The sequence below is a fragment of the Rhinopithecus roxellana genome, chromosome 17 (assembly GCF_007565055.1).
Source record: "Rhinopithecus roxellana isolate Shanxi Qingling chromosome 17, ASM756505v1, whole genome shotgun sequence".
Lineage (NCBI taxonomy): Eukaryota > Metazoa > Chordata > Mammalia > Primates > Cercopithecidae > Rhinopithecus > Rhinopithecus roxellana.
In genome coordinates this window covers 46857939-47133751 of record NC_044565.1, presented here as the reverse complement: position 1 = coordinate 47133751, position 275813 = coordinate 46857939, and the positions used below count along the sequence as shown (strand labels likewise).

Here is a 275813-nt window from a genome sequence, read left to right as displayed (position 1 = left end):
CAGCACATGATACAGAACAGGTGCTTAGGATGTACTTGGGAAGGAAAGAAGAGAGGTGACAGCAGGAGAGAAAGGAAATAGTGCCAAGAATGTGCTTTGTGTAAATGTGAACCTTGTGTTCTGCTTATGCTGTGTTCATGAGCACACTGGCTATATTAAAACTGTTTTCCCCTTCTAATCTACTGGAAGGCTCCCACAATGATGCCTCCCTTAAGAGGCCCACAGGTCTCACATTTATGTAGAATGTAAGGAAGCACCGGGACATGGGAGGGCTCCTGTGTGGCTCTAACAGCTGTTTTGACACGTACTTGCTGTGGACCCTGGGACTGAGGATGTTAAAAGGAAAATTCATGGTTAAGCACTAAGAGAGTGAGGGAACACCTCAGGGGCTAAAAATGAAGACTGAAATGAAAGAGCCTCCCACCTGGAAACTGATGCTAGGACAGCTCTGGGGCCCGTTTATAGCCCCCATGAAGACAGTGAGGCCTGGGTGGCTTGAGGGTGATGGTTGGAACCTGGGCCCCTATCTAAAGGGTTGAACCCCCTGTATAAAGACAGACTAGGAAAAAATCCACCTGCGCATAGGGAGATGCTGGGCAGTCTCTATACATTTAGGAGATGGAGATGGAGATGGAGTCCTGGGAGCCCAAGGTGACTAGAAGTCAAAGGAGCAGAAGAAAACTGTAACACAACAGAAGTAAATATCCTCAAGCAAGCATCTGGAGATACTAAAAACGTCTAAAATCAGATATTTTAAAACTAAGGAAAAAAGTGTCTCGTCCTATATTTTGCACCCCCAAAAAGAAACAGGAAGAAATACAGGAAGATATGGAACATAGGTAGGAAATTATAGACAAAATGACTCTTTCAAGCCTACTTCTAAATGGTTAAAAAAAAAAAGAAAGAGAAATAATATAGCAACAGTTAAGAACTGGTGAGTCTGAGTTAAGGTTATTTGGGAGTTCTCTGCATTATTGCAACTTTTCTTTAAGTTTGAAATTATTTCAAAATAAAAAGCTCAGGGAGACCAGGCGTGGTGGCTCACGCCTGTAATCCCAGCACTTTGGGAGACCGAGGCAGGTGGATCATGAGGTCAGGAGATTGAGACCATCCTGGCTAACACAGTGAAACCCCGTCTCTACTAAAAACAGAAAAAATTAGCTGGGCGTGGTTGCAGGCACCTGTAGGCCGAGCTACTCGGGAGGCTGAGGCGGGAGAATGGCGTGAACCCAGGAGGTGGAGCTTGCAGTGAGTTGAGATTGTGGCACTGCACTCCAGCCTGGGCGACAGAGCGAGACTCCGTCTCCAAAAAAAAAATAAACGCTCGGAGATGTTGGTCAAAGGATACCAAATTTCCTTTGTGTCCATTGGAGGAAGTAAATAGGAGGCAAAAGTTCAAGAAATCTACTGTACAACATGGTGACTATCGTTAATAACAATGTATTGGGCCAGGCGCGGTGGCTCAAGCCTGTAATCCCAGCACTTTGGGAGGCCGAGTCGGGCGGATCACGAGGTCAGGAGATCGAGACCATCCTGGCTAACATGGTGAAACCCCGTCTCTACTAAAAAATACAAAAAACTAGCCGGGCGAGGTGGCGGGCGCCTGTAGTCCCAGCTACTCAGGAGGCTGAGGCAGGAGAATGGCGTAAACCCGGGAGGCGGAGCTTGCAGTGAGCTGCAATCCGGCCACTGCACTCCAGCCCGGGCGACAGAGCAAGACTCAGTCTCAAAACAAAAAACAAAAAACAAAAAACAAAAAAAAACAATGTACTCATCAAAACTGCCGAGAGGTTTTTTCTCACCACAAAAAACGTATGTAAGGTATGCATATGCTAATTAGTTCAATTTAGCCATTTCACAATGTGTACATATTTCAAAACATGTTGTACATGATAAATATATACTTTTTTTGTCAGGTTCAAAATTAAATAAAAACTTTAAGAAAGCTTAAGGCCGGGCATGGTGGCTCACGCCTGTAAACTCAGCACTTTGGGAGGCTGAGGTGGGTGGATCACCTGAGGTCAGAGTTCGAGACCAGCCTGGCCAACATGGCAAAACCCCTTCTCTACTAAAAATACTGTCCTTCAACTTCTATTACTCAGAGCTTTAAAAAAATCAGTCTATTACTAAGTCCAGTCTTCATTAATTTATAAACTTTTGTCAAATAACCTATTGTACTTTCATAATTATAAATCAAAAATTAGGCTGGGCATAGTGGCTTATACCTGTAATCCCAGCACTTTGGGAAGCCGAGGCAGGAGGATTGCTTGAAGCCAGGAATTAGAGACCTGTCTGGGCAACGTAGTGAAACTCTGTCCATACAAAACCCACAAAACTTAGCCAGTCATGGTGGCTTGAGCTTATGGTCCTGGCTACTTGGAGCCTGAGGTGAGAGGATTACTCGAGCCCAGAAGTCTGAGGCTGCAGTGAGCTATGATGGCACCACTGTACTCCCGCCTGGGTGACTAAGCAAGACCCTGCCTCTTAAAAAAAATTAATATACTAAGAAGTTAAATGTTCAATTTAAGAAGTTAGACAAAGATTATTAGAGTAAACCTAAAGAAAGAAGTAGTAACGAGAAAATGAAAATTTTAAAAAAGGAAACAATAAAGTCGATGAAGAAAACCAAAAGGGGCAGGTTATTTGAAAGAGATACCAAAAGCACAAGTGACAAAATAAAAAGAGAAATATTGACCACATCAAAATTAAGAATTTTTGTGCTGCAAATGATACCATCAAGAAAGTGAGCTGGGCTGGGCGCGGTGGCTCAAGCCTGTAATCCCAGCACTTTGGGAGGCCGAGACGGGCGGATCACGAGGTCAGGAGATCGAGACCATCCTGGCTAACACAGTGAAACCTCGTCTCTACTAAAAATACAAAAAACTAGCCAGGCGAGGTGGCGGGCGCCTGTAGTCCCAGCTACTCGGGAGGCTGAGGGAGGAGAATGGCGTGAACCCGGGAGGCAGAGCTTGCAGTGAGCTGAGATCCGGCCACTGCACTCCAGCCCGGGTGACAGAGCCAGACTCCATCTCAAAAAAAAAAAAAGAAAAAAGAAAAGAAAGTGAGCTGAGCACAGTGCCTCATGCCTGTAATGCCCTGAGCACTTTGGGAGGTGAAGGCGGGCGGATCACAAGGTCAGGAGTTTGAGACCAGTCTGGCCAATATGGTGAAACCTTGTCTCTACTAAAAATACAAAAATTAGTCAGGTGTGGTGGCAGGCGCCTGTAATCCTAGCTACTCAGGAGGCCGAGGCAGGAGATTTGCTTGAATCCAGGAGGCAGAAGTTGCAGTGAGCCAAGATCGCGCCATTGCACTCCAGCCTGGGCGACGGAGCCAGACTCCGACTCAAAAAACAAAAAACAAAGTGAAAAGACGACAGGCAGGCGTGGGGGCTCAGGCCTGTAATCCCAGCACTTGGGGAGGCTGAGGTGGGCGGATCATCTTAGGTCAGGAGTTTGAGACCAGCCCGCCCAACATGCTAAAACCCAATCTCTACTAAAAGTACAAAAACTGGCCGGGCACACTGGCTCACGCCTGTAATCCCAGCATTTTGGGAGGCCGAGGTGGGCGGATCACGAGGTCAGGAGTTGGAGATCAGCTTTACCAACACGGTAAAACCCTGTCTCTACTAAAAATATAAAAATTAGCCAGGTGTGGTGACGCGTGCCTGTAGTCCCAGCTATTCGGGAGTCTGAGGCAGGAGAATCGCTTGAACCCGGGAGGCGGAGGTTGTGGTGAGCCGAGATTGCACCATTCCACGCCAGCCTGGACGACAGAGTGAGACTCCGTCGCAAAAATAAAAAAAGGTACCAAAAACTATCCAGGGATGCTGGCGCACGTCTGTAGTCCCAGCTACTCGGGAGGCTGAGGCAGGAGAATGGCGTGAACCCGGGAGGCGGAGTTTGTGGTGAGCCAAGATGGCACCATTGCACTCCATCCTGGCCGACAGAGCGAGCCTCTGTCTCAAAAAACAAACAACTGAAAAGACAACCCTCAGCAAGTGAAAATACCTGCAAACCATCTATCTGCTAAAGAACTTGTATCCAGAACAGAGAAACAACTCTTACAACTCAATAAAACGACAAGTAATTTTAAAATGGGCAAAAGTTTTGAATAGATATTTCTTCAAAGATACACAAATGGCCATTAAGCATGTGAGGTGATGCTTAACAACATTAGTTATCAAGGAAATACAAATCAAAACCAGAAAGCGACACCACTTCACACCCACCAGCTATGACTGATTTTTAAAAAAAGGCCAGTAACAAGTGTTGATAAGGATGTGGAGAAACTGTCGTGTATCGCCGTATGGATGAACAGATGCAGAATGGGAAGGTACAAGAAGTTAAACCTTGAGAAATTCTCAAATTCAGACTAAGGCTTTCTTCGGTCACTTCCTGAGGCCATGCACGCATCCTTTGGGCCCTTCACCACCTTCCCGCACCCAGTTCCATGTGGCCCCTGCTTCTCCGGGTCGAGGGCCGACGCTGCTCACCTTTTCCTGGGAGAGTCCTAAAGCCGCTGAGGCAGAGAAGGCCCAGGTCCCTCCACCCCGACGGGACCGCGCTGAGGTCCGATCCAAGCGGGCTCCAGACTCCCCTGCAGGACTGGAGCCGGTCATCCCGCAGCCTCTGCACGACGCTCACCCGGGCTGGCTCCTCTTCTTCCCAGTCCTCACTGGCCGAGCCTGCGCCTCCCAATAAGCCAAGATTACAGGAAGCGTCACCTCAGGGTCTGCTTCTGGGGACCCCACCCTGACGCACATGGTCGTCATTGCAAGTTCTAAGGCGTTTTGACAAATCGTGCTTTAACCTCCACAGAGGGAAGTCCCACGGAAACTCCGCGCGGCCCCTGCTCCCGGGCAGGTCAAGGCAGAGCGTGACTTCTGGGGGTCAGGCGCTTCCGACGGATTTTGTAAGGGGGGCTACAGCTTTCGGAACCCCAGGTTTAAGGCGCCGAAGAATCTAGGGCCACCAGAAACTTGTGGTCAGACAGCAGCTCCCACCCGGCGGAAAACGCGCGCTCTTAAAAAGGCGCTGACGCGATGGCGCCAGGTTTTCCCTCAGAAACGTTTCTCTTTCATCTTTCCGACCCATTTAGGGGATGCTTGAGGCAAAGGATTTCTCGCCCTCTACCCACTGGAGGCGCTGGGCCAGAACTGAGGTGGAAAGCGCTGAAAGAGGCGCGCGCCGGGGGCTCCTGCGGGGACCCCTCAAGCCACTCTCGGCGTTGCCCCGCGGACTCGTTAGCGACATCCCTGTGGGCGCCTCGCGTTCCCGCCGTAGAGGAACGACCAGGTGAGGCAAGGAAACGCCCGGCTGGGGCAGCGGGGACGCGGCCCCTCCCCACGCTTTTGTCCTAACCACCCCCTCGGGCGCGCTTCGCCGACCACGCGGCAATGCGGACGCCCAGACTCGGGCGGGGGGGGCGCGAAACGGCCCCCTTTCCGGGAGAGCGAGCACTTCTGGGCATGGCCCCGCCACACGCCGCCACCATCGCGCCCACTGCCACTTATGGGTGCTCCTCGGCCGTTCAGGGACGTGCTGGGGCAAAGCGGGGCGGGCAGCAGGGGCGAGTTCGCGCTTCTCTCGAGTCCGAAAGGAGCCCTGCGCCGGAAACCCGGGCAGAAACCTGTTGGGAGCGCACCGGAAGTAGCCCTCCGCGGAGTTCTACGCACGCGCTCTCGGTCCATTCTGGGACATCCGGTTGACCGCCCACTGGGTGGTTCAACGGTCCCCGACGGGAGCTGGGGTCCGGGCGAGGAAGGGGGCCAGTCGAACTCTTAGTGTGAAGCGACTGCGGGACATCCTGGTGAAGACAGGACCTAAAGCCGGCAGAAGATGCTGTGATGTAGATGCAAATTGGGGCGTCTTGATAGTCAGTGATGCCACTGGCGCTCGCGAGGTCACCCAGAGACAGTGTTGAGTGAGAAGCGGCCCTGGTGCCCCTGGGGCAGTTGAAGAGGAAAGAGGCACCCTGGGCATGGAGACCAATGGGGGTGGCCCTGGTGGGAGGTGAGGGACCCAGGGGCTGGGTGCCACAGAGTCCCTGATAGAACTAGGCCCCTGAGACCTCAGTGTTGCTCCGGACTGTTGAGTTCCTTGGAGAATGAGAACTAAGGACTGAAGGTAGAAAAAATAACTTATCTGTAGGAAAAATAGGTATCTTGGGAATGTTTCCAGGTGGCTGTGGTTGATGATATCCACAGCAGGAGCCCAGAAGCAACATGTCAGAACCTTAGTCTTGTCACCCATTTGGGGAAAAAGTTATCTCCTAGTCACAAAGATAAAGTTGCCTTTTACCATTAGCCTAGTAAAGTCCACTGTGGTGGCAATGAGAGGTGAAGCCAGCTGGACTTCCTGGGTCCAGTGGGGACTTGGAGAACTTATTCTATCTTATAATGGGATTGTAAAATGCACCAATCAGCACTCTGTAGCTAGCTAGAGGTTTGTAAAATGCACCAAACAGTGCTCTGTAGAGCTAGCTAGAGGTTTTTAAAATGGAGCAATCAGCACTCTGTAAAATGGACCAATCAGCAGGACATGGGTAGGGACAAATAAGGGAATAAAAGTTGACCACCCCAGCCAGCAGGGGCAACCGGCTGGGATCTTCTTCCATGCTGTGGAAGCCTTGTTCTTTTGCTCTTCACAATAAATGTTGCTGCTACTCATTCTGGGTCCGTGCCATCTTTCAGACTGTAACACCCACTGTGAAGGTCCGTGGCTCCATTTTTGAAGTCAGCAAGACCATGAACCCACTGGAAGGAACCAACTCTGGACACAGTAACAGTCGCTGCCATTCATGGAGCACCTGCCATGTGGCAGGTGGTGCTAAGTGCTCTGCGTGTGCCAGGTAAGGATTGACATCACCATTTCACAGGTAAGAAAACTGAGGTTAAACAAATTGCCTGTGATCCAGATCCATCTGTCCCACTCCAAAACCCTCTTTTTGCTCCCCCCAGGCTCTGACATTCGATGTGGCTGGCCATCGTAGGGTCAGACAAGAGACTGTCTTTAAATGTGTTACTGAATAATTTGGGAGTCATTCTGAACTTCCATCAACTGTAAACTTATTGTCCCAAAGGGCATAGAATGAGATTTTAATTTCGTGAGCAGAAACCTAATCATTCATTAGAGAAACACAGAGGAAACTAACATTCAGCTTGGATTCTAAGCCTTAGAGGAAAGAAAATGGAAAGACAAAGAGCCAATAATGTGCAGATACTGTCCAGGCACTGTCCATTCCTCATGTTCTGGTTCCTGTTCCTCCAGCTTCCCTCAAGACTTGTGCACAAACGGAGGTACAATCCCAGTGGCAACACCAGGGTTGCTGACAACTTTCGGGCACATGTTAAGAATCTAGCCTCCAGCAGGGCTCAATTTGTGCCCTGGCTTTCTGGTCTTCTATGTCCACTTCCTGGAGTGTAGGGATCATCTCAGCATGAGGGAAGAATCAGGTATCAGAGCCTGCAGAGCCACTGTCCAGACTCTGGGCAGGTGAGTTTGCCTCTCAGTAACCTCCCTGCTGATCTCTCCAGTACAAGTGTGCTATGACCCAGGCCCTTGACCAGAGCATTCAGCCACAACCAGTGTGGGTTCTTTTTTTGTTTTTGTTTTTTGTTTGTTTGTTTTTACCATAAAATCCCATGTGAAGGAAAAGGAGCCATGAGGGTAATCAAGAAGCCAGTTTATAGTCTGAGGAACAGGGCAGTATAGCTATGACACCTGGCTGACATGTGAGGAGAAGAGCCATGCACACCATGGAGCACAGTACCTTTGTGGGCACAGGGAGCTGCCAGGTGCTTCGCAGACCACGTACCCAGATGGCCTTGAAAAGGAATTCTGAAACCCTCCTGGTTCAAAATATCCTACAGCTCCCATGGCTCCAGGACTGAACACACTCCCCAGCAAAGCCTGCAAGGCCAGGCTCTGCAGGATCCTGGTCCTGCCCTGGTCCTCAGTCACACTCGCAACCCCACAGCATCTGAGAGAATCGGCCTCTTCCCAGCTCATCTGTGTTCCTTCTGCTATCATCTTGTCAATCCTTCCAGGCCCAGTTCTAATTCTTCATCCAAACCTTCCTAACTCCTCTTCCCCAATCAACCCTTCCCTTCACTGCAAGTCCTGTGGCACTTATGATCTTGGCAAGTGTCACCTGGCATCCAAGGGTATGTACAACAGGACAAGTGGAAGAGAGTGAGCCAGACACAAATCAGTGATGCACAGAAGCACCTGTTGGTGACAGCAGCTGCTGCGGCTCCCCTTTTGTGAATGTAAGGTCCGTTTTCCCTGTGAGGAGTAAAGAATTGTAGACAAGACTCAAGAGTCTACCCTCTCCTCCCTTTTGAACAAATTTTTTAGAGACCAGGTGGTCTCTCTCACCGACTGGAGTTCAGTGGTGCAGTCATGGCTCACTGTACTTTCAAACTCCTGGGCTGAAGCGATCCTCCTGCCTCAGCCTCCCAAGTATCTGGAAATACACGTGCAGGCCACCACACCCGACTAATTTTTAATCTTTTTTTTTTTTTTTTTTTTTTTTTTGTAGAGACAGGGTCTCAATTTGTAGCCTAGGCTAGTCTTGAACTCCTGGCCTCAAGTGATCCTCCTGCCTCAGCCTCCCAAAGTGTTGGGATTACAGGCGTGAACCACCGCGCCCAGCCCCTCCCTTTTTTTTTTTTTTTTTTTTTTAACACAAGGCAACAGCTTGTTTCTTACACCCAGGACTGGGGGTGGAATCCTGGAGAGTATGTGGGTCTGGCTGCTCTTCTCTGCACCTCAGGCCTTGGAAGACAGACGGTCATCCCTGGCACAACCCAATGGCAGGTTGTGCCATTGTCTGATGACGAAGGAGGGGCAAATGGATGCATTTCATAGCTGTGTTCCTCTCAAAGCTTTCTTCCTTTTCCCTCAGACTGTGCCTAGAGGAAAAATCTAACCAGAAACTTTTTTTTTGAGACAAGAGTTTCACTTGGTCACCTAGGCTGGAGTGCAGTGGTATGATCTCAGCTCACTGCAACCTCTGCCTCCTGGGTTCAAGCAATTCTCTTGACTCACTGGAGTAGCTGGGATTACAGGCGTACACCACCACGCCTGGCTGATTTTTGTATTTCTAGTAGAGACAGAGTTTCTCCATGTTGGCCGGGCTGTTCTCAAGTGATCCACCTGCCTTGGCCTCCAAAAGTGCTGGGATTGTAGGCATAAGCCACTGCGCCCAGTAAGTCAGAAACTTTTCAACAGCTATTTTGTATAAACAATGAACTATTTAGGTATATCTATGATTGAAGTTCACAAAATCAATTGCTCTTACCATCAATGGCTTTATAATCCTTTGTGTTTCTACTTTAATGATGTTATTGTATGCATCACTATTTCAATTCGAATTACCTTTGGGAGGTGTAAACTAGATGTAAGTAATCTTTAACACATATATTTTTGGGACAGACTTGTTCTGTTGCCCAGGCCAGAGTACAGTGGTACAATCATGGCTCACTCCAGTGTCAACCTCCTGGGTTCAAATGATCCTTCCACCTCAGCCTCCCAAGTAGCTGGGATGGCAGGTACCCACCACCATACCTGGCTAACTTTATTTCTTTGTAGAGATTGGGTCTCACCATGTTTCCAGGCTGGTCTCAAAGTCCTGGCCTCAAGGGATCCATCTTGGTCTCTCAGAATGCTGGGATTACAGGCGTAAGCCACTGTGCCCAGCCTTGATTTCATTTCATAGTGAAAACTTCATTCTAAAGTCAAGGATTTTATTTTATCCTAAGCTGCTGAAGGCTTATGTTAAAATAATTTTATGTTTTCAGCGTAGCCAGTAGCTGCAATGGATTGCCTTCTGATGAAAATACAGATCCTACATATTGGTGCGGCTGACACTCATTCTACATGCTTTCAGATTTAAGAAACTTAGTGCAGAGGTATAGAAGGCTACCTCAGCTATTCTGTTTGGTTTCACGAAGACCTTGAGTCATTGCTCATCATTGTTCAGGATTAAAAGGCAGCTTTGGGGACCCAACACTAACTCTAATAGTTTTCCATTTTCCTGTGCATCCACTTTGGGGGTTGCATTTATCTGCCTCTCTCTGGGTCTGGTCTCTGCTTCTGGTTTCTGCATATGTGAGATCAGGCCACACCATGGATCCTGGTCTCCCCTAGCATTTCCAGTGGCATTCCCAGCCAGGAATAAGGCTGTCTTTGTCTCCATCTGACAATCCCAGTCTAAAGCAAGATTCCCTACAGAGCATGGCCACCCTGGGGCAAGCACTGGCTAGGGCAGTTTATTCAAAAGGGCAACAGCAGGAACCCACATTTCCACCTACTTCCCACAGTACACCAAAGCCTCTCATATCCATTATATTCTCTATGAATTATCTCCTTGTAAATAATACATGAGTTCCAACTAAATGTTTTTTCAACATTCATTACATCCATAGAGGTTCTCTCCAATAGGAACTCTCATGACATTGTATAATGAGCTACAACGAAAGGCTTCCCACTTTTGTTGCATTCTTGGATGCTTTTCCCTCCTGTATGAATCGAGGGGTTCCTCTCCAGTAGAATTTGTGAGATAGTGACTGAGAAGCTAGCTCACACTGAAAGCCTGCACATATTCCTTTTAACTTATACTTGCTATCCATAGTGTGAATAACCTAATGTCTAGTAAGAGTTGAGCTCTGGCTGAAGCATTTCCCACATTCACTACATGCGTGTGACTTCTCTACAGAATGTGTTCTATGGCAATGAATCAAGTGTGACATCTGAATAAAGCTTCTCCCACACATGACACACAAATAAGTTTTCTCTCCAGTGTGTATTCTTTGATGATCAATCAGGTGTGATATTTGAAGCCCCTTCCGCACTCATTGCATTTTTAGGGCTTCTCTCAAGAATGCATCCTTTGATTATGAATCATGTGTGATGGCTGACTGAAGCTTTTTCCACACTCTTTACATTCAAAAACTTTCTCTCCTGTACGAATTCTCTGATATTGCATGGGACTTGCTTTCAGATTAAAGGCTTTCTCACACTCAATACATTTATAGGGCTTCTCTCCAGTATGTATCAGTTGGTGTTTAATAAGGTTTGAATTCCCACTAAACGTTTTGCCATATTCATTCCACCCATAGGGCTTTTCTCCAGTATGAATTATCTGATGTTTAACAAGTTTTGATGTCTCCCTAAAGCCCTTGCCAAATTCACTACACACATAGTGTTTCTCTCCACCATGAATTTTCTTTTCCTTTTTTTTTTTTTTTTTGAGATAGAGTTTCACTGTCTCCCAGGCTGGAGTGCAGTGGCGTGATCTCGGCTCACTGCAAGCTCCGCCTCCCAGGTTCACGCCATTCTCCTGCCTCAGCCTCCCAAGTAGCTGGGACTACAGGCACCCACCATCATGCCTGGCTAATTTATTTTTGTATTTTTAGTAGAGAAGGGGTTTCACCGTGTTAGCCAGGATAGTCTCGATCTCCTGACCTCATGATCTGCCCACCTTAGCCTCCCAAAGTGCTAGGATTACAGGCATGAGCCACCGCGCCCGGCATTTTTTTTTTTTTTTTTTTTTTTTTGAGACGGAATCTCACTCTGTCACCCAGGGTGGAGTGCAGTGCCGCAATCTCAGCTCACTGCAACCTCCGCCTCCCTAGTTCAAGCAATTCTTCTGCTTCAGCCTCCTGAGTGGCTGGGATTATGGGCATGCACCACCACACCCAGATAATTTTTGTACTTTTAGTAGAGATAGGGTTTCACCATCCACAGTGAATTTTCTGATGTTGTATAAGGCTTGAGTTGTGATTTTTTTCCCACATTCAATACATACACAAGACTTCTCTGTAGTATGAATTATCTGATGCCAAGTAAGGTGTGAGTTCTTGCTGAAAGACTTCCCACACACATGACATCCATGGGGCTTTGACCCACTGGTAACTGCTTGATGTCCACTCAGACATGACTCACATGGAAAGCCTCGGCCACCCATCCTCCATCTACTGGCTCTCTCTTCTGGCCTGTCCCTCAGAGGTACAACAGGTTTTGTGCCCAGAGACAAACTTTTCTCCAAGTTATTACATTCCTGGTATTTGTCTCCTGCATTGATTTTCAAGGGGGAGCTGACCACTTGCCTCGAACCTCTCTTTTGGGGAAATAACTTCATCCTGGTTTTGTTTGTTTGTTTTTTGAGACCGAGTCTCGCTCTGTTGCCCAGGCTGCAGGCTGGAGTACAGTAGTGCAGTCTCGGCTCACTGCAAGCTCCGCCTCCCGGGTTCTGGCCATTCTCCTGCCTCAGTCTCCTGAGTAGCTGGGACTACAGGTGCCCGCCACCATGTCCAGCTAATTTTTTGTATTTTTAGTAGAGACGGGGTTTCATGGTGTTAACCAGGATGGTCTCAATCTCCTGACCTCATGATCCACCCACCTCAGCCTCCCAAAATGCTGGGATTACAGGCGTGAGCCACCGCGCACGGCCATCCTGGTCTTTATTGTGAATTTTTTCCAGCAATATTCTGCTCCTGTCTCAATCCTACAAGCTGATCGAAACTCAAACTCCTCTGGATTGCCTCCTGGGAAAATCTCCTGAGTTACACCTTGTAATTGTTCTTCAGATTTTTCTGTCGGGGTTGATTGTTTATGCTTTGTCTTGACCTAAGAATCTGAAACAAAGAATGGAAATTAAAAGTTTTTCTGTGAAAGAAGAAATTGATTGAGCCAAAGCTAATTTCTGTGCAGCTCATATGTCTCAGCCTGAGTTGAGTTTTATTTTCCCTTCTGTTAATGACTTTATTCCATTTGTCTTGTATCATGCTTAGTTGTGTGTGTCCATCTCTCTCTGACTGGATTGAAATTCTGAGGGCAAATGCCTTCTCAGACAGATACTTGCGGCACCTTGATGGCACAGTGCACAAAGCAGGAACTGACAACTAAAGAACTAGGGATTCATTCCAGCAGTGTTTGCCAGGTGCCTCCTGGGTGTCTGGCACTGCTTGAGGTACCAGGGACTTGGTGAATGAATGAAGTCCCTGTCCCTTAGCATTCAAATGTGGAGACCAACAATATGATAGGACATCAGGGCAGGGTAAATCATTCTTCCCCAAACTACGATGTTCTGCACAAACCAAAATGTACACTCCCTGAAGACAAGGACTTGGTTTTGCTTATACTTAACCCCAGCACCTAGAAGAATGCCTGCATGCAAGCAGCGTGCAAACTGTGGAAATAGGAGAGGGTGCTGGGGGCATGCTCCCATGTGAACACAATGTGGAGTTTTGTTTGTACTTGGACATGTAAGTGCTAATCAGCTCATCAGGGAAGCCTAGTCACCACTAGAAAATGGCTGTCCCACCTGAGTAGCTGCACAAGGAGTAGCACAATGGGCTTGCACTTCCCCTCAGAGGGAAGGTGGGGCCAGGACAGGAGCCAGACTAGACAATCGGGTCTCTCAGCTGGCCATTCAAACTCCCCCCTCACAGCTCACACGCGCAACACATCACGGCTTCCCCTGAGACACCTACCTCCTCACCTGTGCAGGGAGGCCCTGGCAGAGCAATGACCCATAGCATTTTCCCCTGCTCCCTCTGGGAGATAACCCTGAGTGTGGACACTAAAAAACCTGTTTATCAAGAAGATAATGGTCAGTGCTGGAATATCTGAGCTGCCCCTGGCTGAGGGCCACAGAGGCTGCAAGAGGAGGGGGATCTAGAGGAGGTCTGGAGAAGAATGGGTGATGAGATCATTGGGCACTCCCTGCTGGGACACGGGTACTGGGATGTACCATACCCATGGACTGGGGATGTTTGGTCTATGAGTCAAGAGAGCCCAGGGGACCAGTCACCTGGGGATGCGGAGCTGGGACCTGAAACCCACCATGTGATGCTTATCCAGAGTTGTTAGGATGCAGTGGTTCTCAAGTATCACATCCTGGTAGAGTGCTCTCTGAGGGGGTCCCAGGTGCTGCCCCTCCTCCTGTGTGAGGTACATGGCCACCTCCTCAAACATCACTGTGCCCTAAAATCACAGGTGTTCACTGCCCAGAGAGCCTCACTCCTGCCCAAGGGCAGGCACACCTTGCAGCTTGGACTGAGTTTCTAGCAACAGGCTCTGTGTGCATCTCCCTACCTTCCAGGCAGATGTTTAGGAAAAGAGCTAGGGGTAGGTTGGGCAGGGAAGGTGTGACTATGGAAACACAGAGCTCTCAAAACTGGGCTCTCCAATCACCACCACTCCCACCCCCAATCACCACCCCGGTCGTTGGTCTCCCAGTCTCTGCCCGCCCCTGGCTCAGCCCACTGTGACTTGGGTTTGTAAATTGGCTTCCTCACCAGGCCCCTGGCCCATGGCCCTGTCCATCTTGAGGCCTCAGCTCTGCAGCCTCCCTGAACCCCTTCGAAAGAGGCCATCACAAAAGAAGCCACCATGGCATCATGGTTGCGGGTGGAGGGGCATGGCCTGAGCTGGACCCGGGAAAGGTAGTCAGCAGGGGTCTCCCCCCAGCCGCTGGGGGACAGGCCATAATTGGCTGCATGTCACCTCAACGACCTCTGCCTTATGGACAGCAGAGACCACGACTCCACCCACTGGGGCATGAAGGACAGGGAGTGTTAATCTGTGTGGGCTCCAGGTTACACCCAGAACATGGAGTATAACAGATAGATGGCCACACGTGGTCACAAGTCAGTGTCCTAAAGAGAAACAAAAAGCAGGGAAGCTATTCCAGATTAAAAGAGCCAGCAAGATGCGGTGGCTTAGGCCTATAATCCTAGCACTTTGGGAGGCCAAGGCAGGTAGAGCCTTTGAGTCCAGGAGTTTGAGACTAGCCTGAGCAATATGGTGAGACTTGGTCTCTATAAAAAAAATACAAAAAATTAGCTAGGCATGGTGGCACATTCCTGTAGTTCCAGCTACTCGGGAGGCTAAGGTGGGAGGATCACCTAAGCCTGGGAGGTTGAGGATGCAATAAGCCGTGATCGCGCCACTGCACTCCAGCCTTAGGGACAGTGTGAGACCTTGTTTCAAAAAAAAAAAGGAAAAAAAAAAAGGAGCCTGAAGAGACACAATTAAATGCAACATGCAACTTTGATTTGATTAGCTTCTGAATTAGAGGGGAAAAACCCAGCTATGTAGATATTTTAGAGACAATTGGAGAAATAAGAGTTTTGTGACCATGGGATTGTTGTTTGTTTGTTTGTTTGTTTTGAGATGGAGTCTCACTCCGTCGCCAGGCTGGAGTGCAGTGGTGCAATCTTGGCTCACTGCAACCTCTGCCTCCTGATTCAGGTGATTCTCCTGCCTCAGCCTCCTGAGTAGCTGGGACTACAGGGGCATGCCAACACACCCAGCTAATTTTTGTATTTTTAGTAGAGACGGGGTTTCACCATGTTGACCAGGATGGCCTTGATCTCTTGACCCCATGATCTGCCCACCTCAGCCTCCCAAATGCTAGGATTACAGGCATGAGTCACTGTGCCAGGTGACCACGGGATTATTGTTAATTCTCTCAGGTGAAATAAAGTATTGTTATCATGTAAGAGAATGTCCTCACCTCTAGGAAATAGGCTGAGGTACCTAAAGGAAAGTGCCATGATGTCTACAAATTACAGCGGACCCTGGAACAACACAGGTTTGAACTGCGAGGGTTAGTTATAATTGGATTTTCTTCCGCCTCAGTCACCCCTGAGATTGCAAGACCAATCCTCCTCTTCCTTCTCCTCCTCAGACTACTGAAGGTGAAGACAATGAGGATGACCCACTTTCACTTAATGAATATTAAATATATTATCTCTTCCTTGTGATTTTCTTTTTTTTTTTTTTGAGACGGAGTCTCGCTCTGTCGCCCAGGCTGGAGTGCAGTGGCTGGATCTCAGCTCACTGCAAACTCTGCCTTCCAGGTTCACGCCATTCTCCGGCCTCAGCCTCCCGAGTAGCTGGGACTACAGGCGCCCGCCACCTTGCCCGGCTAGTTTTTTGTGTTTTTTAGTAGAGACGGGGTTTCACCGTGTTAGCCAGGATGGTCTCGATCTCCTGACCTCGTGATCCGCCCGTCTCGGCCTCCCAAAGTGCTGGGATTACAGGCTTGAGCCACCGCGCCCGGCCCCTTGTGATTTTCTGAACACCATTTTCTTTTCTCTAGCTTATTTTAAGAATAGAGTATATAATACATATAATATAAAAATATGTTAATTGACTATATTATGCATAAGGCTTCCAGTCAACAGTAGGCTATTAGTAGTTAACTTTTAGGGGAGTCAAAAGTTATGCTTTAATTTTCAACTGCACAGGGGTCACTGCCCCAACCCCTGTATTATTCAAGGGTCAATGGTATTTTCAAATTACTTTTCAGCAACAAAAAGTAAATATATTCAAAGATACAGCTAGTGTGGCAAAATGTCAACGACCGTAGAATCTAAATGAAGGGTTCATGATGTTCATAATACTTTTCTGTGGATTTGAACATTCTCAAAATTACAAGCACTGTGGAAAGTAAAAAGCTCCTCTTCAAAGTTTCTACTTCAAATTAGAAATGTTATTGGTATTTTCTCCCAGAGCTAGTTCTGTTCAAGCTTCTTATTTTATAGTGATAACTCTGTTAAGCTTTATATAGCAAATGTAACGCAATAAGCATACTGTATGCCTGTGTACTCTGACTTCAGTATTTGTGTTAGACATGTTCACAGGCATGTAGTACATTCTGTGTCCTTTTACCTTAACCAAAATATTCGTGTTGGACATGCCCAGACATGTCCCAGCTTACAGCCTATGCCCCTTCCTTATTTGGAAATGTTATTACTGTTCTAAAGTCTTTTCGTAAGCAACTTCCTATTTTCCTTTGTTCCTCATTGACTTGACCTATTTAGGAAGTTTTAAATTGTTAGCCAATCAAATTCAGCCTAGAATGTGAGGTTCAACTCCAGCCAATGGAGACAGGACACAGCAGTAGGGACTTCATGCATTAGGGATAAACATTCCTGTCTCCCTTTGTTCGGTGTACTCTCGTGGCGAGACTGCTGGCAAGCAGTACCATTTCTGCAGAAAGTAAAGTTGCCTTGCTGAGAGAACTTTTTGTCTAAATGCTGACTCTTCCTTGCGACACCAGGGAATAAGCATTTATTTCTAACAAGCAGCAATAGAAGACACCACTCTGGCTTCCTACAGAGGGCAGTGTGGAGGCAGGAGAGGACAGGGGAGGAAACCTGTGGTCTAGGGTCCAGTGGCCTTTTCCTATCTTAGTGCTCCACGTTCGCTAAGTCGGAGGTACCACCTGTCATCACCACCCCATGGCCATTCATGCTTGAGAGGAGAGTCCTGCACAGACAGAACCAGGCTCTGCTCCACATTTCCCTCTTTAGGCTATTCCCTGGCCCCCACCACCCCCAGCACGCTTCCGGCCCAAGAGCCGTGCAAGGACAGCAGGGCGGCTTCCAGATATCTTGTGGGGCATTGGACGTGAGAAGAGCTGAGAGAGGAGCCCTGGGTGACCCTTGAGTGGAATCAATGAATGAATGAATGATTTCCTCTCACCTCCTCGAGTTTACTTCATATTGGTGGATCGTCTCAGGAAGACTCCAGAAGTGACTGCCACCAATCAGCTTTCTGGCAGTACAAGTGGGGAAAACGCAGGGCTGAGGATGAGGCCAGAGGTGGGAGTCTCGCTTGTCCCTGGACCCTCCCTCTCCAACTTTCACCAGACAAAATGGCGGACGCCGCCCAGCGACCACGTCTCCACCTGAGAGGACACAGCCCCGAGACAACTCCTCTCGTCCTGCACTAACCTCACCCGAAAGCACGTCATTCACCCTTCACATATCCTGCTCCAGGAACACTCTCCTCACCCTTCACAGACCCGCACCACCGGCAACACGGCTCTCACCCTTCACGGACCCTCAAGCCAGGAAAACACCCCTCTCCCTTAACAGTCCCTCATGTCGGAAAAACGCCCCTCATCCTTCACAAACACCTGCACCCCAGGAACACGTCCCTCACCCTTCACAGACCCTCATTCCAGGAACACGTCCCTCACCCTTCACAGACCCTCATTCCGGGAACGCGCCCCTCATCCTTCACAGACCTGCACCAGCGGCAACACGGCTCTCAGGCGTCACAGACCCTCAAGCCGGGAAAACGCCCCTCACCCTTCACAGCCCCTCATGCCAGAAAAACTCTCATCCTTCACAAATACCCCCACCCCAGGAACACGCCCCTCACCCTTCACAGACCCTCACTCGGGGAACAAGCTCCTCAGCCTACACAGACATGCACCCCATGACCACACCCCTCGCCCCACCCAGGGACCACGCCCCTTGCCCTTTATAGACTCCGCCCGGCGACCTCACATCCTTTAGAGACCCGGCCTCGCCCCTGCATCCCTTGTAGATCCCGCCCTGTGACCACACCCCTCGCCCTTCATAGGCACCGGCCGCCACTGTGCACCTTTTATTGGCCCCGCTCCGTGACCACGCCCCCGCACCCTTGATAGACTCCACCCCCGAAGACCCTTCGCAGGAGCACAGTGACCCCGCCTCCACAGGGTCCGCTCCGCCACCCTGACCCTTCCGTGTCGCTCGCGGGGCCCCACCCCTGTCCGCCTGCTCTGGTGCCCATGGGGAAGCCTGGTGCCAGGGGCCACCAGTCAGACCAACTCACCGCCCGACTGGTGGGACAAGCACAGGTCGGCAGGTCACAGGCCGGAAGTGAGGCTCGCCCGGCCGCTCTAGGACGCGGGAAGACCGAGGCCTCGGTGATTCCCCTCTCCCCGGCCTGGCTCCCTCAGGAGAGGGAGCAGCTAAGCGAGGACCCGACAGCGCGGTCGTAGCCGCCTTCTTTTCTGGCCCGGAGTACGGCCTGGGATCTCCAGGGTTGGAGACTGAATGGGTGCTGTCGAGGACCGGCGAGAGTCTGGAAAGTTGGCGCCTTGGTGGGAGAACGAGGAGGTGAGGGATAGGGAAGCGGGAGCGGCCGCTGGGTGGGACGCCTGAGACCCTCGGGAATGGCCCGGTCGCCGACTGTTTGCACCACTGGCATCCTGCAGCACTGTGAGATACGGCCCCGTTTGTTCCCAGAATGTAAATCATCCGGCGCAGAAACGGATGCGATTCACGGAGAAAGAGTTGTCTCCTCTCTGGGCACAGCTCTCTCCTTTCTGGGCAACAGCGGCCCTGGACAGGCTGGGGGCCCCCGACAGGTTCCAGCCCGGAGGAAGGCGCTGTGTCTATGCGGTGAAGACAGAGAACCTTGATGGATTTTATTATTTTATTCTTGTGAGAAGCCCGCTTTCCTACCCAAACCTCATGCCAATTGGTGACGCGAAGTTAACTTGGGCACTGATCCAGCCCACCCAGCCCACCATGGTGCCCAGACCGTCCCACCCTCCTGTGTCCTAAGCCCACCACGCTGCCCTCCCATTCCCTAGCCCACCAGCACCCCGCCCCGCCCTGCCGCCGAACGCCCACACAGCCTCCCCTCCGTGCCTCCAGCCCAGCCCACCAGCCCCCTAAGCCTCCCACAGCGCCGCGCCCCATAGCGCCTCACAAGGCCTCAACCTTGGGTCCCTCAGCCCCACAGCCCCTGACAGCGCCAGGCCCCACCCCACAATACCCCACAGCGCCCCACAGCCTCCCACCCCCGCCTCAAGGCCCTAACCTATGACCCTCCACATTGCCCCACCCACACAGCACCCACACACCGGCCCGCCCCAAAGTGCACCACAACACCCCACCCCACAGCTCCCCAGAGTGCCCCTTCCCATAGCCCCCAACACCATCCCGCCCCGCAGTGCCAGCCCCAAGGCCCCGCCAACGGCCCCGCCCCACTGCCCTGCCCCTTCCATCCCCCACACCGCCCTGTCCTACAACACGCTACCCCCCCATCCTCCATAGCGCCCCCACCTTCAGTTCCCACACCACCCTGCCCCACAGCGCCCCTCACCGCCCCATCTCCCAGGGCTTACAGTCCCCACACTCTGCATCCCCCAGCGCCTGAGAGGCTGGGTTCCTGATACTTCCCAAGAGACAAGAGGTGCGTCCCGCGCCCTGTGCAGTGAGAAGCCCTGGAACTCCAGGACCCTGCTTTTTTAGGCAGAATGTTATGGATGGGCCACTCCAAAGAGAAACACGGCTGGGGTCTTCTCATTGGGGTTGCAGGCCGTAGGATGGTGTGAACACTCCATGTCTGTTCACATCTTGGACGCCACAATCTCCCTAAGGAAGGGGTGGCCTTCTCTCTGCAAGAAGGCTTCTGAGGCCTTAGAGGCGAAGCTGTGTCCCCATTCCACTCCCCCCGATACCCAAGCCAACAAGGAGATGCCCTGACCCACTCATGGCCAAGGACACCAGTGGAAACAGCCTTCCTCCTCTCAGTACAGACTGTGCCAGGCAGGCCAGGAAAAGTCAAGAAAATGTGGATGGAACAGACAGGTTCCTAGCAAAATGCTAAAGCTGAGCCAAAGTAGAATACTTGAATTAACTAATTGCCAAAAAAAAGAGATTAGAGAGGTGATTAAAAAGCTACCATTAAGAAAGCTCCAGATGGCTGCAGATCACAGCTGAGCTCTCATCAACCTTTAGAGATCAGATAATTTGAAAGTTAATCACAATATTCCAAGCCACAGAAAAAGATTAAAAACTTCAATTCACTTTACGAAGCCTTCTGTCTATAAGCTTGTCTAAGTCTGTGTTAGCTATAGGGGAATACCTGAGAGTGGGTAATATAAAGAAAGGAGGTTTATTTGGTTCACAATTCTGCAGGCTGTGCTGGAATGGCACCAGTATCTACTGGTGAGGCCTCAGGCTGCTTTCACTTATGGTGGAAGATGAATGGGAGCTGGTATGCAGAGATCACACAGCAAGAGAAGAGGCAAGAGAGAGAGTGGGTAGAGGCCAGGCTTGTTCAAACAACCAGCTTTTGGGGGAACTCATAGAACTAGAACTCATTCATTACTGTGAAAAAGGCACCATGCATTAATGAGGGATCCACCCTCATAACCCAAACACCTCCTACCAAGTATCACCTCCAACATTGGGGATCAAATCTCAGCATGAGGTTTGGGAGGACAAACACCCAAACCATAGCGAAGCTTAACACGCTAAAATGATAGAGCTCAAAGAATCTATAGACCCAGATCTCTATGTTTAATATTGAAAAACAAATTATAAGTAAGATAGTAGCAAATAGAATCAAGCAGCATATCAAAAAAATATTATGCCATGGCCAAGTATGGTTTATTTCAGGAATGCAAGGATACCTACCTACCATTGCAATTCATTAGCTCAACAAATTAAAAGAGAAAAAACAGGCCGGGTGCAGTGGCCCACACCTGTAATCCCAGCACGTTGGGAGGCCGAGGCAGGAGGGTCCCCTGAGGTCAGGAGTTCAAGACCAGCCTGGCCAACATGGTGAAACCCCGTCTCTACTAAAAATACAAAAAAATTAGCTGGGTGTGGTGGCAGGTGCCTGTAATCCCAGCTACTTGGGAGGCTGAGGCAGGAGTATTGCCTGAGCTCGGGAGGTGAGGGTTTCAGTGAGCCAAGATCACACCATTGCACTCCAGCCTGGGCAACAAGAGCAAAACTCCATCTCAAAAAAAAAAAAACCAAAAAACAAAAAAAAGAAAAAACAGCATTCCATCAACATATAGTAAATAATAACAACATATGGTAAAAAATCAACATATGGTAAATAAAATTGAATAAAATTCTGGAGCCATTCTGAGTAAACTTTCAAAGAAAATAGGAATAAATGAAAATGACTTAAATATGCTAAAAATTATTAACCATAAGCTCCAAGAACAAGCATCATTTATTGAACAATATGCTAAAGCTATTACTCTTTTTTTTGAGAGGAATCTTGCTCTGTCACCCAAGCCACGATCTCAGCTCACTGCAACCTCCTCCAGGTCCTGGATTTAAGCGATTCTCCTGCCTCAGCCTCCCAAGTTAGCTGGAACTACAGGCGCATGCCACCACGCCTAGCTAATTTGTTTGTATTTTTAGTGGAGATGGGGTTTCAGTATGTTGGTCAGGCAGGTCTCAAACTCCTGACTTCAAGTGATCCGCCTGCCTCGGCCTCCCAAAGTGCTGGGATTTACAGGCATGAGCCCCTGCGCCTGTAATTTAAAATAAGATAGTAAATTTTATGTTATGTGAATTTTACCACAATACACAATTTTTAAACTCAGAGCAATAAAAATCTTAGTGAAAATTTAGAATATCATATGTACAAAGTAGAGCAGAGGAATACTTTGTAACCATGACAGGCAACTCAAAAGCTATAAAAAAACAGATTAGACATATTTACTAAAGCTATTACTTGCGCCAGGCGCAGTGGCTCACACCTGTAATGCCAGCTCTTCAGGAGACCGAGGCAGGTGGATCACTAGAGATCCAGAATTTAAGACCAGCCTGGCCACCATGGTGAAATCATGTCTCTACTAAAAATACAAAAATTAGCTGGGTATGGCGGTGCATGCCTGTAATCTCAGCTACTTAGGTGGCTGAAGCACGAGAATCACTTGAACCTGGGAGGTGGAAGTTGCAGGGAGCCAAGATCACGCCACTGCCCTCCAGCCCAGCCTGGGAGAAACAGTGGACTCTGTCTCAAAAACAAAACAAAAAAAAAGCCATTACTCAAAATCAGGAATAAGACCAGGACACCAACCTACATAATTTTTGGTCTACATTTGCTATGGACAGAATTATGTTCCCCCAAAATTCTTATTTGAGACTCTAACCGTCCATATGACTGTACCAGAGATAGGGCCTTTGTGTTAGTCTACTCTGGCTGCCATAACAGATGCCACAGATTGGGTGGCTTGAACAATAGAAATTTGTTTTCTCACAGTTCTGGAGGCTGGAAGTTTGAGATCAGGGTTCCAGGATGGAGAGTTTCTCAACGGGTCTTTTCCTAGCTTTCAGAGAGCTGCCTTCTCACTCTGTCCTCATGTGGCATGGAGAAAGACAGGTCTCATTTCTAGTGTGTTGTCTTGTAAGGGCACTAATCCCATCATGAGGACTCCACCCTGATGACCTTTAATTCTAATCACCTCTCCAAGGCCCCGTCTACAAATGTGATTACAATTGGGGTTGGAGTTTCAATATATGAATTTCAGGGGGACACAAACATTCAGTCCATAACAGCCTTTAAGGAGGTGATTAAGGTTAAATGAGGGTTAGGTGCTGTGACTTTTGCCTGTATTCCCAGCATTTTGGGAGGCCAAGACACATGAATCACCTGAGGTCAGGAGTTGAGAGCAGCCTGGACAACGTGGTAAAACCCTGAAACCCCATCTCTACCAAAAATACAAAAATTAGCTGGGCGTGGTGGCAGGCACCTGTAATCCCAGCTACTTGGGAGGCTGAGACAGGAGAATCACTTGAATTCGGTATGCAGAGGTTGCTGTGAGCTGAGATTACGCCACTGCACTCCAGCCTGGGCGACAGAGCAAGACATCAACTCAAAAAAAAAAAAAAAAAAAAAAAAAATTAGCCAGCGGCGGTGGCTCACGCCTGTAATCCCAGCACTTTGGTAGGGCGAGGCAGGAAGATCACGAGGTCAGGAGATCAAAACCATCCAGGTTAACACAGTGAAACCCCATCTGTACTAAAAATACACAAAATTTGCCAGGCACGGTGGCGGGCACCTGTAGTTCCAGCTACTTGGGAGGCTGTAGCAGGAGAATGGTGTGAACCCGGGAGGTGAGCTTGCAGTGAGCCCAGATCGCACCACTGCACTCCTGCCTGGGCGTCAGAGCGAGACTGTTTCAAAAAACATTTTTTAAAGTTAAATGAAGGCATGGAGTGGAGTTCTGATCTGATAGAACTGATGCCCTTAGAAGAGGAAGAGACACCAGAGTGCTGAGTGCTCTCTCTCTTCCCCCCCACCCTGCCGTGTGACAACAGTGAGAAGTTGGCCATTTGCAAGCCAAGAAGAGGGCCCTCACCAGAGACTTAATCAGCTAGCACCTTGACTAGGGACCTAAGCCTTCAAAACCGTGAGAAGTAAATTCTGTTGTTTAAACCCCACCAGTCGCAGGTATTTTGTTATGGCACCCTGAGCAGACTAATACAGCATTGTTTGGTAATTCTTACGAAAACAAAAAGAAATACGATTCGCATATATGCTGATAAAGAAAAGACATGGATTCTTTTTGGGCAATGATATGATTGTCTGCATAGAAGACACTATTAGGATTAATATGAATGTTTGTTAAAGTTACTGAATACAAGATAAGTGTGTAAACACGATAGCTTTCCTCAATAATCGTTAAGTAATAATCACCAACTTGAAGTGGAAATGAGAAAATAGCTCATTCACAGTAGCAACAAAAACTATAAAATGTAATATTTAGTAATTATAAAGTAAGATGTAATAAATTATGAAGTGTAAAACCATATTGGAGGACATAAAAACAAGATTCGAGAAAAAGGTGTCCATATTCTTGGAAGACTTAATATACTAAAAAGTAAATTCTTTCCAAATATATAGAAAATATGTATACAATTAACATACCTCTAAGTTGACACCCGGTAATTGCATCTTTCATAGGATATAGTCAGTTTAATTTATATATGGAAGAAAAATTTTCAAAACTAGCCAGGGAAACTATAAAGGATTAGGAGGGAGGATTTGCCTTCCAGATTAAACTAGCCTCTAAATCCTGTGAAAACAAAGCAATGTGGAATTGGTCTAAAAACAGACAAAAAGATCAAAGACTAAAATGGAAATCCTAGAAATGACCCCAAAACAGAGGGGAATTACTATTTCACAAAGGCGGCATTTCAGTTCAGTGAGGCAAGGATCATTTATGTATGTGTGTGTGTGTGTGTGTGTGTGTATATACTTTTTTTTTTTTTTTTTGTGAGGCAGAGTCTCACTCTGTCGCCCAGGCTGGAGTGCAGTGGTGTGATCTCAGCTCACTGTAACCTCCGCCTCCTGGGTTCAAGTGATTCTCCTGCCTCAGCCTCCTGAGTAGCTGGCATTACAGGCACGTGCCACCACGCCTGGCTAATTTTTGTATTTTTAGTAGAGACGGGGTTTCACCATGTTGGCCAGGATGTTCTCAATCTCCTGACCTGGTGATCCACCCGCCTTGACCTCCCAAAGTGCTAGAATTACCGACGTGAGCCACCGCACCCTGCCAAATTTAATTTTTAAAAGTTCAAAAATATAATAGAAAGATAGATTTAAAATGAAAGGATGGGCCGGGTGCAGTGGCTCACGCCTGTAATCCCAGCACTTTGGGAAACTGAGGCAGGTGGATCAACAGGTAAGGAGATCGAGACCATTCTGGCTAACATGGTGAAACCCATCTCTACTAAAAATACACAAAAATTAGCCGGGCATGGTGGCGGGTGCCTGTAGCCCCAGTTACTCGGGAGGCTGAGGCAGGAGAATGGCGTGAACCCGGGAGGGGGAGCTTGCAGTGAGCTGAGATGGCACCTCTGCACTCCAGCCTAGGGGACAGAGCGAGACTCCATCTCAAAAAAATAAATAAATAAATAAATAAAAATGAATGGATGCTAGATGGTACAATCCAAATAGCCAATAAACATGAAAAAGATGCTCAACCTCACTCATCAATGGGCAACTTAAAACTAATGTGTGAACAATAACTATCACTTCTCACTCATCATATTGGCAAAAATGTAAAAAGCAATAGCACTTGGTGCTGATCGATTGTACTCTGTTGCAATAACTCCTGCCTACAACATCCCTGCCCACCCAGGAGATTTGCAGTGTCCCTCCTTATGGAAGGAGAAGGCCCCCCTGTACTGATGATGTTGCTTTGATCAATGAAACAGCTGCCACCTTTCAGCAGCCTGAAATGTTATCATAAGATTCCAGCATGGCTTTTGCTGCACTGCCATGAAAACAACTGGTCCAGGACAGACACTCTATAGCGCTGACACCAGCATGAAGATCTTTAAAGAGCAGGTGCATAACACAAGTAAGGCCTGAACCTCCAATGTTGAAAACCCCTGAGATCTGGGAGTTGTTACTACCTGCACAACTCAGCGAAAGCTGACTCATATAGGAGGGGAATGGCATTAACACATAGTTGGTGGCAAGGTACATTTCCACACAGGCACTTTATGAAGCAATCTAGGGGCATTTATGAAATTCACAAATGCACCTGTCCTTGGGCTGAGCCGTTCCACTCTGGGACATCCATGGAAACGGGAGCCAGTGCATAGGCTAAGGTCCAGGGATGTACATGCAGCGGGGAAAATGGAAACGGTGAACGTTCATTACCCAACTTCTTGGTGACCCTGCAGTCCCCACTCCCCACCACCTACACTGCTGTACCACCAAGGCTGGCCTCCCTTTGGCTCCAGCTCTTGCTGCTCCCCCAAGTCCGCCACCACCCGGCCCCTGCCCCACGCAGCCTATTCCTCACAACAACCAGAATATTTCCTTTAAAACACAAGTCCCATCCCCCTATCCCTCCACTCACTCAGGTCGGTGGGTCCTCGCCCTCCCTTTCCTTCTCCTCTCTGAACATGGAGTCTGCTCTTTATCTTCGTGGTAGGCCTCCAGTCATTCCTGCCCCAGGGCCTTTGCACTGCCTTTCTCCTTTGCCCTCGCTATTTGCTATTTGCTCGGCTCAGCCCTTCCCTCCCTTCTGTTGTCTACAAAGACCTCTTCTCTGCAGCCTGCCTGTCTCCATCCCCACTTTGCTTGACTTGTCCCCACTGCACTTGGCTCCATATGGCAGCACTGCGTGACACACTTACTTATTTGTCTTTCCCGCAAACTTTCTAAATGTAAACTCCTGGAGGGCAGGGACATTCCTTTTCCATTTAGTGCTGTACCCCTGGTGCCTAAACCAGTGTGTGATCAGTATTTGTTTAATAACTAAAACCAGAACAAAACCTGCTTTCATTGGCAAACAAATCTCTCAAAGAATTTTACCGCTGGGCAGCCTGGCACGGTGGCTTACTCCTATAATCCCAGCACTCTGGGAGGCCGAGGTGGGCGGATCACAAGGTCAGGAGATCGAGACCATCCTGGCTAACACGGTGAAACCCTGTCTCTACTAAAAATACAAAAAATTACCCAGGCGTGGTGGCAGGCGCCTGTAGTCTCAGCTACTCGGGAGGCTGAGGCAGGAGAATGGCATGAACCCAGGAGGCAGAGTTTGCAGTGAGCCGAGATTGCGCCACTGCACTCCAGCCTGGGCGACAGAGTGAGACTCCTCAAAACAAAACAAAAAAAGGCCAGGCGCAGTGGCTCACGCCTGTAATCCCAGCATTTTGGAAGGCCGACGCGGGCAGATCACAAGGTCAGTTGGAGACCAGCCTGGCCAACATGGAGAAACCTCACCTCTACTAAAAATACAAAAATTAGCTGGGCATGGTGGCACATGCCTGTAATCCCAGCTACGCGGAAGGCTGAGGCAGGAGAATTGCTTGAACCCGGGAGGCGGAGGATGCAGTGAGCCAAGATCAGGCCATTGCACTCCAGCCTGGGCAACAAAAGTATATCGCTGTCTCACCCCCCCCAAAAAAGAATTTTACAATACACATTTTCTTTTCTTCTCTTCCTAGTGTTTTTATGATGGTTTAGCTAGTTCATGCATCTGGGTTTGGCTTTGGGGGGCCAAGTGGAGCATTAGTGGTGAGGTGGATTGCAGGCCCAGCCCTGAGCTACACAGTCCCTGTGTGAAGAGCAAGCCGGTCCACAGCACCCAGTAAGCACCTTTCTCAGCGGTCCCTGATGTCATGTCTAGGAGCAGCCACTGGGGATGACTTTGAGGAGGATTTATAGTTAAGCAAGTAATCAAGTAATCGCTTCATTGTGGGACCTGCGTGGGTCCATGTGCTTGTCCTGGGGCTGCCCCCCGGCCATGCTGACTGGACTAGATGACTATGGGTGCACAGCCGAGGGGCTGACATCTGTCTCCAGCAGAGACAGATCCCACCCCCACTCCTCCTTAGGCTAGTAACATACATCCCATTTAGTGCCAGGGTTGGTGCCAAGAGACTCCACAGAGCTGGGGCAGGGCATGGGGGAGCCCCTGCATGGAGAAGCTGAATAGTCAAATGAGGGCGGGGAGGGAGCGGAGGGAGGGAAGGTGACAGAGAGAGAGACATAGAGAAGGAGACAGAGAGAGGGAGTGGGAGACAGACAGAGACAGAGAGAAAGAGGGAAGTGGAGGGGAGAGAGAGCAGGGAAGCCAAAGGCTGTCGGGGGACTACAGTGCCAGCCCTTTCCAGGCCCTTTGTCAGCCTCATGCTGTCTGCTTGTAAGAAGCTCCCATGGCTTCCAGTGAGTTCTCTTCACTTTTAGGAGCCTGTGTAGCTTCTACTTGTAAGGGAAATAATGTACAGAGTGGTCCATTTCCATGACAAAGTGCCTTGAATCGGTTTAGGACAGCAAACTACAGAAGAAACAGGATAAACTAGGCCCCTGCTTGGATAGCCAATGCCTGCTTCTTGCCACCCCCCCCACGACCCCTCCTCCCCCGCCCGCCGCTTAATTGCCCTCACTTGATCCAAAGAAGTTTAGTCTGAGATGAAAGTTTACCAGCCTGCAAAATAGCTCCTTTGTCTGTTCTTATCAGCCTTCCCAGCTACTTAGGTCATAAATCAAATACTTAAAGAGCCCCTGAGCAGACTAGGATTGCAGTGCATTGTGGGCTGCAACAAAATGCAGCAAGACAACCCTAAAGAAAACACCTACAGCCTCTGCCCAACAGTCAACAGGTGACCTCCGGGAAGACTGTGACCCCACAGTGCTCAGCCTATGAGGCAACGGGGGAGGGACCTGCGCCCTACAGCCCCTGCCCAACAACCAATCAGCGATGTCCGGGAAGACTGTGACCCCCCACCCCCCCACCCCGCACAGTGCTCAGCCTATGAGGAACCGGGGAGGGACCTGAGTACTAGGGGATGAATCACTTGTTGTGACCGTGCTGGGTGTGCCTGCCTACCAGACACCTGACCTTGCAAGACCATCATTAAAAGTCTCACTTTCGCTGTTCTTTGGGTCTCTAAGTCCTTTCTCTGGGTTTGGACGGGTGAGTTTTTTTCTCACACTTGCAATCAGATGATCCCAGACCAGAGACATTGGCATTTTAGGCGCGGATGCCCAAGCAGGACGTCCTGCTGGGTTCCACCAGACACAGGGCAGTCATCGTGGATGGTCCACGAGGCCCTCAAAGTCAGCTCTCTCCTGGATCCACGTGAGGAAAGGGCTCCAAGCAGCTGTCTGTGGGGCTTTCTGAGCCAGCTGTGCCTGCAAATCAATCCTGTTTCCCCAGACACAGTCACTAGTTGAGGAAGTGTCCTGAGCCAAGGTCTGCACACTGGATTGTCACCTGGGGAGCAGGGAGGTGAGACTCAGGGAGAAGAGCTGCCAAGAGAGAAGCCGAGTGGTGGGTGCTGTGTCTCCAGTGCCAGCCCAGCAGAGCGGCTCGGTCTGCTTTGAGGAGCCCCGCACGAGTGCACCTGGGACTGGCCAAGCAGGCCAGGGTGGCAGAAACCAAGGCCACCAAGGAGGTTTGCAGGTGGCTGGACACACTTGATCTTCCTCCCTGTCCCTCAGAGTCCACCAGCAAACCTCGTTACTCAGCATCACCTGGTTTGTGTCCTCTAACCTGAAAACATTATGTGTCTGTAATCCATCCAAACATTCCCACCAGGTCTCCTGCTAAGAGTGGGTTTAACCAGAGGAACCAGCAGGAAAGACACACTGGAATCCAAGCTGGGCCAAAGAGAGGGGCGGTAGGGTGTGCACCCGAAGGGCATTCAGCCTCCCTGGGAGGGTGCGCCAAAATTTCTGGGGTGGCCCCACCTGTCAGACTCCCTCCTCCTGCACGAACTATGCTCTTTCCCATCTGTTCTCCTAGTGGAGTCCCTAGTAACGAAGCTTTAAAAAGAGACCAGCCCAAGGGAAACCCTTTACAAAGTACATACCCAACAAAAGATTTGTATCCAGAATATATAAATAGCTCTCAAAATTCAACAATGAGAAATCTAACTTTTAATTTTTAATTTTTTTTTTTTTTTTTTTGAGATGGAGTCTTGCTCTGTCGCCTAGGCTGGAGTGCAGCTGACTCAGCTCACTGCTCCGCCTCCCAGGTTCACACCATTCTCCTGCCTCAGCCTCCCGAGTAGCTGGGACTATAGCTGCCTGCCACCATGCCCAGCTAATTTTTTTTTTTTTTTTTTTTAGTAGAGATGGGGTTTCACCGTATTAGCCAGGATGGTCTCCATCTCCTGACCTCATGATCTGCCTGCCTCGGCCTCCCAAAGTGCTGGGATTACAGGCGTGAGCCACCGTGCCCTGATTTTTTTTTTTTTAAGAGACAGGATCTCACTGTCACCTAGGCAGGAATGCAGTGGTGTGATCATGGCTCACTGCAGCCTCAACCTCCCAAGCTGAAGTAATCCTCCCACCTCAGCCTCCTGAGTAGCTGGGATTACAGATACATGCCATCATGCCTGGCTAATTTTATTTTTTTGTTTTTTTGTAGAGATGGGGTCTTACTATGTTGCCCAGGTTGGTCTTGAAATCCTGGGCCCAAGCAATCCTCCTGCCTTGGCCTCCCAAAGTGTTGGGATTACAGATGTGAGCCACTGTGCCTGGTTAGAAACTCAATTTTTTTTTTTTTTTTTTTTGAGACAGAGTCTCACTCTGTCACCCAGGCAGGAGTGCAGGGGCACAATCTCGGCTCACTGCAACCTCCTCCTCCCAGACTCAAACAATTCTCATAGCTCAGCCTCCTGAGTAGCTGCAATAACAGGAACACACCACCATGCCCATTTAATTTTTGTATTTTTAGTACGACAGGTTTTCAGTTTTTTTTTTTGAGATAGAGTCACGCTCTGTCACCCACACTGTAGTGCAGTGGCACGATCTCGACTCACTGCAAGCCCCACCTCCTGGGTTCATGCCATTCTCCTGCCTCAGCCTCCCGAGTAGCTGGGACTACAGGCGCCCGCCACCACACCCGGCTAATTTTTTGTATTTTTTTAGTAGAGATAGGGTTTCACCGTGTTAGCCAGGATGGTCCCCATCTCCTGACCTTGTGATCCGCCCACCTTGGCCTCCCAAAGTGCTGGGATTACAGGTGTGAGCCACTGTGCCCAGCCAGACGGGTTTTCATCTCTACTAAAAACATGGCCAGGCTGGCCTTGAACTCCTGGTCTCAAGTAATGCACCCACATCAGCCTCCCAAAGTGTTGGGATTATAGGCATAAGCCACCACGCCTGGCCAGAAACTCATTTTTGTTTTTGAATTGGAGTCTTGCTCTGTCACCCAGGCTGGAGTGCAATGGAGGAATCTCAGCTCACTGCAACCTCCACCTCCTGGGTTCAAGTGATTGAACCTCCTGCCTTAGCCTCCTGAGTAGCTGGGATTACAGGCCCATGCCACCACGCCCAGCTAATTTTTGTATTTTTAGTAGAGGCGAGGTTTCACCATGTTGGTCAGGCTGGTCTCAAACTCCTGACATCGTGATCCACCTGCCTTGGCCTCCCAAAGTGCTGGGATTATAGGCGTGAGCCACCGCGGCCGGCCCAGAAACTCAATTTGTTTAAATGGACAAAATAGCTGGGCAAGTTGGCTCATACCTGTAATCCCAGCACTTTGGGAGCCTGAGGCAGGCATATCACTTGAGCCCAAGAGTTCGAGACCAGCTTAGGCAACACGACGAAACCCGTCTCTACAAAACTACAAAAAAAAAAAAAAAATCAGCTGGGTGTGGTGGTGTGTACCTGTAGTTCCAGCTACTTGGGAGGCTGAAGCAGGAGGATCACCAGAGCCAAGGAGGTCCAGGCTGCAGTAAGCTGAGATTATACCATTGCACTCCAGCCTGGGCAACACAGCAAGATCCTGTCTCAAGGAAAAAAAAAGGGGGGGGGCAGGCAAAAGATGTGAACAGACACCTTATAAAAGAAAATATAAGAAGAGCAAATAAGTACATGAATAGGTGTTCAACATCGCTAATCTTTAGGGTAACAGAAATCAAAATCACAATTAGATATTACCTCACACCCATTAGGATGACTACTATAAAAAAACCAGAAATTAACAAGTGTTAGAGAGGATATGGAGAAATTAGAGCCCTTATGCACTGTTGGTGGGAATGTAAAATGGTACAATTTTGCAGTGGCTCACACCTGTAATCCCATCACTTTGGGAGGCCAACGTGGGCAGGAGGTCAGGAGTTCAAGACTAGCCTGGCCAACATGGTGAAACCCCATCTCTACTAAAAATACAAAAATTATCCGGGCATGGTGGCAGGCACTTGTAATCTCAGCTACTGGGGAGGTTGAGGCAGGAGAATCGCTTGAATCTTAGCTACTGGGGAGGCAGAAGTTGCAGTGAGTTGAGATCGTGCCATTGCACTCTAGCCTGCGCGACAAGAGTGAAACTCCATCTCAAAAATAAATAAATAATAAAATGGTACAATTGCTGTGAAAAAGTTTGGTGGTTTCTCAAAAAATTAAAAAGAAGCCAGGCACGGTGGCTCACGCCTGTAATGCCAGCACTTTGGGAGGCCGAGGCTGGCGGATCACCTGAGGTTGGGCGTTTGAGACCAGCCTGGCCAACATGGTGAAACTCCTTCTCTACTAAAAATACAAACAATTAGCCCGGCGTGTTGGCGGGCACCTGTAATCCCTGCTACTCGAGAGGCTGAGGCAGGAGAATCGCTTGAACCCGGGGAGGCAGAGGTTGCGGTGAGCCGAGATCATGCCATTGCACTTCAGCCTGGGCAACAAGAGCAAAAAAATCTTATCTCAAAAAAAATAAAAAAATAAAATAAAATAAAATAGTCAGGCTCAGTGGCTCACGACTGTAATCCCAGCACTTTGTGGGGTTGAGGTGGGCAGATCACTTGAGGTCAGGGACTCAAGACCAGCCTGGCCAACCAACTTGGTGAAACCCCATGTTACTAAAAATACAAAAATTAGCCAGGTGTGGTGGTGGGTGCCTGTTGTCTTAGCTACTCGGGAGGCTGCGGCAGAAGAATTGCTTGAACCGGGGAGGCAGAGGTTGCAGCAGCCGAGATCACACCACCGCACTCCAGCCTGGGCAACAGAGTGAGACTCCTTCTCAAAAAAAAAAAAAAGGGCCGGGCGCGGTGGCTCAAGCCTGTAATCCCAGCACTTTGGGAGGCCGAGACGGGCGGATCACGAGGTCAGGAGATTGAGACCATCCTGGCTAACACGGTGAAACCCCGTCTCTACTAAAGAAATACAAAAACTTAGCCGGGCGATGTGGCGGGCGCCTGTAGTCCCAGCTACTTGGGAGGCTGAGGCAGGAGAATGGCGTAAACCCGGGAGGAGGAACTTGCAGTGAGCTGAGATCCGGCCACTGCACTCCAGCCTGGGAGACAGAGCAAGACTCCGTCTCAAAAAAAAAAAAAAGATGGTTAAGATGGTAAATTTCATGTTACGTATTTTAAAGACAAACAAAAAACAAAAAGAAAACCAAAAGACTGGCCACAGCAGGTGTTAGTGAGAACACAGAAGCTGTGACTTGCGAGAGCTGCTAGGAGTGGTGTGGTGGCTTCTTAAAAAATCAAACTTAAAGGCCGGGCACGGTGGCTCAAGCCTGTAATCCCAGCACTTTGGGAGGCCGAGACGGGTGGATCACGAGGTCAGGAGATCAAGACCATCCTGGCTAACACGTTGAAACCCCGTCTCTACTAAAAAAATACAAAAAAAAAAAAAAAAGAAAGAAACTAGCCGGGCGAGGTGGCGGGCGCCTGTAGTCCCAGTTACTCGGGAGGCTGAGGCAGGAGAATGGCGTGAACCCGGGAGGCGGAGCTTGCAGTGAGCTGAGATCCGGCCACTGCACTCCAGCTTGGGTGACAGAGCCAGACTCCGTCTCAAAAAAAAAAAAAAAATCAAACTTACTTCTTCTTCTTTTTTTTTTTTTTTTTTTTGAGATAGAGTCTCGCTTGATGCCCAGGCTGGAGTGCTGGAGTGCAGTGGCGCGATCTAGGCTCACTACAAGCTCCGCCTCCCGGGTTCACGCCATTCTCCTGGTTCAGCCTCCTGAGTCGCTGGGTCTACAGGCGTCCGCCACCTCTCCCGGATAATTTTTTGTGTTTTTAGTAGAGACAGGTTTTCACCGTGTTGGCCAGGATGGTCTCGATCTCCTGACCTCGTGATCCGCCCATCTCAGCCTCCCAAAGTGCTGGGATTACAGGTGTGAGCCGCCATGCCCAGCCAATCAAACTTACTTCTAGTTAAATACGTGTAGAAAAAAAAGTCAAACTTGCAGTCACCCTGCAATGTGCCAGGCGAGCCCTGGGCACCTCCCTAGGAGAGGAATATGGATGTGTAAATACCCCAGTGTGGCTCAGGGATCCCGTAGCAGGACGAGCCGCAGACAAACCTCCTTAGACACCGGATTAAAGAAGGAAGAGGTTTGTTAGGCTGGGAGTGTTGGCTGACTTGTGTCTTAAGAGCCGAGCTCTCGGAAAAAGAAATTCCTAGTCCTTTGAAGGGCTTAAAACGCTAAGGGGCCCAGGTGAAAGGGTCTTGATAGATGGCGCAAGCGAGAGGAATGTGACTGGGGTCTACATGCATCAGCTAACAGAACAAAAAGTTTTACAGTGCTTTTCTTATACAATGTCTGGAATTTACAGATAACACAAGTAGTTTTGGTCAGGGGTTAATATTACTACTATTATTTTAACCACCAGGGCCATGTGGTGGCGCCAAGGTCGTCTAGCTATTTATCTTACTTCTGTTTCTTTCCAACTTAGTGCTTTCTCCCTTTTCTCCTGCCTTATAAACTAGGGAAAAGGGGAGGTGGGAAGACGTTGGGAAGAACAGCAGAAGTGCTGGTCTCATTCCAAAATCCAACTTCGTTTTTCTCCCTGTAGCTCGCAAACAGAGGCTCTATGAAACAATAGACCTTTTTCCGTTAGTTTTGATGTGTGGATTTGATCAAACTCTTTGCTCCATTCCGTTGCATGTTTCTGGGCCTGTGAAACAACCCGGCTCTGGAGCAGACCTTAATCTCTGCCAGGGTCTGTCCCCCTTCATGTCCTCCTTCACAATTGGATGTGCTATTTTTAGATCTATTTTGTGCATTTTTTTTTGAGATGTAGTCTCACTCTGTCATCCAGGCAGGAGTGCAATGGTGCAATCTCGGCTCACTGCAAGCTCCACCTCCTGGGTTCATGTCATTCTCCTGTCTCAGCCTGTAGCTGGGATTACATGTGCCCGCCACCACACCTGGCTAATTTTTTTGTATTTTTGGTAGAGACGGGGTTTCACCGTGTTAGCCAGGATGATCTCGATCTCCTGACCTCGTGATCCGCCCGCCTCAGCCTCCCAAAGTGCTGGGTTACAGGCATGAGCCACCGCATCCGGCCTGTTTTGTGCAATTTTTAAAATATGTTGTTATAGGCCTCAAAAAATCTTGCTGGAATTTAGATTATTAACATTTTGGATTTCTGTATAACTTTAGGAAGACTCGACATCTTTACTATGTTATGCCACTTGGTCCATGAGCATGGTATGTTCCTCTATTTATTTATTATTTATTTACTTTCTGAGACAGGGTCTTGCTCTGCTGCCCAGGCTGGAGTGCAGTGGTTTGATCACAGCTCACCACAGCCTCGACCTTCCCAGGCTCAAGTGATCCTCACACCTCAGCCTCTTGACTAATTTAAAATTTCTTTTTGTAGACACGGGATTGCCCTATGAAGCCCAGGCTGGTCTCGAATTCCTGATCTCAAGTGTTCCTCCACCTCAGTCTGGAAAAGTGATGGGATTACAGCTGTGAGCCACCGCACAGGTCCCCATCCATCAGAGGGAACTTTAGGTTTTTTTTTTTTTTTTTTTTTTGAGACAGAGTCTTGCTCTGTCGCCCGGGCTGGAGTTCAGTGGCCGGATCTCAGCTCACTGCAAGCTCCGCCTCCCGGGTTTACGCCATTCTCCTGCCTCAGCCTCCGGAGTGGCTGGGACTACAGGCGCCCGCCACCTCGCCCGGCTAGTTTTTTTGTATTTTTAGTAGAGATGGGGTTTCACCGTGTTAGCCAGGATGGTTTCGATCTCCTGACCTCGTGATCCACCTGTCTCGGCCTCCCAAAGTGCTGGGATTACAGGCTTGAGCCACCGCGACCGGCCAGGTTTTCTTTTTAAGTCGTAAAGAGTTAAGTGTCCTTGGCCAGGCGTGGTGGTTCACGCCTGTAATCCCAACACTTTGAGAGGTTGAGGTGGGTGAATCACTTGAGGTCAGGGGTTTGAGAGGAGCCTGGCCAACATGGTGAAACACTATTTCTACTAAAAATACAAAAAGTTAGCCAGGAGTAGTGGTGGGTACCTGTAATCCCAGCTACTCAAGAAGTTGAGGCAGCAGAATTGCGTGAACCCAGGAGGCAGAGGTTGCAATGAGCTGAGATCGTGCCACTGTACTCCAGCCTAGGTGACACAGCAAGACTCCATCTCAAACAAACAAACAAAGAAGTTAAATGTCCTCTATATTTTGTATATTTTAAATTACTTAAGTGTGTGGTCACGGGGGTGAAAAGTGCTCATCTTGAGTGTGTGGTCACAGGTTCAAGGTGAAGGCAGTCAGCCTGGATGTGTGATTTTCTTCAGCAGTCATGAAGAAGGGTTAGGCTCGCCCAGTTGGGTTTGCCAGTTAATATAGTGGAGAGGGAGCGGGAGGAGGCGAAAAAGCAGAGCCCTGTGTGTAAGAGTGAAGAGTGACGACGGCCCAACAGGGAAGCGCGGGCGGCGAGACAGCCCAACGGGAGATCTCCCCGAGGCGGGAGTCTCTGCAAGGCGAGTGGGCTGCAGGGCAGGAGGTGGAGCTCCAGGAATGACTTTTGACGGGGGTCTTTCAGCCCTTTGCGGCTTCTCATGGTTGAGGACCCAGGGAATGTCTAGGACTGAAGGGTGTGTGCCCCCGTCTTCTCCTGTCGAAGCTTCAGGCTGTTTAGCCTTCATTTCTTCAGAAATGCCAATCAGATTTAATTTCCAGAAACGCACAGGGCACTAAGAGAATCTAGAAGACCAGGCTGAATGCAGATTAGAAAATGCCGAATGTAGCACTAGTCGAGCTGCAGCTGAGTGAACTATCGAGTAAAGGTGACAGGGCTAAAAGGGTGAGAATAATAGGAGGTTGAGAGACACCAGCCCGCCACAAGGACTGAGGAACAGGGCAGCCCACGTTTTGAGGAAAAATGGCTGCATTTCCAGAGTCGAAGAAAAGTGAAATCTCAGACTCGGGAAGCCCAACGTGGTTTGAGAGGGCAAAATTACCCCAAACCACACCGAGACGTGTCAGATGGTAATTGCTCTGCACCAAAAGAGACGGGAAGACACCGCTAACTCACACGGTAGGTCAGCCCTGGAGGCCTCCGGCGCGGCGGCGGGGCGGGGCCAGGCGGCTCCCAGCATGCCGCGCGAGCCCTCCGCGGGACTCCGGCTCCCGGCATGCCGCGCGCACCCTCGGCGGGACTCCGGCTCCCGGCATGCCGCGCGCCAGCGCATGCGTTCTGCGGCCTCGCGAGGCAGCGCCCCCTGGCGGCGGGTGGGGACCGCCGCGGGGGCGGAGCCGGAGGCGGGGGGTTGCGCTTGGTGACGGGAGGACGCGCGGCCGCCGCGCACTGGGCCGGCGGCGGCGAAGGACGCGGACAGCACTGGCTGCCGCGGCAGCGGCGGCGGAGCAGCAGAGAGGCCGGGGAGCGGCGGACGGCTCACGCGCGTCGCGCGGGCCGGGATGAGGGAGTGTGGCGGCGCGGCCCGCGCGCAGCCGGCCGGTGAGAGCGCGGGCGGCGGGCGGTGGGCGGCGCGGGCCGGGAAGATGGCGGAGGGGCCGGCGCTGCGGTCCCCGTGGTCCTGGCCCAGCCTGGGCGAAGGCTCCAGGCCCGGCAGCGCGAGGAATCCAGGCCCGCTGCTACTGCAGCGGCGGGAGGGGCGGTGACTGGGCCCTGGAGGGAGGGGGCGTGGGTGTGCGGGGGCCAGGACGGGCGGGGGGCGCCGAGGCGCGAGGGGCCGAGGCCGCACGGGGCCCGGGTGCGCGCCGACGGGCCGGGCTGGGAGTGTGAGGGTGGGTGAGTGCGCGTGTGCCCGACCCGAAGTGGGTGTGACTGCACCCCTGTCCAGGGTGGGTTGTGTCCCTGCCCTAGGTGGGTGTGAGTGTGCCCGGCCCCAATGTGGGTGTGGGTGTGACCCTGTCCACGGTGGGTGTGAGTGCCTCTGCCCGAGGGGAGTGTGAGTGTGCCCGGCCCTAGGTGGGTGTGAGTGCCCCTGCCCGAGGGGGGTGTGAGGGGACCCCGCCCGTGGTGGGTGTGGGTGCACGTGTGCCCAGCCAGAGCTCCGGCGCCGGCCGCATTCCCGGGCGCCGTCGGAGTGGGGACAAGGTGGGTGCCTGCCGGTCGGGGCTGGTGCCGGCGTCCTGAAGGGCGGCCCGGGTGCAGGGCTGCGGTGCGCTGCGGTGCAGGCTCGGGCTTTGTCCCCGGGGCGCGGGGAGCGGGCATGGGCGTCTCCAGGTGGGGTCATGGCTGCCTGCGGGTGGGCTCCGCGGCCTCGCCTCTGCGGCAGGCGCGGGCTGGGGCTCCGGCGCTGGAGCCTTCCCTTCCCCGTTGCCCCCCGAGCTGGAATTTCCTCGGTTGCTTCCCAGTTACTGGAGTGCTGTGGGTGGAGGCAGCGTTCCGTGCCGAGGGCCGTGAGCGAGGAAGGCTGTGCATTTTGGGGCCCAGGACGTTTTTTATTTTAAAACGTGCAGCCGGCTCCTTGGCAGCTGTGGGTGTGTTCCGAGCCGCTTCCCACCAGCAGCTGCTGTGGGCGCTGCGCAGCTTCGGAAACGCAGCCGGGCCCCCTCCCCCTCAGCGCTGTACGGGTTTAACCAGACCTCCAGTGACCTCTGCTGAAAAACCTACAGTGGCGAGGCTTCACGTGCCACCTAGTGCAACAATACGTAGATTTGCCTTTTGAAGCCAGTGAGAGGAATTGGACACTGCGTCCTAGGTGCCCTCTATGAATAGCAGATGTTTCCGTCGGCGGCGCCCGATCCCCAATGAGCAAGGTGCGATTCTCGCGCCAGGGGAGGGAAAGGCGATTTGATAGGAGGTGTGGCTGTAAATCGAGGAGATTCATTCCATAAACCGCCCTGGGCGCAGGCTCTGTAGCCATAAATGCTTGGAGTGAATGAAGGGGGTGGCGCCTCGCTCCCTGTCCTTGGTCTCGCCAGCTGTCTTGCTGAGAGGCAGGGGAGCAGAGTGGACAGGAGGGCGGGTTCTGGAGCCAGGCTGCCCGCCTCTGAGGCCCAACTCTTCTGTTTACTGGCTTCGTGGTCTTCGGCAAGGTCTCTGTGCCTTTGGCTTCTGGTCTGTAAAATGGGAACACTAATAATATTGGTCTCATAGGGTTGTCGTGAGGACCCAGTGAATTAAGACTTGTGAAACACTTTGTTCCTGGCACATTGTGTTTTAGAAAGTTAGGAATTGCCATTACCGCCAAGAGCTGGTGCTTCCGGGGTACAAGTGCTGGGTCAGTGGGTCTTCAGTTTCCCCAGCACTGCCAGTGTAATGTAAACTTCAGTTGACGTTAAGCTGGAAGTCTGTGGCGCTGGTTTCTTGCACAAGAAAGCTGAGGTCATATTTGCATGAACACATGTTTATAAAGATAAAAGAGAAACAAGCCTCACATACTTGGATGAATTATTATGTAAGATTGTTTTAAGACGTTCTTGGAGAAAAATGGGCAGGTGCGGTGGCTCACTCCTGTAATCCCAGCACTTTGGGAGGCTGGGGTGAGCAGATCGCTTGAGGTCAGGAGTTCAAGATCAGCCTGACCAATATGGTGAAACCCCGTCTCTACTAAAAATACAAAAAAATATATATTTTTTAATTAAATTTAATTAATTAATTAATTAATTTTTTTTGAGATGGAGTCTGGCTCTTGCCCAGGCTGGAGTGCAGTGGCGCGATCTTGGCTCACTGCAAGCTCTGCCTCCCGGGTTCATGCCATTCTCCTGCCTCAGCCTCCTGAGTAGCTGGGACTGCAGGCGCCTGCCACCACGCCCGGCTAATTTTTTGTATTTTTAGTAGAGACCGGGTTTCACTGTGTTAGCCAGGATGGTCTCGATCTCCTGACCTTGCGATCCGCCCACCTCGGCCTCCTAAAGTGCTGAGATTATAGGCCTGAGCCACTGCGCCCGGCAAAAAAAAAAAAAACAAAAATTCTTAGAGAAAAAAGTTTGGCACTTATTGTCCTTGGGGTCATGTAAAGTTGTTGTTGACAGAAGTAAGATTTGAAGTAATGCTCTCTGAACTAAACTGCCCAGCCTTTTTTTTTTTTTGAGTTGGAGTTTCACTCTTGTTGCCCAGGTTGGAGCGCAATGGTGCAATCTTGGCTCACTGCACCTCTACCTCACAGTTTCAAGTGATTCTCCTGCCTCAGCCTCCCGAGTAGCTGGGATTATAGGCATGTGCCACCACGCCAGGCTAATTTCGTATTTTTAGTAGAGACGGAGTTTCTCCATGTTGGTCAGGCTGGTCTCCAGTCTTGAACTCCCAACCTCAGGTGATCCACCTGCCTCGGCCTCCCAAAAGTGCTGGGATTACAAGCATGAGCCACCGTGGCCAGCCAGTTTTTTCTTGTTTTTGAGACAGGGTCTCACTCTGCTGGCCAAGCTGGAGTGCAGTGGTGCGATCATGGCTCACTGCAACCTCAACCTCCTGGGCTCAAGGCATCCTCCCACCTTAGCCTCCCATGTATCTGGGACTACAGGTGTGTGTCACCACAGCTGGCTAATTTTTTTGTTTTGTTTGTAGAGATGGGTTTTGCATGTCACCCAGACTGGTCTCAAACTCCTGAGCTCAAGTGATCCACTGGCCTTGGCCTCCCAAAGTATTGGGATTACAGGCATGAGCCACTGCACCCAGCTTGCCATTGTTGTACTTCTCAATATTATCCAACAGAAGTGATTTATTAAAATAAACATTAAGTGACAGGGAGGACATTAACAGAAAGTGAGAAGGTGGAATCACCAGTAGTGTAACATTCTGCTGCTAAGCTGTTGTGAGAAGTAAGATTTAACTTGCTTCAGAACATAGTGGAAAGATTCCCCATATTTCTCAAGGAGATGGTCCTCCTCAAGTCTGGTCACCTCTTCCCTCTGTGTCTTAGCTTTACCTTAGAAAATCGCATCTCATCGCCTTTATATTGTGTGACACAAAGATTAGGGAAAACCCTTCCACCTTTAGTAGAGTGTTTTGAGATTTGTGACATTTGAGGTGAGAATATTTAATGTTTGGATAGTGGTAACAAAAATAGCCTAAAATAGATTTTTAAATGCCCATCCCAGCTTTGTCTCCTACCTCTATGCTGGGATGGGCTGTGGAAGCTGCATGCTACAGGGAGAGTTGGCATGTCCTTGAACAATTTATCAACAGTAGTTCCGAGAATGCAGCCTCCTGGTAGGCTTGTACCGGTTTCTTTGGTGCTGTTGAAAAAAAGTCCATGCAATATACTCTTATACTGAGACACCTACTTCTACTAGCAAAGCCCCTCTGCTGTGCCTCTTTGCTGACTCATGGTCCTGTGTCATAGACCTTATGCGCTCCGTCTCACAGTTAACTTTGTGGGTATCCTGTAAAGACACCACAAGGCATGGCTCAAAAGAGCAGACTCTGGTGTTCAGCCTGTGGAGCAGACTCCCTCGCAGAGCTGGACAGACTCCCTCGCAGAGCTGGACAGACTCCCTCGCAGAGCTGGACTACCCTGCCTGGCCTGTCTCCTGTACCTTCTCTTTACCTTTCTTCGGCAGGTGAAATCCTTACCCTCCAACACTGGCTGTCTCTGCTGCTCCTGTGCTTCCCTCGTTGTGCCTTTTATCCGCCACTTAGACTTGTTCCCAAGTTTATCTGACAAGTCTTTGCTGTGCCCTGAGATTGAGTCTGACCCTGACTTCCATGGCCTTGCCACACTGTTTCTACCCGCTGTAGTCCTCCTCCTCAGCTGGTCTGCATGCCAGCTCCTCTGCCACTTCCACTGTGTTTGGTATCAAGACACCTGAGACCAGGATTTTGCAGGGTTTGTCTCTCTTAAAACTCGTGTTGCTCACTGGTGCCTGCCATCCTGCTAACCCCCTGAAATGTGATGGTGACAAAGTAATTTTATTATCATACATCTGTAAGTTTTGTTAACATGAAATAGCACCCCCCTCTGTTGATAATCTTGTTATGAAACTCGTACCAGTCTTTGACACAGTTTGTGTATTGTGAAAAGAGATTAGTGGCCGCTATTAGGCTTCATTGGGTGGAATTTTTCTTGGTGCAATATTTTGTGTGAGTTTCCGCTCCTTTCTTCTGAGGTTTTGGAACTCTATGGGAAAATCATAATATTTAGCCTTAATAATATTTTTTTTCAATTTTTTATGCAAGTGTTTTCCAACTATTGTTTTGTAGTTTTAAAATTGAACATCTAATTTATGCTTAGTTGTACTTACATTGTAGTGCCACAGACATGCTTTCAGGGAGCCTAAAAAGAAAAAGTCTGCTACAGATATGAGTCCTTCTGTGATTAAAGGCCTAAGCAGTGCTCCAGACCAGGGGTCAGTACACTACAGCACCACTGGCAGACTCCTCTGCCTGTTTTTGTAAATAAGGTTTTATTCAACAGCCACACCTGTTTATTTCTGTATTGTCCATGGCTGCTCTGGCTGAACTGACTCCTTGTGCAGAGGCTGTGTGGCCCACAAAGCCTAAACCCTGTGTTATCTGGCCCATTTATAGAAGAGTTTGCTTTAGAAGTTTAAAGGGGAGATAATTGCAGGGGGCTGCAGCAGTGAAGGGAGGCTTCAAGGCGAGGTGGTCTTATAGCTGAACCGCACACAGTGGGATGTGAAGAGTGGAGAGTAGGGACATAGCACTGCAGACACAAGTATTTTCACATTTTGGGGGCAAAGGTGAGAAGGTTGGTTATGTGTGGTTTCTAGTGGTTTAAAGGTTGTGTAAGGAATAATGGAATAAAGGAATAATGGGGGATAAGGGTCATAATGAGAAGGTCTTTTAATTCCAGTTAAAGACTTTAGATTTTAATTTTCTTTTTTTTTTTTTTTTTTTGAGACGGAGTCTTGCTCTGTTGGCCAGGCTGGAGTGCAGTGGTGCCATCTCAGCTCACTGCAAGCTCCACCTCCCGGGTTCAGTCCATTCTCCTGCCTCAGCCTCCCAAGTAGCTGGGACTACAGGTGCATGCCACCACACCTGGCTAATTTTTTGTATTTTTAGTAGAGATGGTGTTTCACTGTGTTAGCCAGGATGGTCTCGATCTCCATATCTCGTGATCCGCCCTCCTCAGCCTCCCAAAGTGCTGAGATTACAGGCGGGAGCCACTGCGCCCAGCCTAGATTTTAATTTTCTTGCTAACAGGGAGCCACTGCGGGCAGCTTTGTGAGCAGGGGATGTCCTGATTAATGGTTTAGGGAGATTTAATTGGCAATGTCCTGTAGGACGGATTGGTGACGGAAGAAATCCAAATCTGGGAGTTTATTAGACAGCTTTCTCTAGGGCGAGTTGCAGTAGCAACCCCAGCACTGCAGCGCTCACAGCAGCAGAGGCGGATTCCTGCTCGCATTTCATTTCCTTGTGACTCTTTCCCAAGAGTCTTCATTTCCAGACCCAGGACCAGGCCCTATTTGGCACATGCTGTTTTTATGGCAAGAGAGTGGCAGAAACCTAGTGTCTTTTCCAGCACCATCCTGGACTGGCGTCTCAGGGTCCATGGACCAAAGCAGGGTGTGGCGCACAGCCTTCGTGTGGGGAGGGTGAACCCCTGCTCGGATGCTGTGCTGAAGAGAGCTGAGGACCCCACACCTGTTGTCTGGGCCGTCTCACCATGGCTGAAGGTGCAGCTGGACGTCACCCCTCAGCCTCAGACGCTGGAGGCTGGAGCCAGCCTGCATGCGCGAGAGCCCCTGGGGTGGCTCAGCCTCAGCACCCACCTTCACTTCTGGCCTCAGCCCTCTGGGGCTTTGGAACCTCCATCAGCTTGGTCCCCACCTAGAAGTTTGGCATGCTGGGTCCTCCTCTCAACTGCCGTTCCGTGCAGCTCCAGGTCCTGCTGCTAGTTCCCCCTGAACAGTGATCAGAACCCCTGCCTGAGGAGGGCCTGTGCCATGTCCTTCCTGCACTAGGCTGTGCCTCCTGAGGCTCCCCTGCCCCAGCCTTGAGCTACTCCCCTGTCTCTGCCACATAGCTGCTCAGATGATGTACACAGGGCAGTGGTCTCCCCGGGGGTCATTCCGACACCACTCCCCGCCCCCCTGCTACATTTGGCAATATTTGGAGACATTTTTGGTTGTCCTAACTAGGAGGGGATGGCCAGGGATTTGTGGAGGCCAGGGATGCTGTTGAAATCCTACAGTACACAGGATGGCGCCAGACTCAGAGCGTCTGGGCGAGTGAGTCTGCTGCCCGGCCCTCCTCCCTGGCTCCCCATCGCCTCCTGGACCATGCTCCACAGCCCTGCGTGACCCCAACTGACTCTGCTCTCCAGAAAAACTGCCATGTGGTCATGGGCCAAGCCTTGCTTGGCGTCCCTCCTTCCAAAACTAAGCCAAGCTCACTGGCTCCTTTAGCCCTTTGACTCAGACTCAGGTAATGTCTGCAGGAGCACCTCCTGGATCCCTGCCTTGTGCTCAGGTGCTGCACCCCCTCCCGTAGTGCTCTAGGTGGTGCTTTTGGTCACTGCACAATCACATAATATTTTCTCCTCTCTGAACTGAGAATTCCTTGAGGGTAACAGATATATTTGTATTTCCTTTTTTTTTTTTTGGAGAGAGAGTCGGCGTGGGTTGCCCAGACTGGAATGCAGTGGTGTGATCACAGCTCACTGCAGCCACCATCTCCTGGGCTCAAGTGATCCTCCCCGCTTGGCCTCCCAAAGTGCCGGGATTATAGACGTGAGCCATGGCACCTGGCTGTTTGTGTTCGGAATGTCTTGCTGTCGATTGCAACATTTTCTTTGAGCACTGGCTTCGGTAAAGATGATTGGGTTTAGAATGGGGAGTTGCCCTCAGAGAATTGGCTGTGCGGCAGTGAGAGGGACTCCTTGACCCACTTCCCATGTCGGCTGCTTCCAGCTTCCTGGGCCGCTCTTGTAACTTGCTTTCCTAAGTATAAGTGTCTTGATTCTCACAGATTCTCTATTTTTGCTTCCTAGAAAGTTTCCATTTTGTTTATTAATATTTTTGAGCAGATAATATACATGGTTCGAAAGTACAAAGGGAGCTCAGTGAAGCCTCCTAGTCTTTACCCTGGCACCTGGTTCCTCTGGAAGCCTTGCTAGACCAGCTTCTTGTGTATTCTTCTAGAGATACTTTGTAACTTTGCAAGCAAACAAGTGTGTGTATTTTTTTTCCTTACCCTTTTCTTTTTAAAAAGTTTCTGAACCTTGCCTTTTTCAACTATGTTTGAGAGGCCTTTCCATATCAGTACATTTTCCAGTACATTCTTTCCCATGGCTGCTCTGTATTCTGCTATATGGAGGTGCTGTGGCATTTTTGTGCAGTCATGAGCGAAGCTGTAGGCAGTGCTTTTGCAAACGTACCTGTAGGATCCATTCTAGAAACAGCATCTCTCTCTCCAGTCACCGTTCATTCCGTCACATCAGGGTTTGCTCTTGTCTCTTGGTGTCTGTATTTCTGCACTTCCTTTGGTCATTTACTTCTCCTAATTATCTCATCTCTCTATATTTTAAATAATATCGTAGGTCAAATTAAATGAGCGTCTCAGTTGGAAACTGGTTCACCTTTTGTGTGTTCTTTTGGTTGAGTGACTGGGAATATACGCATCCACCCAGAAACTTGTCCGTGAGTGGTCACAGCAGCCAGAAAGTGGAGACAGCCTAAATGTCCATCAGCGGATGAATGGATAAACAGAATGTGGTCCATCCCTGCGATGGAATATTATTTGGCAATAAAAAGAAGTGAGTTACTGATTCATGTTATAACGTGTGTGAACCTTAAAAATATGCTGGCTGGGTGCAGTGGCTCACGCCTCTAATCCCGGCACTTGGGGAGGCTGAGGTGGGCAGATCACGAGGTCAAGAGATTGAGACCATCCTGACCAACATGGTGAAACCCTGTCTCTACTAAAAATACAAAAATTAGCTGGGCGTGGTGGCGTACCGGGAAGCGGAGGTTGCAGTTAGCCGACATCATGCCACTGTACTCTAGTCTGGTTACAGAGTAAGACTCCGTCTCAAAAAAAAAAAAAAAAAAGACTGAGTGAAAGAAGCTGGAAACATACTGTATGATTCTAATGGCATTAGTGACTTGTCTGGAGTGGCTGCTGCCATGATGCTGGCTGCAGTGGGGGTGGCCTGGGGCTGCATGGTCCATGGATGGAGCTGGTGGGAGCTGGGAACGGGCAGGAGCCGCACCCCCTTCCAAGTTGGAGGGGTGGGAGACCGGCCCTCCTGGGCGCAGCTGCAGCTGCCTGGCTGTGGCTATGGACTCAGACATCCCTGCTCTCCCAGGGACTCTGGAAGCCCCCCTTCCCCTGCAGACTCAGAAGTGCCTGCTCCCCCTGCCTGGCCTCTCCCTGCTCCTGGCGCCTGCATCAATTTTGGAACACAGTTGAGGCTGAAGCCAGGCACTGTTGCAACCTGGCCAGGTGTGTATATACCTGGGGCAAAACTGACATGCCAGCCGCCTGCCGCCTCAGCCCCCTTCGGACTTTGGGTGCTGACGAGTGAGCACTGGAGGGAGCCTGAGGAGGGGCTGAGGGAAGTGTGGCACAGGCCTGCAGGAGCCCCTCAGCACAAATAGCCTGGGCACCATGGACAGCAGGTTGATGGCAGCAGGAGGCAGACAGGCTCCTGGGTGGAAAGGGGCAGGTCCCTGGTGAAGCCCCATGTTGAAGTCAGGGACAGCCTGAAGCTTGAGGGCTGGGCTGCCAGTTCCATGGACCAGAGTAAGAACTTATGGTGCTTTTTCTGGGCATGCCCACAGCCACCCATGGACCAATCAGCACACACTTTTATGAAGCCCATAAAAACTCTGGACTCAGCCAGACTCAGGCAAACAACAGGTCAACCAGCCTTCAGATAGGATAGGAGCTAACCAGTCCGAGTCTCCTTTCTGATGAGAGCTGGACACTCATCAGGACAACCCACATGCGGAAAGGAGCTACCCACTGTGGGTCTCCCGAGAGCTGTTCTGTCACACAATGAAGCTCCTCTCCACCTCACTCACTCTCCAGTTGTCCACATACTTCCTGGATATGTGACAAGAACTTGGGACCTGCTGAATGGTGGGACTAAATGAGCTGCAACACAAGCAGGGCTGAAACACGCCCCCCCTCCGCCACTCACCACGTCGCAGACAATGAAAAGGAGAGAAGAGCTGCAGCACTTTGGGGACCCCAGACCTAGGGTCTTCTCGAGCCAGGGCTGTGACATCCTGTTTGGAGTTCTGTAGTTCCTGGCATCTCCAAGCTTCTGGGTGCCACTGCATTCCCCTCGTCCAGATGCAGGTGTCCACAGCAGAAGCCGTGTGCAGTGTATCTGGTCAAGCTGCAGCCTCGCACAGAGCTAGCACCTGGAGCAGCCTGCCCCGCTGCAGCCGGCATGCCTGGCTATGCACGGTGGCCTGACCCTGCGCTTGCTTGCCCACACACCCCTTACCACTTTGCGCCTGGCTTGCACTTGGCAGGTGTGGGATCTGGGCCAGTAGTGCGAGCTGAGCGCAGCCTGCCAGGCAGAGTGGGCACAACGATCCCGGCGGGCGTGAGTAGTACTCAGGCAGAAGGCACCACTGGCCACAGTGGTTTCTGGCTTGTGGAGCAACACCCCAAGGGTCTCATGATAATTCCGTTTATGTGAAGTGTCCAGAAGTGAATCTGTAGAGGTAGAAAGTAGATTAGTGGTTGCCAAGGGCTGGGGTATGGAATTTCTTTTAGCATAATGAAAATATTCTAAAATTGACTGTGGTGAAGGTGCACATATCTGTGAATATACTAAAAATAACCTAAAATCGTATACTTTAATTGGGTGAATTGTATGTAATGTGAATTCTACCTCAATGAAGCTGTTAAAAACAAGAGTGACTAGGATTTTTCAGAAGAGAATATTCCAAGGTGAGGGTCAGAAGGTTGCACGCCACAGAGGACCTTGGTGTGGATGTGCTCCTGGAGGCTGGGGCAAGGCGATGAGTCCTTGATCAGTTTCTTTTCTTTCTTCTTCTTCTTTTTTTATTTTTGAGACAGGTTCTTGATCTATCTCCCAGGCTAGAGGTCAGTGCATGATCTCTGCTCACTGTATCTTTGACCTCCTGGGCTCAAGCGATTCTCCTGCCTCAGCCTGTCAAGTAGCTAGGACAATAGGTGCATGTCACCATGCCCAGCTAATTTTGTAATTTATGTAGAGGCAGGATTTCACCATGTTACCCGGGCTGGTTTTGAACTCCTGGGCTCAAGTGATCCTCCCGCCTTTGCGTCCCAAAGTGCTGGGATTACAGGCATGAGCCACTGTGCCTGGCCCCTTATCAGTGTCAAATTTCAGGTGGTAGCAGATGCTACACTGTTCTCCGTGCAGAAGACTTGAGTTAAACATTGGCTTAATCGTGGCTGTGTGATTGAGCACAGATAAGTCAGTTAAGCACTGGAGCTGTCATCTGCAGATAAGGTGCTTGTCCTGCTTATTTGTTCAAGGTTGTTGCGAAGCTGAAGCATGGCTGAGTCTCAGTGGGTTCTGTAAATTACTGAATGTTATTTGTGTATAATAGGAGTTTTAAAAATTAATTTCAACACTAAGAGGCCGATGAACCAGCCTCTTGCAGGCTGGTCTAAGACAGTGCATGCAGAGCACAGTGATGGCGGTGTAGACAGATGTGAAGTGTGGGAGCACCACTGTCTCCCCAGCTGCTGGCAGCCAGGGTGCTGGACACAGGGTCCAGAACCCCTTGTCTGGACAACAGTGTTTGAGTCTATTTTCCTTTCTTGCCATTCTTCTTCCATCTTTTCTGCGTTTTCTCTCTCTCTTTTTATTTTTATTAGTAGAGATGGGGTTTCACCATCTTGGCCAGGCTGGTCTTGAACTCCTGACCTCGTGATCCACCCCTCAGACTCCCAAAGTGCTGGGATTACAGGCGTGAGCCACCGCGCCCAGCCTCTGCTTTTTCTCTTGATTATTACTTTAAACTACTAGAGGCCCCAACACTATGCAGACAGAGTGGCTGATGCTTCCTTCATGGGTTGAGTTTACTGTTTGCCTTGAGATACTCCTAGTGGTTTCTGTTACAGTCCCTTCAAGCATTGCCTGGGATTACAGTGGTGGCCAGCATGTTCCTCCTGGCGCTCGGGCCTGTGCTGAAGCCTCCGCGGTGTAAGCTTTCTCAGGATCTGACTGCCGGCTGCATGTGTGCCTGACAAAGGGGGGCAGCTTCTGAAGCTCTAGGTGCTGTGTTTCTGTTTCATTGCAGCTGTGTGGACCTTTTATTTTCTATTCGGAATTCAGCTGTGCTGTGGAAATTCCTACTTCTGGGAGGGGATAGTGCTGTGACGTGCCTGAGACCCTCATTTGCAGCATGTGCCGGAATCACAGAGCGTCCAGGAATGGTGTGGGGTTTCTGCCCAAGGCCACTGGAGCCCAGGATGAGTCTCACTTGGGCAGAGCCCGTCTCCATTGCTCTGGCAGGGCTCTCACACCTGGTCTTGTGTTTGCCAGGCCCACCCACACTCATCTCGCCACCTCCTGTCGCCAGTATGTGCTAGCCACTTGGCAGTCAGATACCCCCGACAGGGAGGAGACAGACCAGGCCTCTGTTGGGGGACACGGGAGTGAGTTGTGCTAACATCCTGTGGGCGGCGGAGGTGGGTGGCGGAGGCGGGCGGCGGAGGCGGCCATGTACCTGGGGTTGTAGGGAGAACCCTAGGGTGGATGGCCGGGGGAGGTGTATGGAGTTCAGGTAGGCTTTCTGGAGAAGGGGTATCTCGTCTGGAAAGGAGGAGTATCGGCAACTGAGCCTTCGGCTATTCACCAGGCACAAAAAGAGCACACCTCAGGTGGCAGGGAGGTGCAGCTGGAGCCAGCAGGTGTGTGGCAGTGCCAGCAGCTCTGTGTGACTGGAGTGTCTGGCGAGACCCAGGTGAGCAGGCATCTGGGGGTCAGTGAGCAGGTGGGAGGGTGGTGTTTGCACTATGTAGAGAGAGACTGTCTCCTGAAGGGGAGCACTTCTCAGCTTGAGCCCCACCTTCAGAGTCAGCTTGCAGTTAGGAAGAGCGAAGGGGGAGGTGTGCAGTAGCTTCTTTCTAACTCCAGCTTTATTCGTTCATTTCTTTTTATTTTTTTTGAGATGGAGTCTCGCTCTGTCACCCAGGCTGGAGTGCAGTGGCACCATCTCTGCTCACTGCAAGCTCCACCTCCTGAGTTCACGCCATTCTCCTGCCTCAGCCTCCCGAGTAGCTGGGACAACAGGCGCCCGCCACCTCGCCCGGCTAATTTTTTGTATTTTTAGTAGAGACGGGGTTTCACGGTGTTAGCCATGATGGTCTAGATCTCCTGACCTCGTGATCCACTGGCCTCGGCCTCCAAAAGTGCTGGGATTACAGGTGTGAGCCGCCGCACCCGGCCATGTTCGTTAATCTCTTTTGCGGAAAACATCAGAACTTACCTGAAGTTATTATCCACACTTGACCCATTCTGATGTATTTTAAATAGTAAGTCATTTGCAGAATTTGCCTGTTGGTGACCCTGTGCCTCTGGCTGGGAGATGCCGCAGGGCAGAGACTCTTGTCAGTGACAAGAGCCAGGCATGGGCCCCAGCTGAAAGGATGAGACACCTAACATAGGCCTCATTTCACATAGAGAACCAACATTAGGGTTTACACACTGGAATTAATTAGCATGTACTTGGTATGTGAAGGGCTCTGGTTGAGTATTGGGAGAAGCTTGACTGCCCTGAGGCTTGGCGGCACTGCCCGTCCTGAGTGTGATCACGGGTGGGTGGTTGGGGTCTCTGGTGTGGGAGGAGGAGCAGCACCAGGCAGTGTCCTCAGAGCTGGATTGGGTAGTCATGCCTCTCTGGTCATCCACTGCGTGGATAACTGAGTGCCGGTCAGTGGTGCTGGGGGCTGGCAGTGCAGGGGTAAAGCGTTTGTCTCTTGAAGCTCAGAGTCTAGTGCAGGGAACACATCCACACAGTTGGCAACTGTGGTGTGTGCTCTGAAGGACGGGGCTGAGGCTGTGAGAGCAAATCTAGCATGCTTCATTTAGATGAGGAGCTCAGGGCAAGCCTCCGAGAGGGAAATTGAGTCTGGGGCCTCCAGGAGAAGATGGTGGGGATCAGCTCATGTGGCAGCCCTGAGGTAGCAGGACCGGATGGCAGGAGCCCAGGGAGCCTAGAGCATGGCAGGAGGTGGGACAAGTGAGGCAGCCAGCCAGACTGCACCAAGGGCCCACCCAAAATAGTCTTCTTGAAGCCTCACCCAGGCTTTTGTGTCAGGAGCACATCAAGGAGACTGACAGGAAATACAGAAATGGTTGAGCCACCTGTGGATGAAGTGAATGACAGTGGGGCTGAGGCTGAGGGGAGATGGCAGAGGTGTGGGGAGGACGATGGGAGGGGTGTGGTGAGCCCGGCACAGGCGCTTGGTCCCAGGTGCTGATCCTGCTTCCGGGTACACTCTAGCACGCATCTGAGCTCCGCTGCTTTTTATTGCCGAGGGATGTTCGTTGTACTGGTCAACCCCGTTTCCTTTATACTTTCGCCATTGCTGGGCGTTTGAGTTGTTTCCACGTTTGACTATTATGAAGATTTGTGTAGTTGCTGGGTCATGTAGTAATTCTATGTTTACTTTTGAGGAAATGCCAAACTGTTTTCCAAAGCAGCAGCCCCGTTCTACGTCCCCACAGCAATACATAAGGTTCCAGTGTTTCCACATCCTTGACAACACTTGTGATTGTTCATCCTTCTGGTTAAAGCCATCTCAGTGGATGTGAAGTGACATCTCATAGTGGTTTTTATTTGTATTTCCCCAATGGCTAATGATGTTGAACATCTTTTCTTGTGTTTGTTGACCATTTGTCCATCATCTTTGCAGAAATGTCTATTCATATCCTTTGCCCTTTTTTCAGTTGGGCTACTTATCCTTTATGACTGAGTTATGTGTTTTTTCTATATTCTGTATACAAGTGCCAGATCAGATATATACAGTTTACAAATTTGTTCTTTCATTCTGTGGGTTCTTTTTTTCTTAGTTTTTTTGCAGTACATAAGGCCTTGGAATTTTTATGTTTCTTTCTTTTTTTTTGAGAGAGTCTCGCTCTGTCGCCCAGACTGGAGTGCAGTGGCGCCATCTAGGCTCACTGCAAGCTCCGCCTCCCGGATTCACGCCATTCTCCTGCCTCAGCCTCCCAGAATTTTTGTTTTTCTTGATGATATCATTTGAAGCACAAAAGTTTTTAATTTTGATAAAAGTAATTTTTGTTGTTGTTGCTGCTTGAACTTTGATATTATGGCTAAGAAACCATTGCTTAACCCAACGTCATAAAGATTTATTCCTGGCTGGGCACAGTGGCTCACACCTGTAATCCCAGCACTTTGGGAGGACAAGGTGGGTAGATCATGAGGTCGGTTCGAGACCAGCCTGGCCAATGTGGTGAAACCTTGTCTCTACTAAAAAATGCAAAAATTAGCCTGGTATGGTGGCACACACCTGTAGTCCCAGCTACTCAGGAGGCTGAGGCAGGAGAATCACTTGAACCCGGGAGGCGGAATTTGCAGTGAGCCAAGATCGCGCCACTGCACTCCGGCCTAGGTGACAGTGTGAGACTCCATCTCAAAAAAAAAAAAAAAGAAGAACCCAAAGATTTATTCCTGCTCAGGTGCAGTGGCTCGTGCCTGTATTCCCAGCACTTTGTGAGGCCTAGATGGGAGGATCACTTGAGGCCAGGAGTTCAAGACCAGCCTGGGCAACATAGCGAGACTCCATCTCTACAAAAGAATAGAATTAGCCAGGTGTGGTGCACACCTGTAGCCTTAGCTCCTTGGGAAGCTGAGGGAGGAGGATTGCTTGAATCCAGGAGTTTGATGCTGCATGAACTGTGGAAGCCCCACTGTACTCCAGCCAGGGTGACAGAGCAAGACCCTGTCACAAATTTAAAAAAAAAAGATTTACTCATGTGTTTTCTTCTAAGTTTTATAGTTTTGGACTTACCTGTACATTTCTATATTTTTTTTAATTTTTTTTTCTTAGGATCTTAGTATGTTGCCCAGGCTGATCTCAAACTCCGGGCCTCAAGCAACCTTCCCACCTCACCCTCCCGAAGTGTTGGGATTATTGGCATGAGCCACTGTGCCTGGCTTACGTTTCTGTTTTTATACATTGCTTTATATCATTTTGATATACATTTAGGTGTTTGATCCGTTTTGAGTTAATTTTGTTCATGTGTGAGGTAGGGTCCTGCTTTGCTTTTTTAACGTGGCCACTTGGCACCATGTGTTGGAGGGACTGTTCTTTCTTTCTATCATTGAAATATCTTGGCACCTTTGTCAAAAATTACTTGATCATAAATTTGAGGGTTTATTTCTGAACTCAACTCCGTGCTGTTGTCCTATGTGTCTGTCCTCATGCCGTGCCACACTGTCTTAATTATGGTAGCTTTGTGAGAAGTTTCAAGTCAGAAGGTGTATCCCATTTTGTTCTTCTTTTTCAAGATTGTTTTGGCTATCCTGTTGGGTCTCTTGAATTTCCATATGAACTTCAGATCAGCCTGTCAGTTTCCTCAAGAAAGCAAGCTCAGTGTTTTGTTTATTTTTGCAGCAAGCTTGACTTTGATGAGGATCTGTTGAATTCTGTTGATCAGTGTGGACTGTTCTGCCATCTTACTAATGTTGTCTTTCATTCCATGAACATGGGATGTCTTACCATTTATTTAGGGCTTCTTTAATTTTTTTCAACAATGTTTTGTAGTTTTCAGTATATAAGTGCTTTTGTTAAATTGATTCCTAAATATTTTACTCTTTCTGATGTTATTCTAAATGGAATTGTTTTCTTAACCTTGTTTTCAGAGTTTTTCATTGCTAATGAGTCTTCTAAAAAATACTTCCTGTTCCTGCTAAGTATTGGTTTTTATTTTTTATTTTGTTTTGTTTTGAGACAGTCTCACTCTGTCACCCATGATGGAGTACAGTGACGCAATTTTGACTCACTGCAGCCTCAACCTCCTGGGCTCAAACTCGCCTCCCACCTCAGCCTCCTGAGTAGCTGGAACTATAGGTGCATGCCACTGTGCTCAGCTAATTTTTGTGTTTTTGTAGAGACAGGATTTTGCCATGTTGTCCAGGCGGGTCTCAAACTCCTGGGCTCGAGCAATCCTTCCACCTCGACCTCCCAAAGTGCTGGGACTACAGGTGTAAGTCACTGTGCCTGGCCTTAAAATTTCCTTTCTGAAAAAATGGGAAGGAAACAAATGTAACTTCTATTCCATCCTCTAGTGTGCCAGTTTTTAGGGGACCAAGAATTCGCTAGCTTTTTCAAGTCCTGAATGGAGGTTAAAAAAAAGAGAAAGGCTATGAACACAATTCCATGAAGCACATACTGGCATTTTCAACTCGCCCAGTGGTTTGAACATTGCCTTGTCAGAAGAAGTCGTCACTCTGCATAAAGTCTAGGAAAAATGTTTTGAAGATAAATGTTGCCCATTTTCATTGTTAGCATTGTTGCTGTAATCTGAGGCATATGCTCTGAACACATTCTGTGCTTTTGTATAATTTTACCTCGGAACAATGCATGCAGTGGGTGCTCTTGGTCCTGTTTCATAGATGAGGAAACCGAGGCTGGAGAGGGCTGTGACCCACCAGGGTCACACAACTAGTAGGCAGAGCCAGGATTCAAGTCCAGGTGCCTTGACTCCTGAACTTTCCCTCTTACCACAGTCACACTTCCTTTCCTGTCCTGTGATCTCCATGACCTCAGGGTGTAAACACTTTGTTTATTGAGACATAATATACACAGAAGCTGTCCCAGATGCTGGGACGTCACAGGGAGGAGGACAGGCCAAGCCCCTGCTCTCTTGGAGCTTATGTTCTCCCAGGGCAGGGAAAAGCAGACACGTGACATGTGCAGTAGTTGGTAGGTGTCAGCACTGCAGAGACAGGATGAGGGAAGGCCTGGGGATTGGGAAGGGTGTGGGGTCAGGTGGGCTTCAGTCACAAAGAACCTTCTTTGGGCAGGTGAAGGAAGTAAACCATTTGTGGGAGAAGGAGTGCAGACAGAGGGAATGGCCAGTGCAGAGGCTGGAGGGAGGGTCAGAGTGAGCCTGCAGTGCTGGAGGGCAGTCTGTGAGGCAGGAGCAGGAGGGCATCCGGGCTGCCTGGGGACAGGCAATGGGGGGGTGCGGGTGGGCTTGGAGCATCGGGGTGCTGCATCTGCCTTTTCTGTTTCTTTTTCACTTTGGGGATAAATTTTAATAGAATATGAGTCTGAACTCTTATATTTAGAATAAACAAAACCTTAAAATTGATTGATTCAAAATGGTTTTATGGAAAAATTAATCTATAGCAGAAACTTGGCCTTGAGTGCAAAGGTTCTACCATTTTTTGAGCAAAGTGTACAAAGATTCAAAGGGACAGGACCAAGGAGGAGGGGCTTGGACATTTCCCACAGCAGGCATTTTCTCTTCCTCTTGTTTGCAGGAGATGGGCAGAGGCCTGCTTGGGTTGCTTTGAACACTGTCTTGGGGCCTTGCTGTGAGAGCTAGAGCCCTCTGGGTGTTGTCCAGCACTGATCTCCTTAGCCATGTGTATTAGTCCATTTTCAAGCTGCTAATAAAGACATACCCAAGACTGGGGAGAACAAGAAATTTAACTGGACTTATGGTTCTACATGGCTGGGGAGCCCTCAGAATCATTGCAGGAGTTGAAAGGCACTTCTTACATGGCTGCGGCAAGGGAAAATGAGAAAGAAGCAAAAGCAGAAGCCCCTGATAAACCCATTAGATCTCGTGAGACTTACTCACTGTCATGAGAATAGCATAGGAAAGACCAGACCCCCTGATTCAATTACCTCCCCCAGGTCCCTCCTACAACATATAGGAATTCTAGGAGATACAATTCACACTGAGATTTAGGTGGGGACACAGCCAAACAATATCATTCCACCCGTAGCCCCTCCAAAACTAAGTCCTCACATTTCAAAACCAATCATGCCTTCCCAATAGTCCCCCAAAGTCTTATTTCAGCATTAACCCAAAGTCCACAGTCCAGAGTCTCATTTGAGACAAGGAAAGTCTTTTTTGCCTTTGAGCCTGTTAAATCAAAAGCAAGCAAGTTAATTCCAAGATGCAATGGAGGTACAGGTATTGGGTAAATACAACAGTTCCAAATGGGAGAAATTGGCCAAAACAAAGGGGTTACAGGCCCCTTGCAAGTTCAAAATCCAGTGGGGCAGTCAAATTTTAAAACTCAAAATGGTCTCCTTTGACCCCAGGTCTCACATCCAGGTAATGCTGATTCAAAAGGTGGGTTCCCATGGTTGGACAGCTCCACCTCTGTGGCTTTGCAGGGTATAGCCTCCCTCCTGGCTGCTTTCTTTTTTTTTTTTTTTTTTTAAGACGGAGTCTCGCTCTGTCACCCAGGCTGGAGTGCAGTGGCCGGATCTCAGCTCACTGCAAGCTCCGCCCCCCGAGTTTACGCCATTCTCCTGCCTCAGCCTCCCAAGTAGCTGGGACTACAGGCGCCCGCCACCTCGCCCGGCTAGGTTTTGTATTTTTTAGTAGAGATGGGGTTTCACGGTGTTAGCCAGGATGGTCTCGATCTCCTGACCTCGTGATCCGCCCGTCTCGGCCTCCCAAAGTGCTGGGATTACAGACTTGAACCACCGTGCCCGGCCCCTGGCTGCTTTCAAAGGCTGACGTTTAGTGTCTGCAACTTTTCCAGGCACATGGTGCAAGCTGTTGGTGGGTCTGCCATTCTGGGGTCAGGAGGATGGTGGCCCTCTTCTCACAGATCCACTAGGCCATGCCCCAGTGGGGGACTCCGACCCCACATTTCCCTTCTGCACTGCCCTAGCAGAGGTTCTCCATGAGGGCTCCGCCCCTGCAGCAAACGTCTGCCTGGGCATCCAGGCGTTTCCATACATCTTCTGAAATCTAGGTGGAGGTTCCCAAACCTCAGTTCTTGACTTCTGTGCCCCTGTAGGCTCAACACCACAGGGAAGCTGCCAAGGCCTAGGGCTTCCACCCTCTGAAGCCACAGCCCGAGCTTTATGTTGGTCTCTTTCAGCCACGATTGGAGAGGCTGGGACAGAGGGCACCAAGTCCCTAGGCTGCACATAGCACAGGAACCCTGGACCTGGCCCACGAAACTACTTTTTCCTCCTGGGCCTCTGCACCTGTGATGGCAGGGGCTGCCAGGAAGGTCTCTGATATGGCCTGGAGACATTTTCCCCGTGGTCTTGGGGATTAACATTCAGCTCCTTGCTACTTATGCAAATTTCTGTTGTTGGCTTGAATTTCTCCTCAGAAGATGAGTTTTTCTTTTCTACTGCATCATCAGGCTGCAATTTTCTGAAGTTTTATGCTCTGTTTACCTTTTTTTTTTTTTTTTTTTTTTTTTTTTGAGGCGGAGTCTCGCTCTGTTGCCCGGGCTGGAGTGCAGTGGCCAGATCTCAGCTCACTGCAAGTTCCGCCTCCCGGGTTTACGCCATTCTCCTGCCTCAGCCTCCCGAGTAGCTGGGACTACAGGCGCCCGCCACCTTGCCCTCCTAGTTTTTGTATTTTTTTAGTAGAGACGAGGTTTCACCGTGTCAGCCAGGATGGTCTCGATCTCCTGACCTCGTGATCCGCCCGTCTCGGCCTCCCAAAGTGCTGGGATTACAGGCTTGAGCCACCGCGCCTGGCCTATGCTCTGTTTACCTTTTAAAGTGGAATGCTTTTAATAGCACCCAAGTCACCTTTTGAATGCTTTGCTGCTTAGAGATTTCTTCTGCCAGATACCCTAAGTCATCTCTCACAAGTTCAAAGTTCCACAGATCTCTAGGGCAGGGGCAAAATGCTGTCAGTCTCTTTGCTAAAACATAACAAGAGTCACCTTTGCTCCAGTTCCCAAAAAGTTCCTCATCTCCATCTGAGACCACCTCAGCCTGGACCTTATTCGTATCACTATTAGCATTATTGTCAACCATTCAACAAGCCTCTAGGAGGCTCCAAACTTTCCCACATTTTCCTGTCTTCTTCTGAGCCCTCCAGACTGTTCCAGCCTCTGCCTATTACCCAGTTCCAAAATAGTTTCCACATTTTCAGGTATCTTTCAGCAACGCCCCACTCAAGTACCAATTTACTGTATTAGTCCATTTTCATGCTGTTGATAAAGACATACCCGAGACTGGGAACAAAAAGAAGTTTAATTGGACTTACAGTTCCATGTGGCTGGGGAGCCCTCAGAATCATGGCGGGTGGTGAAAGGCACTTCTTACATGGTAGTGGCAAGAAAAATTAAGGAAGAAGCAAAGTGGAAGCCTCTGATAAACCATTCAGATCTCGTGAGACTTACTCACTATTGCAAGAATAGCACAGGAAAGACCAGCCCTCATGATTCAATTACCTCCTCCTGGCTCCCTCCCACAACATGTGGGAATTCTAGGAGATAGAATTCAAGTTGAGATTTGAGTGGGGACACAGCCAAACCACATCACCATGGCTGAGTCCTGCATTTCCATCTTCCACCACACATTGGATGGCCTGCCTCTCTGGGGCTAGCAGCTGGGTGCTGAGGCGGGAAGTGGTGGAGTCCTGGGGCCACTGTTTAAGTGGCCTTGCCCTCCATGGGCAAGCCGAATGGAAGCCGAAGTTGGGCAGTGGCCACCACCCAAAGCTAGGAAAAACTGCTGCCTTGTCTGTTTTAAAAGGATCCTGCTGGCTGCCATGTGGAGGGAGGGAGGAGATCAGTTAGAAGTTGACCACAGCAACCCAGGCTCTACCCAGGTGGCAGTGGTGGAGGTGATAGGCTGTTGGACTCTGGAAATAGTTTTTATTTTTGTCCTCATTTTTTTTTCTTTTTTTTGGGGGGGGGACAGAGTCTCACTCTGTCACCCAGGCTGGATTTCAGTGGCATGATCTCAGCCTACTGCAGCCTCCACCTCCTGGGTTCAAGCGATTCTCTCACCTCAGCCTCCCGAGTAGCTGTGACTACAGGTGCACACCACTATGCCCAGCTAATTTTTGTATTTTTAGTAGAGACAGGGTTTCACCATGTTGGCCAGGCTGGTCTTGAACTCCCGATCTCAAGTGATCCGCCTACCTCAGCCTCCCAAAGTGCTGGGATTACAGGCATGAGCCACTGCACCTGGCTCCTCATTTGTTTTAATCTTGCTTATTGAGTTTTCTGCACCTATCTTGAAGTTAACCAGTAAAATTTCCTGGTAGAAGCCCAGGAGTTCAGTTTGGTCATGCTGCATTTACGAGCCTGAAACATTGAAGATGGTGGTCAGAAGTTGTCCATGGAGTGTCAGTTGGTAAATCCCGAGCATAGAGATGAAGGGCCCGCCTGAGCCTTAGGGGAGGCCTCTCGGGGAATGGGTGTAGCTGGAGAGGATGCGTGGGGCTGAGCGTGGAGCCTCCTGCCACGTGAGGTCCAGGAGTAGGAAGGAGGCTGCTGTGGTTGGCTATGGTTTGTTCAGTCCCGCCAAGTCTTGTGTTGAAGTTTAATCCCCAGTGTTGGATGTGGGGCCTGGTGGGAGGCGTTTGAGACATGGGGTGGCTCCCTCATGAGTGGCTTGGTCTGTTCTCTCAGGAGGGACTTCTCCCTCAGTTCCCTCGAGAGCTATCCCTCTCTTGTTCCATCTCTTATTGTGTGATCTCCACATGCCAGCTCTCATTCCCGTCTGCCAGGAGTGGAAGCTTCCTGAGGCCTCACCAGAAGCAGATGCTGGCACTGTGCTTCCTGTACAGCCTGCAGAACCGTGAGCCAAATAAACCCTTTTTTAAAAAATAAATCACCCAGATTCAAGTATTCCTTTATAGCAATACAAACAGAGGCTTTAGTGACCAAAAGACCAAATGAGGAAGGTTAACCGGGGAGGAGGGTGCGGTCCAAGGTGGATAATGGGGGGTGGAGAGTAACCCAAGATGGATAATGGGGAGGCGAGGAGGGGCCCAAGGTGGGTAATGGGGAGGGGGACCAGTCCAAGGTAAATAATGGGGAGGAGGGAGTGACCCAAGGTGAATAATGGGGCATGGGGAGCGGTCCAGGGTGAATAATGGGGATGGGGAGAGGCCCAAGGTAGGTAAGTAGGGAGTGGTCCAAGGTGGATAATGGGGAGTGGGGAGCGTTCCAAGCTGGATAATGGAGAGGCGGGTAGTGGATAATAGGAGTGGAGAGCAGCCCAAAGCAGATAATGGGGAGGAGGAATGGTCCAAGGTGGATAATGGGGAGTGGAGAGTGGTCCAAGGTGGATAATTGGGAGGGGGCATGGTCCAAGATGGATAACGGGGAGTGGGGAGTGGTCCAAGGTTGATAATGGGGAAGCGGGTAGTTGCCTAAGGTGGATAAGGGAGAGGGGGAGCAGTCCAAGGTGGGCAATGTGGAGGAAGGAGGGGTTCAAGGTGGGTAATGCTGACGGGAGAGCGGTCCAAGGTGGATAAAGGGGAGGAGGGAGCTGCCCAAGGTGGATAATGGGGAGTGGGGAGCCGTCCAAGGTGGATGATGGGGAGTGGGGAGCGGTCCAAGATGGATAATGGGGAGGGGGAGTGGTCCAGGGTGGATAATGGGGAGGAGGGAGCAGTTCAAGGTGGATAATGGGGAGGAGGGAGCAGTTCAAGGTGGATAATGGAGACACGGGAAGGGTCCAAGGTGGATAATGGGAAGGCAGGTAGCGGCCCAAGGCTGCAGTGAGCTGTGATTGCACCACTGCACTCCAGCCTGGGCAACAGAGCAGACCCTGTCTCGTTCATTCATTCATTCATGTGGTGGCTCCCACCTGTAATCTCAGTATTTTGGGAGGCTGAGGTGGGCAGATCAGTTGAGGGCAGGAGACCAGCCTGACCACCAGGGTGTTAAGGTGGCCAGATGGCCTCAGGCCCTGGGCTGGTGTGAAGATTGGGAGGGAGAAAGGGGAAGGCTGGTTAGAGGCTGTTTTCCCCTGGGTGTGTTTAGCGGCAGGTGTGGATGGGTAGTGCTGGGTTAACCACAGGTGTTTGCCAGGTAAGCATGGGCCCAAGAGAGTTGAGAATATCACAGGAGTGAGGGTGCTGTTCCTGTTAGAAGGAAAGAGACTGAGGCCAGGTGGCTGGCGTGTGGAGCCCACCTCTGCGCTGGCCTAGCAGGAGTATCATGCGCGAATACGTGAAGAGGAGCCAGGGAGAGGCTGAGATGTTGCTCACAGAGCTTTGGGAGCCTTGTGTGTGTAGAGTGGAACGGCCTCCTCCGATCCACACTGCATGTGTGTGAAGGGGCCGTGGTGGTCCAGGAGTGGGTGAAGCTGCTGGGACCCTGTGTGATACTGCATGTGTTTTCACGGCGGTGCTGAGAGGGCTGCCTGCAGCCAGGTTGGACTGCAGCCTCCGTCTCCTGGGCACAGGTGATCTTCCCGCCTTAGTCTCCTGAGTAGCTGGAACTACAGAGTCATGTGACACCATGCCTATATTTTTTTTTTTTGAGACAAGAGTCTCACTGTCACCCAGGCTGGAGTGCAATGGCACAATCTCAGCTCACTGCAAACCTCCACCTCCCAGGTTCAAGCGATTCTCCTGCCTCAGCGTCCCGAGTAGCTGGGACTACAGGCGTGCAACCACCACTCCCAGCTAAGTTTTTTTTGTATTTTTAGTAGAGATGGGATTTCACCATGTTGGCCAGGCTGGTCTCAAACTCCTGACCTCAAGTGATCTGCCTGCCTCGGCCTCCCAAAGTGCTGGGATTACAGGGATAAGCCACCCACTTGGCCTGTTAAAAAATTATTTATTTATTTATTTAGAGATGGTTTTTACTGGAACAGAGCAGAAGTAGGAAGTCAGTCTGGCCCAAGATCCTGAGAGAAGTGTTTTCTAGAGCCTGCTGTCCTGTGTGTGACTGCTGAGCACTGAATCATGGCTTGCAAGACTGAGTATTAAATGTCACTCAACTTTCCTTTAAATAAGCACAGTGGCAAGTGACTAGTGTGTGGCACAGTGCAGTTCTAAGGAATGTGCTCGTGCAAGGAGTGTCCCTTTATTTTAGAGGCACCAGCGAGTGCTTATCATGATGAAAGTGATGTGACCTTGGCTGGCTTTTTTGGAGATTCTTGAATGTGGTAGTAGGGGTGAGATGGGGTTAGGGGAGGCTGAAAGCATGAATAATCTTATGTTATTTAACCAGAGGCCAGCAAGAGGGAATTCGGTCTTGAATTTGTGAGAGACCATTCAGGCTTGTGGGAACAGGTGCTGCAGAGCTGACGCTGATGTACCCTAGATGGGATGAACAGTGGCAGAGACCTAGGGCCCAGGAGGAGGAGACATGGGACCATTCCACACCTTTGACCCAGGGGTCGGGGCAGAGTGGCATGTACTGTGGACAGAAATAGATGCACAGTGCAAGTGCATGTGGTGGCTGGGAAAAGTGATTTGGGGAGGAGTAGCATTGCGATGCAGGTGAGGGAACACCACCTGAGGAATGTCCATCTGGCATTTGTAAAGGGAGGTGAACCTGGCATTTGGGAGAGAGGTGGTTGGGTAGAGAATTGGGACTTAGCTGCAGAGGGATTATAATGGAGACTGGGGGAACAGAATGAGGAGTTCAAAGGATAGCATGTAGAGAGAAATGCGTCTTGGGGCATCCCACAGTTGGAGTGGGGCATGAATAAGTGGACCCCTCAAGGCAACCAGAGAATGGGGATGAGAGAATCTATGGTTAGCTTAGCTCTGCAGAGAGCGTGGGTCGGTGAGCTGTGAAGGGGTGGCAGAGCAGCAGAGCCAGCAAAGGAGCCCAGGCCAGAGGATTTGGCAAAAAATTGTTTGGGATTCTCTGATTGCTTTGTTTAGGTCCCATGAAATAGTCTAGGAAATGTCCTCCAATTAGGCTTGAACTTGGAACATTGACTTAGAAATAACACTTGTCCCTCCACTCTTAGATCAGAGGGCTGGTGTGATTGAAAAGTGGGCACTCTTCGGCCTCAGAGACGCTTGGTCGTGGTTAAGACAGGACCCAATGGGGACTGGGTGCGGTGGCTCAAGCCTGTAATCCCAGCACTTTGGGAGGCCGAGACAGGCGGATCACGAGGTCAGGAGATTGAGACCATCCTGGCCAACACGGTGAAACCCCGTCTCTACTAAAAATACAAAAAACTAGCTGGGCGAGGTGGCGGGCGCCTATAGTCCCAGCTACTTGGGAGGCTGAGGCAGGAGAATGGCGTGAACCCGGGAGGTGGAGTTTGCAGTGAGCTGAGATCCGGCCACTGCACTCCAGCCTGGGCGACAGAGCAAGACTCCGTCTCAAAAAAAAAAAAAAAAAAAAAAAAGACGGGACTCAATGGAAATAGAAAGTCGAACACGTGAAACTTTAGTTTTCTGTAGGTCAAAAACTATTGAAAAAGGCAACGTCGTATGATCATATCTAATTGTGTTAAGAAGCATTCTTCAAATGAGCAGCTTCCCAGCACATGTTGGGAGTTACCAGATGTTTCCTCCAAGCCTTCAGGGTGTGAATGTGTGGTTAGGCTGGTGATAGGTTAATGGCTGTGGTCAGCATGTTGCTGGTTTTCTAGCTGCCTGTCATTTTGATTACAGTAATTATGTCCTTTACAATGTGTATTACTAATTGCTGTTTGTGTTGAGTTCTCTGGGAAGTGGACACTGAATTGATTTGTCTTTAGGAAGTTCACTGGGGAGTGCTTTTGGGATTAGCACCTGTGGAGTGAATGAACAGAATAGGATTGGACAGAAAGACAGTGGAGCTATTACACCCTAACCCTGTTGGGCTGCCACATCCATGAAACTGGTACACCTCCCCATGATTCAGGTCCTTTTAAATGTCTTCCATCAGTACTTTGTAGTACTCAGTGCATGTATTTTGCCACATTTATTTCTAATGTTGATTAAATTTAATATTTACCCCAATATTAAACATTAATATGTAATGTTTTAATTTTTTTACATATATCATCATTTTGTCTATGAATATAGTTTTATTTTTTCTTTCCTAATCCTTCTACCTTTTTTTTTCTTGCCTTGTTGCACTGGCTTGTACCTCCGGTAATGTGTCATGTAAGAGTAGGGTGGGGAAAGCAGTCAATCTTTTGCTGTTTGTTATGATACACAGTCATCCCTCAGTGTCCATGGGGAATGGTTTTAGGACACCCTGTGGATACCAAAATTCAACGATCAAGTCCCTGATTAAAAAATGCTGTAGTGGCCAGGCACAGTAGCTCACACCTGTAATCCCAGCACCTTGGGAGGCTGAGGTGGGCAGATCACCTGAGGTCAGGAGTTTGAGAGCAGCCTGACCAACATGGAGCAATCCCATCTCTACTAAAAAATACAAAATTAGCTGGGCATGGTGGCGCATGCCTGTAATCCCAGCTACTCATGAGGCTGAGGCAGGAGAATCGCTTGAACCCAGGAGGCAGAGGTTGCAGTGAGCCAAGATTGCAGCATTGTACTCCAGCCTGGGCAACAAGAGCAAAACTCCATCTCAAAAAAAAAAAAAAAATTAGCTGGATGTGGTGGTGGGCACCTGTAATTCCAGCTACTTGGGAGGCTAAGGCAGGAGAATCACCTGAACCTGGGAGGCGGAGGTTGCAGTAAGCCAAGACCACGCCATTTCACTCCAGCCTGGGCAAAAAGAGCAAAACCGCATCTCAAAAAAAAAAAAAAAAGGCCAGGCACGTGGCTCACGCCTATAATTGCAACACATTGGGAGGCTGAGGCAGGCGGATCACGAGGTCAGGAGATCGAGACCATCCTGGCTAACACAGTGAAACCCCATCTCTACTAAAAGTACAAAAAATTAGCCGGGCATAGTGGCGGGTGCTTGTAGTCCCAGCTACTCGGGAGGCTGAGGCAGGAGAATTGCATGAACCCAGGAGGCGGAGCTTGCATTGAGGCAAGATCGCGCCACTGCACTCCAGCCTGGGCAACAGAGCGAGACTCTGTCTCAAGAAAAAAAAAAAAAATGAAAGAAAGAAATGCTGTAATACTGATATATAACCTATACATATCATCCTGTATACTTTAAATCATCCTTAGATTAATTTAAATATCCAATGCAGTGTTAACACTATGTAAATAGCTGTTATGCCATATTTAAAAATTTGTATTATCTTTTATTGTTATGTTGTTATTTTTATTTAAAAAAATATATATTTATATATATATATATATATTTTTTTTTTGAGACAGAATCTCGCTGTCTCTCAGGCTGGAGTGCAGTGGCGCGATCTCAGCTCACTGCAAGCTCCACCTCCCAGGTTCATTTCATTCTCCTGCCTCAGCCTCCCAAGTAGCTGGGACTACAGGCGCCCACCACCACGCCCGGCTAGTTTTTTGTATTTTTTAGTAGAGATGGGTTTCACCGTGTTAGCCAGGATGGTCTTGATCTCCTGACCTCGTGATCCGCCCGTCTCAGCCTCCCAAAGTGCTGGGATTACAGGCTTGAGCCACCACACCCGGCCTATTTAATTTATTTTTTTCAAAGACTGGTCTTGAACTCAAACAATCTACCCGCCTTGGCCTGCAAAAGTGCTGGAATTACAGGCATGAGCTACCATGCTAGGCCAAAATTATTTTTCTTAAATGTTTAGTTTTAATTATTTTTCTTAAATATTCACCAGTGCAGTCATCTTGGCCCGGAGTTTTCTTTGTCGGAAGGTCTTAACCTACAAATTCAATTTATTAAATAGATACATTGGCTATCAAGTTACCTATTTCTTCATGAGTGATTTTTGGTAGTTTGTGTTGTTCAAGGAATTTATCCATTTCATCTAATTAACTCATTTTGTAAATGTCAGCTAAAAAGGATTGATAGAGATCCAGTCTTATATACCCTTAGACTAACTTTTTTTTTTTTTTTTGAGGTGGAGTCTTGCTCTGTCATTCAGGATGGAGTGCAGTGGCACCATCACAGCTCACTGCAACCTCTGCCTCCTGGGTCCAAGTGATTCTCCTATCTCAGCCTCCCGAGTAGCTGGGATTACAGGTGTGTGCCACCACGCCTGGATAATTTTTTATATTTTTAATAGAGACAGGGTTTTGCCATGTTGGCCAGACTGGTCTCAAATTCCTGACCTCAAGTGAGTGATCCACCCACCCCAGCCTCCCAAAGTGCTAGGATTACAGGCATGAGCCACCATGCCTGGCCCCTTAGACTAACTTTTGAATTTGCCCCTTCTTGAAGTTCCATACTTTTTTTTCCATGTGTTTTGAAGCTGTGTTATTAGACCAGGCATACTCATTTAGGATTGTTACATAATCTTGATGAATTGACCCTCTTAATCACATGCATTTAAAAATGAGAAAACATTTGCTTTTTATTTTTTAAAATTTTGTAAAAATGGGGTCTCGCTATGTTGAGCAGGGTGGTCTTGAACTCCTGGGCTCAAGCGATTCTCCTACCTCAGCCTCTCACGGTGTTGGGATTACAGGCATGAGCCGCTACACCTGGCCTTTTTTTCTTCTTCTTCTTATTTGCTATGTCAGGCGCTCTTTATTACATTTTACATATTTAGGTTTTTATCCAGTATTATCTTTTTGCCTGAAGAAATTCATTTTGTATTTCTTTTAGTATGTGTCTGTTGGCAACTAATTCTCTTATGTTTTTCAGGAAGAAAAGAACTTTGTTTTTGGTTTCATTTTTTAAGAATGTTTTAACTGGGCATGGGATTCTAGGTTGATAGTTTTGTTTGATTTAGCATTTTAGAGATGCTGTTCCCTTTCTTCTTTTGTGTATTGCTTTTGATGAGAGGTTTTCTCTCTCTGGTTTGTGTCAATTTGATAAGACTGAACTTTGGTCTGGTGTTTTCCTGTTTGGCATTCATCAAGTTTGTTACATCCGTCGTGTTACGGGGTCTTTGGGGAGTTGCTCTTCTGGCCAGAAACCTCTGTGGCCAGTGGCGCCTTTGCCCAAGTTCTTGTCCTGCATCCAGGAAGAATGAGGTATGCAGACAAGCGGAGGGTGAGCAAGACGAAGAGGAGCCTTATTGAGTGTTAGCTCAGAGGAGACCCACAGTGGGTAGCTCCTCTCTGCAGGCAGGTTATCCTGTCGTCTCTTCAGTTTTCAGCAGAGAGGGGGCCTGGAGTGGGTAGCTCCCCTCTGTAGCTGGCCATCCCAACATCTGCGCAACTCCTAGCAGAGAGGAAGCCCTGGATTGGTTTGCTCCTCTTTGCAGCCAGTAGTCCCGGCGTCTCTGCAGGTCTCTGAAGCTCTCAGTGGAGAGGGTAGCTCCTCTCTTCAGCTGGCTGTCCTGTTGTCTGCTCAGCTCTGGCTGATCCTGGGGCTTTTATGGGCCTCAGAGGGGAGGAATTGCACACCGATTGGTCCATGGGTGGCCATGAGTGGGTCCAGAAAAGGCACCACAAGTTCCCACTCCAGTCCATGGGACTGGCAGCCCAGCCCCTAGCCTTCCGGCCATCTCTGGCTTGCGGTGGGGCCTCACCAGGGACCTGCCCCCTTCCACTCAGGAATCTGTCTGCTTCCTGCTGCTGTTCATGGTGCCTGGGCTCACACACAACTTTGCTCCAAGACTGGAGTGTGAGCTGACAGCAGGGAGAAGCCAGGCAGTGGGAGTGGGCACTTCTGAGTCTGCAAGAGTAGGGGGCCTTCCTGGGCCCCCAAGAGTGCAGGGATGCCTGAGTCTGCAGCTGTGGTTTGGTTGGCTGCAGCTGCGCCTAGCGGGACGGGGCTCCTGCCTGCTCCGTGGAGCAGGAGGCTGGGTCTATAGCCATGGTTTGAGCGGCTGCAGCAGCACCTGGGAGGACAGGGCTCTTGCCTGCTCCCAGCCCCCCAAGAACACAGGGAGGCTCAGATCTGCAGCCACAACTTGGGTGGCTGCAGCACTGCCCAGGAGGGCAGGGCTTCCACCTGCTCCATGGAGCAGGGGGCCTGGGTGTGCAGCAGCAGCTTGGGCAGCTACAGCAGCACCAGGGGGAGCTCCTACCCCAACTCAGAAGGGGCGGGGCTCCTGCTTGTCCCGGCTCCTGCCAGCTCCATGGAGTGTGCAGCCCTCACCACGCCTCCCTGTTGCAGCCGGCATGATGGCAGCAGCAGGCCATCTTGAGTGGCTGCTGCCAGCAACAGTTTTCATCAAATTTGGAAAAAGTTTTTTTTGACAGGGTCTTGTTCTGTCACTCAGGCTGGAATGCAGTGGTGTGATCACAGCTTACTGCAGCCTCCACCTCCCAGGGTCAATTGATCCTCCCACCTCAGCTCCTGAGTAACTGGGACTCCAAGCACCTGCTGCCATGCCCAGGTACTTTTTGTGTGTTTTGTAGAGACGGGGTTTCGCCATGTTGCCCAGGCTGGTCCCACACTTCTGGGCTCAAGCAATCTACCTGCCTCGGCCTCCAAAAGTGCTAAGATTACAAGTGTGAGCCACTGTGCCTGGTCTCAAATATGGAAAAATTTTGACCATTATTTTTTCGACTACTTTTACTGTCTTCTCCCTTTATTTTGCATAAGGGCTTCCAGTTATATATATGTTGGGGTGCTTCATATTGTCCTGTAGGTCGGTGTTCATCTTCCATTGGGCTTTAGTTTGCATAATTCCATTTGTCACCTTTGGGTTCACTACTGTCCCCTCCTTTCAGTGGTCACATCAAGCAGTGGGCTCTGCCCAGACGGTGGTCTGGAAAGTGCCTGCACAGAGCCGGGCTGGGAGCGGGGTTTCACCTTGTTCGTTTCCCTTTTCGGCACCAGGTTTTTCACATTCATACAATTTCTAGTTGTTACAACAGGAGAACAAGTCCAGCTCTGGCTCCCTCTCCACTGTAAGGAAGGTCCTTCGATTCTTCTAGATCAGTTTTCTGCATAGGAATCTTAACTGCAGGTTTGATGAGATCGAGAGGGTTAGGCATGGGTATTTCAGAGTTTCTGATGGCCAGTGTTTGTGGGGGTTCTCAGTGCAAGCAGGTGTCTGACAGGAAGATGGAGAAGCTTGTGCTTGCATCGAAGGGGCTTCCTTTTTCCATTTCAGTAGCTCCCAAGCAGGCAGACGCCAGGCATGGTGTTGTGCGTGTTTATAACTTGATGGACTGTTCTTTTACTATTTGTGGTTTCTGTGGTTTCCTATTAGTGTTTTTTGCCTGGATTTCTATTTCATACTTCAATAATTTTCTTTTATATATTTTTCTGAGACAGAGTTTTGCTCTTGTTGCCCAGGTTGCCGTGCAATGGCACAATCTCGGCTCACTGCCAACCTCCACTTCCCAGGTTCAGGTGATTCTCCTGCCTCAGCCTCCCGAGTAGCTGGGATTACAGCCACAGGCCACCAAGCCCGACTACTTTGTATTTTTAGTCAAGATGGAATTTCGCTATGTTGATCAGGCTGGCCTCAAACTCCTGACTTCAGGTGATCTGCCCGCCTCGCCTCCCAAAGTGCTGGGATTTACAGGTGTGAGCCACTGCGCCTGGCCTCATATTTCAATAATTTTCAACCTTGGCTGCACATTAAAATCATGTTGAGAACCTGAGAAATTGGACTTATCCTCGGCTACTTTTTTTTAAACTTTTATTTTAGGTTCGGGGGTACATGTGAAAGTTTGTTACACAGGTGAACTCATGTCACAGGGGTTTGTTGTACAGATTATTTCATCACCCAAGTATTAAGCCCAGTACCCAGTAGTTATCCTTTACACTCCTCTCCCTGCCTCATCCCCACCCTCCACCCTCAGGTGAACCCTGGTGTCCGTTGGTTTCCTTCTTTGTGTTCATGAATTCTCATCATTTATCTCCCACCTACAAGTAAGAACATGTGGTATTTGGTTTTTTGTTCCTGTGTTAGTTTGCTAAGAATAATCGCCTCCAGCTCCATCCATGTTCCTGCAAAGGACGTGGTCTTCTTCTTTTTTATAGTTGCATAGTATTCCATGGTGTTTATGTACCACATTTAAAAAATCCCGTCTGTCATTGATGGACATTTAGGTTGATTCTGTGTCTTTGCTGTTGTGAATAGTGCTGCAGTGAACATTCGTGTGCGTGTATCTTTATGGTAGAATGATTTCTGTTCCTCTGGGCGTATACCCGGTAATGGAATTGCTGGGTCACATGATAGTTCTGCTTTTAGCTCTTTGAGGAATACTGCTTTCCACAGTGGCTGAACTAATTTACACTCCCACCAACAGCGTTAACTGTTCTCTTCTCTCCACACCCTCACTGGCATCTGTTACTTGTTTTACTTTTTATCAATAGCCATTCTGGCTGGTGTGGATCGCATCTCATTGTGGTTTTGATTCATAGTTTTCGAATATCAATGCTATTGAGCATTTTTATATGCTTGTTGGCCACATGTTTCGCTGTTCATGTCATTTGTTCACTTTTTAATGGGATTATTTTTCTCTTGTAAATTTGTTTTTAAGTTCTTATAGATGCTGGGTATTAGATCTTTGTCAGATGCATAGTTTGCAAATATTTTCTCCCATTCTATAGGTTGTCTGTTTACTCTGTTGATAGTTTCTTTTGCTGTGCAGAAGCTCATTTAATTAGATCTCATTTATCAGTTTTTGCTTTTGTTGCAATTGCTTTTTGTATCTTTGTTATGAAATCTTTGCCTATTCCTGTGTCCATGATGATATTGCCTAGGTTGTCTTCCAGGGTTTTTATAGTTTTGTGTTTTACATTTAAGTCTTTAATCCATCTTGAGTTGATTTTTGTTTGTGGTGTATGGGTTTGCCATTCTGTTCCATTGGTGCCTGTTTTTGTACCAGTACCATCCTGTTTTGGATACTGTAGCTCTGTAGTATAATTTGAAGTCAGGTAACATGATGCCTCCAGCTTCTTTTTGCTTAGGATTGCCTTGTCTATTTGGACTCTTGTGGTTCCATATGAATGTGTTTGTTTATTTTTAATTTTTTTTTTTTTTTGAGACAGAGTCTCTCTCTGTCATCCAGGCTGGAGTGCAGTGATGTGATCTCAGATCACTGCAATCTCTGCCTCCTAGGTTCAAGTGATTCTCCTGCCTCACTCAGCCTCCCGAGTAGCTGAGATTAGAGGTGTGCGCTACCACGCCTAGCTACTTTTTGAATTTTTGGTAGAGATGGGGTTTCACCATGTTGGCCAGGCTAGTCACAAACTCCCAACCTTAGGTGATTCACCCACCTCAGCCTCCCAAAGTGCTAGGGTTACAGGCATGAGCCACTGCACCCGGCTGCATATGAATTTAAAAATTATTTTTCTAGTTTTGTGAAGAATGTCATTGGTAGTTTGTTAGGAATAGCATTGAATCTGTAAATTTCTTTGGAGAGTATGGCCATTTTCATGATACTGATTCTTCCTATCCATGAGCATGGGATGTTTTTCTATTTGTTTATGTTTTCTCTGATTTCTTTGAGCAGTGTTTTATAATTCTCATATTAGAGATCTTTCACCTCCCTGGTTAACTGTATTCCTAGGTATTTTAGTGTTTTTGTGGCATTTGTGAATGGCATTGCCTTCCTGATTTGACTCTCGGCTTGGCTATTGTTGGTGTTTAGGAATGCTAGTGATTTTTTGGACATTAATTTTTGTATCCTGAAACTTTGATGAAGTTGTTATCAGCTTCGTTTGATGAAGGAGCTTTTGGGCTGAGACTATGGGGTTTTCTAGATATACAATCATGTCCTCTGCAAACAGGGATAGTTTGACTTCCTCTCGTCCTATTTGGATGTCCTTTCTTTCTTTCTCTTGCCCGATTGCTCTGGCTAGGACTTCCAATATTATGTTTAATAGGAGTGGTGAGAGAGGGCATCCTTGTGCTGGTTTTCAAGGGGATGGTTCCAGCTTTTACCATTCAGTATAATGTGGCTGTGGGTTTGTCACAGATGGCTCTTATTATTTTGAGGTATGATCCTTCAATACTTGGTTTATTGAGAGGTTTTTTTTTTTTTTTTTTTTGAGATAGAGTTTTGCTCTTTTTGCCTAGACTGGAGTGCAATGGTGTGATCTCGGCTCACTGCAACCTCAACCTCCCAGGTTCAAGCGATTCTCCTGCCTCAGCCTCCTGAGTAGCTGAGATTACAGGCATGTACCACCACACCAGGCTGATTTTGTATTTTTAGTAGAGATAAGGTTTCTCCGTGTTGGTCAGGCTGGTCTCAAACTCCCGACCTCAGGTGATCCGCCCACCTCCGCCTCCCAAAGTGCTGGGATTACAGGCATGAGCCACTGCGCCTGGCCTGAGAGTTTTTAACGTGAGCAGTTGTTGAATTTTATTGAAGCCCTTTTCTGCATCTATTGAGATAATCATGTGGTTTTTGTCTTTAGTCCTGTTTATTTGATGAATCACATTTATTGATTTGCATGTGTTGAACCAACCTTACATCCCGGGGATGAAGCCTGCTTGATTTTAATGGATTCGTTTTCTGATGTGCTGCTGAATTCAGTTCGCAAGTCTTTTATTGAGGATTTTTGCATCAATGTGCATCAAGGATGTTGGTCTGAATATATATATTTTTTGTTGTTGTGCCTCTGCCAGGTTTTGGTATCAGGATGATGCTGGCCTCATTGAATGACTTGAGAAGGAATCCCTCCTCCTCAATTTTTTGGAATAGTTTCAGTAGGAACGGGATCAGCTCTTCTTTGTACATTGGGTAGAATTTGGCTGTGAATCCATCAGGTCCTAGGCTTTTTTTGGATGGTAAGCTATTACTGATTCCATCTCGGAGCTTGTTAATTGTCTGTTTAGGGAATCAGTTTCTTCCTAGTTCAGTCTTGGGAGGGTGTATGTGTCCAGGAATTTTTTTTTTCTTTTTTTTCCAAGACAGAGTCTTGCTCTATTGCCCAGGCTGCAGTGGCACAATCTCGGCTCACTGCAACCTCCGCCTCCTGGATTCAAGCAATTCTCCTGGCTCAGCCTTCCAAGTAGCTGGGATTACAGGCGTGCACCACCATGCCGGGCTAGTTTTTATATTTTTGGTAGAGACAGGGTTTCACCATGTTGGTCAGGCTGGTCTCGAACTCCTGACCTCATGATCCACCTACCTCGGCTTTCCAAAGTGCTGGAATTACAGGCACATCCAGGAATTTACCCATCTCTTCTAGGCTTTCTATTTTATGTGCATCGAGGTTTTCATAGTAGTTTCTGATGGTTATTTTTATTTCTGTGGGGTCAGTGATAACATTCCCTTCATCATTGCTTGTTTTTTTTTGAGTTGATCTCATTTTGTTGCCCAGGTTGGAGTGCAGTGGTGCAATCTCAGCTCACTGCAACCTCAGCCTCCCGCGTAGCTGGGATTACAGGCGTGTGCTACCACACCCAGCTAATTTTTGTATTTTTAGTGGAGACAGGGTTTTACCACGTTGGCCAAGCTGGTCTTGAACTTCTGACCTCAAGTGATCCGTCTGCCTTGGCCTCCCAAAGTGCTGGGATTACAGATGTGAGCCACAGCACCTGGACACCTTTGTCATTTCTATTATTTTTTACTATTACTTTTCTGAGATGGAGTCTCACTCTCTCATCCAGGCTGGAGTGCAGTGGTGTGATCTCGGCTTGCTGCAAGCTCTGCCTCCTGAGTTCACACCATTCTCCTGCCTCAGCCTCCCAAGTAGTTGGGACTACAGGCACCCACCACCACACCTGGCAAATTTTTTTTTTTTTGTATTTTTAGTGGAGATGGGATTTCACCATGTTAGCCAGAATGGTCTCGATCTCCTGACCTCGTGATCTGCCCATCTCAGCCTCTCAAAGTGCTGGGATTACAGGCGTGGGCCACCGCACGTGGCCTGTCATTTCTAATTGTGTTTGTTTGGATCTTCTCTCTTTTCTTCTTTATTAGTCTAGCTAGTGGCCTGTCGATCTTACTGATTTTTTTCAAGAAGCCAACTCCTGCTCACTGACCTTTTGAATGGTGTTTTGTGTCTTGATTGCCTTCAGGTCAGCTCTGATTTTGGTTATTTTTTTGTCTTTTGTTAGTTTTGGGATTGATATGCTGTTGCGTCTCTAATTCTTTCAGCTGTGGTGTTAGGTTGTTAATTTGAGATCTGTCTAATTTTTGATATGGGTATTTAGTGCTATGGATTTCCCTCTTAACACTGCTTTAGCTGTGTCCCAGAGATTCTGGTATGCTGCATCTTTGTTCTCATTAGTTTCAAGGAACTTCTTGATTTCTGCCATAATTTCATTATTTACCCCAAAGTCATTCAGCTCAGCTAGCTTTTAAAAATGAGTTTTTAAAAGTTCCACAAGAGATTCATTGCGAAGCTAGGGTTGAGCTTGGCTCTGCATTTACCTCCTCTCTACAGTGGCACTGGCTGAGCAGCCCTCCTTGGCAGTTGTCGTTACTGTTATCGAGTGGAACTTGCTCTACCTTTCAGTATAAAAAGCTTTTAAACAACCAGAAATTGAGTTTCCAATATCTGATGTCGCCCTTGCTCAGTATGGTTTCCTCTTAGGCTGTTTTCTTTCTGAAACGAGCCCTTCAGTCGTTTCTGTAGTGAGGGTCTGTGAGTGCTGCAACTGGATACAACTTCAGCTGTTGTTTCCTTGTAGGAGATTGCTCCAGTTACTGTTGCTGGATAACCCCAAGATGTAGGGGTCTAAAATAGTTGTATATGATCCTCTCTTCTGGTTTCTGTGAAACAGAAGTTCAGGAGCAGCTTGGCACGGGGTCTCCTGAGACTACAGTCAAGACGGGAGCTAGAGACGAGCCATCTTCTGGCATGTCTGGTGCTTCCTCTGGGGAAACCAGAGCAGCTGGGGCCCTAGAGGAGCAGCTGAGGCCCTGGAGCAGCTGGCGCTCCCTGCCTTCTTGTGGGTGTTCTAGCACGGCATCCTCAGGGTACGGCAGCTCAGGGCTCTGAAGGCTGTACCCCCTTTTCCAGCCCAACCTCTGAAGTCACAGGTCACTTCTCCCCCATTGTGTGTACCAGGAGTGAGTTGTTAGGGCCACCTGTGCTAGAAGTAGGGGAATTAGACTCTCTACCATTTTGTAGAAATTGTACCAAGAATTTGTACACATTTTCAGCCCTCCAGTCTTTTGTCTCTGGTAGCTTTTAGTCCTTCAGGGCAGTGAGTCTGGATATGGACTTGGCACATGGGTGCACTTTTGCTTGGAAACACTGTTCCCCATTGTTCCCTCTGGTTCCCTCTCTTGGGGTCCCCGTGGACACATGCACGGCTTCCAGCTGCCCTCCCCTGGCATGGCATCTTGCTTTGTTTCCCTGCGTTCTGTGTCAGTCTCTGGGACTGCCGCTGGCTCCTGCGCTCTGCGTCGGTCTCCAGGACTGCCCCCGGCTCCTGCGCTCTGCATCGGTCTCTGGGACTGCCACTGGCTCCTGAGTATTTCTTGTCCTGGATTGGTCATTCCTTCCCTCACCCACCAAAGGTCCTGACCTGAAGTGGTGTAAAGTCGTTTTCATTGCTGTTTTGTTTTCATTTCCTCAGGAAGAATGAGAGTCTCTGTTCAGGCGAGGCTGACAGCAGTGCACAGGGCAGTGCGGGCAGCAGGGTGGGCGGCTGCAGGCTGCCGATAGCCTTTCCTTATGGGAATGTTCTGGGGCCCTGGACGTTGTGAGCACAGGGCTCAAGCCCATGGTGCCTGTGGGGAAGTCTCAGGGGCTCTGCACAGTGAGGGTGAGAGCAGGGGTGCCACCTTGACACAGCAGGCTGCGGCTTTCATGTGAGGATGGGCTGTTTGTCCCTTCCCTGCTCTTACTGGGGCCACGTGCTCGAGCTTTAAGAAGGGTCAGAGTAGGCCGGGCACAGTGGCTCATCCCTATAGTCCTAGCACTTTGGGAGGCCGAGGCGTGCAGAACACAAGGTCAAGAGCTCGAGACCATCCTGGCCAACATGGTGAAACCCCGTCTCTATTAAAAGTACAAAAATTAGCCAGGTGTGGCGCATGCCTGCAGTACCAGCTACTCGGGAGGCTGAGGCAGGAGAGTGACGTGAACCCAAGAGGCAGAGGTTGCAGTGAGCCGAGATGGTGTCATTGCACTCCAGCCCGGCTGTAGAGTGAGACACCGTCTCAAAAAAAAAAAAAAAAAAAAAAAAGGAGGGTCAGAGCAGATGCCTTCAGCTGTGCCCCTTCAGGGAGAGAGACAGAAGGAAATGCCGTCTTGACCACAGGGCACTGGAGCCCTCTGGGCATGTCTGGTCCAGGAGCCTCATCTGCAGCAAGTGTGGCAGAGAGAAACCCAAGGCCTTGTTTCCTCACGTGCAGTGCCAGGGCCACAGCCCCGTCGGACTTTGGCCTCAGTGAGGGTCTCAGCAGGACCGGGCTGTCTCCTGCAGGTTCCCAGGCCCTTGGCTCACGGAGGCGTTTTGTTCTTAGAATCAAGGCTTTCGGGTAGGTTTCTGGAAAGGAGATTCACTTTTAATGCAGGTAGCCCAGGCACAGAGCTCTCACATTGCGGCGGTGCAGAAGGGACGAGGCTTCCATGCCCGCCGGCCTGTGCCCACCCCAGTTGTTGTTAGAGGCAGCCAATTCCACTCCTTTCTTTTGGTGTCCCTGCTATTCCTCCTTTCTTTATATTTTCTCCACACCTTTCTTTTTTTTTTTTTTTTTTTGAGACGGAGTCTCGCTCTGTCGCCCAGGCTGGAGTGCAGTGGCTGGATCTCAGTTCACTGCAAGCTCCGCCTCCCGGGTTTACGCCATTCTCCTGCCTCAGCCTCCCAAGTAGCTGGGACTACAGGCACTGCCACCTCGCCCGGCTAGTTTTTTATATTTTTTTAGTAGAGACGGGGTTTCACCGTGTTAGCCAGGATGGTCTCGATCTCCTGACCTCGTGATCCGCCCGTCTTGGCCTCCCAAAGTGCTGGGATTACAGGCTTGAGCCACCGCGCCCGGCCCTCCACACTTTTTTTGGTGATTTTTTAAAATTTAGTTTTTTGGCTATCGATACTTTCACAGGATTAAAACAAACAGAAGCTGAGAAGGCATGTGCTGTAAAGTTTCACTCCCTCCCCTCCCCCTCACTGTTCCTGCCAACTCCCAGTACCACTTTTATTGCAGATGAAACAAACACAAGCGCCCTTGTTCTCACTCCTGTTTGGGGCCCCGTGTTGGCGTGGTCCATACGTGCTCTTCCCTATCGAACATGTTTGCGGTTGTTGCCCTGTTGGCACAGAGAGAACACCCACATCTCCTCCAGCAGCCTGTGCCCTCCATCCAGCAGGCTCCAAGCTTGTGACGTGTCCGTCCTTGCTGGCGGACATTCGGGTGCCGCCCGTGGGGAGGGGTGGCCAGTGCAGCTCCGGGGGATGCCCAGCAGGTGGTTGCTGGTCAGGGGGTGGTGTGTTCAATGTGGTTACCTACTCTAGCTATCCTGCCTCAGCCACAGAGCCAGCTGGGCCATCTGGGTGTTACCCTGTTGTTACACAGTGACATCCTAAAGATGGTGTCACTGCTGCATACCTTGCACCAGCACCCAGGCAAGGCCAGCTCCATCTGGGAGCATCTGCAGGTGTCTCTATCCTCCCTGCTGCCCCCAGTTCCCCTGTAGCCTTGGTCTCGCTCTGGCAGCCCCTTTGGTTATGACTTTCCTGAGTGTTGGGATTCCACACAGAATAAACCTCTGCCGTCCAAGGTCTGTCGCTCTGCTTCCTGAGAGCACATCTGGGTTTGGGGATGGTTTTACCTAGAGGATAAGAATCCCAACGTTTGCACTTTATGTGTCATGTCTTCCATTCCTAACACATCCAGGACGATGACATTCATGGGACTCTGTGCCTGGAGAGACCAGAGTGAGGCGGGGAGGCCCTGCCCTCACGGAGCCCGTCATTGAGAGTGTGGTGTCCCAGGGCTGGTTCCCACCTGGGCATCTGACCTCATGGCCAGCCTCTCCTTGACACCTGGACTCGTCGTGCCTTCAACTTATGTAGTGTCTCAGAGCTTCCAGCCTGAGTTTCGTAGCTGTGACTTCATCCAGCTGCTGCTTCTCATGGTTGCACTGGCATCTGCAGCTCTGAGTATGAGAGGGATGGGGTTTTGGAGCTGTGCAGAGCCAGGCTCAGGACCCACTTCTTGTTAGAGAGTTGCTGTTTGACCTAGGACGTGCCCAGTGTTTTCTTTGCTTCCTCCTGGATAACATGGGGACTGCGGTTGACACGTGCTCACTGCGATGGCCCAGCACCTGTCACCTACCACCCAGGGACAGGCCTGCAAAGACTGACTTCTGTCCTGAACGGGCGCACTGGGCAGGGTGTGGCAGCACGGAGCAGGGAACCTGCTAGGGGCAGAGTCTGATGAGATGAAATTGAGTTGTAAGGAGGCCACACAGCTCCTGAGGGGGGAGCTCAAATGTAGGGTGAAGGAAGATACAGAGCTTGGGTTCGGTGCCTGCAATGACTCAGGGTGCAGGTGCAGCTGAGAGCTGTGCAGACACCTGTTACTGAAAGGCCAGGTGCAAGTCACGGACGGGGACGTGCTTTGGCCTGGGTTGATGATGAAGTTCTGGAGACTGCTGTGCTCCCAAGGGCCTGTAGCGAGAGGCCTCGGATGCCGCTTCAAGTGACTCGGAGCTCAGAAATGCATGGTGGAAGCCAGAAGGGGCGCCGCCACAAGCCGGTGTGCATTTGGCAGTGTTTCAGTTTTGGAGGTATAATTTATATATAAAAAATTCACAGGCCGGGCACGGTGGCTCAAGCCTATAATCCCAGCACTTTGGGAGTCCGAGATGGGCGGATCACGAGGTCAGGAGATCGAGACCATTCTGGCTAACACGGTGAAACCCCGTCTCTACTAAAAAGTACAAAAAACTAGCCGGGCGAGGTGGCGGGTGCCGGTAGTCCCAGCTACTTGGGAGGCTGAGGCAGGAGAATGGCGTAAACCCGGGAGGCGGAGCTTGCAGTGAGCTGAGATCCGGCCACTGCACTCCAGCCTGGGCGACAGAGCAAGACTCTGTCTTAAAAAAAAAAAAAAAAATTCCCTCGTTTCCAGTATATAATCCCATGGTTTTTAGTAAATCTGTGGAGTCATGCAGCCATCACCGCCTGTCGAGTGTTTCCGTCACCTAGAAGATGCTGCTGCTTCGTGCCCAGCCCCACCCCATGGCTGCCTCCATCTCTGCAGACCTGCTGCTCCCAGCCACTTCACGGACACGGAACCCTACAATATGTCATCTTCTGTGTCTGAGTTTGTTGCTTGCTTTCTTTTCTTTTTTTAAACACTTTCTCCAGGGTGTCTGGAGGGCTCTTTTAGCCTTAGAGCCAATCCCTGCCTGTGGCTGAAGCATCGCATTGAGTGGGTCCACCGTCTTTTCTCACCCATCGTCTGTAATGAACGTGGGGCTGTGCTGTGTTTGGCTCTTGTGAATGGTGCTGTTGGGAATGTGTGTGCCTGGGTCTCACTGTGCATTCGTGACTCCGTGTCTCCTGAGTCGATTCCTGGGAGTGGAATTGCTGGGTCATGTGGTAGATTTTGCCAAACTGTTTTCCAAAGTGAGCTCTTACTTGCAGTGTATGAGGGCTCTTGTTTGTCCACATCCTCGCCAGCACTTTTGTGTGACTTATTTTTTTTCTCTCTTTTAAAACATTGTCTTACTTTCTCCCCCAGCCATCTTATTGGCTGAAAAACAATAGCAAAAATAGACTTTCTATCAAAATTCATGACCTTTATACTTCAAAATACACCATTAAGAAGGTGAAAAGACAAGCTAGGCATGGTGGCTATACATGTGATCCCAGTACTTTTTCTTCTATCACACGTCCTTTGGTTGTTGAAGCTAAGAAGTCTTGGTCCTTGAGTAACATTGAGTACAATCCCCTGGATTCAGTTTAGTGACTTGGAAGTCACTGGAGACTTCAGTCGAGTGGAGGCATAAACCAGAGTGTCAGAGTTGAGGCCCCAGGTGAAGGTGAGGAGATGGAGGCCACTTCGTCAGAGGAACTGTGGGGACAAGTGGGGTGAGAACCAAAGTGGTGGGGGGAGGGGCAGAGAGCTGGGGAACCAGTCTCTCTGTGTGACTTTTTTTTCTTTTTGAGATTGGGTCTGGCTCTGTCGCCTAGGCTGGAGTACAGTGGCACGATCACGGCTCACTGCAAGCTCTGCCTCCCAGGCTCAAGCAGTCCTCCCATTGAGCCTCCCAAGTAGCTGGGACTGCAGGTGTGCGCCACCATGCCTGGCAATTTTTTTATAGATACAGGGTTTTGCCGTGTTGCCCAGGCTGGTCTCAAACACCTGAGCTCAAGCAGTCCATTCGCCTCAGCCTCCCAAAGTGCTACGATGACAAACGTGAGCCACCACACCTGGCTGATTGTTTTTAATACGGTGGAGATAAGAACATGTTTAAATACTGTCAGGAAGGCCCGTGGGGAGGGGAAGGGCTACTCGACAGAAGAGACAAGGGATCATTGACAGCAGAAGCTTCCTGAGGAGGAGGAAGACATTGGTGTTAATTTTGTATTGTTTTTGTTTTGTTTGCTTGTTTGAGACAGGATCTTGCTCTGTCGCCCAGACTGGAGTGGAGTGGTGTGATGTCGGCTCACTGCAGCCTCAATCTCCTGGGCTCAAGGGATCCTCCTGCCTCAGCCTCCCAAGTAGCTGAGATCACAGGCATGAGCCGTCACGCCTGGTGTGTCAGTCTGTTGTCAGGAATCCTCCTGCCTCAGTCTCTCAGGTAGCTGAGATCACAGGCATGAGCCGTCACGCCTGGTGTGTTAGTCTGTTGTCACGCTGCTAATAAAGACATACCTGAGACTGGGTAATTTATAAAGGAAAGAAGTTTAGTTGACTCATAGTTCAACACGGTTGGGGAGGCCTCACCATCATGCAGAAGGCAAAAGGGAAGCAAGACACGTCTTACATGGCAGTAGGCAAGAGTGTGTGCAGGGGAACTGCCCTCTTATAAAACCATCAGATCTCATGAGGCTTATTCTCTGTCATGAGAACAGCTCGGGAAAGACCTGTCCCCATGATTCAATTACCTCCCACTACGTCCCTCTCATGACACGTGGTGATTATTGCAATTCCAGGTGAGATTTGGGTGGGGACACAGAGCCAAACCATATCACCTGGCTAATTTTTAAAAATATTTTTATCTTTTTTTTTAGATGGAGTCTCACTGTCACCTAGGCTGGAGTGCGGTAGCGTGATGTCGGCTCACCTCAGCCTCCGCTCAAGTAATTCTCCTGCCTCTGGAGTGCGGTAGCGTGATGTCGGCTCACCTCAGCCTCCGCTCAAGTAATTCTCCTGCCTCAGCCTCCCGAGTAGCTGGGACTCCAGGCGCACACCACCACGCCCAGCTAATATTTTGTATTTTTAGTAGAGCCAGGGTTTCACCGTGTTGGCCAGGCCAGTCTTGAACTCCTGATCTCAGGTCATCCACCCACCTCTGCTCCCAAAATGCTGGGATTAACAGGCCTGAGCCACCGTGCCCAACCCAAGTTTTATCTTTGTTTGTTTTGATTTTTAATAGAGACGAGGTCTTGCTGTGCTGCTCAGGCTGGTCTCAAACTTGTGTGCTCAAGCAATCAGCCCATCTCAGCATCCCGAAGTGCTGGGATCAGAGGTGTGAGCCACATCTGTATTAGTTTTCTGTTGCTGCCATAACAAACCACCACAGGCTTAACCTCTTACAGCAACATAAATCTGTTGCTCACAGATCCATGTAGCCTGGTTGTGGTTCTGAGAGTGTTGTCTCTGCAGGTTTGGGTTTAGCAGGTGGGTGTGCCAAGGGGCCGAGGATGAGGTGGTGGGTGGCTGCAGTGGCCCACCCGGAGCTTGTGGCAGGTACCCCTCCTCCTTGCGGTTGCACTGTGATGGGATGTCCCCTCTCCTTGCATGATGGGTAAATGCACCAGCTTCAGAGGACACTCTTGGGTCCCTGTGGGGCCAGCTCGGACTGTGGCAGGAGCGTGGGTGCATCCTGGGCCTGTGTTTCTTCTTTCCGAGCTCCCCTCCTAAATAGAGCCCCTGAATCCACATCCTCGTCTCAGGCTCTGCTTTTGGCGGAGGCCGACAGAGGCTGAGTCTAAGCTGGAAGTTGAGGGGTGTGGGAGGATGGGGTCCTGGGGTGGAGTGATGGGCAGGACACAGGAGAGCCGAGGAGATGCCAGGAGACAGGTCGGGTGGTGCTGCTGGGGCCCTGCCTGAGCTCCTGCCTCGGGAGTCGGCCACTTCGGCGCCGCTGCGCTATTCCTCGATGTGAGCATGGTGGGGTCTTGGTGGTCAGCTTTGCTTTACCAGTCCATCATCTGCCTGTGTCTGCATCTCCATGTTGTCTTGTTTCTGCTTGACGGATTGTAGCAGCCAGTAAATCTCTCGAACCCAGGAGGCAGAGCTTGCAGCGAGTCAAAGTCACGCCACCGCAGTCCAGCCTGGTGACAGAGTGAGACTCTGTCTCAAAAACAAAACAAAACAAAACAAGAAAAAACGATTATTTCATGCAATGTTTATAGATTTAGAGATGTGTTTACATTTTGCTAACCATTTCTTTTTGCATCTCTTTGTTTTTTGTTTTTTTTTAAGACGGTCTTGCTCCATTGCCCAGGCTGGAGTGCAGTGGCGCCATTATGCCTCACAGCAACCTGAAACTCCTGGGCTCAAGTGACCCTTCTGAGTAGTTGGGACTGCAGGTGTGCACCACCACCGATGGATATTTTTCTTTCTTTCTTTCTTTCTTTCTTTTTTTTTTTTTTTGAGGCGGAGTCTCACTCTGTCGCCCAGGCTGGAGTGCAGTGGCCGGATCTCAGCTCACTGCAAGCTCCGCCTCCCGGGTTTACGCCATTCTCCTGCCTCAGCCTCCCGAGTAGCTGGGACTACAGGCGCCCGCCACCTCGCCCGGCTAGTTTTCTGTATTTTTTAGTAGAGACGGGGTTTCACCGTGTTAGCCAGGATGGTCTCGATCTCCTAACCCCGTGATCCGCCCGTCTCGGCCTCCCAAAGTGCTGGGATTACAGGCTTGAGCCACCGCGCCCGGCCTCTTTTTGTTTTTTTTAAGAGAGGGGTCTTGCTATGTTACTCAGGCTGGTCTTGAACTCCCGGCCTCAAGTAATCCTCCTACCTCAGCCTCTCAAAGTGCTGCGATAACAGGCATGACCCACCACCCCCAGCTCATTCTTTCCTTTTAAAACATTTTTCCTTCTTCTTGCATCCTGTCTTTTAGAAGCATCTTTAATGATGGTCTCTTGGTGGTAAGCTCTGTTTTATCTGAAAATGTCATTTCACTCTTACTGTTTTTCTTTTTTTTTTTGAGGCGGAGTCTCGCTCTGTCGCCCAGACTGGAGTGCAGTGGCCGGATCTCAGCTCACTGCAAGCTCCGCCTCCCGGGTTTACGCCATTCTCCTGCCTCAGCCTCCTGAGTAGCTGGGAGTACAGGTGCCTGCCACCTCACCCGGCTAGTTTTTTGTACTTTTTAGTAGAGATGGGGTTTCACCGTGTTAGCCAGGATGGTCTCGATCTCCTGACCTCGTGATCCGCCCGTCTCGGCCTCCCAAAGTGCTGGGATTACAGGCTTGAGCCACCGCGCCCGGCATTCACTCTTATTGTTAAAAGATAATTTTGTTGGATGCTTGATAGGTTCCTTCTCTCAATATTTAGGATGAACACCACGGTCTTCTGGCTTTCACTGTTGCTGAGAAGGCAGTGGGCCGTCTGTACTGCTGGCACTGCCCTGGATGACCTCTCTCCTACCTTTGGTTGCTTTTAGAATCGTCTCTTGGTCTTTGGTGTTTTGGAGCTTCCCTATGATGTGTCTGCCACACAGATTGCTTTTATTTAACTTGTTTAAAATATACTGCGTTTCCATTACCTAGGGACTCAAATGTTTCATCAGTTACAGGATATCCTTCAGCCAACAGCTCTTCAAATACTGCCTCTTCTTCGTTCTATTTTCCCCTTCTGGGGCTAAATCAAATGTACCTTAAACTTTTGCATTCTATCTTCTGTGTCTCAGTCAACTTCTCTGTCACTTTCTCTATCTTGTTAACTCTTGGCTGCATTCTTTTTGTTTTTTTTTGAGACGGAGTCTCGCTCTGTCGCCCAGGCTGGAGTGCAGTGGCTGGATCTCAGCTCACTGCAAGCTCCGCCTCCCGGGTTTATGCCATTCTCCTGCCTCAGCCTCCCAAGTAGCTGAGACTACCAGCGCCCGCCACCTCACCTGGCTGGTTTTTTTGTATTTTTTTTTTTTTTAGTAGAGACGGGGTTTCACCGTGTTAGCCAGGATGGTCTCAATCTCCTGACCTCGTGATCCGCCCCTCTCGGCCTCCCAAAGTGCTGGAATTACAGGCTTGAGCCACCGCGCCCGGCCGGCTGCATTCTTAAAAAATGTCTTCCAGCTCACAAAGTTTCTCTCAACTGTACATAATCTGACATTCAACCTATTCCTTGGTCTCTTTCAAATCTTCCTTATCACTCCTGCTGATCTCTTGTTTTCTGCTCATCTTCATGTTCTTTCTTTTTCACTTTTTGAGTCCCTAGTACCTCAACTTTTCGAGACTTCTGAGTGTTCTGTAGCACAGACAGGGTGAATCCTCAGCTTCCCTCACTGCCGACACGGAATCTGGCTTTCTCGGATCTGCTAAGGAAATTGTCACTCACCCATCTGCTTCCCGGCTTCCAGAACTTCACTACTGTCTTCTCTCCCACTCCACCCATTCCCTGCGAGTCTGACTTTTTAAAACATCACTTTGCTGTTCACTTCGCAAGGGCTTGGGAAGGAGCGACACTGCATTTGTGTTCACTTTGCCACCCCTACCTGGAAGCCAGTATGCTTTTTTAAAAAATTACCTTCAGCATAGGCCAGGCGCGGTGGTGGCTCATGCCTGTAATCCCAACACTTTGGGAGGCCGAGGCAGGTGGATCACTTGAGGTCAGGAGTTTGAGACCAGTCTGGCCAACATGGTGAAACTCCACCTCTGCTAAAAATACAAAAATTAGCTGGGCATTGTGGTACCTGCCTGTAGTCCCAGCTACTTGGGAGGCTGAGGCAGGAGAATCACTTGAGCCCGGGAGGCGGGGGTTGCAGTGAGCTGATATCGCACCACTGCACTCCAGCCTGGGCAACAGAGCGAGATGCTGTCTCAAAAAAAAAAAAAAAAAAAGGCCGGGCGCAGTGGCTCAAGCCTGTAATCCCAGCACTTTGGGAGGCCGAGACGGGCGGATCACGAGGTCAGGAGATCGAGACCATCCTGGCTAACACGGTGAAACCCCGTCTCTACTAAAAATACAAAATATTAGCCGGGCGAGGTGGCTGGCGCCTGTAGTCCCAGCTACTCGGGAGGCTGAGGCAGGAGAATGGCGTGAACCCGGGAGGCGGAGGTTGCAGTGAGCTGAGATCCGGCCACTGCACTCCAGCCTGGGTGACAGAGCAAGACTCCGTCTCAAAAAAAAAAAAAAAAACAAAAAAACAAAAAGAAAAGAAATAGTTTTGAATTAATTTAAATTTCATTTCTATCACAAAAATTATTTCAAAATATTAAAAAAGAACTTCTTAAATCATCATCTATTAACATTAACCATATTACAGGCACACTCCACAGATGTCTTCCTGGTCAACACTTCTTGGTAGAGCATCTTTTTATTTCTGACAGTTTATAAGTTCATAAACCATATGATTCTTTCAATATGCATTCCTGTCACTGGTTGCAGGGGTAAATTTTGTATTTACATCAAAAAACAAAACCAACATTTTAGCAAAATAAAGTGCAGGGGAGAAAAAAAAATCCTCAAGTTGCATTTCAGATGCAACTAGAAGACGCCACAATCACACGCGTAGGTGTAAGCAGATCATGTGCTGCCTGGATGATGCTGACACAAACAGGCCTCTCAGTGTCACCCTGGGAAAAGCAACACTGAAAGCTTCACCTCGGCTGTCCAGTGTCAGGAAGCCACATTTCAAACATTAACATCCTCACACAATAGCCTGTTTCTTGTTTAAAGGGTATTTGTTGCACGAATGTTTTGTCTTAGGAAACCTGTTGCACTGACACATGATAATTTACTAACTTTTCCTATTTAACATGAAAAAGACAGCATTTTCATGCAAGATGTCTGGTTTTCAGGAATGGGTTACTGATGCAAGAACCACCTTTGCTCTCTGTAGAATATATTACAAGCCACATGCAGAAAATATAGAAAACCATTTCTGCCAAAAGCCAGATCAAGTAGTCTGTGCTATTTTAGAAGCTCCATGATACCAGGGATTGGCTAAACACAAACAAGTTCAAACAAGCACCCACCTGTTTTCGGACTCTTGCATGGCTCAGTTTCACCTGGTGGACTGACAGGGACAGTTTTCATGGCACATGATACGGTTTGGCTGTGTCCCCAACCAAATCTCATCTTGTAGCTCCCATAATTCCCACATGTTGGGGGAGCAACCTAGTGGGAGATAATGGAATCATGGGGGCAGGTCTTTCCCATGCTGTTCTCCTGATAGTGAATGAGTCTCACAAGATGTGATGGTTTTCAAAGCAGGAGTCTCCCTGCACAAGCTCTCCTCTCTGCCTGCTGCCATCCAGGTAAGACATGACTTGCTACTTCTTGCCTTACACCATGATTGTGAGGCCTCCCCAGCCACGTGGAACTGTAAGTCCATTAAACCCTTTTGCTCCATAGATTACCCAGTCTCAGGTATGTCTTTATCAGCAGCTTGAAAACAGACTAATACAGCACACTTACAAAGCAACATTGCAACGTAGGTTTAGCAGAAACAACAAAAAATGTCGCAGCGTTGCAGTAAAGAACGGTGTTTTCCCGATAAATACCCATTAGGTAGTAGATAAGCATCCCACAAAATATTGCTCAAAATGAAGCCAAGTTTTTCGATTCATACAGTTGTCTATTTTCACCTCTCTAAATGTTCTGTTCCAGTTGCTTTCATTTCATCAGATCCTAGTACATAGAAATCAACATTGTGATGGTCTCATTCTTCATCTATGCAGACATGACTCTATTTCTTCTTTCCTACAATAATAAAATGTACACTCAACTACTGAGCCCATCCCAGCACCAGCTCTTGCAGAGGTGCTCCAGGAGGTGAATCTGAAGGTTTCACCCACCATCCACCTGTTCTGCCTCAGGACCACGGGGATAGGGAACACACCAGCGTCCAGTTCTCAGGGTCTAGTCTATGGCGTCTGGGACCCTGGGGCATTGGTCTCTGGCCCTCAAGGCACCAGAGGACGGGAAAGGAGAGGAAGACACCATTACATTCTTTTTTTTTTTTTTTTTTTTTTTTGAGATGGAGTCTTGCTCTGTCGCCCGGGCTGGAGTGCAGTGGCCGGATCTCAGCTCACTGCAAGTTCCGCCTCCTGGGTTTACGCCATTCTCCTGCCTCAGCCTCCCGAGTAGCTGGGACTACAGGCGCCAGCCACCTCGCCCGGCTAGCTTTTTGTATTTTTTAGTAGAGACGGGGTTTCACCGTGTTAGCCAGGATGGTCTCAAACTCCTGACCTCGTGATCCACCCGTCTCGGCCTCCCAAAGTGCTGGGATTACAGGCTTGAGCCACCGCGCCCGGCCCATTACATTCTTTATGGAATGAAAATTAACTCTTTCCTGCCTCAACCTCCCAAGTAGCTGGGATTACAGGTGTGTGCCACCATGCCCGGCTAATTTTTGTATTTTTAGTAGAGACTGGGTTTCACCATGTTGACCAGGATAGTCTTGATCTCTTGACCTCATGATCCGCCCACCTCAGTCTCCCAAAGTGCTGGGATTACAGGTGTGAGCCACCATGCCCGGCAATGAAATAATCTTTGTGAGGTTCAAAAGAAAGAAAAGACTAAACACAAGCATGGGTTGCAAGATAAAGTTGAGAATCTCTCAGAAAATAGAGCAAAAATTTGGAGTTGGAGAATAGGAGAGAAGAGTATTCAAGGACCAGTCTTGGGAGTCCAGTCCCTGGATAGTAAATGTTTTAGAAATGAGATGGAGGAGACATCAATGAGAGAAACCACCAGACACCCAAACGCTGTGTCAACACAGACCGGTACAAAGACACAGAGACATGGTGTCTTGAAATCCCAGACCCTAGGGCTGGGCGCGGTGGCTCACGCCTGTAATCCCAGCACTTTGGGAGGCCAAGGCGTGTGGATCACAAGGTCGGGAGATCGAGACCACGGTGAAACCCCGTCTCTACTAAAACCACAAAAAATTAGCCGGGCGTGGTGGCGGCGCCTGTAGTCCCAGCTACTTGGGAGGCTAAGGTAGGAGAATGGCGTGAACCCAGGAGGCGAAGCCTACAGTGAGCCGAGATCGCACCACTGCACTCCAGCCTGGGGGACAGAACGAGACTCCTCTCAAAAGAAAAAAAAAATCCTAGACCCTGAGGACAGATCGAAGATTCGGAAAGCTTCCAGAAAGACACAGATTGCGATCCAGGATTGATGGTCAGAATAACTTTGGACTTCTTTTTTTTTTTTTTGCGGTGGAGTCTTGCTCTGTTGCCCAGGCTGGAGTGCAGTGGCGCGATCTCGGCTCACTGCAGGCTCCGCCTCCCGGGTTTACGCCATTCTCCTGCCTCAGCCTCCCAAGTAAGGCGCCCGCCACCTCGCCCGGCTAATTTTTTGTAGTTTTAGTAGAGACGGGGTTTCACCATGTTAGCCAGGATGTTCTAGATCTCCTGACCTCGTGATCCGCCTGCCTCGGCCTCTCAAAGTGTTGGGATTACAGGTGTGAGCCACTACGCCTGGCCAACTTTGGACTTCTTAATAGCAATTCTGGAGTTTGGAAGTCTGTGAAGCAGTAAGTTCAAAATTCTGATGGGAAGTGATTTCCAGTGTAGTATTCTTTACCCATTGAAACTATCAAAGGCTGCAGAATTTATCTCCCGGGCATCTTTTTCCTGGAAGTGACTGACATGTTCCTCACCAAAACCAGGTGATAAATGGAGGGTGCTGAGCCAGGGGTGCAGGAGTGTCACCCCAGCGATGCTCCAGGGCTGGGAACCACCTTAGTCCTTTAAACATGTACAAGGCTAGTTTGGTTAAAGATGCAAGTATGCAGAGCTAGCTGATGTTATGCATACTTTATCCTGCAGAAGTGAAAATGCAGTTTGGTAATGCTGTATCTGTGTTAGCATCTGCTCTGATGTGCCAGGTGTCCCGCCCTCCTGGGCATCTTCACATCACCTGCATCACAGGGAGGATTGCGGCTTCAGCAGCTTGGCCTGCTGTGCAGGGTTCCTGCAGGTCCCACAGTTTCTTCCTTTTTATTCCTTCTGTACTCCCCCCTCGTCCCTCAGTAAAAATAAACCAACCCAGGCAGTTCGATTGTGAGTTTACGTTTTCCCACCCGTTTCCCCCTCTTAACTGCTAAGCCTCCACTAAAACTAGCTGAGTAATGAGTTTTAAGAAGCTTTTCTTCTGCACTCACCCCATAAGAATCAACACAGAAGAATTCTGTACCTCTGGTCACCAAGAAGGGTTTCTCCATACCAGCCACAAATCAGTCCCACAGCAGACACGAGCTGAGTGTCCTCTAAGTCAGTCCTCACATTGTCTGCCTGGCGGTAACCTCAGCTCCCGTCTAATTCCGTCCCTGCACTGTCTACCTAGCAGGAGACTCAGATCCCATCGGGTAAGCGTTCAGCTCCCCAAGAGCGCCCCCACTTCCAGTGCCCATTCCAAGCCCTGGGATATTTCACCCGAGCTCCAACCAACCAGGTACAGATCGGGGTTCCCACACTCCCTCCTTGGGTCTGACTGATTTTCAAGAGTGACTCATAGAATTTGGGGAAGCTTACATTGATGTTTATCGTGAAAGATATTACAAAGGATACAAATGAAGAGAAGCGTAGGGTGAGGTGTGGGGAAAGGGCCTGGAGCTTCCATGCCCTCCCCAGGTGCACTGTTCTCCAGAAACCTCCCTCCATGTGTTCAGCTCTCTGGAAGCTTCTTGAACCCTGTCCTTTTGGGTTTTTATGGAAGCGTCATTACATAGGCATGATTGCTTAAACCGCTGGTGACCAACTTAACCTTCAGCCTCTTTCCCCTCCCTCTGTGGGGAGTGCAGCTGAAGATTCCACCCCTCTAATCCTGCCTTGGTCTTTGTGGTGACCTACCCCATCCTCAAGCCACCTAGGGGCTGCAGCCCTCAGTCAACTAACTAGTGTACAAAACAACATAACTGTGGAGATTCTAAGCATTTTAGGAGCTGCGTGCCAGGGTGGGATGAAGACCAAGCACACATTTGACAATTTAAAACAAACAAACAAACAAACAAAAAAACAGGGTCTTACTGTGTCCCCCAGGCTGGAGTGCAGTGCCAGGTCTCCGCTCACTGCAGCCTCCACCTCCCCAGGCTCAGGTGATCCTCTTGCCTCAGCCTCCCAGGGAGCTGGGATTACAGGCACAAGCCACCATGCCTGGCTAATTAAAAAAAGAAATTTGTAGAGATGGGGTCTCACTATGTTGCTTAGGCTGGTCTTGACCTACTGAGCATGGCCCAGAAGATTTCTTGAGTTGGATTCATAGTTCACCTCTTAAGTGAAAAATAAGCAAAACATATCTTGATTGTGAAACATGATTATTGGAGTATTTTCTCTTTGACAGCATTTTTAGAGCATGGGTTTGGGTCTGTGAGAAATGTGCCGAGTCGCTGCCCTGCCTCAGGCTCAGGGCAATTGTCTGGGTGGTTATGGGGCCATCACCTGACATGCAGTGCTGCCTGGGGAGATGGCACTTTGGAGAGTGTGTTTAGCCAGTTGGTGGCAATCCTGCTGGCCTGGATGAGGGCAGCTGCCCATAAGCCCACCGGAACCCCTGGGGCAGGGGACTGACAGCCCAGGCCCAGACCCGGCTCTGCCCCGTGGCACAGCCCTCTGTACCCCTCAACTCGCGGGTTCTACTAGGCAAGCCCACCACTCATTGGCATTTAGCCCTCATGCATGCTGAGGCCACCAGGCAGAGGCAGTGAGGGTTTGTCGACATGCTTTGAGGTTGATCGGTCACAGGCTGCTCCAGTGCAGCTGGAAGAGGGGCTGCGGGCTCTGGACGAGTGACAGAAGGTAGGCTCCACAGCTCTCCTGGAGGGTGATGGTGCCCTGGACAAGTGGCGTGCGCTCCAGGGCTTCTCTGGAGGGTGACGGTGCCTGTTCTGTGAACTTATAGCAGTCACTGAATTGTGTACTCACAAGTGCATGGATCTTAAGGTATGCAACTTATACTGCAGTGAAACTGTTTTAGAAAGAAAAGTTCACCAGGATGTCACTTGGGTGGAAAAAAGAAAGCAGAATCAGCACTTTGGGGCCAGAAGCTCCAGGAGGGGCAGTGATGGTCTTGGCAGACCCAGGAGGGCAGGGCGGTGGCAAAGGAGCACACAGGGTGAGAACCAGTCCACGTTGCACTGGCTTCACCTGAGGGCTCAGAATCCACGGCCCTGGCTTTCTTGGAGATGACAACCCTGGCTTTCTTGGAGATGGCAGCTGAGATACGGAGGCCCAGTCACTGGCTGTTTGAAAAGCAATTGGGTCCCTAGACTCTTACTCTCAGTTCTTGGCATTGACAGTTGCCCCGCCTGGTTTGGAGGCTCTTTCTCTGGAAAAAGGTTACAGGAAAACAGGAGATGTTGGTATTGGGGCTCTGGCCGAGGTGCAGCTGGAAGTTCCCTGCCCAGAACGGGATGGCGGCCAGGCCTTTCCCTCTGCACAGGCTTCTTTGGGGGATCCAACTGCCAACGGAGAACCAGAGTTGCTTACATCAGGGACCCCAACAGATGGCCCAGCTGTGCTGCACTGACCTGGCGCCATCCACCTCCACAGGTTCAGAGTCAAACTTCCAACAGGAAAGACACAGACCAACTTCAGTTTGCAGGAGATAGAGAGACTCTTCACAGAGAAGAGCATCAGATACGGTGATTATCCTCAGGAACCTGTGAAACGGGGCAGATGGCATAAAGAAAGGATATTCAGAGAACAGAAAAAATGCTTGGCAGTTTAAGATGTGATGGTGGGAATGAGAACTCGGGAGGGTTGGAAGATGAGTGACGAGGGTGCAGCCTTCCAGAAAGAAGGGCAGAAGGACAGGCAAGACATGGCGCCCCGTCCATTCCTGCTGCTGCCCTAGACACGGCGCCCCGTCCATTCCTGCTGCTGCCCTAGACACGGCGCCCCGTCCATTCCTGCTGCTGCCCTAGACACGGCGCCCCGTCCATTCCTGCTGCTGCAACTGAGTGCCCTAGACACAGCGCCCCGTCCATTCCTGCTGCTGCACCTAAGTGCCCTAGACATAGCACCCCGTCCATTCCTGCTGCTGCCCTAGACATAGTGCCCCGTCCATTCCTGCTGCTGCCCTAGACACGGCGCCCCGTCCATTCCTGCTGCTGCAACTGAGTGCCCTAGACTGGTGATATGGTTTGGATATTTGCTCCTGCCCAATCTCATGTCGAAATGTAATCCCCGGTGTTGGAGGTGGGGTCTGGTGGGAGGGGTCGGATCATGGGGGCAGATCCCTCGTGAATGGCTCGGACCATCCGCTTGGTGATGAGTGAGCTCTGGCTCTGGCTCATGCGAGATGGATCTGGTCATTTAAATGTGAGCAGCAGCTGCCCCCTCTTGCCCCTGCTTTTGCCATGTGAGGCACCTGTTCCTGCTGGCCTTCCGCCATGAGTCAGAGCTCCCTGAGGCCTCCCCAGAAGCTGAGGGATGTCAGTGCCATGCTTCCTGTATAGCCTGCAGAACCGTGAGCCAATTAAACCTCTTTTCTTTATAAATTAGAGTCTCAGGTGTTGCTTTATAGCAATGCAAGAACGGCCTATTACAGAGGGGTAATTTATAGACAACAGAAACTTACTTCTCACAGTTCTGGAGGCTGGGAAGTCCAAAAGCAAGGCCCTGGCCGGTCGGCGTCTGAGGAGGGCTGGCTCCTCACTGGCACCTTCTCACCTAGTGGAAGAGAGGGAAAGTCCAGGCCCTCAGGACCTGATCACCCACTGGGGTGAGGTTAGGGGTGCCACCTCTTAACACCATCACATGGGGTTCTAGGTTCCAGTGTCCGCATTTGGCAGGGGACATTCACTTACACCACAGCAAATAGGAAATAAAAAGCAGAGTCTAGGAGTCTTAGTGTCTCGGTAACTGGAGTTCTAGAAAAAGGACAGAGGAGCCGGGCGCGGTGGCTCAAGCCTGTAATCCCAGCACTTTGGGAGGCCGAGACGGGCGGATCATGAGGTCAGGAGTTCGAGACTATCCTGGCTAACACGGTGAAACCCCGTCTCTACTAAAAAATACAAAAAGCTAGCCGGGCGAGGTGGCTGGCGCCTGTAGTCCCAGCTACTCGGGAGGCTGAGGCAGGAGAATGGCGTAAACCCGGGAGGCAGAGCTTGCAGTGAGCTGAGATCCGGCCACTGCAGTCCAGCCGGGCGACAGAGCGAGACTCCGTCTCAAAAAAAAAAAAAAAAGAAAAAGGACAGAGGGGACGTCATGCCTGTCACCAGGCATGTCGGGCTTGTGTGCTCAGCACAGTGGGTGAGACCAGACCTTTGCAAGGCTGCAGAAGCTGGAGGCCAGGGCTGGGGCGCCTCTCAGCCACTACAGGGCTGGAGAACCAGGAAGCACTTTCATAATTGTGACAGAATGACCCTGATGAAGCTGAATAGTCCATCTGTTGTCAAGGTAGAATAAAGGCATTTCCAGACAGGCATGGTTTCAAACCTTTACCTCCCATCTAACATTTTTCAGGAGCAAGTACCTGGTGCCTGGTTGAGCACATGAGATGTGGTGGGGCAGTGAGGAGCAGCTGGACGGTGCCGGGTGGGGGCCTAGCCGGGGCTGGGGCACCAGGCCGCTGCTGTTGACCAGTCCTGCCGGTTTCTGTTTGGCCCATGTGCTCTGGGCCTCAAGCGCGTTGCTGGGATGCCTGGTGTTGGCACCTGGGCTCGTCCCACACCATTGCCAGGGGCCTGTTGGGGCTCGGCCTTGCCTGTCTCTCGGTAAGAAGTGTGCCCTTGTGTTTGGGGCTAGAATCAGCCCCCAGAGGCCCCCACAGTGCCCCCTGCCCCTGCGTTGTGCTGCACCTGGACTCGCAGTTGGGAGGCGCCGCCTTTGCTATCCCTCAGGATGTGCCCCCAGCAAGTCCCCAGCACTTCCCACAGGCCTTCCCCTCTGCACACACCACTGACACCATCGCAGCTTCAAGTCCCCTGGCCACTGCCTGGCACCCTCCTCCTCTGTGGCAGCCCCACCCGAGTCTTGTCCTCACCACCCTCTGCCAGCACAGGTCTGACCCCAGGCCCCTGGGCAGAGGCGCTCATTGCTGTCAGTGCCATCACCTGATGCTACACAAAGCTGCTGCTTTTGTTGATCTAGAAAAACAGAATTTCAGAGGGTTGAATCTGCTTGCTGATGTCTTTCAGGTTTGTCTCCACAGCTCGGACTTCTGAAACCACACTTGTGTTCGGTAGCGTGTGCAGGATAAGCCCCTTGCACTCGCCTGTTCCCAGCCCCACTCCCCCTGGCCTTCCCCAGCCCACAGCAGCTCCCACGTCTGCCAGGGCCCATCCAGCCAAGCCCTGGAGGTCTCTCGGCCGTGCTCTGCCTCGGCCCCACTGGAGCCTGCGGGTCTGCTCTTACGGTGGTGCCAGTGCTGCAGCTCTGCCTTAGGCCGAGGCTGCCCCTGATCGGGCAGCAGGGTGAGTGGTGACTCTGGGGAAAGGGAAAACCCTTCTGTTACAGAAGATACCGAGAAGAGCAGTGCGGCTTCAAACCCAGAGAGTTTGCAACTCATGTAGCTGAAGACACTCATCCTGTGCACATTGTGAACCTTGTGCACATTGTGAACGTTTTCAGGTTAGTAAGATCCAGTAAAGGAGTGGACAGAGGGTGTGAGCCGACACCTTGGGGGAAGGGAGGCGCTAAGGGGAAGCGCGCGGCAGGTGCTGGAATTTGGTGGGGGGAGACGCACCCGCCATCACAAGAATCGCACGCGTCCTCCCAGGCGCAACGTTGACAAGGTGGGGCAGTGAGAAGCTGGACCGCGATGTGGGGCGTGGAATTCCTACAAACCGGTGGTGGGCTGAGCTCAGCACAGACACAAGGAATTGGGCGGCCTGGGGTAGTTCTTTGGCTGATGGGTTGTTTAGAGGGTGAGTTCCCTGTTGGGTGGAGTCAGGCCTGCCAGGTTGGTGCGTTGACTGTGGGAATCTGTGTTCTAGATGGGTGATCGGGTTTTGTTGTCTGCCCACCCTGTCAGTTATCGAGAGAGACGGTTTTGAATCTCCCACTGCGATTGTGGGTTTGTGTTTTCCTTTCAGTTCTGCCAGCATTTGCTTTGTAAACCTAAGACTGGGTGATGCCAAGTACATTCAGGATTGCCATTTGACTTGGTGTCCCCGTGTTCTGCCAGCGTTTGCTTTGTAACCTAGGCTGGGTGATGCCAGGTACATTCAGGATTGCCGTTTGACTTGGCGTCCCTATACCACTCCGGAATGCCCTCTGTGCTGCTGCCTCTCGTCTGGCCCAGGGGTTGCTGGACCAGCCCACTTTGCGTGTGTTCTCCTGGTTATTTTTCCAGCTGTGGCTCTCATGAGTGTCCCCTGCTCGAGTGGCTGGGTTTTACCTGGCAAATGTTCACTGACCGCCCACACCATGCTATGCTCAAAGGACTGGGGAGAGCAGCGGGCGATGTCTTCTGCCCACAGGTGGCACCCGGCCCCTGCCCTGCATGGTGACCACCGTGGTACCCCACGCCGCCCCTCTCTGAGGACACGGTCTCTGTGTGGGGCCAACATCAGCCGACTGCAGTTTGTGTCAGAATACCCTGAGTGAGAGCCTGTGTCGACCACTGCATGTGGGATGACGGCTGCTGTGCCCGATGCCAGCCGTAGCGCTCCCACAGGTCCAGGACCAGCAGTGCCAGCCTCCTGGGGAACGCGGCCCTCAGCCCACTGCATTGGCCTGCATGCAGCTGGGCCAGAGTCTGAGTTGTGGCGGCACCCGCCCCCTCCGGCTCTGAAGGCAGGGGCAAGGCTCCCCTCCTGGCAACTCCAGAGCCAGCGGTCGGAGTGCCTGGCGGAGCAGTGCTGTGACCGGGAGGGCAGGGGGTCCAGGGTGCAGGGAGGCCTCCATGAGCCAACCTGCCTCATGACTGGTGAAGTCAGCAGCTGCTTTGTTTTGTTTTGTTTTGTTTTTGAGACAGGGTCGTGCTCTGTTACCCAGGCTGAAGTGCAGTGGCGCCATCTCGGCTCACTGCAGCCTCAACCTCCTGGGCTCAAGTGATCCTCCCACCTCAGCCTCCCAAAGTGCTGGGACCAAAGCGTAGGGCCCATGCCCAGCTGGCAGCAGCTGTTTGAGGTCAGTGTGAACCCCGCTTCCTTTCTTTTTTTTTTTTTTTGAGATGGAGTCTCGCTCTGTTGCCCAGGCTGGAGTGCAGTGGTACGATCTCGGCTCACTGCAAGCTCCGCCTCCCGGATTCACGCCATTCTCCTGCCTCAGCCTCCCGAGTAGCTGGGACCACAGTACAGGTGCCCGCCACCACACCCGGCTCATTTTGTGTGTGTGTGTGTGTGTGTTTAGTAGAGACGGGATTTAACCATGTTAGCCAGGATGGTCTCTATGTCCCGACCTTGTAATCCGCTCGCCTTGGCCTCCCAAAGTGCTGGGATTACAAGCATGAGCCACCACGCCTGGCCTATGAACGCCCTTCCTTGCTTGCACTGTGGCCTGGCAGATCAGCCAGCTGAAAATGAAGGGTGACGCCAGAGCCCCCTCCTCTGTCCCTGGCTGTCCCTGCCAGCTGCAGACACTGGGAGCGTGGTCGGATCCAAACAGCAGAGGCAGCTGCAGCCTTGGCCTGGCTCCTCTGTGAGGGCTGCTGGATCCAGGTGCCAGGTGATCTTTCTTCTTTTTCTTGTTTTTCATTTCTACTCCCTGGTGTTTTGGGGGGGATCCTGTCCCTAGGGGGGACAAACATGGCCCTGACAGCTGCAAGCTCGAGCCTTATCCCAGCAGGAGTTCAGGGATGTCTTGTGGGGGCTGTTGTCCCACCTTAGTGCTGCTGCCTCCATGCTTTGCCTGTCCTGTGACCAGACATCTGTGGGGAGCCTCACTGAAGTGTCAGGAGGGGGAACTGCAGAAAGAGGGGTCTCTGGCCGAGGAGGGGAGGGGAGGAGAGTGGAGGGAAGCTGCCCAGCAGAGCCAGGGGCATGTCCCTAGTAGGAGGACAGACCTTGGTTTGGAGATGGGCCTTGGGGGTCCGCCTTGTAAGTGAGGAGGTCAGGACTCAGGAAGAGATGCTGTGGTGTTGGCAAGGCTTTTGCTGGGCCTGCTGCAGTGTGCAGTAGGTTCTCCGTGAATGGGGCTGCCGGGACAGGGGCTGCTGCAGTTTTGCTGTTCGTCCAGCCATGTTGGTGCAGATGTGTGGGTTAGATAGAGGCAGCCTTGCCACACAGGCGAGTCTTCACTGGTCTTCAGAAGGAGATTGGGGTGTGATCAGAAGAAACGATGCGTTCTATTTCATTCTCAGGCCCAGTGAATTGTGGATTTCATGCTTCTTCCTCTTCTTTCCTTTCTATTCATATAAAACTATTTCTTGAGATGATTATTTTATGTATTTTATGATTCATTACTTTGTCCAAGCCCAAAAGTATATCCTGCACTGTACGCTTTACACTTAGTGCAAAGGTGCTCATCATGGCTGTCAGCACGGCCAGATCACTGGGGCTAACACAGTGGCAGGCGCAGGTGCAGGTGGGTGTGGCTTACAGGGCCGACCTCGTGTGGCTCCTGGCTTATTTAGCACGAGTGTAAGGAAGCTTCTCTTCAGGAGGCCTGCGTGCTGGTGAGGTCTGGGCTCCCTCTGATGGGTGGAGGGTCCTGGCTTGTTTGCCGCACAAGGCTGCTCCGTCAGCTCTCCGGTCTTAGCTGGGTCGCCCAGGGCTGCTGCTGATGCCAAGCATGGTCGTGGGCCTTTGTTTGCACTTGGTGCGCTGTTGTCACCCCAGCAAGTGAGGGGTGTGGGCGCAGAGCTCCTCACTCACTGCCAGTCCTTCCCTGGAAGGCTTTTTGTCTACTCTGTGTGCTCACTTGCTCAGCGGCCTCTCTCATCCCTGATTCTGGGCGGTGCATTTGACAGAGGCCTGCCTGGGTGCTGCAGCCTCTGACATTTGCCCAGACGTTGCTTCATGCCCTGCTCTGTGGTCCATTTCAGAGACACTCCCTGGATTGTGAATCTGTGTTTTCCGTTTCTTGGGTTGGCGTTCTGCACGCCTGCAAGGTAAAGCCTGGCTTCTTGTGCCATCTCCCCTGTCATTGCAGACGTCGGGTGCCTCCTGGAACGCATCTGCCCGCTTTGTGTCTGTGCCACGAGGCCCTGTCAGGTCTGGGTGGCCTCGCTAGTCACAGGAGCCCTATCTCCACAGAGCCAGCCGCGATGGAACCGCACCAGCTCTGTCTCTTCCATTCTTGGCTTTTCGAATGTCCTGCCCTTACACTTCAGATGTGTTTGGTGTAGACACTTTCCCAAGATCTTTAAAATCTTGCTGATAGTCTTTGCCTTGACTAGACTATTGGTCCATCTACACTACTGTAATTATTCTATTTAAATTTATTTCCACCGTCTTTCCTTGTACTCTGTCGTTTGCGAACCAGGTTGCTTCTTCGCTTCTTTTGGATGATTTTTCTTTCTCTCTCTTCTCTCCTGGGTTGGAATTTGCTCACTTGGCTTCATAGTGGTTGCCTTGGATGTTCTAACATGCAGAATTAATTTGTCAAAGTCTAAAATTAGTATTTTTGCCCTCCTCCAAACGATTCAAAGATCCGGGAACATTTTATTCTGAGCACTCCGTCCACACAGGACTTGCCCCTCCCCGTCGCAGGCTGCAGCGTGTTGTGTCTCTGTGGGTCCTGACCGCGTGGGGCCAGGAGGACTGCGAGAAGAGCTTCCCCTGGGGCTGGATAGTAGCTTTCTTCCTTGTTCACCTAAACCCTCCCATTCTCAGCCTTGGGGCGTCCCCCAGCAGTAACTGGATCCACAGCCCAGGCTTTCTCCTCTCTCCCCTGACTCCTGCAAAGCTGTGAAAGGAGTGCGTGCAGGCCAGCTGCCGGCCAGGGCCCTCCTGCACAGGGCCTTCCTTTCCCCAGGTCCCTGCTTTTACTTAGTTTTTGTTCTCTAAGGTTCTGAACTTTCTTGCCAACCCACTGATAGATTTTTAAAGTTTTTAAAAATATATCTTACCTGGTAGTAGTGCTCGTTTGTTCATTAAAAGGCTGGTCAAAGCTTTTTACTCTGATAGAATGTAAGTGTCCACTCTGAATACATTGGCCCCTGTCGCTGCTGTGGGCTGGGCTCGTGCCTGAGGCTGGAGTGTCTCTCCCACCAGGACTGGGCCTCCTCTCCGGGAGAGCGACTCCGGGCACAGCCGTTCTGGCCCTCGGGTCATGGTGGCAGAGTCCGGAGTGTCTGGGAGGTGCCGTGCCTTCCGCTGCTTGTTGTGGGTGAGCCTTGGACTTGGCTAGAGGCTTCGCAGAAGGAAGCCCGTGGCCGCTGGGGCCACTGACATGGCCATGGGGGGTGAGGACATTTCCGAAGCTTTTCTGGAACCTGCGTTGAGAAACTAGAAGTGATTCCGCGCACAGACAGCTCACCTCAGCCTTGGTCACTCAGCCTCCATTCCTCGGGTGCCCAAGGCCCACGCTTTGCCTGGGACCCGGCACCTTGGGCCTGTGCAGACCCCAGCAAGGCGGAGGCGGCCTGCCTGTGTCCCACTGATGGCACGAGGCCGTGGGGGGCTCAGTCTTGTGTGTGTTTTCTGTGTCTGTGCCTTTCCTCTTTTTCTTTCCTGCTTTCTGCGGGGTAAGTGAAAGTTTCTCCTCCTTTATATTTTGATATCTTTCCAGTGGATTTGATTATTTTTTTGATCACCCTTAACACTGTGTCTTCATGCACTGAGGCTTCCTACCTAAGTCGCAGTCACTCAGCTCTTCTGCGGAGCACCTGAGCGTGTGCGGCCCGCACTGAGCCGACCACATCTTGTTTGCCTGAAGCTGTAGTCTTATCCCTTTGGAGAACATGAACGTGAGCTTTTATTTTAGTTTAGTTTTGAGACAGGGCCTCACTCCTGTCGCCCGAGCTGCAGAGTGCAGTGGCGAGATCTTGGCTCACTGCAGTCTCTACCTCAGGGCCTCAAGCCATCCTCCCACCTCAGCCTCCTGAGTAGCTGGGACTGTGGGTGCGCACCACCACGCCCTGCTAATCTTTGTATTTTTGAGGGTTTCACTATGTTTCGCAGGCTGGTCTTGAACTTCTAGGCTGAAGCAATCTGCCTGCCTCAGCCTCCCAAGAACATGAGCTTTTAACCAGTGGTCAGTTATATTCACCATTGTCTTCCTCCCACCTGCCAGGCCCTGCCCCCCAGCCCTTCCCGCCTCTTGCCTCAGAACCTCTTCTCTGGGTGGCGCCTTGACTCCAGACCCTGCCACGTTGATATGAAGCCACGGGACTGCCTCTTCCTGGGGTTTGTGGTTTTCCCGCCCCTGGGAACTGGCAAGCTGCGTTTGAGGGCCTCTGCTGGCCTGGAAGCCCTGTGGGCTGTGGAAAACTTGGGAAGTGGGTAGTTTCTGTTCTAGAGCCCAGAGCCCTCATCAGGGAGACCTGGCAGGATGCAGCTTGTGCTGTCCTGGCCTGCTGACCCTTTGCACAACTTCTGAGAGGGCACTGGTTGGCCTGCAGGGTCCAGGCTGAAGGCAGGGACTGATCAGAGTTTACGTAATGTCACGCCAACAGGGCAGGCAGCTGCAGGCTGGGGCTTGGGCCACCCTCTAAGGGGGGCTAGGACAGCACCAGGACGGCCACCAACTGGGGCTCTGGGTGGCGAATCTGGCCCCCTCCAACCATGTACTTCCTGCGAAGCAGGCCTCACAGGCTGGTGACAGTGGAGCTTCCGAGGGACAGGCCTGTGCCGGGCGTTTTCCAGTTGCTGTTCAGTTTCCCAGTTCCTTCCCATCACCTTCACCTCGAGGGCACAGTGGCCATTTCAGTAGCTTAGCCTCAGGGATTCCTGCCGGTCCTCACGGCGCTCTCCTGTACTCACAGTCCCTGCCTGACCCAGCATCTTCTGCTCAGACGCAGGTGTCTGTCCTGGAGGGGCAGGTGGATGGGCACAGGCGATGTTCAGGGCAGCCCAGCAGGTCGGGTCAGAGAGGGCCGTCTGGACCTGAATTGGGTTTGGAGCCATCGCTCTTGTGAGGGATGCAAGCTCGGCAGATGGCAGGGCTGGTTGGGCAGTGGGCATATACTCACACACACGTACTCACACGCACGTGGGCACACATGCTCTCATGGACACATAAGCTCACAAGCACATGGGCATATGCTGTCTCAGGGACACAGGCTCACACACACATGGGCACACGCTCTCTCAGGCACTCAGGCTCACGCACACAGGCAGACACATGGGCTCACGCACACGGGCACATACAGGGACACAGGCTCACACGCACACGGGCACGTGCTCTCTCAGGCACTCAGGCTCACGCACACAGGCAGACACATGGGCTCACGCACACGGGCACATACAGGGACACAGGCTCACATGCACACGGGCACGTGCTCTTTCAGGCACTCAGGCTCACGCACACAGGCAGACACATGGGCTCACGCACACGGGCACGTACAGGGACATAGGCTCACGCACACGGGCACACACTCAGGGACACACAAGCTCACATGCACACAACCACACATGCTCAGGCACTCAGGCTCACGCACACAGGCACACACGCTCTCTCAGGGACACACAGGTTCACACACAGGCACACACTCAGGGACACACAGGTTCACACAGACGGGCACACAGACTCGGACACAGGCTCACACACATGGGCACACAGGCTCCCATGTGCACACACAGGGACACACAGGCTCATGCACACGGGCACACATAGTCGGACACAGGCTCAAAGACAACGGGCACACACACAGGGACACAGGCTCACACGCACACGGGCACACACGCACACAGGCACACAGGCTCACACACGGGCCCACACACACAGGGACACAGGCTCACACAAGGGCCCACACACACAGGGACACAGGCTCACATGCACATGTGCATACACAGGCTCACACACACGGGCACACACGCTCTCTCAGTGACACAGGCTTACACGGGCATCCACACTCAGGGACACACAGGCTCACGCACACGGGCACACATGCTCACGAGCACGCACCCTCTCTCTGGGACACAGGCCCACACACATGCTGCGTGCGGACCCTGGAGTGGGGATGGGAGACCCGCGCTTCTTGGAGCGAGAGGCCTCTGGCACCCTGGTCTATGGCGAGCATCGCCAGCCCAAGCAGATGCTGTTTCTGCGCTTGCTCTCCCAGCAGACCCTGTCTGGAGCTGGCACAGAGCATCCTCTGTTCCAGATTCGGCGTGGGACGTTGGAAGCAAGCGCCTGTCGCCCACTCATGACCGGAACTTTCCGGCAGTGCAAGGTGGGGGCGGGAAGCCCTTGTGACGTGTCTGGGGCCTGGGCCTGTCCTCCTCCCTGTGTCCACTGTGGACCAGGCTGGGCTGTGGCCTTCACTGCTACGGAGACCACCACAAGAGACCCTGGGGGCCCCACGTCTGCAGAACGAGGATGAGGACGGAGCACACCTGCCTCGTAGGGTTGTGGGAAGAACCAGGTGAGGCCGCTGTCACCAGTGTGCACCTGTGCCCGCCACGGTGGCTGTGCGCCCGCGGTCCTGCTCACGCTGCGCCACAGGGCCTCGGGAGGAGGTAGCCAGTGCCGGGGGCTGGAGAGACCCCAGCAGGACTTGCTCCTAGGAAGCCCAGCACTGCGCCTCCCACGCAGGAACCAGGCTCCGCGTTGCGGGGAGCCCGGCCTCTTCAGGGACCTCCCTCCCAGCTGAGCAGGCGGCAGCCCCAGCAGAGGGGGGTGGTGGCTGAAGCTGGCCCTGGGCCTGGGGATGGAGGGCACACAGCTGAGGCGCGTCCTGGGGGCTCTGCCTGCCTGCTCTGTGCCCTGTCCGTGCCCGCCATGACCAATGCAGGCAGCATGCCCCACCTCAGGCGGGGCTCTGAGTACTGCATTCTGGTGGACAGCCTCAGGATAGAGTCCACGGGGACCTCCAGAAGCTTCCTCTCCCACCTATTAAACTACCTATGAGCACAGGCAAAGGCAAAAATTCCACATCAGTAAATTGTGAAGTGGATTCTTTTGAAAAAGCTCATGCGAGATTATTGAGCAGAAAAGAAGAGGCAGGACGTGATCATGACAGCGCCAGCTCTGCCCTCTCAGAACCCCGTGTGGCCCCAGCCCTACACCAGGACCCCAGTCTGGGAGAGGGTGGGGACAGGAGGCGCTGAGCTCGGGTGGGCTTTGCCATGTAGGCAGGCGAGGGGTTCTTGAAAGGGTGGAACTCATGATTTTTTGAGAAATGTTACAGTAACCACCTAATAAAAATTAAAATACTCTATTCCATTGAAATAGAATTTTAGGCCAGGCATAGTGGCTCACAGCTGGAATCCCAGCACTTTGGGAGGCCGAGGCAGGCAGATCCCTTGAGCCAAGAAGTTCAAGGCCAGCCTGGGTAGCGTAGAGAGACCCCATCTCTAGAAAAAATACAAAAATTAGCTGGGTGTGGTGGCTCGCACCTGTGGTCCCGGCTTCTCAGGAGACTGAGGCTGGAGCATCATTTGAACCCAGGAGGTTGAGGCTACAGTGAGCCCTGATTGCACCACTGCAGTTCAGCTTGGGCGACAGAGCAAGAAAGACCCTGTCTCAAAAAAAGGAGAGGATAGGCCGGACTATGGTGGCTCACGCCTGTAATCCCAGCACTTTGGGAGACAGAGGCGGGCGGATCACAAGGTCAGGAGACCGAGACCATCCTGGCTAACACGGTGAAACCCTGTCTCTACTAAAAATACAAAAAAATTAGCCGGGTGTGGTGGTGGGCGACTGTAGTCCCAGCCACTTGGGAGGCTGAGGCAGGAGAATGGAGTGAACCCGGGAGGCGGAGCTTGCAGTGAGCGGAGATGACGCCACTGCACTCCAGCCTGGGCGACAGAGTGAGACTCCATCTCAAAAAGAAAAAAAAAAAGAACAAGAAAGGAGAGGAAAAACAAATAGAATTTTAAAAAATCAATGCAGAAGATACAAGCAAAACATGGAACTGTACAGAAAAGCAATCAAAAAAGTCAGGTGAGAGGCCAGCTTGTGTGTGAGAAAATGCCTGAGATTCCATGATTAAAAGAACAAAAACCTCACTTTAGATCACAAAACCAGACCAGAGCGGGTGCGGCTCGCAGAGTTCACCTGCTCCTGCCTTTTTTTTTTTTTTTTTTTTTTTTGTCTTTTCAGTTTCTTATCTCCTGGGGCCAAGGCTGGGCTCTCAGCCTGAAGTCTGTGTTCCCAGGAGGCCCAGCCGAGCTGGGGGGGTCTCCTGGTTTGTGGCACTGGGTGCTCCAGTCTCCCGTTTCTTGCTGGTGCTGCGTCGCTTGTCCCGCCTGCCAAAGCCAGTGACAGGTGAGAAGCCCTTTGAGACATGAGGTGCCAGGCCCTCGTACCATCACCTTTATTCAGAAGGACTTCTGTTCTGAAATCAGAAAAAAAAAACTGTTTTTTTTTCCCCTGAAAAAAAAAACTTTTTTTTTTTTTTTTTTTTTTTAAGACAGAGTCTCACTCTGTCGTCGCCCAGACTGGAGTGCAATAGTGCAACCTCTGCTCATTGCAACATCTGCCTCCCTAGTTCAAGTGATTCTCCCGAGTAACTGGGACTACAGGCCATGCACCATCATGCCCAGCTAATTTTTGTATTTTTAGTAGAGACTAAAAATGTGGGTCAGGCTGGTCTCGAACTCCCGACCTCAAGTTATTCTCCTGCCTCAGCCTCCCAAAGGGCTGCGACTCCAGGCGTGAGCCACCCCGCCCAGCGTTATTTTGTATTAAAATAGTGTTTGTTGATTCATTGGGCAAAATTGATTCACTGGGCTTTGGGCATGTATGGTAGTGAGCAGAAGACATTTTTATTTACTGGATTTTAAACAATCATTTTGTAAAGAGGTTTGAGTAATGAGAAAAATACCCTCCACCACAGGATGCCATTGGCACTCGCCCTCCTTCCTGGGACCCAGGTCGCCCTGCACCTGTCCTGCTGCCTGAGGCCACTGTGCTGCCCCTGGATGCTGCCCCTGTGGCCCTTGGGCTCCCCCTGCCCTCCCCACCTCCTAGCTGCTGCCTAGGGAAGCCTGGGGTGAGGCAGTGCAGTGGCACAGAGTCAGCAACAAGGGCACAGCCTCATCTCCTACCCTGGAGGTTGGCTTGGGCTCAGCTTGAAGGGGGTCAAAGGAGTAGCTGAGCGCCCTTTGACCAGGTGGCCTCCTAGGACACAAGCAGGCTCCGAGGAGGAGTCTGACCCTCGCAGTGCCTGAGCCTCTGTTTCCTGCACTGACAAAGCTCTTCCATGGCTTTTCTCATTTCTCTCTTAAAGCCCAGGGCAGCCGATAGCCACACCCATTCAGAATTTATGAACAAGCCAGGACCCTTTTGTGGGGGGCCTTTCCCGGGTCACAGACCAGGTCTCTCTTTTGACCATGGACGCAGGGCAGCCAGGAAGGGGCTGTGCTGCCAGGCAGGTCCATGCATCCTGAAGGCACAGAGGCCCCTCCAGACTGCCCATTTCAGGACCTTGTCATGCAGCTGGAGTCATGGGTGACACCAGCCCCGGGGCCAGGCAGCGGCTTGGCAAGCATTGCAGCAGCCACACTACAGTAAGAAATTCTTTTTCTGTGCATCCAGGTGGCTCCAGCCAGCACCATCCTTTCCATGTGGGGTGTGCCTGACACCTCCTTTCCCACTCCCAGAAAGGTGAAGAACCTGACCTCCCAAGTCCATTCCGTGGCTGGCTGATGGGCTCGGTCACAGATCTAAACCCCTCAGCCTGGCCTGGCCTGGAGCGGGCGGCCTTGGTCAGCACAGCTGCTGAAGGGGCAGCAAATGCCAGTCGTGCCTGTACTGGTCACTGGGGTCGCGTCTTTGGCCAGCCTGGCCCAGGCACTGGGCGGGGAGAATGGGGCCTTGTGTCTCCAGCTCACAGCCGAGCTTTCAGAGCATCAGACTGGGTTCATTGTTCAGAACCGGGAACACTAAAAACAGCATTGAGAATGGAACTTGGGCCTTCTGGAAATGACAGCTGAGTAAAGACTCATTTATTCTGCTTCCCTTCTTGAAACTCACTGCAGTGAACAAAGAGAATGAAAAATAGGGAGCAAGATTTAATTCACAATGGGCCTAAGGAATAGCCATGGCAAAGGAGGGTGTCGGCCAGACGGGAAGCAGTGACAGCCACATCAGGTCCAGCAGGCTGGGTTTTTGTTTAACAAGAATGGATTTTTGGAGATAGTGCTGATGAGTATTTTAAAAGAATGGGGTTGTGGCTCGGGGGAGCTGAGTAGAGGCAGACGTCTGGCGAGATGAGGCAGAAGGCCCACGTGCTTCACTTTTCTATAAGATCCAGATTCTCATTTTTTTCTAATTTTTAGAAAAGGGGTCTCACTTTGTTGCCCAGGTTAGAGCTCAGTACCACAGTCATAGCTCACTGCAGCGTCAGCCTTCTGGGGTCAGCAATCCTCTCACCTTAGCATTCTTAGTAGCTGGGACCACAGGCGTGCGTCACCATGCCCAGCTAATTATTGTATTTTTTGGTAGAGATGAGGTTTTGCCATCTTGCCCAGCTGGTCTCAAACTCTTGAACTCAAGCAATCCTCCTACCTTAGTCTCCCAAACTGCTGAGATGATAGGCGTGAGCCTCTGCCCCCACGATCCAGACTCGTAAGGGGTGAAATGGGGAACGAAAGGATGGGCTGAGGATTCTCTTAGTTTTCAGCATCACACTGATCATTACGTTCATAGGAGGAAACTACCAGAGACCAGGGAAAAAGTCACCTGGAAGGATTAGAGTACTCAGAGCTCTCAAAACACTCAGAAGAGTGGCTGTTGCCAGCAGGCTGACTGAGAAGCCCCATAACTCACAGGGCATGTGGTAGAGTACCCAGTGGAGAACAGTTAGCCCTAGAATAAATGCGGCTCTGCTGCTGTGCGACAAATCTCAGAAGGAAGAATCAACATTTTCAGTTTCCAAGTATCTGGATCCAAAACAAAGCTCAAGAACAGTAACGGGCCAGGCGCGGTGGCTCACGCCTATAATCCCAGCACTTGGGGAGGCCAGGGTGGGCAGATCACGAGGTCAGGAGTTCAAGACCAGCCTGGCCAACATGGTTAAAACCCATCTCTACTAAAAATACAAAAATTAGCTGGATGTGGTGGTGCGCACCTGTAATGCCAGCCACTTGGGAGGCTGAGGCAGGAGAATCACTTGAACCTGGGAGGCGGATGTTGCCGTGAGCTGAGAGCATACCACTGCACGCCAGCCTGGGCAACAAAACCAAAACTCTGTCTCAGAAAAAAAAAGAATAGTAACAGGCACACAAAAAATATGCAGCTTTCCAAGAGGTAAAATTCATAATGTCTGGCATCCAACCAAAGAAGATCAGGTATGGAAAGAAACAGGAAAGTAGAACCCATGCTGGAGTGAAGACTCCATCCACCCTGGCGTAGATGTTAGGGTCGGCAGACGGGCACTGACGTAATCGTCATAACTGTATGCACTGGCGTAGACGTTAGGGTCGGCAGACGGGCACTGACGTCATCGTTACAACTGTATTCACTGGCGTAGACGTTAGGGTCGGCAGACGGGCACTGACGTCATCGTTACAACTGTATTCACTGGCGTAGACGTTAGGGTCGGCAGACGGGCACTGACGTCATCGTTACAACTGTATTCACTGGCGTAGACGTTAGGGTCGGCAGACGGGCACTGACGTCATCGTTACAACTGTATTCACTGGCGTAGACGTTAGGGTCGGCAGACGGGCACTGACGTCATCGTTACAACTGTATTCACTGGCGTAGACGTTAGGGTCGGCAGACGGGCACTGACGTCATCGTTACAACTGTATTCACTGGCGTAGACGTTAGGGTCGGCAGACGGGCACTGACGTCATCGTTACAACTGTATTCACTGGCGTAGACGTTAGGGTCGGCAGACGGGCACTGACGTCATCGTTACAACTGTATTCACTGGCGTAGACGTTAGGGTCGGCAGACGGGCACTGACGTCATCGTTACAACTGTATGCACTGGCGTAGACGTTAGGGTCGGCAGACGGGCACTGACGTCATCGTTACAACTGTATGCACTGGCGTAGACGTTAGGGTCGGCAGACGGGCACTGACGTCATCGTTACAACTGTATGCACTGGCGTAGACGTTAGGGTCGGCAGACGGGCACTGACGTCATCGTTACAACTGTATGCACTGGCGTAGACGTTAGGGTCGGCAGACGGGCACTGACGTCATCGTTACAACTGTATGCACTGGCGTAGACGTTAGGGTCGGCAGACGGGCACTGACGTCATCGTTACAACTGTATGCACTGGCGTAGACGTTAGGGTCGGCAGACGGGCACTGACGTCATCGTTACAACTGTATGCACTGGCGTAGACGTTAGGGTCGGCAGACGGGCACTGACGTCATCGTTACAACTGTATGCACTGGCGTAGACGTTAGGGTCGGCAGACGGGCACTGACGTCATCGTTACAACTGTATGCACTGGCGTAGACGTTAGGGTCGGCAGACGGGCACTGACGTCATCGTTACAACTGTATGCACTGGCGTAGACGTTAGGGTCGGCAGACGGGCACTGACGTCATCGTTACAACTGTATGCACTGGCGTAGACGTTAGGGTCGGCAGACGGGCACTGACGTCATCGTTACAACTGTATGCACTGGCGTAGACGTTAGGGTCGGCAGACGGGCACTGACGTCATCGTTACAACTGTATGCACTGGCGTAGACGTTAGGGTCGGCAGACGGGCACTGACGTCATCGTTACAACTGTATTCACTGGCGTAGACGTTAGGGTCGGCAGACGGGCACTGACGTCATCGTTACAACTGTATTCACTGGCGTAGATGTTAGGGTCGGCAGACGGGCACTGACGTACTTGTTACAACTGTATGCACTGGCGTAGATGTTAGGGTCGGCAGACGGGCACTGACGTCATCGTTACAACTGTATGCACTGGCGTAGATGTTAGGGTCGGCAGACGGGCACTGACGTACTTGTTACAACTGTATTCACTGGCGTAGATGTTAGGGTCGGCAGACGGGCACTGACGTACTTGTTACAACTGTATTCACTGGCGTAGATGTTAGGGTCGGCAGACGGGCACTGACGTAATCGTTACAACTGTATTCACTGGCGTAGATGTTAGGGTCGGCAGACGGGCACTGACGTACTTGTTACAACTGTATGCACTGGCGTAGATGTTAGGGTCGGCAGACGGGCACTGACGTAATCGTTATAACTGTATTCACTGGCGTAGATGTTAGGGTCGGCAGACGGGCACTGACGTAATCGTTACAACTGTATTCACTGGCGTAGATGTTAGGGTCGGCAGACGGGCACTGACGTAATCGTTATAACTGTATTCACTGGCGTAGATGTTAGGGTCGGCAGACGGGCACTGACGCAATCGTTACAACTGTATGCACTGGCGTAGATGTTAGGGTCGGCAGACGGGCACTGACGTACTTGTTACAACTGTATTCACTGGCGTAGATGTTAGGGTCGGCAGACGGGCACTGACGTACTTGTTACAACTGTATTCACTGGCGTAGATGTTAGGGTCGGCAGACGGGCACTGACGTAATCGTTACAACTGTATTCACTGGCGTAGATGTTAGGGTCGGCAGACGGGCACTGACGTACTTGTTACAACTGTATGCACTGGCGTAGATGTTAGGGTCGGCAGACGGGCACTGACGTAATCGTTATAACTGTATTCACTGGCGTAGATGTTAGGGTCGGCAGACGGGCACTGACGTAATCGTTACAACTGTATTCACTGGCGTAGATGTTAGGGTCGGCAGACGGGCACTGACGTAATCGTTATAACTGTATTCACTGGCGTAGATGTTAGGGTCGGCAGACGGGCACTGACGCAATCGTTACAACTGTATGCACTGGCGTAGATGTTAGGGTCGGCAGACGGGCACTGACATACTTGTTACAACTGTATGCACTGGCGTAGATGTTAGGGTCGGCTGACGGGCACTGACGCAATTGTTACAACTGTATGCACTGGCGTAGATGTTAGGGTCAGCAGACGGGCACTGACGTAATCCTTATAACTGTATTCACTGGCGTAGATGTTAGGGTCGGCCGACGGGCACTGACGTAATCGTTATAACTGTATTCACTGGCGTAGATGTTAGGGTCGGCAGACGGGCACTGACGTAATTGTTACAACTATTCACTGGCATAGATGTTAGGGTCGGCAGACGGGCACTGACGTAATCCTTATGACTGTATTCACTGGCGTAGATGTTAGAGTCGGCAGACGGGCACTAAAGTAATTATTATAACTGTATTCACTGACGTAGATGTTAGGGTCGGCAGACAGGCACTAAAGTAATTATTATAACTGTATTCCATGTGTTCAGAGAGCAACAGGAAAGCTTGAACACATTAAGTAGAGACATGGAAGTATTTTAAAAGATCCAAATTAGAGTTGAAATGAAAACGTCCAAGTACCAAATACACTGGATGGGATTAATGGTAGATCAGAGATTGCAGAAGATTAGTGAACCTAAAGACGAAGCAGTAGACACTCTCCAAACTGAAATAAGGAAAAGAATAATATTTTAAAACAAACAGGAGCATCATGGAGCTGGAGGACAACTTTCAGAGATCTAACGATTGTGTGATTGGAGTCCCTACGTGGGAAGGGAGGGACGGAAGAATTGTTGGAGGACATGACAGCTGAAAAGCTTCCCAGTTTGATGGAAACTATAAGCCTAGATCTGACCATCTTTTCTTTCTTTTCTCTTTGTTGACCAATGGATTCATGTCACATGATCAGACCATCTTAATGACCCCAGAAATGAAGAAAATGACGCAAGGCACATCATCATCAAGTTACTCAAAACCAGTTACAAAGAGATAAATCTTAAAAGCAGCCAGAAAAAAAAAAAAAAAAAGGCCTTTGCTTATGGAAGAAACAAAGACAAAGATGCAGATGACAGCAGATTTCTCATGAGAAACAATGCAAGTGGGAAGACAATGGTGTAGTGTGTTTAAGATGCTGAAAGGAAAAAAAAAAAAAAAACACCCGTCCACCAAGAAATCTATACCTAACTATCTTTTAAGTGACAGTGACATAAAAATGTTTTCAAACACACAACAGTCGAACTGGTTCATTACCAGCAGACCTTCACTGAAAGAAATGTTACAGATGCTTTAGGCTGAAGGAAAGCAAAACCATGTGGAAATCTGGATCTATACAGAAAATTGAAGAGTACTGGAAATGGTAACTACATGTTTAAATACATGATACTCAACTCTCTTTAAAATATAATTGTTTAAGAATAGTAATTATGGCCGGGCGCGGTGGCTCAAGCCTGTAATCCCAGCACTTTGGGAGGCCAAGACGGGCGGATCACGAGGTCAGGAGATCGAGACCATCCTGGCTAACATGGTGAAACCCCGTCTCTACTAAAAATACAAAAAACTAGCCGGGCGACCTGGCGGGTGCCTGTAGTCCCAGCTACTCGGGAGGCTGAGGCAGGAGAATGGCGGGAACCCGGGAGGCGGAGCTTGCAGTGAGCTGAGATCCGGCCACTGCACTCCAGCCTGGGCGGCAGAGCGAGACTCCGTCTCAAAAAAAAAAAAAAAAAAAAAAAAAAGAATAGTAATTATGTAGCAGAGAGAGGAATTTATAACATATACAGAAATAAAATATTTGACAAAAATGGCAAAAATAAAAGGCCAGGAGAGAAGAAAATGGTAAATGCATATATTTGAAGTGGTAGAATAGCACTTGAAGGCAGAGTATGACAAATTAAATATGCATGTTATAAACTCAGAAGCATTTACTAAAATAGCAAAGCAACAAATTACAGCTGATAAGTGAACAGTGGAGATAAAGTTGACCCACATAAAATACTTAATCCAAAGATGGCAGAAAGGAGGAAAAGAGGGAAAAAGAACAGATAGAACAGGTAACACAGCAAGATGGTCAGATTGCATAAAAAAGCAATACCCACATATATACTGGCTAAAATAAACTGCTTTTTTCTTTTCTTTTTTTTTTTTTTTGAGACAGGATCTCACTCTGTTGCCCTGGCTGGAGTGCAGTGGCGCAGTCATGGCTCACTGCAACTTTGACCTCTTGGGTTCAAGGAATCCTCTGGCCTCATCCTCCTTTTTTTTTTTTTTTTTTTTTTTTTAGCTGGAGTTTTGCTCTTGTTGCCCAGGGTGGAATACAATGATGCGATCTCGGCCTACTGCAACCTCTGCCTCCCAGGTTCAGATGATTCTCCTGCCTCATCTTCCTGAGTAGCTGGGACTACAGGTGCACCCCATCATGCCTGGCTAATTTTTTTGTAGAGACAGGGTCTCACTATGTTGCCCAGGCTGGTCTTGAACTCTTAGCCTCAAGGGATCCTCCTGCTTCAGCCTCCCAAAGTGCTGGGATTGTAGGCATGAGCTACTGTGCCTTGCCACCCTCTTTAAATTTAAAGAAATAAATAGGCTATAAGTAAAAGAAGGATAAACGTTACACAATTCTAACTCTGATGTAAAGCAATCTGGAGTTGCTATAATATGAAATGTACTGATTTCAGAGCAAAGGAAACTACCGGATAAAGATACTTCATGATAAAGGGGTTCATTCATCAAGAAGATACCGTAAATGTGTGCACCTAATAACAGAGCCATAAAATACATGAAGCAGAAACTGATAGTGCAGAGAGAAATGGACACATCCACAGTTGTCGTTGGGACTCTCAGTGATGGATAGAACAAATAGACCAGAAATTAGTGTCAGCACCATCAAGCAGCCTGATCGATTGGCTTTATACAGCACTTCACCCAGCAGTACGTTGTTTACCAGTGCACATGGGACATTTTCCAGGATAGACCATTTTAGGGGGCCATAAAAAGTGTCAATAAACTTTAACAAATTCAAATCATATAAATTATGTTCTCTGAGAAAAATATAATTAGAAACCAGTAGACTGGGCACGGTGGCTCACACGTGTAATCCCAGCACTTTGGGAGGCCGAGGCGGGCGGATCACAAGGTCAGGAGATCGAGACCGTCCTGGCTAACACGGTGAAACCCTGTCTCTACTAAAACTACATAAAATTAGTGGGGACATGGTGGTGGGTGCCTGTAGTCCCAGCTACTCGGGAGGCTGAGGCAGGAGAATGGCGGGAACCCGGGAGGCGGAGATTGCAGTGAGCCAAGATCGCGCCACCGCACTCCAGCCTGGGCGACAGAGCGAGACTCCGTCTCAAAAAAAAAAAAAAAGAAACCCATAAAAAATATCTGGAAGATGATTAGTTACTGAGTATATGTTCTATTAGTCGAAAAAGGAAAACAAAAGAGAGGTTAGAAAGCTTTCTGAGGCTGGGCGTGGTGGCTCACGCCTGTAATCCCAGGATGTACAAATCATGAACTCTGCTTCTGCCTTAGGAAATTAGAAAAAGGAAAGCAAATTAAGTCTAAAGGATGCACAAGAAAGGAAACAAAGATCAAACTGGAAATTAATGAAAACAGAAAAATAGAAAAACACCTGTTAAGCTGTCTTTTTGAGGCAATGAGTAAAATCAATAAGCTTCTAGCCAGAAAAGAGTGAAAAAAAACAAAACATTTTTTATATCAATATCAAAAATGAAAGACGTGGCATCACTACAGGGTCTGTTGCTCTTAAGAGCACGTGGAGGAATAGTATGGTATAATAACTTACGCCAGCAAATGTGATTAATTTTATATGAAATGGGCAAGTTCCTTGAAAGACAAACCATTCATGCTCACGTAAGCGGTTTTTAGAACCTGCTGAGCTCTGTATCTATTAAATAGATTCGATGTGTAATTGAAAACCTTCCCACAAAGAAACTACATGCCCATCTGGCTTCACTGGAGTCTCTGCCACACATTGAAGGAAGAAATAATAGCAATTCTATATAAACTCTCCCAGGAATTTGAGAGGAAGGAATACTTCTGATTTTGTTATGCTGGTATTACTCTGATAGCAAAACCAAAGATGTTACAAGAAGAAAATAGATGCAAAAATGAATATGAATATAGATGTAAAAATTCTTAACAAAATTTTAGCAAATCCCACTTGAGAATATATAAAAAGGACAATATGGCTGGGTGTGGTGGCTCACGCCTGTAATCCCAGCACTTTGGGAGGCCAGGAGTTCGAGACCAGCCTGGCCAACATGGTGACACCCCATCTCTACTAAAAATACAAAAATTAGCTGTGCGTGGTGGTACACGCCTGTAATCCCAGCTACTCGGGAGGCTGAGGTGGGAGAATTGCTTGAAACCAGGAGGCAGAGGTTGCAGTGAGCTGAGATCACACCACTGCACTCCAGCCTGGGTGACAGAGTGAGACTCTGTCTAAAAAAGAAAAAAAAGGGGCCGGGCACGGTGGCTCAAGCCTGTAATCCCAGCACTTTGGGAGGCCGAGGCAGCAGATCACGAGTCCAGGAATTCAAGACCAGCCTGGCCAACATAATGAAACCCCGTCTCTACTAAAAAGACAAAAAAGTTAGCTGGGTGTGGTGGCGGGCACCTGTAATCCCACCTAATTGGGAGGCTGAGGCAGGAGAATTCGCTTGAACCTGGGAGGTGAAGGTTGCAGTCAGCCGAGATCACACCACTGCCCTCCAGCTTGGACAACAGAGTGAGACTCCATCTCAAAAAAAAAAAAAAAGGACAATCCATCATGACCAATTGGCAGTTATACAAGGAATATGTAATTGGTTTAAGAATAGAAAATTGATGGAATCCAGCTATTATCAAACTAAAGAGAAACCATGTGATCATTTCAATAGATACAGTAAAAGTATTTTACAAAATCCAACATCCATTCCTGATTTAAAAAATAACTTGGCAAACTAAGAGTACAAAGGAACTTCCCTGACCTTACAAAAGACATCATGAAAAAGTTACAGTCAACATCATACTTAATGGTAAAAGACTGGATGCTTTCCCTAAGATTAGGAGGAAGGCACATATGTTCACTCTTACTAATTGTGTTCGGTAATAATACTGCAGGTTCTTCCCAGTGTAATTATGCAAGAAAAATAAATAAAAGGATCTAGTTTGGAAAGGAAGAAGTAAAACTTTTTGTTCACTGTTGACATGATTACCTCTGCAGAAAACCTAATAAATCTGTGAAAAAAGCAATTATAATGAATAAGTGAGTTTATCAAGGTTGCAAGATCAAATTGTAAAAACAACACTTTTTTCTGTATTAGCAACAAAAATTTGGAAATTATGTTTTGTTAGTATTATAAATATGCAATGCTTAGGGTGACACTTAACTAATATGTGCAAGATTTGTACACTAAAAACTACAAAACATTGCTGAAAGAAAGTAGACCCAACTAGATGGATATATTTTGCTCACAGATCAGAAGATGTAATGTAGTTAGGATGTTAGTTTTCCTCATACTCATCTAGAGATTCAACACAACTGCAGTCAAAATCCAAGCAGGCTATTTTGTAGAAATTGAGAAGCTGATTCTGAAATTCATATCGAAATGCGAAGGACCTGGAATAATTAATTCATTTCAAAAATAAAAAGCAGTTTGGGGACTCACAGCACCTGATTGCAGACCTGGTGCGTTTGGGGTCACTGTGGCGTGGGGTTCCAGATGGGAGGAAGCTTCCTGAGAGGTAGTGCCTAGTTGAGTCTAAGAGGACGAGGAGGTCGGTGAGCTTGTTGGAACCCCTGGTGGAAGGATGGGCTGAGGATGGAGAGCAGGTGCACAGGGGAAGGCGTTGGTCAGGGTTGCTCTCAGGCTGTCGTGGATGCTTTTTAGCTTTTCAGAACTTCACTGATGCTGCTGTTTTACTTTTCAAAAAGATTGAAGCTGTACAAGTAGGTCACCTGTTTCCTCTTAAACAAGAAATTAAAAATACTTAAGTTTTGTTTCTTTTTATTTTTCTTTTTTCTTTTTTGAAACAGAGTCTTGCTCTGTCACCCAGGCTCTAGTGCAGTGGCGTGATCCCGGCTCACTGCAACCTCAGCCTCCTGGGTTCAAGTGATTCTCCTGCCTCAGCCTCTCAAGTAGTTGGGATTACAGGCGCATGCTGCCACACCTGGCTAATTTTTGTACTTTTAGTAGAGATGGAGTTTCACTGTGTTGGCCAGGCTGGTCTCGAACCCCTAACCTCGAATGATCCACCTGCCTCGGCCTCCCAAAGTGCTGGAATTACAGGCGTGAGCCGGTGCGCCTGGCCAGAGTTTCATTTTTAAAAATAGCATACCTAGCAGTCCCAAGCATTAAAATTAAAATGTGTGGAGATTTAAGTGGCGGAAAGAGCATTTCCTCTAGGGAGGTGGTTCCCCCGCTTGTGAGTGGAGTGAGTGTGGGTTAGATTTGTGGCCCCACAGTCTGTCTGGGACTTGAAGAAAGTTTCCGATTGGCCTGCAGTGTCTCTTCCTGCTGGGCCCCGTCACCGGCTGTGCTCTCTTCTGGTGCCTGAGTCTTTTTTATTTCCCCTTGAATTAGCACAGTTAGTATCTATGGAAGGGCCTCTCCTCGGGGAAGGGGGCGGCCCTGTACTGATGCCAGCTGGGGCATCAGGGAGCAAGGAGACAGGTGCCCACCACAGCCGTGCCCACTGTGGTTCTGCAGACCGTCGGAGAGTGGTGGTGTATGTGTGAGGCCCTGTGGCTTCTATGAGCCAGTGCTGCAGGCAAAGTGGCACCAAGGCTAGGAATAGCCGTGTAGCCGTGGGTCCCTCCCCGTCACCACCCGGGCCAGAGGCCATTGGTTCTGATTTCTAACAGCAGAGGCTGCTTTTGCCTAACCTTGAACCTCATGAAAGGAAACTGTACTCTGTGCATTCAGTTGTGTCTGGCCTTTTTTTTTTTTTTTGAGACAGGGTCTCACTCTGTTGCCCAGGCCGGAGTGCAGTGGCGCGATCCTCCCTCCTCCTCTGCCCGTGTGGCTGGGACCATAGACACGCTCCACTACACTCAGCTGATTTCCTTCCTTACTGGTAGGGTGTGGCTCTTTGTCAGATTACACACACATTACACATGTTCTGTGTAGCAAATATGTCCCACTTAGGATGTGCTTTTTTTTTTTCTTAATAGTTTCTTGATAAACAGAGGTTCTTAATTTTACTATAGTCCAATTTGTTAATTTTTCTTTTGTGCCTTGTTTTTTGTGTGTGTCCAATTAAGATATCTGTGCCTACGATAAGGCCACAAAGATTTTCTCCTACATTTCTTTCCAAAAGCTTTATTATTTTACTTTTAACATTTAGGCCTACAGTGCATCTAGAATTAGGTTTTACGTACGGGATTGGATGAGGTAAAGGTCCAAGGTTCATTTTTTTCACACTTGACTCTTGAATAACTCAGGGTTTGGGGCACTGACCCCACCAGGTGGTCAAAACCCACGTCTTACTTGCTGCTGCTGCCGCCAGCACCCCCCCCCCCCCCCCCCCCCCCCCCCCCCCCCCCCGTTAACTACAGACAGCCTGCTGTTGGTGAGAAGCCTTCGGATAGCAAGTCAATTCGCATGCATTTTGTATGCTATTGTAACATCTGTACTCTTCCTATAAAGTCAGAAAAGAAAATGGTAGTAAGAAAATAATAAAGGAGAGAAAATATATGTACTTCATCACGTGGAAGTGGATCATCCTAAAGATCATCGTCGTCGCTTTCACGTTGAGTAGGGTGTGGAGAAGGAGGAGGAAGGGGGTTGGTTGTGCTGTCTCAGGGGAGGCAGAGGAGGAAGAAAATCTACGTATAGGTGATCCTCCTAGCTCAGACCTGTGGTTTTCAAGAATGGACTGTGTACCTGGTGAATACAGCACTGTTCTCAGAATTCAGGTGATCCGTGTGAACATGGATTGCTCCTGAGCGCCCTTGTGCTATGGCTGTGCACGCTGTATGTGTGTGGTCCTGCGTCCTTCCCCAGTGACTGCCGGCAAGTGTCGCCTGTGTGGACAGCTGGGGACACTGAGTCTCAGATGTGGGGCTGAGAGTGAGGACGGAGCAGGTGCTTGTCCTCCTGTTCACCCTCCTCCTAGTCCTCAAGTCCTGTGGTCCCACAGTCCTGCCATGATTGTCTTGTGCTTGCCCCGGCCCAGCATGGAGTGGGGGTGGTGTCTCCGGCTGACATGGGCTGGATCCTGGCTTGTGGGCACAGTCTCCCTGCTGTGTGGGAGACTGGCCAGGCTTTGCTGCAATGCAGGGCCAGACATCAGGAGCACTGAGGAGTGGGGTTGGCTGCCCGGGGGCGGCTCACGGGTGCCGTGGAGTCCATCTTCATTCTGTCCAGCCACTTGGTGGCGATGGGCTCGGCTGAGTGGTTGGTGTGGTGAGGCATTTTCCAAATCAGCACTGTTCCTTCTCCCCTCTTGCAGTGCAGCACCTTCCCGTCTGATGCTGGGGTTGTCCCGATGATGCCCTGACGTCTGTCCACTTCGGCGAGGAAGCAGACAGCGATGTCCCAGACACAGGACTACGAGTGCAGGAGCCATAATGTCGACCTGCCGGAGTCAAGGCTTCCAGGGTCGAGCACTCGGTAAGGAGCCGACCGACCTGCGGAGCTACCCGGGCCTCAGGAGTGGGTGGAACTGCTTTCTTCCTTTAGAGAAAGTGGCGTGCGCGCAAAATTCTCTGTGGGGTCGCTGGCTTTTCCCAAGGCCAGGGTGGCTGATGCCACCTGTGCACAGCACTGCCCTCAGGGCTCTGGCCTGCGATCCTGCAGATGCGGGTCGCCATGACTCGTTTTTATCTTTCTGATTTTTGACTTTCTTATTTATTTATTTATTTATTTATTTAGGAGACAGGGTTGTCTGGGCTGGAGTGCAGTGGCGCGATCATAGCTCACTGCGGCCTTGAATTCCTGGGCTAAAGCAGTCCTCCTACCTCAGCCTTCCAAGTAGCTGGGACTGCTGGCACGCACTGCCACGTCTAGCTGATTTTCAATTTTTTGTAAAGATGAGGTCTGTTGCTCAGGCTTATCTCAAACTCCTGGGCTCAAGTGATCCTTTTGGGAGGTCGAGGCCTCCCAAATTGCTAGGATCACAGACGTGAGCCACTGTTCAGCCCTGATTTCTAGACTTTTATTTGGAAATAATTTCATGCTTCCGGAAAAGTCACAAGAATAAGAACAGCCCCATGAGCACTCGAGGCACAGAGACCTGTGGCTGTCATCGCTCCTGTCGCCTCTGAATGTTTCTGGGGATCGCAGTGTGAGAGCATGCGCTCCCTCAGGACGTCTTCCAGGTAGCCCAGGACACTTGTTACCACAAGTAAATCTGACTCTGTCCCATCTCAGCCAGCGTCCCGTGCCTCCAGGTCGGCTCTGCCCCTGACTGCCTCTTTTAATCTGGAAGAATTTCACCGCTTTTCTCTGCCTTTGTCACATTGATTTTTTTTTTTTTTTTGAGATGGAGTTGTCCAGGCTGGAGTGCAGTGGCGCGATCTCGGCTCACTGCAAGCTCCGCCTCCCGGGTTCACGCCATTCTCCTGCCTCAGCCTCCCGAGTAGCTGGGACTGCAGGCGCCTACCACCATGCCTGGCTAATTTTTTTTGCATTTTTAGGAGAGACGAGGTTTCACCGTGTTTGCCAGGATGGTCTCGATCTCCTGACCTCGTGATCCGCCCGCTTCGGCCTCCCAAAGTGCTGGGATTACAGGTGTGAGCCACCATGCCCGGCCCACATTGATATTTTTAAGGTAATAGTCACCCTATTTAAAACAGATGATCCCAGCCTGGGCAACCTAATGAGACCCCATCTCTCCAAAAAATACAAAAATTAGGCAGGCATGGTGGCAGATGCCTATGGTCTCAGCTACTCGGGAGGCTGAGGTGAGGAGATCCCTTGAGCCCAAGAGATTGAGGCTTCAGTGAGCTGAGATCGCATCACTACACTCTGGCCTGAGCAACAGAGTGAGACCCGTGTCACAGTAAAGTAAAATAGAGTTCCTTGGTTTGGGTTTGTCTGACAGTTTTTCAGGAGGATGCCGCACGGGTGGTGTTGGGGCCTCCCGGGCCCCACATCTGCAGACACTGATGCCCACCTGCCCCTCACCTGGCAACATGACCTCTGACCCCGACAGAGGCCTCACCCGCACCCCCCGAGTTGCAGCTGCTGCCTCCCGGCTACCTGAGGGCGCTCTGAGCCCGGCTCCTTGTCTGGTGCTTTGTGACTCCCCGTGTGGTTGGTCTTTCCAGGACTGTGCACCTTCCACACTCGATCCGCACTCGGCCTTGACCTGAGCAGGAGTCCTGCTGTCTCCTTGTTCGTTTGTTCATTGGTTCTTCATTCGTTTGTTCGCTGATGTGGACGGAGCTCCGTTGGGTTTTTTCGGGGCTTTTGTTGCTCTTGCTCTTCACTGGCTTGGTGCCCAGATAGGCCTCCAAGCGTCTCGCCGGCTCCTGCGTCCCTGACGGCCTCATTCCTCCGAGTGCTTCCTCCTGGCACAGCTGCCCTGCTCAGCCCTGGAATCAGCTATTTGTCTAGGGAGTTCTGGTTCCTTTCAGGGAATACTGGTCTTAGAGAACAAGGTCTGGGTTCTTAGAACATCCAGAGCTACTGCAGTGTGTTTGGTTTTGGGCCTCTTTTTTTTTTTTTTTTTTTTTTTTTTGATGGAGTCTTGCTCTATTGCCCGGGCTGGAGTGCAGTGCCCTGATCTCAGCTCACTGGAAGCTCTGCTTCCGGGGTTGAAGCATTTCTCCTGCCTCATCCTCCTGAGTAGCTGGGATTACAGGCTCCCACCACCACACCCGGCTAATTTTTTGTATTTTTAGTAGAGATGGGGTTTCACCATGTTGGTAAGGCTGATCTTGAACTCCTGACCTTGTGATCTGCCCGCCTCAGCCTCCCAAAGTGCTGGGATTACAGGCGTGAGCTTTTTGGCCTCTTAAGCACATAGAACTAGAAAATTACACAGGAGTATGCACATGTACACACAGGTACCCAAACACCTCCACGCGCACACATACATACACAGGTTCACGAGCGTGTATGCACACCTCCACACATGCAGGTACACGAGCACGCATGCACGCCTCCACGCACACACACACAGGTACATGAGCACGCACACATGCCTCTATGTACATGCAGGTAGGTACACTAGTGCACACACATGCCTCCACACACACGCACACGCAGGTAGGTACATGAGCTCACACGCACGCCTCCACACACATACACTTAGGTACACGAGCGCACACACGCCTCGCGCACATGCACATAGGTACACGAGCACACATGCATGCCTCTACATACCTGCAGGTAGGTACACGAGTGCGCACACACGCCTATGCAGGTAGGTACATGAGCTCACACACCCGCCTCCGTGCACACGCAGGTAGGTACAGGAGCTCACACGCACGCCTCCATGCACACGCACATAAGTACATGAGCACGCACACATGCCTCCACGCACACGCGCATAGGTAGACAATCACGCACACATGCCTCCACACACACGCACGTGCAGGTAGGTACACGAGCACACACGCACACCTCCATGCACACCCACGCAGGTAAGTACATGAGCTCGCACAGACACCTCCACACACACACAGGTAGGTACACGAGCATGCATGCATGGTTCCACGCACACAGGTACAGGAGCACGCATACACACCACGCACACGCAGATAGGTACATGAGCTCGCATGCATGCCTCCACACACGTATCCACACACACACAGGTCGGTACATGAGCTTGCATGCACACCTCCACGTGCACACACGCAGGTAGGTACACGAGCATGCATGCACGCCTCCACGCACACACACACAGGTACAGGAGCACACATGCCTCCACGCACATGCAGGTAGGTACATGAGCTCGCATACACGCCTCTATGCACAAGCACACTCAGGTACACAAGCGTGCATGCATGCCTCCACGCACACAGGTACAGGAGCGCGCGCACACACCTCCATGCACACGCACATGCAGGTAGGTACACAAGCTCGCACACTCGCCTCCATGCACACAGGTACACGAGCGTGCATGCACGCCTCCACTCACACACGCAGGTAGGTACATGAGCTTGCATGCACACCTCCACGCGCACACACGCAGGTAGGTACACGAGCATGCACACACGCCTGCATGCACACGCACACAGGTACAGGAGTGCACACGCACCTCCATGCACACGCAGGTAGGTACATGAGCTTGCACGCACGCCTCCACGCACATGCACATAGGTACACGAGCTCACACGCACGCCTCCATGCACGCGCAGGTAGATACATGAGCTCGCATCCACACCTCCATGCACAGGCACACTCAGGTACACGAGTGTGCATGCATGCCTCCACGCACACATATACAGGAGTGTGCTCACACCACACACACGCAGGTAGGTACACGAACTCGCACACATGCCTCCACGCACACGGATACACGAGCATGCATGCACGCCTCCACTCACGCAGGTAGGTACACGAGCTTCCATGCACACCTCCACGCACACACGCAGGTAGGTACACGAGCGTGCACTCACGCCTCCACGCACATGCACACAGGTACAGGAGCGTACACGCACCTCCACGCACACGCAGGTAGGTACGTGAGCTTGCACACACGCTTCCATGCACACGCGCATAGGTACACGAGCACACACGCAGGCCTACACACACACACGCAGGTAGGTACATGAGCTCGCATGCACACCTCCATGCAGAGGCACACTCAGGTAGGTACACGAGCGTGCATGCATGCCTCCACGCACATAGGTACAGGAGCGCGCGCACACACACACCTCCGTGCACACGCACACAGGTACAGGAGCGCATGCACACACACACCTCCGCGCACACACACACAGGTACAGGAGTGCATACACACCTCCACGCACATGCAGGTAGGTACATGAGCTTGCACGCATGCCTCCACGCACACGCACATAGGTACGCGAGCGCACACGCACGCCTCCACGCACACGCACATAGGTACATGAGTTTGCATCCATGCCCCCATGCACAGGCACACTCAGGTAGGTACACGAGCGTGCATGCATGCCTCCACGCGCACAGGTACAGGAACGCGTGCGCACACACCTCCGTGCACACGCACATGCAGGTAGGTACACGAGCACACACGCACACCTCCATGCACACACAGTAGGTACTTGAGCTCGCATCCATGCCTCCATGCACAGGCACACTCAGGTAGGTAGACGAGCGTGCATGCACACCTCCACTCACACACGCAGGTAGGTACTTGAGCTCGCACACAAGCCTCCACGCACACGCATACAGGTACACGAGCATGCACGCACGCCTCCACGCACACACATGCAGGTAGTTACATGAGTTTGCACACACACCTCCACGCACACGCACACAGGTATACGAGTGTGCATGCACACCTCCACACACATGCACGCCTCCATGCACACGCGTCCTAGAATTGCTGAGCACACACGGCGCCCCAGTCCCGTCCCTCCCACAGAGAGTCGCTCTGTGGTCTCCTCTTCCGTCACATTTCTTCTTCCCTGGCTCCCAAGAACACCAGTGCGTTTACTCACTTGCTCATCTGATAATTCGTCTAAAATTGGTTCAGAATTGCTTCATCCATTCCACTACAAAAATACATGTACTAAAAAAAGTCAGGGTTCATTTGCATTCCCTCACGTGCGTATGTCTCCCAGGAATGCGACACCGGCTCATCCTGTGTTCCTAAGTTGTTTGGATTAGCTCTTTCTCTTTTCTTCATTGTGGTTCTGGCATCCGTTGGTTCATTACTTTCAGTTAGAGATTTTTTTGTCTCCCTTTTCATTCTTCCTGATACACTTTTGTATTCTAAATATATAGACCATTCGCACCCTCCCAAAGCCCCAGCCGTTCGCAGGCACATCCAGCCAGGCCTCTTCCCCACGTCCTTTCTGCACCCGCCTACCTGCTGCAGGCAGAAACTTGTCTTGTTTTCTGTTTATCTCCTGGGTTTCTGTTGTGAAGAATAAACAGATGTTGGTATGTTTTCTTATTTCCCCTTCATCCTTACACAAATGGTATCATGATTTATGCGTTCTTTGCACAATTTGCTTTTTCCACTTAAAACATCCCCTAGACATCACTGCCTCCCAGACCATCGAGATTGTCTTCCTCCTTTTTCAAAGCTTCCTGGGCCTCTGTTGTGTGCCCCAGTCTTGTGTTGGCCATGTGGGTAATTTCGAATATTCTGCACTTATAAGGAATACTGCTGTCTGCTTGTGTCATTCTGAGTTTTGGGAGGTGCATCTGCAGGTGAATTTCTGACAAGGGACTGTTGGGTCCACGAATACCTTTGGATTGCTGTCCTTGGGGCGTCTGTGAGCAGCACCGGCCCCGGGCCATGGGGCGTCAACTGCTGCCTGCTGTCAGGTGCGTGGGCGGGTGCCTGGGGTCAGATGCACGGGCTGGTGCCTGTGGTCAGGTGCGTGGGTTGGTGCCTGTGGTCAGTTGCGTGGGCGGGTGCCTGGGGTCAGATGCAGGGGCTGGTGCCTGTGGTCAGGTGCGTGGGCGGGTGCCTGGGGTCAGGTGCGTGGGCGGGTGCCTGGGGTCAGATGCAGGGGCGGGTGCCTGGGGTCAGGTGCGTGGGCGGGTGCCTGGGGTCAGGTGCGTGGGCGGGTGCCTGGGGTCAGGTGCGTGGGCGGGTGCCTGGGGTCAGATGCAGGGGCTGGTGCCTGGGGTCAGGTGCGTGGGCGGGTGCCTGTGGTCAGGTGCGTGGGCGGGTGCCTGTGGTCAGATGCAGGGGCTGGTGCCTGTGGTCAGGTGCGTGGGCGGGTGCCTGGGGTCAGATGCAGGGGCTGGTGCCTGGGGTCAGGTGCGTGGGCGGGTGCCTGGGGTCAGGTGCGTGGGCGGGTGCCTGGGGTCAGATGCAGGGGCGGGTGCCTGGGGTCAGGTGCGTGGGCGGGTGCCTGGGGTCAGGTGCGTGGGCGGGTGCCTGTGGTCAGATGCAGGGGCTGGTGCCTGGGGTCAGGTGCGTGGGCGGGTGCCTGTGGTCAGATGCAGGGGCTGGTGCCTGTGGTCAGGTGCGTGGGCGGGTGCCTGGGGTCAGATGCAGGGGCTGGTGCCTGGGGTCAGGTGCGTGGGCGGGTGCCTGGGGTCAGATGCAGGGGCTGGTGCCTGGGGTCAGGTGCGTGGGCGGGTGCCTGGGGTCAGGTGCGTGGGCGGGTGCCTGGGGTCAGGTGCGTGGGCGGGTGCCTGGGGTCAGGTGCGTGGGCGGGTGCCTGGGGTCAGGTGCGTGGGTGGGTGCCTGTGGTCAGGTGCAGGGGCTGGTGCCTGGGGTCAGGTGCGTGGGCGGGTGCCTGGGGTCAGGTGCAGGGGCTGGTGCCTGGGGTCAGGTGCGTGGGTGGGTGCCTGTGGTCAGGTGCAGGGGCTGGTGTCTGGGGTCAGGTGCGTGGGCGGGTGCCTGGGGTCAGGTGCAGGGGCTGGTGCCTGGGGTCAGGTGCGTGGGCGGGTGCCTGGGGTCAGGTGCGTGGGCGGGTGCCTGGGGTCAGGTGCGTGGGCGGGTGCCTGTGGTCAGATGCAGGGGCGGGTGCCTGTGGTCAGGTGCGTGGGCGGGTGCCTGTGGTCAGATGCAGGGGCTGGTGCCTGTGGTCAGGTGCGTGGGCGGGTGCCTGGGGTCAGATGCAGGGGCTGGTGCCTGGGGTCAGGTGCGTGGGCGGGTGCCTGGGGTCAGATGCAGGGGTGGGTGCCTGTGGTCAGATGCAGGGCCTGTGGTCAGATGCAGGGGCGGGTGCCTGGGGTCAGGTGCGTGGGCGGGTGCCTGGGGTCAGGTGCGTGGGCGGGTGCCTGGGGTCAGATGCAGGGGCGGGTGCCTGGGGTCAGGTGCGTGGGCGGGTGCCTGGGGTCAGGTGCGTGGGCGGGTGCCTGGGGTCAGGTGCGTGGGCGGGTGCCTGGGGTCAGGTGCGTGGGCGGGTGCCTGGGGTCAGGTGCAGGGGCGGGTGCCTGGGGTCAGGTGCAGGGGCGGGTGCCTGGGGTCAGATGCGTGGGCGGGTGCCTGGGGTCAGATGCAGGGGCGGGTGCCTGGGGTCAGGTGCAGGGGCGGGTGCCTGGGGTCAGATGCGTGGGCGGGTGCCTGTGGTCAGATGCAGGGCCTGTGGTCAGGTGCGTGGGCGGGTGCCTGGGGTCAGGTGCGTGGGCGGGTGCCTGGGGTCAGGTGCGTGGGCGGGTGCCTGGGGTCAGATGCAGGGGCGGGTGCCTGGGGTCAGGTGCAGGGGCGGGTGCCTGGGGTCAGATGCGTGGGCGGGTGCCTGGGGTCAGGTGCAGGGGCGGGTGCCTGGGGTCAGGTGCAGGGGCGGGTGCCTGGGGTCAGATGCGTGGGCGGGTGCCTGTGGTCAGATGCAGGGCCTGTGGTCAGATGCAGGGGCTGGTGCCTGGGGTCAGGTGCGTGGGCGGGTGCCTGGGGTCAGGTGCGTGGGCGGGTGCCTGGGGTCAGGTGCGTGGGCGGGTGCCTGGGGTCAGATGCAGGGGCGGGTGCCTGGGGTCAGGTGCGTGGGCGGGTGCCTGGGGTCTCCGTGCAGCCTGGGCTTTGAGGCTCTGAGGATCGCCGAAGTGGCTGCTCTCCAAATGTCTGTGTTCGCCTTGTGAACTGCGCGCTCTCACGTTTTGCTCTTTATGGTATTTTTATCTTTTCATGCTCAAATTTGTGTATTAAAGACATGAGTTCTTTGTCTGTAATTTATATTGTAAATGTTCCACTAAATGTGTCTAAAAAGCCAAACCCAGTTGTATTTGTAGTGGCTTTTGCACGTAAAAGGTTTTGAAGTTTTGTGCAGTCAGGTTGGCCGTCCTTTCTTCAGTGCCTGTGTGTTTTTAGTGACCTCCATCCAGGTGACTGACAAAAGAGCGTGTTGCATTTGCTCAGGGACTGGCACACTTTTGTTTTTGCTTTTGGGTCTCAGCTCCACTTAGAGTTGGTTCTTGTGTGTGGTGTGAGGTGGGTCTGACCTGTTTGTTTTCCACGTGCATCCGGCTGTCCCCACGCCATTTGTTTGAGGCTGAGGCTGCCTGTGCTCTGTGAGGGGCACCATGCCTTCTCTCATGCCCCAGGCTCTGTAAGGAGCTGGGGCTGCTTCTGTCCGTCTGTCTGGTCCTGCTGGCCTCCGGTCCTGTGCCCAGCCACACCTTCCTCATCCCTGTGCCCAGCCACACCTACCTCACCGAGGGTCTCTGCTGCTCCTTCGCAGCCTGCGTGGGTCTCACGTGTCCTCATGTGGCGCCTTGGTAACCCTCCACTGACACCCACGGCTGGGTTCCGAGTTCCCCTGTACGCACAACGCGGAGAGGGCCCCCCAGGTGTCCAGGCTTTAAGGCCATGCCAGGCGCCCTCTGGACTTCCCTGGGCTGCTCCTTCCCCACCACGGAGCTCCTGCTCTGTCCAGACTCTCCTTCCCTGCTGGCGAGTGGGTCTCCATGGCTTCCTGCCTGGTGGGTTTGAGCATCTCTGTGTGTTCTTAGCCCTCAGGTTTCTGCCTCTGGGAATCTCCTCCGGCCTTTTCCTCCGTTTAAGTCTTTCTTAACCTTTGTGGTGTGGATGCGTCCCTGTCTGTTCCAAGTACAGCTGCGTGTTGACTGCGAGCCTGGATTACGGTCTCCGTCTGTGCTCACCCCTTCATGTCAGTGCTGGTGGCCTTTGATGAGCCAATGTTTTGAACTCCAGCGTTCTCTGTCCACCTGCCTTTTCCCTGTGGTTTTGTGTCTTACTCAGGAAGCCCTTTCCTAACTGAGCTCGTGAAATTCTTCATGTATTTTCTTCTAAAAGTCTTAGGTTTTGCCTTTCCCATTTGATCAGACTGCTTTTCATATCAACCCAAGTCAGCAATCCCAGCTCCATGGTTACAGTCTTGCCTCCCTGATCCTCTGTTCCCCCCGCCCCCTGCCCCTGTCCTCAAGGGCATCGTGTAGATCTGCGAGGGGCAGCGAGGGGCTGCGAGGGGCTCTGTGTCCATGCCTCAGTGTGCTGGGGTTCCAGCCTGGGCACGTGGCTTCCTCGGCTTCCTGGCAGCTCACGTCTGTGTCCTGAGTTTCCTCCCCAGCTGCAGTCCTTTAATTCAAAGATGCCTCCACCCTCCCTCCATGTGCTCTTCTAGATGGAGACAGGACCAGTCGGCCCCACCCAGAGAAGACGTCATGTTGGGCTTTGGACTGGAGGCGTAGGGCTGTGTGGCTGCTGGTGGGGAGTGTCCTGGCATTTGATGAGGTGGTTGCTGCGTCGGGGGGAGCTGTCTCCCCTCGTCCTCACGGAGCAAATGCGTCTCCTGCTGGATTCACCTTGCTGTTGTGAGCCTTTATTACAGCCCTAAGGCCGTTAGGGCTCCCGTCGCCCTCCTCCCAGGCTCTGCCTGGGAGGCACTCAGCCAGGGCCCTCCTCATCTCCTTGGGCACGAGTGAACCAGGGATATCAAGGCCCAGAGGGAGTTCCCGCGACTCTTCCCTCATCACGTCTGGTGTGAAGCCATGGCCTCTGCTGCTTGGACTCTGTCTCATGGTGGTAGACCTGCCTTGCACTCCTGGTGGCCTCAGGACAGCACGATGTGCCTGGACACGCGCCCTGGGCCTGGAGGGAGAGTTGGGAAGGTGGGGCTGGCAGGCAGAGCCTGTGCCCCCCCCGTGTTAGGGGTGTGGTGCCCGTGCGGGTCTGGAGGACGGTCTAACATGGTGGCCACTCCTGCAGCATGTGCCAGGTCCTGCGGCACTAGTGGGTCCTATCTGTGTGCCGTTTCTCGTCTTCACCGAGGACCGTCTCTCAGCAGTGCGCGCCACCCGGGGCCTGCAGCACTGGATGTTTGCCTGGTAAAGAGCAGCGCCTGGCTGTGTGCAGGAGGCCCGAGAGGCCACACCTCCCCCACGTGCTAACCTTTGCAGGGCTTCCCCTGTCCCTCACAGCACCCTCTCCATGCGACCCTCATAGCCAGTCTGGATTCAGCCCGCGAGTGAATGCCCTTCAGTGCTAGGCCTTGATTTAGGAGACCAGGAGGGAGTGGAAGGGCTTAACCTTTGAGTCACTTGTCAGGAACAAAGTCTTGAGGCCAGACAGGAGCAGTGGTGGAGCACTGAGGGGTGGTGGACGGGGCTGGGGTGGCGAGGACTCAGCCGTCCTCCTCTGCCGCCAGGGCCCTTTGGGTTCTGGTCCTGTGGGTTTGCTGCTGGGCCACTGTCTCCTTTGTCTGTCGTGTGCAGTTGTGAGCAGCCTATTGGGTGAGGAGGGGATTTGGTGTCTACTGCTTGGTCTGGGTGTCCTCTGTGGGGTGTCTGTGGTGATGGGTCTGGGGCTGGCCACACCTGCTGCCTGGCAGAGCGATAAGGATCGAGAGGAGCAGCGTGGCAAAGAGGACGACATCTGGGAACAAAGAGCAGATCCGGGGGGGCGATGGGAAGACAGCGGTGAGGTGGGAGGGACACCAGGTGCCCCTGGCAGAGGCTGCACACCCAGGAGGGTGGGAGGGACACCAGGTGCCCCTGGCAGAGGCTGCACAGCCAGGAGCTGTGCTGGGGGCTGCATGCCTTAGGGAGCGGTCCCACTGGGCCCACCAAGAGGGTCTGCTTGGGGCCAGCTGTGGCGGCTGGAGGCTCAGCATCGCCGTGGCCATCGTGGGCCCTGTTCAGCCTCTGCGCCTTCCACATGTTCCCAGACACCTGCCTGCCTCTCGGGACCTCTTGGCTGAGGGCAGCCTGACAGGGCCTTCCCAGCGAGAGCCCAGCCCAGCTGCCGCTCACCGGCCAGACTCCCTTTTTTTTAGGATTGAAATATAGTTCATATGCCACAAAGCTCACCCTCTAAGGTGCGCAATCCAGTGGCTCTTGGAGCAGTCAGAGTTGTGCACCTGCTGCCACCATCCGCCTCCCACAGAGAAGCCCCACTCCCAGCAGCAGCCCTCCCCAGCCCCAGGCACTGTGGGCCAGCTTTGTGTCCTGTGGGATTCACTTACTCCAGACAATTTAAATACATGGAATCATGCAAGTGGTCCTTCGCTCACGATGACACGCTCCAGGTTCATCCACGCCGTCGCTTGGGTCAGGGCTGCATTCCTGTTATTGCCGAACGATATTCCCGTGTAGGGATGGGCCACATTTTGCTGATTCATGCGTCCGTTGAAGGACATTTGCTCTGTTGCCACTTTTTGGCTATTATGAATCATGCTGCCATGAACATTTATGTGCAGATTTCTGTGTGAAGACATTTTCATTTCTCTTGGGTATATACCTAGTTGTGGAATTGCTGGGTCAGGTGGTAATTCTGTGGTTTTTTTGTTTTTTTTTTGGTTTTTTTTGAGAAAGGTTGGTGCTTGTCAGGCTGGAATGCAGAGGTGCAATCACAGCTCACTGCAGCCTTCAACTCCCAGGCTGAGGCGATCCTCCCACCCCAGCCTCCCAAGGTGCCGACATTACAGCCACCACACAGAGCCTGTTTGACTTTTTTTTCAGACAGATCCTCACTCTGTTGCATAGACTGGAGTGCAGTGGCACAATCTTGCCTCACTGCAACCTCTGCTTCCCAGATCCAAGTGATTCCCATGCCTTAGCCTCCCAAGTAGCAGGGACTACGCGTGTGTGCCACCATACCCGGCTAATTTTTGTATGTTTAACCTTTTTTTTTTTTCTTCTTTGAGATGGAGTTTCGCTTTTGTTGCCCAGGCTGGAGTGTAGTGGCGCGATCTCGGCTCACCGCAACCTCTGCCTCCCGGGTTCAAGCAATTCTCCTGCCTCAGCCTCCTGAATAGCTGGAATTAGAGGCGCCTGCCACCATGCCCGGCTAATTTTGTATTTTTAGTAGAGACAGGGTTTCACCATGTTGGTGAGGCTGGTCTCAAACTCCTGATCTCAGGTGATCCGCCTGTCTTGGCCTCCCAAAGTGCTGGGATGACAGGCGTGAGCCGCGTACCCGGCCGGTGTGTTTGACTTATTGAGGAACCACCACACTCTTCCATGGTGGCCACACCGTTTAACGTCCCCACTTCCTACCAGCAATGTATAAAGGTTCAGGTTCTCCGCAGCCTTCACAACGCATGTTGTTATGGTTTTGCCGTTCCAGTGGGTCTGAGGTGGTGTCTCTTGTGGTTTTGATTTGCATTTCTCCTATGGGTAATGAACATGGGCATCTTTTAATGTAGATTGGCCATTTGCATATCTTCTTTGGAGGTGTGTCTGTTCAGATATTTTGCCCATTTTTAAACTGGGGTATTTATCTTTTTTTTTTTTTTTTTTTTTTTTTTGTGAGACGGGGTCTCACTCTGTTGCCCAGGGCTGGAGTGCAGTGGTGCAATCTCGGCTCACTGCAACCTCTGCCTCCCGGGTTCAAGCAATTCTCCTGCCTCAGCCTCCAGAGTAGCTGGGATTACAGGCACCTGCCACCACGCCCAGTTAATTTTTTTTTTTGAGACTGAGTTTTGCTCTTGTTGCCCAGGCTGGAGAGCAATGGTGCAATCTCGGCTCACTGCAACCTCTGCCTCCCGGGTTCAAGCAATTCTCCTGCCTCAGCCTCCCGAGTAGCTGGGATTACAGGCGCCTGCCACCTCACCTGGCTAGTTTTTTGTATTTTTAGTAGAGACGGGGTTTCACCGTGTTAGCCAGAATGGTCTCGATCTTCTGACCTCGTGATCCACCCGCCTTGGCCTCCCAAAATGCTGGGACTACAGGCGCCCACCACCACACCAGGCTAATTTTTGTATTTTTAGTAGAGACAGGGTTTCACCATGTTGGCCAGGCGGGTCTTGAACTCCTGACTTAGGTGATCCACCCGCCTCGGCCTCCCAAAGTGCTGGGATTCCAGACGTGAGCCACTGCACTGATGTGCGGACCAGCCCCACAGGGTCGGTGGGTTTTTCTTCCCGTGTGCGGAAACAAGAGATTGTAGAAATAAAGACACACGACAAAGAGATAAAAAACAGCTGGGCCGGCGGACCACTACCACCAAGACTTGGAGACCAGTAGTGGCCCCGAATGCCAGGCTGCACTGATACTTATTGGATACAAGACAAAGGGACAGGGTAAGGAGTGTGAGTCATCTCCAATGATAGGTAAGGTCACATGGGTCACGTGTCCACCGGACAGGGGGCCCGTCCCTGCCTGGCAGCCGAGGCAGAGAGAAAGAGAGAGAGAGACAGCTTACGCCGTTATTTCTGCATATCAGAGACTTTTAGTACTTTCACCAACTTTGCTACTATTACCTAAAAGGTAGAGCCGGGTGTACAGGATGGAACGTGAAGGCGGACTAGGAGCGTGACCGCTGAAGCACAGCATCTCAGGGAGACGGTTGGGCCTCCGGAGAACTGTGGGCGGGTCTGACTGATGTCAAGCCCTCCACAAGAGGTGGAGGAGTAGAGTCTTCTCTGAACTCCCCCAGGGAAAGGGAGACTCCCTTTCCCAGTCTGCTAAGTAGAGGGTGTTTTTCCTGGACACTGACGCTACCGCTAGACCACGGTCCACTTGGCAACGGGCCTCTTCCCAGACACTGGCGCTACCGCTAGACCAAGGAGCCCTCTGGTGGCCCTGCCTGGGCATCACAGAAGGCTCACACTCTGGTCTTCTGGTCACTTCTCACTGTGTCCCCTCAGCTCCTATCTCTTTATGGCCTGGTTTTTCCTAGGTCATGATTGTAGAGCGAGGAGTATTATAATATTGGAATAAAGAGTAATTGCTACAAACTAATGATTAATGATATTCATGTATAGTCATATTTATAATTTATATCTAGTATAACTCTTGTTATTTTATATATTTTATTAGACTGGAACAGCTCGTGCCCTCGGTCTCTTGCCTCGGCACCTGGGTGGCTTGCCGCCCACACACCCGGCCTATCTTTTTTTTTCTCTTTGAGACAGGATCTCACTCTATTGCCCAGACTGGAGTGCAGTAGATCAAGGCTCACTGCAGTCTCCACCTCCCAGGCTCCTACCCTGTTATTACTGAATTAGGAGAGTCCTTTGTGAACCTCATCAGACGGATGATTTGTGGGTGTTTTCTCCCATCCTGTGGCTGTGTTTTCACTCTCTCGGTGGTGACCACAAAAGTTTTAGTTGTGATGAAGTCTGTTTTTCCATTGTTTGTCTTATTGCATGTGCTTTTGGTGTCATAGCTCAGAATCCATTGCCAAATTCGAGGTCATGCAGAGTTGCCCTGTCTATTCTGAGAGTTTTATCAGTTTAGCTCTTACATTGAGACCTTTCATCTACTTTGGAGTAATGTGTGTGTGTGGCGTGAGGCAGGGACTGACTACATTTGTTTGCAGATGGATGTCCACCTACACGTTTGTTCAAGAGACTCTCCTTTCCCCACTGAGTGGTCTCGACACCCTTGTCTAACTCTGCAGGGCAGGGCACGTTCTTGTTCACTCTTGTCTCCCTAGCACCTGGCAAACTGTCTGGCATGCACGTGGCACTCATTACATTCATCAGAAAAGGCTTATGTGGGCAAATCACTGTCTGCAAAGAGACATCTCCGAGAAACAAGGGCTGCAGGAAGGTTGCTTCCACCTCAACGTCAACTTCTGGGAGCTTCTGGGAAGAGGCCCATCCCCCAGGGACCCTGAGTGCCCTGGGGATCACAGACATGTTGCATCTTTCCACCTTTGTCACCAGTGGCTTATTTCTCTTCCCATTTCATTTTAAATACTGTTGACAAATAAATCTTTCTCAAACACACCTCAGATTGCGTCTGTGGGTTGATGATGACCCTCTGTGGTGGAGGGTTGAGGTGTGAGTTCCCCAGCCCACACAATGTCCTCCCCACCTTGCCCTGTGCAGAGCCAGCCTGTGGCGCCACTCGCTGCACCCTTTCATCCTTGCAGTCCAGCTCCAGCCAGTCCGTGGGGCCCCTGAGGCCGGGTCGCCCTCTGCATTCTGAAACCCTTGCCTTTCTCTGGGCAGCGGCTCCCCAAGGCCCAGCATCCTCCATGCTGTTGTCTGCCCTCAGGTTTCCCAAAGGTCTGGGCTCAATGCTGTCCCCTAAGAGGTGCCCACGGTGTTCTTAGGAGGCTGGTGTTCTGCCCACACGCACGCAGGAGTGCACTAAAAAGGGAACAATGTGCTATTCTTTGTTGAGAGAGAATTATACCATTACATTCGTTTGAAAGTGCATTTTAAACAAAAATAACAATTGGTATTACTTCTTCTAGGACATAGAATGTTCGATTCTCTGCTTTTTGAGCTTCTCTGTGCTCAGAAAAACTATTTTGGGAGTATCTCAACTTTGTTCTGCTAAAATCTAACAGAAGCGAAGCGAGAACAGGAGAGCAGGCAGCACTCCCTGGAGGCACGCAGTGACGCCACCGTCCAGGGGAAGCTGCCCTGGCACACGGAGCCTGTTCCTTCCGGGCAGGGAGGCTGTGCTGATGCCAAGGGCACCTCACTGCTCATCGCATTTGACCTGGGTCCACGTGGTCCTGTGCTCAGTGCACGTCCTGAGTTCTGACCCCAGACCTGACACAGCCCTGCCCTTCCAGGTGATCAGGCGGAAAACCTTGTCCTTCCTCGCCTCTGCTCTCCCACCCCTTGCCTCTCCTCCCCCACCCCTTGCCTCTCTTCTGGCATGCACCCTGTCCACCAGCACCCCTGGCCTCCCAGAGCCTTCATCCTGCTCCCTGTGGACCGGCCAGGAGGTTCCGCATGGCTGGGGATGCCCAGGGAACAATCATGGCGGAAGGGGATGCAAACAAGTCCTTCTTCAGGGTCCGTTCACCTGAATTGACTCAGGTCAGCCCAGGCCTCAGGCCCTTCATGGTGGCCCTGCTGCCTCCAGTCCCCCCAGGCCCCAAGATGAGCTTCCTGCAGGTGTCTGCTTGCAGGTGCCTTCTTGGGGTTTCCTCGGGTGCCCTGAGGCCACTGCATTTGCCATTGTCCTTTTCAACGTCCCAGCAGGTGCTCCTCACACTTGCCGCCCTCCCCTGCCAGGTGTGTGCTCACGGGAACACAGAGCAGGTGTGCATCGGGGTCCAGGCTCCAGCTGGGGAGAGGAGGTGTGTGGACAGCGAAGCCGCCTGCTGGGGGACTGTGAGCCTCTGGCCGGGTACCCCAGGCTTATGCAGCCGCCTGCTGTGGGATCGTGAGCCTCTGGCCTTGCACCCCAGGCCTGTGCAACCGCCTGACTCCAGGAGGTCACAGAAGCAAAGGTGACAGAGGCCGGCCAGGCTGAGGAGTGAACCGGGGGATGGGGGCTTTGCCGGGAATTGCCCCACTCCAGGGTCAGTGCCAGCTGTGGAAGGTGTCAAGGTCCAGTTTGGGGAGTTTCTTCCATCTTCAGCATAGAGAATGCCCTGGACGGGGCAGGGGTGAGGGGTGGGGGTCAGGGTGACCTCCCCCTCTGGCTGGGCCCCAGGACGGTTGACAAGGCTCACGGCCGGGGACTAGGAGGAGACAAGACCCTGGCTGGGGTCTCCATGCTGGCTCTGTTCCCAGGCAGGGCTGGGGTAGCCCACAGGTTGGGCTGTGGGGTGGGTAAGGATGTCTCTGGAGCTGACAAAGACCCTCGGCACACACTGAGATGTCACATGGTACAGACTGGCCTTGCAGTCAGTCACTTGTGTTAGGCCGTTCTTGCATTGCTATAAACACCTGATACTGGGTATTTTATAAAGAAAAGACATTTAATTGGCTGGTAGTTCTGCAGGCTGTGGAGGAAGCATGGTGCTGGCATCTGCTTGGCTTCTGGGGAGGCCTCAGGAAGCTTCTAGTCGTGGCAAAGCAGGAGCACGGGGCAGGGGAGGCATCACACACTTTAAACAATCTGCTCTTACAAGAACTCACTCACACTTGAGAAGATGGCACCGAGCCATGAGGGGTCCACCCCTGACCCGAGCACCTCCCACCAGGCCCCACCTCCAGCACTGGGGATCACATCTCAACATGAGGTTTGGGGACAAGCATCCAAACCATCATCACCAGTAGTGAGGAAACACGAGTGACCTGTGAGGGCCGCTATACAAGGTCACCAGAGATGGGCCTGCCCCGACCACAGTGTCGATGGCATCTTCTGTCAGGCCTTGTTGGGAAGCCTTCTATGGCCTCTGACCCATGTGCCACGTGATGTCCCTGGTGAACCCACCAAGCTGGCCCTGTGTTCTGCAGGATGACAGGCGAGAGACCCTTGGTGGCCTCAGGTCAGCTGGGAGCATGGAAGGCTGACAGCTGGCACCAGGGTCAGGGCGTCGTGGGCCCTGAGGCAGCAGTGATGTGGTGTTCCCTCTCGTGGCCGGGGCTCCCATGCATCTCGGCCTCTGTAGGTTCCTCCCGCCCTCTGCGCCCTCAGCCCCCACGCAGCCCTTGTCCTTCCCTTGTCCTAAGTCTTCTGGAGGCGCTGGGGCCTGGCCTGAGCCCCCATCTCACAGGCACCTGGGCTGTGCCCGGGGCTGCTGATTCACAGCAGAGGCAGAGCCGTGTGGAGGCCTCCGAGCTCGTCCTGGGTGTCTCTGCCACAGGCCACAGGGACAGACCTAGCTTCAGGTCCCTGAGTGGGATGGCGGCGTTTGCCAGGACATGTGGGGGCCACCCTCTGCCCTGTGCACAGCCCCTCCCAGAACCTGGTTGTCCCTGGATCATGGGGTCACGGGAGTGCCGAGGGCCAGAGGGCCTCATTGGGGAGCTGGTGAGGTCTCCTGTGTTTTGGTAAAGCTGCCTCATGGTCACCAAGTTGGTGTCCTCAGGAAGAGGAATTGGGGGCTTCGTTCCATCCTGTTAGCGTCAGAGGAGTTCATCGTCCCAGGAGGGGCTTCCTGCTGCCCTGCTCTGGACGCTTCTGTCCCCTGAGCCCTTCTGGGCCACGACTCCCTGCCCCAGGGTAGGCCCTGCCCAGACAGGCCTGCATGGAGGAGCAGCTGCTGGCTGCAAAATGAGGCCAACTGTGCTACTTATGTAATTTATAGAGTAAAATTAACATTTTAAAATATGGAGACTACTTACGTTTTTTAAGTAAACTTTTAATTTTAGAACAGTCTTAGATTTACGTGGAAATGGCACAGGCAGCCCAGAGCCTCTGTGTCCACTGCATCAGGGTCCTCCGGCCGCTGACACCCTCACCTTCGTGCTGCCGGTGCCTTTCTACAGTTGACGAGCCCCTGTCGGGAACTGTTAGTAATGGAATCCACACCTTATTCAGATGCCTGGGCTTGCACCTCGTTTCCCTTTTCTGTCCACGGGTTCCACATGACATTGATCCTGACGTCCCCGGGCTCCTCTGGACTTACCCTCTCCTGGCATTTGGTGACCTACATGGCCTGGAGGAGGGCTGGCCTGGTATTGCGTGATGCACCCCTCACTTGGACGTGCCTGATCTTTACCACAATTCACTGGGAGGAGGACCACAGAGGCGATGTGCTGCTCTCATCTCATGGTGCGGTGAGCACGCACGAGAGTCCTGCCCATGCTGGCCGCGGTCGCCCAGCTGAGGCTGCTGAGGCTTTGCTTTGTCCCCCCCGCTCCACCATGCTGCCTCCGGCTGCGAGTCTGACCCTTGCTGGGTTTGACGGAGACAGGCCATGGGCATCAGGCGGCCAGCTGGGTCCCCAGCCCTGCTGGGTCTTACCTTCCACTTCGTCAGGGTCGGGCCCTGGACGGAGTTTCTCCAGATACTTGGCGAGAGCCCCGCCTCCTGCACTCAGTCTGCCTCTCCCTGTGGTCCCCACAGTTCTGTCCCTGCCGCATATGGCTGCTCCTCCCGACTGCTGAGGGAGGCTTAGGGCCGCCTCCCCATAGGGTGAGGCACATTTCTCTTCCTCTACAAACATGTTAGCTGACACACTGTGTGCAGAGAAGTGTTCAAGGAGGCGCAGGCTCATGACGCGCCCCACCGGGCGGGCAGCCTCTGGCCTCACCGTTGGTTTGGTGCCTCTGTGAGCCTCAATGCAGTGCACAGCCTGCAGGCCCCTGACTTGTTCCCTCATGCGGCATGCGTGCTCAGGACCCTTGGGGCGGCTCTGCTGTCTTGCTAGGTCTGTGGCTCTGCTCTGTCTTGCTGGGTCTGTACACCCTTGCTCCTGCCAGGTCGTAAACTGTAGGCCCAGGGCAGCAAGTCCCCCCAGTGTTGTCAACCGGCACCTGGCACACATGGCCCACCCGTGTTCCTGCCAGCAGCGTTGCTGGCTCCTTCTACCCCAGCTGTTCCCGTGGGGCTGGGACCACCCTTGCTGGTTTTCCTCAGTGTCTTGAGCTCTGTATTTCCCTGATATTGATGGGCACTCTCTTCCACCTGCAGAGACTGGAGGCTGATCTGTCTAAAAATGTTTCTTCTGGCCAGGCGCGCTGGCTCACGCCTGTAATCCCAACACTTTGAGAGGCCAAAGTGGGCAGATCAGGAGTTTGAGACCAGCCTGGCCAACATGGTGAAACCCCATCTCTACTAAAAACAAAAATTAGCCAGGCGTGGTGGCACGTGCCTGTAATCCCAGCTACTTGGGAGGCTAAGGCAGGAAAATTGCTTGAACCCAGGAGGCGGAGCTTGCAGTGAGCCGAGATCGCACCACCGCACTCCAGCCTGGATGACAGAGCGAGACTCTGTCTCAAAAAAAAAAAAAAAAAATGTCTCTCTGCCCCTCACTCTTCCTCACGTGGACCCAGCAGGCCTTTCCCTGCTCTCTTCCGCGTCCTCCCTCTCCAGGCCCCGTCCCATGCTGCTGGGCTTTGTCCTCTGACCATTCTGTGCTCCGTCCCTTCATCCTTCGGCATTAGTTTCTTCTTAAACCTGTATAACACGTTACTTTCAGGGATCTATTTTGACATTTTAGATTTTCCACTTAATTCTTTATACACCCTCTACATTTTCCTTCCTCTGTAGAAACTCATCCTGTCATGAATGCCAGTCACAGCAGTGTGCATTCCACTTGTGCTGGCTCCAAACCGGGACCCTGAGGAGCTGCTGTGGCCTCTCTCCTTCTCTCTTGGTTTTCGGTTGGTTCTTCCTTGTGCTTTCCTGGCTGTCATTTCTTATTTGATGGCTGTATTAGCCCGTTCTCATGCTGCAACTAAAGGCATGCTCGAGACTGGACAATTTATAGAGAAAAGAGGTTTGTGTAATTGACTTATGGTTCTGCATGGCTGGGGACACCCAGGGAACAATCATGGTGGAAGAAATGCAAATAAGTCCTTCTTCACATGGTGGCAGGAGAGAGAACGAGAGCCCAGTGAAGGGGAAGCCCCTTGTGAAACCATCAGATCTCATGAGAACTCACTGTCACGAGAACAGGATGGGGGAAGCTGCCCTGTGATTCAGTTATCTCCACTTGTTCCTTCCACGACATGTGAGGGTTGTGGTAACTACGACTCAGGAGGAGATGTGGGTGGGGACACAGCCAAACCACGTCATTGCCCATCCTGGTGTGTGCGATGGACCTGCAGCCACGTGGGGGTGCTGATGGCTGCTGTCCCACAGAGCAGACTGACAGCAGCCCAGGCCAGCCGGTGCCAGTGGGAACCGTCCTGGGGATGCTCCTGCTTCCCTGGGCAGGGCCTGAGCCCTGTGTCAGCATGGGACCCACCACCTGGAAATGGCCAGAGTTTTCTGGCCGCTGCCCCAAGTTGAAGCCGAGTGTCTATGAAGGAGTCACACCCCAAGGCTGCTCCTGAGGCTGTCACTAAGGGCTCAGGGGAGCCTGGGACTGCCACATGGGGTCTGGCCTCCTGGGGAGAGAACTGTCCTCCACACTGCAGCCATGGGAGGGATAAGACTGGAAGACACTGGGGGTGTCCTGGGCACACCCTGTGGGGCAGAGGAGAGTGGAGCCCGTCCCCAGGGTGTGGCCCAGAGCCGGGAGTGATTCTGGGCTGAGTGCTGAGCTGGTTGCACTTCCAGCAGTATGAGAAACATCGTGAAAGGAATTCCTGTTGTGTCCACTGCTGGCTGAGAATCAGCCCTGAGGCTGGGTGTGGTGGCTCACTCCTGTAATCCCAACACTTTGGGAAGCCAAGACGGATGGATCACTTGCGGTCAGGAGTTCGAGACCAGCCTGGGCAGCATGGTGAAACCCCATCCCTACTAAAAATACAAAATAGCCAGCTGTGGTGGCACACACCTGTAATCCCAGCTACTTGGGGGGCTGAGGCAGGAGAATTGCTTAAACCTGGGAGGTGGAGGTTGCAGTGAGCTGAGATTGCACCACTGCACTCCAGCCTGGGCAACAGAGCAAGACTCTGTCTCCAAAAAAAAAAAAAAAAAAAAACTGCCCTGAGTCACGGGGGTCAGGTAACAAGAGTGAAGAGCCTGGCTGAGCCATGGGGGTGTAGTTCTGCCCTTCGGGGAGAGCTGGGCTCCAGGGGAAAGGCAGGGTACCTGTCCACCTCCTTTCAACAGTTGCCATTTTTACTTATGTGAGCCTTGGATTCTCTTTCCCATTTAAACTGTGGGTCCTGCAGGGGCCCACGAGGGTTGAGATTTAAGGGCATGGTGTGTGCAGCGGACTGTCACAACCAGCAACATCCTCAGGAGGCCCAGGCTGCAGCACGTGGCACCATGGGCAGGAGGAGGTCCTGGCCCTGCCAAGCCTCAGCCTCTCTCCCTAGAGTGCTGAGCTCTGGGGGTTCGAGGTGCACCATGTTGGTGTCCCTGTGTTTCTGACAATGGGAGACATTGACACTTCGTATCCTGGGCTGAGGTCAAGGGTCTCCCAGGAGAGTTGCCCTGGAGCTCAGGACCAGAGAGTCCACGAGGGGAAGCCAGTGCTGGGAACCCCTGGCGGGTCCCTCCAGGTTCCGTGTGAGCCGGTGCTGGGTATCCCTGGCTGGCCCCTCCAGGTTCCGTGTGAGCTGGTGCTGGGGACCCCTGGCTGGCCCCTCCAGGTTCCGTGTGAGCCGGTGCTGGGGACCCCTGGCTGGCCCTTTCAGGTTCCGTGTGAGCCGGTGCTGGGGACCCCTGGCTGACCCTTTCAGGTTCTGTGTGAGCCGGTACTGGGAACCCCTGGCTGGCCCCTCCAGGTTCTCTGTGGTGTGGTGATTTGGGATGTCCATGGAGAGAAGGAAGGGAGACAGGGGTGAGGCCCTCGAGAGGAAGAGTGAGTCTGCCATAGCATCTGGGGCTGGGACCTGCAGAGGCTTCTGGGTGGTCCCAGCCCTCCCTGCGGTGGGGTTTCCCTTAGTGGTGCTGTGGAAGCAGAGAGGGACGCAGGGCCAATTGGAAGAAGGCGTCCAAGCCCTTCAGAGACCTGGACGAGCAGAGGGAGACACCTTGGCTCTGGGTGGAGACCAAAGTTCCACCGAGATGCCTGGTTCTCCTTAAATGCATCCACAGGCTCCGTGCGGAGCCAACAAAGAGGTGATTCTCAGTTTCACAGGGAAGAACCAAGGGTCAGGAATGGCTTCAACACATGCCTGAGGGAGAGGAGTGTGTGGCTTTGGAAGCAACTTTACAAAGTTACGTAACTAAGACACTGCTCCAGCAGAGACAGAGATGGATGGATCAGCAAAGCCAGCTAGGGGCTCAGACACACTTACAGAAACTCGATTTTTTTTTTTTTTTTTTTTTGAGACCTCGCTGTCACCTAGGCCTAAGTGCAGTGGCGTGATCTCAGCTCCCTGCAACCTCTGCTTCCTGGGTTCAAGGGATTCTCCTGCCTTGGCCTCCTGAGTAGCTGGGATTACAGGCACACACCACCACGCCCAGCTAATTTTTGTATTTTTAGTAGAGACGGGGTTTCACCATGTTGACCAGGCTGATCTTGAACTCCTGACCTCAGGTGATCTGCCTGCCTCGGCCTCCCAAACTGCTGGGATTACAGGCGTGAGCCACTGCGCCTGGCCAGAAACTAGATTTAAGATAGAGCTGCCATTGTCTATCACTGAGGAAACAAAGCTATTTAACAAGCTGTCCTAAGATCCATCTGGGAAATGATCCATCTGTCTATCCATCTGGGAAAATGAAATTTCACACAGTAAACAAAAATCAATGCAGGCAGATTAATGACTTCAGTGTGAAAATCAACTTAGAATATCTGCCGGGCATAGTGGCTCCTGCCTGTAATCCCAGCACTTTGGGAGGCTGAGGCAGAAGGATCACAAGGTCAGGAGTTTGAGACCAGCCTGACCAACATGATGAAACCCCGTCTCTACTACAAATACAAAAATTAGCCGGGCATGGTGGTGCATGCCTGTAATCCCAGCTACTCAGGAAGCTAAGGCAGGAGAATCGCTTGAATCCGGGAAGCAGAGGTTACAGTGAGCTGAGATCGCGCCACTGCACTCCAGCCAGGGCAATAGAGCAAGACTCCATCTCAAAAAAAAAAAAAAGAAAGAAAGAAAGAAAAAAGGAAATATCTGTGACCTAGAAGTAGGGAAGTTTTCTTAAAAAAGGTCAAAAGGGCCAGGCACGGTGGCTCACGTCTGTAATCCCAGCACTTTGGGGAGGCCGAGGCAGATGGATCACCTGAGGTCAGGAGCTTAAGACCAGCTTGGCCAACATGGTGAAACCCCATCTGTACTAAAAATACAAAATTAGCCGGGCATGGTGGCAGGCGCCCATAATCCCAGCTACTTGGGAGACTGAGGCATGAGAATTGCTTGAACCCAGGAGGCAGAGGTTGCAGTGAGCCAAGATTAGACCACTGCACTGTAGCCAGGTGACAAAGCAAGACTCCATCTCAAAAAAAAAAAAAAAAAACAAGAAAACGAAAACAGGAGAAATCATGAAGGAAAGATTTATGAATTCAACCAGTTCAACCATATTAAAATTAAAAACTTATTTTCAGCAAAAGGTACCATGAAAAGTGAAAAGACAAGCCACACAGCCAGAGATCTTTAGAGCAGACAGTGGAGCGGGAGGCGTCACCTAGGACGTGCGCTTCTAAATACACAACGCCGGCAGATCAGTAAGAAAATTGTAATGGGAAAGCCGTGTGTGTCTGGCGAGTGAGGAATGTCAGTGGCTTAGGAACATGAGGAAATGCTTGTCCACATTAATAATTAGAAAAATTAAAACCACATACATGGGGTTCATTGTACTAATCTCTATATTTTTGTGCATGTTTGAAATTTTCCATCATACATTTTGAAAGCAAAAATGGGGGTGAGGTAAAATTACACCAAATTCCACAACTAGTAACCCCCTCCTGTGTGTGTGCGTGTGTGTGTGTGTGTAGACACATCTTTCTCTGTCACCCAGGCTGGAGTGTAGTGGTGCGATCTCAGCTCACTGCAACCTCTGTTTCCCAGGCTCAAGCCATCCTCCCACCTCAGCTCCCTGAGTAGCTAGGACCAGAGGTGCACCCACCATGCCTGGCTAATTTTTGTATTTTTTGTAGAGATGAGGTTTCACCATGTTGCCCAGGCTGGTCTCAAACTCCTAAGTTCAAGTGATCCGCCCACCTTGGCTTCCCAAAGTGCTGAGATTACAGGCATGAGCCACTGTGCCCAGCCAGGTAACCTCTTTTAATATTTGGCTTTAGACTTCCAGTAACTTTCTACACAACTATATACATATGAACACATATGCCACTTCTAAAAATAAAGCTATATCACTTTATCTCATTATAAACTGTGACTGTCCTTCCTTGTCATTAACTTTGCATTTGAATTAAAACACCCCTGCAGGGAGATACCTTTTATCCCCTTGAGTGATGTGCTGCACAGGCCAGTATCAGAGTGCAGATACTTCATGGAAACATTGCCCACTAAATCCTTAAAACTTGAAAACTGGACACTTGGAAAGATTCATTGCATGTCATACTTGGAATACGCACCATTTTATAGGAAGATAATGTGTGGTTTTTTTTTTTCTCAAATGACAGTAGCAATCTTGTGAATATTGTGGAACACTTGGAAAATACAGAAAAATAGAAACCTCCGTAACCTACCGCCCCCACAACAGCACTGCCAGCATGACAAATTCTTTATCGTGCGACTCTTAGAATTCCAGCCAGCAAGGGCAGACTGTGTGCTGGCCAGCTCCGTGGAGCATGCAGGCAAGAAGCGTCCACGATGCTGAAAGTCGTGGGTGAAAGTGGAAGAGAAACAGGATGTCATGGGCCTTAAGGAATCCCCACGAGATCCTCGTAGCCGGAGAGACGATACAGGATGCTGCAGTGGGGAACCCTGGTGGGCACCCAGTCCCGCCTAGGCCTGTGCCTCCACGGTTGTCTCCTGAGCTGCTCAGCCCACAGTGCGGGCGCCTCGCCTCATTCTCCTCCTGTGGCCAGACCCCTGAGCCAGCTCCTTCCTCACATAAGGCCCTGAGCACACCCACCTCATGGCCCCACATGGAGTGTCCCTCGGTGTGTTCTGCCTGCGGCACCCAAACACGGAGGGGCAAATTGCGCCCAGTGGCCAGGGCCTGAAGGAGGGCTTGGGTGGCGGGGCGTGTTTCTCAGCTGCTCATCTGCTTCAGCAAGAAACAGATCCAGAACCCGAAGGGCTGCTGCTGGGGCTGCTGCCACTGGGTGAGGGCCCGGCTTCCCCAGCTGGCCTCTAGGGGGTGGCACGGACAGACTCCGCCTGGATCCTTGGTGCTGCACGATCTGGTGCGCTGCGCGTCACAGCCCGTTTTCAGAGCTGCCGTGCCCCTGGCCTGGTTTCAAGGGGTGGGATGTGGGATAAAGGTCGCCCCCGCAGCCAGTCTGTGCAGGCCACCCGGGGGGGGGGGGGGCTCTTTCTGTCCTTGACCTGGGGGAGCCGCAGGCGGCCCCCACTAGCCTGTCTGGGCCTGTTGTCCGCTGGCCCTTCTGCCCTCACCACTCGCCTCTCCTTCTGCTGAGCCCCTGGGATTAGTGCCTTTTCCCTGGAAACAAGACCCCTTACCAACCCGGTGATGGTGAGGACCAGGCCTGTCACAGGGTTGAGAGACGGATGCACAGGCCCATGGTGACACCTCCCGGCAGTGGCTTTGCTGAGATGTGCTCTGTGCCTCTAAGAGTTTTTATTTCTGTGTAGAAACGTGGAAGAGGCCTGAGAAACATTACTGAGTTGGAGGCTGTGCCCTCCAGCGGGGTTCTGAGGGCCGGGTGGTAGCTGTGCCGCTCAGCGGGGGTCTGAGAGCTGGGTGGAGCTGTACCCCCCAGCGGGGTTCTCAGGGTTGGGTGGAGACTGTGCTGCCCAGCGGGGGTCTGAGGGCTAGGTGGAGACTGTGCCCCCCAGCGGGGTTCTCAGGGCTGGGTGGAGACTGTGCTGCCCAGCGGGGGTCTGAGGGCGGGGTAGAGACTGTGCCCTCCAGCAGGGTCTGAGGGCCAGCTGGGCTCTTGGCCTTGCTGCTCTGGGGGCCCTTGGGAGAACACATCTTGGGAGCCCAGCAGCACTTAGCTGGGCCTGAGGCCCCTCCAGACCCGACCCAGAGTGGAGGTGGTGGTCCAGTTGCATCAGAGGGGCTACTGAGCAGGTGTGCAGTTGAGCAAGTGTGCAGTGGTGACTCACAGGCCCTTGCCACGATCCTGCAGGACGGAGCGGTGGGCAGTGGGGTTGTGTCCTGGGTGCCTGTGAGGACAGAAACCTGCAACCACAACCAGTATGTCCCCACCTGGCGTGGGGCCCAGGACCCCCAGAGGGCTGCACCAGCCTGGGGTGCTGGAGGCTCCGGGGGCCTCCCTGGGTGCGGGTGCTCAGGAGCGCAGCAGTCAGGGGCGGACTGGGCTTGAGTTTGCTGTCCTCTGTGACGGGATTTCTGGGTTTTGCAGCCGGGGCTGGAGCCGGGGTCTGCAGGGGTGGGAGGCGCGGGTCCCGGACGCCGTGGATCCAGCCGCCCTAACGCTGTCTCTCCCCAGGTTGGAGTGGGTGGAGATCATCGAACCGCGCACCCGCGAGCGCATGTACGCCAACCTGGTCACCGGTGAGTGCGTGTGGGACCCGCCGGCCGGCGTCCGCATCAAGCGCACCAGCGAGAACCAGTGGTGGGAGCTGTTCGACCCCAACACGTCCCGCTTCTACTACTACAACGCCAGCACGCAGCGCACGGTGTGGCACCGGCCGCAGGGCTGCGACATCATCCCGCTGGCCAAGCTGCAGACACTGAAACAGAACACGGAATCCCCGCGCGCCTCAGCCGAGAGCAGCCCCGGGCGCGGCAGCAGCGTCAGCCGCGAGGGCAGCACCAGCTCCTCCCTGGAGCCCGAGCCCGACGCCGAGAAGGCGCAGGAGTTGCCAGCGAGGACCGGGCGGCCCGCGGCATATGGGGCCGTGAAGGAGGACAGCGGCAGGTGAGGGCGGGGGCAGGTGCTGTGGGCGGGGCCAGGTGAGAGCAGGACTGGTGAGGGTGGTGGGTGGGGTCGGGTGAGGGCTGTGGGCAGGGACCCAGGGGACTCAGTGTCCCTGCGAGTGGCCAGAGCCTCGTCCTTGGCTGTGGCAGTCACCGCTGCTGTCCCCAGTGAGCACTTTCTTGTCTCTCTGGGCAGCACAGCCTGGTGCTCAGCCTCAGGTTTCTGGGTCCTCCAACCCTCCCCCTCGCTGGCCCAGCCCTGGCAGGTGGTGGTTCCTGAGGGCAGTGTCTGAGGGGCTCACCCAGCTCTCTCTGCTGATGGTAGATGCAGATGTGGGGATTTGGGTGCAGGTGTGGGGTGTGTGGACCTGGGGGACCCAGGTGGGGGGTGCAGATCAGTGTGGACACAGCTGAGGGGTCTGAGCAGGCTTGGAGGTGGCCCTCCCAAGTCACAGTGGCTCTGAAGGAGCACAGCCTATGTTGGTGGGAGCCAAGGAGACCCCTGCCCTCAGAAGCAGGAAGAGGTCAGGGTAGAGCGCAAGGGCCCCCAGGTGAGTGCACCTTAGGAAGCGAGTCCAGAGAGGACAGTGGGGAAGGGCTGAGGCAGGTGGCAGATGGGCAGGACAGTGGGGAAGAGCTAAGGCAGGTGCCTCATGGCGGGTACAGGGTGTGCTCTGGGGTCCCATGGGGTCATGGATGGCGAAGGTAAGACTCTGGCCCAGGGACAGGAGGCCGGGCCTTCCCAGAGCCCAGGCTGTGGTCCAGGGCAGACAGAAGCCTGGCCGCTGCAGGGGCGGATAGAGGCTCCTCGGAGAGGATGGAGGAGAGGCTGGACCCCAGGGAGAGAAAGGCAGGGGATTGGTCTCCCCCAGTACCAGAGTTTCGGTGCTTGGCTGAGGTTGCCAGGGGAGCTGAGGCCCAGGGGATTTCTGCAGAGGTGGGAAGGAGCCTGTTGGACTGTTGGGCTCATCTGAGGCTTCAGAAGAGGGACTCAGAGCATACCACAGAGCTTAGAGGACAGCAGGCTTCCATCCCACCCTGCCGAGGTGCAGGCACAGAGGGAGGCGGGCAGCAGGTTTACCCTGTGGACCCAGCCTGGCAGGATGAAAGGGAGGCCAGGGATGGAGCCTGCTGCAGACTGGGCAGGAGGCAAATCAGGTGTGGAGGAGCCACTGGAGCACACCGGGAAGATGGTATTGACGTCGGCATTCAGGGCAGAGTGAGCAGTGGAGGCTCGGGTGTGGCGTGGGTGCAGTGCAGAAGGTGGGCACAGGGAGGACCAGGGCCTGTATTTCACATCCCACCAGCAAATATGAGGGTTCAAAGTTATCCACAGCCTTACCAACACTACTTACTTTCCTTTTTAGATTTCTTTTAGCTATTGTAGCCGCTGTGAAATGTCTCATTGTAGTTTTGGTTTGCATTTCCTTAATGACTAATGACATTGAGCCTTTTTTCACTTTCTTCTTTTTTCTTTTTTTTTTTTTTTGAGACGGAGTCTCACTCTGTTGCCCGGGCCGGAGTGCAATGGCGCCATCTCGGCTCACTGCAGGCTCCGCCTCCCAGGTTTACACCACTCTCCTGCCTCAGCCTCCCTGGTAGCTGGAACTGCAGGTACCCACCACCATGCCCGGCTAATTTTTTGTATTTCTAGTAGAGACGGGGTTTCACCATGTTAGTCAGGATTGTCTCGATCTCCTGACCTCGTGATCCACCCACCTCAGCCTCCAAAGTGTTGGGATTACAGGCCCCTTTTTTCACTTTCTTGATAGTATCATTTGAAAAACAAAGGTTTTTGTTGTTTTTGTTTTGTTTGTTTTTGAGACAGTGTCTCTGTCTCTGGGGCTGGAGTGCAGTGGTGCAATCTTAGCTTACTGCAGCCCCCGCCTCCTGGGCCCAAGTGACCCTCTCACCTCAGCCCCCCAAATAGCTGGGACTACAGGCACATGCCACCACACGTGACTAATTTTTGTATTTTTTTTGTAGAGATGGGGGTTTCACTGTGTTCCCCAGGCTGTTCTCCAACTCCTGAGCCCAGGCACTCTGCCCCCTATGCCTCCCAAAGCTCTGGGATTACAGACATGAGCCAGCGTGCATGGCCAAAGTACAAAGTTTTTACTTTTGGCCAAGAAAGGTGGTACACACCTGTAATCCCAGCACTTTTCGAGGCCAAGGAGGGCAGAACACTTGAGGACAGGAGTTTGAGACTACCTGGCCAATGTGGCAGAACCCTGTCTCTACTAAAAGTACCAAAATTAGCTGGGAGTGGTTGTCCACACCTCTAATCCCAGCTACTCGGGTGGTTGAGGCAGGAGAATCACTTGAAGCCAGGAGGTGGAGATTGCAGTTAGCCGAGATCGCACCACTGTTCCCCAGCCTAGGTGACAGAACGAGACTCTGTCTCAAAATATATATATAGGCCGGGCGCGGTGGCTCAAGCCTGTAATCCCAGCACTTTGGGAGGCCGAGACGGGCGGATCATGAGGTCAGGAGATCGAGACCATCCTGGCTAACACGGTGAAACCCCGTCTCTACCAAAAAATACAAAAATCTAGCCGGGCGAGGTGGCAGGCGCCTGTAGTCCCAGCTACTCAGGAGGCTGAGGCAGGAGAATGGCGGGAACCCGGGAGGCGGAGCTTGCAGTGAGCTGAGATCCGGCCACTGCACTCCAGCCCTGGCGACAGAGCCAGACTCCGTCTCCAAAAAAAAAAAAAAAAAAATATATATATATATATATATATATATAGACTAGTCGTAGATTTGGGTTTATTTCTTGGCCTCTCAATTGATTTGCATTGATCCATATGCCAGTACCACATTGTTTTGATCACTGTAGCTCTGTAATACATTTTGAAACTGGAAAGTGTGAGTCTTCGAGCTTTATTCTCATTTTTCAAGGTTGTTTTGGCTATTTGGAGCCCCTTGCAGTTCCATATGAATTTGGGGATTGGCTTTTCACTTCTTTTAACAACAACAACAACGAAAAGAGAGCTTTTGGAATTTTGGATCTGTGTGGGGGATTGTGTTGGATCTGTAAGGTGGTATTTCATCCAAGCAATATAATTTTTTTTTTTTTGAGATGGAGTCTCACTCTGTCGCCCAGGCTGGAGTGCAGTGGCGCGATCTAGGCTCACCACAAGCCCTGCCTCCTGGGTTCCCGCCATTCTCCTGCCTCAGCCTCCCAAGTAGCTGGGACTACAGGCGCCCGCCACCTCGCCTGGCTAGTTTTTTGTCTTTTAGTAGAGACGGGGTTTCACCGTGTTCGCCAGGATGATCTCGATCTCCTGATCTCGTGATCCGCCCGCCTTGGGCCCCCAAAGTGCTGGGACTACAGGCGGGAGCCACCGCGCCGGCCTCATTTTCTAGCCCATGAACAGAGGGTGCCTTTCATTTGTTCATGTCTGATTTTTCTTAGCGTGCGGTCCTTTCACCTCCCTGGTAAAGTTTGTTCCTAGATATGTTCTTCTTTTCCATGCTGTTGTAAGTGGAATTTTTTTGTTTGTTTCTGGATTGTCCATTATGGTGTATGGAAACATAACTGATTGTGTGTAGTTCTTGCATTGTGCAACTTTGCTGAATTTCTGTGTTAGCTGTAGTAACCTTCTTTTACATTCTCTGGGATTTTCTATATATAGGACTGTGTCATCTGTGGTTAGTGATTGTCTTACATCTTCCTTTCCAATTTGGATGCCTTTTTCTTCTCAACTGATTGCTCTGCGTAGGATTTCCAGTGTAATGTTGAATGGCAGTGGTGAAAGGGGCTTCCTTGTTCTGCCCTGATCTCAGGGGGAAAGCTTCCAGTCTTTTCTGTTGAGCAGGTTCCTTGATACTCCCTGTGTTCTCAGTGGTTTTATCATGTGGATTTTGTCAAATGCCTTTTCTGCATCAGTTGAGATGATCATGTGGTCCTCCCCTCAGTCTATCAGTGTGGTTCATTACACTGGCTGGTCCCGTGTTGAACTGTCCTCAAGTGTGTATTCCGGTCGTCACAGCAGCATCTGTGTGCATTTGAAAACCAGAGGAACCGCCGGGCGTGGTGGCTCACGCCTGTAATCCCAGCACTTTGAGCAGCCGAGACAGGTGGATCACGAGGTCAGGAGATCGAGACCATCCTGGCTAACATGGTGAAACCCCGTCTCTACTAAAAATACAAAATTTAGCTGGGCGTGGTGGCGGGCGCCTGTAGTCCCAGCTACACGGGAGGCTGAGGCAGGAGAATGACGTGAACCCGGGAGGTGGAGCTTGCAGTGAGTGGAGATGGCACCATTGCACTCCAGCCTGGGCGACAGAGCGGGGAACCTCCGTGTGGACTTTCATGTGATCCATGAGACCCATGTGAGCAGTCTCATGCCTGCAGTTAAGCACACACCAGAGCAGGCCAGGAGTTCTTGCCCTCCAGCAGCATTTCCCAAAGGAGATGATACGGAAAGGTACAGAATTTAGACTGTTGTGGAGGTTAAGGAATAAAGGACGTTTGTGACGTGTACAGGTGGAGCTCCTGTGGAAAGGTGACTGCAGCATCTGGTTTATGGTTTAAATGAAATAAGTGAAAAACAAACCTATTGGTTTGCTGCAAATACTGACGGCAGTTAAATCCTATGGTCCCTCTGGAGAACAGCTTCTCCCAACCAGAAACTGGCAGGAGCTCATCTTGCACAAGTCGAAGCCAGATTTATAACTCTCCCTCAAGAGCCTGTGCTGTGCTGCAGCACTAGAATCTCCTGTTTCCTCTCACTGAGCAGAACGGACAGCTTCGGGTCTGCACGGAACTTCTCAGAGAATTGGTTTCGGAGAGGCCGTGGGTCTGGCCTTAGCCCTGCCCTGTCACCCATGGCTCAGTGCCCACTCTCTGGGGACTGGAGTGTCCATCTCTTTTCAAAAATGTCTCAGGAATTCTGGGGTGATGTGGGGCTATTGGGGCCAGGACTTCCATGAGAAGCTCTGTTGGAGTTTTTTTTTCTTTCTTTCTTTCTGTTTTTTTTTTTTTTTTTTTTTGAGACGGAGTCTCGCTCTGTCACTCAGGCTGGAGTGCAGTGGCGCGATCTCAGTTTACTGCAACCTCTGCTTCCCGGATTCAGGCGATTCTCCTGCCTCAGCCTCCCAAGTAGCTGGGACTACAGGCGCCCGCCACCACACCCGGCTAATTTTTGTATTTTTAGTAGTGACGAGGTTTCACCATGTTGGCCAGGACGGTCTCAATCTCTTAACCTAGTGATCCGCCCATCTCGGCCTCCCAAAGTGCTGGGATTACAGGCATGAGCCGCCGCTCCCGGCCACTCTGTTGGGATTTTGACTAGAATTGTGTTGAATTATGGATTAGTTTGGGTAGATAGGTGTCTTTATAATACAGTCATGTGCCACAGAACATTTCAGTCAGCAGCACGCTGCATATATGAGTAGTCTCATAGATTATAATGGAGCTGAAAATTTTATATGACCTAGTATGGTTGTGTACAACACTGTAGTCACAAGTCTGTGGTGATGCCGGTGTAAACAGACCCGCCGCGCTGCGGTTCGTGTGGAGGACAGCACGTGTAGCTGTGAAGGGTGCACGGTGTAAACAGACGCGCTGCGCTGCGGTTCGTGTGGAGGACAGCACGTGACGCTGGTGTAAACAGACCTGCCGCGCTGCAGTTCTTATGGAGGACAGCACGTGTGGTTGTAAAGGGTGCACGGCACTTGATCATGATGATGATACACGAGTATGTCGGTGGTTTATTATTCACTCTACTATAGTTTTTATCATTTAGCGTGCACTTAGTTAAAAAAAAATGACTTGAAGTCAACTTTTAGAGTTTGTGGTGCCGTTGTTTCTCTTTGGTTAGAATTTGCCTCCTTCATCCATCCAGTCTATTTCTTGTAAATGATGTATAGCCGTTTGGCTTATATTTTAAATCCAGTCCAAACACCCATCTTTTGTTTAGCAGGATTGTTACAGTCATTGATGAGATTGCCGATGCGATAAGAGGGTTTAGTTCATCATCTCATGTTCTGCTCGGCTTATAACCTTTTTTTTTTTTGAGACGGAGTTTCACTCTTATCACCCAGGCTGGAGTGCAATGGCACGATCTCAGCTCACGGCAACCTCCACCTCCCAGGATCAAGCAATTTTCCTGCCTTGGCCTCCTGAGTAGCTGGGATTACAGGCACGAGCCACCACGCCCGGTTAATTGTTGTATTTTTAGTAGAGATGTGGTTTCACCATGTTGGCCAGGCTAGTCTCGAACTCTTGACCTCTAGTGATTTGCCCGCCCCAACTTCCCAAAGTGCTGGGATTACAGGCCTGAGCCACTGCGCCAGCCTCAGCATGTAAGCTTTTCTATTGTCCTCTCTGTCTTCATGTTCCCCACACCTACTACTCTGTGTGTTTTTGTTAACATTTGGATGGATATCTTCCTGCCCTTGCCCTGATGTTTCTGTCTCTCCAAGTGTGTCAACTTTATGGAAGGAAAATTGAAAGGCAATAAACCACACACTTTTAAAGCATATATTTTGATAAGTCTTGTATGTACACACCCATGACCATCACAATTAAGGTAGTGCACTTTCCACTGGTGCCAGAAGTCTCCTTGCCCTCCTGTTCCCCTCCCACCTGTCTCTGCACAATCTGCCACATTCCTAAGGAACCATACATCTACCTCTTTCACTGTAGATTAGTTTGTGTTTTGTAAAATTTTACATAAAAGGGCTCAAGCAGTATGCTCTCTTCTTTGTCATCTTCCACCGCATGTAACTGCTTTGACATGTTGTTGCATGTATCAGTATTTATTCCTTTTTCACTGCCTAGTAGTTATCATTGTATGGATGTACTACCTTTTGATGGGCATTGGGGTTGTTTGCAGGTTTGAGCTATTACAGATAAAACTGCTGTGAACATTCATGTACAAGTCTTTGTTTGGACATACATTTTTATTTCTCTCAAAATACCCAAGAGTATTTTGAGGCTCTATAGTTAGGAACATAAACATTTAGGATTATGTCCTCTTGACGAGTCAATCCCATCATCATTGACCCTCTTTGTTCCTAGAAATATTCTTGCTCCAAAATCTACTTACATTAATATTGGCACTCCAGCTTTCTTTTGATTCATGTTAGCATGGTACTTCTTTTTTCAACCTTTTACTTTTTACCTATTCTTTTGTCTTTATTGTGATTTTTCTTGTAGGCATCATATTATTAGGTCACATGTTTTTATTCCATCTGAACATCCCTGCCTGTTTATTGGGGGATTTAGACCATTAACACAATACAGGATGTATATGGTTAGGCTTAAATCTGTCATCTTGCTGTTTGGTTTGTTGTCTCTTTTGTTCTCAATCCCTTTTTCTTCTCTCTTTTTTTTTCCTTCTGCATTAATCGAGCATTTTTAAATTCACCTTTATCTCCTTTTGTCAACTTTTGTTGGATTCTTAATTATGGTTTTTACTATTTGTTAGTGATTATTTTAGGGTTTATGTATTATCTTAACTTACCATCGTCAACTTTCAAATGATATTATCCCACTTCATAAGTGATGTAAGAACCTAACAGCATTTATTAGGCTCCATTTCTCTCCAATTTTGTCCTGTTGCTGTCAAGTATATTACTTTTCTACATGTTATCAATGTCTCAATACATTGTTATCATTTTTACTTTAAACAGTCAGTTATCATTTAAAGAGATTTTAATACTAAGCAAACATTTCTACATCAGCCCACACAGTTCCTGTTTCCCGTGCTCTTGATTGCTTATGTGGATCCAGATTCATGTCCATCTGGTGGCATTTCTTTCTGTTTCAAGGACTTCATGTAACTAACTGAAGTGCAAGTCTGCTGCTGGTAATGACTTTTAGCTTTTGTATTTTTGAAAAAGTCTTCCATCTTTTTTTTTTTTTTTTTGAGATGGCATCTCTCTGTTGCCCAGGCTGTAGTGCAGTGGTGTGATCTTGGCTCACTGCAACCACTGCCCGCCAGGTTCATGTGATTCTCCTGCCTTAGCCTCCTGAGTAGCTAGGACTACAGGTGTGTGCCACCACACCCGGCTAATTTTTGTATTTTTTTAGTAAAGACAGGATTTCGCCATGTTGGCCAGGCTGATCTCGAACTCCTAACCTCAGTTAATCTGCCCACCTCAGCCTTCCAAGGTGCTGGGATTACAGGCATCAGCCACCACACCTGGCCTCATCTTCATTTTTGAAGGCTACTTTTGCTGGGTGTAGGTTAAGATTTATTCCTTTTTGCCACTTCATTGTCTTCTGGCTTGCATTATTTCTAACAAGAAATCAGCTGTCATTCTTATCTTTGTATTTCTTTACATAATGTGTCCTTTAACTCTAGCTCCTTTTTTTTTTTTTTTTTTTTTTTATGAGATGGAGTCTCACTCTGTCACCTAGGCTGGATGCAGTAGCATGATCTCAGTTCACTGCAGCCTCTGCCTCCTGGTTTCCAGCAAATTTCCTGCCCCAGTCTCCCAAGTATCTGGGATTACAGGCATGCACCACCATGCCCAGCTAATTTTCTATTTTTAGTAGAGCCAGGGTTTCACCATGTTGGCCAGGCTGGTCTCGAACTCCTGACCTCGTGATCCGCCCACCTTGGCCTCCCAAAGTGCTGGGATTACAGGCATGAGCCACCATACCCAGCCAATTTCATTCTATTTTTTGAGACAGGGTCTGGCTCTTTGTCACCCAGGCTGGAGTGGAATGGCATGATCTCTGCTCATTGCACCCCTTTGCCTCCCAGTCTCAAACCATCCCCCCACCTCAGCACCTGAGACCACAGGTGCACACCACCACACCTAGCTTGTTTTTGTATTTTTGGTAGAGATGGGGTTTTACCATGTTGCCCAGGGTGGTCTGAAACTCTTGGACTTAAGCGATCCACCTGCCTTGGCCCCCAAAGTGCTGGATTTACAGGAGTGAACCACCACACCTGGCTCTAGCTCTTTTATTTTCTCTATTTTGCTCATTTTAAGCAATTTGCTTAAAATAGGCATTTAGGCCGGGCGCGGTGGCTCAAGCCTGTAATCCCAGCACTTTGGGAGGCCGAGACGGGCGGATCACGAGGTCAGGAGATCGAGACCATCCTGGCTAACACGGTGAAACCCCGTCTCTACTAAAAATTACAAAAGACTAGCCGGGCGAGGTGGCGGGCGCCTGTAGTCCCAGCTACTCGGGAGGCTGAGGCAGGAGAATGGCGTGAACCCGGGAGGCGGAGCTTGCAGTGAGCTGAGATCCGGCCACTGCACTCCAGCCTGGGCGACAGAGCGAGACTCCGTCTCAAAAAAAAAAAAAAAAAATAGGCGTTGATGTCATTTTCTTCATGTTTCTTATGCTTGGGGTTTGTGTAGCTTCTTGGACCTATCAGTTTATAGTCTTCATCACGTTTGAGAAATTTTCAGTCATTTTTTCTTCCAAAACAAAACTTTTTTTTTTTTTTTTTTTTGAGGCAGGGTCTCACTCTGTAGCCCAGGCTGAAGTGCAGTGGCACAATCACAGATGATGGCAGCCTCAACCTCCTGGGCTCAAGCGATCCTCCCAATCCTCCCACCTCTGCTTCCTGAGTAGCTGGGACCACAAGCTTACACACCTCCATACCCTACCAATTTTTTTTTTTTTTTTTTCTGTAGAGATGGTGTCTCTCTCTGTTTCCCAGGCTGGTCTCAAACTCCTGGGCTCAAGCGATCCTCCCACCTCAGCCTCTCATAGTGCAACAAGTGTGAGCCACTGTGCCTGGCCTTTTCCTTTGATTGTGTGTGTGCCCAAACCCCCACCCAGCACTCCAGTTATGTTTCAGGTCACTTGAAGTCATCCTGCAGCTCTCTGACTCCATGGGATGATTTCCACTTCTCTTTTCTTTTCTTTTTTTTTCTGAGATGGAGTTTCGCTCTGTCGCCCGGGCTGGAGTGCAATGGCCGGATCTCAGCTCACTGCAAGCTCCGCCTCCCAGGTTTACGCCATTCTCCTGCCTCAGCCTCCCAAGTAGCTGGGACTGCAGGCACCTGCCACCTTGCCCGGCTAGTTTTTTTTTGTATTTTTTAGTAGAGACGGGGTTTCATCATGTTAGCCAGGATGGTCTCATCTCCTGACCTCGTGATCCACCCGTCTCGGCCTCCTAAAGTGCTGGGATTACAGGCTTGAGCCACCACGCCCAGCCTCTTTTCTTTTTTTTTAAGATGGAGTCTCACTCTATTGCCCAGGCTGGAGTGCAGTGGCACAGTCTCGGCTCACTGCAACCTCCACCTCCTGGGTTCAAGCAATTCTACTGCCTCAGCCTCCTGAGTGATTACAGGCACACGCCACCACACCTGTCTAATTTTTGTATTTTTAGTAGAGACATGGTTTCACCACATTGCCCAGGCTGGCCTTGAACTCCTGACCTCAAGTGATCCACCTGCCTTGGCCTCCCTGAGTGCTGGGATTACAGGCATGAACCACTGCGCTCAGTCCCACTTTCTCTTTTTTCTTTGTTTTTCCTCTTTGTTTTTTGTAGGTTTAATTTTGGATCATTTCTATTGTTGTGCTTTCAAATTCACTAAACTTTTTTTTCTTTCTAGTGATGGATTTGATTTTGTTTTGTTTTGAGGCAAGGCCTTGCTGTTGCCCAGGCTGGAATGCAGTGATGCAGTCTCGGCTCACTGCAGCCTCAATGTCCTGGGCCCAGACAATCCTCTCAGCCTCCCAAGTAGCTGAGACTACAGGCACATATTACCACACTGGGCTAATTTATATATATATAATTTTTTTTTTTTTTGAGATGGAATTTCGCTCTTGTTTCCCAGGCTGGAGTGCAATGGTGCAATCTCGGCTCACAGCAACGTCTGCCTCCCAGGTTCAAGCGATTCTCCTGTCTCAGCCTCCCAAGTAGCTAGGATTACATGCACATGCGTCTGTGCCCAGCTAATTTTTGTGTTTTTTAGGAGAGACAGGGCTTCATCATATTGGTCAGGTTGGTCTTGAACTCCTGACCTCAGATGATCTGCCCGTCTTGGCCTCCCAAAGTGCTGGGATTACAGGCTGAGTCACTGTGCCTAGCCAATTTTTTACTTTTTTTTTTTTTTTTTTTAAATATCTCACTATGTTGCCCAGGCTGGTCTCAGACTCCTGGCCTCGAGTGGTCCTCCCGCCTCAGCCTCTCAAAGTGCTAGTATTATAGGTGTGAGCCTCCATGCCCAGCCCCAGTGTATTTTTCATTTCAGATATCATAATGCTTATCTCTAAAACTTTGATTGGGTTCTTTTTTGTGTATTTTATGTCTCTACTTAAGATGTTCAGTCATTTCTCTAGCTTTTTGAACATGTGAACTTTGGTTGGGTTCTTTTTTGTCTATTTTACATCTCTACTTAACATATTCAGTCATTTCTCTAGCCTTTTGAACATACAGACTTTAGTAACTTTTAATATCTTTCTCAATGGCTATCATTTGTGTCAATTTGGGGTTAGGTTCAGCTGATTGAGTTTTCTTATAATCATTCCCCCTTTTTTCCCCTTCTCCAAGTTATTGGTAGAGATTCAGTGCATTTTGAGCAAGAACTTAAATCTTGTGAGCAAAAGTTGTTTGATATATGAGGGGAAGCCATCCCAGCAGAGGAAGCACCGGTGCTACGTCCCAAGAAGGAAGAGCATTTGGTGTGCTCAGGGAACAACGGGGGGCTGGTGCTGTTGCTCCAAGAAACCAAAAGGAGTTGGCATTCCTATCAGAACCAACTGCAGATGTTCATCTGTTGTTATTTGTGATGACATTTTACATGCTTCATCTGCAAAAATGTCTTTTTACACAGATAGATACTGCCAAATACTGGTGTCAGTCCATGAGCATATGATTTGGAAGGCATTTATAAAATTCTGCTGATCTATATTTTGAGCTCAGAAAATATATCTGCTGCAAATTTGTGTGGGAATGGAAATCTCACTTTCTGTTTTAATTTTAGACACCATGGGAAGTAGATAAAGCAGCTTGACATTACTTTTTTTTTTTTCTTTTTTTTTGAGACGGAGTCTCGCTCTGTTGCCCAGGCTGGAGTGCAGTGGCGCCATCTCGGCTCACTGCAAGCTCCACCTCCCAGGTTCACACCACTCTCCTGCTTCAGTCTCCCGAGTAGCTGGGACTACAGGCTCCTGCCACCACACCTGGCTAATTTTTTGTGTTTTTAGTAGAGACCGGGTTTCACCATGTTAGCCAGGATAGTCGAGATCTCCTGACCTTGTGATCCGCCTGCCTCGGCCTCCCAAAATGCTGGGATTACAGGCGTGAGCCACCGCACCCAGTCAACATTACTTGTGATTCAGACATTAGTTGTCACCAAAATAACTTTACTGCAATATAAGTTTTGCATGTAAGCACCGTTTGCTTTGTAATGTTAGGTTGAATTCATTAAGAAATGTTGTCAAGTCAGCAATAAAAATTAATTTCCAAAGTCATTAATTGTGCATTTATTTATTTTAATTAATTAATTTTTTTTTAGAGACAAGGTCTTGCTGTTACCCATGCTAGAATGAAGTGGTGTGATCATAGCTCACTGCAGCCTTGAACTCCTGGACTCCAGTGATCCTCCTCCAGAGCAGCTAGGACTATAGGCATATGCCACTGTGCCCAGCTAATTTTCTTTTCTTTTTTTTTTTTTTTTTTTGTAGAGATAGGGTCTCACTATCTTGCCAGGCTGGTCTTGAACTCCTCGCCTCAAGTGATCCTCCTAACTCAGCCCCCTAAAGCATTGGGATTTTAGGGCTGAGCCATGATGCCCAGCCCTTTTCAGTGTTTAATAGTGGTTGAGGGAGGTTTTTCTCATGCAGAAAATTTTAGTCTTGGCCCAGAGTTTTCTAAAAAATGACAGTAAAACTTTGCCACTGCTAAGCTGTTGAACTTTGTGTGGTCAGGAATGTGAGAATATGTATCATTGATTTCTGACAAAAATTCATGGAACTAATGATGGCTAAGTCATGAGAGTGCATGAAGTTCATGTTGACACCACTGTTTCAGTAACTCCTAATAGATGCAAATATTTTTTTACAAAGTATCTGCTAATGAATAACACAATCAACATAGGCTTATATTTTCACATGATCTTCAGTTTTCATATGCTTTGTAAGTTTGTCTAAGTAAGCCTTTTCTGATCCATGTATATTCTTAGCATGATCAGTTGTAGTTCATCTTAGTAGATTCCACTTCAGGTCATACAAAATTAGCATTTTCACAACTTATTTGAAAATACTGTGTGTTCCAGTTGTTCCACATAGAAAAAGTGATAGAGGCTAATTTTTCAGTCACTTCAAGCTCAACATTGACTCCTTCAAACACAGCAGTACCAGTAACATCTGTCAGCTCATCAAAAGCCAAGGAAACCACTGGGGTCCTATGGAAACCACTGGAGTGAGTCCAATGGAAACCACTGAAGTCCAGTGGAAACCACTAGGGTCTGATGGAAACCACTGGGGTCTGATGGAAACCACTAGAGTGTGATGGAAACCTCTGGAGTCTGACAGAAACCACTGGAGGGTGATGGAAAACACTGGAGGGCGATGGAAAACACTGGAGTGTGATAGAAACAACGGGAGTCTGATGGAAACTACTGGAGTCTGATGGAAACCACTGGAGTCTGATGGAAACCACTGGAGTGTGATGGAAACCACTGGGGTCTGATGGAAACCACTGGAGTGTGATGGAAACCACTGGGGTCCTATGGAAACCACTGGAGGGTGATGGAAAACACAGGAGGGTGATGGAAACCACTGGAGTGTGACAGAAACCACAGGGGTCTGACGGAAACCACTGGAGTGTGACGGAAACCACTGGGGTGTGACAGAAACCACTGGGGTCCGACGGAAACCACTGGGGTCTGATGGAAACCACTGAGGTCTGATGGAAACCACTGGAGTGTGATGGAAACCACTGGAGTGTGATGGAAACCACTGGGGTCCAACGGAAACTACTGGAGTGTGATGGAAACCACTAGGGTCCAACGTAAACCACTGGGGTCTGACGGGAACCACTGGAGTGTGGTGGAAACCACGGGAGTCTGATGGAAACCACTGGGGTCTGATGGAAACCACTGGAGTGTGATGGAAACCACTGGGGCCTGACACAAACCTCTGGGGTCCGACGCAAACCACTGGGGTCCAATGCAAACCACTGGGGTCCAACACAAACCATGGGGGTCTGACAGAAACCACTGGAATGTGACGGAAACCACTGGGGTCCGACAGAAACCACTGGAGTGTGGTGGAAACCACTGGGTTCTGACGGAAACCACTGGAGTGTGATGGAAACCACTGGGGTCCGACGGAAACCACTGGGGTCCGACGGAAACCACTGGAGTGTGGTGGAAACCACTGTGGTCTGACAGAAACCACTGGGGTCTGACGGAAACCACTGGAGTGTGGTGGAAACCACTGGAGTGTGACGGAAACCACTGGAGTGTGACGGAAACCACTGGAGTGTGACGGAAACCACTGGGATCCAACAGAAACCACTAGAGTGTGACGGAAACCACTGGGGTCCGACGGAAACCACTGGGGTCCGACGGAAACCACTGGGGTCCGACGGAAACCACTGGAGTGTGACGGAAACCACTGGGGTCCGACGGAAACCACTGGGGTCCGACGGAAACCACTGGAGTGTGACGGAAACCACTGGAGTGTGACGGAAACCACTGGGGTCTGACGGAAACCACTGGAGTGTGACGGAAACCACTGGGGTCCGATGGAAACCACTGGGGTCCTAGGGCTGTTGTGTTGCTCTCACTGTCCTCAATTCCTCAAGCAGCTTTTCTTGCCAAAAGGCTAATAGTCTTAAGCAAGTTTATCATCTCTTGACACAGTTTTAGATGCTGTAATCAACACAAGGTCATTAACTTCCCATCAGTGAACAACGAGTGAGTCATGTGAGAACATACATTAGTGTAAGGGTCACTTTTGTGTTTGTAAAGTAATTCTGCCGTGATGAAATGCTCCATTTCAGAGTTTCTGACAGCTGTGTAAGTTGAGTCTATTGTGATGAGTACTTGCTGGAGTAGTGTTGACAGAGTGCTCTGCTAGCACAGCCACGGCATTACTGCCTCAGGAACATGATACTCATCTAGTTCAATAACAGAAGAGCCCACACTCCACTGGTCCTCAAGAGCATGATATTGAAGACTCACTTGCAGGGCCTCAGTCAGGTGACCAGTCAGAAACGGCAGAAGGGATGCACTGATACAGATACAGCAGTAGTAGAGATGTCTTTGCCTGTGTGGTTTTCCATATAGACATATTCCATATTTCTGGCTTTTTGTTCTGTACCATAATTATGTGTTTGAAGATATTGACCACCAGCCAACTTCAACATTTACCACTTGTTTTTTTATTTTGTTTCGTTTTTGAGATGGAGTCTCGTTCTCTTGCCCAGGCTGGAGTGCAGTGGCAAGATCTCAGCTCACTACAACCTCCGCCTCCTGAGTTCAAGCAATTCTCCTGACTCAGCCACCCGAGTAGCTGGGATTACAGGCACCCACCACCACACCTGGCTACTTACTGTATTTTTAGTAGAGACAGGGTTTCACCATGTTGGTCAGGCTGGTCTTGAACCCTTGACCTCAAGTGATCTCCCCACCTTGGCCTCCCAAAGTGCTGGGATTACAGGCGTGAGTCACTGTGCCCGGCCACTTTGCCATTTGCTTATACAACTGATTTTAAAACATTTTTTAAACGACCTTTTTATTTGAGAAGCAGTGTACTTTCATCATAGAAGATATGTATAATTACATAAAAGAAAATAAACACTTGTAATAGATATTAGTGCTGTCTACCACAGGCCAAGCACACAAAATTCAAAATGCTCCATAATCTGGAACTTCTTGAGTGTCAACATGATGCCACAAGTGGAAAATGCCACACCAGATCTGCAGTTAAAACAGTCAGAACTTTGTTTCATGCACAGAATTATTAAACATATTATATAAAATTGCCTTCAGGTTGTGTGGATAAGGTATATATGAAACATAAATGAATTTTGTATTTCGACTTGGGTCCTATTCCAAGATATCTCATTTTGTATATATATATGTAGATATTCCAAAATCCTAAAAAATCCAAAATCCAAAACACTTCAATCCCAAGCATTTTAGATAAGGGATCATCAGCCTGCATTCATTTTCTGGCATATATCCTTGAGGTTTTTAAAATATTTTACCACAACCGTATTGCAGCAGCCATGTCCTATTTCTCAGTAGGAGCAATGTGCTTACCTAGTCCCTGTCGCCAGACACATGACTGGTCTCCAGCCTACTTGCTGTGTACAAAAATTTTAATCCCTATCTCCTGAATTCTTGTATATATTTGGGTCAATACTTGGGCTTTCTGTTGCATTCCAGAATCCATCCGTCTACTAGTACCACACTGCTTTAATTATGTAGCTTTTTTTTTTTTTGAGACAGAGTCGCTGTGTTGCCCAGGCTGCAGTATAGTTGCATGATCTCGGCTCGCTGCAAACCTCCGCATCCCGGGTTCAAACGATTCTCCTGATACGGTGACCACAGGCATGTGTCACCGTACCGGCTAGTGTTGGGGTTTGTTTGTTTGAGACAGAGTCTCACTTTGTCGCCCAGGCTGCAGTACAGTTGCATGATCTCGGCTCGCTGCAAACCTCCGCCTCCCGGGTTCAAACAGTTCTCCTGATACGGTGACCACAGGCATGTGTCACCATACCTGGCTAGTTTTGGGGGGGGGGGGTTGTTTGTTTTTTGTTTTGTTTTGTTTTTGAGACAGAGTCTCACTCTGTCGCCCAGGCTGGAGTGCAGTTGAGTGATCTTGGCTCACTGCAAGCTCCGCCTCCCAGGTTCAAGCAATTCTCCTGCCTGAGCCTCCCGAGTAGCTGGCACTACCGGTGTGCACCACCACACCTGGCTAATTTTTTTTTTTTTTTTTTTTTTTGAGACGGAGTCTTGCTTTGTCGCCCAGACTGGAGTGCAGTGGCCCGATCTCAGCTCACTGCAAGCTCCGCCTCCCGAGTTTACGCCATTCTCCTGCCTCAGCCTCCCAAGTAGCTGGGACTACAGGCACCCGCCACCTCGCCCGGCTAGTTTTTTGTACTTTTTAGTAGAGATGGGGTTTCACCGTATTAGCCAGGATGGTCTCAATCTCCTGACCTCGTGATCCACCCGTCTCGGCCTCCCAAAGTGCTGGGATTACAGGCTTGAGCCACCGTGCCCGGCCTACACCTGGCTAATTTTTTATATTTTTAGTAGAGACAGGGTTTCACCATATTGCCAGGCTGGTCTCGAACTCTTGACCTTGTGATCCGCCTACCTCAGCCTCCCAAAGTGCTGGGATTACGGTGTGAGCCACCGTGCCCGGCCCTAGTTTTTGTATTTTTCATAGAGATGAGGTTTTGCCATGTTGGCCAGGCTGGTCTTGAACTCCTGACTTCAAGTGATCCGCCCACCTCAGCCTCCCAAAGTGCTGGGATTACAGGCTTGAGCCACCGTGCACAGCCTAATTATGTAGCTTTATATTACTGTTTATATAATCTTTTCTGGATTACTTCTCAGCTATTTTTACATGGGGCTTTTTGCAGGGAGCAGAGTAGGGGATGAACATACCAAACATTCTTAAGTTCCGAAAGCACTCCTGCTGGAAATTTTTCTTCAGCTCCCTACTGTTGCCACTTAATGAAATTATTATTAGAATTATATGGCTCGGCGTGGTGGCTCATGCCTGTAATCCCAGCACTTTGGGAGGCCAAGGCAGGTGGATCACCTGATGTCAGGAGTTCGAGACTAGCCTGATCAACATGGCAAAACCCTGTCTCTAATAAAAATACAAAAATTAGCCAGGCGTGGTGGCGGGCGCCTATAGTCCCAGCTACTTGGGAGGCCAAAGCAGGAGAATTGCTTGAACCTGGGAGATGGAGGTTGCAGTGAGCCGAAATCAAGATCGCACCACTGCACTCAAGCCAGGGTGAGAAAGTGAGACTCCATCCTCCCGTCAAAAAAAAAAAAAAAAAAAAAAAAGACATTAAACGTATTAACTAATTTAGAAAGAAGTCATCTCTTTATGTTTATTGAATTTTCCCATTCAGGAGTGTGTTTCTCTGTTATGTATTCAAGTCTTCCTTTGTGTGTCTCAACAAGACTTGACAATTTTAATCACACTGATACAGCACATTCCTCACTGACCTGTGCCTAGTACTTTTGTTGTTACTGTTGTTTTAATAAAGGTGAGCTTGGTTTCCAGCCAGTCACCACCACACAGCACAGCCTCTGATGGCAGGTGGCACGTAAGCGAAGTTTCTCCACACTGCTGCTCGTTTCTCATTCGATTGCTTTAATTTCTCTAGGCTGACCACTGATGATCAGTTGTATGTCTTCCTTTCAAATATTTGAATCTTTTGTGGTTTTTTTTTTCTTGTCCAAATGCATTGCCTAGCACTTCCAATATTGTATTAAACAGTGGTGGTAAGGTTAAATAAGTCTTGCGTTGACTTTCGTGGGTTTGCTCTCAGCCTTTTGCCGCTGAATGCGCTGAAGGCCTTGAGTTTAATTTGGATATTCTTAATCAGATTAAGTAAATTTTCTTCTACTTCTGGACTACTGAGAGTTGTTTTAAATCATAAATACTTACCGGTTTGATCACATACCTGTGAATATCTGTCGGGATAATCGCCTACTCAACCATTCATTTCACAGATACTTGTTATGTTCCAGACCCTGACCGTCAGCAGTCACAGTCTCCAAGGGTATTTCTAACCAAGCTTCCTTCCCAGGTCATCTTTCTATGTCTGGCTGAAGCTGTGATTCTCACTAACCCCGTCTCTGTGCCCTTAGAACAGTAGCCCCAGCTCCAGTGGTTCAAGCTTCTGAAATCCAGGTGTCCCAGCCACCCCCTGGCCTCTGGATGGGCCACAGTGGTGTGTCCCTGCTGGAAGGAGGTGGACTCAGGGTAGAAGATGAAGAATCCAGCCTGTGGTCAGGAACCAGGTTATTTCCAGGAAATTGAGGTGGCAGTGCCACATTCTTAAGTCAGGGAGAGGCTGGTTGTATTTTTAAATGATTGCGCTTACATTCATGTCTCTTTCATTTTACTGTATTTCAGTTCTTCACCACCGGGAGTGTTTCTTGAGAAGGACTATGAGATTTACCAGGATTACAGTGTGGACGGCCAGCTTCTTCACTACAGGTAGAACCCGTGTCTCAGGCGTGGCCCTGTTTGCCAATGGGAGGGTGGGCTCCTCAGCGAGCCAGGTTCACTGCGAGCGGGAGGTGCGTGGCGCGTAGCAGCAACACCACAGGGCCAGAGCTGGAAAGGCCGTGGAGGCCACAGTGCCAGGGGCCTGGGCAGAAGCCCCTTAGAGCTGCCCCAGGTCTATGCCCCAGAAGCCCCATTGGCAGCCCCTGTCTAGGAACTTGGTCTCTGCCTAGCGTAAGCAGCCTGGAGCCTGAGGGGCTTCCCTCCTGCTGGTGGAGCGGCAAAGTGCTGGAGGGTCCTCAGTTAGGTCCACCCCTGGCAGCTCAGGCCACATGTGCCAAAGCACTTGCCAGGCCCGCCTGGAAGGTTGGCGCTAGTCACAGTGGAGAGGTGGGCTTTGGCTTCCAGTAGTCCTGGGTCAGCCTCACAGACTGCTGGAAGGTTCTGGAGACCCCCCTCAAGACCTACTGCCTTCACACTGCAGGGGCAGGGCGCTCCCTCCACCTCCCAGGATGTCCAGGCAGGGGCAGGCACCTGGATTTCTCCTCCTTGGCTGGGTGGTGACCCCTTGGCTGCAGGAGATGCAGGGCCAGGGCCAGCTGCTGTTTCTGTAGGGGGTGGGTGTCCGCAGCATGGACCACCCAGGAGCACTGTGGTGCTGGGAAGGAACTGGAGGACCTGAAGGGACTCTGGCATTTTGCACGGACGATTGAACAGCTGGAGCTTGGAAGTGGTGACGGTTTGTTTCTTACGTTTGTGTTTGTTGAACATTAGGGTTGCGGCAGGGATTTAGAGGCTGCCCTGGTCCCAGCAGTGTGGCTGTTGGATGGAGGACAGGTTTTATAGCCTTCCCGAGCTTCCGTTTCCTCATCAGTGAGATGGATCTGGGCAGCTGACTCAGTGGTCAGTGCAAAGTGACAGAGCTCGTAGTGGAAGGACCACCCCACTGTGGCAGGTCAGGTCCTGGCTCTGGTCACCGTCCTTGGGGCTTCCTGCAGACCCAGCATGTGCTTAGTGGACCAGCACGACTGCATCCTTCATGGTGGACGGGCCCACCTGGTCTTTGTTTGCCAGGCACCGCCTCAGCTCTGCCATCACCAGGGCACCATTCTCCCCAGAATCAAGAGTCTGACTCACTGGCAGTATCCCTGAGCTCATCTGCAGCTCCCACAGAGCTTTCAGGGAAGCACGTGTCCCAGGTGAGGTGAGGAGGACCTTCTGGCCTCTCTGGGGATATCAGGAGTGGGGATGGGTTGCTGAGCTAACCCTGCCCCAGCGTCCTGCCCCTCACACCTGCCAGGCCATTCTGGTGGCTCAGCCTCCTTCAGTCCCATGGAGCCAACTCTGGCCCCACGAGCTGACATACCAGGTCTTGGTCTCCACGAAGGTCCAAGGATCCTCCCGGAGGTCCGCAGCCCCCGCAACCCTCCAGTGGCTGCACTTCCTGTGGCCTCTGCCTCTGCTGTGCCTTTGGCCCCTCTCAGAGGCTGGCACCTTTCACCTGGCTGGTGATTCAGCCTGATGAAGATCTCTGTTCAGACCACGAGTGTGTCCACATGCTGGCCAGGCCCCCCTGACACAGGGCCAGCAGCTGCACCTCTGGGCCGTAAACTAATGGCTGGGAGGAGACAGCCCACATCAAGCTGTGTGTGGATGTGGTGGTGGCAGCCTGGCCTCCTCCAGTGACCTGGTTGGAGGCTGCTCCACACCAGGCAGCTTGGCCACCTCCTCATGCCCCTCCCCTGTCACTGTCGTCCTGTCACTGAGACCTTGGGACAGAGGTTCAGTGGTGTCTGGAAGAAGACGACACTGGGTCCACAGGGGGATGAGGGAGGCCTGCCAGTGTGCAGCAGCAGGGCACTGCCTCGGGGGGATTTCCGCGCCCTGGGGTGATGCATGCATGTCTGGGGCGGCAGTGCCCTGGGGTGATGCACGCATGTTTAGCTGGGAAGGTGGAGCAGGGCCGGGAAGTGGATAGCCAGACCTGTCCTGAGACGTTCTCAGTCCTTTTTGCTGAAACCCGCGTGCTCTGTGTGTTCTCATGATACGTGGGTGTGGGACTCACGCTCGCCAGATTGGCACTTGTAGATTGGTTGAGAGCAGGCACCCGGTGGAATCTGCCAAGCCATTTCTCCCTATGATCTAGGGCTTCTGGAAGGAGGGAACTTATCTTCCTTGGGGAGTTAGTGAGAGGGCCTGCCATGCAGCAAGCTGGGCACAATTACAGACGGTGCCAACATCTCCTGGGGTGGAATGTTGAGTGTGCCAGGGTCCCATTGTGGCCACTCGTAGGAGATACCGCCCTCAGCCAACCTGGACTCCCATCAGGAGTGAAGCTTCCCTCTGGACATGCTAGAGGCCTAGGTGTGAGCTGCCACAGCCATGCGGGTGCTTCTGGGAAGTGGGAGGAGAGCTGGTGTCCAGCCCCACGCCAGCCCCCCAGGGGCTGAGAGCAGAACAGATGAGAGCCAGCCAGGCCTGCTGGGCTCGGGAGGCCTTGGAAGCCCCACTCTGCCCCCAGAGCATGCCTGGTGCTTCCTTCCACAAGCTGCCATCAGCATAATGGGCCAGTGTGATGCCATGTGAGATGGCAAGAAATAAAGTCCCTGTGAAATAAATTATATGGACGCAGTTCACTCAGGAAAAAGAAATTATAAACAAAAGCCAGGGAGCTGACCCAGCCCTGAGTTGCAGTGAAGGCGTCCTACTACCTCAGCCTGGTAAAAGCACATTGCTTCTGGTGTTCTCTGCATACTGAGATAGGAAAAAAAAAATGTCACCAGCTGGATACCAGCACTCAGGGTATCAAGAGACCACACCTAGAACAGCAGGGATAGCAGTGGGGTCGCCCTGGCAGGCAGCCGGGCAGGGTCACACCAGAGGGAACACAGATGAGTGTGAGGTCACAGGGGGACCCAGGGCCTGGAGGAATGAAGTTGTTTTTCAAGCATGATTTCAGACGTATGGTTTCTTGTTCTGTGTGAGTATAACTGTGTCTGTACTTAGGAACTTTGGCGGAGTGTTTTCCTCAGAAACCTGCGGCATTGGGTTGGGAGCCTGTCGGCTGCTGCCGCCACCCACTTCTCCCGGCTCCATCCAGGCTTTGCATGCACAGCAGCCGTTTCTTAGAAGCGAAAGCAGCAGGGAAGCGCTTCTGGCTGTGGTTTTGTTTCTGCTTTGGTTTATGTGCAGTGCTCCCAATTCTTCCTCCAAAAATAGGCTCTGGAAGAAACAGCCCTCAAGGCCCTGAGTGTCATCCTGTCCTCTGTCACTGAGTCTGCCCTGCCCGCCTGACTTCAGCATTTTCAGAGGCCACGACCGCTCTTAAGATTTTCCAACTTCCCTTGCAGTTTGGAAGTGTCCACTGAACAACCTGTGTTGTGATGTTTGATTTCTGTTTTATTGAGAGATGGGGGAGATGGTCTTTCTGCACTGGTGCCCCTGCCCTACAGAGGTATGGCAGGGAGGGTGAGGAGGAGAAGGACAGGTTAGAGAAGGGGGAGGAGAGAGAGGCCTGGGGTTCCACTTGCCCCAGAGACATGGGAATGAGCTGGGCTCAGGAAGAGGGGCTGTGAAGGCCCGTCGGGGAGGCCAGACCAGCTGAAAGGGCAGACATTGCCCAGGAGGAAGCCCAGCAGGGGCAGCTGAGCCATGGGTGCTGTTTAGTGCTCCCCAGGGGCCCGGGACAAGCTCAGCCAACTAAGGGTGAGAATTACAGTCGGCGGGGCCTGGAGACTGGATGTGATTTGGGGGAGCTGAGGAGAAGGGCCAGGCGATGGGGTTGGGGAAACGCAGGCTCAGGAGCTGCCTAGATGGCAGAAGGGTGGGTGGGGCAGAGCGAGAGACCTCTTAAGAGACACTCTGGGCACCATGGGGCATGGTCCTCACCTAGCGTGGTCCTCACCTAGCTGCCACGGAGTCTGTGCTGCATGGCCTGGGGAGAGTGTCTGGGCCTCTCGGGGCTTCCCCATCTGTGACTCAGGTGCTCGGCATGGGGGCAGGTCCTCTGGCCTTCTTACCTTTCTTCATCTCTGCCCCAACTGGGCAGAACCCCTGTCCGTTCCTGGGATAGAGTGTGGCATCTGACCAGCAAGCCTTCCCTGTGCCCTCACCTCCCGTCACACTTACCCCACCCTCCCGGCCACCTGCCAGCCCCCATCCTCCCTCAGCAACCCTAGACGGACAGCAGAAAGGCGCCTCCCTGGGGACACAGCAGGGCACCCTGTGCTGGGACCGTGTGCCAGCCCTTCCCTAGGCCTGGCCCAGGCCTAAGGCAGTATCTGTTAAGTGGTAAAAATAGTCACAGATATGTGAAACTGGTGGTTCACATTTACCAAGGGTTTTCTGTGTCAGTGCTGAGCTCAGGGCCTTACTACATGCACATTGTTTTGTTGAATCTTCATCATAACTGAGGAGGAAACTGAGGCAGAAAGATATTAAGTGAAATCTGAGCCTTTGCAGCCACAGAGCAACAGACTGGAGTTCAACCCCAGATCTCCTGAACTCTGGAGCCCTTTACCCCTCAGTGTCCCCAGGCCATGGAGGGGTTGACACCACAGCTGGCCCTCAGGGTTTGGTGGCCCCTGCCATGTTGGCTGCCACCATCCACTCTGCCTGGCTAGCCCCTGGTGTCAGATTGGGAGCAGCCTCCAGCAGCCACGAGCAGAAATCCCGGGAACAGGCACTTGCACTCTGCCCCTGGCTGCTGCCCTGACTTCTCGCCTGGGTGGTGTGGCCATGCTGAGCGGGCCCACAGCCCAGTGTTCTGGAGCAGATTGCCGCCCGGCCAGCAGGTCAGGGGGTGCCATGTCTTCCTGGTCTTGCCTCAACAACCCCCCAGGCAATGGAGAATGTGGCCTTGTCCAGAAAGACCCCACATCAATCAGAGGGACACAACTGGCTTGTAAAATGTGTGGGGTTTCTACTTTTTTTGTTGTTTTAGAGATGGGGTCTCACTGTGTTGCCCAGGCTGGTCTCAAACTCCTGGCTTCAAGTGATCCTCCCACCTCAGCCTCCCCCGAGTGCTGGGATTACAGATGTGAGCCACTATGCCTGGCCAAATTCCTGGGGCTCTTTGTATTTATTTATTTATTTATTTTATTTATTTATTTATTTTTTTTTTTTTGAGACAGAGTCTCGCTCTGTGGCCCAGGCTGGAGTGCAGTGGCCGGATCTCAGCTCACTACAAGCTCTGCCTCCCAGGTTCACGCCATTCTCCTGGCTCAGCCTCCCGAGTAGCTGGGACTACAGGTGCCGCCACCACGCCCGGCTAGGTTTTTGTATGTTTTAGTAGAGATGGGGTTTCACCAGGTTAGCCAGGATGGTCTCGATCTCCTGACCTTGTGATCCACCCGTCTCGGCCTCCCAAAGTGCTGGGATTACAGGCTTGAGCCACCGCGCCCGGCCTTTGTTTTTATTTATTTACTTTTTTTAAACAGGGTCTCACTCTGTCACCCAGGCTGGAGAGCAGTGATGCGATCATGGCTCACTGCAGCTTTGGCCTCCCTGAGCTTAAGCGATCCTCCCGCCCCAGCTTCCTGAGTAGCTGGGACTACAGGAGCACACTACCATATTCGGCTAATTGTTTTTTGTTTTTATAGAAATGGGGACTTGCTCTGTTGCCTGGGCTGGTCTTGAACCCCTGGACTCAAGTGATCCTCCTGCCTCAGCCTCCCAAAGTCTTTGGATTACAGACGTGAGCCATTGTTCCCAGCCATTCCCTATTTTTAAGCTACCTCGTTTGTAGTATTTTGTTATAGAAGCCTGAATGGACTAAGACAGTGTGTTTAAGAGCAGATTAAACATAGCTGAATAGAAAAGTAGTAAACTGGAAGGCAGCCGAGAAGAAAATATTCTGAAGTGTGGAGCTGCCAAGCGATGGAAACTGCTGCAGAACACAGCATGAAAACCACGTGGGGCTGGGCGAGGTGGCTCACACCTGTAATCCCAGCACTTTGGGAGGCCAAGGTGGGCGGATCACAAGGTCAGGAGTTCGAGACCAGCCTGGCCAACATGATGAAACCCCATCTCTCTACTAAAAATACAAAAATTAACTGGGCGTGGTGGCACATGCCTGTAATCCCAGCTACTCAGGAGGCTGAGGCAGGAGAATCACTTGAACTTGGGAGGCGGAGGTTGCAGTGAGGCAAGACTGTGCCACTACACTCCAGCCTGGCAACAGAGCGACAGAGCGAGACTCTGTCTCAGAAAAACAGAGTGGTGTACAGTAAGAAAGAGTGCAGTTGGATTCCCAGAAGAGAGAGGAAACAGGGTAAAAGTAACATTTGGAAATTGTAGAAGACGTCAGGCCCCAGATGTACAAAGTGCTATGCGTCCCAAATAGAGAAGCACACCCAAGTGGCCTCCAGGAGATGGAAGGTTGCAGAGGGGCCTCTCATCTCTCCCTGGCAGCATCCTGGGTCCAGCACCCTGCGTGGCAGGCACGACTGTGGACACAGGACCAGTGCTGACCTTGGGCCTCCAGGGGTGGAGCACGTGTGGGCATTGCTTCCGCAGTGCTGCCCAGGGCAGGGTCTCTCCCTTGTTGCGGATGAGGGAGTGGGGCTCATGCACTGGGTTGGCAAGACTGGTGAGGACGCAGACAGCGTGACTCAGGGAGCTGTGGTGCCCTTAGCCAGGTGCGGGTGTTAGTGGAACACCTGCAGATGTTGGAGTGAGCGTGGTGACTGGGGCAGGGTCAGAGGAGGACAGTTAGTCTTTTTGGAGCTCACAGGAGCTCCCAGTTGGAAAATGGGGCCGTGGGATGCTGGTGGTGTGCCCTGCTCCTGCTGGGCTCACCTAGACCGCTGGGACGGGTCCAACGCCACCGCTCAGCAGGAACACAGGGCCCAGGAGCCTGCCTGGCGGCTCAGGCAGCTCGGGGGACACCTGCACAGCATCCACAGTAAGGGCCGCGGTAAGGCCGCCCCCGGTTCTAGTTATAGAAGCAGCTCTGTGCGAGGTCAGGGGCGGGGATGAGAGCAGACAGACGCCTGGTCGTGGGCGGCAGCTCCAGGAGAGCCCCAGAGGGAGGGCTGCGAGGGCTGGGGCAGGGCAGGTGTGAGGGGCTCCAGGGCACAGGGCCCCAGTGAGGAAGATGTACAACAGAGGGTTCGTGGGAGCCGCAGGCAGGCAGTCACCTGTGCCCGTCCACCCCCCACGCAGGACCTCCTCGCTGCGGTGGAACTTGGGCGCCAAAGAGCGCATGCTCATCAAGGTCGCTGACCGCGAGCCCAGCTTTCTCGCCGCCCAGGGCAATGGCTACGCCCCGGACGGCCCGCCTGGGGTCCGCTCGCGCAGACCCTCCGGCAGCCAGCACTCGCCCAGCCTGCAGACCTTCGCCCCAGAGGCTGACGGCACCATCTTCTTCCCAGAGAGGAGGCCATCACCCTTCCTGAAGAGGGCCGAGCTCCCCGGGAGCAGCTCCCCGCTGCTGGCCCAGCCCCGAAAGCCCTCCGGGGACTCGCAGCCCTCCTCCCCGCGCTACGGCTATGAGCCCCCGCTCTACGAGGAGCCCCCAGTGGAGTACCAGGCCCCCATCTACGATGAGCCCCCCATGGACGTGCAGTTCGAGGCTGGCGGGGGCTACCAGGCCGGCTCTCCCCAGCGGTCCCCGGGCCGCAAGCCCCGGCCGTTCCTCCAGCCCAACAAGCAGGGTCCCCCCTCGCCCTGCCAGCAGCTGGTGCTCACCAAGCAGAAGTGCCCCGAGCGCTTCCTGAGCCTGGAGTACAGTCCGGCCGGCAAGGAGTACGTGCGGCAGCTGGTCTATGTGGAGCAGGCGGGCTCCAGCCCCAAGCTGCGCGCCGGCCCGCGGCACAAGTACGCACCCAACCCCGGCGGGGGTTCCTACTCCCTGCAGCCCAGCCCCTGCCTGCTGAGGGACCAGCGCCTGGGCGTCAAGTCCGGAGACTACAGCACCATGGAGGGACCTGAGCTGCGGCACAGCCAGCCGCCCACGCCGCTGCCACAGGCCCAGGAGGACGCCATGTCCTGGTCCAGCCAGCAGGACACCCTGTCCTCCACAGGCTACTCCCCGGGCACGCGCAAGCGAAAGAGCAGAAAGCCCTCTCTGTGCCAAGCCACCAGCGCTACCCCCAACGAGGGCCCCGGGGACCTGCTTGTGGAGCAGCCCCTGGCCGAGGAACAGCCCCCGTGCGGGACCAGCCTCGCTCCTGTGAAGCGAGCGGAAGGTGAGGCCGACGGGGCGCGGGGCGCGGCCGAGCCCTTCCTGGCACAGGCTCGGCTGGCCTGGGAGGCGCAGCAGGCCCATTTCCACATGAAGCAGAGGAGCAGCTGGGACTCCCAGCAGGATGGCTCTGGCTACGAGAGCGACGGCGCCCTGCCACTGCCCATGCCGGGGCCGGTGGTGCGGGCCTTCAGCGAGGACGAGGCGCTGGCCCAGCAGGAGAACAAGCACTGGAGGAGGGGCACCTTTGAGAAGCTCGGCTTCCCCCAGATCCTACTGGAGAAGAGCGTCTCCGTGCAGACCAACCTGGCCTCGCCAGAGCCCTACCTCCACCCCTCACAGGTGAGGGCCCAGCGGGCGGGGCTGAGCCTGAGAGCCTGGGGCCAGCACAGTCAGAGTGGGCCCCGTGGGCTGGGCACAGGAGATCTGGCGTCCAGGGTGTGCACACAGCACACAGCACACAGAGTTTTGAAGCCCTGTGCCTCCGGGGCCCTGGGCACTCACTCCAGCGGGCTGTCAGGGCTCAGCCGGGAGTCCACGAGGAGGCCCCCGTGGGGTGTGGGCTGCAGGGGGTTCCCTGGCAGTGCCTTCCTCATCCTGGGGGCACCTGGGAGCTGGAGGCCACACCCTGACTCCAGCAACAGAACAGAGGCAGCCTCAGCAGACTGGGAGGGTGGTGGCCACCAGAGCCGTGGACTGGACTCCTGAGGAGCGGGCAGCCAGGGTGTCGGGGGCTCCCTGGTGTTTCTCAAAGCCAGTCTCCGAGGCTCCCTCAGGTAGGAAGAACTGCTGAGGGGTCAGAGGCCCCAGGAATTCAGGGATGTTGCACCCAGCCTGGGGCCTCTGGCACGTTCCCCACCTGGCTCCTGGAGCTGATGGAGACCAGATCCCGTGGAGGCCACGTGCACCTCTGTCCAGCATCTCCGTCCTTGTTCTCACCTCCTGACCCTGGCCTTTCACACTGGTCGGCTGCAGACACAGGAAGCCTCTGCCTCACAGGGTGAGGCCTAGCGTCTGAGGACCCAGGAGGGTGGAGGAAGAACCCAGGGAGCTTCCTGGGGTGGGGAGGCCTCGAGGGCCTGGGTGGCCTTCATAGTCTCCAGGATGGAGACCTCAGAACAGCTTCCAGGCTGTGCGTCCACTGCTCAAGATGCAGGAGGACAAGAGGACAGAGAGGCCCAGGGTGCGTGGACCAGGGTCCTCTCAGAGCAGCAGGCAGGGAGGGGCCTCCTGGAGGTCGGCCTGGGGTGAAGGCTGGAGGAAGGGCCTGGGGTCCCAGCAGTGAAGGGATTGGGAACCAGGCAGCACTTTTACCTGGTGTGAACTGCAGCCTTTCATGCCTGAACAAGGGCACTGACACTTCTCAGGGAGTGGCAGAGTAAGGTCAGCCCCCTGGGGATGCCAGCGGATGCTCCCCTTCCTCCTGCTTCACCCTCAGCCAGGTCACCTGGGTCACCCATCAGCAGGCTGCCCTGCCACACCCTGGGAGTACAGGGCTCCAGAGCCCCAGCCGCATCTGTGGACAGGCTGGGCTCCCCTGGGCCTCCCCCTCAGGCAGCCTTGTGGTGAGCAGGGCAGGCCTCTCACCTGACTGGCTCTGGTGGGGCCCCAGCTCACACTTCTGGGGACTGTGGCCCAGTGAGCCCAACTGCCTGGCCCTCCTCCACCCCCTAACAGCCCAGCCCCATTTGTCCTTCTCAGTCTGAGGACCTCGGTGCCTGTGCCCAGTTCGAGAGCAGCCGGCAGAGCCGCAGCGGCATTCCCAGCTCCAGCTGTGTCTTCCCCACCTTCACGCTGCGCAAGCCCTCCTCGGAGACGGACATCGAGAACTGGGCCTCCAAGCACTTCAACAAGCACACTCAGGGCCTCTTCCGGCGGAAGGTGTCCATCGCCAACATGCTGGCCTGGAGCAGCGAGTCCATCAAGAAGCCCATGATCGTGACGAGCGACCGGCACGTGAAGAAGGAGGCCTGCGAGCTCTTCAAGCTGATTCAAATGTACATGGGTGACCGGCGGGCCAAGGCCGACCCGCTGCACGTGGCCCTGGAGGTCGCCACCAAGGGCTGGAGCGTGCAGGGCCTGCGAGATGAGCTCTACATCCAGCTGTGCCGGCAGACCACTGAGAACTTCCGCCTGGAGAGCCTGGCCCGCGGCTGGGAGCTCATGGCCATCTGCCTAGCCTTTTTCCCGCCCACTCCCAAGTTCCACTCCTACCTGGAAGGCTACATCTACCGACACATGGACCCCGTCAACGACACCAAAGGTAAGGCCATGCACGGGCTCTGCCTCCAGCTCAGGTAAGGGCAGTGGAGCGGGCTCCTACTGTGCTGGGTGGCAGCTGGTAAAGTCTGGCGGCCCTCCACACAGGGCCGTGGCTTGACACACACCTCCCGAAACACCCCACATCCTGTGTGGCCTCTTTCTGGAGCCCCACCTAGCACTGAGGCGAAGAGCTCCGGAGCCCTGGCAGACACGAGGGCGTGGGACCTCGATGGCCGCATCCACTCTGCTCCAAGCCCACTACGGCCAGTCCCGCTCCCTGACAAGGGCAGGCACGAAGAGGCTGAGGGCAGAGCAGCCGTGGTCAGGGCCCTGCATGCCTGCTGCACTCGCCTTCTGCCGTCCGTGGCCTAGAGGGATTACCACCCTGGCAAGACCCAGGTTGTCTGTTCTGGGCATGATCCTGGCAGAAGGCTCCTGTGAGCAGGCAGCAGCTCAGTGACCGTGGCTCACATGCAGGTCATGCAGCACCTGAGCTGCCCCGAAGCTGCCCCATGGGGTCGTAAGTTGGAGCTGTCAACCCATCCTGATGGCTGCCTGGGGCAACGTGGGAGGCCAGAGTCTGCCCAGGGCTCTCCAAGACGATGCTTCAGGTGTGCTGGGCCCAGGCCATGGTGCCGTCAGCCGGACAGCCCTGTGTCCGCAGCAAGCCGCCCTCTGCCTCACATTGTGGGTATCTGCAGGGCACAGCCACAGAACTGATGTCCAGAAATGCATGCATGCACACACACATGCACGCATGCACACACACATTCTCCAGGTCAGACATGTCATAGACTGTTCTGTGGTAGTGAGGGCCCACCCTGGTCTTGCCTTTGCCTCTGCAGAGATTGAGCCCCTGGTCAGGGCCTTGCTGGGCTTTACCCCTATTACCCCAGCCCAGGTGTGAGGAAGGTGGCTTGCAAGCTGCTGTGGGCACAGAGGCAGGGTGGAGGCCACAGGGCAATGGGAGGTTCCTGGGGACAGTGTTGGGTATAGGCACCACCCAGCCCGTCAGCTGTTTGTGGGGAGATTTTGGAAGCCATGCAGTTTCACCCGACTTCTCAACACAAAATCACAGCAGAGGCAGAGCTTGGCAGGTGGTTGGGGCTCTGCATGTGCAGAGGGGGACCAGAGCAGGGTGCCAGGCAGGCTGGGCTGGCCCGTGAAGCCCAGTCCCTGGTCTTGGGCCCTTCAAGAAGCAGGTGAAGTCCTAGGGGCTGTGCTCCTGTTGGCGTTGTAGTTCACCTCCTCGCCCTCTTCCAAAAGGGCCTGGGAATGTCGTGCCTGAGCTGGAGGCTGTGGAGCTGAGCCCCTGCTGCTCAGCACAGCATGCAGCCCACAGTGGGTACCCAAGAGTAGGCAAGTGAAGGGCCAGGAGACAGCCAGACAAAGGCCTGAGATTCCTTGGGCCCATCTTGGGCCAGCTGCCTAGCCAGTGTGTGGCTGGGCCGTTTCTGCTGTGTGTAAGTAGAGGCTGTGGCCTCCTAGGGGAGTGTGTGCTCCAGGCCACTGCCCTTCACATGTAGGCTCGTGTGCCTTTGTCCTCGTGTCTTATAGCTGTGGGGTCCTGGCCTGCATGGAAAAAGGAATCAGGCTTCAACCTGGGTGGCCATGGCTTCAGAGCTCTGCCAAGGAAGGCCCATGAAGGCCAAGAGCACTGTCTGGGTTGGAGGTACAGCAGGACTGGGGCTCTGTGCAGTCCCACTGGCAGGCAGCCTGCATCTTGGCTGTGGTACTGTGGCCACCCGCACAGCCAGAACCCCATCTCCAGCCCCAGGGTCCACTCCTAGGTTCATCTGTCAGGGTCCCTGATTGACCCTGAGCCCAGAGGAGAGGCCTCTACATACACGGTGGGCATCCCTTCCCAAATGAGCCTCACCCTTCCAGCCAGCCTCCTGCTGCTCAGAAAGACAGGCCCAGCCAGGCACAGCAGCTCACACCTGGAGTCCCAGCCAGGCACAGCGGCTCACACCTGGAGTCCCAGCACTTTGGGCGGAGGCAAGAGGATCCCTTGAGCCTGGGAATTTGAGACCAGCCTGGGCAACAAAGTGAGAACCTGTCTTTATGAAAAATGTTATAAAGGAAATTAGCCAGGTGTGGTGGTGCATGCTTGTAGTCCCAAGTACTTGGGAGGCTGAGGCGGGAGGATTGCTTGAGCCCAGGAGGTTAAGTCTGCAGTGAGTCATGAATGCACCACTGCACTCCACCACTCCAGCCTGGGCAACAGAGCAAGACCCCCTCTTTTTTTTGTTTGTTTGTTTGTTTTTTTGAGATAGAGTCTCGCTCTGTTGCCCAGGCTGGAGTGCAGGAGTGCAGTGGTGCGATCTCAGCTCACTGCAACCTCTGCCTCCCGGGTTCAAGCAATTGTCCTGCCTCAGCCTCCCACATAGCAGGGACCACAGGTGAGCACCACCACACCCGGCTAGTTTTTGTATTTTTAGTAGAGATAGGGTTTCACCATGTTGGCCAGGCTGGTCTCAAACTGCTGACCTCAGTTGATCCACTTGCCTCAGTTTCCCAAAGTGCTGGGATTACAAGCATGAGCCATTGTGTCCAGCTAAGACCCCATGGGAGGGGGGAGGGGAAAAGGGAAAGGAGGAGAGGAGAGGAGGGGAGGGGCGGGAAGAAAGACAGGCCCTATCAGCCAAGGAGGATGTAGGATGTAGCCTATGCTCTGGAGGGCCAGCTAGGCTGCAGCAGAGTTCTTAGAAAAAGGAAACTGTAGCCTGGGGACCCTTGGTGAGGGGCAAAGCTGAGCCTGGTGCATTGCCCTGAGCACCCTGCCTGCCTCAGCCTCAGGAGCCTTTGATTGTCTTATCTCCCAGCACCTACATGACCTGCACTGTGTGGTCCCCACCCTCGGGGACTGAGGCCCCACAAGGTGATGCCCCCAGCTTAGCCTTGTCTCATGGGTGGTCACACCTTCTGGTCTCCTGGCTGGTCCCCAGGACCTCCCTCAACAGGTTCTCGACACAGACATCGAGCGCACCTGGCAGTGGGTATGGTAGCTTCAGCTCTCCCACCTGCTCCACGTCTGTGTATTTTGGAAGGCTGGAGACCCCTAAAGATTTCACTCACTGCTCTTCTTCATGCATCCAGCAAGGTCTCCTGGCTTCCAGCTCATGACAGCAGATTGAACATGGGCATTTGCCTCACCTCTACCTTGAACTCACTAAAATGACAGTGAAGCCTTTTTTTGTTTTTGAGACGGAGTCTCACTCTATCGCCCAGGCTAGAGTGCAGTGGTGTGAACTCGGCTCACTGCAACCTCCGCCTCCCAGGTTGACACCATTCTGCCTCAGCCTCCTGAGTAACTGGGACTACGGGCGCCCACCACCACGCCTGGCTAATTTTTGTATTTTTAGTAGAGACGGGGTTTCACCGTGTTAGCCAGTATGATCTTGATCTCCTGACCTCGTGATCCACCTGCCTCGGCCTCCCAAAGTGCTGGGATTACAGGCGTGAGCCACTGCGCCCAGCCAGTGAAACCATTTTTTAAAGGCAGAAAAAACAGAAAGGAATGTAAAATGGTATAGCCACTGTGGAAAGTAGTAGGCAGTTCCTCAAATAATTACAAATAGAATTCCCATATCATCTAGCATTTCCACTTCTGGAATGACCCAGAAGAGCTGGGAGCCAAGACTCTTAACGGTGATTTGTACACTCCGTTCCCAGCAGTTTTTATAACTTAAAAGGTGGGAACATGCCAAGGATCCATCAGCAAATGAGTGGAGAAACAGAACGTATCCAGCCACGAAATGGAAAATTATTTCCAGTCTTAAAAAGGAAGGAAGTGTTGACAGATGCACGTGGATGAACCTTGAGGGCATCATGCTAAAGACAAGAAGCCAGTCACAGGACAGAGATTGCAGGATTCCACCTCCGCGAGGCCCGAGAGCAGTCAGATTCCCAGAGATGGAGATTGTAGGATTCCACCTCTATGAGGTCCTAGAAGAGTCAGATTCCAAGAGACAGAAACTAGAATGGTGGGTGCCACGACTGGGGGAGGGAGAAGCAGGAAGTGAGGGTTTAATGCGGATAGCGGTCTACTTCGGGAAGATGAAAAAGTTCTGGAGATGGACAGTGGTGATGGTTGTACAACAGTATAAATGTACTTAATGTCACAGCACTGTCTATTTTAAAATGGTTAAAGTGGTAAGTTTTATGTTATATGTATTTTACCACAATTTTTAAAACCCACAAAGAAAAAGAAAATGGAAAAGGAAGAACAACTGTTTTAGAAGCTGGAGCATGTGGACCAAAAACAGTGAATCCTGGGCAGATGGTGGGAAAACGGAAAAGCTAAAGCAGGCAGCAAACCCTTAAAAGCTCCAAAGTGGGTAGAGCCAGATTCCTCTAGCAAAGGGGGAAGAGGGTGACCCTGATGCTGAAAACAAAGGATTGGTCAAAACTCTGCTTAATAAGGAAAGCAGTCTGGGCTCAGTGGCTCCCGCCTGTAATCCAAGCACTTTGGGGGGCTGAGGCAGGTGGATCACTTGAGGCCAAGAGTTCGAGACCAGCCTGGCCAACATGGTGAAACCCTGTCTCTACTAAATACAAAAATTAGAGGGGTGTGGTGGTATGTGACTGTAATCCCAGGTACTCGGGAGGCTGAGGCAGGAGAATCACTTGAACCCAGGAGGCAGAGGTTGCAGTGAGCTGAGATTGTGCCATTGCACTCCAGCCTGGGTAACAAGAGCAAGACTCTCTTTCAAATTAATTAATTAATTATTTCTTTTTTTTAATCCCCAGACAGGGACTTCATTTCAAATAAATAAATTTTTTTTTTTTTTTTCCAGACAGGGTCCCACTGTATTGCCCAGGGGAGTGCAGTAGTGCTGTCATGGCTCACTGTGGCCTCCACCTCCCAGGCTCATGGGATCCTCCCACCTCAGCCTCCTGAGTATCTGGGACCACAGGCACTACCAAGCCCAGCTAATTTTTTTCTTAAGTTTTGTAGAGACAAGGTTTCACCATGTTGGCCAGGCTGATCTCGAACTCCTAGGCTCAAGTGATTCTCCAACCTTAGCCTCCCAAAGTGCTGGGATCACAGATGTAAGCCACCAAGCCTGGCCTCACATTTCTATATACTAGCAACAGATTATTAGAAGCTGGTATTTTAAAATACCATTTGCAATTGAATGTATTTATTTATTTAGAGACAGGGTCTCCAGGGTGGAGTACAATCGCATGTATTTATTTCTTCTGAGACTCTGTGGCCCAGGGTGGCATGCAGCGGTATGATAGCTTACTGGAGCCTCCAACTCTTGGGCTCAAGCTATGATCCCCCAGCCTCAACATCTCGAGTAGCTAGGACAACAGGCCTGAGTCACCACACCTGGCCAATTCAAGTTTTTTGTAGAGATGAAGTTTTGCAGTGTTGCCCCATCTGATCTTTAACTCCTTGCCTCAAGCGATCCTTCTGCCTCAGCTTCTCTGTGCCTGCCTGCAGTAGCATTTTAAAATACGACATACTGAGAGATAGATCTGACAAAGGACGTGTGATACCTGCACAGTAAAAACTGCAAACCATTGCTGAAAGTAACACAGTAAAGTAGACGACGAGGTCTACTGTGCTTATGAGTCCGAAGACTCAGTGCTGTTAGGCCCTCACTTCTACCACACTGATGCATAGATTAAATCTGAACGCAAATTGTACACATTTTTTTATTTTAGAAATTGGCAGGCTGATTCTAAAATGCATAGGAGCTACAAAGGACCTAGAATAGCCCAAACCCCTTTGAAAAAATACAGAGTTGGAGGATTTACAGCACCTCACTTGTTATGAAGCTAGACCAACAAGAGAGTGTGGCACTGGCCTTGAGGTAGACAGGGGGTCAGTGCCACAGAGAGCAAGGTGAGAACAGACCCATGTGCGCATGAGCCAGCTTTCCACAGCGCTGCAAAGGCAACTTAGTGAAGAAAGGACAGTCTTTTCCTTCGAGGGTGCTGGGAAAACTGGGTGTCCAAATGCAAACAACAGATGAATTTCAATGTATATTTTGGAGTGTACACAAAAAAATAACTGCAAATGGATCACTCGGAGACCAAGATATAAAACCTAAAACTATAAAACTTCTGGAACAAAACAGGAGAAAATGCTTGCTTTCCTGAGGGAGGCAAAGATTTGTATATATAATTCCAAAAGTACTATCTATAAAAGAAAAACATGGATAAATCGGATTTGATCAAAATTAAGTCTCCTACAAAAGACTGTTAAAAGAATGAGAAGATACACCAGTTACAGACATGGAAAGGGAGGAAGCCGGAGCGACTAACAGCGGTAGTGGAATCAAGTTAGAGGCCATGTTTAGCTGATACGGAGACAGACGGTGACATCCAGAAATATTTACAGATGTGCGTGCGAACAGGCGTTAGCGTGCACGTAGGTGTTTCCTCATTCTGTCCGTTGACAGGGCCGGCAGCAGTGATTTCCTGATAGCAGTAAGCACGTCACAAACCCAGATCTTGGTTTCTAAATAACCGTTTTCCATTAAAAGGATCCAGAGTTCCTTGGAGAAATGGGTGATTCCAGGGCTGGTGCAGGGCATATATACAATACGAGATGGAGTCAAAAGTGAGAAAGTGCTAGAGGTGGGGGTGACGCCTGCCACAGGGACACAGGAGCCAGCGGAAGGAGTTCCCAGTGGCCAAGCCTGGAGCAAGTTGAGCAACAAGATAAAGACCCATTGGATTGTAACCCAAGTATAAAATAAAATCCATAAGTAGTAGGCCGGGCGTGGTGGCTCACACCTGTAATCCCAGCACTTTGGGAGGCCGAGACGGGCAGATCACGAGGTCAGGAGATCGAGACCATCCTGGCAAACACGGTGAAACCCCGTCTCTACTAAAAATACAAAAGAATTAGCCAGGGGTGGTGGCAGGCGCCTGTAGTCCCAGCTACTCGGGAGGCTGAGGCAGGAGAATGGCGTGAACCCGGGAGGCGGAGCTTGCAGTGAGCCGAGATCTGGCCACTGCACTCCAGCCTGGGCAACAGAGTGAGACTCCGTCTCAAAAAAAAAAGTTCAAGACCAGCCTGGCCAACATGGTAAAACCCCATCTCTACCAAAAATACAAAAATCAGTCAGAGGTGGTGACGCGTGCCTGTGATTCTAACCACTCGGGAGACTGAGGTGGGGGGTGGGGTCTCTTGAACCCGGGAGGTGGAGGTTGCAGTGGGTGGAGGTTGCCAGGAGGTGGAGGTTGCAGTGAGCTGAGATCGCACCACTCACTCCAGTCTGGGTGACACAGGGAGACCCTATCTCACACACACAAAAAAAAATCCGTAAGTCCATACTGATATAAATGAATAATCCAATAGATAGGCATAGACAAATCTGTGCAGAATAATGACAAACAATTTACATGCATGTCCACCCTCCAGGAGCTGGAGCCTAACCCCACCCCTCAGGTGTGGGCCGGGCACAGTGACTCCTCCTACAGAGTGTGGCACGGAGCGGGGGGAGGAGACGGCACCTCACAGAAGCCTGGCAGCCGTGACCTCAGCTAGGTCATCAAGGCCGGTGGCCGCAGTGCGGAGTTACGCTGTGCAGAGCGGGAGGCCGGGATCAGCCTGAGGGGAGCCCCTCCTCTGACTGCAGTGGCTGGCTTGGGGCCAGCTGCCTTCGCCCACTCGTTTCTGTTGGTTTTCTGACCGGCATGCAGAGAGTCCAGGCCATGGCCGCCCCAGCCTTGCTGCCAGCCAGAGGGCAGAAGCTGCCTGCTCTCCTCCTACTCCCCAGACGCCTTCCCTGCACCTCTACTCAGGCCAGTACGGGCACAGCAGCTTCCCAGCCCACAATGCTCAGAAGGGCCCCTGGCACCTCTCTGCCACTCACACACACAGCCACGTCCCCCCAGACACGCTCAGCCCCCAGCCAAACAGCGTGAGCCCCCAACAGGCCCAGGGGCCTGCTCACCGGCCAAGTGTGGGAGCTGAGTGGGCGCTGGCTCCTGGCGTTGTGTTCTGTGGTCCTCATGGTTCTCTTTGCTCCCCAGTGACACAGCACATAAAAGAGCTCCTGGAAAGAAACACTAAGAAGAAGTCCAAATTGAGAAAGAAACCCAAGCCTTATGTTGAAGATCCGGATGGTAGGGCCTCTCCCCGCAGCCCCTGGGCGCTGCGTCTGCACAGCTCTGCTCTCCAGCCTCGGCCGCCTGGCCTTCTCTTCTCTAACCGCTTCTGGGCGGGAGGGATGGGGCCACTAACCTCAGGCCTGTGGCCTCCTGAGCGAGCTGGAGGGCCCAGGTGACTGACTGGACCCCTGAAGAGGTCAAGCCTGTCCACACCTGTCTTGGTGGTGCCCAGAGTCATTTCCAACTTGCTTGCTGGGTTCTTGATGGGGTGGGGGCATGAGGACTTGCTGGCCGAGGGCTACTGGAGGTGCCCCCAGGTGAGCGAGTGGGCCTGACCCCCACAGGGAAGTTTGCAGGTGGAGAGGTGTGTGGTGCCCTGCAGACAAGTACCCCTCAGCCCTGTCTTCCAGCCCAGGGCTGCCCCTGGGCCACAGGAGCCAAGCCTGCATTCAGAATCAGCAAGGAGTCGTCCCCTGCTTTGATGGTGGCCCCCAGAAGCTGGGAGAGGGCTTCCCCACCCTCCCCGCCAGCAACCTTCCCACCACCCACACTCTCACAGCTTCCACCTCTCCACCTTCCCCCAGGCCCTGGCTCAGGAAAGCCCTGTAAACCCAGGGCTGTGCCCTTTTGAGAGCTGTGCTGTCAGACCATGTCAGCTGTGCGCACACACACACACAGGCTCCCAGGGCCACCCTCCCCACTCCTGCAGTGTGGTCGACCATGTCAGCTGCGCGCACACACGCACACACACAGGCTCCCAGGGCCACCCTCCCCGCTCTGCAGTGTGGTCCTGCCACACTTGGTGCCTCATGCCCACTCATCTGTCTAGAGCTCCGCCACCACCTCTCCGCTCCACTTCACTTCCTTTGAGACCACTTGACTTAGGCACCCCTTCCTCGAGGAAGCCATCCCTGACTGTGTGCTGCCTATGCAGGCCCAGAACAGTGCCAGCAAGCTTTCTGTGGATGAGGTTTGCTTAGGGCCAACTTCGGGGCCAGCAGGAGGCTACAGGAGCATGAAGGGCCCTCGTGGGGAATGCCAGAATGGCATCTGCCGGGCTAGGGACTTGTCCTCACCCTGGCGCCTCCAAGGCTGCCACCAACAGGTCTGTGCTAGGGTACAGTGACCCAGTCCCAAGTCACCCAGCCTGGTCTCACCCAGGACCCTGGGAGAAGAGGGCTAGCTGCAATGTAGGGGTGAGATTCCTGGTCACAGACATCCTCAGACCACTCCATCTGGGGCAGCGTAGAAGGAGCTCTGCACTCCTGCCTGAGCTGGTGTCTGGTGGCCTGAGAGCTGGACCAACACCATTGGCCGTAAAAGTCTCCTGGCTGCAGCCAGGCGGAGCAGGGAGCAGACTCCCCTGTGCTGGAGTGGAGCCCAGTGGAACACTGCAGCCCAGAGTGTGTCAACACCAGGAGGCCCTGGTCACACCTGGCGACCTGGGAGACCTGTGACCTGGTCCTGTAGCTCTAAGGTCCCCGGGGCAGGCCTGGCCACCGAGCAGAGCAGCACAGACCTTAGGAGAGCTGCTGCTGTGGGTCCCTCCATGGGCAGCCATCCCACCTGGGCTTGCCTGCAGCTGGAGGGGGATGGAGATGAGGGCTGAGGTCAGGCAAGGTCAGATCAGGGCAGTGGGCTCAGAGCAGAGCACCTCACACAGGGGAGGGTCTCCCTGGGCTGGCCATGAGCACTGCCCACTCTCATACCACAGGTCAGCAGACACCTTGGTGCCTGGCCCTGTGCCTGATGCAGCGTGAGCTGCAGTCATCCCCAGCTTTCTAGACCTTAGGGCACAGGCAGCCTGACCCCCAGAGTGAAGCTGCAGGTAGGATAGTGTGGCCTCAGTCCCTGGCCTACCCAGTACACTCGTGACGCCGGCAGCTGCCTGCTGAGCACTGCATGAGACAGGCGTTGTCACGGTCCCCATCCTACAGAGGAGTAAACTGAGGCACAGAGAGATTGCATCATGTTCCCCATCAGCTGAGAAGCGGTGGTTTTGGTGTGTCCCAGTCACAGACTGTTGGAGGGTGTCCTGGTCCCAGGCAGGCTGGGGCTGGGTGTTTGTCCCACCAGGGGCCTGGGGACAGGATATCAGGGCCTGTCTTCCCGCAGGGACAGCAAACAGGAGGCCCGGCCCTGCCGTCTGCCGCAGGTCCCCCGGCCTAGTGACTCCACTTCCCAACTGCTGAGCTGAGGCCCTGGGTTTCTGCCGCCTTCTTGGGGCTCTGAAGCCTGGGTCCAGTGTGTGTGGGCACCATCCATTCTAGAAAAACGAGGGTACCTCACAGCCTGCCTGGAAGGCCCAGACCCTTGGTCCCACGCTGGAGGCTGGGGCCAGATCCTCTGCCAGGACCTGCGGCCCCAAGGACCATGACAGATTTCCTAGGACCTAAACATCTATGAAAAAAAAAAATTCATTTTGGTTACTCTAAAAAAGAGTCTTGTTAGTAGTCACATGTCAACTCCTCTGTGGCAATTAGAGATGGACTCAAGACATGTGTGTACTTTCTGAACGTGGTCCAAGGACCCCTTGTCCTCAGCTGTCCACCAGAAACTGCTCCTTCAAAGAAGACAAAGACGTTCCGATTGGGGGTCAGGATCCAGAGGCCCCCCTCACCCTGCCAGGCGGTAGGCTCTGGGTGCTGGGGCAGGTCTCATGTCCAGAAGCACAGGGTCCTGTCCAACTGTCCAAGGTCCATGGCTCCCCTGGTCCCAGACGGCTTCTCTTGGCATATTCTCTCATCTGCTTCTTCCCGACCTGGAGCAGGAAGGTGCTGCGCCTTCCAGACCCAGCCTGGGAATCCTCTCCCTTCTGGCACTTTCCCCTGGGCCCTGTGTCTGCAGACTCCCCAGGCTGAGGTCCCTGAGTCCCTCCCCAGGTGCTGACTCAGGCACACTGCCCCTCCCCTCAGGGACCGTGCTGTCAGGGGCTGAGTTTTAGAAAGCCCCTCCCTTGAGAAAGGAGACTGGGCCCTCTCATTGCCACCTTAGTCCTTCAGAAGAGCCCGAAGGTGGTACTTCAGGCCCAGGGCTGCAGCAGAGCTGGGCTTGCTGTCCAGATGGCTCAGTGTCTGCCTCCCCCAGCACTGGCTGTGGGTGCTGAGTAGGTGGAAATGACTCCTCCAGGGCTCCTGCCCAGAGCCCAAAAGCCAGGGAGGGGCCTGGAGCAGAGAGGAGTCAAATACCTGGACAGCTGCCTGGTCAGGCCCCAGGGAGGGAGCAGTGGGGTCTAGAGCCTCAGACCCAGGCCCTTCTCTTCCTGTTCTTGTGTGGCCCTGGGAGGGTGGGTGGAGCTGCCAGAAGGGCTCCTCCCCAGCCTGTCCCTCCGCAGGTGGGCACGTGCTCCTTGGGTCTGTGCTCTAAAGGACACTGCCTGAGAGAGTGTGAGGACCTGCTGCGCTGGGCAGGGGGTGGCTGGGGCCCAGCCCCCCAGGGCCCTTGAAGGAGCTGCGTCTGCTCACCCCTCTTCTGGCCCCACGTCCACACATCCACAACAGGTTGATCGGGTCCCATTTCTTTACAGGGGTGGCGATAAGCACATATGCCAAGTATTGTTACCACAAGCTGCAGAAGGCAGCCTTGACCGGCGCCAAGAAGGTACGGGTGCGCCTGGGGGGCTGGGGAGGGCAGGCGGGGACACAGAGACCCTGGGGGGCTGGGGAGGGCAGGCGGGGACACAGAGACCCTGGGTGGGCTGGGGAGGGCAGGCGGGGACACAGAGACCCTGGGGGGCTGGGGAGGGCAGGCGGGGACACAGAGACCCTGGGTGGGCTGGGGAGGGCAGGCGGGGACACAGAGACCCTGGGGGGCTGGGGAGGGCAGGCGGGGACACAGAGACCCTGGGTGGACAGCCCCGGGAGCCCCGCCTGCAGTTTGGTGTGGGGCAGAAGTGCAGAGGGTGCCACACAGAGCCCACCTAGGTGAGTGGTGGGGTGTGCCAGGCCAACCCCGTGTTCTGACCTGTACCCTCCCCTAGGGGCTCTTCCCAGGCCCAGACTTCCAGCTCAGGAGCAAGGAAGGTAAAGGGCTTCAGTCAGACCGCACCACAGGATCTCATTCCCTGGACCTGTCCCAAGAGCCTGGCCCCTTCCCCACGTCATCTCTCTGATGCACTGCTCCCATCACATCCCTCCCCAGGGCTCTCAGCCCTGCCACAGACTTCTGGAAGTTTCACCCCAGCTCAGCCAGCTTGGCCTGTGCTCCTCAACAGCCCTGGCCAGCCCAGGGGACACTCCCACCTTTCCAAGGGACCCTGCGAGCTGGTGCTGTAGACAGTGACTCCGGCCAGGGAGCTGGGCTTGTCCGTAGCTCTAGTTGGAGCCAGGAGTTCACAGGGATGAGAGGCGGGGAGGCAGAGCCAGGGGCAGCCCAGGAGGAGTTAGGGTTTGGGGGCGAGGAGGGCTGGAAGCAGGACGGCCAGGCCAGACCAGGACGGAGCCTCTTGTCTTCACAGGGGCTGAAGAAGCCCAACGTGGAGGAGATCCGGCACGCCAAGAACGCCGTGTTCAGCCCGTCCATGTTTGGCAGCGCACTGCAAGAGGTCATGGGCATGCAGAGGGAGCGCTACCCTGAGCGCCAGCTGCCCTGGGTGCAGACACGGCTCTCTGAGGAGGTGCTGGCGCTCAACGGTGACCAGACAGAGGGCATCTTCAGGTGCCACGGCAACCCTGGGCGCCGGGTGTGGGGGCCACAGCCGTGTGTCCACCATGCATCTCTGGCATGCAGGGGCCATTAAGCCTCCGACCTGCTGGGCTGCTTCCGCACCCCCTACTAGAGAGCAGATGGAAGGCTGGGGCCACAGTGTGGAAGCTGACCCCGAGGGTGTGCAGGCCAGGAAAGAGGACAGGACTCATTCTGAAGAGACAGCACAGCCAGCCAGGGAGGGCGCCCCTGCAGATGGCCACCAAGGGTCCAGAGCATGCTTGGACACCAGCCATGGGCAGCCCAGGGTGTGAGCCTCAGATGACAGGCAGCCCTCGTCTGAGAACAGGGATGGCACAGGGTGCCACCCACTCCCGTGACTCACCTGTCAGGGCAAGGGGTACCTAGGCCCCAGGAGGGCAGCTGGGGAAACTGAGGCTTGCAGGTTGAGCCCCAGTGGTGCTTTGGTGAGGGCATCCACACAGGGAGCCAGCAGGGGTCCAGGGAGGGACGGTGGCCTGGGGAAGCACCACACTCGGACCCAGGTGTGTGGGGCAGGAATCCTGAAGAGTGCCATCCACCCAGGTTCATGGGAAAGAGGCCAACCAGGGTGGCAGGGGGTCCTGAGGTTTCGCTCCCTCCAGGGGTCAGCAGGGGCCGACCGGAGGGAGTGTCCAGGCGGAATCATGAAGCCGCAATGCAGGCTCCTGTTGCCTGAGACCTGCCCTGTGTCCTGCAGGGTCCCTGGGGACATTGACGAGGTGAATGCTCTGAAGCTGCAGGTGGACCAGTGGAAGGTGCCCACAGGCCTGGAAGACCCCCATGTCCCTGGTGAGTCCTCCACACTGCAGCAGAGCAGGCCTAGCTCAGATTGTGGCTAAGGGGTCCCTGTCTCCGCCTCTGGAGTCCACCCTGATCCTGCCTCCTGCCCAGTGATATGATGGCTTCCCAGTCACTTCCAGCACATTCTCCCTCGTGCCCACTGCACAGTCTCCCCAGGTGTCTGCGGGGCACCCCGAGGCCTGCCTGTGCAGCACAGCCCACTCCCAACCTGCTGCTCTCTGCCCTGTGCCCTTCCGCCATGCCTGCTGTGCAGACACCCCCTCACAGCAGCTGCACAGACTCCTGAGAAAAACCCTGTTTGGCACGTCTCTGCTGGCGTGACCCCCATGCCTCCAGGATCAAGTTCGGGCCCCTAGGAGCTGAAAGGCCCTCTGGGGTCCGGGCCCAGCCGGGTCAGATGGGCCCTGTCCAGAATGGGCCGGCCCTCCCAGCCTGTCACCCACAGCACCCCTCGTGTCCGCCACAGAACCCCACTTGGCCCAGGGGTGCCCGCCGAGCAGGCCCGCTAAGCCCCGTGCTGTGTCCCCAGCATCCCTGCTGAAGCTGTGGTACCGGGAGCTGGAGGAGCCCCTGATCCCGCACGAGTTCTATGAGCAGTGCATCGCGCACTACGACAGCCCCGAGGCGGCGGTGGCCGTGGTGCACGCGCTGCCCCGCATCAACCGCATGGTGCTCTGCTACCTCATCCGCTTCCTGCAGGTACTTCCCTCCCCGGGGGTCCCCGCCGCTTCCCCCTCCCCGCCGCAGCCCCTCCGCGCCCACCCTCGCTCCTCCTCCAGGTCTTCGTGCAGCCGGCCAACGTCGCGGTCACCAAGATGGATGTAAGCAACCTGGCCATGGTGATGGCGCCCAACTGCCTGCGCTGCCAGTCCGACGACCCGCGCGTTATCTTCGAGAACACCCGCAAGGAGATGTCCTTCCTGCGCGTGCTCATCCAGCACCTGGACACCAGCTTCATGGAGGGTGTGCTGTAGTGGGGGCGCCCGGGGACAGGAGGGACGTCCTGCCGCCCCGAGCCAGGCCGAACCCCGCACTCGCTCTCCCGGCAGAGGGGCCAGAATCGCCCGGCCCAGCCCTGGAACCCCCTCCCCTGCCCCAGGCCCCTGGCCCCGGCGCTCCCCACGTCTTCTGCCTGGTCTGAGGGTGCAGTCAGGGCAGAGCAGCGGCGGGGAGGGCGCCTCTGGCCCCCCACCTCATGGCCAGTTCCCGCGGGCACCGCCTCGCCCTCCGCTGGCCCCAGGTCAGCTCCGAGAAAGTGCCTTCAGTGCCTTCAGTGTCCTGGAGCCGAGCGACACTGCCCTCCGTGGGGCCGGGCTGCCTCCCCGTGGCTCCTGCGCGTCCTGGCCTGGGCCTTGCCCAGCCGCCCCCGTCTCCTTCCCTTCCTTCGGTCCTTGTCCTGACCCGCAGCTCTTCCCAGCGCCGGGGGAGCTTCCCGACCTGTCCCGCCTCCTCTCCCTTCCTCGGCCCGTGGTCCCCAGCTGGTGACTGCTCAGGAGTTTGGGGGCTCCAGGGCAGTGGGCCCGGGGTCTGGCAGGCTCTCGGTGGGTGGGGTGGGGGCCCCCAAACCAAAGTCCTCTGGGGTAGGGGGCAGGGCTGGGCAGACATTCTGGGGGCAGGGTGGGGGAGGGGCGAGAGTATTTTTTCTTCGTGTAACTATAAATCCAGAATCTATCCTGCATCGCAGCCCACCTGTGTATAGAGATATAAATAGAGGGAAAGATATAAGAACTAAATTTGCTAATGACATAGTTTTAACCTAAATGCTATTTATCTCTGAGCCGTCCCCGTCCTCCGTGCAGAGGAAGTTGAGGTCATTCCTTCTTTTCTTCGATCTTTTTTCTTGGCTTCTGACCAAAAACCAAGCTCTACCCCATCCCCGTCCCTGACCTGCAGCTGACGAGCGGGAAGACGCCGGGCCCGGGACTGCCTGTTCTCGAGGCCAGAGCTGCTGGGGGGACCGAGTTTGTACATTCTCCATTTTGGAATTTTGAGTTCCAATTGTTGTAAAACTTAATTTCTCCCCATTTTTTATATATATATTTTTTAGAGTTCCGTTTTTATTTATTAAAAACAAAAGGCCCAGCCCTGCCGAGACCCGGGCGGCGTCCTCAGTCGGGTGGCCCCGGGGCCTTTGCGGTGCCGCCCGGCTCAGACGCTCGCCCCGACGCATGGACCCGAGAGGCGACGACGCGAGTGAATAAAGTGCACATGGACCCTGCGCCGTCTCCTGTTCCTTGTGGGCGCGGCCGGGGGCGGGAAGAGATGCGGGGCCGACCGGAAGGGGCGGGGCCGGGTACGCCGCTCGGAAGGCCAGGACGGGCGAGCCCCGGAGGCCAGAGGGAAAGAGAAGAGCGCCAGGCCGGGGTCGCGAAGGCGGGCGCCGCCGGAACGCGAGGCGCGGGGCTGCTGCGGGCGGGCGCGAGTTCGCGCGGCACCGCCTTCGGCGTGACCTGCTGGCTGCTTCCGGCGCGGAAGGAGAATGTGGTCGCAGTGCGGGGCGCTCCGGGGCCTGGCCTTGGCGCGGTCGCGGGGAGCCCGGCCCTGCAGCGGGGATGGGGGCGTTTCCTACACGCAGGGGCAGAGGCCTGAACCCCAGACCCGCGAGTATTTCTACTACGTGGACCACCAGGGCCAGGTGGGAGGGGGCAAGGCCGTTGCTCGAGGGGCGGGGCCGGGGGAGGTGCCTGTGGGCGGGGCCGAAGGCGAGGGTTTCTGTGGGCGCGGCAGTTGCCCGAGGGGCGGGGCCGAAGGGAAGTCCAACGTGGGTGGGCGGGGCCGGGGCGGTGGGCGACCTGGTCTCCGCAGAGCTGGAGGAGCGCGCGCTGGGAAAGACGGGGAGCTGGGTCGGTCCGGCTGAGGCTCCTACACGGGCCGCGTCCCTGCTGCGTCGTGCAGCTCCGGACTCTGTCCTGCAAGCCCCCAGCCCTGGCGCTGATTTCTCGCCGCTACCAGGGAGACACCCGGGCCGCCCCGCATTTTTTTGGAAGCCCTGTCAAAGGCAGCGGCTTGTCCGGGAGGAAGCAAGCTAGGTAGTCTCCGCGGAGGAGATAACACAACTAATTACAAACTTGAAAAGAGGGAAAAGGTGCGGGGAAGACTTGACTGACCAGGGAGCAGAAGTGCACATAGATGCAGAGAAGTCGGCAGGGCCCCCAGGTTTACCTTCCACGAGCCTCCCTGCATTCGGCGTGCACAGACAAGCAGGAAAAGTGGGCTTGGGCCGGTTCCGGACCTCCCGAGCTTCCCAGCCTCCCCCTGCACGCTGGGACTCATCATGGCCCGGCCCTCTGTTTGCAGCTTTTCCTGGATGATTCCAAAATGAAGAATTTCATCACCTGCTTCAAAGGTAATGTGCCTTCCTCCCCAGCCCCTTCTTTCTCACTTCGGGCAGCCCCGGATGGGCTCCCCGACTCTGCCGGTGGGCCCAGCGCACCAAGGAGTGGGCGTCCTGCGCTCAGGAGCCCCGCTGAGTGAGACCAGGCGAACCTCTTGCCGCCGGCGCCTGCCTTCGGTGTGGTCCTGGGCCCGGCAGCCTTGGGAGCCCAGCGCACTGAGCATCCGCGCCCTTCATCCCCCAGACCCGCAGTTCCTGGTCACTTTCTTCTCCCGCCTGAGACCCAACCGCAGCGGGCGCTACGAGGCCGCCTTCCCCTTCCTCTCGCCCTGCGGCAGAGAGCGCAACTTCCTGCGCTGCGAGGACCGGCCGGTGGTCTTCACGCACCTGCTGACCGCGGACCACAGGCCTCCGCGCCTCTCCTACTGCGGCGGTGGTGAGGCCCTGGCCGTGCCCTTCGAGCCGGCGCGTCTGCTGCCCCTGGCCGCCAACGGGCGCCTGTACCACCCGGCGCCGGAGCGTGCGGGCGGCGTGGGCCTGGTGCGCTCCGCCCTAGCCTTCGAGCTCAGCGCCTGCTTCGAGTACGGGCCCGGCGCGCCCGCGCTGCCCTCGCACGTGCGCTGGCAGGGCCGCCGCCTCGCCCTCACCATGGACCTGGCCCCGCTGCTGCTCGCGGCTCGGCCGCCCTAAGCGGGGCCATGGAAAAGGAGGGAGGCCGCGGGCGCCCCTCACCCCGCTCCCGCGGGACCCCACGCCCCGGAAAGCCCGGACCACCCGCACTCGCGACAGCCTAGTGCGCCTGCGCACCCCGCCCCCCCAAACCCATCCGGCGCTGTCCTTGGTGCTGCCGCGGCCCGGCCCTCCCGGACCCTCCGCTCCCCACGGCGCGCGCCCCCCGCGCACCCGACTCCAGCGCCCTCCGGATTGGCCCGCGCTGGAGACGTCAGGCCCAGGCGGCGGGCGCGGGACTCTGGTGCGCGTGCGCGAGCGTCACCCGCCCCCTCCCAGCCCGGCCGCTGCTCGGACCGGGGCCGCAACCTGCACGGCGGGGGAGCCGCTCGCCGCGGGAGCGTCAGGTGAGGGGACGCCCGGTCCAAGGTCACCAGGCGTGGGGGGACTGGGGGATTGGGGACCACCCCAGCTCTGACCCTAGTGCGCTCCGAGAAGGGCGTGGGTCTTGGAGGGGGATGGGGAACGCGGAGGCCACGCCCTCCCTGAGCCTGGCCGAAAACCGACCTGCGCTCGTGGGTAGCAGAGGAGACCGTGGGGGATACAGGCACCGGGTCGCAGTGCTGCAGAGGTGCGCAAGGGCCGCCCAGAGAACAGCTTGGGCCTCGCACTGTGCCCTAGGCTGCACAGGGCGTTCCATCCTCTTCCCTCCCCGCCTCCCACACAGAGGGGCGCCCAGGAGGCAGTTACAGTCGTCGCGGAATCCTGCGTGTGACACCCCGTCCCTGCCCAGCGGATTAGGGGGTGTCCTCTGGTAAAAGGATTTCTGGGCTTCTTCCAGCCTGGGGCCCTCATCCTGCTCTGGCAGGCCTTTCTACACCAATCTGCATCTAGGGGGGGTCAGCGTGAGCAGCAGCGCCCTGAGACCTGAGGCCAAGAACCTTCTCCACTTGAGAAGCCTTCCTGCTGGAGGCTGACTGGGCCAGGCCTGGAGCCACGTACCAACCCTTTTTACCCAGGGGATGGATCCCAGGGGCCCAGATAACGCCCCCAACTTCTTGGGGTTCACACGCATCTTGAGACATCTGGGAACTGCCTCTGCCTGGGCCAGAGCTATTCCATTAAAACTTTATTGTTGTGCTTATTTATCTCTAGTGACTTTAAATAATCATATGAGGTACAATTTAGGGCACGATTTAAACAAACACCAAGGCCACTTGGCCCCGTCCCTTTCCACATGACAGCTCGGCAAAGAGGAAGAGCTGGTGGACAGACAAATGTTTGGGGAGGCCTGCCAGATGAGGCTGGGAGACAGGACACCTGCAGCCCTGTCTTCCCTGGCTTCGGGTAGGCTGGCTGGCTTAGTCCAGATCCCTGCTTTTAAAATTGGGCTCCTTGTTCCTGAAACCAGACCCCAGCCTTCCCATTTCTTTAGGATAAGTACATGCATATGGTCCCCCAGCAAACTCCCTGCTCCTTGCTGACCTCAGAGGTCACACTGCTCCCAGAGCCCACTTGGGAAGCCACACCAGAAACCCAATTGGTGGCCCAAGGTCCCCCCGCCCCCGTCCTACCCCAGCTTTCCCAGGGCCCCATCTGCCCCCAAAGACAGGACCCCTTTCTGGGGGCCAGCATGGGAAGCACAGACCCATGGCTCCTGAGCCGACTTTTCCATTATTTTTCTCATCCCCCAATTCTCTGACAGGTTACCTGAGAAAAAGACCCAATTCCAGTTAAGCTGGTCCCACCCCTAGGCCAGGAGCAGGTGCTGGACAAAGCTGTGCCTTGAATTCCCTGGGGCTCGTAGCTCCTCTGAAGCCAGCTCTGCCTGGGCCCCCACAGGATAACAAAGAGGCGTGTCTGCCCAGGGCCTGTTCTCCCCTTCCTAGCCATGCTTGGGTAATGGGGCCCCAGGCTTTGTCACCTAAGCAAAGTTCCCAAGCCTATACCCTGTACTTCCAGCTTCTTGCACCCTAGAACCAAACAGCAACCACTTGCCTGGGGGTAGAGTCGGGGGCAGCAAGCGACACACATCCATGTCCTGAGCAGGAAGCTCCTGACCTGCTGGGCATGGGTGGAGGAGAAAGAGAAGGTGACAGGGTTGGGTGGCTCTCCCTACATGGTCACATCCTGTGAAGAGGACACCAGGAATTCTAAATTCGAACCTGATGCCCCAGAGCTTTAAGAAAATGTTTTTGTCAAAGGAGAAAACCGAACGTTTTATTAGTTTCTTGAGCCGATTTGTAGCGTCAAAAGTTAGACGCAGGTGCAGGCCTCCATTCCATCTATTGGCTGGCTCTCGACTGCCGAGACTGGCCTGCCAACCTATGTTTCAGGAGGGCACGCATCCGCGGCTGAACCGCGTAAGGGCCGGTGAGGAGCTGGGCCTTGGGAGATGGCCCCGGGGGCCCCCGCGCTGCTGCTGCTGCTGCTGCTGCTGCTGCTACTACTACTACTGCCGCCCCGCACCGCCGGCTGCCCAGCAGCCTGCCGCTGCTACAGCGCCACAGTGGAGTGCGGCGCTCTGCGGTTGCGTGTCGTCCCGCTGGGAATCCCGCCAGGGACGCAGGTGGGCACCGTGTGGAGCTGCGGGAGGACAGGGTGCCCCCAGGGAGAAGACCCCCGCAGCGGGGTAAGCGCCTCCCCTTTCCCCGGCCTGCAGACACTGTTCCTGCAGGACAACAACATCGCGCGCCTGGAGCCAGGAGCCCTGGCGCCGCTGGCCGCTCTGCGGCGGCTCTACCTGCACAACAACAGCCTGCGCGCCCTGGAGGCCGGCGCCTTCCGAGCGCAGCCGCGCCTGCTGGAGCTGGCGCTCACCAGCAACCGGCTGCGCGCCTTGCGCAGCAGCGCCTTCGCAGGCCTGGCCCAGCTGCGCGTGCTCTACCTGGCGGGCAACCAGCTGGCGCGGCTGCTGGATTTCACCTTCTTGCACCTGCCGGTGAGCGCCTGGGGTCTGAAGGGGCGGGATACTCCATTATGGTCGCTCGCCCGGTAGGGCTGGAGTCGTTAGAAAAGGCAACGTAGTGTAGCTTAGTAAGAAGGGGGGCATGCCCCCAACCTCGGCGCCCTTTTTCCTCACGATCTGCTGTCCCTACTTCAGCGACTGCAGGAGCTTCACCTGCAAGAAAACAGCATTGAGCTGCTGGAGGACCAGGCTCTAGCGGGGCTGTCCTCCCTAGCACTGCTGGACCTCAGCAGGAACCAGCTGGGTACCATCAGTCGAGAGGCGCTGCAGCCCCTGGCCAGTCTGCAAGTCCTGCGCCTCACAGGTACTTCTTCCTCGGAAAGTGTCTCTGTCTTGGCCAGGTAGTGGCAGTAGGGAACAGGCTCATGTGTGGAGGGGCTTTGACAGCAGGCAACCGGGCAGCAGTCTGGAGGGCCGCACCACTGCCTGCAGCCACAGTGGAGGGCTGCGGGAATGGGCGTGCTGGGGGATACAGCTCAGGCACCCTGCCTGAGGAAGAAAAGACAGGAACCACACAGGGTGACTTAACAGAGTTGAGGATTCTGTACACTTTTAGGCCCTCAGAGGGGAGGCAAAAATGGCAAAGGAGAGAAACAGCTGATCAGGACTGGGGACATTCCCAAGAGAGCATCCAAAGACAAGGCTGAGAGGATTTGTAAGGTTTCAGTGCTGGTGAGATGCCTATGTGGACGCCCAGGTTCCTAAAAACAGTGGCACTTGTTGCAGGAAGATTTGAGGAGCAGGTGCTTTCTCAGAGACTGACGCAGAAGTGATCTGTAACATGCAGGCATCACAGAGCTAAAGCGGAGGGGGGCGGGGCGGGGGTGAAGGGCTGCCGCCGCCCCAAGGAGCTTGGGGTGAAGGAAGGGGTGGCAGGGGCCTTGGACACCGTGTGAAAAGGCTGTGGTAGGTGGGAAAGAGGCCCCTGCCCTGGCCCGCAGAACCCCAACCGCACAGGCTGTGTTGTAGCACCATCCTCAAACCACCTGCCTGATGCTGCTCTCCCACAGAGAACCCATGGCGCTGTGACTGCGCCCTGCACTGGCTGGGTGCCTGGATCAAGGAGGGCGGCCAGCGGCTGCTCACCTCCAGGGACAGGAAGATCATGTGTGCAGAGCCCCCGCGCCTGGCGCTCCAGAGTCTCCTGGATATATCCCACAGCAGCCTCATCTGTATTCCGCCCTCTGTCCACGTGCAGCCGCTGGAGCTCACAGCCAACCTGGGTGAGGACCTTCGGGTTGCCTGCCAAGCCTCCGGCTACCCGCAGCCATTGGTGACCTGGAGAAAGGTGCTCCAGCCTCGCGAGGGCCGGCCGCGAGCCCAGGCCCAGCTAGAAGGCGGGGCGCCGGGCCTGGGCGGACACTCGGCATCCGACACGGGCAGCGGCATGCTCTTCCTCACCAACATCACGCTGGCCCATGCCGGCAAGTACGAGTGCGAGGCCTCCAACGCTGGTGGCGCTGCCCGCGTGCCCTTCCGGCTCCTGGTCAACGCGTCCCGGCAGCAGCCGCAGCAGCCCGCGCAACCGCCGCCTCCGGCCGCCCGCCCCGCTGGTCGCGAGCCCCGGCCCGAGGCGGGAAGCATGGCCTTCCGCGCCCTGGGCCTGGCCACGCAGACGGCCATTGCGGCGGCCATCGCGCTGCTGGCGCTCACGGCGCTGCTCCTGGTCGCCATGATCTGTCGCCGGCGCCGCAGGCGAAAAAAGGCGCGGGGGCCGCCGGGGGAGGGAGCGCTGTTCGTCAACGACTACTCGGACGGCCCCTGCACGTTCGCACAGCTAGAGGAGCTCCGCGATGAGTGCGGACACGAGATGTTCGTCATCAACCGCTCCAAGCCGCTCTTCGCCGAGGGTATGGCGGAGGCGCCCGCGGACTGCGGACCAACAGAGGGGACGGGGCCGGGACTCCGCGTGCCCCCGCCGGTCGCCTACGAGATCCACTGCTAGGGCCGCGGGCGCGGGCAGATGACGTGGGCGCCGGGGATTGGCCGGCGCGGCCTCGCACAGGCTCCGTCAGTAAAGGTGGAAGCCGCGCAGTGTGCGGTGAGTCGTGTGTGGGACGCGCACCGGGAGCGTTACACTCGGGAATCCTGGGGTAGCAATGGAAGGTGGCCAGGGAGGCCCCAACACCTCCCTTGAAGTTCTTCCGAAAAGACATCACCCCAACCTCCAGCTCTGCAGGGGGGGTCCCTCGCTGGCCCTGGCCGGCCACAGTAGGATCTTGGGACTCCGAAAGGTGGGAAGAGCAAAGACTGGCCGGCAGTGCAGAAGGGGCCGCCCTGCGGGCAGGCTGGATGGCAGTTGTTGCCCAGTGGCCATGTTGGGGGTGGTGACAGCAGAGATAAGGATAAGGCCGACCAATGTGGACAGGAAAAAAAACAGCCATAAATTCAATTTCCAGGCACATTTGTACCTTGATGACCTCCTCCAGCCCGAGCCCAGCCCAGTGGGGTGGCTGGGTAGCAGGGCAGGGAACACGTAAGAGGCACGAGTGCCTGGGGACCCCAGCCTCCCTGAAGCAGCCTCTGTCCAACTTCAACCCCAGAGCACTGAGCTCTCAGTAACGGGATGGGAAAGGTTCAGAGAGGCCATCATCTCTCTCAACTCACAAGTGGGATCCCAAAGCATTTGCACAAAGGACCAGGACCCCACAAGGCAGCCAAATGCAGCCAAACTGAGCAGGGCAATGGAGGCTTGACATCCAGCCCTGGGGCCCACAGACGGTCAGCCAATCATGGAGCAAGTGCAGGGAAAACCGCGTGGGGCACTGCAGAAAGCAGGGGAGGCTGGAGGTGTGCCCAGAAGGCGGACCCAGCAGGAAACCAGAAACCAGTGCTTTTGTGACAGGCCTCCACCAGGGTCCAGCAAAGGCCCTGCCTACCTAGAGAGACTGCAGGGCGGCCTGTGTCCCACCCAGAGCTACTTCATCATAGGCTGAAGTAGTCTGCAGCCAGTCGCCCGTAGATGTCCGTGGTCCAGAGCACATGGGCACGGCCTGAGGCTAGAAGCAGCTGATGCAACTCTGCTTCTACGCGGGCAAACTTCTCCTCATTGATGGAGGCCTCCAGCAGGACAGAGGCAGGCGGCGGCCAGGGCAAGCCCTCATAGCAGTCCACAGGGAAGGGGTGCACCACAGTACGCAGCTCAGCCTGCGCCGCTGAGTCCCGCAACAGCTCCTTGAGGCCCGCCATGGACAGTGGGTTGCCATAAAGGCCAAGGTACCGGAGACTGGCACACTGAGTCAGGATGGGAAGTGTGGCCAACAGCTGGGTGTCTGCAAGCTGGCACTCAGTCAGCTCCAGATGCAGCAGTGTGGCTGCTGATGCCTGCAGCAGACCCTGGAAGGGTGCCAGCTGGCTGCCAGACAGGTCGTTACCACTCAGGTCCAACTTCTTGAGGTGGGCAGCATGGGGGCTCCGTGCCAGGAAGCGCAGGTCCTCAGGCAAGAGAGCACAGAAGGCCAACTCCAGGCTCTCCAGGGGGCTCTGCAGGGTGCTACAGGGGACACAGGGGTCACAGACAGGCAGAGCCAGGGAGGGTCCCTACAGAAGGGAGGGGCAGGGCAGTGGTGGGGCCGGCTCACCTGAGCAGCTGGTCCAGCCTCCCTGAAAGGAGAGAGGAGCCCATGCTGAGCTCGCGCAGACAGGTGAAGCGGCCCATCTGGGCAAGGAAGTAGCGAAAGTTGTCCTCGCCATCCACGGAAGGCTGCCTCGAATCCCCATGCACATAGTGGAGCCGCAGGCTGGCCAGGTGCTGGAAGCGAGCCACGTGTGGGATGATTACAGACAGACCACGCAGGCCCAGGTTGTTGAAGCGCAGGTCCACCCGGCGCAAGCAGCCTGCATCCAGAAGCTGCAGCAGGGCCACAGTGTTGCGCATGGGCAGGTCCTCAGCTCGCAGGTCCCGGCAGCAGAGCCGCAGTGGGCTGCCCACGCTGCTTCGGAGTGCCTCCCGCAGGAATGCATAGGAGGCCCGGTTCACCCGCAGGTCCACACGCACCTCCACGGGGACAGGGGCTGGCCCAGGCTCTGTGGCACCCCCCTGCTGCTGGGCGATGCATGTGCGAGCTACGGCAGCAGTACAGTCCCACATGCTCATGGTGCCAGGATCCTGTTCCACACCATCATCCAAGAGGCCTGTCATGTCCAGCACCCGCAGCGCATGCTTCCTGGGAGTAGGAATGGTCTGAGGAAGGGGTCCAGGGGCAGGGCCCATACCCCCTCCCAGCCAGCTTGGGACAGGAGCCACGAGCCTGCTCCTGTATGAGCTCTTGCTAAGTTTACGACCCAAGCCTAGAACCTTCTCAGGGGACCCACTTACACACCCCTGGCCTGACAACCCTTCAGATAAGTCCATACCTGCAGAGGGGCTGTGTGCTGGCCCCAGGCTCTGGGGTGTGGAGCCGGGCAGTCAGCCCCAGGATAACGGCCTGCATGCTCTCAGTGCTAGGCCGCTCCTGCAGGAGGGCACGGCTGCAGTGGGCACACTCCTGTAGCAGCTGCTGGAAACTGAGCAGCGGGAAGGGCCATGTGTGTACCAACTCGCGCAATACCACTGTCTTCTTGTCCATGAAGGCCACCTTGAACAGCAGGGGGAAGAGTTCGCGTGGCAGCAGGGGCAGGGCCTGGCAGGCAGCTGGCTGGCACTGCAGCACCTGCCGCGTGCTCAAGAACACAAGCGTGTGCATGGTGCTGGGCCGGGCAGACGGCCACCTGCAGGAGAGGGACTTCAGCAGGGAGGAGAGACCCTAGGCCACTACCAAGCCACACACAGGTGGTAGGAAGGCCTAGCATAGTGCCTGAAACAAAGTCAGAAGTTAGCAGAGGCCACGGCACACACAAGCACCTATTAGATGCCTAGCGCTGGGCTAGGTGCAGTGAACTGGCAGACAAGGTCACAACTCAGCCCCAGCCCTCCAGAGGCACAGGACTCTTTAGGGAAACCAAGCGTCAGGCAGTGTGACGTCGTCGACAACTCGCTTGCTCGGGTGTGCTTTTGACAGATGCCTGTTGCCTTGCAGGGCCCCCCATGGGTACTTCAGGCCTCCCAAATTACGAAGCTGCTTCACAAACCCTGAGTAAAGTCCAGGCCTCTCCCCACCAACCTTCATCAGCATTAACGTTGATGGGACACTCCAAGGGGTCAAGCCACCAAATCACGTTTCCCTCCCCTCTCCTCACAGAGGCTCTCCAGGGCTACCCTGGGACTCCACAAAACAACAAAGAGCTGGAAGAACAGATGCAGCTTCATAAGCAGCAGGGCAGGTTGAAAAGACCGAGACCCAGGGAACACTGAGTCCAGATGATGTGGCCTATGAAATCCAAGCCTTCAATATAAGCCTCCCCGCAAAAAAAACTATTCTCCAGAGTGTCACCAAACACGGAGACCCCTGAAAGAAAGCAACCCTCACCTTTGGTGGCTCTTACCAGTGGCCTAAAACCTCTCCCTCTTCCCTGGAGAGCCACTGTGGAAAGAATAAGTCTTATGTGGGATTCCGAAGGTGCAAGGCTACAGATTGCTCAGACAAGGCAAAGAAAGCTGCCTAAGCAGCACCCAAGCTGCAGAGATGCGCGCGAACACACCCGAGGCCACAAGGTACCTGGGACACAGGGTGCCAGCCCTGCTGCTGACTGCAGCATCCTCAAAACTACATCGCAGCCATCTCTCTGTGACAGATTAGAAAATGAAGGCCTAGGCCTGGCCCAAGGTCACAGCCTTGAGTGACAAGTCAGGGAAGGGGTCTGGGGAGGACACTCTGCCCCAGGGCCCTCGTTTTTGCCGACTTTTCCACATACAAATAAGTTCTTAAGGAACCGCTTCCTGAAAAGTCCCAGACACCAACCCTCGGTCTCATTCTTAGATCTCAACGGTCATACCTCGCTCTGACAGGACAGACCAACCGAGCACCTGTCACGGGAGGACACGAAAGCAGACGGCCTGGCCACCAAGGGAGGCAGGCACCTCCGTGCGACGCCCCCGCCCCTCCCGCCGGCTATGGGGAACGCGTCGGTCCTCGGCTGCCTGCGTTTCTAAAAAAATGCCCCCGCCCGGCTCCTCTGGGCCTCGAGTGGCGGGAGACGCTGGTCCCTCCGCTCTTTCGCCTCCCAGGCGGGGCCTGCTCCTCCAGGCCAGGTGCGTCTCCCACCAGGGCCTGACGCCGCTCCGACCGGCCGGGGGACTCCCAGTCCTTCCCGGCCCGCTATGGCACCGCCCGGGCTCCCGGCTTCGGCCCCGGGCTCCCAAATGCAGCTACTGCCTCCCTCAGCCGGGCCGCCCCGAGCGACCGCCGCCCTGCCCCTTGCGGCCAGGCAGGGCCAGGGACGTGCGTCGCCCCACTCCGACCCCCGCCTAGCCACCCGCGCTCACCGGTCCCGCAGCTGCAGCCACCGCCTCCGGCCCCGCCTAGACCGTCTGCCGCGCCTCGTCCGGCGCCGCGGCGCCCCGCGATGACGTCGACGCCTCCCATTGGTTGGTTGTCCAGGGCCCGGCGGACTGGCTGCCTAGTCGCGGTGGCCCCGCCCCCGGCCCGCCGCGCGCCCGCATTGGCTGTTGGCCCCAGCGTCGGCGGCGCGGGAGATTCGCTGGACGGCCGCTGGACGCAGCGGAGGCCTGGCCGGCCCGCCATGGAGCGGCTGCGGGATGTGCGCGAGCGGCTGCAGGCGTGGGAACGCGCGTTCCGGCGGCAGCGCGGGCGGCGGCCGAGCCAGGTACGGGATGCCCAGGGGTCGAGGGGCTGAGGGCGCGGCCCGCGGCTGACGCGTTCTCTTTACAGGACGACGTGGAGGCGGCGCCGGAGGAGACCCGCGGTGAGCGCGCGGCGGGGCGGCGGGGGCCCGGGTCGACGGAGGCGGGAGGACGCCGGGTTGGCGGGGGCCCAGGCTCCACCCTGACCCCGCCTCCCGCCCGCCCACGCAGCGCTCTACCGGGAGTATCGTACTCTCAAGCGGACCGTGGGCCAGGCGGGCGGCGAGCCTCGCAGCTCCGAGTTGCTCCCCGCGGCCGTCGAAGAGGTATCCAGGCTCCGCCACCCCAGCCTCCTCCCACTTTCCTGTTTGGCGGAGTGGCAGGAGCCACGGAGTCGCGGCCAGGCCTCCGTAGGGCACAGAACTTGGGAGGGGGACTGAGCAAAGTGAAGACGGGCCGGACCTCGCTCCAGGTGTGGGAGGGGTGGCTGGGAGCGCCTCTGCTTCCACATCAGCCTTTTTCTGGCCTGCGCCCCTACTGTCTCCTGCAGGCACCAGAGTCCCACTGCTGGGGGCCCCACCTGAATCGGGCGGAAACCCAGAGTAAACAACCTACGCCAGGGCGGAGCAGCCAGGGGTCGGTGCCGGACTATGGGCAGCGGCTCAAGGCCAATCTGAAAAGCACCCTGCAGGTGAGGAGTTAGCAAGCAGTGAGTCCACACTAGGTCCAGAAGTGCTTCTGGCCCGGGGCACTTTCTTGTCACTCTTTGCACATAGATAGGCACAGGCTCCTATGCCAACCAGGGCACGAGTCTCCACGGAGCTTCTCGGGGCCTTCGCCCTTGACTCCTTTTCTAGTCCAGCCTTGTGCTAATTAGCCTGCCCTACGATTGAGGGTGGGGACTCAGGCAAGTTTCAGAGTCTACAGAAGCCCAGGGGCCTGAGTTTCTGCTGCCATTCTGTTCCCTTCCCAGGCCGGACCAGCCCTAGGCTGCAGACCCTGGCTTCTAGGAAGATCCTCATCCAAGACGCCCACCCCAAATCCCCCAGGCACAAGGCCTGTCCCTACCTTTGCAGAAAAAGTCAGTGATGAGCCTCCACAGCCCCCTGGACCCCAGCCAAGGCCAGGCCAGCTGCAGCATCTGCAGGCATCCGTGAGCCAGCAGCTGGCCTCCCTAGATCTTGACTGGTTACAGCGATGTCACAGTGAGATCTCAGACTTCCTGGGGGCCCCCAAAGCCTGCAGGCCTGGCCTAGGCTCAGAGGAATCACAGCTTCTGACCCCGGGTGAGTCAGCTGTCCTTGGTCCTGGTGCTGGCTCCCAGGACCCAGAGGCTTCAGCCCTCCAAGAAGTCAGCATCAGTGCAGGGAGCCCCCAGCCCAGCAGCAGTCGAGGCAAGAAGCAGAGATGGAACAAGGAGTTCTGGGGGAGCCCCGCACAGGTCCAGCAGCAGAGCAGCCAGGCTGGACACCCATCAGAGGGGGCTGGGGCTGTCGCACTTGAGGAAGATCCTCCAGGGGAACCTGTACAGGCACAGCCACCTCAGCCCTGCAGCAGCTCGTCGATCCCCAGGTACCACAGACTCAGCACCTCCAGTCAAGCTAGGGTGGGGAAGGCTGAGAGCACAGCCCACCTGCATATCTCTAGGCTGGCCTGCCATGATAGGGGCAATTATGTACGGCTCAACATGAAGCAGAAACGCTACGTGCGGGGCCGGGCACTCCGTGGCAGGCTCCTCCGCAAGCAGGTAAGACAGCGACGGACTGGGACAGGCCCTCCCTTTCCCTCCCCTCAGCACCCCCACATGTCCCACCCAGTGACCCTCCTATGTGGGCACCCTTCAGGCATGGAAGCAGAAGTGGCGGAAGAAAGGGGAGTGTTTTGGGGGTGGTGGTGCCACAGTCACAATCAAGGAGTCTTGTTTCCTGAATGAACAGTTTGATCACTGGGCACCCCAGTGTCCTCAGCCAGGTGAGACATCTGCCCTGGAGGGTGGGTCTGGCCAACACTGTGGAGACAGCACGGTACTCTTTTGGGGGATACTTCTGTTCCAAGCAAAAGACCTTCCAGGTGCCCCTGCTCCAGGCCCTACCTTGGCTTCCCCAAAGGAGGGTGGCAAGGACGAGGATGGGTGTCAGCCTTTTATGCTTTGGAAGAAGTAGTGCAGAAGAAGGGCACTGCCTGCTGCCAACCTCTTTGGAGGAAGAGAAGGTTGTGGCCAGTGGTTGTTTTGCTTGGAGCTCCCATTCCACCTTCTCTTGCCTGCTCCAGTAAGTGAGGAAGACACAGACCCTGCTGGCCCTGAGCTGTTGGTTCCTGCACCACAACCTGTGCCTGGGGTGCCCAGCCTGGCCTCCACCATGCTGCCACTCTACTCCCTGGGGCCCTCAGGGCAGCTGGCAGGTAAGCAGTCAGCTTCTGGCCCAGAGCCTTTACTGAGGGGTTGGTGTGCCTTAAATCATGGTGGTCAACACCTGTGTTTGCAGAGACGCCGGCTGAGGTGTTTCAGGCCCTGGAGCAGCTGGGACACCAAGCCTTCCGTCCTGGGCAGGAGCGTGCAGTCATGCGGATCCTGTCTGGTGAGTGTGGCTGCCGGGGCTGAGGCCGGGCTGAGGCCAGGCTGCAGAACCCCGCTGCTGACTTGCGCCCCACACAGGAATCTCCACGCTGCTGGTGCTGCCTACAGGTGCCGGCAAGTCCCTGTGCTACCAGCTCCCGGCGCTGCTCTATGCTCGGCGCAGCCCCTGCCTCACGTTGGTCATCTCTCCCCTGCTGTCACTCATGGACGACCAGGTGTGCACACAGGGCCCTGGGCACATGTACACAGCCAAGAACCAGCACTTGTGACTCCCAAGGGCAACTGCTGCCTCTCCCCTAACCGCCCCCTCCCATGGGAGCTTCAAGGTATCTGTGGCCTCAGTCCCAGTCCTGGCAGCAGGTCGAAGGCAGCCCAGCTCCACAGGCACCACGGCCACCCCTACAGGAGCTGTGCTGGGAAGGGAGCCCTCCCACACTGAGTCTGTCTGCTCTGGGGCTCCTGGGCCAAGGCCCACAGGTGGCTCTAAACCCTTGGCCCTAGGACCCAGGACCTGGTTCTCCTCTCCCCTGAGGGTCTAGGATGGACATGGCAGCAGCTCTGGGATGACCTGGGGAAGGGCCAGAGCTGGGCTGGCCTATGACAGCCGTTGCTCCTGCACTTGCAGGTGTCTGGCCTGCCACCGTGTCTCAAGGCAGCCTGCATACACTCAGGCATGACCAGGAAGCAACGGGAGTCTGTCCTGCAGAAGGTGGGTGCCTCATGGGCCTAGGGGTGAGGGAGGCAGTGCCTGGGCTGTGCCTCTGATCTTGCTGCCTTCAGGTTCGGGCAGCCCAGGTACACGTGCTGATGCTGACACCCGAGGCACTGGTGGGGGCAGGAGGCCTCCCTCCAACCACGCAGCTGCCTCCAGTTGCTTTTGCCTGCATTGATGAGGTCCACTGCCTCTCCCAGTGGTCCCACAACTTCCGGCCCTGCTACCTGCGCGTCTGCAGGGTGAGCCATATGTGAACTGGGGTGGGCGGCTAGGGCCAGGATGGGCTGGATGGCCTCACGCCACCACCGCCTCTGGTGCAGGTGCTTCGGGAGCGCATGGGCGTGCACTGCTTCCTGGGTCTTACAGCCACAGCCACACGCCGCACTGCCGGTGACGTGGCACAGCACCTGGCTGTGGATGAAGAGCCTGGTCTCCATGGGCCAGCCCCAGTTCCCGCCAACCTGCACCTTTCCGTGTCCATGGACAGGGACACAGACCAGGTGGGTGTGTGAGCTCTGGGGACCCTGCAGGGCCCTGGCTCCCGACTGCCCATGCTAACGGCTCCTCACCCCCCACGGCCCACACCGACCTCTCCTCACCGCCCACGGCCCACGCTCAACCCCCACTGCCCACGCCGACTGCTCCTCACTCCCCACGGCCCACGCCGACCACTCCTCACCAGGCACTGTTGACACTGCTGCAAGGCGAACGTTTTCGAAACCTGGATTCCATTATCATTTACTGCAACCGACGCGAAGACACAGAGCGGATCGCTGCGCTTCTCCGAACCTGCCTACATGCAGCCCAGGGCCCAGGGCCTGGAGGTGAGGCACAGACAGGGCTGGTGTCCCTGTGGACCCACCTTGGGCACACATGGCCCCTCCACTGACCATCTGCCTGTCTTCCCCAAAGGTCGTGCCCCCAAAACCATGGCCGAGGCCTACCACGCAGGCATGTGCGGCCGGGAACGGCAGCGGGTACAGCAGGCCTTCATGCAGGGCCAGTTGCGGGTAGTGGTGGCCACAGTGGCCTTCGGGATGGGGCTGGACCGGCCAGATGTGCGGGCTGTGCTGCATCTGGGGCTGCCCCCAAGCTTCGAGAGCTACGTGCAGGCCGTGGGCCGGGCCGGGCGTGATGGGCAGCCTGCCCACTGCCACCTCTTCCTGCAGCCCCAGGTTGGCACCCCCCCAACTGCCAGTGCTCAAGCCCCCACTGCCCCACCCCACCCTCATGATAGTTGTCCCGCAGGGCGAAGACCTGCGAGAGCTCCGCAGACATGTGCATGCCAACGGCACAGACTTCCTGGCCGTGAAGAGGCTGGTGCAGCGCGTGTTCCCAGCCTGCACCTGCACCTGCACCAGGCCGTCCCCAGAGCAGGAAGGGGCCATGGGTGGAGAGAGACTTGTGCCCAAGTATCCCCCTGAAGAGGCTGAGCAGCTTGGTGTCCACCAGGCAGCCCCAGGACCCAGAAGGACCTGCGTGGGCCATGAGCGGGCACTCCCAGTACAGCTTACTGTGCAGGCTCTGGACATGCCAGAGGAGGGTGAGGAACCTGGGGTAAGCCACGGGTGTGGATGGGCTGTGCCCACGTCCCCTGAGCCCTGCTCTGCCCACAGCCATCGAGACTTTGCTGTGCTACCTGGAGCTGCACCCATGCCACTGGCTGGAGCTGCTGGCGACCACCTATATCCACTGCCGTCTGAGCTGCCCTGGGGGCCCTGCCCAGCTCCAGGCCCTGGCCCACAGGTGAGCACGCCCTGCCCTGAGTTGGAGGCAAGGTTGGAGAATCAGGGCTGCTGGCCACATGTTTCCTTTTCCCTGGGCACAGGTGTCCCCCTTTGGCTGCGTGCTTGGCCCAGCGGCTGCTTGAGGACCCAGGGCAGGGCAGCAGCTCCGTGGAGTTTGACATGGTCAAGCTGGTGGACTCCATGGGCTGGGAGCTGGCCTCTGTGCGGCGGGCTCTCTGCCAGCTGCAGTGGGACCATGAGCCCAGAACAGGTGCACCCCGCCCCACCCCACCCAGCCTTGGATGCTGCCTGCCTCCATCTGACATGCTTTCCGGCAGGTGTGCGGCGCAGGACGGGGGTGCTGGTGGAGTTCACGGAGCTGGCCTTCCACCTTCGCAGCCCAGGAGACCTGACCGCTGAGGAGAAGGACCAGATCTGTGACTTCCTCTATGGCCGTGTGCAGGCCCGGGAGCGCCAGGCCCTGGCCCGTCTGCGCAGAACCTTTCAGGCCTTTCACAGGTTGGGAGGAGGCGGGAAGGGCCTGGGACCATCCACCCTCCCGCAGTTATCAGCTCTGACGGGCTCCTCCCCACAGCGTCGCCTTCCCCAGCTGTGGGCCCTGCCTGGAGCAGCAGGATGACGAGCGCAGCACCAGGCTCAAGGACCTGCTCGGCTGCTACTTTGAGGAAGTGGAAGAGGAAGCACAGGGGCCAGGAGGCATGGAGGACACACAGGGCCCTGAGCCAGGGCAGGCCAGAGTGAGTACAATAAGGCCAGGAAGCACATCGGGGTTGCACGTTCCTTGGGCTCCATGGGGCTTGCTGTGTGGATGTAGTGCCACAGTAGCTCAGAGGAAGCCTGATGTGCCTGTCCACACAGCTCCAGGATTGGGAGGACCAGGTCCGCTGTGACATCCGCCAGTTTCTGTTTCTGAGGCCAGAGGAGAAGTTCTCGGGCAGGGCTGTGGCCCGCATCTTCCACGGCATCGGTGAGGCCTGGGAGGCTCCACCCAACGCAAGCTGGAGCTGGGGCTGGGGCAGGTGAGGCCTGGGACGCTCCACCCCATGCAGACTGGGGCTGGGGCTCATGGCTATGTCTTTACTCCACCGTAGGAAGCCCCTGCTACCCAGCCCAGGTGTACGGGCAGGACCGGCGCTTCTGGAGAAAATACCTAAACCTGAGCTTCCACGCCCTGGTGCGCCTGGCCACAGAAGAGCTCCTGCAGGTGGCCCGCTGATTGCACTGCGTTGGGGGATGTCGGGTAGAGCTGGGGTTGTCTGCGGCTAGGGCAGTCACTGAAGCCCTGGGCAAAACCTGTTACAGGGTGTGAGGACGAGGAGACTCCAAAATGCAGAATATAAAGTGCTCACATTGTTTTTATGGGCCCTCCTGGCCAATGCGGCAGCCCCCAACCTGGGGACAAGCACATCACATACTCTAGGCACACGTGGCTTTACTGACCAGTCCAGCCACCCAGCTTAGAGAAAGGTGCTGGGTGCCAGGCCCAGGTACATAATGGGCAAGGCAGAGAGGGCGAGCAGGAGGAAGAAGCAGGGATGTGACCCCAGCCCGTCGGCCAGGCCTCCGGCCAGAGCGCCCAGCAGCAGCTTCCCCAGTAGCTCCAGAGTGGCCAGAAGGCTGTAGTGTGTGGCCTGAGGGAGTGGGGGTCAAGGTCAGAGTAAGGCCCACACGGGCCAGCCCTGCAGTCCCTCTGTGTCCCTGCAATGTCTCCTCACCTGCAGGGCCCTGGGGGCCAGCTGGCTGCAACGCATCATCCCAGTGAAGGTGACTGTGGTGACCAGGCCTCCCAAGAAGTGCTGCAGACATAGGCTCAGCAAGGCTGACCCTGGGAGGGCAGAGGTCAGCAGTGCCCCAGGCTCCTGGCCCCTCTTTTCCTCCCTCCTCAAGGCCAGCCCCTCACCTCTCAAGATTGTGCCAGGGCCCATGCTGGCCCCCAGGGTGTCCAGGTGGAAGACCAAGGCAGTCTGGCAGGCTAGGCCCCCGAAGCGGATCCGCAGCACTGACTTCAACAGAGGCAGCAGTTCCCTGGGGTGGGGGTGGGAAATTGGGCAGTATAGGGATTGGGGACAGCTTGGGTACAAGTGGGTGGGCAGGGCACACTGGGGAAGGCTCACCAGTGCTTGGCCAGCAAGGTCCCACCCAGGGAGGAGCCAGCGATGGAGCAGACCACAGCACCCACACCATTCCACAGTCCCAGCTCAGGGGCAGAAACACCATGGTCCAGCAGGAGAAGAGGAAACAGGCTGCTGGCACCCTGTTCACCTTGGGTTGTGGAGAGGGGGTATGAGCACAGGAGGTTCCATATCTGACCCCACCTCCTTTCCCCCCACCTGGGGCCTCAGTCCTGCCCTGCTGTCCTCAGTATTCCAGAGCTGCAGGTGCTGGGGGGAGAAATGGGGCAGCCCGAGAGAGCGCAGGGATGTGGTTAGAGCTGGGGGAGGACAAGAGAGCAAGGTGCAGCTGCAGAGCCCCGGATGTCAGGGCCAAGTCCTGCAGGTCATACCCAACAAGAGAGTGGCCCTGTAATGGGTTGCAAGCACTGGGGACACACCTGGAGCTGTCCAGGAAGCCACACCTCTGCTGTTGCCTGCCTCGAGGCCTCCTCACTCACCCAGCTTGTAGGTGAGCACAAAGCCTGCCGTCCACAGGGTCCCCGGCACAGCCAGCACGTCCCGCAGAAGGTGCGCGGTGTGGGGACGTTGCTTGGACGGGGCCGGCTGTGGGAGCCGCCGCAGGGCTGGTGCAGCCCAGGCCAGGGCCGCGGCCAGCCAGTAGGTGGCAGCCAGGAGCAGAAAGAGTTGCGGCCACGAGAGAGTGGGCTGCAGCGCCAGCAGCGCGCCTCCGGCTAGCGCGGCCCCCAGCTTGTAGGCGACTACCTGCACGGTGTTGCCCGGCCCCAGCTCGGCCGGCTCCAGCAGCTGCACAGCCAGCGCGTCCAGGGCCACATCCTGCACAGCGGCACCCAGGTTCAGCAACAGCAGCAACCCCGCCACTGCGGCGGGCAGCCCGGCCTGGCCAGCTCCAGGCGGGGGCAGCCCGGCAAGCAGCCCACACACCAGGCCCAAGCCTGCCGTGCTGCGCGTCAGCCAGGCCCTCACCGAGCCCTGCGCGTCCACCAGTGGGGCCCACGCCAGCTTGAGCAGCCACGGAGTGTAGAGAACCTTGGCCAGCCCCACGCGCGTCAGGGAGAGGCCGCCGGCGCGCAGCAGCACGGGCAGGAGGCAGGACTGGAGCCCGTAGGGCATGCCCTGCACCAGGTAGAGGCCGGCCAGCGGCAGCAACTTCCCACGCATGACGGCTCCGCCGACTGCGAGGCCGGGAGGTCGGGTTCCAGGTGGGGTCCCGCAAAGTGAGGTCCCCTCGCGTTGGATCAGAGGCCACACCCCAGCATGATTTTGGTTCTGGGACCGGGCGAGTCAGCGTCGTACAGACTGGGGTCTGGACACGTGCGATCGGGCTTTAGGAGCATTAACACCCCAGAAGGACCGAAGTCGGATCCAAACAGACGCGAGCGGGGCGGACACCAGCTCCCGGCATGCTCTGCGCGGCCTCAGAAAGGGGGCGGGGTCACTGCCTCCCGGGGCTCCCAGCATGCTCTGCGAGACCGCAGGTAAGGGGGCGGGGTCACTGCCTCCCGCGGCTCCCATCATGCTCTGCGCGGTCGCAGGTTAACGGGGCTGGGCCGCTGCCTCCCGGGGCCCTCACCGTCGGCCGAGCCGGACTCTCAGCAGTTTCTCGGCCGCCTAGAGTCACACAACGGAGCACGGGCCACAAGGTGTCGCTGGAGCCCCGCGGCCACCGACTCCAGGGCCGGACGGTCGCGCGAGCCACAGAGACCGAAGCGGGCCAGAGCGTCAGCTCGCTGGCGCCCCCGGTGACCAGTCCGGGCTAGTGCCCGCGGCCGCCCCGCCACGTGCGTGCTCCCAGCGACGTCCTGCGCTGGTGAGAGGCCCAGAAAGGGAAGCTACAGAGCAGGGCCGGCCTCGAATGTAAGGATCGGCCTGCGCCCGCGGCCAGCCCTAGTCTCTCCCAGGAGTCTCGGATCCGCGCCAGGCCTGCTTTCTTCCTGGTGTCTGACCTGCAGCCTGGTTGCTGCAGTGCCCGGCCCCCGCTTCTCCAGCCGCCCCCGTGAAGGCGTCGGTTTCTTAAGGGTTCCGCCGTCTACCGCCGGATACTTCCGGCGTCGGATCCCAACCTTGCTGTGTCTGTGGCTTCAGCCCCTCCCTAAGGCAGTGACAGAGACATGGAAGTTAGGAGGGTAGTGTGAAAGGTCAGAACCCAGCTTAGCGCAGAAGGACACGGCCTGCCACTGCCCTTGATGCCCTTCAGTGTCTGGTGACAAGGCTAGGAGCGCCCTGCCTGATTCGAGCCCGCCCTGCCAAGGGAGGGGTCCATCTGCTGTGTCTCCTGTCCAGAGCTGTGCCCTCAGGGGCTCCTGAGGCCAAGATGAGGCTGTGAAGTGTGGCTTGTGGTTAAGAACTATCCCCAGAGCGAACAAAACCAGGTGCCCTTGGCCAGTCGTATTTCCAAGTCTGCGAGTCTCTAAAGCCAGTCCCATCCTTGGCGGACTTGAGGGCACTGGACCCAATGCATTTTTCTGGCTGCTGTGGCCTCAGGGGGTTTCTTGTCAGCTCAGCAGGTTTTTGTTTCCAGGTTTCCTTGTCTATTAAATGGGGGCTATCATGCCTACTTCAGAAGAGCATCTGTGCAGATCGAGTGACCCCCAGCAGTGTCTGCATGTAGTAAGTGCTCAGCCATGCTCCCCAGGCCAGGACACATCACTGCCCACCCCCCTCAGCCCAGCCCCTGCCTCCTCCAGCCCCAGCCCTCCCTTGGGACACTGCCTCATCCTCTCCCTCTGCCTCCCACTCCACCCAGCTGAAGGACTGCACCACACACTGACACCGAAGGTGGTCTCTCTGGCCCCCCAGACAGCGGCCCCACCCCTACTACCTCGCATAAGAGAACCAAGACTTCCTCTCTGAGCTGTCAGTCACCCCGACCAGCCAGCGCCATGCTGGTTTAGTATTTCTCCCTGCCCCAGGGAAGATGTGGACCTCACAGGAAAGGGAGCCAGGAAGGAGACAGCTTTCTGCGCCTTCTTCAGGAAAGGCTGTTTCTTTGGGTGGCCACCTGGGCCCCTGGTTCCCTAGATTCTTTGCCAAGCCCCATCCCCACCCCAACAGCTCTGGGGGCTTCCACAAAGGGGTGCAGGGCCTGTGCTTTCCTCACACTCCGGACTCTCGGCCCATTTCTGTGTGATCGTGACGGGCTCTGCCCCACATCGAGAGACCACAGGGAAGACCCAGCTCATGGTGGGTGCCAGGTCTTCAGGAGGAACAAGTGGGTGCTGGCCGTGGAAGGCCCTTTCTCTGAAGGGACTCAGGTTTGCAAGAAGGGTAGGCAAGTGGGAGCGGACCACGCAGCTGCCAGTGCTTCCTCCCTGGAGTCAGACTGCCACACAGCTTTATTAGGGACCTGCAGAGAGGCAGGGGCCCAGCCCCCCCACTCTGCCCGCCAGGCAGCAAGAGCAAGTACAGTGGGCTCCAGAGCCCCCACGGCCCCTGAGCACACAGTCCGGGGCACCCAGCCTGGCCCCGGCTGGGCTCAGGAGTACTCGAGGGTGAATTTGGCGTGAAATCTGCTCAGCTTCTCCAGCAGCAGCCGCAGTTTCTCCAAGGGGGGCAGAATGGTCATCCTGAAAGGAGTTGAGAGTGAGTGAAGGGGCAGGGTGGCGGGACAGGCAGTGAGGGCTGGGCCTCACCGGAAGTGGTAGGTGCCTTCCCGCTGCCCAAAGCCGCTCCCGGGCACCACGCAGATGCCGGTCTCCTCCAGGAGGCGCAGGCAGAAGAACATGTCGGGGGCCAGGCCCAGCTCCTGTGGACAGGCAGTCATCAGAGAGAGATGCCTGGCCACCACTGCCCACCCCACAGGCCCCGCCCCCGCCTGACCTGAGCACGCTCCACTGCCCGCGGGGGCAGCTGCACGCGTGGAAAGGAGTACATGGCGCCCTGCACTGGGTTGCAGCTGATGCCAGGAGCCTTGTTGAAGACCTGCTCGGTGAGCTTGGCTTTGGCCGCCAGCTCGGCCAGCACTGCCTGCCTCTCCTGCGGCCGTGGAGGGAGGGAGGGCCCATCAGGGCACGGCACTCAGCATCCCCCACCCCTGATTAGGTCACCTGGACCCCCTCCTGCCCCCAACTCACAGCCTGGAACTGCGCGAAGGAGGGGTCAGTGGGCGCGGGCGGGCTGACCACCAGGTCCAGCAGGGCCTGGCCTGGCACCGGCGGGCACAGCCGCACACTCATCAGCTTCAGCATCTGCTGCTGCACTGCGGCGTCCATGTTCACCACCTCCACATAGCCACCGCGGAACCCGCACCTGCCAGGTGAGGGGCACGTCCAGGCCAGGTGCGGAGGAGTTGGCCCACTGGGCGAAGAGGGCCAGGCCACAGCCCGCAAGCCCCCACCCGCCTCGCCTGCACGCACTCGCCCATGTAGCCCTTGGAGGTGGAGTGGAAGGAGGCGAGCTCCTGCTGCCCGGCGTAGGGTGGCCCCATCTCCATGAGCACCTTCTTGAATGAGTGGAACTGGGAGCCCGCGGCGTACACGTTGTCCTGGTACACCTGGAAGGGCGCAAGGCGTCAGGGGGTCTGGCTGTTGTCCGGCTTCCCGCTCCCCTGCGCCGCTCACCTCGTCCGCCAGCAGAAAGAGCCGCTCTTCGAAGGCGAAGCGGATCACAGCCTCGATGCACTCGCGGGTCTGCACCTGCCCTGCGGTGTGGGGGAGGCAGCAGGGCTGGGTGAGCCAAGGGGGCGCACTGCCCTCCACTGGGCAGCCGGGGGATGGCGGACCCGGCACTGCCTGGGCCAGGGCGGACAAGGGTGCGGGAGGAGTGGGGCGGGGGGGGGGGGGGGGGGGGGGGGGGGGGGGGGGGGGCGGGGCGGGGCAGGGCGGCGGGAATGCACCGGTGGGGTTGCCGGGGTTGATGACACACAGCGCACGAGGGTGGCAGTGGCCACGCGCCTGGCACAGCGCACGGTGAAGCTCGGACACGTCCAACGCCCAGGAGCGTTCCTCGTCCAGGTAGTAATCCACCTGCACTGCGCCCAGCTCTGCCAGTGTGGCCGAGTAGAGTGGGTACTGGGGGATGGGGATGAGCACACCCGTGCGTGTGTGGCCCTCGCCAGCCACCAGCAGCTTCAGCACCGTCTGCAAGAAGGAAGGGGAAGGCAGGGTCGGCGGGGGCTGGGGCTGCACCTGTCCCCCACCCTGGGCATCCCCTCTGCAGTGTCAGGAATGTCTTCCTGCCCATGCCCAGCCTACCACGATGGCGTCGCTGGCCCCTGTGGACAGGAAGACATTGTTGGGGTCTGCAGGGATGCCTCCGTCGCGCCTCTCAATGTACTGCGCCACGTCCTCCCGGATCAGCTGGATGCCAGAGCTGACACTGTAGGCCCCTGGACTCGGGCAGGACAGGATGGGAGGTACAGGTGAAGTTCTCAGCCCGCCCAGGGGACCTCCCTCCTCCAGCAGCAGGGCCGCCGTCTGCTTCCTCCTGGCCCTGGCTCTCACCCAGGCTGTGGCCCCCACACGCCTGCAGGATGCGCTCCGCCCTCTTCTTGGCATCGTCAGGGAAGCTGGGGCTGGTCAGAAGATCGGGGTTGACACAGAGAGCCAGGACCTGGGAAGACGGAGTGCTAAGGTCAGGGCACACGGGCGGGGGGTGGGGGGGTGCAGTGGGCATGAGCCTCACCTGGCGCAGGAAGGTGATGGGCCTCTGCCCCATAGCCTGTGCGTCTCCGATGTTGGCACGGATGACCTCGGTGAAAGGCTTCTTCACACCCTGGGAGGGGAGGGGAGCAGGCAGGGAGACCGTGCCCTACCTAACCCCTCAGCCCTTGTGCCGTGAGCCAGTGGGACTGGGGCCAACTCAGCCACCCCAGTGTGACCTGGAGGGCAGCGAGGGGCCTGGGCCATACCTGGCACAGCTCCTGCTCCAGCTCCAAGGCTCGCTGCACTATGGGGCCACGCACTGCGTACTCCACTTGCCGCACACGTGGATTCATGCTGTGCAGTGTCAGCACCTTCGCCCTCAGTCCGTTCCTCACCGCCTGGCTCTGGTCACCTGTGCTCAAGGCCATGACTCTACCCAGACCAGGTGGGAAGGCAGCTCAGGAGGTAGCAGGACCAAAAGTGGGAGTGGGGACAGCTGGGTCTGGCTCAGTGGGCCACGGCTGGGAGGAGGCAGCCGTAGCAGAGGGGACGCCAAGCAAGAGGGCACCCTCTTCACCGCAGCTGGCCCCACTGGGAGAGACAGAAAAGGCTGAAGGAGCTGGGGACAGTTGGGCCCCGCCCCACCCATCTGGGAACAGCTCTGCTCCAGGGAGGGAGAGGCAGTGGGTGAGGCGGCAGGCGGGGCTTGGGGCAAGGCCCAGTGCCTGCCCAGTGTCCCCATGAAGGGAGAGCAGGAGACCCACATGGGGGGTAGGTACAGACGTCAGTCCCGGTCCGGACAGCTCTGAGGGACTAGATGTGGGGCGGGGGGCTGAGCGCCTAGGGTATTCAGGAGGTGAAGGGAGTGCCTAGCAGCCCTGAGGGGCTGGCAGAGCTGGAAAGGAGGGACCCCCGAGGAGAGACTAGAGCCTGGGCTGCTGGGATTTACCCCAGCAGGGCTTGGCCGAGGCCTAGCCCTCGTGGCACCCGCATCTTTGCTTGGGCCAGCGGACCTGTCTCCTTAGTAACCGAGCCAGGCCTCAGGAATCCAGGGGGTGCTGGGGGGAGGGGAGGGGTGTTCAGGCTCTGGGTTCCATCTGGCTTCTCCAGGGCTGGCACCTATGGCCCAGAGGCTGCAAGAGCTCTGTAGCTGGACCTTGGTCCCTGATGAGCACGGCGAGGGGCTGGGGAAGGGGGCTGGAGCCAGGCAGTCCAGCTCTGGGCCCTGGGACAGCTCACACCTGGCTGCCCTTTCACCAGGCACCAGCTGGGGGTTGCCCTTGGGACACACCCCAGGCTAGGGGTGACCTGAGTTCTCTGGCCCTCTTGTTCCCGATTGGAGGAGAGAGTAGGAAATGAGCCGGGATAGGTCGTCAGAGATCCACCTCCACAGGCCTGCCGAGCTGAAAGGCCAGGCTCAATGCTGGCCCGCCTCAGCAGCCACAACGAAACCTGACCCACAGGGGTCAGGACAGCTGGCCCCCAGGCCTCTCACCTTGCACTTCTCTGCTCTGCTGCCACAACGGCCTCCTAGTGCGCAGGCCTGCCCCTCTGGCCCCCAGACAGGGGCACAGGTTAATATGGGCCTGGCCCCAGGCAGAGCCAGCCCCTGCCCGCCCCCTGGCAGCGGAGCCCAAGTGGCAGCCCTGGTGGCAGGTGGACCTTGGGCAGCTGCCCCACCCCCCACACTAAATTTAACCAGCAGCCAGTCCCTGCCTGCCCGTAGCCCCTGCAAAAACACCCTTCCAACCAGGGATGCTAGGGGAAGGGCAGGCCCAAAGGACACTGGGCTGACAGGCCCGTGCTGAGCCAGGAGGGAGAACATCCCAAACCCACACCACCCAGCACTAGTGGCCACACAAAGCTGCCCACCATGAACAGACAAACTGGCGGTGCCCTCAGCCCTCCTGCTTGAGGCCCCTAAGGGATCCCCTCACCCTGACACGTTATGCCCAGCCAGCTCAGAGCCAGAGTGGCCAACTGTGTGTCCCCTATGCCAGCCCAGGCAGAAGCTGGCAGCCAGGCCCCAGGATTGGGGCTGCATGCCAGGAACTGGGGGCCCACAACCCCCCCCCCCCAGGGAGGTTCTGACAGTCTTGTGCTTGTTTTGCCCCTCTGGCTCTGGCACAAGAGTCTTGTGGAAAACACTACTTCCCTTTCCAGGCCATGGTCCCTGGGACCCCCACTCTCCACCCCCTCAGCACAGACACCGTAGACCCTGGCCCCCATTGGAGGTTCCTTCAAAGCACCTGGCTCCTCTCTGGAAAGCAAAGGGTTATGGAGGAGGCTCCAGGAGGCTGAGCACGGGAGGGAGTGGGTGAGGCCCAGGCTTCCAGCCCAGTGGCCGCAGGCCTCACTCCCACATGGCCAGGGCTGCCACATGCCCCTGCATGCACCTACAGGCTTTCGTGCTCACAGGCACGGGTGGCACCCCAACCAAATGGCACAACCCACTTCCCACCATGGGGCAGCAACCCAGCTGAGACACACAACACACAAGCAGACTCCATGGCAAACAGCCCTTTATCAAGAGTTGCAAGATAAAAATAGTCTTTGCAGTCAGATGTCCCTCCAGGCATGTCTTCTGCCCTGAGAGGGGCCAGTGTCCTGCACAGTCACAGCCGGGGCTTCTCGGGGCCAGTGTCCTGCATAAAGCCAGGGTTTCTGTGCTGCCCACCCGCAGCACCAGGGCACGCACCGTGCGGAGGCAGCCTTGGGCTGTGCCCGGGGACAGGAGCCCTGCCCGCCGAGGAACCCCCTCACATGAGCAGGCAGCACGGCCTCCTCTCCACAGGGGCCTCCACCGCTGGGGCTGTGAGCTTGAGCAGGGGTGGGTCCCCGCCTGCCCTGAAGCCACCGTCAGGCTGGGGGGTCTCCGTGTGACCAGGCAGGCCAGGCCCGGCCGTCTCAGGGCTGTGGGGCCCCTCAGGGGGGGGTCGCTGCAGCTTGGCAGCAGCTCGCTGCCGCTTCAGGTCAGCCAGGGTGTGGTGGGCCTTGTCATGGACCAGCGTGTGGGGGGCGGTGCTGTCCAGGGAGCTCAGCTGGTAGGAGACACTCCGGTCCAGTCGCTTGGAGTACAGATGCCGCGCTGGGGAGCCCCCTACTCGGCCATTGTGCGGCCTGACCACTTCGGGGTTGTCCTCCTGCGGGCAGTGAAGGTCCCAGAGGCCATCAGGAGGCTCCTCCCCCCTCCCCAGCCTTGGATTCAGGCTGTATGGTCATGAAGGGACAGACAGGAGAGATGGGGCAGCGGCTGGCCTCTGCAGGGCACCATTGGTAACAGGCAGGAGGGGTCCAAGCGGAGAGAGAACGGGGCAAAGCCAGGCCCACCCCTGCGCTGGGCGGAGCAGGGACGGGACGCTCACCTCCAGGGGCGGTGGCCTGAGCTCTGTGTCTGTCTGGCAGTCATCGTTGTCCTCGGGCGGCTCCGGGCTGGGGGGCGGCGGCTGTTGCCACACGATGGCCTCCTGGGCGTGCTGCTTGCGGTACAGGTCGGTGCGCTGGGTTAGGCTCGCCCGCCTCACCACCTTCCTGGGGAGGAGAGAGGAGAGGAAGAGTGAGGGGAAGGGGAGTGCCGGGAGGACCCCGTCCGCCCCCTCGTCCTCTGCCCCCAGTTCGGCTGGCACTCCGCCAGGGCTGACATCCGTGGGGCCAAGCCGGGGGCGGAGCCTGTGGGGCGGCGCTCACCCGCGGCTGCCGGCGCTGGAGGTGCGGCGTCGCAGCAGGGAGCGCTGGCGGCCCTGGGCGCGCAGGAGGGCGTCGTGCTTGTGCTTCAGCTCCAGCAGCTTGGCCCGCACCTCCTCGTCCCCGCACACATCTGAGAAGTGGGTGCAGGCGTCAGGGGCGCCCTCCTCGCCTGTCCTCTCCCCCAGGTGGAGGTGGGCCCCGCAAGCTCACCAAGGGGCGTCTCGTCCATCAGGGACTTTGCGTTCAGATCGGCCCCGTGCGCCACGAGCAGCTCCACCAGGGGCACCTGTGGGCGGCAGGCAGGCGCTGCAGACGGCTGCGCTGGAAGCCCCCTCCCACCTGCTCCTGCCCGCACTCACCTGGCCCCAGTAGGCTGCGGCGTGTAGCGGCTCCCAGCCGTCTCGGTCCTTAGCGCTCAGGCTGGCTCGGTGTTCCAGCAGCAGGGCAGCCGCCTCGCTGAACCCGTTGGCTGCTGCGATGTGCAGCTGCAGGCAAGCGCCCGGCCTGAATTCGGCCCCATCCCCCACCTCCAAGTAGCAAGGCCCCCAGCCCCGCATGCCACTCACCCCCAGCCCTCACCAGCGTGGCCCCGTGGTCCAGCGGGGCATGGAGGTCTGCCCCGGCCTGCAGCCGGCTCCGGATGTCGTCCAGCATGCGCAGTTCTGGCACGGCCCGGGCGGCCTCGATGCTGTCCTGGGTGATGCCTGCGAGGCGGCAGGCTCAGAGGGAGCGTCACCGGCAGCCCTCCCACAGCCGCACCACCGCACCTACCACGGTCGGCCATGGCAGTCTCCAGGCAGTCCAACGTCTGCTCATCGTCACACAAGTCATAGGGCATGTTCCCGTCGGTGTTGACCGCCAGGAGATCGGCGCCACTGCAGGGAAGACGGACGCGGTGCTGGACACAGGACCCTTCCCCACTTGCCAAGCTTCTCACCTGGAGAGGTCCCCCTAGGGCCCCTCAGCCCAGGGCTGCCCCTCAGGAGGCACCCTGTCCACCTGCTGCTGGGAGAGGCGGCCCTGGGGCCCATCGGCTGCCCCTCAGTCCTAGATCCTGTCGTTCAGCCAGACAGGCCTCCTGCAGTCTCTACCCATCCGAGCTCCAGGTTCCTGGCACCTCCAGGGGCAGCGGTGCCCCCATAAACGTGCACTAGATGGGTCTGCCTGCTGGCGGAGCAGGGACACTGGGGACCCCAGGGAGCACAGGGCGGTGGGGGCACAGGACCAGGCAGCCATGCTGAGGGGCCTCAGAGCTGTGGGGAGCATGGCCCCCGGGAAGGTCAGCAAAGGGGAGCCCAGGACACAGAGGGGGGTGTGCCTGTGTGCAGTGGAGGAACAGGCCTACCTGTGGGCACCCCACATCCCCGCCCACCCTGCAGCGCCTGAGTGTGATGGGACCGCCATCCACACCCCATCCGGCCTCGCGGGGGCACTCGAGAAGGACCGCAGCCCAGACCTCTCTGCCACTACAGATGCCTGGAGCGAAGGGGAAGGAAGGGAGGCGGCTTGTGGACCCTGGTGAGGCCACCACCCTCCCTGCTCAGAGCTCCTCCTGCTCTACGTCCCTCTATGTTAAAGGTAAAAGCCCTACCTGTGCTCAGGTACCCTCTCCTCCCAAGCCACCTGGCCTCCTCACTCCCCTTCTCTCCTTACCAGTTCTGTGCTCACTGACCAAGACATTTCTCTGTGCACACCCTGGGGGAGCCCGAGGCCTGCCCTCTCGGCAGGAGGATGCATGCTGGGGAGGCAGAGACCAAGCTGTCCTGGGCACATGCCCATCCCCCTGGGGCCCCAGGCTCTGCTCTCCATGCCAGGACACAGGCAGGGTCAGCAAAGGTGAAGGTGGGAACACAAGAGGCCGAGAGCCGGGCCTACTGCCCAAGAGGGGCCTCCTGAGCGGCCATCTGAGAGGAAGCCCCTCCCTGCCACAGACGCCCAGCAGGCCCTACCTGGCGATGAGCAGCTCCACCAGGTGCAGGTGGCCACAGGTGGCCGCAGCATGCAGAGGTGTCCAGCACTCACTGTCGCAGGCATTGATGTTGGCCCCAGCCTCCAGGAGTTGCTGCACCATCTCTCGGAAATCATCAATACAGCACTGCAAACCGTGCCACGTGAGCGGCCAGAGCATGGGGGCCAGCCCCCACCCCACCCACACCCAGTGCACGCTGACCTGGTGCAGGGCTGTCAGGCCGTCCTCGTTGGCCAAGTCAGGGCTGACCCCACTCCCAAGGAACTGGCGGACTGAAAAAAGGTGGCAAGGTGAGGACAGGGTCCTGTCCCTGGTCAAGTCCTGTCAACTGTGCTTTGGCTCAGGACTCGGGGAAGGACAAGGAAGACAGTGGTGCCAATGGCAGAAGGCACACCAGAGCGGGGGTGTGGGGGCAGGAGCACCAGGCATCTGTCTGGCCCAGGCCAGTCACACTCCCAGAAGCCCTCTGCCTCCACCCACCTGCAGGCCCTTCATGGTGGTGCTCCAGCCTTCCAACCCCCAGAACAGGCCGTGCTTCTGTGTGAGAGCAGCACTCCAACAATCCCGCACCTCCCTTCAGCCAGGAAGGGCTCCCTGCCCCGAGGCTACCGCAGCTAGGCTATGCCATAACGCTGCAGCTCCTTCGGCTCTCCCCTGACAACTAGGCAGCCCTGTGTTCATGATCTCTCCTGGGTCCTCTGGGACCTGACCTGAGGCTCCCCACCACCAGAGTACATCCCTGCTTTCGCTCCCCTCCCCTTCAAAGATCCCAACTCAGGCCCAGCTCTCGCCCAGGTCACCAGGGTCCTCCCTGATGGCGCCTAGGGTGCAGCAGAAGGGCTCCTGCCTTCCCACAGCTCCCTGTGGACCATGGCACCCTCTGCCTCTTCCCTCTGCCTCCAGGCCTCCTGGGAGGGCTCCTGTCCACATGGGAAGATGCAGGCCAGACACTACCAGCTCCTCCTTACTCTGCCCTGGAGGGAGGCAGGGAGGGGTCAAGGGCCACTACAGTGCCTCTTTTCCCCAGACCCCAGAGCACCACAAGTGGAACCCACACAGCTGGGGCTGCAAGCGTGGGGCACAGGTGAGGAGAACAGAGTCAAAAGCAGAGCCTGGGGCAGGCATCAAGACGGGGGCCACCAGCATGGGCTCTGTGCCTACCCGGGGCCTGGCTCTCTAACCTGCAGAGGTGGGCGGTCCCACCCTACTTTACAGAGGTGGAGACCAGGGCTCTCCTGAGCAGCTTGGAAAGAGGCAGCAGTGACTACCGGCCACCCTACCCCACGGGGCCCGCACTAGGTGTCTGAAGGCTCCTGGGGGTCCACCCCTGGCCTTGCTCACCTCACAGCAGGACCCCTGTGCATGCAGCCCCGCCTGAAGGCAGGCTGTCCCGCACGGGCTCACCTCAGGGCTGCCCACTGCCTGGGGTTTGCCTGATGGGGGAACGCTGGGCCACCCAGCCTGAAGAGACCAAGCAAGATCTGGGGGCTGGAGCCCAGGAGCTGTGGACAGGCCCAGCCGCCAGGCTTGGCATGAGACGGCACCCAGGTGGCAGGGAGTGGGCCGCTTGCTGGGAGCTGCTCTGGGCTCAGCCACACTCACCTTCTTCCAGGTCATTTCGAGCAGCGGCCTCCAGAAGGACAACACTGGGAGGGAAGAGGACCTGCTTCGGGGGCCCTCGGCCAGCTGCCTCCTTCCAGGGACGCTCCCCAGGACCTTTCTTGCCCTGGGCCTCCTTCTCAGCCTGGGCCCACATCTTCACCTGCTGGGCACGCCGCTTCTGGGCATGCTTCAGCCGCTCCTGCGTGCTCATCCTGCCCACCATGGGCATCTCTGCCAGCAGCTCCAGGTGCTCGGCCATGGTGGCGGCTGCTTGCCCACAGGGCTGCTCGGGGCACCAGAGTGGGGAGCTTGGGGGCCAGGCTGGGCCTGAGGGGTGGGGCAGCTGGCTGGACTGGCACCCTCGGGGGCATCCCCTTCCCAAAGCTCTGTGTCCTTGGCTGGGTCAGGAGGCCCCACACGATATCCAGGCCCAGGTAGCCCTGGAGGGCACGGGCCAGGGCAGGGAGGGCAGTGTGGAAGGGCACCCCGAACCTGCTCCCCAGGCCAGCCTCTAGCTGTCGACCAGCAGTGCCTCGCCTCCCTCTCGGGGTCAGGGTGCACAACCTATGAGAGGCAGCCCCGAGACCTGGCCGGCCTCAGTCCAGGGTCTGAAACTAATTACCCAGATAACAAGGTTCCAGCTTCCTGGCACTTGCTGAGGGGGAAGGGAGGGCAGGGCCACTCAGCAGTGAGAGCACCTGTGAGCCCCTGAGAGCCTCTTTTCACTTTCCAGGCTCAGGAGCCTGGGTGGGGCCTGGGAGCAGGCATGGCCTAGCCCCCCAACCCCTCCCAGCTGTGTGCCGAGGTCAGCGCATCAGTACTAATGAGGAGGTGCAGCCACTGAGGCTGGGGCAGGGCAGGTGGTCAGAGTCCTGGAGTCCTGGCCCCAGGGCGCAGGGGTGAGGCTCTCTAGGCAGCCAGGGCACCAAGGGCACAGGCGGGCCAGCCACAGTGTCTTCAGGATCACCTCCCCTTCCGGCAGCTGCTCACACCTGAGAAGTGGGGAACAAGGAAGCACATTGAGGCCGGCTTGAGACAGGGTGGCCCCAGGGAGCCCCTGCCCTGGGTCTTGGGTGAGACCAGGCTTCCAGCCGTCTCGGGTCCTGCCCTGTGTGAGGCCCACCCTCTGGTCCACAGAGAGCACTGCAGAGCAACAATCCTGGGGGTATGGGGAGCTCCTCTGCCCCCATTCTGCCCCAGGTCCAGAGAGGGGCAGGGGAAAGGCATGTCAGGCTCCTCCCACCCACCCTTTCCAGAAACGGCTGCCCACCCCCGCGAGGCATTCCCCGCTAGGCTGCTCCTCCAGGGCCAGGCACTGCCCTCAGGCTGGGTAGGGTGAGGTCTCCTGGAACCGTCATGAGGGCTTTGCAGGCTACTGCCTTCCAAGGGCAGGCCCTGCCTCCTGCGCCTCCACCTGTCCTGACTGACACCCCAGCCTCTCACTGCCCAGTCTCTAGACCTCTTCCTTGCTGGGTTCCCACAATGCCTCTGCCATCCTGGGCTGCAATAAAAGCCCCCACCTGGTGCCCAGCTTGAGGCCTATGGGGACAGATAGGCAGGCAGATAGCTTCGGCTGGAGCACGACCCTGGCGATGTACCCGCTATGGCCCTAGTCCTGCCCGACACACCAAGTGTGGTCACTTGGCTGGCCACAGGCCGCACCTCAGAAGGCACTCTGTGCTTGGCTGGGCGCGGTGGCTCACGCCTGTAATCCCAGTACTTTGGGAGGCCGAGGTGGGTGGATCACGAGGTCAGAAGATCGAGACCATCCTGGCTAACACGGTGAAACCCCGTCTCTACTAAAAATACAAAAAATTAGCCGGGCATAGTGGCGGGCACCTGTAGTCCTAGCTACTTGGGAGGCTAAGGCAAGAGAATGGCGTGAACCCGGGAGGTGGAGCTTGCAGTGAGCCAAGATCGCGCCACTGCACTCCAGCCTGGACGACACAGCGAGACTCCATCTCAATAAATACATACATACATACATACATACATACATACATACATACATATATAAGGCACCCCGTGCTCTGCAGAAGATGCCTACCAAGAGTCCCATTCTCCACCCGGCCAGGCCTCATGGCCATCTACACACTGACCCAACTCTTCACTACTGGACTTATACCCAGAATAAGTCATACAATGCCCCCTTCTTTCAGGAAGGGAACTGTCCTGGGCCAGGTCAAATTAAGCCAGTCAGGTCCTTCTTGTTCAGGAGCCTCCAATTTATCTGGGAGCCCACTTTACAGGTTTAGCCTACTCTAGACATAGTTCCCCTCTGCAGGCCTAGCCTCAGAGGCTTCCTGAGGACATGGCCAATAAGGCCAGTAGCCCTGGCCTGGCTTTCTGTCTGCCAGGTGAAGAGCTTTTCCAGGCAGTAGCTCTCCCTCTGAGCAGCCTGCTCCCAAGCCTCGCCAGCTCTGCAGACCGCAGAGGCCAGGGCAAGCACACACTGGCCAGATGCCCCGCCCCGGCTCCCAAGTCCTCCCCTTGCTCTCTAGAGACAGAGCATGGGTACCAGAGAGGCGGGAGAGCCACTCCTGCAGGCATGCTGCCAGCTCCCCATCTGCGAGGACAGAGGAGGCACACCACACCTGGTATGGCAGAGCCCTCCCTCCCTGCCAGCCAGTCACAGCCCACACCCTCTTCCTGACAGGGCTGGCGAGATGAGATCCTCACCTCTCTGTCACTGGCATCTCTGGACCTGCCAGAGAACCCACCTGGGCAGTAGACACTTACTCCCACCCCAACCCAAAGAGATCATAAGCCAAGAGCAAGGGAAGGAGAGCAAGGCAGGCTGCCTCGCCCTGCCCCAGTCTCTCTCCAGCCACGGGAAGGAGAGATTAAGAAGATTTAGCCGTCAGGGAACAGTGGCTCATGCCCACACTTTGGGAGCCAAGGTAGTAAGGTCACTTGAACCCAAGAGTTCAAGGCCAGCTTGGGCAACACAGTAAGACCCCATCTCTACAAAATAATTTTAAAATTAGCTGGTGGCACACGCCTGTGGTCCCAGCTCCTCCGGAGGCTGAGGTGGGAGGATCCCTTGAGCCCGGGAGGTAGAGGCTGCAGTGAGCTGAGATCACACCACTGCACTCCAGCCTGGACTCCAGAGGGAGATCCTGTCTCAAAAAAAAAAAAAAAAAGAAAGAAAGAAAGATTTAACAGACACCACCTACCGTCCCCAGCATTTTATAAAGAAAAGATGGGCGGGGCACGGTGGTGGCTCATACCTGTAATCCCAGCACTTTGGGAGGCTTAAGCAGGCAGGTCTCTTCAGCCCAGGAGTTCGAGATCAGCCTGGGCAACACAGTGAGACCCCGTCTCAATTTACATTACTAAAAAATAATTAATGTAAGAGAAAAAATTAAAACAAATTTTTAAAAAGGAAGAAAAGATGTTCTGTTGCCCGTGTCCTACAGAAGAGAAAGCCTGAGCACAGCAGCCGCACTCCTGACGGAACGCCTGTCTCGTTTCTCATTCCGAGGCTCATCCGTGAAAATTAATCAGAGAACAGCATCTGGACAGTGGAAAGCGCCCCCCCAACACCCCCGGCTGCAGAAGGAGGCCCACGGGTGGGGAGGCTCTACCTCCCCCACCCCACCAAGCACGGCTCACAGGGCACTCGGCCCCCACCCTGGCAGGCCCACCTTCCTAGCTGGAAGCTGCCCGATGTCTCCATGGGACTCTGGGCAGGTTCCTGTCCTGCTCGAGGGCCCAACTGCCTTCTCTAAGAGAAAATGAGGTGCCCAAAGTGAGCCCAGAGCCGTCCAAGAGTGGGTGCCAGGGGGTGTCCCAGTGCCCACTTCCCCCCAGGCTGAGCCCTAAGCGTCCCCCTCTGGCCTCCCTGCCCAGGAACCAGCCTCAGAAGGAAGGGGCTGGCTGAAGGCCCACAGCAGTGGGCTGAGGGCTCCAGGAGGAGAGGCAGCCTCCCACCTACCTGAACCCTGGCTGCCCTAGCTGAACTTCACCAAGCTTTGTCTGCTCCTCCCAGCCACAAGATGGATCAGGAACAGCCCAGCAGAGCCGAGAAGACTTGCCCCTTGGCTGAGCCACGAAGGCCTGGTGGCCGGCTCGAAGTCCTACCAGACGGACACACCCAGGCTGAGGGGCTGGGCAGGCGGCTCCGTCTCCTCCACAACCTTCCCCCAAACCTCCCTGGAATGTCAAACAGATTCCCGGGTCGGTTCATTCCAGTTCTAAACAGATAACCTGGTTGGTTCATTCCAGCTCTCAGTCAAAGCCCAGGCCAGCTGCACTTGAGTGTGGGCCCAGGCGGGAGGAGCCCCGTGGAGGATACGGGGCACTGTTCTGACCCTCACCCACCGCCCCTCAAACAGCCTGCACACCCCGGGCCATGTGGCTTCCGGAAGGGAGGCCCAGCAGAGCACGGAGGCCCAGCCCACGCTCCCAGGAGCCCCAGCGAGGACAGCTCCAGGCCCAAGAGCCTCAGCGCCCTCTCTACTGCCATCACCCCGTCTTCCACATGGGGAGACCAAGGCCACGCCTAAATCCAGAGCTGCCTAGGTCACTACTTCACCACAGTGCCCACCTCCCAGTGTCCGTGGTGCAACAAGAGCCCAGAGCCTGAGGGGCGGTGTCCCTCTATTCACCCAGAGATAGGGACAAGGGATAGATGGTGGCCGCATGCTATTCAGAGAAAGAAAAGAGAGGAAAGGGGTAGGGGAAAGAAGAGTCTCAGAGAAACGCTGAGGAGGGTGCAGAAAGAGGATGGGAACTTGCTTCTACAGGCGGGGCAGAGGGCCGGGGACCTGCTGTAGGCTCCCACGTTCACAGGGATGCATGAACAGTGCACCTCAGTAAGGTGCACCTCCAAACTTAAAATGTGCACCTAGGCACAGTGGCTCACGCCTGTAATCCCAGCACTTTGGGAGGCCGAGGCGGGCGGATCACCAGGTCAGGAGATCAAGACCATCCTGGCTAACACGGTGAAACCCCGTCTCTACTAAAAATACAAAAAATTAGCTGGGTGTGGTGGCAGGCGCCTGTAGTCCCAGCTACTTGGGAGGCTGAGGCAGGAGAATCGCTTGAACCCAGGAGGCGGAGCTTGCAGTAAGCCAGAATTGCATCACTGCACTCCAGCCTGGGTGACAGAGAGAGACTCCGTCTCAAAAATTAAACAAAGTACGCCTTTTGACAGCCTGATTTCTAGGACCCCACCCTACTAAAACCCCAGAGCAGGTCGGCAAGAGGGACTGACGGTGCTGGGGAGCCTGCCTGCCTTCTGGCCGCACTTCACAGGGTGAAAGCCCACGTACCACGGTGCAGTGGGCAGCACCTGGACGGTCCCACAGGAGCCCCACCAGGAACGGGCCGGCCCAGCGCCCCCACACTGCCTGCCCTAGGCTGGTTCTGGGGGCTTTTATAGCCCAGTTATGCTTAGGCTTGGTGGAGTTGGTTCCTGTAACTTATAACTAAAAGACTTGGTTGTTTTGTTGTTGATTTTTTATTATGTTTTTTAAGAGACAGGGTCTCACTCTTGCCCAGGCTGGGGTGCAGTGGTGCAATCACGGCTCACTGCAGCCTCGACCTCCCAAGGTCAAGCAGTCCTCCCACCTTGGCCTCCCAAGTAGCTGGGACCACAGGTGGGATCACCACAACCGGAAAATTTTTTTTCTTTTTTTTTTTTTGAGATGGAGTCTCACTCTTGCCCAGGCTGGAGTGCAGTGGCGTGATCTTGACCGCTGCTCACTGCAAGCTCTGCCTCTGGGTTCACGCCATTCTCCTGCCTCAGCCTCCTGAGTAGCTGGGACTACAGGCTCCCGCCACCTCGCCCGGCTAATTTTTTGTATTTTTAGTAGAGACGGGGTTTCACCGTGTCAGCCAGGATGGTCTCGATCTGACCTGGTTATCCACCCGCCTCGGCCTCCCAAAGTGCTGGGATTACAGGTGTGAGCCACCGCGCCCAGCCTACACTCGGCTAATTTTTAAATTTGTTTTGTAGAGACAGTGTTCTCCTGTGTTGCCCAGGCTGGTGTCTGGACTCCTGGACTTAAGCAATCCTTATGCCTCGGCCTCCCAAAGTGCTGGTATTATAGGTATGAGCCACCACACCCAACCAGATTTGATTTTATTTGTAGCAATATCTACGAGATACAGAGCAAAAAATGGGAAACTACCTAGATGCCCATCATTCGGGGAAAATCACTGTGTAGCTGTTCTGTAGAATAACGTCTCTACATGCACATCGGTTAACAAGATGAGGTGGGTCTCAATGTCCTTGGGAGAATGGCTGTGGTATCTTGCCAGTGGGTGCAGAGGCTGCCAGAGCCTGGCTAAAGGTGTGACACACACACAGACTGGTCTGTTTGGTTCTGTTTTGTTTGTTTCTGAGACAGGGTCTTGCTCTGTCACCCGGGCTGGAGTGCAGTGGTGCGACCTCGGCTCACAGCAGCCTCCGCCTCCCAGGTTCAAGCTATTTTCCTGCCTGAGTCTCCCAATTAGCTGAGATTACAGGCGCCTGCCACCACACGGGCTAATTTTTGTATTTTTAGTAGATACGGCGTTTTGCCGTGTTGGCCAGGCTGGTCTGGAACTCCTGACCTCAGGTGATCTGCCCGCGTTGGCCTCCCAAAGTGCTGGGATTACAGGCGTGAGCCATCGCACCCAGCCCCAGCAGCTCACCTTTGAGGACTCCTGATGGCACCTTCCTGACCCCTGCCACCAACCCACAGCAGCGTCCACACGTGGGTTCTGTGTCCCGGCCAGTCTCTTCCACTAGGCGACAAGCTTGCTGAGAGCACAATCTGCAGGCCCCTCTTCTACGACTCTTCACCCATGTGCCAGCACCTGGAAGAGGGGCCTGCATCAGCCATTGTGAAGGACCGAGGGAGCCAGGCAGAAGCTGGCAAGGCAGGCACAGCTCAGTGCGGCCAAGGAGTGGACAAGCTCAGGCCAAGGCTCCCTATGGGCCGTGGCCCATGGCCCACATGGTCCACGCTGAAAAGAAACCAAATGTCCAGAGACCTCCCAAAATGTGACAAGGACAGCACCAGCCATAAAGCAGGCTGGTGGCTGCTGGAGAGGTTCCATTTGTACTTGTCTGCCTGTGCCCTGGGGAGGGACAGCGGGGGCAGGCCCTGCCTTTAAGCAGCTACATCTGGGGACTGGAGCCGAGCTGCAGGATGCGCACCAGCATGTCACACCACGTCTACTGCGGTCAGCACAGAAAGCATGGGGCGTCCAGGGCAGAAGAAGACGCTCTGGAGGGGCCTCTGCAGCTGCATGAAGCTCTGGGAGGGAGGCCCCAGCAATAAGTTTCCTACACAAAGGGCATGCCCGGGGCCTGCAGACTGCTCCAAGGAAGCAGCAGTTTAGGGGAAGTGGTGGCTAGATGAGTGAGTGGTGATGGGGGCAGGAAGGAGGGTCTGAGTGTCCTCCAGGGCCCAATGTGCAGCTCACCCCCTCCCAGTCCAACCCCCCTCCCAGTCCAACCCTTAGAAGTTCATCCCAAAGCACCTGCATCGGCATGAAATACTGCAACCTCTGGCTCCTGGGTTCAAATGATTCTCCTGCCTCAGCCTCCTGAGTAGCTGCGATTATAGGTGTGTGCCACAACACTCAGCTAATATTTGTATTTTTAGTAGAGGGTTTCTCCATGTTGGCAAGGCTGGTTTTGAACTCCTGACCTCAAGTGATCTGCCTGCCTCGGCCTCCCGAAGTGCTGGGATTACAGGGGTGAGCCGCCGCGCCCGGCCAGGAGGGGGCTTCTGATCCAGGCTTTCTCAAGCCTCCATCCTGAAACCCTGCCCTGGGGCTCTGTCCCCAGTGACACCGTGTCTTCCCTACTGAGGGCCCTCCTTCCCCAACCCCTGTGCTCCTGGCTGCGGCCTGGAGTCCCCTCCCCTCCTCTCCCTGAGCATTTCATGCTCCTGGCTGAGGCCTGGAGTCCCCTGCCCTCCTCTCCCTGAGCATTCCAGCTGGAACACACATCATCAGGCACCAAGCACCCAGCACCAGCCCTCACTGTGGCTTCGCCCCCACCCATCGCTGCCCGAATTCCTGGTGGTCTAATGTTCTCGTGGAGAAACTTCCACAGACTGCCTGTCCCCTCCGAGCCTTGACCTCTTCTCTACACCAGTGTCCTCATCTGACCAACTGTGCTCCATCACCACCAGTAACTGCAGCCCACGTCACCTCCATTCAATACCCCACTCTCTGCCCATCGGCCTCTCTGCCGGCTCACTCCTGCAAGCCCTGACTCCAACACTCCAGTGTCTCCCTCACTGCAATGCCCTCACCTTGCCCCACGCCTCCTGCTCCCACAGCCCCAGTGACTAAACATAGCAGAGCCACTCCCTCAAGTGCTCTGACGCTTGCAGAAATCTGCTTCCCTTGCCTTTTCTCTTCTGCCCTCCCAGACAAAGCATATTCCCTGGAAAGAGCTTCCCTTGCCTTTTCTCTCCTGCCCTCCCAGACAAAGCATATTTCCTAGAAAGACAGAGGCTGACAGGGGAGGATGTCCACTCCTACTTCCAACTGAACAATAGAATAGCACCCAAAAGCCTCAATGCCTCAGAATAAGCCTAACAAAAGATGTACACAGAAAACCACAACCATATCTTTATAGGAAGATACGGGAGGAGACATCACGTTATATGTCACACGACCCAGAACCGAAAAGATGTCATTTCTTCCCAAATTCATACAAAATTTGACGTAGTCCCAATTAAAACCCCAACAGTGTGAAACTCACGAGCTAATTCTCCACTTATATGGAAACACAAAAGGCCAAGAACAGTAGGGATAAGCCTGAAAGAGAACAAATTTGAAGTACTTACACTATTAGATGTCAAGACTTATTGTATAGTTCGGTAAGTAAGACCTAAGTTATTGGCTTAGGCATAGAGACATAAACCAATGGAATACAGTTGAGTCCAGAAAATTGTCAGATGAGGCAGCTCACACCTGCAGTCCCAGCACTTGGGGAGGCCGTGGCAGAAGGATCACTTGAGCCCAGGGGTTCAAGGCCAGCCTAGGCAAAATAGGGAGACCCCCATCTCTACAAAAAATTAAAAATTAGCCAGGCACGGTGGTGCGCCCCTGCAGTTCCAGCTACTCGGGAGGCTGAGGTGGGACGATTACTTGAGCCTGGGAGGCGGAGGTTGCAATGAGCTGAAATCAACACTGCACTCCAGCCTGGGCGACAGAGCAAGACTCTGTCTCAAAAAAAAGACCAAAAACAAAACAGAAATAACCCTACACATGTGTAGACATGCAATTTATGACACTGCTGAGAGTGAAAAAATCTTCAGTAAATGGTGCTGGGGCCAGGCACAGTGACTCATGCCTGTAATCCCAGCACTTTGGGAGGCTGAGGGGCAAGGATTGCTTAAGATCAGGAATTCGAGACCATCATGCTGAAACTCCGTCTCTACTAGAAATACAAAAAATTAGCCAGTTGTGGTGCCACACACCTGTAGCCCCAGCTACTCTGAAGGCTGAGGTGGGAGAATCGCTTGAACCTGGGAGGCGGCGGTTGCAGTGAGCCGAAATCGTGCCACTGCACTCCGGACTGGGTAACAGAAAATAATCCAAAAAAAAAAAGAATCTTGACCCCCCACCCTGGGTGAAATGCAAACCAAATGTAAAGGTGAAATAACAGCAATTCTACAGAGTGGTGACACCAAAAGCAAAAGCACAGTCTATAAAATGAAAAACTGAAAAACTGGACCTTGACAAGATTAAAAACTTTTGCCTTGTTATAAAAATCCTGCGAAGAGGGTGAAAAGACAGCTACTGAGTGAGTAAATATCCACAGACCACACACAGAACGAAGGACTTCTGTCACGAACACACGAGTCTCAAAAAATCAGCAGTCAAAATGAAACCATCCAATTAGAAAAGGGGCAGAGGACGTGAAGACACACTTCACTGAAGAGGATCCACAGACGGCAAATGCGTCCATGACAAGATGCTCAAATCAACATCGCCGCCATTCAGAAAATGCAAATTAGAGCCACAGCGAGATACCACTGCCCACAAATCCAAATGGCAAGGATGTGAGGAAAAAGGAGTCTCACAAGGCGCTGATGAAAACCTGTGACATAAAACAGCCACCACTCTGGAAAGCAGTGTGCAAGTTTCTTAAACCAAAACAGCTCAACATGCAACTCCCATACCAACCAGCAGCTGCGCTCATGGGCCTTTATCCCAGAGAAATGAAAATTTAAGTCAGGCGCGGTGGCCCACGCCTGTAATCCCAGCACTTTCGGAGGCTGGGGCAGGCGGGATCACGCGAGGTCAGGAGTTCAAGACCAGCCTGGCCAACATGCCAAAACCCCATCTGTACTAAAAATACAAAAATTAGCCAGGTGTGGTAGCATGAGATCACACCACTGCACTCCAACCTGGTGACAGAGTGAGGCTCTGTCTCACAAAAAAAAAAAAAAAAAATTAAGTCACTCAAAAAACTACATAAAAGTTCATGGCAACTTTATTCACAATAGCAAAAAACTGGAGGAAAAAACCAAATGTCTTGTAACAGGTGAATGGTTACAAGAATTTAACCCACATGGTTAAAAACATGGTGGTCCCTCCATACCATGGAAGGTTCCTCCAGTCAAAGAAACACACTCACAGTGCACACAACTGCTTGGACCTCAGGACATCATGCCGACCTCCACGCCCACACCCTATAGCACTCCACTGATGCAACATTCTTGTAATGGCAAAACCGTACAGATGGAGAACATACCAGTGGCTCCCAGGGGTTAAGGCTGGGAAAAGAAGGTGGCTGTGGCTGTGGCTGTAAGAGGGCAGCTCAAGAGGTCCCTATGGTGGCTGTGCTGCGTCTTGACCATGGCTCACACAAACCCTACAGTGACAGAGGCGCAGAACTAAACCACACACACACAGGTGGACACATGGAAAGCTGTGAAATCTGAATAAGGTCAATGCAGCACAATGATTCAACATCCCCTTGAGCTAATGTACTCCACTGACAGGTGCACTCTTACCACGGGGGTATTTGCCAAGTCTACAAAGGATCTCTGAGCCATTTATTTTATTTTTTATGTATTTTTCTTTATTTATTGTTTTTTTCTCCGAGAAGGAATCTCACTCTGTCTCCCGGGATGGAGTGCAGTGGCATGATCTCGGCTCACTGCAAGCTCCGCCTCCCAGGTTCACGCCATTCTCCTGCCTCAGCCTCCCAAGTAGCTGGGACTACAGGCGCCCACCACCTCGCCCGGCTAATTTTGTATTTTTCGTAGAGACGGGGTTTCACCACATTGGCCAGGCTGGTCTCAAACTCCTGACCTCAGGTGATCCACCCGCCTCAGCCTCCCAAAGTGCTGGGATTACAGGTGTGAGCCAGTGTGCCTGGCCTTTTATTTTTTGTAGACAAGGTCTTGCTCTGTTGCCCAGGCTGGAGTGCAATGGTGCAATCACGGCTCACTGCAGCCTCAAACTCCTGGACTCAAGTGATCCTCCCACCTCAGCCTCCCAAGCAGCTGGGACTATAGGCACACGCCGCCATGCCCGGCTAATTTTTTAGTTTTTTTTAGAGACGGGGTTTCACCATGTTGCCCAGGCTGGTCTCGAACTCCTGGGCTTAGGCGATCCTCCTGTCTGGGTCTCCCAAAGTGCTGGGATTACAGGCATGAGCCACCGTGCTGGCCTGAATCATTTCCTATGGCTGTATGTGAATCTTCAATTATCTCAACATACAAAAATTAAAAATAAAAATAATGAACAAGCAAGCCATAGAATGGGGAATAATATGTGCAACACACAACCAACAATGGATACAAAAAGGGCCACCAGGCCGGGCGCGGCGGCTCACGCTTGTCATCCCAGCACTTTGGGAGGCCGAGGTGGGTGGATCACAAGGTCAAGAGATCGACACCATCCTGGCCAACATGGTGAAATCCTGTCCCTACTAAAAACACAAAAATTAGCTGGGTGTGGTGGTGCATGCCTGTAATCCCAGCTACTCAGGAGGCTGAGGCAGAAGAATCGCTTGAACCAGGGAGTCGGAGGTTGCAGTGATCGGAGATCGTGCCACTGCACTCCAGCCCGGGCAACAGTGCGAGACAGCAAGACTCCATCTCAAAAAAAAAAAACAGCCACCAAAAAGCAAAAAGAAAATCATAATTAACAGGAAAATGGGCCAAAGACTTGAACACCCACCCAATAAGATGACAATCAATGCACACAAGAAGGTGCACAAGGCCGGGCACGGTGGCTCAAGTCTGTAATCCCAGCACTTTGGGAGGCCGAGACGGGTGGATCACGAGGTCAGGAGATCGAGACCATCCTGGCGAACACGGTGTAAACCCCGTCTCTACTAAAAAAAATACAAAAAACTAGCCGGGCGAGGTGGCGGGCGCCTGTAGTCCCAGCTACTCGGGAGGCTGAGGCAGGAGAATGGCGTGAACCCGGGAGGCGGAGCTTGCAGTGAACTGAGATCCAGCCACTGCACTCCAGCCTGAGCCACAGAGCCAGACTACGTCTCAAAAAAAAAAAAAAAAAAAAAAAAAAAAAGGTGCATGAGCCATCAGAGTGCACGCCAGGGCCCCAGCACACAGCCCAGCACACAGCCCAGCTCACACCCACCAGAGCAGACAGAAGGAAAAAGACCCAGGGTGGAGTCAGTGGCACGAGGATGGCTCACTGCAGCCTTGAACTCTTGAGCTCAAGCAATTCTCCAGCCTCATCCTCCTGAGTGGTTGGACTAAAGGTGCACACCACCATGCCCAGCTCTTACACTCATATACACAACCCTCTCTATGTGTACGTGTGCATAGAGGGTGGGGCAGGAGGCAAGAACGTGTTCCTCTGCTAACCTGAAACACGGGTAGTGGTGTCTCCCTACAGTTTCGATTTGCATTTCTCTGAGCATTAATGAGGTGAGGCATCTTTCCAAAGATAATTTATATTATCTTCTAAAAGCATGATAGTTTGTGTCATATTTAAGTCTGTAAGCCACCTGGAGCTGATGTTTGTGTATGGTGTGAGGTAGAGGTCTGTGGTAGTTTAAAAACATACCCACAAACTCTTTGATACACCTACCTTCAGAAGGTGGAGCTTAATTCCCCTTCCCTTCAAGGTGTGGGCTACACTTAGTAATTCACTCATAACGAATCAAGTGTGGCAGAAGTGAAGACGTGGGATGCCCAAGATTAGGATATGAAGGCACTGCAGATTCCTTCCCACTATCTCTTATCACTCACCCTGCAGGAAGCCAGCTGCCGTGTTGTGAGGACACTCAAGCAGCCCTATGGGGAGATCCATGTGGTGAGGAACAGCCAGCAGCCATGTGAGTGAACAGACTTGAAAGTAGATCCTCCAGCCCTAGTCAAGCCTTCAGATGGCACAGCCCAGGCCAACAGCATGAACGGCTACAACCTAACGAGCCAGAGTCACCCTCTGAGCTGCTCTCACTTTCCTGACCTATCATGACTGTGAGATAACAGATGTTGTTGATGATGGACGACGATGACGATGATGACTAGAGAGAGAGACGGAGGATCTCACCCTGTCACCCAGGCTGGAGTATAGTGGCGCATTCACTGCTCACTGCAGCCTCAACCTCCCAAGCTCCAGCGATTCTCCTGCCTCAGCCTCCCGAGTGGCTGGACTACAAGCATGAACCACCACGCCCAGCTAATTATTATCTTTTTTCAGAAATGGGGTCTCCCTATGTTGCCCAGGCTGGTCTCAAAGTCCTGGGCTCAAATGATCCTCCTGCCTCAGCCTCCCAAAGTGTTGGGATTACAGGCGTGAGTGTTTTGAATCACTACATTTGGGAATAATGTGTTACACATCAATGCTTAACTAATATAGGCTCTGATTTCATATTTTTTCCAAATTGATATCCAATTGTCTCAGTACCTTTTTTTTTTTTTTTTTCCTGAGACAGAATCCTGCTTTGTCACCCAAGCTGAAGTGCAGGGGCACGATCTCAGCTCACTGGAACCTCCACCTCCCAGGGTCACGCAATTTTCATGCCTCAGCCTCCTGAGTAGCTGGGACTCCAGGCATGAGCCCCTGTACCTGGCCTTCAGTGACACTCATTTCAAAGCTGCTTCTCTCCAGAGTGTTTGCAGGACCACCTTGGTAATGAATTAGGTTCCCATACATACGTGGGCCTGTTTGAGACTCTACTGTTTTTGTCCTTTTTGTTTGACATGGAGTCTTTCTCTGTCACCAGGCTGGGGTGCAGTGGCACGATCTCAGCTCACTGCAACCTCCACCTCCCAGGTTCCTGTGATTCTCCTGCCTCAGCCTCCCGAGTAGCTGAGATTACAGGTGCGCACCACCACATCTGGCTAATTTTTTGTATTTTTAGTAGAGACACAGTTTCACTATGTTGGCCAGGCTGTTCTTGACCTCCTGACCTCAAGTGATCCACCTGCCTTGGCCTCCCAAAGTGCTAGAATTACAGGCATGAACCACTGTGCCTTGCCTTTTTTTTTTTTTTTTTGATTCTATTATTTTTTACTGGTTCCTTTGTCAATCCTTGAGCCTGTCCCACATGTCCTCCTCACTATGGCTTCCTAAGGAGCCTCCTCTCTGGTCCCACCTCTCAGGGGGCTGACTCCTACTCACACTCTGGTCTCAGCCTCCTTTCTGGCCCCGGGCATGAGGTTCTTCGTTCCGCCTCGGCCTCCCAAAGTGCTGGGATTACAGGCATGAGCCACCGCACCTGTCTTCTTTCTCAGTGATCTCAGTGCTCCTCAGACTCCCCCTGCATAACACTTAGCAGCAGAACCATATGAACTTGAAACCATTCCATTATTTTTGATCTACAAACACAAAACATTATTTACCTCAGTAACAGCTGCCTGGCTAAAGCTGTGAGGGTGGGAGGACCCCATGATCTGGACGTTTGCACACATCATGCTTCCAGCCCGGGACTGAAGATACGTGTGGACCACGCCAGGCACCGGCCTGCTAACGATGAGCTCTCACGCAACGTCTGTCAGGGGCTGGAGAATCGGGGAGGCCTCCCCCCAGAAATCAGGGGAAGCTATGTCTCCCTCTTCAATTTCCTTTCCCCTTGCCACCTGGCTCCAAAATAAATCTAATAAACTAACTCACAGCAAGGTGTCAAAGCCCCAGATGCCTAAATGAAAGAAGCTGGCAGTCTGAGGCATCTGCATTTGAAAAGAGACTCAATGAGAACTGAAGATAAAAGCCAGCCCTAGACCAAAAGAAAGGGAAGAGAGGGCAGGGAGGGCTTCCAGCAGCCCCTGCAAATCACACCTTTCTAGAAGCCAGGACCACAAGCACCCTTCCCTCTGAACTGCCTCATTTAGCTTCATAGCTCTAATGGGCCATAATCCCACGGAGTAGATGTGGCAACTAAGGCCTGTCAAGTACAACAGTGAAGAAATGAAAATAACAAAAGTGAGCTTTGGAGGGTCAGCGCTGCAACGCAGAATTTGCTCTGACTCGGCATTCACTCCCTCACAGAGACACAGACCTTCGTTCCAGGTGGGGCTGCGGGAAGGGGACCTGCAGACAGGTGTGCCAGTGGCACAGGGCCTGGGAGTGTGGAAGGAGGCAGCACTGGCACCGCGAGGGCCCCCAGCCTTAGGACAAGAGAGGTGTGGGGTCTAGACAACCAACCTAGGGCGCAGGTGCCACAGTGAGCCACTGAGATACCTCAAAACTTGGGACAGGAGCTAGGAGGGTATTCCCAAGAAAGAGAGCTCACAGTCAGCCAGCACATTCCTAGGAGGTGGAAGGAAGGATGGTGGGAGCTGTCAGAGCAGACAGATGAGCAGGGAAAGGAGGTCAAGGAAAAAGAAGACAGGGAAGGGCTGGGCATGGTGGCTCACGCCTGTAATCCCAACATTTGGGAGGCCAAAGCAGGAGGATTGCTTGAACCCAGGAGTTTGAGGCTGCAGTGAGCTCTGATCGCACCACTGCTCTCCAGCCTACGCAATAGAGCAAGACTCTGTCTCTAAAAAAAAAAAAAAAAAAAAAAAAAAGGAGGATGGGCACAGTGGCTCAGCACTTTGGGAGGCCAAGGCGGGCGGATCACAAGGTCAGGAGATCCAGACCATCCTGGCTAACACGGTGAAACCCCGTCTCTACTAAAAATACAAAACATTAGCTGGGCGTAGTGGTGGACGCCTGTAGTCCCAGCTACTTGGGAGGCTGAGGCAGGAGAATGGCGTAAACCTGGGAGGCGGAGCTTGCAGTGAGCTGAGATCCGGCCACTGCACTCCAGCCTGGGCGACAGAGCGAGACTCCGTCTCAAAAAAAAAAAAAAAAAAAAGAGTTCGAGACCAGCCTGACCAATAGGGTAAAACCCCGTTTCTACTAAAAATATAAAAGTTAGCCGGTCATGGCGGCGTGCACTTGTAATCTCAGCTACTCAGGAAGCTGAGGCACAAGAATCACTTGAATCCAGGAGGCAGAGGGTGCAGTGAGCCAAGATGCTGCCACTGCACTCCAGCCTGGGCGACAGCAAGACTTTGTTCCAAAAATAAATGAAAAAATTAAAAAAAATAAAGAAAACAGAAGGACACAACACATAGGATGACAAAGTTCAAAAAATTCGTGTGATAAAGGAGACTGATGATTCATGAAACAGGAGGAAAGCCTTTGAACTTGAAGCTAGTCAAGAGTATCATTTGTAGGGGACAGGAATTGGTACACTGGACCTACAGATGAGGAAACCTAATTTACACACACTGCCTGGCTCTGTAGATAGAAATACTGACATGTGAACTATGGTTACAGAACAGAACGTAATTCCGTCAGCCACACAATGTAAAAATGAAGGCATATCCTACTTCTGGGTACATACGCAAAAGAAACGAAAACTGAGCCGGGCGCAGTGGCTCACACCTGTAATCCCAGCACTTTGGGAGTTGAGGAGGGCGGATCACCTGAGGTCTGGAGTTCAAGACCAGCCTGGCCAAAATGGCAAAACCTTGCCTCTACTAAAAATACAAAAAAATAGGCCGGGCGCGGTGGCTCACACCTGTAATCCCAGCACTTTGTGGGGGCCGAGGCAGGCGGATCACGAGGTCAGGAGCTCAAGACCATCCTGGCCAGCATGGTGAAACCCGTCTCTACTAAAATTACAAAAATTAGCGAGGCGTGGTGGCAGGCGCCTGTAGTCCCAGCTACTCGGGAGGCTGAGGCAGGAGAATCACTTGAACCCAGGAAGCGGAGGTTGCAGTGAGCCGAGATCACTGCACTCCAGCCTGGTGATAGAGTGAGACTCTGTCTCAAAAACAAACCAACAAACAAAAAATACAAAAAATTAGCCGGGTGTGCTGGCATGTGCCTGTAGTCCCAGTTACCCGGGAGGCTGAGGCAGGGAGAACTGCTTGAACCCAGGAAGTGGAGCTTGCAGTGAGCCAAGCTTGTGCCACTGCACTCCAGCCGGGGTGACAGAGCAAGACTCCGTCTCAAAAATAAATAAATAAAAATAAAATAAAAAATAAGAAAACTATAAACTGGCCAGGAGCGGTGGCTCATGCCTATAATCCCAGCACTTTGGGAGGCCGAGGCAGGCAGATAACTTCAGGTCAGGAGTTTGAGACCAGCCTGGCCAACATGGCGAAACCCTGTCTCTACTAAAAATACAAAAAGTGATGGGTGTGGTGCACGCCTATAGTCCCAGCTACTTGGTAGGCTGAGGCAGGAGAATCTCTTGAACCCTGGAGGTCGAGGCTGCAATGAGCTGAGATGCAGTCACTGTACTTGGTGAGACTCCATCTCAAAAAAAAAAAAAAGAAGAAGAAGAAGAAAAGGCCGGGCCACAGTGGCTCACACCGCTAATCCCAGCACTTTGGGAGGCCAAGGCGGACGGATCATGAGGTCAGGAGTTTGAGACCAGCCTGGCCAGCATGGTGAAACCCTGTCTCTACTAAAAATAAAAAAAATTAGCAGGGCATGGTGCTGGGCGCCTGTAGTCCCAGCTACTCAGAAGGCTGAAGCAGGAGAATTGCTTGAACCCAGCAGGCGGAGGTTACAGTGAGCCGAGATCACACCACTGCACTCTAGCCTGGGCGACAGAGCAAGACTCTGTCTCAAAGAAACAAAAAAAAAAGAAAGAAAAAGGGAATCTACTGCGGATACACATAACCACTTGAATCTCCAAAACACTGTCGTCTGGCAAAATTAATTAGACACAAAAGTATTCATTCCATGTGATTCCACTGATGTGAAATTATTATTATTATTTTTTGAGACGGAGTCTCGCTCTGTCGCCCAGGCTGGAGTGCAGTGGCCGGATCTCGGCTCACTACAAGCTCCGCCTCCCAGGTTTACGCCATTCTCCTGCCTCAGCCTCCTGAGTAGCTGGGACTACGGGCGCCCGCCACCACGCCCAGCTAGTTTTTTGTATTTTTTTAGTAGAGACGGGGTTTCACTGTGTTAGCCAGGATGGTCTCGATCTCCTGACCTCATGATCCGCCCGTCTCGGCCTCCCAAAGTGCTGGGTTTACTGGCTTGAGCCACCGCGCCCGGCCTGAAATTATTTTATTTTTTGAGATGGAGTTTCGCTCTTTTTGCCCAGGCTGGAGTGCAATGGTGCGATCTCGGCTCACCACAACCTCTGCCTCCTACGTTCAAGGGATTCTCCCACCTCAGCCTCCGGAGTAGCTGGAATTACAGGCATACGCCACCACGCCTAGTTAATTTTTTGTATTTTTAGTAGAGACGGGGTTTCTCCATGGTGGTCAGGCTGGTCTCCAACTCCCAACCTCTGGTGATCAGCCCGCCTCAGCCTCCCAAAGTGCTGGGATTATAGGCGTGAGCCCCCACGCTGGGCCAATGTGAAATTCTTAAAAAGGGACACCAAACCTACAGAAATCGAAAGCAAATCACTATTGCCTGGGCTGGGTGTGAGGAAGGGCCCATCACAGAGGAGCACGAGAACTTTTAGGGGCAATGGAAATGTTTTATATTTGGATTATGACGGTGTTTACAAAACCCATCAAACAGGCCGGGCGCAGTGGCTCACACCTGTAATCCCACCACTTTGCGAGGCCAAGGCAGGAGGATAATGAGGTCAGGAGTTCAAGACCATTCTGGCCAACATGGTGAAACCCCATCTCTACTAAAAGTACAAAAATTAGCCGGGCGCAGTGGCTCAAGCCTGTAATCCCAGCACTTTGGGAGGCCGAGACGGGCGGATCACGAGGTCAGGAGATCGAGACCATCCTGGCTAACACGGTGAAACCCCGTCTCTACTAAAAATACAAAAAAACTAGCCAGGCGAAGTGGCGGGCGCCTGTAGTCCCAGCTACTCGGGAGGCTGAGGCAGGAGAATGGCATAAACCCGGGAGGCGGAGCTTGCAGTGAGCTGAGATCCGGCCACTGCACTCCAGCCCCGGCCACAGAGTGAGACTCTGGCTCAAAAAAAAAAAAAAAAAAAAAAAAAAAGTACAAAAATTAGCTGGCCGTGGTAGCATGCACCTGAGGTCCCAGCTACTTGGGAGACTGACTGAGGCAGGAGAATCGCATGAATCCGGGAGACGGAGGTTGCGGTGAGCTGAGATCACACCACTGCACTGCAGCTTGGCGACAGAGCAAGACTGTCTCAAAAAAAAAAAAAGATACAAAAATTAGCTGGCATGGTGGCATGTGCCTGCAATCCCAGCTACTGGAGAGGCTGAGGCAGGAGAATCATTTGAACCCGGGAGGCAGAGGTTGCAGTGAGCGGAGATCATGCCACTGTACTCCAGTCTGGACGACAGAGTAAGACTCCATCTCAAACAAACAAAAAACCAGAAAGCCACATGGTCAGCAAAGCCTAAAATGTTTACTGCCTAGCCCTTCACAGTAAAAGCTGGCCAACTCCTGGTCTAGCACATTTATTTGGTGTTACCAGCTTCATCATCACCCCTACCTTCATCAGCTGCTCCTTCTGTCTGGAAAGTTCTTCCACCAGATCTTAGGACAGCATGCTCCTTCTTGGGACTCGGATCACATCTTAAGTGCGACCTCCTCAGAGATCTTCTGTGGTTACCTTGTCATTCTCTTATCTCATCACCCTGTTTTAATTCTTGACATGCCACTTACTGTTTGTTTCCTTGCTGCATCCTCAGGACTTGGCGGGTTCCTGACTCATAGGACGCACTCAGTAAGTGCGGTGCGCTGAGCAGGTGAACAGCTACTGAGCCTGCGGCACAGGGCTCCCAGCAAAGGATGTGACATGGGAGGCTCCGAGCTCCTGGCTGAGCAAGTTTGATGAAAAGGCCTCACTTAGGTGTGCGTGCAACAGTGCTGGGAGAGCCTCGGCATGAAAGAAGGGCCTGGAACTGCCACCTAGTTTTCATTTGGCCAATGGGTAGATGTGGCACAAGTGCTAGGGTAGGACATGCTCGGGGCAGAGCAGGGTGGAGCGGGTGGTGCTCGTACGGTCTGTGGGGTCACCTGAGACTGAGGTTCCTAAGCCACAGGCAGTGGAGAGCTCTATCAGTTGGCTGTTCATTCAGACCAGAGGTTCAAGAATCTCTAGAACACAGACCCCAAAGTGGAGTCATACAGGAGGAGCCCCCTTGCTAGGTGCCAGCCCAGGTAATCCTCGGGGCAAAGCGGAGTCCAGGTGCATCCCAAGCAGGTGAGGGATGAGGCCAGGACAGGCCAATCAAGAGACAGGAGGGATGGCCCCAGCCAACAGGGAGGAAATCCAGCTCGAGCACCAGGAGGGGGAAGGACGCCCTAAAGCCTCCCCCATTCCAACCCGAGCCTGGAGGACTTGGGGCAGGGACAGGCAGCTGGCCCTGCAGAGCTCTGAGCGTCCACCACAGTGACAAGCATGGAGTCAGTATGTGTGTAAGTCCAAGAGGCAGCCCCCAGCCCCTCAGGCAACCCAGCTGCACGCCGCCAGAGCTCCTCTCGGCGAGTCGTGGCTCTGGGTCCCTAAAGCAGGCAGCGCAGCCAGAGGCCTCTTCAGGAGGCCCCGGGTACTGCAGGCGAGACCCTTCTCCCAGAGAAATCCCAACACGTCCAGGAAGCGACAGGGGCGCCAAGACGCGCAGGAGGGCTCACTGCTGTGTTAGACACGCTTTGAAAAGGGCAGCGGTACCCCGGTGGAGGTGGACTCCACCCCAAGGAGGAATCCAGGAAGAAAAGGAAGGCACAGAGGTTTGGGGAGGGCTGACTTTGCTCTGGCTCCCCTAAGCCTAGAATGACTCCGTACACCCCTCCCCTCTCTGCACCCATGGAAATAAATCCCACCGCGCCCGGGGCCTCTGGTCTGGTACAGACAGGGGCCCACACCAGTCCCGGACACTCCCTCCCGGGCGGGGTGCTTGCTTAGTAATTGTTGCCCTGACCCCAATTCCTGAGGGGTGGTCCAGGCGCCCCGCGCTACGAGAGAGGTCATGTGAATCCCTGAAAGTTGAAGGAACTTGCCCCAGAGAGAGACTCCACTTTCTCCTTCAGCCTAGCTCCAAAGCCCACACAAAGCTTGGGTAATTCCCTTCTCTGCGGCCTTGATTTCCTCATCTGAAAATGAGGATAGTTCCGGAGCTGTCTACCTGACCGACGGACTGCGGAGAATCCACACACCTTCGCCTTGGAACAAAATGCGAAGCGCCCACCGGCAGCCTTCGGCTCCCTGCCTTTCCTGACCCTTGGCACCTGCTGCCCTGGGCCTCAGCCAGCAACGCCCAAGGCGGCCCGGCGGGACCTGTGCCCTGGGCGCCCGCGTGCCGGCAGCCGCGTCTCCCGAGGGCCCCTCCCCGGCCTCCTCCCTCGCCAGCCTTCTCCCTCGCCAGCCTCCTCTCCCCCCTCGGTCTCTTCCTCCTCCTGCCCCCCCCCCGGCCTCCTCCCTCCCTCGGGCTCATCTTTCCACGGCCCGGCCTCCTCTCCCGGTGTCGACCCAATGCCCCTCCTTCCCAGGCCCGCCACGGCTGTCCCTGGCCGGGGCCCCTCTCCTTCGCTCTGCTCCTGCTGCAGGACCCGGGAGTCCGCGCCTCACCTCGCGTCCCGCGCCGGCCGCCGCGCAAGTGGGTCCGCTGGCTTCCGCGGGTCAGTGGGCCCCGCGCTCCCAGAGGCGCTGCGGGGGCGGGCCCCGCACCCGGCCCTCGCCATGGCAACGCTACACTTCCGCCCCGCGCTACCCACAGCCGGAAGCCGCGGTGCCCCGTGGGAGCCGGGGGCGGAGCCTGGGGAGGGAGGGTCGGGGCGGGGCCTGGGGGAGGGGCGGGGCCTGGGGGAGGGGAGGGGCCTGGGAGGGAGAGGCGGGGCCTGGGAGGGAGGGTCGGGGGCGGGGCCCAACTGGGACAGCTGAGGGTGGCCGGGCGAGTCCTCCGCGGCTGGGACTTCCTCGGGGCCCGGGTGGGACGGGAAGGGCTCAAAGTACTCCAGGGCTCCCGGCACGGTGGTCATTGATTTATGCTGGACAAAACCGAGTCATTGTAGACAATGGGACGGGCGCCAGCGGAATGAGTGGCAGCTTTGGGGGTGGTGTCGGGCCCGGGACGTCGGAGATGAGCGGTCAGAACTTGGGGAGCCTCCAGCGCCCCACCAAGGAGGTGCCAGTGGAAAGGGGGTGACTTAAAACTTATGGGAGGCCGGGCGCGGTGGCTCACGCCTGTAATCCCAGTCCTTTGGGAGGCCCAGGCGGGCGGATCACGAGGTCAGGAAATCGAGCCCATCCTGGCTAACATGGTGAAACCCCGTCTCTACCAAAACTACAAAAAAAAATTAGCCGGGCGTGGTGGCGGGCGCCTGTAGTCCCAGCTACTCGGGAGGCTGAGGTAGGAGAATGGCGTGAACCCGGGAGGCGGAGCTTGCAGTGAGCTGAGATTGCGCCACTGCACTCCAGCCTGGGCAACAGAGCGAAACTCCGTCTCAAAAAACAAACAAAAAGTTTATGGGAAAGCCCTGACGCGGTGGCTCACGTCTATGATCCCAGCACTCTGGGGGGAGGCCGAGGCCGGTGGGTCTCTCGAACCCAGTAAACCAACCTGAGCAACATAGGGAGGCCCCATCCCTACGTAAGAAATTAGCCGGGCGCTATGGCGTATGCCTGTAGTTCTGGGAGGCTGAGGCGGGAGGATTGCCCTAACCGGGGAGGTGGAGGCCGCACAGAGCCCAGGTCGCACCACTGCACTCCAGCCTGGGCAAGAGTGAGACCTTGTCTCAAAACAACAACAAACACTTGGAGGAAAGAACGGCGCCTTGCTGACCGAGTCGGGTAAGAGGCCACAAGTATTAGCCTCATGAGGCACAGGACTGTGCAGCCATAGCCTAGGGAACACAACAGAGAGGGCCCCAGCAGCATCGATGTGGTGACAGGGGTCCTAAGGGAAACTACGTGGGGTCTGAGGGGACAGTCAGAGAGCAGGAAAAGGGGCACCACCCAACCAGGGGTGTGGCGGGCAGGAGCAGTGTGGCACCCCCCATACAAGGCCCCTTGCAGCCCAGGCCTCCTCCTCTTGGAGACTCGCTGCCTGTCCCTCCCTTCCGCACCTCGGGGTGTGCTGGACCCCACCATATGCTGTAGATTTTCAGCCCTTTGAGGTTATCATGGTGGGGGCTGCACAAGAAAAGCTGAATTCTCAGAGTGAAGGGCAAAAGCATATCCCTGGCCCCCATGTGTCTGGGGGCCCTTGGCCCGGTGCCAGCACCAACCACCCCTGCTAGTTCCCAGAGCTGCTATCCTCTTGGGCAAACTTGCGCCTTGTGAGGGAGGAGAACCTGGGCTTTGAGGCGGGGTACGTAACACCAGCCTTGCTTGGCTGGAGGAGGAGAGATGGCTAGGGGGGAGGAGGAGGTGAGGGGTCCACCTGGGCTCCTGAAGCAACTCCCAAGAAATCAGTTGAGTCAATGTGTCCCCCTTTTGTTCCTAGGGTGGGGACTTCATGGCCTTCTCCTCCAGGAAGGCCCACCTGACCATGTCCGGAGTGGGTATCCAGCCCCCATAGTTCAGGGCCTACTAGCTGCTAGGTGTAGAACTCCAGGGACGCCCCACTCCTTGGGAGCTTGGCATGGGCGAATTACTCCCCCATCTGTTAAATGGGGTCCTGAAACCTGGCCAGGGAAGACGGGATAAAGTAGCCATTGGTCATCGCAGCCCCTTTGAAGCAGGGCCTGGCCACCCAAAGGTAGCGCAGGGGTGGAGACTGAGGCCTCAGGAGAAGCCCCCACTAGAATCCTCTCTGCCTCTCCCTTCCAGATTAACCAAAACCTGCTAATTGTGGTAGCCCTCGGCATGCTCCCCTCCCCCACAGCCTCTTCCTCCCTTCCCTCCCCTCCCCCTTCCATCCGAATGATAAAGGCCCCAGCCCGCCTGCCCCAGCCCGGCCTCAGGCCCCGGCCCTGCCTCCTACACTGCCCCACTGCCCTGCACCCTCCACCCGGCCAGGCCCCTGCCCACGCCGTCTACCGTCCCGCATGGGGCCATGCAGCGGCTCCCGCCTGGGGCCCCCAGAGGCAGAGTCGCCCTCCCAGCCCCCCAAGAGGAGGAAGAAGAGGTACCTGCGACATGACAAGCCCCCCTACACCTACTTGGCCATGATCGCTTTGGTGATTCAGGCCGCACCCTCCCGCAGACTGAAGCTGGCCCAGGTGAGAGGGCCCCGGGCCCCACTCTCTCTTTCCCTAGACTCGTTCCCCACCCACTTCCAGGCTCAAGCCCTAACCCCCACACCTTCCTAGCCCACCCAGGTATGCCAGTGGGACCAGTCCTGAGAGCTGAGGGCCTCAAGGCACGACCCTTCTCCGGGAGCCCCTTGCCCCCACTGTTGCCCTTCCGCGCAGAAATCTTCTTCTTCGGGGCGACCAGGGGCCGGCACCGCGCGCCCCTGAGCCCGGTAGTGGGGGAGGGGTGGGGCGCTACACTCTCCCCGTCTGGGCTCACGGCGCCGGCCGGCCGCCTGGCGGTTTCAGATCATCCGTCAGGTCCAGGCCGTGTTCCCCTTCTTCAGGGAAGACTACGAGGGCTGGAAAGACTCCATTCGCCACAATCTTTCCTCCAACCGATGCTTCCGCAAGGTGGGGCAGGCCAGGGTCGGAGCCCGGGGGCGGGGCGCGCGCGGAAGTCCTGAGCATCCGAGGTTGGGCAGCCCCACCCATGTCTGACCCCCACACCCAGGTGCCCAAGGACCCTGCAAAGCCCCAGGCCAAGGGCAACTTCTGGGCGGTCGACGTGAGCCTGATCCCAGCAGAGGCGCTAAGGCTGCAGAACACAGCCCTGTGCAGACGCTGGCAGAAAGGAGGTGCGCGCGGAGCCTTCGCCAAGGACCTGGGCCCCTACGTACTGCACGGCCGGCCCTACCGGCCGCCCAGTCCCCCGCCACCACCCAGTGAGGGCTTCAGCATCAAGTCCCTGTTAGGGGGGTCCGGGGAGGGGGCACCCTGGCAGGGGCTAGCTCCACAGAGCAGCCCAGTTCCTGCAGGCACAGGGAACAGTGGGGAGGAGGCAGTGCCCACTCCACCCCTGCCCTCTTCTGAGAGGTCTCTGTGGTCCCTCTGCCCTCTTCCTGGCCCCACGAGAGTGGAGGGGGAGACTTTGCAGGGGGGAGACATCGGGCCCTCAACCCTCTCCCCAGAGCCTAGGGCCTGGCCTCTCCACTTACTGCAGGGTGCCTCAGTTCCTGGGGGGCTGTCCAGTGGGGGACACAGGGCCTCCCTCTGGGGGCAGCTGCCCACCTCCTACTTGCCTATCTACACTCCCAATGTGGTAATGCCCTTGGCACCACCACCCACCTCCTGTCCCCAGTGTCCACCATCAAACAGCCCTGCCTACTGGGGGATGGCCCCCGAAACCCGAGGGCCCCCAGGGCTGCTCTGGGATTTAGACGCCCTCTTCCAGGGGGTGCCACCCAACAAAAGTATCTACGATGTTTGGGTCAGCCACCCTCGGGACCTGGCGGCCCCTGGCCCAGGCTGGCTGCTCTCCTGGTGCAGCCTGTGAGGCAAGACAGGGGCCCCTCCTCCCTCCCGCTCCCACCCCCAGCTTGCTGACAGGGAGCCAAGGCCAGGGGGGTGTCTGCGACCCCAGCAGCCTCGAAACACCAGGCAGTAACCTTGCTGGGAGTCCACGGTGTTTATTGGACTACCCCACGCATGGCCATGGCCCAGCTGGGCACAACCCTCACCCTGGTCAGTCATGCCTCTGTTTCTCCTACACTCAGAGGCAAGGCTGGAGGGGCAGGGCTGAGCCTGGAATAGCCCTTCCTAGTCCCCTCTTCTCAGCCCACTACCCATCCATCACCTCCCCTCTGTGCCCCAGGCTGGGGGAGGGAGAGCCCTATGGTGGGTCCAGCCTCAAGTCCTGCTCTCTCTCATTTGTCTGGGAAGGAGGTAGCACCTTTTTCGGGAAAGGAGTTAGGGAGTAAAGACTGCACCCTACATGGTCCGGTGGTGGGGAGGATAACAGTAAAGGAATTTGCAACGTTTTAATACCATGCCTGATTTTTGGGTCAGGAGTGGTGACTTGGGTAACCACTTGGCGGGGGGCGCCTGGGATTCCCTGCTGTGTGCCGTGATAACAGCAAATGGTGATAAGGAGGAAGCCGAGACCTGTGGCCTGATGCAGGACTGGGGGCGGGGGGATGATCACTTCACCAGGCACAACACACTTCACTGGCTGCCGAGGTGGAGGGGTGACTCTGGGAGTTCAGTGGCAATGGATCCAAAGAGGCTAAGGAGCTTGTGCCCTGGGAGACGGGGACAAGGACTTGACTACCGCCTCTGCCAGCAGAGACCTGGCCCGAGACCCCATGGGCAGGGACGCCACTCAGGACTACAGGGGCAGGCCCTCTCCGGGCGTGAGGGCCGAGCCCGAGCCGTTGTCAGGACTGGGGCATGGAGGGCTGCCAGGGGACGGCGTAGGGGTGCAGGGGGTCCCGGTGAGCGGAGTGTCGGTACTGAGGGAGGAGGGCGTCCCGGAGGAGCGCGGGACCCTGCGGCGCCGGGCTGGCCCCAGCTCCACTTGACCCACTCGCTCGGCGAACTTGAGTGAGCAGACTGTCTCCCCGAGGTCCTCTGGCCGCGTGGAGATCTGCGGGCGAGAGGCGCGGGTGGGCGGGCCCGGGTGGGCAGCGACCGGCAGGCACACACCCGCCCCGCGCCTGCGTCGCCCCGCGCCCACCTGCAGCAGCAGCACCGCGGTGGTGCCGGGGCCCAGGGCCGGCTGCAGCAGGCGTGTGAGCTGCGAGTCGCGGAAGGGCACGTGCGGCCGGTGGGCCCGCAGTGCGGCCATCACGCCTCCCAGCGCCAGCAGCGAGCGGTTTATGGTCTGGGCCTCCCGCAGGCGCCGGGCACCGTCTGGGTCTCCCCGCGGCGGGCCGGCCGCCCCTGCCTTCCGTGCGCGCTCGGATCCCGCCAGGTCCACCAGGTGCAGCGTGCCTAGAGGGGCGAGCGAGCCCGACATGGGGGAAGGCCGGGCCTCGGGTGCGCTGGTGACTCCGCAGGGCTCAGGCACCGGCTGTGGTACCTGCGGTGCCTGGAGCGCGCGGTGGAGTCGCCGCGCGCAGCGTCAGCGTGACCAGGGCGTGCGAACGGGAGCTGCGCTGGTTCATGGCGGTGGCGGCGGTGGCCCGGTTGCTCCTCCCCAGTTTCAGCATCTGGAAGGCGGAGCAACAGGGCTGGTCAGGTGCGGGGTCCCCGCCCCCAACTGGAAGGAAAGGATGGGGTCTCCGGAGGCGGGGCAGCCCTACCTGGTGCAGTGTCTCCAGGTTGGGCACGTCCCAGTGGGTGAGGCCAGCCACCTGGATCCCGCCCTGGCCTTCAGGGCCCTGCCTCACGGCCAGACGCTCAGGAGGCCCTGGGGCAAGGAGGTCCCTGGTGAGAAAGGGGAAGGTCTTGGTTCCAGAGTTCTCTGGAAACCCGGAAGGGCCCTGGGCCAGGGTTGGGGAGAAGGCCTCCCTGCTGGAGTAGCCCACCTGACAGCCTCATTGTAGATCTCCACCATACTGAGTGTCACCCGGTGCTGCCTGCCGGCCCCCATCTCCCGGAACAGCGACTGCAGCGCCCTAGGAACTATGCCAGGGTCCTCAGGAGGGCCCTGAGGATGGGGTGGGGTACACACCGGGCTCACATCCAAGTCATGCAGGGCCCCTGGGGCCTCTCCCACCGGGCGTGGGCTGTGTCCCACCTCCATGCTGTAGGTCTTCCCGGTTCCTGTCTGGCCATAGGTGAAGATGCAGACGCTATAGCCTCGGAGGCAGGACAGCACCGCAGGTTCCAGCTCTCTGAAGACCTGGGGGGAGGTGGGAGAATGTTTTGAGTCCTCCCCACATTGCCTGTTTATGACCTATTTGGTGGGGTGGGGAGTGCCATGAAGGCAGGTGTAAGCAGAGCCTAGTCCCCTGGGAGGATGGCTCTAAGAGACCATGAGGGTGTGTCCTACAGAGACCCGCTGTCTCCTTAGAGAAGGTGGTGCTTGCAAGAATTTGCCAGGCAAAGATGGGAAAAGACGGATGAGAAGAGGGAACAGCCTATGCAGAGGCTCTGGAGTCCTGAAGACCGCGTAGGAGGCCTAGGGACAGCAGTTAAGAGCGTAGGTGCGGTGTCCCTAATGTGGAAGCCAACGTGGAAAAAAGAAAAATAAATCCCAGCATTTTGGGAGGCCGAGGTGGGTGGATCACTTGAGCTCCGGAGTTTTGAGATCAGCCTAGGCAACATGGTAAAACCCCGTCTCTACAAAAACTACAAAAAAAATCAGCCAGGCATGGTGTTGCACATCTGTGGTCCCAGCTACTCAGGAGGCTGAGGTGGGAGGATCTCTTGAGCCTGGGAAGCAGAGGTTGTAGCGAGCTGAGATTGCGCCACTGCACTCTAGCCTGATGACAAAGTGTGACTCTGTCAAAAATATATATATATGTATATATAGCATAAATTTTAAAAAATATTTAAAAGAGCGCAGATGGGCTGGGCGAGATGGCTCACACCTGTAAGCCCAGCACTTTGGGAGGCCGAGGCAGGCAGATCACAAGGTCAGGAGTTTGAGACCAACCTGGCAAACATGGTGAAACCCTGTCTCTCCTAAAAATACAAAAATTAGTCGGGTGTGGTGGCACGCACCTGTAATCCCAGCTACTTGGGAGGCTAAAACAGGAGAATTGCTTGAACCCAGGAAGTGGAGGCTGCAGTGAGCTGAGATCACACCACTGTACTCTAGCCTGGGTGACAGAGTGAGACTCCATCTCAGAAAATAAAATTAAAAAAGCCCAGATGTTGGGGCATGACTGCTTGGTTCAAACCCAGGTATGATTGGAGTTTACTCATTAGCCTTCCTGTGCCTGTTTCCCCTGAGAGGTAAGGGCTGCAGTGGCACCTGCTGTGAACGCTCGTGGCAGTGCACCTAGAGGGCCACAGCAGTACCTGGCTCACGAAGTGTGACCCCAGGAAGGGCCTGCAGATATGGGGGATGGTAGCCAGCCAGGCCTGCTGGAGCCCAGGCACAGACAGGTGCTGAGAGAGACACAGGTTGGGACATTCACCCCATTGGCACTAGACACCAACAGTCTTTTGAGCAACAACATGGCTGGCTTTTATGCCCAGAAGGTCACTGATAACAAGGTGGGCTGTCAGCTGTGGGAAGACAGCCACGAGGCTAGAATCTAGAATTCTGTGTTCTGTGTGGTTACTGAGATTCCATGATTGGATGGAGGTGACACTGTGGATGACATTCCGGAGCACATCATGGCACCACTTCAGAAACGGGAGCACAGGTGAGGGCTTGTCCACAGATGCCTTAGGTTCAGACACATTGCATTAGAGGGCCTTGTCCAGGACGGCTGTCCAGAGGACAGTGCACAAGGCATGCCCTGCGCAGGGCTGCAGTTTGGGGTGGGGCTAAGGCCAGAGGGATATGTGGGATGAAGAGATAAGTGGTTGGAAAAGAGGGAATCAGGGTGACCCTGGCCACCTGCTGGGCAGTTGTCACCCTGTCCCTGTGAGGCTGGCAGGCAGCCTGGGTGTGAGTCGCTGCCATTCTGCCCCTTACCTAGTCTCCCCTGGCTCTGAGCTGCCATCTCCTCAGCTATGGGAGCTCTAGCAGCAAAGGGCACGTGCAGATGAAGATGTGTGTGAACGTGGGGTGGGCTGGGGCTGGAGCCCTAGCCCCTGCTTTTCCACAGGTGTCTGGCAGGAAAAGGGTAGGGAGGAAGAGTGGGATCCAGCCAGGGCAGAGTAAGACTAGAAGCTTGTCTGCTCACCCACGGCCCCCACCACCCACCGCCGGCCTTGGGGCCACAAAGCAATGAGGGGCCCTCATAGCTGGGAAGACCCTGGACCCCAGCAAAGGGGAGTGGACAGGTAGTGAAGCCTGGGAGGAGAAGGCACCAAGCTGGGCTGCCTGCCCTGCTTCCCAGCCCCCTCAGTTCCCTTTCCCTCCTGGCTAGAGCCCAGCCACCATCCCTCCTCCAGGTGGACAGCCAGACTGGGAAGGGGAAACTGGAGCGTCTCCTGCTCTTCGGGGGACTCTGAGAAAGGGTCAGAATGATTGCAAAAGCAGGCTGTCACCTCCTCCTGGCTGGCGTCTGGAGGGAAGACCCAGTCTAGGCGGAATCGACGATGGCGCCCCCGGTAGCAGGTGGTGACGGTGCCCCCTGGGCCAGGCTCCACGCTCACGAGGCTAGAGGATGTCCCTGGCCTCAGTCGACACAGCACACGGATATTTCCTGCAGTGGGGATCAGGTCAGCGGGGTGCCTCGCAGACCCTAAAGTGCAGAGAGGCTGCACTTCCTCCAGCCACCCTCCCTGCTCCCCTGGGCTCCCAAGCCTGCCATACCCTTGAGTTCTGGCAGCCGCCCTGGGCATCCGGCTGGAGGCCCTTGCTGCCCCTCAGGGAGCTGAGTGCCAGGCCCTCCAGATGACAGTGCCCCCAAGGCCCAGGACACCTGAGGGAACAGGGATGTACAGAAGGCAAGGGGTCAGCCAAGGAGCTGCGGAGGTGGGGGGTGGGAGGGTCCTGAGAGCAGCAAGGAGCCCCCACAGAGCCACCCAACTGTGCTGAGCCACAACTTTCAGTGGCTCTGGGCCCCTGGGGACATCAATTCACTAACCCCAGGATAAAGCCCAGAAATGACAAGCGGAGACACCACATCATCCGTCTCCTCCGTGCTTCTAGGCAATGCTTTAAGAGTTTACTGTTAGGCTGGGCGCAGTGGCTCAAGCCTGTAATCCCAGCACTTTGGGAGGCCGAGGCGGGCGAATCACGAGGTCAGGAGATCGAGACCATCCTGGCTAACATGGTGAAACCCCGTCTCTACTAAAAATACAAAAATTAGCCGGGCGTGGTGGCGGGCGCCTGTAGTCCCAGCTACTTGGAGGCTGAGGCGGGAGAATGGTGTGAACCCAGGAGGCAGAGCTTGCAGCGAGCCGAGATCGCACCACTGCACTCCAGCCTGGGCGACACAGCGAGACTCCGTCTCAAAAAAAAAAAAGAGATCTATTAGAATAAATAAAATTTATTATTAAAATTGAAAAAAAAAAAGAGTTTACTGTCACCCAAGTATGCACATGATGAAAACCAGACCCAGAAGCGAAGTCCCAGCCTGGGTCACACAGAAGCTGTTTGGGTTCCAGAGCCCCACTTATTAGTACAGCCAACTCCCCAGGAGCACCCCCGTCAAAAGAACAGTGAATAGGCTGCCCAGAGAGGAGGGGCTAGGCGGTGAGGGGTCCTGACCTGGCCCCGGGCCTCACTCAGCGAACCCTGACAGCTCTGGGTAAAGGTGCTGACCAATCCTCGGAGATCGCCGCAGCCCTGACGCAGGCTGGCCATCCGTGCCCGAAGTCCTGGAGAGGGAAGTCTGTTGGAAGGGAAGGCCCAGTCTCCAGGGCCTCCCGTGAGCCCCAGCCCCAGCCCTTACCTGCCAGCTGCCCATGCATCTGCAGTAACTCGCGCCTGCAGTTCTGCTCCGTCTCCTGCTGGAGCTGCTGGAGGGCCCCTTGAAGGCCCTGCAGCTGCACCTCCTGCACCCCCAGCTGCCCCGCCCAACCCCACCCCTGTCACTGAGGAAACAGGCACTTACCAGGCCCTGCCTCAGATAAGCTCCTCCCAGTACCCCAGCCCTCCTCACCCCCGAGCCACGGATCCCTGGGCCCCATGCCCACCTGGGCTCGGAGGGCTTCTGTGGTGTCCTGGGCCTCCTGAAGCCGGCCCTGAAGCTCCACCAATGCCTCCGCCTCCTCCTGCGGGAGGGTGGGGGCCAGGAGGGACTCAGAGAGGGACGGTCTGCGGTACCATTTCACAGATGGGAAAGTCAAGTCAAGAGGTGGGCAGAGCTGGCTGTGAATCCATGCCTCCCAACTCCACGCAGAGCTCCTTCCCACGGTTCCTCTGCTCTCCTGGGATCAGCTACTCATAGGGGCCACGGAGAGAGGGGGTCCTCCCACAGGCATCAGCCTCCCTGATGGGGCTGCCCTGCACAAACCATCCCAGGAGGTCCCGAGGAGGCTCGGGCACTGTGGCTGCATGCCAGGTGTGCAGGAGCCCCAGGCTGCAGGAACGGCTGCAGCTCGGGAGCAGGGTACCTGCGGAGCCCTGGTAGGGGGGCCGGGACCCCAGTGCAGCAGAAGGTCCCGCATGAGGCTCAGGCTCTGCTTCAGGGCCTCGTTCTCCAGAGTGAGATGCTGAACCCTTTTCTCTGAGTCTGTCGCCCCCTGGTGGAGAGGGAGCCTCGGCACTCACCCGAAGCACCCCCTTCCATGCCCAGGCCTGCCAGGTCCTCCCCCAACCCTCCCCGCAGCCTCACCACGCCCAGGCGCAGTCGACCCAGCTCCTCCTCCTGCTGTTCCAGCTGCTGCTTCAGCTCCTCCAGCTGGGGAGAAGTACAAGAGACAGGGTGGACCTCGTTTTTCTGGCGCCCCAGCCCCCGATCCCTTCTGGCTCCTGAGGCCTCACCTGTCCGAGGATGAGCTGTTCCAGCCGCTGCCACTCTCTCTGGTCGTCCTCCAACTGGAGGGGCTGCTGTCCCTGGGCCTCATCCCCCAGTGGCTCCCCTGGGACTGCGGCGAGGTGGGAAGTGCTTTCTTCTTGGGATGTGGATCCTGGAGTAGGGTGGGCCCAGTTAGCACTGAAGAAAGAGGTCTCTGGTCCAAATCCTCCGGAACAGGACCCCGAACTCCAGGCCGCCCAGGTTCTACTGGGATTTGCTCCCTCCAGAGTCCGTCTTCAACTTACTGCCCTTTACTCACCATCTGGAGTGGGGGGCCGGACCCGAGGGGCTGGCTGAGTTCCCTGGAGCAGGGCCTGCCTCCCCCTGGGGCTCCGAAGCCATGCCAGAAGGGCCAAGAGCTGACTGGTCACTGTCAACAGTGGGGGGACCTCGCCAGACTGTGAAGGAGATAAAAATCGGAGCAGGGCTGTGAGAGCCAAGAAGGCCTGGCAGGTGACAGCTGCCAGCAGCCCCTCCGCCGAGCTCACCTGGCCCAGGTCGGCCGGGCTCCCGCAGCTCTCTTCCGCCCCCAGCTGGACGGAGAGGAACTCGGCGAGGCGCAGGAGGGCCTCCTCCAGGGACACAGCTGCTGCGCGGCCCTCGGCTCCGCTTTCCGACCCATTTTCAGGCTCGGAGCTGCCTGCCGGTCATGGAGGGGAGCGGGAGGCATTTCGGGTCACGTGCTGGAACCAGGCCTCCGCCCCTCCCAGGGAGGTCCCGGCACCGCCCTCGCACAGCGGGGCTCCCAGCCCGCACCTACCGATCAGGCCGGTCAGCTCGGTCCACAGCTCTGGCGCGGGCAGGTCTGGACGCCGGCGACCCCGGGGCTTGCGGGCTCTCTAGAGAAGGAGCAGGGGAGCCCCTGACGAGGGGGCAAGCAGCCTGCTGGCCCCTTCCCTCCGCGAACCGGGCCAGAGGATTGGGGCCGAAGTCTACGCTTCCAGCACCGGAGCCGAGCCGACGGTCCTCGGCACGACCCTGTCGCCCCGCGCCCAGTGCCCGCCCTCGCCACGGGAACCTCGGCGTGGGGGTGGGGGAGGCGGCGGGGGACGACGGGCTGCACGGCCAGCCCCGCTCACCTGGGCGGGGTCCCCGGGCTCCGCGGCCGCCGCGGCGCCACCATCCCTGCGAAAGAGGCTGTAGAAGATGTAGATAAGCAACGAGTAAAAGGCGTACATGGGAGCGCGGGGCGGCAGAGGGCCCCGCTTCGCGCCGCCCCGCGTCCCCGCGCCCAGACTCGGCGCCCGCCCGCCGCAGTGCCGGTGCGCATGCTCGCGACGGCCGCCCCCACGGCCCGGCTCCCACGGCTGGAGGGCAAGCGCGGAGACAGGGGTCCCAGAAACAGGGGCCCGCGGCCGCACCTGGAGACCCGCCGCTTCTCACGGCGCCGCGCCGCGCGCCCCAACCCCTACAACGCGGACACCGGGCTGAGAGTGCCCACGGCTCCCACGACCCTCCCCTCGGAATCTCTCCCGCCCTCCGCATAGTCCCCCACCGCTCCGGTTTCGCGGAGCCTTCAACACGCGGGTGTTCACCTTCCCCTCCCCGGAGCCCCGCCCATCTCGGCCCCGCCCAATCCCCCCTCTCCTCGCAGCCCCGCCCAAACCCCGCCCCTTGCAGCCTCGTCCAGGCCCCTCCCTTCTCGGCCCCTCTCAGTCTCACCCAGACCCCTCATCTCGCAGCCCCGCCCAGACCCCGCCCCCTCGCAGCCCCGCCCAGACCCCCATCGCATAGGGGCCCAGGCCCCGCCCCACCCAGGCCTCCTCTCAGACCCGCTGCTCTCAGCCTCTCCTACATCTTGTTCCCCTCAGACCCGCCTAGACACCCTCCCCTCGCAGCCCCGCCCAGACCCCGCCCCTCGCAGCCCCGCCCCGGCCCTTCTCCCCTCATCAAGCTCCTTCCAAACCACTAAGCCCACGCACCCACCCAAACAGCGTTTTCTGGTCCCCAAGCTCCTCCCGACACCACCCGCTCCTATGGCCTCCAACCGGCCCACCAGGCCCCGCCCCCCCCAGCCGCTCTAGCCCCCGCCCGGCCGCTCTAGCCTCCGCTCCTCTCGCTGGTGGAGGTTCCCGACCGCGCTCGCTCCCGCACCCGGAAGCCTGGCAGAAGAACCAAGGCCCACGGCGGTGGGCGGTCCGTTGGTCAGGCTCGGGCCTCTCGCTCGCCGCTGCGTTGGGACTGCGCAGGCCGGTAACTGCGCACGGCCGGCCGCCCGGAGGCCTGCGCCGTAGCTCTTCCTGGACCCGGGCTCCCAGGACGGCGCCTCCCGGAGTGCAGGGAGCAGGCCGAGGCCGCCGCGTGGGCCTGCGGCGTCCCGCCGCTCTCTCATCCCCAAGCCCGGCACTCCCACTTGGGCTCCAGGGCCCCACGGCTCACGTGCCCCCAGCCTAAACCGAGTCGTTTTCCCCCGTTTCCCGGCTGAATTAGGTTCTTATTCTCCACAGGTGTGTGCAGTGGCCTCAGGGATCCAGAAAATCTAAGACTGAACCCTCTTCTAACATCCAGTAATGGGGCCCTGGAGCCTGGGCGTACTAGAGTGCCGCGCTTAGGGCTCCTGGTCGCTGGCTTAGCACTTTTTTCTCCAAAGGTGAATATCTCCTATCTGCGTTCTCATACTACCGCCTGAGGTGCCATGGCCCCCAAGCCGGGGGCCGAGTGGAGCACAGCCCTGTCCCATCTGGTGCTGGGAGTGGTGTCTCTGCACGCAGCCGTGAGCACAGCCCAGGTGAGTACACTGGGGCTGAGCGGGGGCGCATCCCCATACCTCCCAAACCCGAAGGACCTAGTTTCCTGAATTAGGGAGAGGTTGGTGGGAAGTGCATCTAAGACCAGGTCTCCATGGAAGCCATAAACCCTTTCCTGTTTAAAAGGGTGGCCCCGGCCTCTTTTTCCCACATGTTCTCCCTTCCCTGTGTTGACAGGCAAGTCGAGGGGCTGCTGCTGGCTTCCTGCTCCAGGTCTTGGCTGCCACCATCATGCTGGCCCCAGGGCTGAGCACACATGAAGACTGTCTTGCTGGAGCCTGGGTGGCCACCGTCATCGGCCTGCCCCTTCTGGCCTTCGATTTCCATTGGGTGAATGGGGACCGCTCCTCTGCCAACCTGCTCCTGGGAGGAGGCATGGTGCTGGCAGTGGCTGGTGGCCACCTCAGCCCTGAGGGCCGCTCTGTGGCTGGTCAGGCAATGCTGTTGGTGGTCGCAGTGACCATCCTCATTGTAGCTGTCTTCACGGCCAACACTTATGGGATGTGGGGGGGGACGATGCTGGGTGTGGCAGGCCTCCTGAGCCGGCTGGAGGAGGACAGGCTGCTGCTGCTACCGAAAGAGGATATCTGTCGCTGGGCCCTGGCTGCAGGCAGCTGGGCTTACTGCCGGGCCCTGCATACACAGCGCCTGCAGTGGGAATGACAGTTGGATACAGCAAGGCAGGGTTTCTGCCCTGCTGAACACTTTCCCTCCCACCTGCCTGCTCCTGGCGCCTTCTCCCCTAGAGGTAGACTCTCCTGAAGTGGGCTTGCTGCACATTCACTGGTCAGGAGCAGAGTCTGGGTGCTGTCCTTTGGCCACGTGTGGGGACTTGCCTAGACCAGAATGAAACAGGGTCCCAGACACGTTTGGGGGACCTGATTCTGGGCTGGACATGGTTGTGGATCCAGAGAAGAGACCTAGTCTCCAATAAATCTTAGGAATTTTGCAGGAATATGGAATCTGCCCATTTTTGAGAGGGATTGAGGGATCCTTCAGTGAGCTTCCTAAGGCCCCTCAGGGCAGCAGCCGGTTACCCTGATAGGGTATGTACTGGAACTAGGATGGGGCCTCATGCAGCCCGACCTCCTTTCGACCATTGTCAGGAAGACCCCTGGGCTGAGAAGACATAGTCCTGGGCCCTTACTCTCCTGGGACATGGTGGAGTTCCAGATATCCTGTCCTGGCCTGCAGGTGGTCCTCTGGGGCAGTGACCTTCAATAACTGACGGGTAGGGTGGAGGCAGGGCAGGGCTGTACCACAGCCGTTTGAAGAAACGCACATCCTTCCCAGAGTTGATTCGCCTTCCTGTGTACCTCCGGCCTGTGGAAGCCAGCCCTACTCCCTAAGACCTTCCTTTTCCTCGGTGGACCCCTTCAGCCTCTAACCCTAGGGTCAGGAGAGGGGATTCGGACGAGCAGAGGATTAGATTCCGGTGGATTAGGGGTCTGGAGTCCCCTCTCCCGGAAGTCTCTCCGCTTGCTCCTGTGGAGACCTAAGGGGTCCCGCACCCGACAGAGATAGGTAGCCCGCGGGATTTTTCATTTGTCCCCTTCCCCTGCGGGGAGCCGGGCGAGATCCGTAACACACGAGCCTGAGTCTTGGGGGACAAAGACGCAGGCACACTCCGCCGTAGGAGTCGGCAACTGCCGCTGGCTCGTGGAGGGTGGGTGCTAAGCCGGCGCCGCAGCTCGCGTGGGCCTCCCTGCCCCCAGGTGAGCGTGCCTCCGCGACTCTCGCGGGCCCCGCCCCCTCCCCGCCTACCTTCTGCAGGGGCGGGCCCTCGGAGGCCCTCGCGCTCCCATTGGCTCTGACCCCTGCGCTTTCTCGCCCCAAGCGGCGCTGCCATTGGCCCCGCGCGGGGCTCACGTGACGGGGAAGACGAGGGGGTGGTGGCGGCGGGGCGGGGGGAAGCGCACAGCGAAAACAAAGATGGCGGCCGTGCCGGGGTCGGTGGCCGCGGCTCCAGCGGGGCGACGCGCGGGCCGGGCCCACTGAGGCGGCGGCGCAGGGAGCGGGGCTGCGGGGTCGCGGCGGCGGGAGAGCGGCGGGAGCGCGCGGCACCACTAACTTCTAGTCGCGGGAGCGCGCCGGCATCCGCCCGCCGGGCCGGCCGGTCGCTATGTCCGGCGCCGAGGAGGCCGGCGGGGGCGGCCCGGCCGCGGGGCCCGCGGGCTCCGTGCCGGCCGGGGTCGGGGTCGGGGTCGGAGCCGGGCCCGGGGCGGCCGCCGGGCAGGCGGCGGCGGCGGCGCTGGGCGAGGCGGCGGGGCCTGGGCTCCCGGACGAGGCGGGCTTGGCGGGCTCCCGGCAGCTACAGCTGCAAGAGGCAGCCGGCGACCCCGACGCGCCGCCCAAGAAGCGGCTGCGGGCAGCCGAGGCGGCCGAGGCGGCGGCGGCGGCGGCGGCGGCCGGCAGCGGGAAACTGGAGGAGCGGCTCTACTCGGTGCTGTGCTGCACCGTGTGCCTGGACCTGCCCAAGGCCTCCGTGTACCAGGTAGGGCCGCCGGCCGACCCCGACCCGGCCCAGCCCGGGGCTGCAGCCCCCGCTGCTGGGCCCCAGGATCCGCGTCTCCTCGGAGCCCAGGCCCGCTGGGCCGGGCGGCCGGGAGCCCTCTCCGGCCCTTACAGCCACTTCCTCGCTCAGCGGAGCTCCAGCGCCTGCTCTGAAGCTCCTCGTTGTCTTTCTCTCGGGGCTTTATTTTCAGCTCGGGACCCCCCTTTTCTGTTTTCTGATCCACGTTAATTCCCAATCTCCGTCGCTTGTCTTCCGATTATCTCTCCTTTTTCTTTTCTAGATTTCCCCACGGTGCTCTCAACACTCTTCCAACCCACACCTTCAAACTGACCCTTACCCCACAACTGCTCCCCCCAACCCACCCGGTCCCAAGCTCCCTGGGCTCAGAGTCCTGTGCTCGAGAGCTTCTTCCCCATTCTTCTGGCAGCCACACCCCCGAGCTTGTCCCTCCATTCCTGAACATCCTATGGACGTCTCCTTTTCTACCTTCCTGGGTGGAAAAATCCTTTCACTTTGTCCATTTCCACTTCATCTTGAAGAACAGCAGAGAGAGGGGATTGCTGCTTGTTGGCATGAACCATTTGCAACAAGCCCCACAGTCTAGGTACCTTCTCCAGTCCCAGGCAAACCCTGGATCCACCTGGACCTGCCATGCCCCATGCTAGGCTCCTGCCCACCTCACCCAGGCCAGGCCAGGCTTCCTAGGCAGCCAGTGCTCCAGGAGGCCGGCCCACCCCTCCTCCCCCATCTTCACATCCACATGGCAGTTGGACTCAGCCCTTAAGCAATCTAGGGCTGTTTCAGAGGATACCTGGTCCAGGTGGGTTTGACATGACCCTTCCCAGGTAGCAGCAGGGACAAACTCTGGTTGACACCCAGAGGCAGAGTACAGTGTCCCCACCTTCCCTATGTCTTTCCCTCCTTTCAACTCCCCAGTCCTTGTGAGAAATGAAGCAAGTTCCCTGTCAGCTTTCTTTACACTTAGAGGAGCTGGAAGTAGCTAACGGGGCCTTGTTTCCCTGTTTGTGTTTAAACTAGGGACCTGGATGATGAGCTGCTTTTGTAACAGGTGGTGTAGGGCTAGTCTGCGTTGCCATTTCCCCAAACTCTGGATCTCCAAGTCCTCCTTGCTCTGGCATGACCTTGTTGGGAGGATCCCAGTGTGCCTGGATGGGGAGAGATCGCTGGCTCTCACCCACCCTCCTGGGTGTCAGCCACCAGGACCAGCTAGGGGAGCACTTTTCAGAGCCACTGGCTCCCAGAGTTAACAGTTATTTCTTGGCTTTGGCAGTACCTTGGCTTCCAAGACATGCCTGCTCTCCAGCTCCCTTTTCCTGGCTCACAACCTTCGATCGTCCCAGGTGGAAGAACTCTCCTTTTTTTGAGACGGAGTCTCACTCTGTCATCCAGGCTGGAGTGAAGTGGCACAATCTCGGCTCACTGTAACCTCCATCTCCCGGGTTAAAGCAGTTCTCCCTACCTCCGCCTCCCGAGTAGCTGGGATCACAGGCACCTGCCACCATGCCCGGCTATTTTTGTATTTTTAGTAGAGACAGGGTTTCGCCATGTTGGCCAGGCTGGTCTTGAACTCCTGACCTTGGGTGATCCGCCCACCTCGGCCTCCCAAAGTGCTGGGATTACAGGCATGAACCACTGTACGCGGCCAGAACTCTTTTTTTCTTGGATCTCGAGGGAGACTCCAATAAGCTAAGCCAATGGTGCGAGGTCACGGGAACAGGGAAGTCTCCTTGTCTCCCCACTGGTGGGTGGGCTGGAGCTGCAGCTGGACCTGGTGATGATGGGCCACATGGTACTGGTCCCTGGTGCACTCTGTCCCCCAGCTCGGCTGGCCCAACACAGAGTGATGGCTCTGCTTCTGACCGGAGCTCCTGGTGACCAGGCCTCTTAGCCTGGCTGGTTCAAACCGGCCTGCACTGTGCAGAGCGGAGTTCTGCCTTGGGTGGCCAGAGGCAGGGAGCTGAGCAGGTGTAATGGAGACCGAAGGCACTGGGGCTGCCCTGGCTGGTGGCCCTCCCTGGCCTGAGGGCTCTGCTTAGTGAATTCCCTGGGAACAGAGCAGCTGAGCGAGGAGTGCTGTGGGCACTGGCCTCCCCAAATGCTGCTGAGAACACCTCCAGGGGGTAGTCCTCTGCTGTGAGTGGTGCCCCCGGAAGGTCAACACAGAGCTGGAGACATGGACTCTTGCCTGCTCTGTTCCCTGGAGAATCTAGGCACAGATGGTGTGGGTCTCTACATGCTGCCTTCTGCATGTCCCTGGTTGGGCCCATGCTGGCCATCACCCCAGCTTGGGCTCGGTCTACCATATTCTGCTAGCCTTCCTTGGTGACCGTGTTGATTGGCTGTCTCGAGCCAGCCAGTGTCAGGAATGCAGTAAGTTCCACCCTCTGTTCCTGCTAGAACGCTTTTCCTGACCCCAGCAGAACACATGGCTCAGGGTGGGCACCAGCCAAGCTGGGGGCTGACTCAGACAGTCCCCGACTCTGGTGAGACGAAGATGGGAGTATCCATGCTGAACCTTGTGTGTTGTGCCTGGCACTGGGGCTGTGGGGGACAATCCCATGGGCCTCTGGAGTTGGCTGGGTCCTCAGTAACTCGAGAGCTTGTCATCCAGATACCAGATGCCACCAGTGCTGGCAGGGAAGCCTCGGGTGGTGCCCCAGGTCTGAGCCCTTGGGCCTGCAGGGCCAACTGACCCACAGGCCTGTGCCTGCACAATGATGCCTCACAGGCTGGGAAACCTGCTTGGGTATCAGACTGAGGCCCTCATGCAAACGGTTTCTGCTACCGCCGAGTCCTGCGTCACGTCAGGCTGGGGCCGCAGCTGGTACAGCAAGACCCAGCTTTGATGTTCTCTGTGTGGGTGTTAGATGTGTCCTGGGTGACTGGCCTGACAAGGTGTACAGCCACCTTCTGGAGTCTCAAGTGGGTGGCAAGAGGGCTGGCAGAGCCAGCAGGGACACCCGTGCAGGAGTTTCTGGCCTGTTCAGGCCGAGCAGGTGGTCGGGTTGCTCCTGCTGGCTCCCTGCTCTGTGGCCCGAGGGCATTGTGGCCTGTTGGCACCTCTGCCCATGGGGCACCTCCTCTGGGAAGACACAGCCTCACTAGTGCCCGGGATGTTGCAGCCGCAACCTCATCCCTGACTTCTCTCCCTCTGATTTGGCCCTTCAGATGAGTCCCAGTGTGGTCCTGCATAAGACAGACCTGGCCCTGACCCTTCCTGCTGATGTCAGCTGAGCCCCTGGGCCTTGGTGCTGGCACCTGGAGGAAGGGACTGCACATTGTTCCCACCCTTCATGGGGCATTCTTTTTTTTTTTTTTTTTTTTTTTTTTTTGAGACGGAGTCTCACTCTGTGGCCCAGGCTGGAGTGCAGTGGCCGGATCTCAGCTCACTGCAAACTCCACCTCCCGGGTTTACGCCATTCTCCTGCCTCAGCCTCCCGAGTAGCTGGGACTACAGGCGCCCACCACCTCGCCCGGCTAGCTATTTTGTATTTTTTAGTAGAGACGGGGTTTCACCGTGTTAGCCAGGATGGTCTCGAACTCCTGACCTCGTGATCCGCCCGTCTCGGCCTCCCAAAGTGCTGGGATTACAGGCTTGAGCCACCGCGCCCGGCCTCATGGGGCATTCTTAAGGCGAAAACAAGCTCTCTCGGGTGTAAGGACCGGGCCAAGGCCTCTCAGATGTGTTCCAGCCGCTCCCTCCAACTCAGCCTTGCACAGTGCCCCGCCACTCCCATGCCCTCCTGCCTGAGGTGTCCTCTCCCTGCCCCTGCCCACCTCTTGGGCCCGACAGAGGCAGTGCTCCCACTTTGAGATTTTGTTCTCTCCTTGCTACAAGGATCCCCTCCTGCCCCATCTGACCAGGGTGTGTCCACTCTGTCCTGTGGGTGGGTTGGTGTGTGCACCTGCCCTCCCGCCTGTAGCGCCCATGTCTCTGCCACATCTTGACGGTCCCATTGATAACAGCCCAGGAAGCAGAGATGACTCCTCTCTGCCTGAGCCTCACACCCCCAGCCAGCCCAACAGTGCGCAGTTCTATGGGGATGAAGTCACCATCCACATGTCCAAGGAGCTTCGGGCCCCTCTTCCCCGGTCTCCTGGGCAGCAGTACAGGACTGCAGCTGACTTGCTCTTTGCGGTGATGAAAGTGGCAGAAAAGAAAGATCCTTGTAAATATGTCTGCTTAGGTATTTAAAACTCACAGGAGCAAGGAAGAGTTTCTGGAATTTGGCTGATTGAGAATTTTTATTTTCTGTGGTGGTTATCATTTGAGTTACTTTTAGATCTAAGCAGCCTTGTTCTGAATGTGAGCCTGACTCTGGGTATTGACTGGCCCCCGTTTGAGGTCTGACAGCAGTAGCAGGTGAGGGACTTCAAATCCAGCCTGGGCAGAGGGTTCGAGTCCTGGCTTCACACTTAACCAGCTGTGTGGCCTTGGACAATGTGCCGGTCCCTCTCAGACCCATGTTTGATCCAGGAGGTCAGGGGCCAAGCATGGGGGGTGTGTCCTGAAGCATCACTGGCCCTGGTGGGGCCTGCATGCGGATGGCAGAGGAAGGGGGACCTCCATCTGGCTGAGCAGCGCTTTTGTGGTTTGTGCCACAGGGAAGCCCTTCGGCTGCATTTTGGCTCTGACAACCTCTGTCAAGGGCCGGTGGGTCCCTGAGCCCTAGGTGAGTGAGGGCACTGCTCCCATGGGCCTGGGCACTGTGCCATCCTCCAGTGGGAAACAGGAGGTCCCCAGGGTCTGAGGGAACCATGCAGTCCAGGCTCAAAAAGGTTCCTACGAGGCCAGCTGACCACAGGGACCTTGGGACCACCAGAAAGTCGTGGGGGCCCTCGGCTGGGGGACAGGGTCAGGGCTCCTTCTTGAGCCTGTCCAGCTCCCCTTTAACCCCAGGGAAGAAGTAGCTCAAGTGGAGACCCTGGGTCTGCATGAGCTGCCTGTAGCCGGCAGGGGGTAGGGCTGGGTGCTGTCCTGAGGATGCAGGTGCAAATGGCCATTTCTGGACCACCTGTGTGTATCAGCATCTGCAGAGGGGCCTGGGGTCTGGCTCCTGGGGTTGGCAGCCCCAGCGGCTCTGCCATGGCTGCCCGAGGTGGTGATACTTCCTCTGCGCTTGCTGGGTGTGGGGCAGTGCCACCTTGTCCCTTCCCACCTCATCAGCACAGAATGAAGCTGGTCCTATACTCATCATCTGTGCATGTGAGGAAACTGAGGCCCCAAGAGGAGAGCCCAGGGTCATACTACTGGTGACCTGTGGGCTGGGGTCTGAGCCTAGCACTGTGGCTTCAAGCCCACATCTGCCCTAGGAGGGGCCAGGAGGCCCTGTGATGTTATCCTGTGATGACAGTCCACTGTGATGTCATTCCCTCGTGGTAGCATTACCTGCAATGTCACCCCGTGACATCATTTCCCCCATGTGACGTCATTCCCGTGATGTCACCGTATGTTACTGTCCCCTGTGATATCGCCCCTATGATGTCATCCCCCATGTCAGTCCCCCATCATGTCAGTTCCCCACAATGTCATCCCCTGTGATGCCAATACTCCCTCTGATGTCAACCTCCTGATGTCAGTGTGATGTCAGTCTACCATGATGTCATCCCCCTTTGATATCATCTGTGTGATATCATTCTGATGTCACCCTCATGATGCCATTCTCCTGTGATGTCATGCTCCTGTGATGTCAGTCTCCCACGATGTCACCCCGTGATGTCATCCCCATGTGACATCACCCCGTGATGTCTTCCCCCATGATGTCACCCCCATGATGTCATCCTTGGTTGTGGGGGAGTGTGGGATCCCCTCCTCTCCCCTCCCGTGGGGTCTTCTTGGCTGGTGGTGAGAGGTGGCCTGGCCTGGGTGCTGCAGCAGCTGCTCTTGAAGGTGCCTGGGCTCTTGGGGGCCTTGGCCCATGCCATCCCCTGGACTGTGCGGAGCCCTCCAGGGCCCAGCTTCTGTCGGGTGGTGGGCACAAGTCAGAATCAAGTGCATCTGACCAGATGCTGCTAGGGCCAAGGATGCAGCTGCCTGTGGCCTGGCCTTGGTGTGGAGCCAGAGTCTTGTGCAGGGGCTGAGGGGACCCACATGGTGGGGAAGGCTCTGGAGCTTGTGACGAGTGACTGTCCTGCTGTGGACAGACCTCCTGGGCTGAGTGTTGGTCGGGACGGGGCCGTGCACCTGGAGGGTGTCCCTTGACCAGTGAGGAGGGTCTGGGGGTGGGTGTGGCTGTGTCCCTTGGCTGCTGGGCCAGTGTGGTCCAGGGCACCTTAGGGACTCCTTGTGTTCTGACTTGAGTGGCAGGCACCATTGCGGCTGAAGGGGCAGTGGCCCTGTGTCTCCTCAGAGCTTGCAGTTCCTCTCGGAGGCCCAGAGGGAGCCAGAGGAGGGCAGGGTCACTGCTGCCTCCCCATGGTATGGAATTGACTTGAGCCCATGCTGCGGTCTGGAGGCCCCAAAGGAATGAGGCCTATGGCCAGGGACTGGCCCAGGAGCTGGGGTAGCTTTCGGGGGAGAGGCTGGCAGTGCTGGGAGGTAAGTGGTGATGTGCTCGGTAGCTTCAGTGCTCCCTTGGGAGGGTCCAGGACTCCACCTCGAATCTTCCTGGGCTATCCAGAGCCAGGAAGAGAGGCCAGATGGCCTTAGTGGGTGGGATCAGGTGCTCCAGCCCTGCCTGGAACTCCCTTGGGGGCTGGGCCACAGCCAAGAGGAGTACCCTTGTGCCTGTGCTCAGGCCACACTGCACGTGCAGAGCTGGGCCCAGAACCTCGTCCAGGGGACCCGGGCAGTCTCATCAGGAGGTGTCTAGAGCTGGCCACATGGAGTGGCACACCTCCAGGGTTGGGGGGCTGTGAGAAGGCAGTGGCGTGGGCCCTGGGTCTGTGCCTCCCGTGGGACAGCTGCTTCAACAGCGTCTGTGCCCACTTCTGCCCAGAGTCCATCCACCACTGACCCCTGGACTTAGCTGGTAGATTTTCACATGTTCTCCTGGGGCAGGCCTCAGCTTGTCCCCACCCCAGTCAGAGCCAGACTCAGGCAGCTGTGTATGTTTTAATTATTTATTTATTTATTCATGAGACAGAGTCTTACTCTGTCTCCCAGGCTGGAGTGCAGTGGCGCCATGTCAGCTCACTGCAGCCTCCGCCTCCCGGGTTCACGCCATTCTCCTGCCTCAGCCTCCCGAGAAGCTGAGATTATAGGCATGCACCACCATGCCTGGTTAATTTTTGTATTTTTAGTAGAGACGGGGTTTCACCATGTTGGCCAGGCTGGTCTTGAACTCCTGACCTCAGGTGACCTGCCTGCCTCGGCCTTCTAAAGAGCTGGGATTACAGGTATGAGCCACTGCCTGTCATTTTAATTTTTAACCAAACTGAGAACTTGAGGATTGAATGCAGGTGATGGGTGGTGGTCATGTGGAGGTGGATTCCATGAAAAAGGGCTTTGTCCCCACTGTGGGTTCCCCACATGCAGGTCCTTTGACTCCGCAGACCTTAGGCCTGGTTCACAGGTGCTGAGCACACAGCCCAGCATCTGGCCGCTCCTTAGCTTGGGGTGCACAGGCCGCTGAAGCAATAGGGTGGCAGCTCGGGCTTACCAGGGCCCCACATGTGCAGGGGTGGCCTCCCAGCACCACCAGGCAGGGCCCTGTGAGTGTCCCCTCCCTGACACACACCTTGTAGAGAGGCTGGGCCTGGGCAGGCCCCTCTGCTGCACTACATCCCATTCTCAAGAGGGTCCCAGGTCTCAAAGGAAGCCTGTGGCCCAGTGGCTTTCTGGAGGTTTTCATGGCTGGCAAGCCTGGGCCAGCTGCTGGAGAGGCATCAGGACAGGAGCAACTCTGCTGACTGCTCCCCTCAGTGAGCTGTGAGTCTTTAGGTGGAAGGCACATCACATCCCTGTCACTCCTGTCTGGCCCTGGAATGCCTCAGCCTGCACATCCCACTCCAGCCAGGGCTGTGGGAGCTGTGTCTGCTCAGGTACAAAAGGCTTTGTTTGCTCTTGGACCTCTTGGTTCTGGTCTGGGCTTCCCGCCTCCCATGCTGGGAGCCCCCACGGGCTGGGACCACAGCTTGCTGAGTGTCTCTCAGTGGCACCAAGTGGATGCTCGAGGCTTATGCTGAGGGAGTGAGAGCCAGGATGGGCCACTGGCTGTGCTGGGAGCCCCCACGGGCTAGGACCGCAGCTTGCTGAATGTCTCTCGGTGGCACCAAGTGGACGCTCGAGGCTTATGTTGCGGGAGTGAGAGCCAGGATGGGCCACTGGCCGTGCTGGGAGCCCACACAGACAGGGAGCCCAGCGGGAGGTGCCCTGCTCCTGCCAGCCCTGGTTACCCCAGCAGGCTGGGCACCCACTCAGAGCCCCCACTCCCACTCGCACTCCCCAGGCACTCCCTGTGTGCTCACCTGCCCTTGTCCTGGGCCAGCTTGGCTCCTGCCTTCCAGCTCTGAGGAGGCCTCTGCAGGTAGCCGACCTCCCTGGATGGGGGGACAGCTGCCTCCTCTCACCTGGGCTCCCTGGGGAGGGCTGGAATAGAAGGGCCAGGCTAGGCTGGTCCTCTCAACCCAGGATGAATGGCCTTTGTGAAGACCCAGAGAACATCCCTGCCCCAGTGTGGGAGCCGTGTCCGCCCCCACCTGACAGTGTTGGCCAAGAGCCCAGCGTTTCTGGAGGGCTCCCAAGCTCTGGACCTGTAGGGGAGTCAGGGCAGTCGCTGGTCCCTAAGAGAAAAGCCTGGCTCTAAGCCTCAGGTGGCTGCACCCATCACTGCCAGGGCCAGCTGTCGCCTCTGTGAGCTGATGAGTCCTTGCTCTTAGGACCTCTAATCTCTGCAAGAACCCAAGCTGACTCTGTCTGTCTCTCCTGAGCAGCTCTCAGTGTTCACCACACTCCAGCACGACTCGGGACAGGCACGTGCGCCCCTCTGCACTAGCTGGAGTCCCTCAGGACACCTGGTCGGAGCTGACAGGCATGGGCGGGTGTGTGCGAGCATGAGCCCGCAGGTCTGTGAGCTTCGTCTCCCTTTCCTTCTTCGCAGTGTACTAATGGTCACTTGATGTGCGCTGGCTGTTTTATCCACCTACTAGCAGATGCCCGGCTGAAGGAGGAGCAGGCCACGTGCCCCAATTGTCGTTGTGAGATCAGTAAGAGCCTCTGCTGCCGGAACCTGGCCGTGGAAAAAGCCGTGAGCGAGCTGCCTTCAGAGTGTGGCTTCTGCCTGCGCCAGTTTCCCCGCTCCCTCCTGGAGAGGCACCAGAAAGAGGAATGCCAGGACAGGTAACTGAGGGTCAGGGGCTCAGCCTCACAGGCAGGGCCCAGGACTACTGGAAGCCCACCCTGGTGCAGCAGGGCCCTGTGCAGGGTGGTCTGGCCGTCCCTGCTGCCTGGGCCTCGGGGGCCATGCATGTAGCCCAGCGATGGCCCTGGGGGAGGGTGCCTGCACAGGATGGGGACAGGCGGGTTCTGCGTCTAGTTGTTATCCAGATATGAACCTAGCCTTCCAGCGCTCTTTGTGACTGTGGGGGAGCCCCTTGAAGGGCCCACGACAGCGTGTCCAACACAGGACCGCGGGGAGCTTGGTGTGAGGCTACACTGCCCATGGCTACCCATCCAGTGGAGGCAGCCACCAAGTCTCCTGCAGTGAGGCTGTACAGGACCGCCACTGCCAAGCAGAGGAGAGAACCACGCCTCGGTGCAGGGCATGCGGGCTCAAGCTTGCACTGTTCCTTCTCCTCTCTCTCCCTGTTACTGCCTATCTCCTTCTTCTCCACACACTGCCACTCTGACTTCATCCTGGGGGCTGGGCTCACAGTTACGTGTGTCCTGCAGGAAGGGGTTCTTAGCTGGATGGAAGCCATGTGGGAGGACAGCTTGTTGCAGCCACCTGTTCGGGGCTCAGGCTGTGAGTCATGTGCCTGCCTCCCCCAGGGTAACCCAGTGCAAGTACAAACGCATCGGCTGCCCATGGCACGGCCCCTTCCATGAGTTGACAGTGCACGAAGCTGCATGTGCCCACCCGACCAAGACAGGCAGTGAGCTGATGGAGATCCTGGATGGGATGGACCAGAGCCACCGCAAGGAGATGCAGCTGTACAACAGCATCTTCAGCCTGCTCAGCTTCGAGAAGATCGGCTACACAGGTGAGGCGCCCCGCCGCCTGCTGCATGCCACACAGGTGTGGGCGTGGGGGGCTGGCAGCCAGGAGCCTAGGGGCAGCAGGCTCTGGGCACTGGGCACTGACGGCACCAGACGGCTGGGCTCTGGACAAGCTCCCGGTGGACAGGAGGACACCTCAGGCAAGAAGACAGGCCGGAGACTGAGCAGAAGGAGAGGCCGAGGCAGACCCCAGGTGCACACCTGTGTGGCTCTCATGGCAGCCCCGCCCACCTGTCCTCCCCACCCTGGCTTCACCACCCCCGCAAGGTGGCATCTCACTGTGGGGCTCCAGAGCCTCAAAACAGTCAGGGTCTAACCAGAAAGCGAGCGGGTCTCAGGGGGCCTGGGAGCCAGGGGCCTGCCCCTCGGACCCTGGAGCGAGAAGAGCACCTGCCGAGTGAGGTCCTGCCTACAGGCAGTCACGCCCCGGCCGTGGGCCTCTCAAGGCTGGCACGAAGCTGTGCAGGGACAGGGCTCCAGAACAAGCTGAGGGTGCCCGACTCAAACTGTAGAACCGGGAGTGGACACCCACAGACGCACGGGCTGGATGCGTGCGCAGGCACACTGGATCTCTGGGCCACTGCCACCGCCTTTGAACATGTCGGGGAGCAGGAGCCAGGCCAGAGTCTGGCCCAGAGGACAGCAAGAAGCACCTGTTGATACTGGGGCCACTGGAGGAAGCTCCGTCCCTCTACTCTCAGCCCACACCAGGCGGCCAGCTCAGAGCACCAGGCATGGCGCAAGCAGGGCAGTCGTGGGCAGCCAGTCTCGCCCTGCTGCCTGGACTGTGCCCAGCGGGATGTGGGCCCAAGCAGGCCAGAGAGGCTGAGGGCCTGGGGTCTCTGCGGCAGCCACAGTCTGTGGTGAGTAGCAGCCTTAGCTGTCCTGGAGATACCAGGGCCTCGTGGAGTCTAGGCAGGCTGGGGCACTGTGGCTGCGGCCGTGGCCAGGTGGGAAGCCCCATTCATGCAGGAAAGACTGGCCACCTGGGAACCCACGCCTCCGCGGAGGGACTTGCCGGCCACAGGCTGTGGGCTGCCCAAGAGGACTATGCAGGCAGGGCTGCCTGCTGACTGGCAGCTCCGGATCAGGCCTGGCGCCCTTGGACCTGGTGCTCCCCTCGGGCAGGGCTGGGTGCCGCAGCCGCCTGCTGGCTTTTCTGGCAGCTCCTCTGTATCAGAACCAATAAAGTGCACTTGTTCTCGGAACCGCATCCTGTCTGTGTGTCTGCTTACCCCGCCCTGGGGGACACCCGGGACTCGGGGCGACGAGGGAGGCCAACGTGGGTCGGGCACGCCTGGGGTGTGGCCTGACACGTGCAGCCTCTGGACTCTCTCCAGCTAATCCATGTTGATTCTGTTTGTAGTCGTTCCCCTCAAAGCTTGTGTGCGCCTCCATTTGCCATAGTTGCGTTTGGCTTGCTTGTGACAAGCAGAGCTCGGTGCCCGGGTAAGTTGCCTTCCTCCCCGGCTGAGCCTGCGCTCGGCCTGGTCAGGGAAGGCGTTGCTGCCCAGCCCTGCCCACACTAACAGCTGGCTCTTTCCGGCCCTGTCTGTCTCCACAGAGGTCCAGTTCCGGCCGTACCGCACAGATGACTTCATCACGCGCCTGTACTACGAGACACCCAGGTTCACAGTGCTGAACCAGACGTGGGTCCTGAAGGCTCGCGTCAATGACTCGGAGCGCAACCCCAACCTGTCATGCAAGCGTACGCTCTCCTTCCAGCTCCTCCTCAAGAGCAAGGTCACGGCGCCACTGGAGTGCTCCTTCCTGCTGCTCCAGGGCCCCTACGACGACGTGAGGATCAGCCCTGTCATCTACCACTTCGTCTTCACCAACGAGAGCAACGAGACGGACTACGTGCCACTGCCCATCATTGACTCCGTGGAGTGCAACAAGCTGCTGGCCGCCAAGAACATCAACCTGCGGCTCTTCCTGTTCCAGATACAGAAGTAGGGCGGGGCCTCAGGACGCCCAAGGAGCTGACGGGCAGCATCCCAGCACCGCTGCCCTGTCCACCTGGCTGGCAGCTGCTTCATGGGACTATCGGATCATTTTAGCAGAGGAGGAGAACGAACGAAGCCAACACAGGGCGAGTCTGCATGTGTGCGTGACAGGACCCCCGCCTCCGGCTCACCCCCCCCACCCCGCCTCCCCTCCTTCCAAGGGCCGCCAGAGGCTGGGCTGACCCGAAGAGGAGATGGTGCACCAGGCGCCCCGAGGCTCAGAGACGGTGGCAGCAAGGAGGCCGAGAGGCACAGCAACCCTGCCCCAGCCCTTCGGTGCAGTCAGGCGGCAGTGCTGCTCCGTCCCTGCGGGTTCCGGCCGGGCGCGGGGGCCTTGCTGACGTCAGACGGGATATCCGAATATCTGATAGCAATTAAAAGGCAGCCTTGTTTCGTACTTTCTGTTTTGTTCGAGGGGAAGGCATGGCTGTGAATGGACAGCTTGGGAGCTTTGGTTTGGCCTGGGGGTCAGAGCCTGCCCCGTCCCCATCTCTGCCCGCACATGCCCCCCGAGGAAGACTCAGAGACACTGCCTCCCCCTACACTCTGTCATGGGGTCCTGAGACTGAGGCTTGGGCAGGGAGATCCAGGTAGGGTTGGGGCTGCCCTGGCCAGCTGGCCACTCCCAGGGAGACAGGACTCAGCCACAGGACTCAGCAGAGATTTTCGGAAAGCAGGGTGAAATTGTCTCTTCCCAGGAAAAAGATTAAACTCCTTGCAGGCTCTTCGATAAGTTACACAATTTTAGTGAGAAAGAGTCTATTTACTGTAGATTCAGCCTTGAGGGCCCAGCGTCCCCAGGCTGTGCGGAAAGCTTGGGTCAGTGCTTGGGTGCCTGGCTGGGTGAGAGTCTGAGGGGTGTCCCCCATGCTGCTCTCGGGGTCCTGATGCTGGCCCTGCATTCAGGGCTCGCTTCAGAGGTCAGAGGTTGGAAAGCTTCTCACCTTGAGGAGGTGGGCCCTTCCCATCCTCACCGTGGCTGCCCCCTGATACGCCCTGTGGTGGCTGAGCAGGGCTAGCTTAACATGGTGGGAAGGAACCCTGTCTGGAGGAGTGAGCCCTGGTCCTTTCTTCCCCTGGGACTCTCAGGGCTACTGGGAAGGGTACAGCTTGCTTCCCCCACGTTTGCTTAGGAGATGTGGCTCTTCCCTGACAGCTTTTTGTTGCTTCAGTACCAAAGAACTGGTTTTCTCTGCTCCAGTCAAGTGCATTCACATGCCTCACAGCAGCCCCACCCGCCCCACCTGGCTGCCGGGGCCTGGCCCGCATTGTCCTGTGCTTTCCTCCTCACGGGTCGAGGGCTGAGAAATGGAGAGAAGGAGCTGGGGGGCAGAATGCAAGTGCCATCATCCGGGCGGCTGACCATGGCACAGCCCAGCATGACCCTCCCAGCCAGCTCTTCCCTCCTGGGCTGCCGCACTGCCCCTCACAGGCTGCAAGTTTCTGGGCTTTTTCTGAGAATCCCGTGGGTTTCTACTCCCAGGCCAGGCCGTGTGGCCTGCTGGGAGTGCCTCGCTGCCAGAGCCTTATATCCTACAAAGCTGATGTGGCCTGGCCACCAAGGGCATGGGAAGGCCCCATGGTTGGTTTTCTGTTGTCCACAAAGAAAGACCCCACCCAGCCCCCAGCACATCCTCGGGAGCAGCTGCCTCTGACTCGGGCACCCCCAGGGCTGTGATTTGGGGCTGCCCTCCGCCATGCTGCACCCACAGGCACAGAGGGAGCTATGGCTCCGCATCTCCGTGTCTTTGGAAGCCCGACGCCCTCTTGGGTAGTGTTTCTGGGTCCGAGGTGATGGTGTGGGGGGCATGGGTGGGGCAGGCTTGCCCTGTCACCTGTTTGGGTGCATGTGTGAAAGACTGACTCAATGGAGGGACAGGCTCCAGCGTGTCTCTCGGGTGGGGAAGGTGGGAGGCTTGTTCTTCATGGGTTCATCCAGGCTGGGATGCCAGGGGCCTGGAGACAGCACATCTCTGCAGGTTGGGGGGCCACATGGAGAAAGGAGACCTGGGGCTGGTTGAGGTCCTGCAGCCCCACATGCACAGTCCTGGGGCAACCAGTCCTGTGGGAGTTCAGGACAGGAGGGCTGGCCTGAGAGGGTAAGGGCAGTGTCCACACAAGGCCCTTCAAGATGTGGGTGCCTCAAGTCTGCAAACGCGGCCCAGTGTCCTCAGCAGGGCATCTGCCCCGTGACCATGACGTGCAGCAGCTGAGCCTTACGACCTGGGGGAGCCAAGCACCTGGGAGGACCACAGTGTGTCCTCAGCCACCGGGCACTGGCACACAGGCTTCCCATGGCATTGTCAATGTGGGCCACACATGATGGGGCCGCCACACACACGGCTTGTGTTCAAGACCCTGAGACATCTTGGCATCCCGACCTGCTCCTTTGTCATCTCGGAGGATGGGGGCGTGGGGGTCCAGACTCCGCAGAAGTGGGGCGGCATAGCCTAACCCGGGCCCCACATTTCTCTCTCCCTTGTCTCACCCCCACACCCTGGTGAGCACCACATCCCTCAATTTGCCCAGAGTGAGACATTTGCCAACATAATAAAAATAGGCCAGGCACAGTGGGTCACGCCTATAATCCCAGCATTTTGGGAGGCCAAGGCAGGCGGA

At 54.6% G+C, this 275813-nt stretch overlaps 12 protein-coding genes and 1 long non-coding RNA gene across 30 annotated transcripts; 7 read left to right on the top strand and 6 right to left on the bottom strand.

Annotated features, from left to right (window-relative positions):
- Positions 1-12394: 12394 nt before the first annotated feature.
- LOC115894287 lies at positions 12395-18247 on the bottom strand. 2 transcript variants are annotated; one of them, XR_004054391.1, is made up of 3 exons: positions 18200-18247; positions 17505-17576; positions 12395-12643 (listed from the first exon to the last, which is right to left on the bottom strand). It is a non-coding gene; the product is annotated as an uncharacterized LOC115894287 (long non-coding RNA). The 2 variants fall into 2 exon arrangements; XR_004054390.1 differs by having other exon boundaries at positions 17505-17709; positions 18200-18239.
- Positions 18248-37532: 19285 nt separating this feature from the next.
- Positions 37533-191461, top strand: ARHGAP39 (Rho GTPase activating protein 39). 2 transcript variants are annotated; one of them, XM_030921776.1, is made up of 12 exons: positions 37533-37714; positions 118407-118567; positions 145668-146099; positions 165141-165224; positions 172398-173760; positions 175120-175681; positions 183679-183771; positions 187283-187356; positions 188213-188412; positions 189140-189231; positions 189773-189942; positions 190023-191461. In XM_030921776.1, the coding sequence occupies exons 2-12, from the start codon at positions 118488-118490 to the stop codon at positions 190215-190217; spliced, it is 3345 nt and encodes a 1114-aa protein (XP_030777636.1). In that variant the 5' UTR covers positions 37533-37714; positions 118407-118487; the 3' UTR covers positions 190218-191461. The 2 variants fall into 2 exon arrangements, with proteins under 2 accessions (XP_030777636.1, XP_010373498.1); XM_010375196.2 differs by lacking the exons at positions 37533-37714; positions 118407-118567 and adding an exon at positions 144286-144353.
- A 59-nt stretch (positions 191462-191520) lies between these two features.
- C17H8orf82 (chromosome 17 C8orf82 homolog) lies at positions 191521-194394 on the top strand. Of its 3 annotated transcripts, XR_004054262.1 has the most exons (4): positions 191521-191878; positions 192541-192589; positions 192822-193653; positions 193974-194394. XR_004054262.1 is itself a non-coding variant. In XM_030920846.1 (3 exons), the coding sequence occupies exons 1-3, from the start codon at positions 191723-191725 to the stop codon at positions 193265-193267; spliced, it is 651 nt and encodes a 216-aa protein (XP_030776706.1). In that variant the 5' UTR covers positions 191521-191722; the 3' UTR covers positions 193268-194394. The 3 variants fall into 3 exon arrangements, 2 of the variants coding, with proteins under 2 accessions (XP_030776706.1, XP_030776707.1); XM_030920846.1 differs by having other exon boundaries at positions 192822-194394; XM_030920847.1 differs by having other exon boundaries at positions 192541-194390.
- LRRC24 (leucine rich repeat containing 24) lies at positions 193541-198616 on the top strand. Of its 2 annotated transcripts, XM_010375198.2 has the most exons (5): positions 193541-193653; positions 195583-195815; positions 195909-196187; positions 196350-196518; positions 197225-198616. In XM_010375198.2, the coding sequence occupies exons 2-5, from the start codon at positions 195642-195644 to the stop codon at positions 198157-198159; spliced, it is 1557 nt and encodes a 518-aa protein (XP_010373500.1). In that variant the 5' UTR covers positions 193541-193653; positions 195583-195641; the 3' UTR covers positions 198160-198616. The 2 variants fall into 2 exon arrangements, with proteins under 2 accessions (XP_010373500.1, XP_010373499.1); XM_010375197.2 differs by lacking the exon at positions 193541-193653 and having other exon boundaries at positions 195502-196187.
- Positions 195453-202730, bottom strand: LRRC14 (leucine rich repeat containing 14). 4 transcript variants are annotated; one of them, XM_030920844.1, is made up of 5 exons: positions 202579-202649; positions 200571-201010; positions 200212-200380; positions 199796-199965; positions 198602-199707 (listed from the first exon to the last, which is right to left on the bottom strand). In XM_030920844.1, the coding sequence occupies exons 2-5, from the start codon at positions 200897-200899 to the stop codon at positions 199140-199142; spliced, it is 1236 nt and encodes a 411-aa protein (XP_030776704.1). In that variant the 5' UTR covers positions 200900-201010; positions 202579-202649; the 3' UTR covers positions 198602-199139. The 4 variants fall into 4 exon arrangements, with proteins under 4 accessions (XP_010373501.2, XP_030776703.1, XP_030776704.1 ...); XM_010375199.2 differs by having other exon boundaries at positions 195453-199707; positions 199796-200380; XM_030920842.1 differs by having other exon boundaries at positions 199796-200380; positions 200571-200924; positions 202579-202730.
- On the top strand, positions 202621-209300 carry RECQL4 (RecQ like helicase 4). Its single transcript, XM_030920831.1, has 21 exons — positions 202621-202919; positions 202985-203018; positions 203128-203222; positions 203447-203587; positions 203870-204643; positions 204741-204867; positions 205168-205299; positions 205383-205475; positions 205553-205689; positions 206100-206183; positions 206255-206428; positions 206510-206689; positions 206872-207013; positions 207102-207364; positions 207438-207732; positions 207806-207935; positions 208018-208187; positions 208255-208435; positions 208512-208674; positions 208796-208904; positions 209029-209300. The coding sequence occupies exons 1-21, from the start codon at positions 202659-202661 to the stop codon at positions 209151-209153; spliced, it is 3810 nt and encodes a 1269-aa protein (XP_030776691.1). The 5' UTR covers positions 202621-202658; the 3' UTR covers positions 209154-209300.
- Positions 209273-212738, bottom strand: MFSD3 (major facilitator superfamily domain containing 3). Of its 2 annotated transcripts, XM_010375201.2 has the most exons (5): positions 210549-211481; positions 210052-210199; positions 209838-209962; positions 209653-209762; positions 209356-209568 (listed from the first exon to the last, which is right to left on the bottom strand). In XM_010375201.2, exons 1-5 carry the CDS (start codon positions 211228-211230, stop codon positions 209395-209397), a joined length of 1239 nt encoding a protein of 412 aa, XP_010373503.1. In that variant the 5' UTR covers positions 211231-211481; the 3' UTR covers positions 209356-209394. The 2 variants fall into 2 exon arrangements, with proteins under 2 accessions (XP_010373502.1, XP_010373503.1); XM_010375200.2 differs by having other exon boundaries at positions 209273-209568; positions 209653-209962; positions 210549-212738.
- A 641-nt stretch (positions 212739-213379) lies between these two features.
- GPT (glutamic--pyruvic transaminase) lies at positions 213380-216301 on the bottom strand. Of its 2 annotated transcripts, XM_030920840.1 has the most exons (11): positions 215918-216298; positions 215692-215781; positions 215511-215619; positions 215262-215395; positions 214904-215147; positions 214629-214708; positions 214425-214561; positions 214143-214317; positions 213889-214044; positions 213702-213814; positions 213380-213635 (listed from the first exon to the last, which is right to left on the bottom strand). In XM_030920840.1, exons 1-11 carry the CDS (start codon positions 216077-216079, stop codon positions 213545-213547), a joined length of 1491 nt encoding a protein of 496 aa, XP_030776700.1. In that variant the 5' UTR covers positions 216080-216298; the 3' UTR covers positions 213380-213544. The 2 variants fall into 2 exon arrangements, with proteins under 2 accessions (XP_030776700.1, XP_030776699.1); XM_030920839.1 differs by lacking the exon at positions 213702-213814 and having other exon boundaries at positions 213387-213635; positions 215918-216301.
- A 1857-nt stretch (positions 216302-218158) lies between these two features.
- Positions 218159-244981, bottom strand: PPP1R16A (protein phosphatase 1 regulatory subunit 16A). Of its 6 annotated transcripts, XM_030920833.1 has the most exons (15): positions 244829-244981; positions 237481-237629; positions 229552-229716; positions 222910-223901; positions 221509-221579; positions 221288-221433; positions 220992-221076; positions 220684-220814; positions 220110-220213; positions 219918-220042; positions 219698-219823; positions 219549-219624; positions 219339-219468; positions 219017-219182; positions 218159-218794 (listed from the first exon to the last, which is right to left on the bottom strand). In XM_030920833.1, exons 4-15 carry the CDS (start codon positions 223166-223168, stop codon positions 218411-218413), a joined length of 1803 nt encoding a protein of 600 aa, XP_030776693.1. In that variant the 5' UTR covers positions 223169-223901; positions 229552-229716; positions 237481-237629; positions 244829-244981; the 3' UTR covers positions 218159-218410. The 6 variants fall into 6 exon arrangements, with proteins under 6 accessions (XP_030776693.1, XP_030776692.1, XP_030776696.1 ...); XM_030920832.1 differs by lacking the exon at positions 237481-237629; XM_030920836.1 differs by lacking the exon at positions 237481-237629 and having other exon boundaries at positions 221288-221409.
- Positions 244982-246672: 1691 nt separating this feature from the next.
- Positions 246673-249258, top strand: FOXH1 (forkhead box H1). Its single transcript, XM_010375208.1, has 3 exons — positions 246673-247422; positions 247744-247848; positions 247949-249258. Exons 1-3 carry the CDS (start codon positions 247249-247251, stop codon positions 248768-248770), a joined length of 1101 nt encoding a protein of 366 aa, XP_010373510.1. The 5' UTR covers positions 246673-247248; the 3' UTR covers positions 248771-249258.
- Positions 248888-257050, bottom strand: KIFC2 (kinesin family member C2). The gene is made up of 18 exons (XM_030920923.1): positions 256826-257050; positions 256507-256585; positions 256235-256386; positions 256006-256144; positions 255713-255858; positions 255564-255629; positions 255343-255471; positions 254923-255000; positions 254679-254793; positions 254495-254604; positions 253595-253703; positions 253327-253484; positions 250955-251059; positions 250743-250864; positions 250518-250641; positions 250295-250424; positions 249950-250206; positions 248888-249859 (listed from the first exon to the last, which is right to left on the bottom strand). Exons 1-18 carry the CDS (start codon positions 256922-256924, stop codon positions 249602-249604), a joined length of 2376 nt encoding a protein of 791 aa, XP_030776783.1. The 5' UTR covers positions 256925-257050; the 3' UTR covers positions 248888-249601.
- Positions 257051-257781: 731 nt separating this feature from the next.
- On the top strand, positions 257782-259452 carry LOC115891965 (cysteine and histidine-rich protein 1-like). Of its 3 annotated transcripts, none has more exons than XM_030920926.1 (3): positions 257782-257939; positions 258337-258474; positions 258671-259452. In XM_030920926.1, the coding sequence occupies exons 2-3, from the start codon at positions 258382-258384 to the stop codon at positions 259154-259156; spliced, it is 579 nt and encodes a 192-aa protein (XP_030776786.1). In that variant the 5' UTR covers positions 257782-257939; positions 258337-258381; the 3' UTR covers positions 259157-259452. The 3 variants fall into 3 exon arrangements, with proteins under 3 accessions (XP_030776786.1, XP_010373513.1, XP_010373511.1); XM_010375211.2 differs by having other exon boundaries at positions 257782-258193; XM_010375209.2 differs by having other exon boundaries at positions 257783-257939; positions 258194-258474.
- A 968-nt stretch (positions 259453-260420) lies between these two features.
- On the top strand, positions 260421-273932 carry CYHR1 (cysteine and histidine rich 1). The gene is made up of 4 exons (XM_030920925.1): positions 260421-260987; positions 270071-270309; positions 270961-271172; positions 272753-273932. The coding sequence occupies exons 1-4, from the start codon at positions 260616-260618 to the stop codon at positions 273142-273144; spliced, it is 1215 nt and encodes a 404-aa protein (XP_030776785.1). The 5' UTR covers positions 260421-260615; the 3' UTR covers positions 273145-273932.
- The last annotated feature ends 1881 nt before the right edge of the window (positions 273933-275813 follow it).

What these genes read in the sequence shown, in the direction of transcription:
- ARHGAP39 (XM_030921776.1), top strand. Translation starts at nt 118,488, where the DNA reads ATGTCCCAGACACAGGACTACGAGTGCAGGAGCCATAATGTCGACCTG. An exon ending in GGCCAGCTTCTTCACTACAG is followed by an intron (nt 165,225 to 172,397) that starts GTAGAACCCGTG and finishes CCCCCCACGCAG; the next exon opens with GACCTCCTCGCTGCGGTGGA. An exon ending in TTATGTTGAAGATCCGGATG is followed by an intron (nt 183,772 to 187,282) that starts GTAGGGCCTCTC and finishes ATTTCTTTACAG; the next exon opens with GGGTGGCGATAAGCACATAT.
- C17H8orf82 (XM_030920847.1), top strand. Translation starts at nt 192,593, where the DNA reads ATGTGCCTTCCTCCCCAGCCCCTTCTTTCTCACTTCGGGCAGCCCCGG.
- LRRC24 (XM_010375197.2), top strand. Translation starts at nt 195,642, where the DNA reads ATGGCCCCGGGGGCCCCCGCGCTGCTGCTGCTGCTGCTGCTGCTGCTG. An exon ending in TCACCTTCTTGCACCTGCCG is followed by an intron (nt 196,188 to 196,349) that starts GTGAGCGCCTGG and finishes TCCCTACTTCAG; the next exon opens with CGACTGCAGGAGCTTCACCT. An exon ending in GCAAGTCCTGCGCCTCACAG is followed by an intron (nt 196,519 to 197,224) that starts GTACTTCTTCCT and finishes GCTCTCCCACAG; the next exon opens with AGAACCCATGGCGCTGTGAC.
- LRRC14 (XM_030920842.1), bottom strand. Translation starts at nt 200,899, where the DNA reads ATGCACACGCTTGTGTTCTTGAGCACGCGGCAGGTGCTGCAGTGCCAG. An exon ending in AGCACACAGCCCCTCTGCAG is followed by an intron (nt 200,381 to 200,570) that starts GTATGGACTTAT and finishes TCCTACTCCCAG; the next exon opens with GAAGCATGCGCTGCGGGTGC. An exon ending in AGGCTGGACCAGCTGCTCAG is followed by an intron (nt 199,708 to 199,795) that starts GTGAGCCGGCCC and finishes TGTCCCCTGTAG; the next exon opens with CACCCTGCAGAGCCCCCTGG.
- RECQL4 (XM_030920831.1), top strand. Translation starts at nt 202,659, where the DNA reads ATGACGTCGACGCCTCCCATTGGTTGGTTGTCCAGGGCCCGGCGGACT. An exon ending in ACCTCTTCCTGCAGCCCCAG is followed by an intron (nt 207,365 to 207,437) that starts GTTGGCACCCCC and finishes GTTGTCCCGCAG; the next exon opens with GGCGAAGACCTGCGAGAGCT. An exon ending in CCGCATCTTCCACGGCATCG is followed by an intron (nt 208,905 to 209,028) that starts GTGAGGCCTGGG and finishes ACTCCACCGTAG; the next exon opens with GAAGCCCCTGCTACCCAGCC.
- MFSD3 (XM_010375200.2), bottom strand. Translation starts at nt 211,230, where the DNA reads ATGCGTGGGAAGTTGCTGCCGCTGGCCGGCCTCTACCTGGTGCAGGGC. An exon ending in ACCTTGCTGGCCAAGCACTG is followed by an intron (nt 209,963 to 210,051) that starts GTGAGCCTTCCC and finishes CCCCCACCCCAG; the next exon opens with GGAACTGCTGCCTCTGTTGA. An exon ending in TGGCCCCCAGGGCCCTGCAG is followed by an intron (nt 209,569 to 209,652) that starts GTGAGGAGACAT and finishes CCACTCCCTCAG; the next exon opens with GCCACACACTACAGCCTTCT.
- GPT (XM_030920839.1), bottom strand. Translation starts at nt 216,079, where the DNA reads ATGGCCTTGAGCACAGGTGACCAGAGCCAGGCGGTGAGGAACGGACTG. An exon ending in CCATCACCTTCCTGCGCCAG is followed by an intron (nt 215,620 to 215,691) that starts GTGAGGCTCATG and finishes CCGTCTTCCCAG; the next exon opens with GTCCTGGCTCTCTGTGTCAA. An exon ending in CAACCCCGGCAACCCCACCG is followed by an intron (nt 214,709 to 214,903) that starts GTGCATTCCCGC and finishes CCCACACCGCAG; the next exon opens with GGCAGGTGCAGACCCGCGAG.
- PPP1R16A (XM_030920833.1), bottom strand. Translation starts at nt 223,168, where the DNA reads ATGGCCGAGCACCTGGAGCTGCTGGCAGAGATGCCCATGGTGGGCAGG. An exon ending in TCGAAATGACCTGGAAGAAG is followed by an intron (nt 221,580 to 222,909) that starts GTGAGTGTGGCT and finishes ACCTTTTTTCAG; the next exon opens with TCCGCCAGTTCCTTGGGAGT. An exon ending in GTGGAGCTGCTCATCGCCAG is followed by an intron (nt 221,077 to 221,287) that starts GTAGGGCCTGCT and finishes CTGCCTCCCCAG; the next exon opens with CATGCATCCTCCTGCCGAGA.
- FOXH1 (XM_010375208.1), top strand. Translation starts at nt 247,249, where the DNA reads ATGGGGCCATGCAGCGGCTCCCGCCTGGGGCCCCCAGAGGCAGAGTCG. An exon ending in GCAGACTGAAGCTGGCCCAG is followed by an intron (nt 247,423 to 247,743) that starts GTGAGAGGGCCC and finishes TGGCGGTTTCAG; the next exon opens with ATCATCCGTCAGGTCCAGGC. An exon ending in CCAACCGATGCTTCCGCAAG is followed by an intron (nt 247,849 to 247,948) that starts GTGGGGCAGGCC and finishes CCCCACACCCAG; the next exon opens with GTGCCCAAGGACCCTGCAAA.
- KIFC2 (XM_030920923.1), bottom strand. Translation starts at nt 256,924, where the DNA reads ATGTACGCCTTTTACTCGTTGCTTATCTACATCTTCTACAGCCTCTTT. An exon ending in AGCCCGGGGACCCCGCCCAG is followed by an intron (nt 256,586 to 256,825) that starts GTGAGCGGGGCT and finishes CTCCTTCTCTAG; the next exon opens with AGAGCCCGCAAGCCCCGGGG. An exon ending in GCGCGCTCCAGGCACCGCAG is followed by an intron (nt 250,207 to 250,294) that starts GTACCACAGCCG and finishes TCGCCCCTCTAG; the next exon opens with GCACGCTGCACCTGGTGGAC.
- LOC115891965 (XM_030920926.1), top strand. Translation starts at nt 258,382, where the DNA reads ATGGCCCCCAAGCCGGGGGCCGAGTGGAGCACAGCCCTGTCCCATCTG. An exon ending in CAGCCGTGAGCACAGCCCAG is followed by an intron (nt 258,475 to 258,670) that starts GTGAGTACACTG and finishes CTGTGTTGACAG; the next exon opens with GCAAGTCGAGGGGCTGCTGC.
- CYHR1 (XM_030920925.1), top strand. Translation starts at nt 260,616, where the DNA reads ATGTCCGGCGCCGAGGAGGCCGGCGGGGGCGGCCCGGCCGCGGGGCCC. An exon ending in CCAAGGCCTCCGTGTACCAG is followed by an intron (nt 260,988 to 270,070) that starts GTAGGGCCGCCG and finishes CCTTCTTCGCAG; the next exon opens with TGTACTAATGGTCACTTGAT. An exon ending in AAAGAGGAATGCCAGGACAG is followed by an intron (nt 270,310 to 270,960) that starts GTAACTGAGGGT and finishes TGCCTCCCCCAG; the next exon opens with GGTAACCCAGTGCAAGTACA.